The sequence below is a fragment of the Lycorma delicatula genome, chromosome 1, assembly GCF_047948215.1.
Source record: "Lycorma delicatula isolate Av1 chromosome 1, ASM4794821v1, whole genome shotgun sequence".
In the NCBI taxonomy this organism is placed as follows: Eukaryota; Metazoa; Arthropoda; class Insecta; order Hemiptera; family Fulgoridae; genus Lycorma; species Lycorma delicatula.
The window spans coordinates 297,386,062-297,674,419 of NC_134455.1; the positions used below are offsets into that span (position 1 = coordinate 297,386,062).

General features: G+C 28.6%; 2 protein-coding genes across 4 annotated transcripts; both read left to right on the forward strand.

The window, feature by feature from the left end:
- Positions 1-12,822: 12,822 nt before the first annotated feature.
- LOC142333193 (peripheral plasma membrane protein CASK-like) lies at positions 12,823-174,091 on the forward strand. Of its 2 annotated transcripts, none has more exons than XM_075380169.1 (10): positions 12,823-12,955; positions 33,639-33,803; positions 43,472-43,546; positions 127,451-127,549; positions 132,449-132,587; positions 151,294-151,413; positions 158,294-158,404; positions 162,838-162,945; positions 166,432-166,607; positions 172,868-174,091. In XM_075380169.1, the coding sequence occupies exons 1-10, from the start codon at positions 12,953-12,955 to the stop codon at positions 173,045-173,047; spliced, it is 1,176 nt and encodes a 391-aa protein (XP_075236284.1). In that variant the 5' UTR covers positions 12,823-12,952; the 3' UTR covers positions 173,048-174,091. The 2 variants fall into 2 exon arrangements, with proteins under 2 accessions (XP_075236284.1, XP_075236291.1); XM_075380176.1 differs by having other exon boundaries at positions 43,472-43,540; positions 172,868-174,090.
- Positions 174,092-205,888: 31,797 nt separating this feature from the next.
- LOC142333206 (lipopolysaccharide-induced tumor necrosis factor-alpha factor homolog) lies at positions 205,889-221,304 on the forward strand. Of its 2 annotated transcripts, none has more exons than XM_075380191.1 (4): positions 205,889-206,044; positions 212,722-212,831; positions 217,648-217,829; positions 221,050-221,304. In XM_075380191.1, exons 2-4 carry the CDS (start codon positions 212,724-212,726, stop codon positions 221,156-221,158), a joined length of 399 nt encoding a protein of 132 aa, XP_075236306.1. In that variant the 5' UTR covers positions 205,889-206,044; positions 212,722-212,723; the 3' UTR covers positions 221,159-221,304. The 2 variants fall into 2 exon arrangements, with proteins under 2 accessions (XP_075236306.1, XP_075236300.1); XM_075380185.1 differs by lacking the exon at positions 205,889-206,044 and adding an exon at positions 209,673-209,821.
- Positions 221,305-288,358: the final 67,054 nt, after the last annotated feature.

A 288,358-nucleotide genomic window follows, 5' to 3' on the forward strand; every position in this document is an offset into this window, starting at 1 on the left:
TTATTTATATTCACTTCTTCATAATGGAAAGATTGTTATGATATTGTAACTTTAAAATATTTGTGTGGATTGTTGTAAATGCCGTACAGTAATGAAACAAGGACAATAGGAAAAACAAAAAGGAAAATATAAAATTCAAAATGAAGTATCTTAAAACTAGTCACAGAGAAGAGAGATTTGTGTTAAAATCTTGTTAAGGCACAAACTAGGTTGGTGGGTTATATTTTAGGATATCCTGATTTTTTTTTTGTTTTATTTAATATTGGGGAATGTGTGCAGAGTAAAAACCATAAGATAAGTTGGAGACTGGATATATGAAAATGAAAATTGAGGATGTAGTGTGTAATAAGTTAGTGAAATTAAATTAACACAGAACAGAAAGGTATGGGTTATAACTTTAAATCAATCAGCTGACTAACAATTAAAAGGAAAAAACAAAGTTGTCAGCTGGTAATAACAGTTTTTATAAATTATTTGTATTAGAATAATGAGTAAAAAAAACCTATAAATGGTTGTTTTAAGACAGTATACTACATCCTCACAATCTAATGGTTTAGCTAGATTTGAAATATAATTTTTCAGAGCCTAGCATCATATAAATTGTAGATTGTGAAGTAAGGATAAAATACCAAGGGCTGAAGTTACATTTAATAAACTAATTTTTATATATCTTCAGTTTTGATGCACTTTTATTATATAATTTTTTTAAATAGCTAATTGTTATATCAATTAATCTCACATTAAAAAAAAGTAAAATAAAAATTAAATAAATAAATATATGTAATTATTTATTCTGCTTGGAGATTCAGGTAAGTCATCAACAGTAGTTATTGTTGAATACTTATGCAAAGAATTTATATTGTAGTTTACATTTTTTCAAATAATATTGCAAACAATGAGTAAATTTTACTTAAATTTCATTGTACAAGTGTCTATTAACACAAGTTGTGGTTAGGGAAGTTTAGTTTGGATTGTTTATAGTGAGAATGCATTATAACTATTGACGGAGAAGTTTCATTGTGTTAGTAGTTTGCTCTTTCTTTTAAACTCAATTTTTAAATTAAATTAAATGGTCAGAACAAGAGCAGGAAGCTGTTGATAAAGTAACGAATAAAGTGTGTATTTTAAACTCATTAGTATTAACAGTAACTGGAAATTGGTGTTTTGGTTTGCAACTTTTTAATTAGAAATTTATTTAAATTGAATTTATTTATTTATTTAAATTAGTCTAGCCATTTTATTTCCATTGAACTTAAATAATACTTGTAACTGACTTTAGATTACCTTTGTTGTCTGCTTGAGATTTTAGAATTTATTGTAAATTAAAAGTAATGGAAAAGGTAAGTACTAGATCACATAAAAACATACAAATTTTAGTATACATAATAATCAATTATATTTACATATATCATAAGTGTGACATATTACCACAGTTAATGTTTGATATTAGTCACATTCATACCAGCAGGTTTTGCTTTTGCTTCAAACGGTGGGGCAGTTTGTTTGTTGAATTTTTTTATATTCTCACTAAGGTAGTACAGGACATAGTATAATGGTCTGTTTTTATTTTTTATTTATTTTTTTTATAGAGAATTTTGTATTTTTTAAAGGTTTCATTACATTTTTGAGAATCTTTTAATTTTTTTTACTTATTTCTATTTCTTTAACATTTATAGTAATAAATGTAATTTGTTTTTTAGTTTTCTGTTCTAATCTCTTCTGAAATTACTTATATTTATCTTCGATAAATATTTTATTCTCTTTCTCACACACATTTCTCTCCCTTTAGATTGTTTTATTATCTTTATTTTTTAATTATTTTTGAATTTATTTGTTCTTTGTAACATAACTTTTAAATCATTTCTCTATAATTATTGATTCTTTGTTAATACTTTTAATTTATTTATTTTTAAAAGATCTTTATTTTGTGTATAGATTATAGTCTAAAAATTGCAAAAAAAAAAACTACATATAAAAGAAAATTCTTGTACACACATATTTAAAAAATAAATTTATACCTCTACTGAATTTCATTGTTCATTTGAACAAATATTTTCAGATTTTTTCAAGACTATTATCACTGAAAAAAAATGAATTAAAACACTATACTTTTGCAACTAACTGAAAGTGATTGAAATTCAGTTAATAAACAGGTAGAGTGTGAACCAGATCCACAGTGAGGCCAAAAGTGATCCATGTGATGGCTGGTTTTCAGAGTTCTGATTATTGAAAAACTTTTCTTTATTTATTACAAATCCTCTCATTGCCATCATCTTCTTCAATTTCGTCTCATTGTTCAAATTAAAAAAAAAAAAAAATGTTTAATTAGTGGATTAAGCAAATGGATAATATCATACCAATTAACTATGTTCTTTATTTTTTTCAGTTTATGTATTTCTGGATCATTGCAAACTCCTCAAGGATATCCAAAAATTTACCACCAATACTTTTTTGTTGGCTTATAATCTAGTTAAAAACAAGTTTAATGGTTTAATTCTTACTTAATATTACGTTGTCTTTTGAGGATGTATTTTTTTATTTAGACACACTCTTACAATATTTACGAGTATTTGAATACATGGATGTAAAATTACAGATTATTTTAGTTTTTATAAGTGATAAAAAAACAATAGCTAAGTCAAGGTATTTTCAAGTTAGAAGAATGAAGTGATCTAAGGTTTTTTAATGTTTTTAAGTAATGGTGATTAAATATCGTAGTGAATAGATATCAAGTCATACTGTATATCTTTTCCAGCTCCAATTTTTTTCTAAATTATTATTTTTATATTATAAAAAGTTTTATTATAATTAATTTTTTATTGACTATTATCTCCTGCCTTCATAATAAAGTAGCGTTATTTGTTTTTTTTTTTTACAAAATTCTTTTTTACGTTATACAAAGATATTTAAATTACATATTTGAAGTATGGCTATATAGTCTGTTTAGTATTTGTGGCATATTTCTTGTGTTTCCATATGTTTTTTTCCCATTGGCTACTTTTATTTTTATTTGTTATGTAAGAATCCAATTCTATTCCAAAGGGAATTGTTTCACAACTCAGCAATTTGTCCTTTCATACAGTATGCATAATGCGGTGTCTGAGAAGAAGCCAACCATCTCAGAAAAGGTTAAGAATATATCTTACTGAATTGTATAATAATTAGAATTCTTTTTGGAATTTTTTTATACTCATATAAATTGCTTTGTAAAAAAAATTAATAATGTAAATATTTTACAATACTTTTTTTGTCTTTATGTAAGGATGATCTATAACTCTATGATTATATCTGTTACAAAGCCTAATAGCTGACTACATTTAGGACATTAGTCTGCTTAAAAAAATAATTACCTTCTAATGATTTAATGTATATTCTAATTATAATAAATTGTGATATAACATCACAGGTATGATATTATGAATGAAAATCTACATTTAAATATTTTGATCCCATATGACATAACATAATCAGTGTAACTCCATCCTTGTTGTTGTGTAACTTTCTATTGTTTCTGTATATTTTAGAAAAATTTAACTGGTTATTTTTAAATGTATATATATATATATATATATATATATACTCGTATATATAATTTATAAGAATAGTATATAATATACGACAGGTGGATGAAAAAATACGTTTTGCCATGTTCTTGAACTGTAAGGGATATATTAATGTCTTGTGGTGGCAGCACTGGTTGTGTTGTCTTCACGCTTCCTCAGCAGCAATTCTCTATGACATTCAGTACGTGTGTAGTGTTGTCAATATGGTGTGTCCTATAGAGGTTTCGTACAGCATAGAAATGCGTTCAGTAGTCCGATTTTTGTGGGCAAAAAATTACAATTGTTGTGAAATTCATCACCAAATTTTTGAGGTATATGGTGAAAACGCAATGTCACGCCCCATGATCACAAAATGGTGCCAAGTGTTCAGAAATGGAAGAACAACTGCAAGTAATGAACTACGTGCTAGGCGTCCTTCAACTGCAAGCACAATGGGTAATGAGGAACGTGTGAATGAAATGGTCTTTAGTTACTGGCACAATAAAATTAGAGAGATTGCAAGTGAACCTAATGTCACTTATGGTAGTGTATTTGCGATTATTCACAATCAGCTGTTGAACGATAACCACTAACATCAATGTTTTGCATCTGCTCATTCTTTTCTTCAATGTTATTCCAGGACTGGTCCACAGTTTTTGAAACAAATTATCATAGGGATGGGAGCTGGGTGCTTCATTACACTCCTGAGACTAAACAAGCATTACATGAATGGCGACACAAAGATTTTCAAAGGCCAAAAAAGTGAAAACATCCCCACATGTTCAAAAAGTTATGCTGACAGTCTTTTTTGGTTCTGAGGGAGTTGTTTACAGTGAATTTATGCCCTGAGGAACAACAATCAATGCTGAACCTTACTTTGAGAGTTTAAAAAAATTGCATAAAGCCATTAAAGATCAAAGACCCGGAACATTGATGATGGGGTTTTTTTTTCACGATAACGCTACTCCTAATTCAGCTCATGTGATAAAGGAGTTACTGCAAAATTTCAAGTGGGAAGTGTGTTCTCATCTGCCTTACAGCCCTGACCTAGCACCCTGCGACTACCATCTGTTTAGTCCTCTCAAGCGAGACCTGGGAGGGCAACGTTTTGCTAATGATGATGAACTGAAGGAAGCGGTCGAAGGAAATTGGACAAAATTTTTATGAGAGTGGAATTGAAAAACCTGTCTCAAGGTATGAAAAGTGTTTAGAAAAACTTGGTGATTATGTCAAAAAATAGATAAAAATATCTACTGTTTTTTCAATAAAAAAAAAATTGCCTTATAAAAAAATATGTGTTTAAATGTGTGTTTGTTTCAAAAAGGTGGTGTAACCTACTTTCTGATTGTCCCTTGTATATATAATCTATAAGAAGACCTATAAACTGATCAGAGAACAGATGAAAATACATGGTATCATCATGAAAGTTGAAGAATTAAAATGGTGGTGGGCAGGCCATGTAGCAAGAAGAACTGATGGCAGATGGCTAATTAGCATTTGAATGAATACCACTAGATATTAAATGCTCACAAAAAAGATCAAAAGCCCATAGGATTAATGATATCAAATAGATTGGACCAAATTGGCAAAAGATCGCACAAGACCATATTAGTTGGAAATGTGTGAAGAGGCAGAGACCTTCATCCTGCAGTGGATTGATAATGGTTGAAATAATGGTAATGATTATATATATATATATATATATTCTTAAGTATCTACTACCACCTTTCGGGGTGTTCTGTTTTATTACTGTATTAATTGGTTTATTTATTTACTTATATATTTATTTTAAAACGTAAATATGAAGTCAAACTATTATATTTTATTATAAAATTAATATATTTTAGTCGTTAATTTATCTTCATTTTTTCATTTAGTTTTTAATTGCAACTTTTATTAAAAAATGGTCTTTATTTTTTATTGTTATTATTATAACCAATATAATAATAATACCTAATGTGAAAATATACTTGCACTATCTTTAATCTATGATCAGATGCAACATTTTTTATCTGTTTATTTATTTAAATTAAACATTATTAATATTACTATCAAAATAACTAATACTAATTAACAATTAAGACTAGTTTTTAATATTTTTTAAATTTAACTTTCCTAAAGGTGACCTAAGAAATGAAAGACATTTCTCAGATGATGACTTTGTTTTTATGAAATTAATTAATCTTTTAAATATATATGAAAATTTAAAAGACAGAGAGAAAAGAGAGAGATCACTTTCATAGTATAGTGATAGTGTCTCTTTGTTTTCATTGAAAGTTTTCACATGAATCCAGTCAGTCTTGGCATTTTCCACATTCTAAAAAAATTATTTCACAATATAAGAGTAGGATACTTTAATTGAGTAATAAGTTTTTTAAATAATTAAAACTTATTACAAAGTTGAAATAATTTTATGATTAATTATATTTTCCTAATGTGTATCTTGCAATCTGTTCAACTAATGAATAGTAAGTAACCTCTGCATGGCCCAAAGAGATGAAGATGGTATACATGACATGTAGATCAGGTGTACTCTTATATAGACTTGTACCAATCATTCCTGAGATGTGTGGTTAATTGAATCCCAACCACCAAAATACACTGGTATCCATCCACTGCCTACTAGTATTCAAATTCATGTAAAAGCAACAAGCCTTTTATTAGAATTTGTACCTCAGAACCTTAGACTTCAAAAATCAGCTGTTAAACAAATAATTTGCAACAATGAGTTAATCACCAATCTGGTGGGCTCATCTAGTATATATATTCCAACCTGGTATATTTTCTAATATCAATGTTCAAGGCAACTAAATTACTAATCTTTATTTTTTTGTTTAATATTACAATTAGCATCATTTCTTGTATTCATCAACCATTAATAAATGCCAACAACAAGCAGTAAACTGAACTTACTGTTGTTCACTTTAGTGATATGTATATAGAAATTGATTACTTAATATTGCTATAGCTGATAGCATTTTATTTTAATTTATAACATTTAATTTACATGGTGTTAGCCTTGTAGTATTCCAGTAATATCAAATTGAAAGGTAAAATGCACTTTACCATCTAACCTGAGACCTTTTATCAATATTAAAACAACCTTTGTTACTTTTTGATTCATGTCTGTTGCAATGATGATCGCTGGGAAATTATTTAGTAAAATTTGAAGTATATACAATTTAATTATATAACATCCCTGCTATATTTGAGAGTTTATAAAAACTCTCTTGATAAACAGTTATTTTGCTGAAATCCAATATGATTTCCCTTGAATTTATACATTTTATGTGTAATCTTTAGTTCCGGCTCTTCATTATTTTTATTTTTTTCTTTGAAATTATTATATTACTTTTATTTTCAAATAATAATTTTCATATAAATTAGGGGAAAATATTTTTTACATTTTTATTTCTGCTTTGGCGAATTGGTAGATTTAATTAATATATATTTTCAAAAGTATAATAAGATCAATGTCCTAAAAAATATATATGTATATTTACATACAGATTGTATCAGGATGTTTTCCCCGGACTTTCAAAACCTACTCTATTCGTGAAAATATGGAAAAAGTTCATATAAACATATTTCCTAAAATGCTTTGTTTGCGAGTTACAGCTAGTGAAAGATTTCTCTTGGATTTCAGCTACACTGGTGAAATGAGGTCGTACTGAAATTTTTAGGATGTTTATTAAGGGTCAGAATTAGTGATTTATTATGGTTTTTAAACTGAAATATCGAATTAAGTAGGTCCCAGAACCATATCTGTAGTAGTTTTTAAGAAATCTGTGGTGAAAACCAATAAATTGGGGTAAGAAAATCCTGTATTTTATGTTTGACGTACAGTAATTTTGTTAAATGGGTAATAAACACATAATGCTTTTAAACAGAACTTGTAGAGAATTTAACTTTGAACAAAGTGGTAATATAAGTTTAATAAAACAAAGGTAAGAAAAATTTGAATTTTATTTAGAAACTTACACTAGATCAAAGTGCATTACGTACTAGTTTATATAAAAAATTTTAAACTGAGCCCGCCATCAACATATTTCTTGGCTGGCTTCTGTACTGCTTTTGTTGCTCTTTTTATTTCTTCAGAGTTGCCTTTAAGTTGGTCAGCCCTATCCATAATGCGGACAATTAAATCCTAAAGAGAATGCAATTTTGTTTTGTCTAAAATATTTTTCATCCATTCCCAGACGAAAAAATCTGAAAGTGTTAGATTAGGCGACCTTGGTGGCCAGGAATGTGGACCTCCTCCACCGTTCCATTTCTCAGGGAAATGATTTAAATGAGTAAAAATGGCATAAGAGAAGTGGGGAGGCGCGCCATCATTTTGGAAGTATACTTTACATTTCAGCGCTAGATGAACATTTTCAAGCAACTGCGGCAATTCTCTTGAAGAACGTGCAAGTAGATCTTAGCATTTAAGCAGCCATGTAATATGAACGGTCTAAACAGCTGGTTGCGAAGAAGGGCGCACCATACATTGACGCTAAATCAGTGTTGATCATTACTTTCCTCCGTTTCATGAGGATTTATTTCTGTTCATGTATGCTAATTGCGTAAATTGTTGATGCCATCTCGAGTGAAATTTGCCTTGTCGGCAAACCAAACATACTTATAGAGTCGTTGATTTATATTCCACCAGTTTTAGAACTCCAAGCGAAGCAGACCGTCACCTGGGTGTTGAACTGGCTGTTTATGATAAGGATAAAACTTGTTTTGTTTAAGCGTCCTCCAAACCATCGAATGCGAAACTTAGTTCCATTGAGAAGATGTCATGTACTGATGTCTGGATTGCATCGATAATAATTTCATCAGTAACAGCATCGAGTTGAACAGATCGTTCATAACTGATACGATACTAGGTAGTGAATCTGTTTCCCGTAGATTGCAAAAAGTCGCGCTAATTGTTTTGGGATCTGGAATCCTGCTATTCGAAAAACATATTTCATATTTTATTGCAGAAGCTGTTGGATTACAATTACACACACCTAAAATGAGTACCATATCACCGTATCCTCTGTTGTAAAGAAGTACGGCATTACTTCAATGGCAAACCGATTATGCTCAAACTAAAATTCACAGAAAACGTTGGCTAACGACAGCACCAATCCCAGTACCCGATATACTTAATGTACCTTACAGAATGATTTTAACACTAATGCGGTATTGCGCATTGTTGATTAGTTATTATTTTATTGTCACCTTTGAAATAATAATTTTTCAAATAATTTATTTTATTTTGTCATTAATAAAACAATTATCTTAACAGTTTTTATTCCTTTATTTTTATTTTATAAATATTGTGTAATTTCCAGTTTTTAAAAATTTTTTAACAACAAATTTTGTTTTTACAAATTTTTCACATCACCAAAAAAGAATTTGATTTTTGTTTACATAAAATAAGTACTTTCTGACAAATGTGGTAATGTACTATTCTAAATAAAATTCTAATTTTTCTAACCTTTCTTTATTTTATTAAATTTATCTTACACCATTTTGTTCAGAATTAAATTCTTTACAAGTTTTATTTGTTTATTACCCATTTGGAACGGAACGGAACGCAAGAATGACGGGAGTTTCAGTATTTCTCCCTACAGATCGCAGAGCCTGGACAGTGTCCCTTGCTGCTGTATCTTTCTATATTTATCGGGCGGATTTCATCGGTTATTTAGTGGCGGTTATAAATTTTAAGTTTTATTTATGGACGGATTTGGTAATTTGCGTTTCTATCCGTATGGACCATCGTGAAATTTATTTACTGGTTCTGACCGTGAGAGACTAAGCTTTTGAGCCTACTAATCCCGGCGTGATTTCCCTTCAGTCCATCCGCTGAAGTCCTTTCGGTACCAGCACCTATGGGCTAGCAGGAGTGCACCTACCGGAGCCCTAGTTATTTGGAGGGAGAAATGCGCCTCGTTCTCCGGAGGGAGTCGCATATGCGGACTTAATGAATTTGTGGTCTTCGTGGGACGGTGTGGGGTGTTGTCTAGCTTTTTATAGTTTTAACAAAATTTAATTGCGAAAACGGTCACTTTCGCGGCCGGAATTTTCGTGCGGTTTCCATTTATAGATTACGCGATATAGAGGCTCCTAAGCCTGGCTTGTCAATTTTTGATTCTCGTACCGCCCCTTCACGGTGGTTCGTTTAATACGGCATGAGGCCGTTTTCTTATACCCTGTGAAGTACGGCTCTCTCGGCAGATGTCCCGGGGATGGCCGAACAGTCCGCGTGCCTGCGCCACTCCCACTTCGGATACGGTGTGTAGTCCCGCATCGTAGCGAAGAGTGACGTTTTTTACCCATTTAACAAAGTTATTGTAATCAAACAAAAAAAAAAAAAAACAGGGTTTTTTATCCCAATTAGTTTGTTTTCGCCTCAGATTTCTCAAAAACTACTGCATATACGTTTCTGGGACCTATCTTATTCAATATTTCAGATCAAAAACCATAATAAATTAGTAATTCTGTCCTTAATGAATGCCCTAAAAATTTTAGTACGACCTCATTTCGCTATAGTTGTTGAAATCCGAGTGAATATTTCACTAGCCGTAACTTGAAAATGAAGCATATTAGAACTTATGTTTATATGAATTTTTCCTTTATTTTCACAAGTAGAATAGGCTATTAATGTTCCAGGAGAACTTTATGATACATTCTCTATATATATTTTATATATGAAATATAAACCTCCTAAACATAGTAATTAGATAAGTTAAACTCGCCATATTAATTTCCAGTAAATAGTTTTCACGATATCCTGTATCTTCAGTTTGTATTAAATTTTATATCTATTACATTAAAATATATTTTTCTAATTTTTTGTCATTTTATATCAAATTATGTTTTATAGTTTGAAATTTTAGATAATATAATCCAGTACTGGACAACAAAATTTACATATGTGCTCATTATAATATAAAAAATTTCAGAATATAAGACATAATTTCAAATAAAATTACAAAAAATTAAAGAATATGTTTCAATGTAATAGATACATAATTTAATACCAACTGAAGATGTGAGATACCACAAAAACTATTTATTGCAGAATAATATGATAAGTTTAACTTATCTAATTATTGTGTTTTGGTGGTTTATATTTCATATAATATTAAATTTTATTAACACATTGGTCAATATGTTGATGGAAAAAATGTGTGTGTGTGTTTATATATATATAAATATATATATACATATTTTTTATATATATTTGATATCATTTAGGAAGGTTTAGTAGGCTGCTTTAACTAAGGAACACGTTGCGGTTTTATTTCCACAAGATAGAAGATATTGCTTGGATAGGTCCTTATCTGGAACCATCTGCAACAAACCATGGAAATACTGGTCCAGCAATTCATTTAGGTCTTCACATCCTTAACATGTATCTAATAAGTACCTAACTAAAACCCACGGTTAGGGCATAATAACAAGAAGGAGTTGTTTATGAACAAGGAACAGGAAGGGATTAATTTCAAGGATGGACAGTGAGAAAGAGAGATCTACACCTAGAGAGAACTTTAAATGAGAAAAAAGAATTCATCCAAAAAAAAATGTTACAAAGCTCCTTTCAAGAAGTATGGATCCATCTCTCCTGCAATCCACTGGGAAGTCAGGGTATATATTACCCAGAATGGGAAGTGCACATTATTGATTAAAAAACTTCAGTTGTTGATTAAAACTAATCAGTTTTAACATCTGCTACAACTAATGGCTTTTCATCCAAGTACAAAAGGATCACTTTAGAATAGGCTTAAGCTTTCTAAAGTATTAACCTAGAATTATATGGTGTGTGAAAGTATTCAACTGTACCATAATTATTAAATTATCATATTACATTTTTAATATATGAGTAATTCTACTCCTCTTTGATTCTATAACTTTTATTTTTTATTTTACGACAGTTTTTATGTGATTATATTGTAATTAATCATTTACAATATTAGAATAAGGCCATATTAGAATATGGCCTTTCTTGTAATAAATAAAATCTGTATACAAAAAAAAAAATCTGTTTTAGTGTAATAAAATTGTTTTTCATGTAATCCTTAGAAGTAAGAAAATCATTTGCATTCCAAAAATATTTGAGATAGAAATAAATTTTATTTTAGGGACAGATTTATTTATAGGTTCTTTGGTATTTAAATTAGTCTTAGATAAATCTGACACCATTGAATAAATTTTCTCTAGTATGTTAACTAGTTTTTCCACATCCATTCCATTACTAGCTAAAATTTCATGATGCAAATCCTTCCTCCTAAAATGGATTACATGTGCCATGGAAAGCCTTTCTGTAAATTTTATTTGTCAATTTTGATTTGAAAAATATATGAACTTTATTTAAAAAAAAGAGTGAAAAAAAGCTGAAAGGAGCACAATAATTTATTCTTTTGTATTACTGACTCCAGTTTTATTATATCTGGGTTACATATAAAGCGTGTGTGATACTTGAGACACCAATTGGATTTGCTTTTTGTGAGAGTAACGATGTTCAATATACAGCCAGTCCCTTTAATGAGGAGATTGAAGATGTCACCTGCAATTCTGTCAGCTTGGTATGCTGATCTGCAACTGTATATGCAGCAGTATATTTTAGGAAACTTCTTCTGTTTCATGTTGGGTCATTTACAAGGTTTCAGGTGTGAAATGCACCTATCGCACAGTACCTGACAATTTACAAGTTAAGAGAATAATTTGTTGAAAATAATAAATTATTTTATATTAATTAATTAATTACATTTATATGCTAATATAAAATGTTCTACATAAAATTTATAAGAAAAACATAGTGAAGTGGAAACCCATCTAAGGAAGTTTAATTTTTATATAGTGGGCAAATTTATTATAAATGACTGATTGAATATAAAGTCTAATGATACCTAAAAATAAATTACATCCTGGTTATCCCCACGTTCTCTATGGTGCTATTCTTTCAAAAATTGGACCCAGATTTACTGTATTATTACCTTAGTAAAATTAAAACTAAAAATAACTGTTACATTTCACCAAAATGATTTAAAAGGTTTATTTTTAGAAAGTGTAAAATTAACTAAATTAAATTAATAAGTGTAAAATGTAAAAGACTTCTTAAAATTGTAATATACTTTCCAGCAGGCATAAATCTATTTACAAAGAAAGTAAGTAGTGTATTTTATAATTTCTAATCATAATTTTTGCAGAATCATAATTTTTTATTACAATTTTTTTTTCAGGCATTGCTACAAGCACATGACGTGGTTGCTCATGAGATATACGGAGAAGAAGCAGTTAGAGTCACACCCCCACCCCTCTTGCCATACCTCAATGGTGACGAGGATGACATTGAGGCACCTAGTGCTGAGGCAGACTTTGAGAACGTTACTCGGGTCCGCCTCGTCCAGTTCCAAAAGAACACAGACGAGCCAATGGTAAGTTTTATATTTTTTTCTACTAGATGTATAGTGCTAAAAATAACAATTTTATGTCACCAACCACTACTGCATATTGACTGGCCTGACATTTATAGGTAGATTTTTAAAATTATGTAGTGTAAAATTATAATATTCCATAATATTGTATTTTATAAGGTTTCATTCTTTTGTATTTAAAGTAATAAACAAATAGAGTGGTTACATTTATTTGTAGGAATGATTCATTAATAATGACTTACATAATTTTAAATTTATCTTAAGACTTTTTTGATAATCTTTTTTAAATTGAATCATAAAAATATCTGTTTGTAAATTTCAGTTATTTAAAGAACATTTATGATTTTCTTAGTGTTTTTGTACCAATTATTTTAAAAATTGAATGGTCTGCTCCAAGGTCCCTGAAACCACCAGCATTAAAATAAATGATTATGTCCTCAAGAAATTTATTAAAGTTTAATCATCTGGGTAGTTTGTTCATTGAGAATAGGAGAAATAAGGGAGATATAAGACAGTGAGTTAGGAATGCCAAGGCCATATCTCATAGTAAAAAACAGTTATTCATTTTAAATAGCCTCATTTAGATATAAAAAAGAAACAATAAAGAGTGAAATTGGAGTATTGCTTTTTATGATCTAGAATGAGGTTCTTGGCAAGAGATGAAGAAAAAACCTTGGAGAGATTTGAAGTATATTGTTGGAGAATGATATGAATTAACTGGAGAAAAAGAGTAACAAATGACAAGTTACTTCAGAGGGAAGAGGAATGCAAATTTCTCATAAAAACTTTAAAGAGTAGAAGGTGTGCATTGTTAGAACATATTTTTTTATACAGCGATTTTATGATTAATATTCTACATGGTGAAATACTTGGACAGTGGGCTAAAGTAACAGCTTAACGACAATATTTAAAACAAGTCGCCAGAAATGTTGGAGATGACATGTATAAGACAATGAAGTGAATTATTTGTGATTAAAATGGGTAGATGCCAACCATCATTAGATTGAATGATTAGAGAATATGCTTAACATCAGATCACTTTAATTTGTGATTGTATAAACAATTACCTTTTGTTTATTAAGGGATACTAAAATTTACAAACATATTTTTCACATTAATCTACTGTCTATTTATTTGTTGAATGTTAAATATCATTTGAATGACATACAAAACCATGTTATAACTTACCGCACAGAACCAAAATTTATCGCATGCATCTCAGCATTTTCAGCATGCATCTCAGCATTAAAAATGCTAATTGCATTTATAACTGAAGTTTTGTTCCATAGTTGGAGGTACACTATGAATGTTTCTATACAATGCATATCAAACTGTAACATTTTACATGACATACCATGAATCTGAATAAAAATTAGGAATGACAATACAAACAATTCTTTAGCTTTTTTTTAAGTTGGCTGCTGTTGATCCTTCTTATAAATGATGTGACAGAATCTTTCATGTAGAATCCAATTCAAAAGTACATGATTATGTACCGATTACAGGCAGAATTATGCACCATCTTGGAATATTTAACTTTTGAATTTCCAAGTGAGAAATAACTTAGCTTTATTAACTGGAGTTAGTGAAGTAAGCAAAAAACTAAGTAAAAATAAAACTACTCCTCCATACTGTGTATAGGTGACATAAATTGTGAATTTATTCAATTCTATATGAGGCTAACAGAAAAAAAAATTGCCGGTGGTGGTCCATTAAGATATACAGTTAATATCTATCAAATCCAGTGATATTAAAGCCTTTTTTTCTGTAATTTGATGTAATATTTAATATTTTCTGTGTATTATATTATATAACTATTTATATATAATATATTTATAAATATATATTATAAGCATTTGGAAAAATATAGCTAAAAGAAGAGACTGACTTATAGGTCACATTAAGGCATCCTCGAATAGTCGCTTTAATACTGGAAGGACAAGTAGAAGGAAAAAATTGTGTAGGCAGGCAACTTTTGGAGTATGTAAAACAAATTGTTAGGGAAGTATGATGTAGGGGGTATACTGAAATGCAACAACTAGCACTAAATAGGGAATCTTGGAGAGCTGTATCAAACCAGTCAAATGACTGAAGACAAAAAATATATATATAATATTATATGTTTATATTATTGTTGTAATATTTAATATTTTTAATAGCTGTTATTTATTCATCATAATCCAAACTAATGATGCTCTGATGAAATAATTGATAAAAGGTCACTTAAAAGATTGATTATGTTATTAGACACTTCATATTTATATTAACATATTGCTTAATGTATATAGTCTTCATAGTACTTAGATTAAGTTTTCTAAACGTATAGATTTTCTTCTTTAATACATTTTTGCTGGGTGAAAATTTAAAGTTTTGTTAGAGAATTGTGATTTGTATCTTTCAATTCTTATAATTGTAAATTGTTATGATGAAATGAAACAATGGTAGGGAATAAAACTTCAGTTACAAATGGTGATCACAGTTTCATGTTTTCAGAGATAAGTATGATAAATTTTAATTGTGTTGTAAAATATTGATTTATTAATTTGAAAACTCTGAAAAAGTGCATAAATCAATATTTGATTTTATTAAAAAAATATCTATACATTAATAATATCTATACATTCTATTATTAAATATCTATACATTATTACTAATCAATTAACCATTATTCTTAATTGTTTATATAATTAACTCTGTAGCTGTCTTCATTTATAGAGATGGTTTGAATAGATGGGGTAGTGGTTTGGTATTTTGGACAGATTCCAACTATTATCTCATTCTATTGCTTGCTTTTCTTCTTCCGTATAACCTCAAATGAAACCAGTTAATTGCTTTGAAAACAGACTTAAAACAACAGATTCACAAAGAAAACATCAGTGAAATTATACAGTACATTTGTAGAATTCATTGTAAATTACAGTATTCAGTAAAAATTATTAAAAATTAAAATTTTTTTAGGTTGCTGTAACTTCTTGGTCATTTACCACATTATGATTATTTTTTATTAAAATATTTTGAAAATTTATTACATAAGTTTCCTGTTTGATTCATTTAACAGGAAAGAAATTTCATATTTATGATTTTCATTTAAGATAATATTATAGTTTTTCTACAGTTTTTTATTATTCTCACATTACAGGGTGTTTGCGTTTAGTTTGATTATCATTCGTTTTTGTTGGCAAAATCAAATGCCATTATTTTGTAACTCGGTTAAATTTATATGTAGTAAATTATAAAATGAATGTATCCATTCCATTTCATTGATAATCAATCAGTATCAGTTTAAATGAACTATCAAATATTGTACAAGGCTTAGTTAAATGAAACTCGAAAATTGAAGATCATCTTTTAATTTTTAGTTAATCTATTTTTGAAGTTCATTTTTTATTATTTATACTCTTTCTTTTGATGTTTATCCTCAGATTATCCTTGATCCTTCTTGTAAATGATGTGAGAATTTATATAAAGATAATATATTAGGGTTGGTGAAATCACCATGACAGAAAGTGTAAATGATTTACTTACCAAATATTATCTTCTAACTTAAATGTTAATATCAAAGAATTTTTGAAAACAGCACATTAACTTTTTAAAACATTTTGTTTGTAACAGTTATCCAGCTATGAATATAACAGTTTTCATTACTGGCAATTGTTTTAAAAATTTTTTAATTTTTTATGTTAGTGTTCAGTAATGAGATTAAACACGTTTTATACAAGATAAAATATTTAGTAAAATAAAGCATTTATATTTTGTATCTTAGTGATTTTAGTATGATCTTAGTATTGATTTTATTTTAGTGGAGGAGGGTTTTTAATAAAATTAAAATTTACATTTACAATATGCCCAACAGGCTGGTCTAGTAGAAAAATCATTGTCGCAAATCAATTATTTAACAGCTGCTTTTCAAAGTCACAGGTTCTAAGGTTCAAATTCTTGTAAAAGTTAGTTGATTTTATACAAATTTGAATACTAGACAGTGGATAGTAGTGAACTTTGGTGGTTGGGGTTCAAATTAACCTCATGTCTCAACAATAGTCAGCCTCTCTCCCTTTTTTTTTGTTTAGCCTCTGGAATCTTTGTAAGGTATTACTTCAGGGGATGAGTGAGGATGATATGTATAAATGTCTTGTACAGTTTCAGGTCGACCATTCCTGAAACACTGATATCCACGATCTAGTATTCAAATCCCTATAAAAGAAACAGCCCAGCCTTTACTAGGATTTGAACCTTAGAACTCTCGACTTCAAAACCAGCTGATTTGCAATGACGAGTTTAACCACTAGATCAATCTGGTGGGTTGAATCTTATCTGCACAATTGGGTATATTCACATCAATCGTTTTTTTTTTCATTGTTTTTATATATAAATGTATTTCTCCAACCAGTTCTCGAGCTACTGCTGGGTCTGGGGGTGTGTGTTTGTATATGTGTGTATGTGTAATATGTACTAATACACACACATGTGCGCACACACACAAACATATACATTGTAATTGCAATTGTTATTACTGCACTGGCTTACCAGGCCTGATGTAGCTGCAGAATGTAGCCTTGGTGGCTGGGTTTCAATTAACCACATGTCTCAGGAGTCTGTGGAGTCATCCCTCAGTCTGTTCCGGACTGCATGTTTACTGGTACATTTACTCTTGCATATATATATATTCCCCTTAACATAACATACTAAATCTGTATCTGTTTTTTACTTATTCTAAAAATTTTTTGTGCTATTTTGTTTTGGGCTCATTAGATTTAACTTTATGTTTTTTAATGGCACATGATCATATGACATCATTTCCATGTAAAATTCAATAAAAAAATTGATGGTGAAAATTATACATCAATATTTCATTCATTTTCTAGAAATTAGACATTGAAAAGACTACTGACTGAAGGTGCTATTTATTAATTTTCTGTCTAGATTTTGACTAACAATAAATAAATTGGGTAAAAATAATAATTTCTGCTTTTCTGAAATTGAAAACGTTGTTATTAATTTTTAGATGTAACACTAATAAAGGTGTTGAAAATTTTTATTAATTTGTTATTGATAGTATTATTAGGAGTGCAGTTGCTGAAAGTGGATTCTTCTAACCTCTAGGAGTAGCGATCAATATTAAAATGCTTTTCTTACATTTATAAGCATGTTAACAATAATGGATTGACATGCATGAATTTTCCTGTTCTTCAGATCTTCAACGTCTGCTACAGGGGTTTTATAAACAGTGGACTTCAAATAGTCACACAAGAAAACGTTCAGTGACTTTAATGTATAGAGACTGTACTGACTGTTTCACCAATCCTCTTCGATCTGTCCATTTTTTTGAAAATCCATTAATTAAAAATTATCTTTTCTATTAAAATCTCCCTCTATGAATCATGAGACTTTGCTGATGGTGAGGGGGCTTGAGTACTCATTGAAACAGAGTAGCTGGACTGAAGGTGCAACCATATCGGAGAGGTATCTGTTGAGAGCCAGATTAAGGAATGATTCTTGAAAGAGGGCAGCAGTTCTTTCAGTAGTCATTAAGGGCATACGTCAGTACGACTTAAACAGCCATATCAACATCACTCAGTCTTCTGAGTACTGTGCAGGTTAAAGCAATAGAAAACTACAGCTGCTTTTTTTCCAAGAAAATGTAGCTCTCTGCATTTTCATATAACAAAGGTAGAGACGCCTTCCTTGATAAAATATTCTGGAGGTAAACTAGTCCCTCATTCTGATCTCCAGGTGGGTTACTAAGGAAGGGGTCACCAGAAAATTAAAAAATAACATTCTATGAGTCACAGCATGGAATGTTAGAAGTCTAAAAAAGGCTGGTAGGTTAGAAAATCTAAAGAGGGAAATGGATAGAATAAATGTAGATGTAGTAGGAATTAGCAAGGGTTGGTGGTAAGAGGAAAATGAATTTTGGTCAGGTGATTTTAGAATAATTAACTCAGCTTCAATAACGGGCTGGCAGGAGTAGGTTTCGTAATGAACAAGAAGATAGGGAAGAGAGTAAAGTATTTCAAAATGCATAGCGATAGAATCATTGTAATAAGGATAAAATCAAAACCTAAACCAACAACAATTTTTAATGTCTAAATGCCTATAAGCACACATGATGATGATGATGATGATGATGAAGTAGAATGTGTATACGAAGAAATTGACAAAGCAATTAAACACATAAAAGGGGGATGAAAATTTATTAATAGTTAGAGATTGGAATGCAAACATTGGAAAAGGCAAGGAAAGAAATATAGAGGGTGAATACAAGCTCGGCAAAAGGAATGAAAGAGGAGACTGACTTTTAGAGTTTCGCACAAAATATGATTTAGTAATTGCCAACACTCAGTCTAAAAATCATAATAGAAGAATATACACATGGAAAAAGCCAGGCGATACTGCAAGGAATCAGATTATATCATAGTTAAGCAAAGATTTAGAAACCAACTTGTCGACTGGAAAGCTTACCCTGGAGCAGACATTGATAACAACCATAATTTAGTGATAATGAAATGTAGATTGGGGTTTAAAAACCTGAAGAAAAGGTGTCAGATGAATCTGTAGAATATAGAGAAGCTTGAGGAAGAGAAGGTAAAGAAGATTTTTGAGGAGGGTATCGCAAGAGGTCTGAGTAAAAAAGATAAGGTAGAAAATGTAGAAGAAGAGTGGGAGAATGTTAAAAAGGAAATTCTTAAATCAGCAGAAGCAAACTTAGGAGGAACAAAGAGAACTGGTAGAATACCTTCAGTTTCAGACGATATACTGCAGCTGATGGATGAACGTAGAAAATACAAGAATGCTAAGGATGAAGAAAGTAAAAGGAACTATCGGCAGTTAAGAAATACTATAAACAGGAAGTGCAAACTAGTGAAAGAAGAGTAGATTAAGGAAAAGTGTTCAGAAGTGGAATGAGAAAATGAACATTGGTAAAATAGATGGAGCATACAGGAAAGTTAATGAATATTTTGGGCTACATAAATTAAAATCTAATAATGTATTAAACAAAGGTGGTACACCAATTTATAATATGAGAGGCAGAGTTGATAGGTGGGTGGAATATATTGAAGAGTTATATGGAGAAAATGAATTAGAAAATGGTGTTATAGAGAAAGAAGAGGAAATCAAAGAGGATGAAATGGGAGAAACAATACTGAGATCTGAATTTAAGAGAGCACTAAAAGATTTGAATGGCAGAAGGCTCCTGGAATAGATGGAATACCTGTAAAATTACTGCGCAGTGCAGGTGCGGAAGCAATAGATTATACAAACTGGTGTGTAATATTTACAAAAAAGGGGAAGTTTTGTAAATATTACACACCAGACAAAAGAGTGTTATAGTCATGATACCAAAGAAAGCAGGAGCAGATAAATGTGAAGAATACAGAACAATTAGTTTAACTAGCCATACATAAAAAATCTTAACTAGAATTCTATATAGAAGAATTGAGAGGAGAGTGGAAGAAGTGTTAGGAGAAGAATAATTTGGTTTCAGGAAAAGTATAGGGACGAGGGAAGTAATTTTAGGGGTCAGATTAATAGTAGAAGGAAGATTAAAGAAAAACAAACCAACATACTTGGCATTTATAGACCTAGAAAAGGTATTCGATAACGTAGACTGGAATAACATTTTCAGCATTTTAAAAAAATTTCGGTTCAAATACAGAGATAGAAGAATGATTGCCAACATTTAGAACAAAACAGCAACAGTAATAATCGAAGAACATAAGAAAGAAGCCGTAATAAGAAAGGGAGTTTGACAAGGATGTTCCCTATCCTCATTACTTTTTAATCTTCACATAGAACTAGCAGTTAATGATGTTAAAGAGCAGTTTAGATCTGGAGTAACAGTACAAGGTGAAAAGATAAAGATGCTACGATTTGCCGATGATTTAGTAATTCTAGCTGAGAGTAAAAAGGATTTAGAAGGAACAATGAATGGCATGGATGAAGTCCTACGCAAGAATGAAAGTAATGAAATGTAGTAGAAATAATGAAGATGGACCACTGAATGTAAAAATTAGGTAGAAGAATTTTGTTATTTGGGAAGTAGAATTACTAAAGATGAACGAAGCAGGAGCAATATAAAATGCCGAATAGCACAGGTGAAACAAGCCTTCAGTAAGAAATATAATTTGTTTGCATCAAAAATTAATTTAAACGTCAGGAAAATATTTTTGAAAGTATATATTTGGAGCATAGCTCTATATGGAAGTGAAACTTGGATGATCGGAGTACCTGAGAAGAAAAGATTAGAAGCTTTTGAAATGTGGTGTTATAGGAGAATGCTGAAAATCAGATGGGTGGATAAAGTGACAAATGAAGAGGTGTTGCGGCAAATTGATAAAGAAAGAAGAATTTGGAAAAATGTGGTTAAAAGAAGAGATAGACGTATAGGCCACATATTAAGGCATCCTGGAATAGTTGCTTTAATATTGGAGGGACAGGTAGAAGGGAAAAATTGTGCTGGCAGGCAACGTTTGGAATATGTAAAACAAATTGTTAGGGATATAAGGGGTACACCAAAGTGAAACGACTGGCACCAGGTAGGGAATCTTGGAGAGCTGCATCAAACCGGTCAAATGACAAAAAAATGATTAATTAAAAAAAAAAATTTTTAGTAATGCCCCAACTTGGTTTCACCTTTCACCTCTGCAACAGTGTTTCTACTTACTGGCACAATTCCTCCTTTTGCATTGCAAATACACAATTGTAAAGTTTCCCATCAATGAATAAAGATCTGATTATATGATTACATAAGTAGGAACCTAAACTATTAACTTTTTGTAGTACTGAGTGTTAGTTTCAAGTACTTACTATTTTGAGAATTAATGAATCCATTTTTAAAGAATGTACATTCATCACTGAAACAAATATTGTGGGTGAGTAATGATTATGTGCTCATGTAATATTATCTTTTTCTTTGCAAAATTGAATCTGGCACTAAGAATCATATTCTTTGACTTCTTAGTGTAACTGCACGTTTTAAGAATGGAATTTATTTAAAAATATTACTAGTTGATAATTAGTACCAATATTTCTAGCAGACTATTTAGGATTTTCTAAAAACTTGCGAAGCATATGAATTTTTTTTATTATCATTGACAGGAGATTGCCCTGGTTATTTTTGGTTTTTTTGTTGTTGAGACTTACAATTCCACTGAACTTATCTGCAAGTACTAACTTCCTAAGATAGCTTCTTGAAACAGGAGGAAGAAGATTGTTAAAGTGTCCTTATGTTTTGTGAACATTTCTATAACTTGCTCCAAAAATAAATATCATCTAATTCGTTTTATTTTCAAGTGTATATGCCATTGTGTTGGGTTCCAGTAGGAAATCAACATGTACTGAACAATTTGATCAGAGGCAAAAGTGAAAAAAGTGCTAAGAAAAAACTTACTTTTAAAGTTATTAGTGTCCATAGTATTATTTTTAGCAATATATAGTAATTTTACCAAAACATTGTTTCTAATTTAAAAAAAGAAACACTTAAATTCTTCATTAAAATTTTAATTTTGATTATAAAAATATATTATTGTTCAAACTAATTCACAATATATTTAAAATATCAATTACCAAGTGAATACCAACAGTTTAGATCAAATGGTTCAAAGGATTTTAAAAGAAAGTCAATGATTACAAAATGAATCAATAAATTTTCATCATTGTAATTCGTTTTTAGTATTGTTTTATTTTATGTCAGTTGTTCAAAGTAACACCCACAATTAATAGGCTTTTTAATTGGTAATATCTTGAAAACAGATAAAAATATCATCAATGTGAAGTTTTTGTTATCAATTTTTTTAATTAGATTTTATATGGAAATGATGTATCATATGACCATAATGCTGTAAAATGGAATCCAATATGGCAGAAACAAGGTGGTGGCCAAAATTGTGTAATAGATTAAAAAAGTAGTATTTATGCCTAAAATAGATATGGCATTTGTCAGGATTCTTTAAATGAACAATTATAGAAAAAACAAGAGCAGGACTTACTTTATATATGAGGTGTAATAAAAAATTAACGAGAATTTAAAATCAAAAAGACGTTACTTAGGTGCAAAGTTATTGCTTTAATGTTCTCCTAATCAGTGAGAACAAGAAAAAGTTACTTAGTGCCATGTCTGGCAAATACCAAGGGTGTAGTGCAGTAACGTGTTATTTTTGGTTAAATTAATAGTGAAGTAGCAAATTAAGTAATAGTTAATTGGCAAATTAATAGAAGTGTGAGCTGGAGTATTTATTATTATTGTTCAAAATCCATGAATTTTACCACATTTGTGGTTGTTTTTTTTGGATTGCCTTACACAAACGACATATAACTGCTAAGTAGTACTATTTGTGACTGTACAACTTTGTGGTAAGAATTCATAAGAGATAAAGCTAATGTAATAAAAAAACGTAAAGAAACTTAAACATTCCATTGAACTTGGTGTAGTTTTATTGGTCTTGGTTCTTCAGGAAACGTCCAATGAGATGATTGGATCTTTCTCAAAGTCATAACTGTTCAAACAGCCATGTTTCGTCACCTATCACATATTTGAGTAATTCTGAGTCATCAATGATTACAGCTCAATGCTTTGTGATGTTGCTTTTATTGAAAATTCAACAGTTTTAAAAGAAATTTTACTGTTACGTGTTTCACACCCAAGTCTCAGTCAAAATTGTTTCACACGAGCCATAAGAGATTCCATCTCTTCAACAACTTCTCTCATAGTGATTTATAGTTGTTGATCACATTGTCCTTTATTTTGTTGATATTTTCATCTGTTGTTGATGTCTTAGGATATTCAACCCCTTTGTTGTCTTTAAGTCTTCATGGCCTTCTTGTGTTAGGCTGTGAAGACTGGTTGTAAGATGGTTTATATGTGGTTTATGAGGGTATCACTGTTAAACCTTGTTGTTGATATAAAATCATCACAAAAAGCCTTCTCTAACATCTTCACCACTTTACTGCACTTTATTCCATTTTTAATGCAAAATTTAAAGAATATTCTTTGTTTAGTAATTTTCAAACAAAATAAATTGGCATTCTCAATAAGGTATGTTCTAATTGCTTGGTTACCAAATTTGAACTTTCTGTCTAATAAGGCTGAAAATATTGATATATGTTATACATATGGCTGTCATCACATTGTAAAATGACTCATTTGAAAAGACATTTATTTAGTTTATTTTATCCCTATTAAGATATTCTTAGAAAACAGTTATTACTTCATATTAATACAATACATTAAAGTGTTTAAGCTTCTTATGTGACAACTGATGGTTAGTTCTGCACGTTACATAAAAAGTAGTTTCTCTTGCAATTTTTGACTCTTAATTTAGTCTGCTATCCTCATCTGCAGTCGTTAAATTGTTTAGCAATTAAAACTGAGTTTTCCATGATTGTTCCATTTGATTCCAACTGAGGAGAATGTTCTTTGGCAGTCATATGGTTTCTTTCTTGGTTTATAATTCTCCACATTATTTTGGTCATTATTTATCATTTCGGTTGCTGCTTTCCTCCTTGTGCCCTTTTAGGTCATAAGTTGTGGTCATTAAGTGGAGGGTGCTTCTGCTCTATCCTTTTGGATCTGCTAAAAGCACCTTTCTTGAGCTCACACAAAATTTTCCTTCATCACTTTTCCTTCATTATCAAACAGAAAAGAGGTTTTCCTTTTTCTAGAAACAGTTTTTCTAAGAGAGTGTGGAATATCTATGTTATATGTGAAGCTTCCTAATAAGATATTGTAGAAATTTTCCACAGATGATGATCTGTAGACATTATTGCAGGATTGTCTCTTCAACTACTTAAGCAATCTTACGTTCTCTTCATTGTTTACACTGCTCAATTGTAGTCCTGGTAGTAATATTCCTTCTAATATTTAACGAGTGAGTTTGTCCTATGTGGTCCGAAATGTAAGTAAAAATTCTTCAGTTAAATGTTCAGCTACAGACTGATTTGTATAAATTATATCTATGGAAGTTTTGCTACATGGAGTAATTCATTTGGGTGGTAGGTCAAGCTTGAAAATATCACTCTTGTTAATGATAATTAGTTTTACGGCAGCAACTTCCCAGGTAAGCTCAATACTGAGGGTTTTTGATTGTGATATACTGTCATATTCGATAGCTCTTGACTTACAAATATGGCAACACCTCCTCATATGGTTCATATCATCTCATATGGTTCATATCATCTCATATGGTTCTGGCAACAGTAATGCTCGGTGAGGACATACCCATTTAAATTAGTGGTTTTTAAATAGTTTTCAAGAAGTCTTGCTCAGTGAGAATGACAACACCTGGGTTAATGTCCTTGAATAAGTTATTTAGTAGATTGATTGCTTGACAGCTGATCTACATTTTGATGAAAGAGCTTGAGTTTTCCCCTCCACCTTTAGTTTATGATTGTTGGAATTTTGTATCTGGTATTTGGTGTTTGGCAATATCCAAAAAAAAAAAAATGGTGATTGTTTTCATGGGAAGAGTGAGTTCAGCTTTTTCAGTTATGGGTGCAATGTGTATTTGTTGCTATGATATTATTTAGAGATTTATTATTCTATTCCATTAAGTTATTTTTTAGTGTTAGTTTTCCTTCTGAAATTTATCTTGCTTTGTAGGTGTATTTCCTGTGATGGGAATTTCTGTATAATGTTGGGATCAGTTTGTAAGGCTTGGATGTTGTTTGTTTTTGTTGTGTTGAACATGTTTAATATTGATTTTTGCTTTGAAGTTATGTTTTAATTTGCAGATGCAATTTCAGCTAATTAAAATTTTTCTATAGTGTCAAGGTGATTTATTTACAATATGGTGTTTTCAGTGTTGTTATTCCTACTTTGGTTTTTTCCTTAATATGACGGGAAAGTTCTTGTGGTGAGAATGACTTTCCTCAGTATACTCATGAATTTTGTGTCATTCATATTTAGTGATATAGGCAAAAGATAGCGTATATCTAGACATAGCCACTACGCAGTGCGAAGATGAATTATATATTTCTTCCTCTTTAATTGTGGTGCATATTACAGCTATATTCTTGTTCTGCTTTCCTTGGTACTCATGAGTTATTGATGCATCATATCCCAGTGCCTGTAGATTACACTTTTCAGATTATTTAAATGTTAACACTGAATTTTTCTTTGTTAATTCTAATACTTTTGAGTCTATAAAGCTTTCTAGTGTAAGTTCATTCTGGACATGGTTACATGTCTTCATGCCATTTTTATAATAGAGTGTGAGAAAAGCAGCTATGGTCTTAGTAAATCTGTAGGATAAATTAAGTGACTGAGATACCTGAATAATATTGATACTGTGGTACTTCACTTCAAATTTATCTGATCTGTTGATGAATGGTATTTGATTGATGTCTCCTATTAACATGACTTCAGACACTCCTTACTGTATTGCAGCAAAGATGATCTCACCTTTAAACATTTTTTGGAATTTATTAAAAATGAATGAAGCATGCGGAAGGTGTCATTGGAGTATTCATTGTCATTACTTTTATGTAATTTCATACATCAAATTCAAAATTCAAATGCAGCTTCTCCGGTTGATATAAGCACTAGGTCTCCTTTGTTGAAATCAAAACAAGAAGCATGGGTAACATCATCCCTTTTTATTGAGCGATTTCATTTTTTTGCGAAACATGGTGAACTTTATCTGAAAGCAAAATCTTTGCTATTTAAAGTTATTCATTTTACTGATAATGCTCCAGGACATCCAGAAGAAGTAAGATTTTGGTTCCCTAATCTAGAAATGTTATTTCTGCACCAAATATGTCAGCTCTAATTCAACCTTTGAATCAAGGGATCATTGCTGCTTTCAAAGCCTATCTGCAGCAGACTTTTAGTAGATTGTTAAGTGAAACAGAGGTGGATAATTCATTTACTGTGATTCAGTGGTGGAAAAATTACACCATTGCAGATTACATTGCAAACATTAAGGAATCAGTTGATGAAATTAAACCATCAGTGATCAATGCATGTTGGCAGAATTTGTCGCCCAACATTGTTAAGAAAAAATGAAAAACTGAAAAAAAAACAAAGAAAACAAAACTGCTGATAATTTTGCTAGCAATATTGTGCAAATGGCACATAAAATTCAAGGCGAAGGTTTCAATGAAATTGGTACTTCAGATGTTCAGGAGCTGACACACTGTGACAAGGAAGAGCTCATGAAAGAAGAACTTGAAAAACTGATAATACAGCCTTTTTACCTATTCTATAAGATGAAACAAAAGGAAGAAGAAGTTACAAGGGAATTAGTAAACTTAAAATCTGTAAATAAAATCTTTTGTTCAACTTTGTTAATAACAAAGGTTTCTGAAACTGACCCTTTTCTAGAGTGGTCAATAAATTTTAAACGCCAGAATGAAACAACATATCACTATACAGTGATTTATGAAAAAAAAAAAGAATAAAGTAAGTTAACATAGGCCTACATTATCTTGTTAAAAGATTCTGTTCTTAGTATTGGGTGTTTACGGTTTTATACATACTGTACATAAGTTTTTCATTGTTCAAAATTAAAGTAAAAAAAAAAATGAATAAAAATACTGTACTATACATAAGTAAAGATATTTATTATGGCTATATACTCATTCATAAGTATACAGTATGTTAGTACATGGTTTTTAAATAGGTACTTTAGCATACAAGATTGACATTCGGATTATTTAAGAACATAACCCCCCTTTTTAACCATATAAATTTGGTTTGGTATTCACAGTTTTGTTATTCATGCTATTTATGTGAAACGGAACCCCTGCGAATAACGGAGGATTATTGTATGTCATCAACTGTGTTTTTTAGTATTTTGTCAGCTACTTATAGCCATATGCAGAAGACTTGAAGTAGTTCTTCACATTGCTGGTACCTAGGCCAAGCGCTTGAATGACTGTCTACTGTCTAGTTCTAAGGGAATTTGAGTCAGTCACTTGCTATTTCTAAGAATTTGAATAGTTTTTTCTTCTAGTGATTTTTTTGTGTAGAATGGATTGTAATAATATATCTTTTCTTTTCCATCCCTGAATGTTATGAAATTGTAAGATGTATTGTTGTTATTTAATTTGCTTGATATATCTACAATATGGTTTTGCTTTAGGTCAACTGAGTATTTGTTAGTGATTCTATCCAAGAAATCAGTATCACAGGTCTGTGAGTAGTCAGCATCTGTTTCTAGTTGGGTTGTTAGCAATAGTATTTTGTCAAGGGGAAAGGAAAGATCTTTTGTTTTTCCATCATTGCTAAGTCCTTTGGGTTAAATACTGATAAATTTCCGTAATTTGAGCAGGTAGCTGTGTCTCTTACAACCCTTTTAGTGGTTTGAATAATATTACTGTCCTCTTCATTACTTTAGAGTGAGTTTTCCCGCATCTCAATTCTACCAGTGTAAGATTTGCTATAGTCATTCATTTGTTATCATGTGATAGAATCGGGATTGTGTTCCTGGGCTGTAACAAGTAATTTTTGTTCTGATATATTTAGGGAGGAGATTTGATTTTGGTCAGAATTTGAGTTCTTACAATTTGATTGTATCACTGCGGTTTTACTAAGGTTATTTTAGGTAGTGTCAATTATTCTATTTTCAAAGGTTGTAGTATAATGTGGACTTGGTGAGGCTTTTAAGGGTAAGTTGTCATATTGTGTATGTAATTTATTAGTTACGTAGGCTAGTTTTGTTTTTATCTCTTGAAATTTATTTTTAATAAGATATAAATCAGTTTTGTTGTTAGTGATTGGGTTTTTCAACATATTCTGTATATATACTTTCCCTTCTGTGTTTGCTTGGAATTTTTAAGTTTTTTAATGTCAAGTAAAATATTTGGTTTGTAGAGATATGCTGATGCGAGTTGATTTTCTGCAATAGTTGCTGATTGTTTTCTTTTGGTTTAAGTTTCCTTCAAGTTTTGTGATAATTCAGCAACATTGTGTTTATAGTTTTCTTTTTCATGACTGCAGAATTTTTTGTAAGATAGGTAACCTTTTCTTCTAGTTCACAATTTTTTCCCATTGTAGTTGCATTGTCATGTTTGAAAATATTTTGCATCTCTAAGTGATGTTAGCCTTTTTCGAGCTGCCTGTTTACCTCTTGAAGTTGCAGTTGAAGATTTTTATCTGAGTCAAGTACATATTTTCTTCTCTTGAGGACTCTTCAAGCTGTGCCTCCAAGCTGGTCAATCTTGCTAAGAGAATGTCTCACACAATTCGGAGTTGTTTATTTTGGCCCAATGTTTATTTTAGCTGGCTGTTTATTTGTGTAAAGTTCTTGAAACTTTGATTCAGCTTCTTTTAATACGGCATTAAACTTCTCGTTTTTGAATTTTCAGTTTTTGGTTTTGCATATTTTTCCTTGTTTTCTAAATATGAGCAAATTGCAATTTCATTTACTGCTAACATTTGTGCCAAAGAAAATAATATTGTGTTTAGGGATTTTGCATTGTCACTTTTTGTGCTATCTATTATAATCTGGCCAGTGTGGGTATCCTCTTACCTTAATAAATATGAAACACCTTGAACAAACCTTTTGTTGTTTTTGCTATCCTGATAGGGGTGTGATTATTACTAACTTAATAATTATTCTTCTGTCATTTTAATTAAAAATAAAACTGATTGAGAAAGATGCAGTTTCAATGTCAGGTTATGTATATATAGATATTATATAAAATGACATGCCAGTCAATATGTAACTAATTGTAAAGATGCTAGAAATTGTACTTTCTTGTCAGTCTTATATTTCATATAGACAGCTTTGGTATATTATTAATGAAGGTAGAATAGATTAAGAAGTATTGTTATAAATGTGCAATGAATAGTTGTGAACAGCCGTGAATAGTTGTGACATGTAAGTCATTACATGTTGCTGACAGCTAATGTTGTGATGTCACTGATTAAAATTATTCTTCAGTTCAGATTTGAAAAAGGTTTTCTATATATGTACCTTGTGCCTTGAATTTCTTGAGTGATTAATATTACTGAGACAGAAAAGATTTTTTACTTTAATATTAAATGAAGTTATAATTAAGAACTGTAAATTGAATTAAATCTTCTGTATGATGTGGTATTGGTTGGGTCAATGATAAGTATGGGGTTTTTCTTCACTGGTAAGTGTTTTAGCTGTAAGAAGTGTGTTTCAGACTCACAGTACTTAATATTATCAGTTGAAAACAGATGATTGTTGCCTTTTATCATTGTTCACAATGAAGTAACACTTTTTCCTGAGATCATTATCAGATAGATTTCACTAGTCAGCTATATTGTTTACATTCCTAATACAACAGTTTAGATTTTCTTGTAATAATAGACCATGTTAAGTAAATACTGTTGATAAAATATATGATTATTTATCATTTTATATTTACAAATTTGAATTAAAACATAAAATGATGAATTGTTCAAATATTATAAACATTTTATTTAATTTAATTTATAAATAGGACAGTAAAACTTTTAATTTTGTCAGATCGGATACTGAAGACTTTTTTTCAGGAAAACAATTCTTTATTTTTTGGTGTAGTTTTTTGATCATATATCCTATATGACTATGTCTAAAATTACATATTATTCTTATTTCTTGTATCGTGATAATGAACTTCCTCATTCTTTTTGAAGCATGTAGAGTTCACAATTATATTAGTTTTACTTATGTGCAAACAGGAATTTGTTAATAAAAGTAATTGGTAAACCAGTCTTGTCTTAACTATTGAATATTAGCATGGATATAACAGGACTTTACCAATTTTAAAAAGTTATTGGTAAATTAAAACAAAAGAAGCTATTAAACAATTTTATGTGTACAGAGTGATTACAACTGAAATAAGACACTTTTGAAAAAGTGAAATTAAATGACACTTTTGATAGTTATAAAAAATTTAACTTTTTTAAATATAAAGACTGTACTAATGGTTTTACTGATTATTGTGTTGCATAATCAGTCTAGTAAGATGGCCACCACTACTCCTGTAGAGAAATATTTTTTTATGGGCTTGAATTAGCCAAATAAAAATTTTATTACTATTGTGCAGTGATATTTCAAATCAAAATGCAGTAAAGGCCACTTTGATGTGGGTACCTCAACAAGGCAACCCATCAATAATTGGAAAAAAACATTAGAAAATACAGGATATCTGTGCAAAAAGATCTGGACAACCTTATATCAGAAGGATACAATATCCTCCTTAAGTCCAGTAAGTCAATTGTGTTTGCACCGTGTACCAGTGTACTCTAGGTAAATTAACTTGATCAGAAACTTTAGAATTACAAATTTCATATCTGACCATGCGGAAAATTTTTTGGAAATGATTGAAAATGAAACCTTATAAATTAACAGTTAGAATAATCTTAAAGTGATGATTATATAATCTTATGTAAAGATTTTTGTTTTGATATGCAGAAACATGTTGATGAAAATGGTTTCTTTCAATGCCTGATTTTGTGGTGATGAGTTTACATTTCATATTAGTAAAAAGGTTAATAGGCATAACATAAAACCCCAGAGAAGCAGTGCAACCAACATATATGCCTAAGAGAGCATGTTTTGTGCTACTTCCCATGAAAAGTTGGATGGACTATTTTTTCACAATCACAAAAGTAATTGGAAGATTTATTTTGACATGTTAAGAGAATGGCTAATGTCTCGACTTGAGGACAGTTCTGAGAACTTTATCTTCATACAAGTTAGTGCTCATCTCACTGGCACATTGAGATTTGAAATTATCTGGATGAACACCTTCTAAGATGTTGGATTTGGCTTGCAACTGATAAAACCATAACGTTGATATGATGGTCACCAAGAAGTCTAGCTTAATGCCTCATGATCATTTTTTTTGCAGGGTTTTATAAAAGAAAAGGTTTTGGTGATATAGATTATTTTGAAAGAATGTATTATAAATGCTATTGCTAGAGTTGAACAACGTGTGCTTTCACATATTTTGGATGAATTGGACTACTGCATTTATGTCTGTTGTGTAATTCTTAGGACACACATAGAACAATTATAGATAAAAATTTTAAAAATTTCCTTTAAAGCCATTCAAATAAGCTTTATATTTCAAAAATACATTTTTCCAAGCCATCAAAATTCATTTTATATTTCAGTTGTTATCACTCTGTATTATGTGACATAATGAGACCATGGCAAACTGACATCTTATTATATTTTTGTCTTGAAGTCTAACAGTTTCCTTCAGGATGTAATCTCTAGCTACTACTTTACTACATAAATCAAAATCATATTCAGTGATAATTCCTAGAAACTAAATATATTTCATTTTCATTTAAAGCATTGTTGTTTTCCAACATACAGAGGTATAACTTTATCAATTGTCGGTTTATCTTATATAATCACTTACAATTTTCAGAAGTATTCTGAATGTATACATGCTCATTATTTGTCCCTGTTATATTTATTTTGATTAATTACTTTCTTTTATCTATTTGTTCTTAAACAAGAGAAACTTATTTTTTAATTTTTAATAAGGCCTTAGTACAGTGTTTCTGAATTTGATTCTGACTGTGGATGTTAATTTATTACAAAAAAATATTGTTTTTACCATGACAATGTCTACTTCTCTTTATATTGTATCATAAACATAACTTGTTTTGTGTGTTTTCATTCAGGGTTATTCTCATGTTTTTTTTTTTTAGATGTGTGTAATTAATTTTCTTAAATTGTGTTGCAATTATAAGTTGCTCCCCTTAAAAGTAGTTAAAAGGGATTTATTATATCAAAAACTATCAATCGGTATTTCTTTTTCTTAAAGTAATGATGTTAATTAAATAGCAAGACTTTGTGATGAATGTATAAATGTCATGTGTAAGGCTAAATATCAGTAGGCTTGTTATGTTATTTTGCATAAGAACATTCATTTGACTGAAGAAGACAGTGGAAAACTACTTCATCCCTCACATTCCACAGTAAGCCTGGCATGAAATGGTTATTATTATTAAGAATAGATAAGTAATTTTTCAGGAGTAACTTATGGCTCATGTCAAGTTGTTTACAGCCATTTGGTTAAGACATGTAAAAATGAAAAAAATTTAGTCAATCAGGCAATTAGATAATTTGAAAAAAACAGTTTGTGATAGAGAAAAGAGATTGTTAAAAATGTGTGATAATTGCACTTATTTCAGCTTGTTTTATTCATACTGTTAAATTATGGCGGGCAGTATGTTGTGTCACAGCTCTTGACAATTTACTCAGCTCCTGACGATTCATTCGGCTCCTGATGATTCACACAGCTCCTGGTGGTTTACTCAGCTCTGTACTGCACACAGCTCCTGACAATTCACTCGGTTCCATCTATACTATACAAGCCGGCTCAGCACTTGAATCAGTCCAGTTTATCAGTGATAGTCTCAATCACTTGAAGACTCATATTGCTCTGTCAAAATTTACACATCATACGGTAGACATGTACATACATTAAATTATATACTTTTCAACAATGTAATACAAATTAAATTAAATCATGAACATGTTAATGTACAATTGTTAATTCGAATCAGTATTTGTTCTATTTACAGTCCACTTAACACAAATGAAACACATTTAAATCAAAAAAAATTTCTTCTTTTAAAATTTTTGTAATGATGGAAGAATGTAAATACCTCTGTTTTATATGATGTTTCTTCATTACAATTCATTATTTTGAATTCCGTCTTTTATAATGTACTATAATTAAACTGATTTAACATATAATTTTTTTTCAGGGTATAACATTGAAAATGAATGAGGAAGGAAAGTGCATTGTGGCACGAATCATGCATGGCGGAATGATTCACCGGCAAGCCACCCTGCATGTTGGGGATGAAATTAAGGAAATTAATGGAATTCCTGTTGTTAACCAGTCTGTTAATGCCTTACAGAAAATCCTGGTAATTATAATTATGATTTGTTTTCCTTTATGTGTTAAAGAAACAAAATTTACATTTGAAGCAATATTTAAAAAAAATGAATTAATCAAGGAATAAACTTAAATGAATTCAAAGCTCTTATTGAGATGAAATGTAATAAAACATATTTTACAGACAGGCAGTCAGTTGAAATATCTATTGTTTGTATGCAAATAATCTTGATTATACGAATAATGTAAAAATTTGTTTTATGTCAATCATTAAATTTTGTTTTTATATATTACTTCATTTTGTCTTACTCAAATCAAATCTTTTAATCTTAACATATTCTTTTTAAAATCCAGCTTTGCTTATATGCACATTATATTTTATTTTCTCTATTTCTTTTATGAGTTATATTTATTGTATTGCTAAGTTATAGTTTGTAACACAATAAAACAAAGCTTTTCTTTAAAATTATTTGTTATGAGCTACTTATAAAAAAAAATTGAGTTTTATGTTTATTAAAACTTGTTTTGTCTTCTGTATTATTGTTATGAGTTATAGTTCATTTGAAGGAGATTTGTAGAAATTGTAGAAAATTAAATATAAAAAGCACTCGGTTTTTTACCTGTTTTCCCAGTTGTATATATAAGATCCTATAACTTCATTAGAATATATATTAAAACCCCACTTAATGAACACCATTTATTGCATTTAACACCATTTAATGTATTAAGGAGAATAGTTTTACTTGTCATTTAAGTGATTTAGAAAGTTTTCCAAAACTGGAATTAATTTAATTTAAACTGGAATTAAAAAAATAATTACTATTTTGGCTCTTGTAACTTGTAATTTGTGCAATAACCATATGTTTTAAGAATATTATTTAATTATATAGTTTCCTAATTTTAGTCAACAACAAATGAAAAGTGGTTGTGAAGGAAAGACATGTAAATGAAGGAATGATGCAACAATTTCACTATGGTATGCTACAAAACACTTGCACAGACTGGTATGAGGCCCTACATGCATTCTAGATTTGGATGAATGACTTTACCTTTTTCTAGCAGGTGGCTAAGATCCCACCAGTTGAAATGAAAGATGTACTTTCCTTCACAATTCTTTTCCTATTCCATTGTTAAATGAAAGCTATGAAATAAGTTCATACTGCAGTTTTATTAAAAAAACATGGTTCAATGCAAATGATGTCTGTAACTGAAAGCTAAAACAGCATTTTAAAATTAAAAGAAAATAGTTCTTTCATTGAAATCAATCATAGGAAAATCTTTTACATACGTAAACAGCAGATAACAAAATTCTATTTTAAAATTTTTTTGTATGATTTTTATGAAGTCATGAAACATTGAAACTGGCTACTTGGAAAATATGTTACAAAGAAGGGTATTACCCGTGATTTTTTGTAATTCCTACAGGTTTTATTGTATATGTTTCATTGCTTTACTCACTGGTTTTTCTCATTATATACAAACAATTATATTTTATTCACATTTATTGGTTTTGTTTACTTCAAGACTAATTACTCTCCTATCAGTGAATCCTTACTGTCATATGGTGTCTGCAGTATTACCAATATCATGCATTCAAGGAACTGATTTCATAACTTCACTATAAAAATTCTTGGTCATGATGACAAAATTCGTTGCCCAAATAAAGTTTACAATTAGAAACTTACATGAGATGTATGTTCAGTTAAGAATAATCTCTTCAGCCAAAAAAAACACCTAATTTTTTAAAGAAGAGATCAGTTTTGATTTACTGAGAATGAATTCTCATCTCCAAAAATCGTTAAAAATTTGATCACTCTTTTGTCACAGATTTCACAGGCCACTTATTATGAATCGTTGTATTCTTTATACATTACAATTACTATAGGTTTTTCTGAAATATTACAATTTTGGATTAAATTACTACAATTTTTACATTTCCATATATTACATTTTCTTTATTTTATGTGATAAACTATACAAAAAAAGGATAATATTGGATGTGAAGAAACTCATCTGTTTGTCAGTCTGTAACCTTTTCTTCAATGTCTTGTCTTCTCCTCTTCTAGTATGAAAAACTTTCATAAATTTATCATTTTAGGGCACTTTTGTCATTTCTTGATAAAGTATTTCAGATTTCTTAAAAATCTCAAATTAATACTTAAAAATCAATAAATTAATCGTTTTTTTTTTGTATGAGTGTCTATTGCCAATTGTGATGCTTTCAATTAAAGCCTCATAGAAACATTATAAAAAAAAATCTATATTAAATACATTGTTTTAAATTTTTTATCAGTTCAAGAAAAATATTAAAGTGTTCAAGAAATTTTGTTCAGATTACTGTTGAGAAAGTTGCAAAATTTTATAATTACAATTATTTTTGAAAGAAAGAACTAAAACTAAGATTAATAACACAAGATCCTTACACACATTGAATTTTTGCACTACTGTACTGTCTGAAAAGATGTAATGCATTACTAATATTCCATTTCTGACTGAAATGTGACATGTTATACTGACTAATGATTATAAGCTTCCAGTTGTACATTACTTTCCACGTAAAAAATAAAAATAAAGTAAAAAAAAAGACAAACAACTTGGTTTCTAAATTTATGGAATTATATTTCAAAATCTTTTTAGAGTTATTATCTATTAGTAATGTTACAGATAGTCCTGTTGAAGATTTCATGGCAAGTGCTATTAAGAACAATGTCACCTACAATACTACTGTTAAAGAGACTCAATTGTATAATAGCTTCAAAACTTGAATCTCATGTTTAAAAGACTTTCAATTTTTAAAAAAAATTAATCAATTTAATTTAATCATAAAGTATTTATTATGATGCCATGTGTAGTTTAACAGTACTTACAGTAAAATATCTTGTTTCATATATTGTAGTTTTAATGATTTTAAAAAGTTATGATCAACATAAAGAAAATAATTTGATTTTCATTAAAAAAGAAAACATACAACAAAATTGTAAAAGTCAAAAAAATTTTACGAGTGTTACATAATAAATTTATCAATTTTACATTTAAATTTATTGTTGTATGAAATGTGATTTGTAGAGATTTATGAAACTATAAGAGTTTTATAAACCACTTTTTATTGAGATAATAATTTGTAGTATGTATGGAGGGTTTACAAAAAAAACAACAAAAAAAAAAAACAGATTATCAGAACAGATAACATGAGAAAAAATTAGACACATTTTATTTTTAATTTTAAATAATCCATATGAAAAAATAATACATTATCTCAAAACTAAATCATTCCTCTAAAATTTTATTTTTTCAAATCTGTTTGATAATGTTCTTAAATTAATTTTTTGTATATATAACATTGCATCAGTTTTGGAATGAATTTTGTCTGGAGGACAATACTAATAGAATTCTGTAGCATTTTCATAGTAATCTATTTGAAATTCATTGTATGCACAAAAAGATTTGTCAATGTTTTATTTATGCTTCTCTTTTAAATTTATCTTTTTCTTAAAATATTAGATGCTTATGACATTTTATATTACTTTTAGGTTGCTGCTTCCTGAGATATTTCACGTGCGTAGCACCATCAAGATGTATGGAATGCAGATTTTGTTTTCAATTTAATTCTTCCTGTTATGCAATTTAAATGTTTTTTAATACAGAATAATATAACTTTTTTTGTGTGATAAAGAAATAGAGAATAGATAATATGGAATAAAAAAAGAATGAGAGAGTTTAAGTTTGGATTTCTCTTACATAAAAATGCTTGTGAATTTCTATCATGGTGTTATAAAAACACTTATCTGCATATTTATGAAAAAACCAACAAGCAAGCTTTTCCATGTTAATCAATAACTTTCAGTAAACCTCCATGTTAGTAATTTTTTGTGCAAATCAAATACATCACGTTAACTGATATTTTTTCATGTTATCTGTTTTTGTGGTATATGTTCCATACTATCAACAAATATATGTATATATATATATTGTTGACTATATATTATGCCATTATATATATTACTCTCAATAAGGAATTAGTGATGAAATATTATGTTAATTACTTAATTAGTCATGTATATTATTATGTACTATTTAATCTAGAGTTGAATAAGTATATACTGGTTGATCATTTGTAAAGTTACCATGTTTATTATTCAACAGCTATCAGTCCCATTGTATATCGGTTTGCAGGCATTACTTACATATAATTCTCAGGGAGAACCTTTTTAAAATTATTTTCAAAGGGGTAGAACCCCTCTGCTACACCTATCCCATCTCAAAAATCTTAAATAACAATGGTAACATTCAATTACATTAATTGACAAGCCGAAAAAAATTATAAATTTTGGTGAAAATAAAATTAAAATCCACCCATCCCTTTGCTCGGTAGGTGTGAAAACCATTTTCAGTAGTGCTTTCTTTAAATTTCAGTCCAACAAAAATAAATATAAAATTGCATAATATTACTCCTTAAAGCATTTGAAATAATCATAATCTGTGGATTAAAACTGTGAAAATTATTCTTTAAATTACCAACACAAAATTTCATCCTTAAATATTTTCTAAATTTTCAAGGGTTGAAAACTAATTTTTTTAAAATGAGACTATATAGCTTGTGACATCTCATTGGAAGGTCCTTTGAGTAAAAAGTAATTTGACTAAAATAAAATAAAAATTAGTTCACTGATATTGAAGTTATGATTAAAAATGTGTTTTTATGGTAATATTGGGATACAGAGTTTTTTCTAACCCAAAGCATTAGATCTGAAATCGTCCATTCTTGTTAAAAACATTGGTTTTAGGTTTCTCCAGCATTGAAAAACCATACCAGTAAACACAGCATTATAACATCAGTTAAATATACAAAAAACCAACAATAAGATTTGAACCTACTTCTTTGTTGATAACATGTTGAAAAATTTATTACCAGATAAACTTAATGATTAAATAATTAAATAAAAACTAATTCATAAATGAATAAATAGTTAATCAAAAAATAAAACTTAAATAATTCATTAATTTTGAAGGTTTTTAACAATAAGAGTCCTTAAGAAATATTAAGTGAAACACTTTTTTACCTCAATAAAATAAAGGTATTTTTCAACTCTTTTATGTTAGTATGAATTTCTTTATAAATTATTGATTTTAAATGACCCCACACAAAGAAGTCCAGTGGTGTAAGATCAACAGATCTTGTCGGCCACTCAACTGATCCTTTTCTACTTATCCAATGCCCAGGAAGCATTCAGTCCAACCACTGTTGAACTGGAAATGAAAACTGAGCAGGTGCTCCATCTTGCCGTCTTCATTAAGGAGACAGCAAGATTTGTTTTCATCATGTCTTCATTAAGTAACCTGTTTCCATTGTCATCTAACTGATTTCTAAGCCATGCACTAATAGTGGGTGAATAACCTCATCCAGCAACTGCAAATACTTTTCACCTGTCAAATCCCATCAATAAATACTGGACCAATTATGTTATCACCGTAAATCTCATCCCACACATTTATTAATTTTTTCAGGATGCTGAATGTTTCAAATATTGAAAACATGGAGCAATTATTTAAATTGCTCCAGTATCAGCAGTTATGTTTGTTAATAAAGTCATTTAGAAAGAAGGTGAATTTGTCAGAAAAACAAATATTTTTCATAAACATTGGATTGACATCTATTAATTGATTCATTTCTTCACAGAATTCAATCCTTCTGTCATCATCATCATCACTCAGTTCTTGATGCAGTTGAATTTTATACGGAAAGAATTTATTCAGTTTTAATGTAGTGAAAACGGAATCTGAAGAAACCCCACTTTCATGGGATATTTTACGAATTGATCTCTGAGGTTTTGCCACTACATTTCCCAAGATTCTAACCAGTTAATTTGTCTAAAATCTTTCTTCCTCCAAGTTTCTTATTCATGACAGATCCCATTTATTGGAATTTTTTTACAAGTTTTACAATGAGTGTGAAACATTTTATTTGGATGCTGTTCATTAAATGCGTAGGCAGTTTTTCTAGCACATTTATTTTGTTCTCCGTATGTAAAAATTAGTTCAGTCCTTTCTTCCAGATTGTAAGCCATTTTAGTGAGACAAATTTACTAAAGACAAAAAATGAAAGGCCTTCCAATGATGTATCTCAAACTACTTTATCTCATTAAAAAAAAATACGTTTTCAACCATTTAAAATTTAGAAAACATTTAAGGGTGAAATTTTGTGTTGGTAATTTTAAAAATAATTTTCACAGTTTTAATCCACAGATTATAATTATTTCAAATGGTTTAAGAAGTAATAAATTGTAATTTTATAGTTTTTATTTTTGTTGGACTGAAATTTAAAATAATTCTACTTCAAGTGGTTTTTTGCAACTACCGAGTAAAGGAGTGGGCAGATTTTAATTTTCTTTTCACCAAAATTCATTATTTTTTTGGTTTGTCGATTAATGTAATTAAATGTTTCCATTGCCATTTAAGATTTTTGAGATCGAGGTAGGTGAAGCAGAGAGGGCGGTTCCACCCATGAAAATAATTTTAAAAAGGTTCCCTCCAAGAATGGTATACATGCCTGCAAACAGAAATACGATGGCACTGAAAACTGTTTAATAATAAAAGTGGTAGCTTTTCAAATAATCACCCTGTAAATATTCATTTAATGAAAAATTGAACCTTTTCCTTGCATGTATCTAAACTGATCTGTGCCTGGAAAATTATTATTAGCTAAAATTTTTGATTACTGTCACTTTTCGGTCTAATCTCTTTGCTGGTATGGTTATTTGGGGGTTAAATATGTAAAATATAAATTGGTTGTCTCTTACTGAAGACAGATAAAAAATTTATTTAACATTTTTTTGTGATGAAGTTAATTTGTAAGAGAAGTGTTTCTCGTATAATGTTTTCATTAAGACATTTTATAAATAGAAATTTTCATAAAATTAATATTGAATTCTTTCAATTTCCTGTTCTTTCTCTCCACTCTTCTTATTCTACACCTACCATCTTAGTCATTGTTAAAATTCTGTTTAAATCATCATTTCTCATTATGAAACTTTGTTCTTCTTGTCATTAAAACTTTCATTTTGAGAAATCAATATTTGATTTGTATCTTCCTCTAACTTAACTTTCATTGAATATCCTTTGTTTTAAAAAGTGTACTTTAAGCTGCATATTAAAAGAATTAATAAAATTTATTGAAGTCTTAAGATAAGAAACTTATTTTCTTAAAATATATACATTTATCTTGATTTTAACGTTTATTACCTTTTTAAAATTTGTGTTAAAAATTGTCAGTAATATTTTACTTATCTGTGCCACAACAAGCACTGAAAGATAAATCTTAGGAATGTGTTCTATTTTCTTAATTTTTATTTGTACAATTTGTAAAATGGTTGTGCACATTGAAATTAACTGACTGATTAAACTTTTTTTTTATTCTTAACTTGATTAACAAGCAGAATATTACCCAAATATAAACTGAAGATTCGCAGTTTAATAAAAAAAAGATGTTATAGAAATGTTAAAGAGAAACACCATGAGTAAACACTGAAAAATTTTATAATCAACGTGTACAAAAGCTGAAAAGATACAGTGCTAAAAGGTTGTAGAAAATTCTATTAAAACATGATAGATATAAAAATTTTATCCTGTATAAAGTTATAAACAAATGAATTGGTCTAAAACAATTAAGTAGATATAATAAAACACAAGTTTTAATGTAAAATTTTATCAGTTTTGACCAAATTACAGAGAATAATGCCAATGCTACATGCCTGATTGAATGACCATTGCAATATTACATAATGAAGTATAATGATTCAGTAAATATCTAGGAGGCATATGAAATCACTCAGCATGTGATAATTAAGCACACCTGACTGGTATAGAAATAGCAAAGGACAACTTCACAGTGATTGTGTTACTTTTGCAGTATATTATCAAAATTGGTCCACCATTTTTCCTAACAAGCTGCCTTCTATTAACATTTCACAAAGCAAATATAGTTTGAATAAATTAAACATTCCAGGAAGATTGACTGAACTTCATTGAAGTTAATCTTGGTTCATTAATTTTTGGTATTCCTGAATGAATCCACCAGAAACTGTCATGCATAATTGTAGATACTGGGAAAAGAAGCAAATGCTTGTTTAACTAATGTTGTAGAAGGGTAGTAAATTTCTCCATCAATGCTGAAATGTACTACAGAATCATGACAAATAATGTGTTATTAAATAATGTTAAAGATTTTAGATGTGGTGTATTCATACAGTAATATACTGGCTTGTGTCAGCAGATTAGATATGTGAAATCCCTGTTCAACTATGAAACCACATCCCAAATGAACTATCGTTTAGACCCAACAGCATAAATCACTATATCTGGATTGATTTGCAAAGAAATTTGGAAAAGTCTTGCAAGAATGCTAAGTGGCTAGTATTCTTTAAGTTAATTTAGTCACAATTTAATGTAACTTTCCATGAAGGAAAGATGTATTCCTAATTGACAGTTTGATTCCAATGACAAAAATAACATTTTTTTTGGAAAAATGAACAGAGCTGAGAAGTTGAAAAGAGAAGAGCAGTGAAAAATACATAAGCTATGTAAAGGTTGTGCTGCTATGCAATGCATATATTTCATTATTAGTTGATCCCATCACTGCCAAAGAGAAGGTTTTTCACTGTCATAGGTACTACTAATTAGTATTGAGAACTAAAGAACCTGTAGCAAGTAGAAGAAAGTTGTTTTGGATGGGGCTCTTTATCCTAAGAGCTGATTGTTCCACTGATAAGTCAACAACTTAACCATATTCCAGCTGAAATTTCACAATTAGAGTTGCAACACTAATTGTGAAATTAGTTTTATGTTTGAGGGTTAGGGTAAATAAGTTTTAGTTTTCACTTTACAGTTGCAACACCCTAAAATAAATGGAGTGTTTAATGATTTACAAACTCTACTGGTGATAGATTATTTATTCACTGCTTGATATGATTATTTGAAATACTAGACGTGAATCTTTTGATTCACATCACCATACTGCTTTATTTTATATGGTTATTCCATCAGCCTAAGAATTTGTGCAGGAACTGACCAACTGGTGAATTTTAATCCCCTCCATGCAATAGAAGTAGTTTGGCAAAGTGGTTTAGCATAACTCCTTTTAGATAAACATTAAGAGTCTTGGAGTCCTCATTGGCAAACTGCTTTGCAACAAAAGTAAATTCTAAAATATTCACTGATTGTTCCAATTTGAATATTTTGGTGATCTGTAGGACCTTCTTAACATTCATCATTCCATCTAAGAATGGAATTCATGTTCCACTTAAGAATCTATCTAAGGGTGGATCTTAGATAGGCTAAGAACCCATGTAAGATGGCTCTTAGGTGGCGCAGAAGTGGATTTACCACGTACTAACTACCAAATCAAGTGGTTGATCAATAATATGAGTGATGTGAATTGTTGCACAATCATTTTTATTCCTAAAATCCAGATCTAGAATTTTGTTACATTTTTTATTCCAATATGCCTTTTTGTTCATTGCTTTGGTTTCAAAAATTACCTCATTCAAAATGATTTGTCAAGTCAATAAAATTTTTACGTGTAATTTCAATTTCTTTTACTACATTTAATAGTATTATTTTATAAGAATGAAGAGATTTATTATTTATATTTATGTTTTCTACTGTAATTTCTGATATATACATTTTTTCTGTTTGTTGTTACAGCGAGAAGCGCGGGGCTCTGTTACCTTCAAGATCATCCCTTCTTATCGCAGTGCACCACCTCCCTGTGAGGTACAAGTAAGCCCAAACACTATATATCAATTTCAACATGTTTTAGGTTTTGGGCAACTAACTGGTCTTTTCTATAAGAATTTAAAATTATTGTTGTAACTAATTACCTTCTCACACCTGTAGTCTAATCAAATTATTTGCAAAGGTTTTTCTTTATAGATATGTATTTTTATTTAAATAAATGATTTATCTGCTTTTACTAATTTTGCTAATTATTTCATTTATAAAAAATAAATAAATAAGTACCTGGTTAACCATCTGTCAACTCTTGTTTTTCTATAATAACTAAATTTACTATACCAGATTAGACAAATTCATTAATTCAAAAATGAAAATTAAACTTCCTACAAAATTATTCTTTAAATCTTTAAAAAAAGACTGAATAGGATCTGTAAAAAAAGACTGAATAGATTGCTTTGTTGCTTTTATCAAGAACTAGTTTATTTAAACGTAAAAATTAGACTCTTTTTAATCATGCTACAATCTTTTTAATAAAAAATAGGTAGTTTAAAATGAAATTTTAATGAAAAATGCTTAGGAATTATATTATAAATAAAAGTACTTTTTTAAGATTAGTTGTGATATCCATATTGCAATGTAAAATTTAAAAATTACCTGACCAAATGTTGTGTTTTCTTTTGCTAATAGGATTTTTTTATTTTTCTGTTTCTCTTTTATTTGCTTTATTCACCTACCTTAATTATTATCCTGTCAGTAATGTTGGATATCCAGTTTGTTTTAACTATTATATTACAATATTCCTTATATTTCTTTCTTTATTTTTATATTAAATTAATTAATTTAATATTAATTACAGTTAATGTCATTTTGTAGCCTCATTTATTGTTATTTTTTAGAGAAATTCTTTGACTTCCCCCTTAATATTTTAGTTTGATAGTTTGCGTATGTATAATTACTGTAAAGTAATGGAACTGACAAATAAAAATTGAATATTGCAAAAAAAGTTGACATTCTCTTAGAAACAGTTGTTTTATTTTTCACTTTATTAGTGCAGAAATAATTTAATAACAATAACTAATAATTTAAGACAGTAACTAATAACAATATATTTCTGTACTGTTTCATTTCTAGTTAATTCCATATATTTATCTATATACTAATGGAAAATTCTTGTAGGATATATTGTTATTTACAATTTTGTTCGATTAAAAGAAGTAACTTATTTGGTTGTTTGCTCATCAGAATAAAAGATACTAATAATAATGAATGATAAAAATTCTATATATTCTTTTCCAGTTTTTTGTGATTTTACATTTTTGTTTTTACTGTCATTTGCCGACTACTTGTTTTGGTCATCAGTTCATTTTACATATTTTTCTCCAATTTTTGTTGTTGTCTAAGTCTGTCTTTTTGTCAGCAAGTTAGTCCTATTCTTATGTGCTTCACTCTTTTTTATAATGTGTTTTTTGTGTAATATTCTCTGTTAATACTTTGTTGCACTGCCAAATTCAGTGTTATTGTTATGAACTGGTTAAAATTTTCCTTTTATAAAATTGTCAGTTAACATCCCTGATGTAACCCAGGGCAGTTGTATTTTTCTGAATTTTTGTTTTATGCTTTAAAAACAACCATATCTTACAAATCTATTATATTTGAGACATTAAATAAATACATTCTCATAGTGAAGAATGTATTTAAATAAATACATTCTCATAGCAAATGTAATAATACATTCTCATAGTGATTCTAGGAGAATGTCTACTTTTTTTTGCAGTAGTCAATTGTTATTCATCAGTTCCACTGCTGTCGGTAATTACACTACATTTCTTTTTTATAATACATTCTGTACATGCTACATATAATGCATTCTTTGCCTTATGATTAGTTATAAAAATTTTTACTCTATCCAAGAATTACTTATGTGATTCTACACTATAATATTTTACTTTTTATAAGCAAACTCAAATTAGTAAAATATTTTTTTTTTTAAATTCTTCACGTCATTTTCTTTCAAATGACATTTAATTTACTTAAACAAAAAATGGTTGAAATTCGTTAAATTAATTACAATATGTTTAATTAAAGGTCACTACGGCTAATTTTTGCTAGCAACCCCAGCAGTAATGTATTAAATTATGATTAATCATTCATTTAAATCGAGTTTCATTAAAAAAACAAATACCTGCAGAAATTAGCTGCTGGATCTTGTACTAAAAGCATTTAAATTGATTTTTTTTTTTTTTGAAGACTGTAACATTTATTTAATAATTTATTTTATGATTCAATATGGTGTTACTAATTACTTAGATAAAAAGTGGATATTTTTCATTGTGCGTGCTAGATTTATAGGTAGGTAATAAATAAAATTAAACAAATTATAAATATATTTATATTTTCATGAATTTCTGATTAATAATTTATTTGTTAGTTTAATGATTAAAAAACACAGGTAGCTTTAAATATATTTGTTTCATTATCCTTATACTTTGAATTCCAGTATATATTTGTGTCTAACTTTAATGATATTACAAATAATCTGCAGTGTTAAACATAATATCAAGTAAAAGTAAAGATTCAACCTTACACTTTTTCTCTTAATTCAGTTTCTTGTAACATGGCTATTATACAAATATATAAAAATAAAAAAAAAAATCATAAGGCAAAGTGTACATTATTTGTAGCAAATTCATACTGTTAATGTATTATATAAAAAATAAAATTGTTCTGACATTTTGGTGAACCTATTCTAAAAGAAAAAGTAAACCATTTATTTTAAAATTTTGCACAAATAATTAACGTACCTTTATAAATGTGCTACAATCTAATGAAAACTGGTGGAGAAGGGTGTGTTAACTGAAATCACTCAATTTATTGAATCTTTTTTAAAAAACTGTAATTTGGTAAATGGTCCAATCTGTTTCACATGTTAGTTGAGAGGATTAACTGAAGTCAAAATAATGATTTAAACTGAGTTATCTTAATAAAAGATCTGAGTTATCTTGTTAAAAGAGGTAGAAAAGAACATAATTACATACATTAATTATTTTAAACTGTGAAATAAATTAGATAAAAAATAATAGGTGTAAAGTGTACCAAAGAGATTTACTCTCAAAGGAACTACATTGCTTACGTTCATAAATGCTTATATTAAATGAACAAATTACTAACAAGAGAGCTGCTTTAGAGAATTAATTAAATCAGATGTAGAAACAATGTAGTAGTCATGTATTAAGTTTTGATAAAGTTGATAACAAAAGAAGCAGATGTAACTGATCAATTGTGTTATTTAAGTTAAAACCAACCCTAGTTTTTCTTCTTTTAATTTTTTTAATAGAATCATTTATAGATAGTGATCAAGAGTTGACAGTTAATTAAAATTGAAAAAATGAATCTTTAAAATACATATTAAAATAATAGTGCATATTTTCTATTCACTATTTAAAAAACTGGTTTTAAATTAATTTATTCAGTTTTAATAATACATTAATTTTACTAATATTTTTCAAAATAGTTTGTCAGTGCTTGAGTCGCACATTCTTGTTTTATGTTCATTATTTTTAAGGATTGAATTAATTTGTTGTTATGTGTATGCATAAAATCTTAACTAACATTATTATAATAAATTAGTAAATTAAAAAATGTATAAATTAACTTTGTACATTAAAAAAAAACAATTAACATTTACTTAATATGAAAATATGTGTTTATATTTGTATAATCTGTTTTCCATGTGAGGCTTTTTTATCATGTTCATTGTTTTGTGACACAATTTGAACTGTACTGTATTTTATCACCATTGTTTAACTTTACCTTAATTATGTTATGTGATCCTGAGCTTATCCTTAATTTTCATTTACACACCTGCCTTGAATAATTTTCTTTTTTTGCTAATCATTTATAGTTACATCTGTTTAGGCTGAGTTCATATCGCTCACTATAATTTTATTGCATTATTTGTTATTATTCCATTATATATACTTGTTTTGGTGTCAGTACTCCATTTAATGAAGGTGTTTGTTTAATAATATCAAACTACAGTTTTATTACAGTAAAGTTTTGCTTATGTACGCACTACTAGAAGTGGACTAACTATAAAGAGACAAATAAGATTAATAGTAACATTGTAGCTAAAAATATTTTGCTAATAATATTGTCTGATATCCAGGATACAATTCACTCTTTGTGTACTTGTATTCCTCTAGACACTCCATGTATTGCGGTAAATCTATCAGTAGTTTACACATATGTTATTGATCATGAAACTATGCTTTTATTATTTTTTTTTTGTACTTGAGGTAATTAAATGACAAAGTAGCAGTAATATTCACAACTAGAAAACATAAATGTTTCAAAACCATTCTGCATTAATGTAAGTTAACAATACATACAAAACAGGGATGCATTTATAATTTTTACAGTTTCGGACATTTGATTTTGTATTATAGCAGACCACAAGAATACAGTCCACAGTCACAGACGGCTTGCTACGTGATAACGTTATGAAAAATACATGTTCATTTTAATGTTTACATTGATAAGAAGGAAAATTTATCTTTTTCATGTCAATGTTTACATTTTTTCTTGAATTAGATTTCTAATAATTTATTTTTTTGCCATTTGCCTCTGTGGATATCCAAAAGCTAGAACCATTTTTTTCATGCGGTTTGCTTTTTATAATTTACAGTAGTGTCCTTTGTCGCACTCCATTTAAGGACATGATAGTAATTTTCATTAAGAAATATGATTATAATGAATATGTAATGTTAAAATAAAAAAAATAGGCCAGATTTTAGGTTAAAGAAATTTTATATGAAAGGACAATCTTTTAATTCTCCAAAAAGCAGTACCAGAATGGCATTTCTAGCACTAGTCCATCCCTGATATAAAGTTATTTAAAATGTTACTTCTGTGGTTTTCTTTTCATGCTGAAAAATATGATTATATAATAAATATAAAATGATATGAAAATTTATATTTTAATTTTTTTTTAAATTAGTGTTAATTTTGATTATTGCACTTCCAATTCTCTATCTTTTTGTTTAGAACAAAATATTTTGAATAAAATAAAACTCTGATTCTCAAAGTTTTAGTAACAATGTCTTGGTAAAAAATCTACATGTTTTCTTTGTTACTGATTTTCAAATGCTGATTTCACCAAAGTTCAATTATAAGTATCATTTGATTGCAATTATTAAATTGCGTATTATGAACTTAGCCTATCACTAATTGTTTTTTATTTATTTTAATTCATTTACTATTAAAAATACTATAATATAATATTAATTTATCATTTAAAACTTTTAATAAAAAATCTGATGTGTTTACCACATGACTTCCTTGTACGCCTATTAAATTACATACGAGTATACATATTTTTTTAAAATGAAAAGTACATAAAATTTTATTTCATTAATAACTTCTGATATTTTTTCATTTTTTTTTTTATTGTTATTACTGAATTACTATTCATTGTAAATATTTTTTTTTGCAATCAGAGGTTAATAATTATTAATAAATGAATATATTTAAAGAAAAAAAAAAACTTAAAAAAAAAGGTGATGAAGTCTGATTTGAATTGATGTTCCTTCCCTTTGTAGGATATATTTCATTAAGTAAAATTGTATTTGGCTATAACTCTAGAACCAATGAAAATAAGTATCACTTATTGTATCTCGTTGGAAAGCTGTCAATCAGGGCTTATTACTGCAGTTAAGAAAAAGTACAAATTCCAAAGTTTTTGGATTTCGGGCTCTTTTGGTCCAGACTGTACATCTGTACGTACAGACGTTACACCGAAAGTAGTCAAAAATAAATTCAGGAATGGTCAAAATGGATATTTCCGTTGAAATCTGAAAACAGAAATTTTTTACAATCGTAATACTTCCTTTATGTCGTACAAGGATGTAAGAAGAACAAAAATAAATTAAATTATGAAAAATAATGCATGAATCAACTGTTAAATATATCGTTATGCATCATCATCATCATCATCATCATCATCATCATCATCATCATCATTGTAATAACCAGTCGTGATGTGCTTTACTCATGATATCTAAAATATGGTAAAAATATAGTAATTTCCTGTTTTTGAAATATGTGTGCTGTGTAATTTATAAAATTGTGTAATTTGGCATGATAATAATTGAATTAATATGATGGTGTTAAAATTACTTTGAAGTAGGCCTGCCAGTTTTATGTTTCTTTAAAATTATGACTTTTTTATAATAATGACCTCTACTCATATACTGTCTTTAATTGTAACAGATTTAATCACTATCCATTAACATCCATTAAATATCCATTAAGTATCCTTTAACATCCAGTATCCAGTATCCAATAACATTTCACTATTGAGGTAACATTAATAATGTTATTATTAATGTTACATTACAGTAATGTCATTATTTCTTATTGCATTGTACCATAAATTAAACAAAGCTGTGCATGACCCTTATTAATAATTGTCTTTGTATACAAATATAAGATTATTATTTTATTAATAATGTATTTTAATCCCCTCACATATATTGGAACAGAAAAAATGAGTGTTGCATATGATATATATTACATTTTTTTCTCATTGAAAGTTCCTAATTTTTTTTTATTATAAGTTTTTTTTTTTTTCATTTCTTAAAAGAAGTTCTCAGTAGTTATGACTTAACAAAATTATTACACTTAATAATTTTCATTGCTGCTAGTATGCTTACTATGGGTAACTAGTTAGTCTTGAACAATGTTATTCCATTTTTGGGTATAAAATTGTCTTGTATCAAACCACCTGAAAACTTGATGATTAAGACACTAACAAAATAAAAAAAAAGATTTTTTCTTCTCAGTGTTAAAACTTCTAAACTATAAAATCAAATTTGGTCAAATCAGATCTAAATATATAATCATAATTTTATGTAATCAGACATTACGATATTCAATCTTAATAACTCAGTTACGGTTGATTTTGAAGTTTATAGATTTTTTTATGTCATAAAAAGTGACTACCAAACAAAAAGGTTGTTTGTAAACCAACAACAATTTTTTTTTTGTAAACCAACCTGTTGGTATGGTTACCAACAGCCATAATTATAAATAAAAAAGAGCAACATGAAAAAATATAATAAATGTAATTAAAATAATTAAAAGAGGTGATGAAGAATTAGTAAAAATGTTTTATGAGAGTAATTAAGACAATGTTTTCTTTGCTATTCTGATTGTGCTGATTCTCATAAAAATTAATTTACTTCTTCCTCCAGTCAAACATATGCACATATTTTATAAACTAGTTAGTTTATTTACTGACTGCTTCTTTATGATAAAATTATCTGTTATATGCATATATATTTAATTTTAAATGAAATATAAACACCAAAACACAATAAATAGTTAAGTTAAACTTTCCATATCAGTCCAAGAATCGATATTCATGGGATCCCCTATCTTCAGTTCTTATTAAATTCTATCATTATATTAAAACATATTTATTTATGGTTTGTTAATTTGTCAAAATTGTTTTTTGAAAATTTTGAAATTTATTATGGACAGCCATGCAAAATCTGCTCTCCAGTACTGGAATATATATATATATATATATATATATATATATATATATATATTAATTTCAAATAATATAATAATATATAGTTGTATATGGATCTATATATTAATAATGTTATTAAGAATGTTTTTATGAAGAAAAATGTAATAATTCAGGGTAATAACATAAATTCCTCATATATTAAAATCATGTAATCAGCCTTTTTAATTAAGATATTTTAATAAAAATAATAATGTCATGAAAAAAATAAAATTCAGAGAAATAAATCATTAGCTCAGTTATGAAAAAATTGCTTGCTGCTGGTTTTCTGACTCTTGAAATAGTAAATTTCATGAGAATAATTTTTTGATGTTGAGCTCTAATTAAATTGTTTAAACTTATTGAAAGTCACATATTCATATTTAATCTAAGGTTAAATATGTTACAATAATACTGATAATTGTTTAAAATACTTTGTGATTTATGAAACAATAATGGATGTATAGTTATTGTTATTTTATAATTATCTTGGTTGTTGTATGACAGTGACTATAAATTTAATCGTTAACTATAAAAACATTTTTTTGTCATTGACTGTTGTCTTTCTGTTTAAAAGTTTTCGTTCTTCAAAATATTATTTTCTGTAAAAAGAAATTCTTCAAATATTAGGTTATATTTTAATCATGAAATATAAATAAAGTTTATTTAATTTATTTTTAATAACATTGAATGCATGGATTTATGTTGTTATTGTATGTAATAGTATCATATCATACAAGATGTCACACTATACTTTCGAACTTCTTTTTTCTTAATAATGGCTATAAAAGACAATATTAACTCTTATATTATTTTTCTTGGTTATAATGCTGATTTTTTTTAATATAGACATTATTCTTTTAAATTTTGTGTGGAAAAATTATCTCTAAGGACAGACACACATTTAAGCTACATTTTACTGGAACCTGGTAATTAAAGTATAAAAATTACTTGTGATTGGAATGCTACATTTTTTATAATAATTCATGAATAATTGAAAATGTACAACTAAAACTGCAACTTTCAATCTATAATTAAAAATGTTTTCACTTAAAATTGTTTCAACTTAAAATTTCTGTATTATATTAGTTCACAGAAGTTTTTATAGTGAATTATTATTAAGAAAGCTATTTTAACTTGATTTTAGTCTAAAACAAATTTAATTTTTAATTTTGCTAATTTTATCTCATTTTTGTTTATCTACATACATCAACATGCAGTAAGATATGGACTTTAGAAGCAAATTTTCAAATCACAATTTGTAGTTGATAACCAGTTTCAGAGAAGAAAATTTTAACAAGATGGTTGTAATTTTGATTAATATGTGTGATCATTATGTTCAGTTTGGGATAAAATAATTTCATATATATTTATTAAATGTATTATATTGCGAACATATTAATATGTTGTTACTGCACACTAGCATGATCCGACTGCTAAGTTTTTATTGACTAGAATTTTTTTAAAATCTTTTTACTTATGAGGTCTATTAAACTGTTTTATTCTTAGCTGTGCAAAATATTAGCAAATATTTTTATTTGAATTATTAGGATTTATTAAAATTAGCATCTTTTTATTTTCTCTTGGTAATTACTGCTTTAAAGAATAAAAATATATTGATTGAAATTCACTTTTTTTACTATGGAAATATTTTTCCACTGATGATTTCATTTAATAAAACTTTAGATGTTTTAATCTGTAGTTCAGTTGAGTGCACATTAAAGGATTATTAATGGCGAGTTCACTTACTACTTGCAAAAAGTTTCTTTCAATTTTGAATATGTTTTTATAAGTTTTGTCCAATATCAGAGATGCCTGTTTGATCTTTATCCAAAATTTTATTTGGTTAATTGATTTTTTTTTTGAAGTAGATATTGATATTTTTTTGCTGAACAAAAATATGGATAATTAATTATTAATTCTTTTGTATCTGATTTATTTCAATAAAATGTTTTCAGTAAAATTTGTCAATACATTTCAGATATATTTTAAATGTTAGTATTCATTTCAGTAATTTTGTTATAGAATTAAAAAAAAAATTAATTTTAATATAAAAACATTTCTTATTTTAATTTTGTTGAAATATTGCATGAAAGAATTGCTTATATTATACAACTATGCTATTGGTAATTATGATTGTATTTAATTGTTAGTAAGATAAAGCTCAATATTCTAAATTTCAAACTCTTTGAAAAATCTGTTTATTTGTTTTTAAAAATATTCTGTCTGTATAACCAAAAGTTGTTAGTCTTTTAAATATAATCCTTTTATTCTCAGTTTAGTATAGAAAATTTATATATTAACTGCAGATAAAAAAAAGGGTAATAATATATTATTACATTACTAATTTATATTAGTATTGTTTTTCTATGGATAGTTGTACCAATAGGTATTAATAAATATGCTTGACTTATTTTTTAAATTTACTTTTTTTACAGTGTTTTGTGTTTCAGAGAACTTAGTTGTGACTATAAACTGTATTCACTTCTATGTTAGATTAGTTAATTAGAAGGAAAATAGTTAAAAAATACTTCATTTAGCCTTATTATAGTGCTGATATTCATTTTTTAAATAAAATCTATTTTATAATGAACAGGTTACCAAGAAATTTTAATTTATAATATTTATAAAATTTATATTAATTACATTGTATTTTAATTGTTTATATATAATGTATTCATTATATTCAATAGTAGAAAAGTTTAGAGATGATACATATTATAAAACTGAATATGATTAGATGATATGAACAGATGCAGATGTGAATGAATTTTATAGAAGGTTTGAAGTTTCTTATGGTCAACTCAGATCCTACATTTTGAATCTAAGTGTAATTTTTTAATTATCTCATTACACATAACTGATATTTAAAATATGACTAAATAACCAACAGTGAAATCAATCTTTCACTCAGTCAATCTTAACTGTTGCTCCTATTTCTGAGATAGCAGTAAACAAATTTCCAAAATGCAAAATTTGTGAATGAAATGAAACAAAAAAATTTGCTGAAGTAATTTTTTTATTGCAGTTTAGCTCAAATTACACTCAGTAATATACTTCTGAAAATTCAAATAATTCATCAACATATTGACCATTGCACCAAACTTAAAAAACAACTTAACCACCAAACACAGTAACAGAAAAACCTAAAGAAACTAATACCAACAGTCAACTTTTGCAGGATCTCACATCATCAGTCAGTACATAATTCTATAATTACATCAACAAAAAACAAAAAAAAGAAATAAAAACTTAAAAATTTAGAAGGCAAAATAAATGTAGGCATTTAGAACGTCTGCATGCCTACAAGCGCCCATGATGATGATGAGGTAGAGTGTGTATACGAAGAGATTGATGAAGCAATTAAACACGTAAAAGGAGATGAAAATGTAATAATAGTTGGAGATTGGAATGCAAGCATTGGAAAAGGCAAGGAAGGAAATATAGTGGGTGAATACGGGCTGGGCAAAAGGAATGAAAGAGGGGACTGACTTATAGAGTTTTGCACGAAGTATAATTTAGTAATTTCCAGCACCCAATTTAAAAATCATAATAGAAGAATATACACTTGGAAAAAGCCAGGCGATATTGCAAGGTATCAGATAGATTATATCATGGTTAAGCAAAGATTTAGAAATCAACTCGTTGACTGCAAAACTTACCCTGGAGCAGACATTGATAGCGACCATAATTTGGTGATAATGAAATGTAGATTGGGGTTTAAAAGCCTGAAGAAAAGGTGTCAGATGAATCGGTGGAATTTAGAGAAGCTTGAGGAAGAGGAGGTAAAGAAGATTTTTGAGGAGAATATCGCAAGAGGTATGAGTAAAAAAGATAAAATGTAGAAGATGTAGAAGAAGAATGGGAGAATGTTAAAAAGGAAATTCTTAAATCAGCAGAAGCAAACTTAGGCGGAATAAAGAGAATTCGCAGAAAAACTTGGGTTTCAGACGATATATTGCAGCTGATGGACGAACGTAGAAAATATAAGAATGCTAGTGATGAAGAAAGTAAAAGGAACTATTGGCAATTAAGAAATGCTATAAACAGGAAGTGCAAACTGGCGAAAGAAGAGTGGATTAAAGAAAAGTGTTCAGAAGTGGAAAGAGAAATGAACATTAGTAAAATAGATGGAGCATACAGGAAAGTTAAGAAAAATTTTGGGGTACATAAATTAAAATCTAATAATGTGTTAAACAAAGATGGTAACCAATATATAATACGAAAGGTAAAGTTGATAAATGGGTGGAATATATTGAAGAGTTATACGGAGGAAATGAATTAGAAAATAGTTATAGAAGTTAGTAATTAGAAGAGGAAGTTGAGGAGGATGAAATGGGAGAAACAATACTGAGATCTGAATTTAAGAGAGCATTAAAAGATTTAAATGGCAGAAAAGCTCCTGGAATAGACGGAATACCTGTAGAATTACTGCGCAGTGCAGGTAAGGAAGCGATTGATAGATTATACAAACTGGTGTGTAATATTTATGAAAAAGGGGAATTTCCATCAAACTTCAAAAAAAGTGTTATAGTTATGGTACCAAAGAAAGCAGGAGCAGATAAATGTGAAGAATACAGAACAATTAGTTTAACTAGTCATGCATCAAAAATCTTAACTAGAATTCTATACAGAAGAATTGAGAGGAGAGTGGAAGAAGTGTTGAAAGTATATCGTTGGAGTGTCGCTTTATATGGAAGTGAAACTTGGACAATCGGAGTATCTGAGAAGAAAAGATTAGAAGCTTTAGAAATGTGGTGCTATCGGAGAATGTTAAAAATCAGATGGGTGGATAAAGTGACAAATGAAGAGGTATTGTGGCAAATAGATGAAGAAAGAAGCATTTGGAAAAATATAGTTAAAAGAAGAGACAGACTTATAGGACACATACTATGGCATCCTGGAATAGTCGCTTTAATATTGGGAGGACAGGTAGAAGGGAAAAATTGTGTAGGCAGGCCACGTTTGGAATTTGTAAAACAAATTGTTAGGGATGTCGGATGTAGAGGGTATACTGAAATGAAACGACTAGCACTAGATGACTGTAAGATGACTGAAATGACTGAAGACAAAAAAAAAAAAATTAGAAAACATAAACCTTAACAACCACAAAATTTGTAACAATACACCTTCACTGCCATATTGGAATGATCATGTCAGTGATCATGTTTAAGTGTATGATCACCGGTGATCATGTTGATAGGATCTTTACTCAGAAAGCTAAAAAGAAAAGAAGTAAAATATCTTTGATCAATAAACAGCTTTAATGAAAAAATTTGCTGTAAAATATTTAATTTATGGTTGTTATCTGTCCATGAATTTGGAGTTTGAATTTAGTTTCAGTTTGAATTTAGAGTTTGTATCTCTATCCTAAAATCAAGAAAAAATGAAATTGGCATCATTTAAAGTTTTGTAATAAAAAAAAAATTGTAACAGCAAGCATAGCATGTCTAATAGTAGTAATGCTCAATGTCTCAAAAATGAAGATGTTGCCATAGTCTTTAAGGAATTTAACAGATTCCAATAAAATTATGATCAAACTACCCACTTATGGCAACTTTATAGATGAAAATTGCAATTGTGATGTTTTTGAATGATTTGATCAGTAAAAGTGTTTGGGAATTATACAAGACAATCAAGCTGAATTTGACCAAATATGTTTCTTATACAAGTAACAAAATCAGAAAATTTATGTATGTTTTTAAGCTGATACAATATATATTAAAGATATATGTGTAAATGTGATACTCAACCCTCATCTACACCTTTGTGGAAATTAACTGAAAGGGGGATACAATATTTTTGTGTTTCATGGTACCTGAAAATTGTTTTTCTCCAAATTTCAGTTGAGTAGCATTATAAAGTTTTCCTTGGAGAAAACAAACTGCATTTGTTTTTCCCGGTTGAGGGAACATATTGACCCGTTTTACATGGTAAATCAGTTGAACCATGCACACAGGTTACATTTTTAGGGTTGTGGTTTGACCAGCAATTGACATGGGTAAACATTTAAAGAAGCTGAAAGTAAAATGTCTAAAAATGTTGGCCATGCTGAGAGTTCTGTCTGATATGTCTGAAGGGCTGATTGTGCATGCATGTTGGACTTCTACTGAGCTCTGGTCCATTCCCGCTTGGACTATGGCTGCATGACTTATTTGTTCACATGGGCCACCGCTCTTAGGATGCTCGATGCAGTCTATCATTCATTTATTTGTCTTGCTACAGGTGCATTTTGTTCAAGCCCTATGGTAAGTGTACTAGTGGACAGAGGTGAACTATGTCTTTGAAATAGACAAAACCAAATAATCTGCTGCTATGTAGCTCACATTAAAGCGCAACCAAATCATCTTGCCGTTGATGCAGTGTTCTCTATCCCACACATTAATCGATATCAGGATCAGCCAAGATCTATTGCTCTGCTAGGCATCAGAGCTCGGCACCTTTTCTTATCTCTAAACATACAATTACTTCTAGTTCTTACTGTTAATCAATGTTATTACCCACCTTGGCGGGCTTCTCTCGTAAATTATTGCTTTAGTCTTTGTCAATACCATAAAAAGTACATGAATTCAGTTATCTTACTAGAAAATTTTATAATATTGTAAATAGTCTAAATCCTGATACTGTAGCTTATACAGACAATTCTAAATACGATAAATCTGTTGGTTTTGCTTTTGTGGGTGGCAATAGAACATACATGTTTGGCCTTCCCAGCATCGTAAGTATTTTTGTTGTGGAGCTGTATGCTTTTAATAAAACCTTAAATATAATTAACGCAACATTTCAACATGCATTTTTCTGTTCAGATTCCATGTCTTGCATGCGATTTATGACATTAACTTTAAACACCCTATTTTCTGTGAAATATAGTATACTATTTCTGAAATGAGTAATACAAGTGTGAACTTGTCAGATCTCCAGCCGTATTGGAACTTCCTTCAGGCAATAAGCGTGCTTATAATGCAGCAATAGAGGCCTGTTAGCAGCCTCCTTTCACTAATTGTGTTGTTTATGATGATCTTATCTGTTTTCTGAAGGGAGTGGTTAGTGATTAGTGGCAAAGTGAATGGAATGTTACCATCAACAATAAACTTCATCCAGTTAAGAACACAGGAATTACCGTTAAGAGGTAATTCCTTCATCCAGGAATTACCGTTAAGAGGAGGTTATCATTAGCCATTTGCAAATAGGGCAAATTGAACTCACTCATGGACATCTCATGACTTGGACCAATGCACCTGTTTGTGTTCGTTGCAACTGACAGTACACCACATACTTGGACTGTTACTGTTATGTGGCATTGCATCTGAAATTTAAATTAGAGGCTAACATTTGTAATATTTTAGGAAACAATACGATAATGTAATCTAATGTCTTGCTGTTTCTTCAGGGCGTTCATCTGCATTCACACATTTAATTATTACTATGTGTTTCACCCATGTAAGCTAATTATACATGTTTTAATTGTTAATTTTAATTATTTTATATTTCTGAGTTATTTTAATTTATTTTTAAGTTTGATGATGATTGGCTAAATTGTTTAGTGTAATAGTTATGAGTCTGGGTGCTGATAATGATACTTCCTTGCATGCCCAGAAAAAAGAATTCCCAAGTTGAGAGGTTAGTTTGTTCATTAAGTGTCCATTTTATTTTCTATTTAATTTATCATATTTTTTTTAGTTCTGTATATGTTTTTGTATATTTTTTGTGCCAAGGGAGAATTTTTAATAATGGATGTAACACCTAGGAAGAGTGCTGCAGTAATTGCATTACATGAAAACACCTCCTTTACTCACTGAGATATATCGGCCAGATGTAAGGTTAGTCTAAGTACAGTTAACATAATCATTAAACTGTAAAATGAAACCAGTTCAGAATCACCTAAACATGAAGGAAATTGTGAGAGGAAAACAGAAATTTTGCTCTGCATAAAATTATGCATTTCTGATAAGAAAAAGTAAGTTGGATCTCAAAAAAAAAATGACATTGATCTTCAAAAATATTTTGCAGAGGCTAGGAACAAAGAACATGACTAAAGAGTTTGATGGAAGTTGTTGGAAATGATTGTCAGAGGGCTCATAGACCAATGAGAAAACAACTTACATAACATCTGAAATGATGAAAAAATGACTTGAATGGACTACACAACAGAAAGATTGAATTTACTGAAAAACATCTCAATTTTATGTTCAGGGAATAAGGGTGTAGCATATACAAAGAACTGATTGTTGTCAAAAGTTAAATGTAAAACATATCCACCAAATTGTTAATTCTCCTCTACAAAAGATGTTTTGGATTGTTTTGCATAATGGGGTGGGATCACTTGTGGTTTGTGAAGGTGTGATGAATATTTGAAAATATTTATCATCACTGGAGCAAAGAGTGTTATCAGAGTTAACAAAGTTTCAGTTTGAGTCTGCTCTGTTTCAGCAAGGTCTTGTATTGTGCAACATTTCAAAAAGGTAACCACATTATTTTAGGACAAAAGCATAAAAGTACTTAACTGGATGGGAATTAACTAGATATAAATCCCATTGAAAATCTCTGGTCCATTTGTAAGGACGTACTCAAAAAAATGGATTACTTAACTAAAGAAAAGATGATATCACAACTTAATCAATGTAGTTTCATGACAGAGATTCATAAAAAATGTAAATTATTGGTTAATCCTAACAGGATTAAAATGTAATTAAAGCTAAAGGAGGACATAACTATTAAAAATCATTCTTGTAGGTTATTTCATTTATTTTGTCACTATAAAGAAATAAAAAATGTATACTTTAAAAATAATCTTATTTCAATAAATTTTAATGTATGACATTAAAATAATAATAATTTAGGATTTATAGGTCAGCTAAAGAAATATTATAAAAATTGCAGTTTACAAAAGTTGCCTTTATCCATACAAAATGCTGTGTAATGTAAATGTCAGTAGTAATCAATTGAAATTCTGAGTGTTCAGCAGCTTTCTATAAAAACAAAGTTTTACAGTAAAACAAGTTTACAGTATGTCTGTAAATAAAAAATATATTCCATCAGAAAATCTAAGATATGCAGAGTACATGAAATTAAATACGAGTGAAATAAATCATTCAAAAGAAATAATTCCTATTACACTCTAATTACTTGCATGAATATTTTCCAAACGATAAAAAAAAATTTATGAAGTACCACTTTACTCAGGGAAGATTGTAGATTGGCTTTTTGGTTTGGTAGAGAAGCTACTAAATATTTTATAGCCTCAGGATATTGTTATGAACTTGGATTTAACATCCTCGAAGCAAATAAAAATTTTGCTTTTGTTTAAAACAAAATTGTGTAACATATTATGTATTTGAACTGATTCTTTGAAATTGTTTGTTAATCTCTTATTTTTATTTATTCTATTAATGAGTATATGTAAATAATTATCTCAAAATAATATTTTCCTATTAGTTTTCTGTAAGTAGGAGCTATTTATTTTGCATATAAACAAAAACTCAAATTTTTATTGTTTTGTAATTTTTTTAAAGTTGATCTTAAGTAATATAAAATTTAAATTTTTGTTAACAACATGCTGAACTAAATTGTAAATGAAAGTATTTTTAAAACTTACTCAAAACATTTTCAATCATCTTCATGAACATCCTCAGGGTTTATCTATTAATGAATAATTGCTTAAGTAAATGCATAAAGAATTGTTAGAAATAAGTTATACAGTGTTTTAATTCAAAGAAAATCAAATTCTAACTTAAAATATGCACCTGATAATGAAGTATCATTAAAACTTGTATAAATGTCACGATATAAATAAATATTTATCATCAGTCCATCAAATCCATTACCAATATTTTGAAAATTTAGTGTAAAAACTTGGACATACAAAGAAGCGGTGACTGATGAATCTAGGAGTGTTTGATAAACAATATAAATATTGAATAAAAGATTAAAATTAAATATTGGGTGAAAATATTCATGCAGCATATTTTCCTTCATTTCATTTTTTACAAATATTACTGCAATCAATTTTGGTAGCATTATCTTAAAAGTAGGAATACTTATCATAAAATGGGTTTCATCATTGCTGTATTGTTATTTTAAAAAATTCAAGATGAGCAATCAAGGTGGGAGATGAAAGATAGCAGAGAGAGATCTAAACTTTCTGTAAAATAGTATTTTTGTAGTATTTATCTGCATCTGTTTTTATTGTCTAGCTACACCCAGTATCATGATATGAAGTCATTTGTAGACTTTTCAAACACTCTGTATAATAATATATTTTTTTTTTTGCGGTGGGAGGTGGAAATGCATTTACGTATGTAGTGTCAGACTCCTGCTGATGGCATTATCCAATCACTATCAGCAGACTACCGACTAAAACCTCCCCCCTTTCTACCAGGACTCGACCCGGAACCGTTTAACATATTACTTCCAGTCGAGTTCTCCTATACTAGCCTGATTAGGTGCTACCTAATTTTCAGGACTATCCAGGTCAACCTTTTTGGTGCTGAGAATGTTGCCGATGAATCGGGCTACACTTTCCCAGCTGCTCAGATTATGGAGCATCATCGCAACCACATTGTGGGGGCTCAATGCAAAAAATCCGCCTCTAGTGCCCTTTGATCTGCCACCCAATGAGCACATTTGAAAAAGGTGTACTCAGTGTTGTCCTGTACACCGGGGCAATAGAGGCAATCAGGGGACGACACTTCCCTATGACATGAAGGTAAGCGCGGAAGTACCCGTGACCCGTTAAAAATTGGGTCATGTAGTACTCCACCTCTCCATGCCGCCACTCCGTCCACGGTCTGACTAGAGGGATAAGCCTTGCGGTCCATCGTCCTCTGGTCTTGTGGTACCAGGTCTCTTGCCATGCGAGGAACGTGCGAGTGCGTTCCTCGTTGGCAATGGTCTCCTGGTCTTTGTCTGCCCATCGCCTCCTGTAGATCACCTGGCACTCTCTTGCCAAAATAGCAATGGGTATGATGCCAGCGACCACCAGTACTGCAGGCTCGGAGACCGTCCGATATGCGGAAGCGACTCGCATGGCTGCAATGCGTTGCACCTACACGAGCCGCTTTCTTGCAGCTTTTATTGTCAGGACCCACACTTCCGACCCGTATAACAGAATGGAATGCACTGTGGACATCAGCAATAGCTGTCTACTGGCTTTCGGTCTGCTGAAATTCGCCATGAGCCGGCTGAGAGCAATTACGCCTCTTGTAGCTTTTTCGGTGACTCTCCGAAGCTGAGTTCCTGGTCAGTCATCATACTGAGGTACCTTGCGGCCAGCTTGGTCTCGACAACCTCTACCCCGACCTGTAGGAAGAGAAGGGTGTTGATACTCCTCTTCTTTAGAAAATATTATTATTATGCATTATAATATATATATATATATATATATATATATATATATAATTAAAGTTTATTATAAATTATTATTTTTCTATTTTCATTATTACAAAATAAGAATTTAATTATATTTATTCTTGAATTATTATATTATAATAATTAACTGTAATAGTTTACTAGCAGATATTTATTTTATTTTTATTTTCTTATTAGAAATGTTACAAACTTCACAATAGTATTACATGACTTTCTTTCAACACAAAAGTAGCGTAGTGTAGTATCTACAACCTACCTTGTACCTATTGTACAATGAGAACCTTATAGTTAGTTTCTTGTGGAATGGATTTTGCTTTTCATTACGAAAAATGAGGATTTTTTATTTATTAAATCATCCTAATTAGCAGTTTGATCGATTGGACTGGTCAACTCATTTTTAATGGCTGTCTTCCAAATTCATATAAAAATTATTTATAAAATTATATAGATATAATTTTTTTAATAAGTCTCTCTATAAGCACATATACTTTATAAACAGATATTCTTAATTACTTGGAATGCTTACTTTTTAGCCCATTTGATAATGATAGTATTATCATTATCTTTAATGATAATAATAGTAATAATAATAATGATAATAATCTTTAATAATAGTATTATTATTACCTTCTTAAGAATTCTGTAAATTGCTGAACAATCTAAGGTGAAAAAATATTTCTGTTAAAGAACTTGTTATTTATAATTTTTTAATAGCATAACAAATGACTCTTCTTCTCTCCACTTCATGGATAGACTGTGTAGCCTGTTTCGGTACCAATCCTGTTAAAGATCTTCCCCAATTTCTTCTTCCATCTGCATTATACCTGGCTTTGAACATTCTTCTGACATTCTAATTACATCTTTACACCAATTGGATTTGCACTTTATAATATCTTCTAAAAGAGGCAGCACATTTAATTAATTTCTCTCTTCATTTCTCTCCATAAGAGAAATGGAAAGTTGTATTATATGATCTTCCTTATTTCTTTACATGAGAGAAACGTTGAAGTATACCCAGCTGTTGCTCAAAAGAATCTCACTTCTGCTTGTTCAATTAAAGATATTTTCGGCCTTGACATGACCGAGATTTCACTTCCACACCGTAAAAAACAGGTATGGTCAATGTCTTAAAAAATACAATTTTTGTCTCCTTCCTTCTTTTATTTTTTAAAGTTCTATGAAAGATCTACAAATTGTTCTGAACCTATTCAATTTATTAAAAACATTGTCATATTTAAAAATAACATGTTACATCCAAGGTAATTAATATGCAAAACTTGTTTTAGTATAATATCATCAGTGATTACTTTGTTCTGACCAAACATTTCTCTTAAAAAATATTTGATTTAATTGTAGATATTTTCATTTTATAATCACCAAAGACTTACAACTTAATTATTTGCTCTCTGTAGACTGTCTTCAGTTTCCTCAGTTGTCACATTATCATTTGTGTAAAACTAAGACCTCTTTCTTTTTTCTGTTTTAGCCTCAGAACCACCATAAGGTATTACTTCAGTGGATGAATAAGGATATGTATGAATGTAAATCAAGTGTAGTTTTGTACAGTCTAGGTTGACAATTTCTGAGATGTGTGATTAATTGAAACCCAACTACCAAAAAACACCAGTATCCACAATCTAATATTCAAATCCGTATAAAACTAATTGCCAATTGCCTTTATTAGGATTTGAACCTTAAAACAAAGACTTGCAATCAACTATATATATATATATATATATATATACTCCATTATCTGCCTTAGATATGACAATTATTTTAATAAAATATAAAAAGTTATAAATCATTTACTTTTAAATAAAATAGAAATTGTTCTTCCAGAGATGTTTTCTTAGAAAATTTGTTTGTTTCTCCCACCAGTTCTCCAACTACTGCCATCTCCCCCCCCTCTCACTCACTCTCTCTCTCTCTCTCTCTCTCTCTCTCTCTCTCTCTCTCTCTCTCTCTCTCTCTCTCTCTCTCTCTCTCTCTCTCTCTCTCTCTCTCTCTCTGTGTGTGTGTGTGTGTGTGTGTGTCTCTCTCTGTGTGTGTGTGTGTGTGTGTGTGTGTGTGTGTGTGTGTGTGTGTGTGTGTGTGTGTGTGTGTGTCTAGATGTAACTGCAATCACCACTGGCTTGCCAGATCTAATGTAGGTGCAGACATAGTGTAATGCAAATGTAAATGTACAGCTATACATGTAGTCTTGAACAGACTCAGCTTGACAGCTCCTGAGACATGTAGTTAATTAAAACTGAACCACCAAAGAACACTGGGGTCTATAGAGTCTAGCATTCGAATCCATATAAAAGCAACTACTGCCTTTACAAGGATTCAAACTTAGAACTTTCAACTTAGAAAATAAGCTGATTTTATGATGGATGACAAGTTAACCACTAGATTAACCTGGTGGGTTCTTTTTTTAGCTAATTATTACATTTTTTCTATTAAAACAAAAAAAAGAAAAACTTTTCTTACAAACTAAATAACTTTAGGCTCATATTTTTAGTATAATAGTACATGAAGGTAGTGTATTTGTAGTATAATTATACATGAAGGTTTTTTATTGTACATTGATACATTAATTTAATGAATTATTTAGCTTCTATTTGTAAATAGTTGATTACGATTTTAATTTTTAATTATTTCTTACTTTTTTTATTTAAAAAAGGATACTAAAATCAGTTTAAGGTTAATATTTATAATTTTTAAACTATTATAGTATTTATGTTGCTTTTTTAATTGCTGAATTTGATTTACTAATGTTAAGTATATTTAAAAAAACTTTACATTGAGGAGGTCATTCTATGTTAATAGCAGTTTATTTAAATATTCTGACATATTAATCTTTCTCATGGAATTAACCCCACTTTGAGCATTCCATTGTGTGATTACTATCTGTCAGACTTATGGTCTATTGTGTAAAAAGAAACCTCTATTGTGTCAAAGAAAACTATAAAAGCTGTGTAAAATGAACTACAAACTTCAGGCTTGCAGATGTATGGAAGGTGTAATACGTATGTTGAATTCATTCAGTTTAATGAATCTGAAAATTGTGCTGATATAAATGAACAGTTAATTATGGTACAAGTTTATCATATTTTATATTTATTGGTTATTCATTATTTTCTACAAAATATTCTTCATTTTAAAAGGTATAATTTTAAATACAATCTTAACATTTAATACTTTTCCTAGATTTTGTTTTATTATTCTTAACTATTATTTGTATGGAGGTTATTTAAATCTGATAATTTAAAAAAAAAAAAAAAAAAAATATATATATTAACCAAAAACAGAAATACTACCTGTAGTAAGCTTAAAATAAAGCTTTTCTTTCAACCAGTAAAAATATGCACTGACAGATGTGCAGATATTACTTTCAATTCTTTAGATTATAATCAAAATATGAATCTATGTTTATAATCACAAATTATTCATTTACTGTAGGAGAGTGCTAGTCCACCTTATCTCAGCCTTCAACATTTTAACCAAAATAAAGAACAGAAGACATTTAATCCTTTCTAACTAATATAAATTTTTTTTTTATTATAAATTTATCATTTTAAAAAGGTTTTATAATCATATTTATGAATTTACTTTTTTATTAGTGTTTTTAAGTTCAGTATTTTACCCACTCTACGGAAATATTTCTGGGGGTTTTATTAATTTCTCTGTTATAAACTTCTTCTTTATTGTTTACAGTCATAACTCGTGTAATAAAGAGGATATGTTCCATGAAATTACATCATTAAATGAAACGATTGTAAAAGATAAAAATACTACAGACAGTATAGGATTTATTGAATAAAAGTTACTTTCCGTAAAGACTACATAAATATATGTGTGTATATATATATATATATATATATATATATATATATTTATGTAGTCTTTATATATATTTAGTAGTATTTTATATATATATATATTTATTTATCAAGAAACTCTTCTTCCTAAATCTGGGTCATTTTCACAGAAAATACTAAAAATGTTATCTAAATCAATCAAACATCTTTTCAAATCTTTTGTTGTTAATATTATTTCAGAAGGAACTTCATCTACTGGACAAATTTTATGTTCTTTTTTGACTTTGTTATTCGCAAGATTTTCTAGATCTTCAAGTATTATATGATATTAGTTGTTAGTTTATGTTCTAAATACATGTAAATTTTAATATGTTTAATTTTGTTCATTAAGTTTATATTTTCAACTAATAAATAATGTGTCTATATAAAAGTTTATTGGTCTGCAGTGTTCTATCTTCATTTTATTCTTTATAAATGTTTTCATGAAATAAGATTTAATGGACTTCATTATATCGAGGCTTTGTTATCAGAGTTAATGTTAAACGAGGTATGACTGCATATATTTATTTTCCAATAAAATCAATTTTTTTTATTTTCATGATTTTTAATTTTTTTAAATCAGATTTCAGTCATAGATTATTTTAATTTATTTAATTTAGGACTAAGTCAGTATAATATAAGTCATTTATTAAAGCTCTTTCCTGAATTATTAGACTTTTCATCTACCAGAATTGATGTTATACATATCTTTTTTTTTGCAAAAAAATGTATATGAATATTTATATGTTCTATGATAATATGAGATGCAATTTGTTTAACTTCTTGTATTTCTGGAACAAGAAAAACAAGTGTTTATTTTTACTACTAGAAATAGTGAAAATTGCTTACTTATTTATAAATCTGTGTAAAATGTGTGTATGCTTAATATGTAGTTTGTGTTATGAATTTTTTGTTCTTTTACTGTATGTAATGTATTTGGTTTAACATGTTAAGTAGCTGAATTTATTCCGACTATCATGTTGTGCTAATAAAGTAAATAAGCAGGGAAATGATAATACAAGCATTATTTATTCAAATTACTGGTTATCTGAAAGTATATTTTTATATAATTTTTTATTGTTGTTGTTAGAGATTTTATATAAGACTTTTTTTTTTTTTTATATATTGATGAACTTTTAAAAAGTTAAATAAAAAAAACACACTCATGTTACTGTAAATGGTATTTTGAAAAGCTTGTTATGTAAATTCTGTATTCAAGTAAATAAATTATTACTTTTGGTTTATACTCTAATGAAGTCTAATATAAGACTACACATTTGTAAACATTTAGAGGTATAAACAGCGCAGTGTTTGTATATATTCAGTTAACATATTATTATGATGATTTTTTTTTACAATTTGTAATCAAAACAATTCTAATAAATAAAAATGCAGATATGTAAATCCACTATGGTTCCAGTATCTCACTGTGGCTGCTTTCTATATTGCTAACTATACAAAATTTCTATTATTATTTGTATAACTAGAAGTAATCATAATAATACTTTTGTTAAACCATACACATCATATGCTTATTTCAATTACTTTAAGTTAGATCTTAATTTAATTCTTTCTAATTGATATGAACTGAACAGATAAAAAGATCAAACCTTATTTGAGCTGAATAACATTCATAACATCCCTGAAAATTAATTAAATTAGTATCAATTTTATTTAAACAATTTTGGTACCACCCAGAAATAACTTTAACTTATGTTTAAATTTTGACCCCATTACCTCTTATTGCAAATCAGTATGGAAAAGTTATCCCTTAATTACAGTTAAATTGTTTTTAAGAAATTGAATTTTTAAATCCTAAAAATATCTTTGTATAATAAAAAGAAAATCTTTTAATGTTATATTTATTAAATTTATCAGCTTTTATGTTCATTAATCATTAATAAATTGCAACAACTGCGTTGCAACTTTACTCATGAGTTTAACCATAGAAAGTTTTTTTAAACTTCATACTCATCAGTTTCCTGGATGGTGCTTCCCAAGGAACATCTCCTTTTTAATCTTTATAAAATAGAAATGAGAAAAATTCAAGCATCCTTCCCCAATCATAAACTGTCATGTTTAAAAAGGGTTTTCACTAAGAGCATGATGAAAGGCTTTCAACAGAAAATTACACTAAGATATTAAGTGTGCTATAACAGGTGTGGTGTTCAATTCCTAGTATATGACTGCATTTTAAACATTTTCATTTTGGACATTTTTAATTGCATTAAGTTTAATTCTTACTGATGTTTTAAGAAACTTAGAGAATTTCTTCTTTGATGTTTTTTTTTTGTCATATCTGATATTATGTTTCCACGTGATATTTGTAAGTTTCAAACAAAACATTGAATAGTGTCCACTAGTAATAAAGTATGAAAATGAACTGTTTGCCATCATACATTGGAACTATCAAATTTTCTTGATTACTAACAGTGTTATTTATGTAAATTTTCTTTAACTGTAAATAAGGCAATGAGTTCTTTTCTTCCAATTAGCAATGTGTCACTTTATTACAAATGAACAATAATTATTATTTTCCAAATATACTACTGATTATTTCCATTGTTTTTGATAAAAAATATTGTTGAATAATTCTTTTTTTTCTGAGTTTAAATCCTAGACTCACTTGACTTTTTTCATAAGCTTAAAAATTTGTGTATTATCTTAAAAATGAGTTAGTTGATAGTAATTAGGTTTTACCCTCTTTTTCCAGTCTTGAGTTTTGTTATGATAAATTCTTTATCTTATTTATAATTGTTATGACTATAATTTTTACTTTATTTAATATTGAGAATAAAGAATAGATTGTATATTATATTATTTCTAAGAAGTTTTTGTTGTCTCAACTGCCATAAGAAGTACTCATAAATTTAGTTTGAAATTGAGTAGTTTGTTTTAATTTACACTAGCTTTATAAAGCATGTTGTAATTTCAATTTCAATTCTTCAGTTGGTGTTATTATTCATCTTTGTTGAAAAGTTCAAAGGCATTACAACTTAACTGTAGTAGTTATATTGATAATCAAATTCAGTTATCAGTAATACTGGAATATTTTAAAATTAAAAATGTCAGTATTTTAAAAAGGTAAAGAACCCATATAAATTTATTATCTCCAATTATGATATAAATATAATAATTGTTAGTGGAACTAAAATTGATCTGTTAAGAAGAAATTATACAATATTGAACAAATGTTACTCTGAAATTATTAATTTTATGAAAATTTTCTTCCCATTCACCTTTTGGAGTTAATTAACATCTAATTCAATGGAATATCTGTTGTTAATGGCACCTACCATAAAAAGGTTAGCACAGGTGCCATTAATAATAGTGGTAGAGACAAGTGATAAAGTTATTGTTAATAGGCTTTGTAAGATCCTTTGGAAGGAAACATTCCTATATGTTGAAACTTTCGTTTAAAATTTAGTAATGTTTATGTATTACTATATTTTATCATGCTGTTTAATGAATATTTTTCCGATTAATTGATGGGACCATTTTGATAATTTTTAAATTAAAGTTTTGGAGAATTAGTCAAATGAAATGTGAAATTAGAAAATATTTAGTTAAATTTTTGTATAATTTAGAGTCCATAATCAATTTAATATCTTGCTGATAAGACCAAATTTTTCTGTTATGTTATAAAATCACTTCATAAGCTCAAAGCTTGGGCATGGGAATGAGGAATAGAAATTTTGTAGCATATAAAAAATGCTATGCCTGATTGGGGATGGAGTCTAACACCTGGATGAAATGCTGAAATACTACCACTCTGCCAAGAAGGTTGATGAAGTTAAAAATATAAGTTGTTTAAAAATGAAATTGCTGTGGTAGATTAAATTATACGTTTCATTTCTAGTTAAAAATCTGCAAAAACCCAAGTTAGATTTATAGATTTTTTAAGTGTCTTGGAAAATTTTATGAAATTACATAATCTTGGTTTGAATCTCAGTCAGGCGCATGACATTTCCTATATGCTACAAAATTCATCTTTTGTTACTGGCAGCTCTAACTGGATTTATTATTACCTGTATTTAATTGAAACAAAAATTAAATAATTTATTTTCCAGTTTTATTATCTCCAGCCTGGATTGGGAGCATATTTGTAAACAGAATTATGAGAAAAATAATTGTAAATATGGTTGTAATTTACATTTTACTCTTTTATGTTTTATTATAATCTAGATATATAATAATAATAATAATTTTTGTTTTGATATTTTTATATATACTGTGATAATTTATGCATCATTTATATGCACATTTATTATTGCCAACATCTTAGTGTGCAAATATTTTAATAATCTTAAAAGTTGAAAATGTCTACAGTCCATAAAAATGACTTCTTGCATTTGAAAAGTAGCTTTTTTACACTATGCAAAAAAATTTTATTTGGTCTCCTTTTTTATTAAAAATATTTATTGGTCTGTATATTTATTGGTCTTAATTGTATTATGTAATATATTACATACTTGTAATATCCCTTTGTAATCTCTGCATCTCATTAAGATAGAGGTCTTTCTTTCTTTGTCTGTTTGGCCTCTGGAATCACTGTAAGGTATTAACTTCAGAGGATGATATGTATGAATGCAAATGAAGTGTAATCTTGTACAGTTTCAGGTTGACCATACCTGAGATGTATAGTTAATTGAAACCTAACCACCAAAGAACACAGGTATCCACGATCTAGTATTCAAATCTGTATATGGGACCACTTTTATTCAGTCTCGTACATCAAAATTCTTAAGGAAGCACCAAATTTACCCCTTGATTTATATCATAAGAATTTTAATGCGGTTTAATTTCACAGAGGGAGCAAAAAGCAGAGCTAAATGTTTCAAGAGCCGAAACTCGTTAACAAACAGTTTTCTGATCTTTGTTTGTATGATGTTTTTTCTTATTTTTTGCTACAGAATCATCCCCTGAGTGATTGTTTTGCAATTTGGAATCACCTATATATATATATATATATATATATATATAAAAGCACATACACGAGTATATACAGCTCTCAACTAAAAAAATTTGGTTTCAATGTAGCCTTCAGTAAAGAAGTTACACAAATTATTATATACAGAACATAATTACCAAACAAGAAAAGTGCCCCTGGAATTAAAAACTTATCTACTCTGACTGTACGGTACTGAAACCCTTCATACCATCATAGTCAAATCCTTGCCAGCCATCTCTTAGATGCATATCACAAATCCTCTGACACTGACAATAAGTTTGATATTGTAATCATATTACATAAAATAAATAAATAATTTTATTTTTATGTAAAAGCATGTCAGAATAAGCAAATGTTCAGGAAGTTGTAGTTATAAAAAAAAATAAAACTGTTCAGTTCATTTGTGTATCATAATTAAGTTCTTTCAATTAATCTGAACTTAATTACAATGAATCCTGTGTATTAATTTTTATAAAAAATTGCACAATAACTTTAGTTAATGATAATAAATTTAAGATAAATACTAATTGTTAGTAATAATATAATACAATATTAAATTAATAGTAACTGATGTATATAAACATTAATAATTTAGTTGATTATAAGTTCATGCCATAATTTCCTAATTAATACTGCTAACAATCCTCAATACTTAAACTAATTAAAAATTTTAACTGGATACCAGATCATTTTAGATATCAAAACAAAAGGTTAAAAATTACTATTCATTTTGATATTTACAATCTTACAAATATGATAAGAGGATTATACATATTTAAAAAAAAAAAATTAACTATCTGTATATTGTTTACAATATTAGTTTATTATAAAAAATTACCTTATAAAAAAAATAATACACAAAAAGTCTCATCTTAACATGTTTGAACATTATGAAACAGTAAATTCACAAAAAGACTCTGTAATTTACTAAATGAACATACATTACATTTTAAATAAGTTTGGCTAACTCAAAAAACCACCTGGAATAACATCAGCTGATGCCAGGGTGAGAACAGCAACACTAGTCAATGAAGATAGTTGCAGCAGCAACTAAAAATGTTTTGTATTAAGTTATAAAAAATGTTTTATTAACCTTTAATGTAATTATTATGGTTTTTCATTTAGAAAAAATATATATATCTAATTTTAAATAATTTTCAGTGTCTACCATAATGGGAAAAACATAGGAAACAAAGGAAGTGTTTATTATTAAAAAATTAACACTTTCATTAATAAAAAAAATTGTTATAGTTTTATTAAAAATAACTTAAAAATGGTTTTTTATTTTGTTACAATGATTAATTATTTTGTTTAAGGTTTTTTAATAAACGAGTTTAGTTATAGTCTAGTACTCTATTATCCTAGGTATCTTGTATTTGACTTTTATCACTCTCTGCTAACCCAGTTTAAACATTCTCTCTGTTGTGTAATACTCTTCTTTTTTTTAACAATATATTGTAATTTAATGGATTGTTGACTTTGTATCTATGTGCAACTTAGTGAACATTTTATATTTTAAGTATTAATGCTACATTGTGTTAGAATTTTTTGTTATGAATTTATTATTGATTCATTTTAATAATTGTTAATTAATTAATAAAAGCAAAAGATATACAGAATTAATTTTTTAAAATGTGTAATTATTTTTATATTCACTTGAGTGATGTAAATTTACTATAGAATCTGGTCATTAGTATCAAATACTATGAATGAAAGTATGTACTTTGATTTAAACTAGTTTTATATTTAAACAAATTTTATTTATTACTTATTATTTATGTGTTTACCGTGATTTATATTATTAAGGAATAAATCACCAATGTACACACTCTAAGGGTGGGTACTTTTCAGTTAAGTATACTTTTCAGTATTATATAATAAATAATTTGTTAACGTGAACAATCAGTAATTTCATAAAAATATTTATAATTTAGTTGTATAAAATTCTATTTTATCACTGTAACTCTTGGTCAAACATATTTCTTTATGGAGTAATTCTTATTTACTTATTTTTGATTATTTTTTTTTTTTTTTTAGTGTGAATTGAACATTACTGAACAATATTTATTTAACCTTTATGTATAATTATGTTGTCTTTACTATGCAATATGTGTGTTGTGTAAAATAATTTTTCTTTGTTTGAATGATTTATGTCGATATCATAAAACTCTGTTTGTGTGTATTTTACAATAAGGTGGCCTATGGAGCAGTACCATGGTTAAAAATATATTAATGTAATATATATTTTCAAGTTATCAATCTTTTGAATAGTTTGAAGCTATGGCCTACCAACATCTCTTCACAACATTCTGCAATAAATTTCTCAATTCACCTATTGGACTTAGTACTAATTTATTTTGTAAATCAATCCACCTAATTTTTTGAAATCTTTCCATAACACGATATTTTAAAAGGTCTTTTTTTCCTTTAAGCTTTTCCTGTTGTTCATATTTCACTACCATAAACATCGCACTTCGAAAAAATATTTTCAGAAATTTGTTTTCATTTCTTAGGAATTTTTTTAATACTAGAGACTTTTTTCATGAAAACTCTCTTGCTTGTGTCGTTTGCTATTAATCTGTACCATATTTCATTTGTAATTTTTATTTTTTACCTAAATAACAAAATTCTATAACTTATATGGAATTCTTCTATATTAAAATTTAATTCCTTTTTTCTGTCACTATTCAGCTTATATTATCAATTATTAATGAACTGAAAATTCTATCTAAACATATACTGTATTTTCTATTTACTTTGAAAAAAAATTAATTTTAAACCTGTGAAATTTATTGTCTTTTTTTGTTGACAAGGAACTTTTTATATGTTTATTCAAACATTTGTTTTTAAAATCATTTATCAAAGCTAATATAGATTGGATAAAATTGCTTCAGAACACTGAGAGTCTTCAGTACAGTAAGTGTTTTCAGAGGTTTCATTAAGATAATTAAGTATTTTTGATAATATTTAATTATAAACTGTATATTTCTGTAAAATATATTGGTGACTGGTTTAAGTTTCACATTAAATGACTTCAATTTTAATTAAATGTTTTGCTTACCTAATACGGTTCATAATTGAGTAATTTTTTCTATTTTGTGATATCCTGAAATTAAGCCTTTCTGGACAATGTAACATCAATTTCAGTAAATACTTTTTGAGTAACCAGTTCTAATATACAGACTTTTTAAACAAAATTCTCAAACATGTGGTATTGTGACAGTTGTAATATAATTTGGGTGAACTGTAGGAAATTAGATTGAACCAAACTGAAAACAATTTAAATTTTATTGTTAGCATAATTTTGTTATTTTATTTACACTGTATGAGATCAGAATCATATGTACTTAAATTTTGGTGTTATTTAAAATTAGATCTATTTAAAATTAAAATAAATTAAGTTTTATTATTAAATCAATAACTTAGATACCAAATTGGTGGGATTACTTTGAAAATTAAACTGTTAGAGAATTAGTCATTAATTAGTCATAAGTAAAATTAAAAAAATACAAAATGATTTAATTTTTTATTTAAATTTAGGGACAAAACAAAATAACTATAATATTAGAATGTAGTTGTCCAGACGTAAGTGAGGAAGAACTGTATTTTTTAACCACGAATAAATCGTGTAATTTATTTTCTATTTATAACTTTTTAAACAAGTGTAGGATTAGCTATCATCAACATAATTTGAATACTTAAAAGAATTTAAGATAAAATGCATCTGTTGAGATCTGACTCTCATTATTTAAAGGAGCTCGTCAGCTTGACATCAAGTATTATCAGATCCTTAATTTATTCAAAACATTTGGTGGTGATTTTTAATTCTTTATTAGTTACTTATGTTACCTACCACATGTTTAATAGATTTTAATTTTCCAACTGTTTATGAATTTTCGAAGTGGTTTTGTCAAATTCATATTCATTGATTGGTATTAAGGTATGAAGAACATATATGATATATATATAAAAAACTGCTTCACGTATTAGTTTTTAAAATCTTTTGCTAAAAACTAAAATTTTAAATTTGTCAGTATTTCTGCCCATACCTTAATCTACTTCATCATTTCTAATTGTTCTGAATATTCTGAAGATAATTATAAAATTTTCTTTTAGACTTCTGTTCAATTTGGTTTCTTTCATTTGGAAGCATTGTTCCACATTAAAATTTCACTTACTAACTTGTTAATTAATAATGCTATTGCTATGTCATCTACTATTATTGTTAAGCATATAACAGTAAATAGATTCTAGCTGCAGAATAAGTTAATATATTAATTCAAATTATTTACCCTAAGTATGTGTTGTCTTATTCTTTTTTGTATAAAATTTTTTTTAAGAATTCAAAAATTCATTAATATTTTGACCAATGTGCTAATATAATTTAATATCAAATTAAATTTAAACCACCAAAACACAGTAAATAGATAAGTTAAACTTAACATATTAATTCCAAAAATAGATTTTCACGAGATTCCAATTCTTCAGTTGGTATTTAATTCTATAATTACATTAAAATTAGTTGTTTTTATAAGTTGTTTTATGATTTGAATTTGTAAAAACTGTTAACTTTTTATAAATTTTTAATTTTATTACGGATGATATGCAAATTCTGCTGTCCAGCACTGGAATGATGTAATATTTAATTAAAAATATTACTATTCTACTTAAGTTTAAATTACCTATTTACTGGGTTTTGGTGGTTTAAATTTCATTTAATATTAAATATATATATATATATATATAAAGAATTACACACACACACATATATATACACACACATGTGGTGTGTGTGTGTGTGTGTGTGTGTGTGTGTGTTTTATTCAATGTAAGAAATAAACTTATTGAGAAAATTTACATTAGAAATAAAAACACTGGAAGTGTACATAGAAAATAAGTTAAGATGATAATTTATTAAATGGGTTCATCCCTGTTTTGGTCAGTTAAACGTTATCATAAAATCTAACTTGTACATGGAATTGCTTCACAGAGTGTATCTCATTTGCATATGCAAAAGTATGTTAATGCTTAAATATTTTGTCAAATTTATCCATATTGTTTATACGTAAGGTGGTTAAATAACATTTAATAATGATTATTTAAGCATGACTATTTCAATTTAATATTTCTAGAACAAATATACACACTTAAAATTTTTCGGTGAAATCTATTTATTATGATTATAATTATTGTATTAGTATTATTATTATTTTCAACAATTTATTCACTTCTATAAAACTGCATTATGTATTCTAGCATTAATTCTAAAAGGTAATATTTTATATGTTTATAGTTTTTATCTACTAATTTATGTATTTTCAACTTTTACCTGACCTCGGAATTGCTTATAAGTGTTATAGTACTTTTATTTTAAAAATTTCTTTAGAATTTTACCTAAACTAGTGCATGCTTTTGTGATATTTTTCTATACTAGTCTGAAATTTTCTGTACATTATTTTGGTACTTTTTGTAGTTTTTTTTTTAATGAATTATAATGCTTGATTAGTATGTTATTATGCAGCACTAAAATATGAAAGATTAGAAATATTGATGCATGATACAATTACAAATATTTTGTTATTGGCATGATACGTTAGTATTAAATTGATTCAGTGATATAATATTGTACATTTTTAAACCACAACTTTGTTTGTTTAATGTAATGCAGTTAATTAATTATTTAACTTTCTTTCTTTGTAATAACTTTATTTACATATCAATATTTATATTTTTAAAAATAAATCAGTATGAGACAAACCAGAATCTAGGATCTTATCTACATGAAAGAAACTTACTCTGAATATCAAATTCGAATGAAACTTAATTGCTGTTCTAGGAGTAGTAGATCCAGTTTCATTTTGTTTAATTTTTTACCATTTTGCTTCTTTGGCTTCTAATTGAATTGGTTGTTATCATCAATCTGCTTATTTTACATAACTATTGCTAATAGTTTTTAACCAGTCTGAATATAAAAACTCTATACATTTGTCCATTAAGTATCACAATCATAACACACAAAAAACAAGTTACTTCTGTAAATATTGGTCATTTTCAAGAATAACAAGCATTCTGTATTAGGAAAATTTACAATTGAAATGGTTTTCAATTGTCTTATTGACTAAGCTGAATATCACTATTGCGCCTCAGCATACCATTCCCATTTAAAGGCGATGATTAAATTCAGCCCTGGAAGTATTTATTATTTTCACACTCTTCATCAATAGGAACTGGCTCTATAGTTAACATCATTACTCTGAGGGAAAGAGCATAATTCTGGACTGACTAGTGGTGCCTCACCTTTAGGGCTTTACATGCATTATGACTATAAGAAAGACTGATTACGTAAAGTAACAAATTTATGTATCCCTTTCAATCAAATAATATGCATGGGGGAATGTGCATGTGTGTAAGGCTCATTCATATACTCTCTTTAGTTAGTAGATTATACCTTTATTCTTGTTATCTATCTATTGTATAAGTAATACTATTAATAAAATATAAGTTTATTCGTATGAAACAAAGTTAGTCTTAGTTAAAAAAATTTCCCAAAAATTTCAACTTTTATACAGTTATTACATTGATATAAGAAAGTATAAATTTATTTATTTTTCCTTCTAAGCTAGCAAATCTTGTGAAAAAAAATTCAGTGTTTTCTAAACAAATTTTATCTTTTTATTATTAATTTATAGTGATTTAGATTGTGTTTTACATTAAATCTTCATTATGTATTTTTTCTTAGCTTAAATTTGCATTAAAATATCCTTAAGTTTTCAGATTATTAGGCTCATGTCATTTTAGACAGTTACTCGTATGAAAAATATATTTCATCATAATTCTTGTAATTTGTAATTTCTTGATAGTTAGAACAGACATTGGATTAGCAATTTCTGTTCAAAAAATTTCCACATATTCACCATGGGATAATTGTTCTATGATCCTGTAGTATTAAAATATAAATGATAATATAATTACTTTTACTTGTATTTGAATGTCATTGTTGCTAATGCACTTTAATCATTGCATTTAAGCAAATGGAATGTGTTTACTAATTTAATTAGGTTGTTTAGTATTTATTAGTAATGCTTTGAAGTGGTCAGTTTGAATCATTTTGAATCTATAAAATTTCATTATATGCTGTTTGCATTTAATTACCCTTAATTGGTTAGGTATATTAGTTGTTTACCTTACATTATTGTGCATTTTGTCACTGTCGACCTGTACTACTTGTTATTTTACACCTCATGTATTACCATCCCACTTAAACCCACAAATAAAAATACTTATAGAGTAGTTAAAAATTTCCATACTTTAATAATATCACTGAATGAATATAAAAATTCTGAAAAAAGTTTAACTATAATTGAAAACAACTTCACTTGTAACCACCTGATGAGGGATTAGCTTTTAAAATAACTTTATTTGATATTGTGCTGAAAGACTCATATATGAAGGTCATGATGACTACTTTGCTTTCATATATACTTAAACTGTGTATATTATACATTTAGTATGTATATCCATCTGATTCCAACATTTTAAGCAGTAATTCTGACAGTCTTCCTGGTATCATGAAATATTCTACACAGCTTCATCTTACTGAAGATAAAGTTAAAAGATTAGCTATATTCATTTAGAATTAATTCATTTTATTTGGTGTGTTTTATTGATGTCAATATTTTTCTCTTTGTGATTAATATAGAACGGTTTTACTGTACTTCAGTGATGCATTGCTGAAGTGTTGAAATGTAACACTCTCCCAGAGTTTTTCATATTAAACATTTAACACAAATTATTTCTCTCTTTTTGATAAAATATAACATTTCTTTTTTCATAGGTCCTTATAAATATATTTTTGATTAATAATTAACTATTTTATTTTTTTTAAGTATTCATCTTTAATTTCAGAAATAAAGTACTTTGTTTTTGTGATTGTTGAGACCATGTTACTGTTGAGACATGTTACCATTTTAGTAATTATTTAATTGTTAATTAAATTCTGCATCTGCATTGCTTGTGCTTTTCACCGCTCATCATAAGCAACATCAGTATACTTTTAGACATACAGCCCTCTTACACATTATTTGTTGCATGTTATTCACTGAAGAATATTATGGATTTACTCTTAGCAAATCCATTTTGATTTTCTCATTTTAGGTATATATTTAATTTCTAGATCCTAATAAATCAGTTTTTTGCAATTAATTAAACAATAGATAAAATAAATGAAAGTTTCAATTCCTCAACTCATTGATGCTTCTTTATGCAGGATAGCAGTAGCACACAAAATAAATATATAGATAAAGCCTTTATTATTTTCATAAATTTCAGTACAAAAAGTAGCGTGCAGATTAATTCGAACACAGATGTTATTTAATAAAAATATCTTTATTTAGAAAAAAATACTACCTAACAATTTATGAATATCATCTAGTAATTAATATGTCTTCCTTTATCTTTAATCACTTCACTTACACTATTTGTATCGATTCAACAAGTGTACTACACATTTTTTTGATTTCTTCATCTTGTAACCATACTGATATTTATTGCTTTAATGAGGTCAGTTTTGTGGTATAATTCATTTTTGAAAGTAATTTCTTGACCATTGCCCAAAAATTTTCAGTTGGGTGTAAGTCTAGGGAGTTGCCTGGTCATGGGAGCACTTTAATGTTTCATTCCTTGAAAATTTTTTCCACTTTTTTGGCAGCATGACATGGTGCCAGAGCTTGTTGGAACACTCCATTGTGTTGTGGGAATTTGTTTTGAAGTTGTATCATAACCCTTTCTATCAGGATCTTGATATATCCATCAGTTTTCAACAAACCATCTACTGGAAGTAATAAACAAGGGCCTTCAAATGTGAAACAACCCTAAAACATTTTTTCTGATTATGCTTAACTGATTGTTGGATATGAACTGGTGATGTATTTTCATCTGATGTTTTTCTCATGTATGGAATATTTTGCTCCTGAACATAAAAATGTGACTCAGAAAACATATTTTTCCAGTCTTCTTTGGTTCAGTTAGCATGTACTTTGGCTCACAAGAGCCTTTTTTCCACATTGCTGGTGTAAAAGCTGCCTTTTAGCTGGCCAGTGAGCTTACTGCTCAGCTGCAGGAAGTCAACACTAACAGTTGTCACAAGTAAATATCTCTTCTACTGTCTGTAAATTCCTAATCTAAGTCCTCAACAGGTAATTTTGGATCAAGTTTATTTTTTCTCACCAATAACTGATACTGTGTTAAAGTAGTTTTTCTTTTGTGGCCTCATTTGCCTTTCCTTTGTGGTGAAAAGGAACTAGTTTATTTAAATTGCTTTAAAATAAAATTCACTGCTCCTAGTTGAACACCATATTCAGGATCTATCTGTCGTTTTGTCTTTCTGGTATGCTCAGAGAGAAACAATTTTCAAACGCTTTCTTGCAGTAATTTACATTATTATGTATTCAAGACACCCAGAACAAAAGTTATGAAAATATGATTCTGTAAAAAAAAAAATATTAAATAAATTTTCACAAAACACTATTTATGACATGAAGATTGCATAATAACCAAAGAACAGTATCCTCACATTACAGAGACAACTTAAAGAATGGGTGTGGTCAAGCAGTATAGCCATAACATAGAAATAAACAAAAAATTCCCTTTATTCGGATAATTTGTATGCTACTATATATGGCTAAAACAAAATAGATAAACAAAATATCAAAAAGAAAGTAAACACAAAATATTTAAGTTTTTATTTACTATTACATATAATAACTAAATGTATGCAATGTATACAGTGCATGCAAATTTATGCATAATTGTTTGTTAATCTCCAAACATTTTCTAGGTAGATGAATTATATTTAAGAAACTAGGCTCAGTAATGGTTATAAGGCTTTTCCAGGTTTTGCATTGGTCTCTTGCCATCCTCAAACATTTCAAACTTTTTTTTGCAACTTTTCTTGATTTTCAATTTGGCTCCCATTGAGTTAGCCTTTTAGCTCATCTGCCATCTTCTTGCTTTGCAGTTTGACTGGCCCTCTTTCACTTTAATATTTTTATGGTTACTGCTAAATCATCTAATTTTGTTTTTTCCCTAATGATTGAATTATTTCTCATAGTCATACTGTTTAAAATACTTCTTTCCATTGTCATTAAGTGTTACTGTTTTGTTTATTATATTTGTTTGCATGACAAACTTTATGAAACATACGTTTAGCATTAGGAATACACAGGGATTGTAATATTTTCACCCCCTTTGTAATGCTGATGTATCTTGTAGAATATACTTTAAAGACCAATAATTTTTCATTCAATCATGCATCTTTGTTTATCTCTTCACTGTTCTATCTTTGAAGAAGGTACGTTGACCTAAATGTTTTTTTCTTCTTTTATCCAATTTAACTTATGTCCATCCAACTTGTCTTCACCTTATAAGACATGATTTTGCAGTGTTTATGGTAAGACTGGCAAATCTTCTCTCTCTTCTTCAAGGCTGTAGAGCATGAATTTAGTTTCAGATATTGATTTTCCAATAGGTACAATATCATCCACAAAACAGATGGTTGAAGTATTTTCCCCAAATAAAGATACATAGATTTTTCTAATGGAATTGAATGAAAACCTTTTGCAAGGCTATACCGAAATTAAAGTGAAGAACTGTACTGAGTGGACTATATAGTTTGATTTTTTAAAACTTTAAATATTTTCCCATTTTATCTAGCAGAGTGTTGGAATATTATTAAATATCTTAATTATGTTTAAATAGATTTGTAGGACAGCTTGTTTTTGAAGAGATCTCAATAGGAAGGAATGTTTCAAACAATCAAAATCTTTTTTTGAAAATTGATAAAGCCAGATAATGTTTGATCTGGTGTTTTTCAAGTTGGCTGATAACTTGGTGTGTATCAAAAGTTGAATAATTACTTCACAATCCTGCTTGATCAGTTGGTTGATGACAGTTCAAAAGAGATTGGATACTGTTCTGATTCATAAACAGTTTGCCAAAATAAGATGCAATATTTATAAGCTATTGGTTATATACATTGTGCAATTATCTTTTCCAAACAATAAAATAGTTTTAGATGATATCCGATGAGAGGATATCATTTGCTCTCTTAGAATCCTGTTAGATAGCACCAGCAGTTACACCTTCATAATATTCAAACCTAGCATTTCCCTTTGTGATCTTACTGTTTCCTGTCATTTTATTGCCTTTAAACTTTCTGATAAGCTTTTCAATTTAATATTTTTTTGAAAATAAAGTAAATCTTCACTTACTCTCATACCTAATTACATGATATCACATCATTTGAACCATTATATCAGCAACATTATTGATCAACAATTTTGCACTGACCACATCAAGTATTTGCTGTAACCATCTTGCTTTTTCTTTAAATCTAAAGAATTCTGAAAGCAGGCTCAGATTTCTCAAAAGAAAAATTCCTGTCATAAGAGTTGTGTGGTGTGTGGTATTCAGTTGAACTATAAACTATGTAGTCACATTCCCAATGGATATATTTTGTTATTCTGTGGCTGAGATGGAATCTTAATAATAATTTATGTTTTAGTACTATTCTAAACAGTAATCATATTATCAAAATATGAATCAGTGCATTTTATAATATTTACTGAATAGTAATTCATCTTCATTGTTCTATATAAATTTGAGATATAAAAGGATATAAAGATATAAAAAGGATATAAAAGGATATAAATTTGAGATATAAAATTTTTTTTTTAATGGTGAAATTACTGTATTTATTCTGTTTATATTTATTTTAAATTATTTATATATGTTTTGTTATAGTATTTACAATTATGTTTTTAAACTCTTTAAAAAATTTAAAAGTACTGTATAACATAATTCATTTTATAAATAAACTATCATCTTAAAACATTTGTATATAAAAGAATGAAACTGAAAGACTATGATAATATTAACAAAGATAAAATACAACATAGCTTTCATTCATGAGTTTCTGATGTTTCACCTTTATATGCAATTACTGAATTTGTTCTTCAGGAAGTAGAGTTTTTGTGATCAGTTTGTTTGCTTAGTTACATTAAGGAACATTTTAAATATTGATATTCTGACTGTATAATATTTGTAGGATAACTTCATAAGAAAGTAGTTGTATGTATGAGTATATATTAGTAGAGATTGGAAAATTCATATTTATCTGATAAGCACCTGGCCTGGATGGGAATTTTGTATTATCATTAGATAAAAAAAAATTGTCTTGGTTAGGTACATAGAGCAGAACTACCCATGCCAAACCAACAAATGAGGATGTAATAACAAAAATAGATTTCCTACAACCTTAGTGGGATTTGATGGGCATCTAGCCAAAATCTACAAAATATCTCTGAAAAGGTCGATTAAAGGATAAATGGGATGGGGTAAGTAATAAAAAAGGGTTAGTCTTTCCATAAAAGTACCAATAATCAGAACAAACCACTCTATGCAAAAGAATATTTTGAACTCTTTACCAATCAGGAAACATTCATTCTTCTTTCAGTTTGTTGGTAGACTTGGGTATCTTTAACAGAAAATTGTATTACTGGTCAGTGATTTTATATTAATCAACTCAAAAGAATGATGAACTGTTATTCATTAAGGTACTAAACAGCCACCTGAAAACAGGCTTTGGATAACTCAAGGAAGATGCCTCCTCTTTCTAGGATGTTCACTCCAGAATCGTGTAGGTATGGATACATCCATTCTTATCTATTCAGCCATATTATACTGGTTCTACAAATCATTCATCAGATTTTCACAACAGCATTCTTCATGATCTATAAGTCTGTAAAATATTGTATAAAGTTTTTTCAAAACAATTTATGTTTGCGCAGTTTTTTCATTTGGCCCTACATCACAACAAAAATGTTTATCCTCTAAGCCTTCTTGTTTATTAATGAGAAGTTAGGCAGTTTGTGGTATCATGATAATATAAAAATTCTAAGTCATCATTATATTGGCTGTTAGTCCAGTTTCCAGTTTTAGCTGCTACCAACAATGCATTGTAAATATGAAGTTTATTAGTAGTTAGTTTTGTTCATTATTTAATTGAATGTTTCAGTTATGATTAATTCTGTAATATGCTAATGGAGTATTTATAATTTGAAGCTGTAAGTAGCTATATTCCTTGTTTGTGTATTTATAGCTTGTTACATCCATGGATTAGAGTCAGAATGTGTAATTAACTAAAATCCAACTACAGAATGTTAATTAAGAACACAACACAATGGTGCTTTAAAATACAACTAGTCTGGCTAGATCTCAAACTAACAACCTCCCTTACAGAAAGGCAGCCCAAACAACTGCCTATGCCATTCCAACACGCTGACCACCACAGATCCTCATTAATTCCTTAAAATACTATGTTGAGTTTTAAAATTTTTATTAATGTTTTTAAATATTTTAATTTAGTTTCCTTTGTTGTGTCAAATTTTATAGATTACCCTTCAAATTGTATCATTGTATCACATAATAATATAGCCACGTAATTTATGTATAAATGAGAGGCCGGTGTAAAATATGGCCACTAAATGTATACATAAAAAAAAAAAAAAATGGTTAAATAATTTTATAAAAGAGTTTGTGATATCCATTTTTCTAAAAGTAGCATCTATTTGAAGATTTTTCTCTTGTTTTCTTCAGGTCATTTACTGTGGAGTAATTTTTGAATATTTATAAACTCTTTTCTAACTCTAACTCTTCTAATTCTAACTCTTTTCCAATGTGTTCCTCATGTAATACTTACTATTCCTAATCAGTAGTTTATAATAACTAAATTTCATTTTAATTCATATTTTTATCATGTTGTAAGAGTTCAACTATTCATATATTTCCATGATTTTTAGAATTTCATTGCAGTTATTAGTGCAGGCCTGAATTGTCTATATTTAAAAACTTGTGTCATGTATTCTGCCCTATTTTCAGTTACATATATTACTTCTGTCTAAATACTGAAATCATTAATTTATAATTTCTTATAATTATAATCTTTTATATTTAAATACATGTGCTTTTGTACCAATATGAATATACTGTACAGATTAAATGGAAATGAGTGTTTACATGCATCATCCTTTGAAATGAAATATTTAACATTTTTCATACCAATTATTGTAATTACAATCATTGCACTTGACATTCAGATTCAGGTGTTCTGCTTACTTCATCCTTGATCTTCCTACTTGTCTTCTGGATGGGATTTTATCTAAACAACTAACTAAACAAACTGTTATTTACCCTCCTGCCCAGATGAATGATTATACTACCTAAAATTAACAATATGTGAAAGGAAACTTGTGAATGGTTAAAAGTATAGTAAAATTCATAACAAAAAATATAAGATTATAATGATAAATTTTAAATAGAAATTTAAAAATTGTAAATCAGAGCATGAATTTAGTGCTTTTATAGGCACAGATTTTAACCATCATTTTGACTGGTCAAAATTTTAAAGATTATGTTTTTAAATATTTAGCCTTTTTTTAAATATATATTTTTTATATTATTTTATTTATTTTTTTATCTGTTCTCCTTTGGGGCAGACCTGCTTAAATTATGAACATATCCCTAGGAGAAAATCAATAGGAATTCATCCCTGCAATTCTGCCATCATTATTTGGATAGTTGGGACTAACATCCTTGATACCATGTGTCATGCCTATTCATTCTGCAGCATAATCTCTGTGATGTTATTGTTCTTTTAGCATGTTGAATTCTTTCAGATATGCTTCTCTGTGTGCAATATCATATTTTTAAAGTATTATTATAGTGAGCTCTACAATGCCCTCCCTCTGCAAAAATTACACTTAGTGGAGGGTCTTAATGCTCAAAGGAGCAGATATGCTTTGAAGCAACTGTGACTGGCAAAGAACTGGGTCAACTTGCACCCAGTTCAACATGCTTGCATGAGGCCGTCTCTCCAGGTTCAGGATTAGTCTACAGCCTCATCTACCCTTCACTGACTGATCCGATCTGTCCTGCCAGGACGTGTGAAAAAGCAATGACTTTGCCTCTCCCTTAATTTACTCTCCTGATATATTGTCTCGTTCTTCCAAGTGGGATGGTCTGTAGGTGCAAGGCTGCATCATCCATAATGGTACTGTAACCACAGTATACTCATAGGGACACAGCTTGATGTATCTGGATTAAGTTGCCTAGAGTCTCCCCTTTTTGGAAACAAGCATGGCTGGTGCTCTGTACAAAAATATAGAGTTTTCCAAAAAAATGTATACACAGTTTGAATGATTATAACTTCAGTTTTTATTCACCTAAAATTAATGTTTAAATTGCAAAAGAATTTATATAAAATGCATAACATTTCCTTCTACTGCAGATGTTCAAAATTATTACCATTCTGGTCAATAAACTACTGATAATGGTGAGGCGTTCATTCACAAACTTCAGCAAACATTTACTTTGGGGTTGTGGTGCATTCTTGCTCAATTGTAGCTTTTAATTCTTTCAGTGTCATTGGTTTTCTGGCGTAGACTTTATCTTTAAAATATCCCACCAAGAAAAAGTCCTTTTATCCTGGGGAACGGACAGGGTATTCTTTGGGATCTTTTAGTCCAAGCCATCTGTTTAGAAGATTCTCATCAAGATATACTCTTACATCATGATGTTAGTGTGGAGGTGCTCCTTCCTGTTGGAAATAAAATTTGCCATCTTCACCAATCATTCCTCCTGAGTAACAGATTGTATCAGTAAATTCAAGTAATTGGCACCAGTCTCTGTACTGTAAGAAAAAAGAATGATTCAATTAATTCTTTGTTTGAAATGCTGCACCACACTAAAACTCCTGGTAAATTTAATTGGTGTTCCTGTATAACATGTGGATTTATTGTTGCCCAGTAAGTACAATTATGTTGATTAATTGTGCCATTTAATTTGAATGTAGCTTCATCACTCCAAACAATCTTCTGTGAAAACTGTGCATTCTGTTCAAATTTTTCCAAGTACAATTTGCAAAATTGTTTTCTTCGGTCTGGATCATCTACATTGATAGCATGTACCATTGTTGTAATGCAACTTTTCCATTCACAACATCTTAAAATGTGATGGACACTTGATTTGCTGATGATAATCTCACAACTTGACAGATTTTTTGGATGTTTTGCAATAACTTTCCAGTACTCTTTCTTGGCTGATAAAGCTCGTTGATGGTCTTTATCTTTTGAAACATTGTGTATGAACATCCTGAACAGTTCCATCTGCTTGAAACCTATATTTTATCCCATTAATTGTAAGTCGCGTTGCTACCCACCAACCTTCCTGAAATTCCCTGCAATATTGTCTTTTACTTCTGCTATATTTCCATACTTCCAATAGCATTTTAAAATAATTTTTTTTTCAAGAGTTAATCTTGGTCCTTTCATTATTTCCAATTAATTACACCCTGAAAAGAAAGAAAAATCAGAAAGTTATGACCTGTTAAACAGTGTATATATTTTTTTGTACAACCTATATTTTATCTGCAATATGAGTAAGGTATGGGAACATCTGTTTGTTGCTCCAAATTATTTTGCACCAATGGATCAGTTAGGATATTCATTAATAGTTTGATTAATATATTTCCCAGTTGTCTTGTCTCAATTGGATATTTTATTTTTTTATAAATATTTTATTCGCCAACAACCTTTCTACATCCTTGATTCTTTCCCTATTCTGTGAATACTATTTCTTTATAAAAATTTCCTTTACTGTTATAAGTTTATATTTTTACTCTCTGGAACTGTCATCTGAAATCAACTAATTGCCTATTGTCAAATTTTTAATAGAAGAAATGGAATCTTTTTCTAATAACTCCATATTTGGAAGTAATATTTAGTTGTAAATTACTTATTAGTTTAAAATAATTGCAGTAATCAGTAATACTGTAATATTGATTTTTTTTACTATATATGATGTGGCAGAAAGAATTATTCCATTTATTTCTTCCTGTTTTATATTAGGCATAATAAATCCTTTCTTCAAAAATTAAAACAAAATTACGCTATTTTAAAGACCAAATTATATTTACAATACCATTTTATTTTATTGAATTTTTTTTTCTCTAATTTAGAATGTAATTCAAAACAAATTGTTTACCAATAGTACATGTACATTTACATTTATATTATAATTTATTTATTTTTAAAATTATTTTGAGCTCATGATACTTTCTAAAAAGGAAGCCTTTTAAAAGTAAAATTTAATGATATTTTCTTTTTTTGCATGTTGGTTGTTATTTTTTGCTGTTACCTTTGCATGTCCTCTGAAATGTACTGTAATCTAATTGTAAGTTGCGCATTACTGATAAAGGTTTAGGAATGAGTATGGGTTAAGAATTTGGATCTGAAGCGACATTTGAATCATTTGTTTTAAAGTGATGTGTTATGATTTATAACGATACAATAAAAGATGTTAATATACACCATCAAAGAATTTCTTTACTTTTTCAGTAATAACTGTAGGTTTAGAATTAAGAGTTAAATTACATTTCCAACTCACAATGTTCATTACTGAGTAAAATAAAAATAAAAATCCATGTATGGAATTGTAAAGAATTACGTAATTTTTGGATCATTGTGCAAAGATTATATCAGAACAAAAAAAAAACTTTTTTTAAAATTTTTTTTATATGTGACAATTGCAGTCACATATAAAAGTCACATATAAAAGTGACTGTAATTGTTACAGTCACTTTTATATGTTCATGAGAGTTTGAATTTGCTCATTTTTTTTAGGTTGTTTTTATGAACAGAATGTAGTTTTTTGTGCAGTTATTGTTAAATAATACTATTGTTGTGTACTTTTGTTTAATTATCTTAGTATGTTTTATTGTTGCACCATGAAAATTTTAATCAGTAGCATTTTTATATGGGATAGCTGATTTATAAGTAATGGAATGAGTGAGCCATAATCAAATCTGAATATTTTTAATTTATTTGTGACACTTTTTTGTTTATTTATTACAATTCAGTTAGAAAATTGAGTGATTCATTTTCTGTTTCTGTAATGTTTATAAATCTGCAATGTCGGATGACCATGTGCTGTAAGTTGTGTTACTTTTTTATTGTGATGTATTTTTTTGTTGTCAGTATCAAAATATAATTCATCTATATATGTTGGTCATGTTGTGAATACAAAATCCAACTACTTAGAAATATGTGTAAAATTATTTTGTATGAAATAAATTTTTCTGTCCCCTGTATGCTATAAATGCATTATTAATACAGATAATTGCAAGTATTGCCGTAAAATTCTAAAATTTGTAGAATATGTAATTCATGAATACATTCTGTATATTAGTAGGGTGTTATTTTTTTTAGTAGAGAGTTGTTAAAGAGTATGGAAGGATTTCTTGAATGAAATATGTGTGCAAAATTTGACTGAATGTGTCAGAAGGTAAAGTTCTGTTAGATACAGTTGTGTAGTAATATATAAGAGATATGTTCAGTTAAATTCAAATTAGCATCATTTTGTAAATGCACTCGCATTCTCTCTCTCTCCCCCCTCCCCCTTCCATGGATAAATAAAATAGTAGTTCCAACTAGGGTCAAAATTAATAGAGTTATATTGTGTTTTAAGATTTATCGCAATTATTATCTAAACAATGATCTAAGCAAATTCCTAGTAAAAAGGTTCTGTGAAATGGCATGAACTTATTCAGATTGTTTTAAAAATATACTTTACAATCAGCAAACTCTGTACACTGCCTATGCACCCTGAATAGCTAGTGTTTTAAAGTACACTTTCTTAAATGCAATAAATTTCTCACTACCATTAGCCCATACAGCATAAAATAATAAGAAAAAACAGTACCAAGTGCAAAATTTCTCAAAATACTTGCTCTGACTCCACAACAGTTTCAGTCATACATTAAGAACATAAACAAAATATTCAACTTCTTTAACAGTACTGTAGAAAGAAAATGGTCACACTCCATTAATTGCATGAGGGACATCCAGTCATTATCAAATGAAATAAGAACTTGCTGCATTCATACTCTACCCTGAAACCCATGTAATGTGATATAATTCATTGATACAGTGAACTTTCCACTGTTAATTGTACCTAAATAATTACAAAAAATCTAAAAGATAAGTTGTGAAGAATAATGTGGAATAAAACTGATAATACTTCATCCAAAAATAGAACACCATGTAACATCATTTATGTATAAACTTAAACTTACTCAACTAGTTACCATGATTTAAAGCCTTAGAAAAATAGTTTGAAGAGATTATAAAGTTAAAATTTCTTTCTTATATAAAATAATGAAACCTTAATATTTAGAAACCAAAACTACAATAATTACAACTTTTATTTTTAAATAAATAAAAGATAAATGTACAGCTTTCAAAGGTATTTGAGTGTAAATTCAGGTTTTCATATAAGTGAAAGCCAATTAAATTTAACTTTTTACAGAATTATACCGTGAATATGTTGAAGCAATGAAATGTTTACACACAAATGTAAAATCACTTTTGTATGCATCAATCAGAAACTTCCAGATGTTGAAAAAATTTATACATTGAAAGAAATGTAGTTTTTGATGAAAGTAGGTTTAGCAATGAGGAAAAAATTGAAAGTTTTTCACATACTAGTCAGGAAAGGTGATTTCTTAAATCAAAAAATTTTGAAGAAATTTACTTCATCATCTAGATTTTTCAGATGCCAAATTTGTATATTGTGTATATTTTTACTTTTCAGATTCAATTAAGGACTATAACTAAAAAAGGTTTAGAAAATAAAAATAGTGGCATTCTGCTATTTAAATCTTTTTCAACAGTTCATTATTTAATGTAAATATGCATTTTTTACTCCTCATATTTGTTGTTTATAAAAAAAAAATGTCTATCATCATATGTTGTCTGCACTAAGACAGGTCTTTTACATCATAACCATTACTATTCTCTTCTATTACAAGCTAAAGTTTTAAGATGCTAATAGTGTCCATTTTCTGTTAAGTTGTTGGTATAATTTTTACCATTTTCTAACCTTTCTCCTTTGTTACTTCTTTGACCCTTCTAGCACTGTATTAATCAATACTTCTCTCATGATATGTTCCAGCTAGTTTGCTTTCTAGTTCTGATTTGTCCTGATTAAATTTCTATTCTTGCTAATCCTCACATTATTTCTTCATTTTTCATTTTTCTGTTCATCTAATGTTCTTCTACTTCCTCTTACACACACGTTTCAAATTCCTGTGGCCTTTCTTTTTCTATTTCTGTGGTTTCCATGTTACTTTTGAAATGTTAACTACATTCCAAAATCTTAATATTTTGATTTATCCCATATGGTCAGACGTTTTTACCATACCTATAAAACATACACTTCCTTTACCTCTTTTCTGTAAACCTCTCACCAATAGTTTTTATTAAATTATTGCAACCCTTATCTATCCTCTTTCCTCACTGAATCCATATTATTATATAATTATTTCCTCCATTTTTCACTCAGTCTTCTGCTCAAAATTCGCAGAAGAGTTTGCTGAATGCAAAATTAAACTAATTATTCTGTAATCTTGACAGTTTACTGCATCAAGCTTTTTGGAGTTTGAAATCATGTTTGTTTTAAGAAAGTCTTCTGACCACTCCTGCTGTAGATTGTATTACACAATTTCACCATCTCTGACAAAACTTCTTCATAAAAACATTTTATCACTTCTTTTTGACTATTTATCTAAAACTACAATCCATTCATTATTTTTATATCATTTATTGCTTGAATAGCTTCCAATTTTAGATTTTTTGTACCTTCTTCATCTTTAATTTCAACCTGATCTTCTACGTGAAGAAATGTGGTTTTCTGTTATATTGATGTAGCTACTGCATGTAGGAACTTTTCATGGAGTTATATGGACAAATTGTATTGGAAAATACATGAACTCCTTCTACCTTTATTCCTTTTTGCATAACATTTACCATCAATATTACCAGTTTCTTTATAGTCTGTACTTTCCTTTACTTATCCTACATTAATGTTTTTACCTTTTTATGCTGTCCATACCGTTCTTTTATTTCTAGATTTTCTATATCTGAGCATTTATCTCTGAGCCATTTCTCCTTTTCTTTTTGTATTACTCTTTATAATTCATGATTAAATTTTCTGTTGGTATCTTACTTTCTTCATCCTTACTTTCCTGTATTTTCTTGTCTTCTATTTTTTCAGTTATCTCTTTAATAATTCATGGCTTCCTTCTTCTTCTGTTAATGAATCCAATAACTCTGTTGCTGTATTTATGTTTCATATTCACCCAAAAATCATTTACACTATTGCCATGTGCACTCTTCTCATCAATTTTTGAGCTATTCTTGCTTTTAATGCAGTCCTTCATCTGTAAATCTCTTAATTTAATTTACAAAGAGTACATAAAAAATTGTATCAAGTAAATATTTCAGTATACTGCATATACAGTACTGTATAAACACTGAGTAATTGAAATGTAACTTATTACTCCCTTTAAATTTTTTATAATTGAGATAACTAGATGCAGTTTTCAGTATTCTTTCTTGTACCATAGGGCTACATCAGTGAACTTATATTTCACTCGTTTTGATTTCTGGGAGGCAGGGGCAACTAAAAATTTGAAATAGAACCAACGATCTGTGATATATCATTTTAAAGAGTTCAATGAGGCAAGAAAAACTATATAATTATTACTAAATTCTGAATGCCCAGTCGAAAATGGCAGCCAACGATGTGTTGGTTTCAGATAGCTAGAATTACAGTTATAAATGCTCCCATTTAATTTTTATGTTATTTGAGAGTGTTGGTTTCAGATAGCTAGAATTGCAGTTATAAATGTCCCATTTAATTTTTATGTTATTTGAGATATCTCGGTTCTTTCTTTGGAAATCTTCTCTGATAAGAGAGGCTAACTCAGTGAGCTCAAATTTATAGTACTTGGCCTTCAGGGGAGAGCAAGGGGTGGCTCAAAAACCTTTCTACTTACCACTTTCATTTTTTGACTTGATATTCAGTAGTTAATTACTTTTGCTGTAGTCATTTAAATAACGTGAACAAAATTTGTTACTGAACATTTGAAAATCTGTCAGAAAGTCTGTCAGCCCTTCAATTAAAAGAACACATCCATGACATTATTGTCATCTAAATTAAAAAAATTTAACCCACTGGGTTGATTTAGTGATGAACACATCTTTGCAAATCATCTTATTTGAAAATCGAGAGTTCTAACATTCAAATCCTAGTAAAGGTACTTTTATATGGATTTGAATACTAGATTGTGGTGCCGGTGTTCTTTGGTGGTTAGGTTTCAATTAACCACACATCTCAGAAATGGTCGACCTGAGATTGTACAAGACTATACTACACTTACATTCATACATATCATTCTCTGAAGTAATACCTAACGGTGATTCCTGAAGGCTAAACAGGAAAAAAAATTTAAAAAATTCAATCTCTTTCATTATGTGGAACTCTATTCAACCTGAAGTTAGGTGAAACCCTTTCTATGGTTACCTTTTGTGTTTTATGATTGCTTAATTTTTTAACAATTACCATTTTGTGCTTATTTTTTTGTAAAGAATGGGTGCTTTTAGATTGTATTGCTTTAGCACTTGCCATTAATGGAAGGCACTTACCATAAACATTTTATACCCAATTTCATGTAGGGCCAAAGTTCATTGGAAAATTATCTATGAGACTGGTACTTGTGATGATAGAGAAAATTTCATAAAAAGTCTAAATATGATTGTAATTGAAAAATGGTTGCACTTCATTGAAGAATATTTTTCGCTTTCCAGTCATAAGTAAGTTAGATAATTTTAGGTTTAGAATTAGATTTAAGTTTAACTTTTGATTCACTCTGTACTTGATAAAGAATCCCCAGGGACAGTATTAAAAAATGCTCACCTCAGATTCTTAACAGAACTTAGTTGACTATTTAAATTTATGATTATGTGTGAATAAATGATTAACAGAGAAATGTGATTTAAGCTCATAATTAAAAATACTGTTAAAAAAATGTCAATTTCAAGTTATTGAGAAATTGTGCTAACATATTACATTCCAGCTTACAGTTGATTACAAAATATGAATACAGTAAATGGCATTTCTTGATCTTATTTTATTCAAAACAACCCCACGTCTAAGTAAAATCCCTTTCAGCATGCCGGAAGGTGGAGATAGATTTCACTGGTGCTAAGTAGGGTATAAAAAAGATATCCACCTTAAAGTTAAGAAAAACTTTAAATTTACTCAATATGACAATGGTTGCATGTGAAAAAAGTTTCACATGTTTAGCATAAAACAAGCCCCATCCCTTGCCATAAGGATTAGAAATATCAAAAATTGTTTCAGACAAAAGTTGTAGTAATGTTTAGAGAACTAATGACCACTTTAAACCGATTCAATACTGTGCCTATTTTTTTCACTCCCTGGGCCAATGGTTGGTGATATCAAAATACTTTACTTAGATTAGTTTTAGGCCCTTATCCAAAGAATAGTAGTAACTTTAAATGAGTTCAATGTTTTACGTAATAAGAAAGTTATAGTGATATTTTGTTTTTTGAAAAAAGTTTTGAAAAATTTTTATGTGACTTTTATAATATTTTTCAAAATTTTTGGCAATTATTTTTATTGACTCGTTATTGGAAAATACAATTTTAGTTTATTTCAAACAATGTACTTTGTTAAATATATTAATTTTGTATCTACGATTATTTCCTGCTTATTTATTTTATTTTTTAAATTTTATTTGTTTATTTTAACCTCTCAATTACCAATAACACCTTGAAGTCAGTAAATAATTGTGTTTCCTTTATATTGCATGAAAATGTTATTATTTACTGTATATTGAACTATTTTGTTTATTATTTAGTTTTATTTCTTAAACTACTTTCTATAAGCAAATTAACAATATATAAATTATTCATTAGCAAACAAACTATTTATTTTTATAGAACAAACTGAAATATTACCAAGTGATCAATAGAAATGGTTTAAGAGATAATAAAATGAATTTGAATATTTTAAGCATTAATTAAAATTTTTGTTGTAAGCACAGCATGAATTCAATGTTTGCATTTTAAAAGTTTTCATTTATTTTGCTAGTTATCAACATAATTATAATAAGATATAATGGATATTATACTACCTCTGCATGAATTTTTAATACATTGTTTTTTGCAAGAAATGAGATTAACGAAATGAGATTAATGAAAATAAAAAGCAATATGTACTACCTAGCTACCTAAGAAGGTATTCATGTGTACTAAATGGTACATTATAATTGCCTTCTTTGTATTTAAGTGTATTAAAACAAAGAATATTTTCATTTACCTTTCAGTTTAGTTACATATGAGAACTTCAGCAAAAGAAGTAAAAATATGTTTTGGTTTACTGATTTATAATTTCAGGCAGTAAAGTTTTGTAATAAAAACTTTAGACAAATAATTAACCTGACATCACTCATGAAGTTAGATTTTATGTAATGACTGTAAATGTAATTTTGTTTTTGTGGAATATTAACATTGGCAGTGCATTGTTGAACATTTTTAATAGAATTTTTTTTAAATATTATCTGAATAAAAATCATTAGCTGATTATTGTTTAAGGTTCAGACAATTGAGCTGAAATCTAAACTATGATTATGAAAAATTAAAAAAAACAGTTATGCAGTTATTATTTTATACCATTCCAAACTACTTTTTCCTCTAGTAATAAGTGGCATTAATAATTGTGCAAATTCTATACCTTTTGTAGTAACTTATGATAGATTAATTGGTTGGTAATCTATGAGTCATAATATATTTGTATTCCAAATCGGTGGAGCATTTTCAAAAATTTGTAAATTAAACTATTGAACAGTTAGCTATTAGATTAACTGTGAATTACAGGTGAAAAGTTTGCTTTTTTCAGATAAAGTAAGGGTCTATTTATTTGATATTAAGTTAGTGGGACCAGTTAAAGTAATTAGTGTTAGAATACTAATTGAGATTTAATTTGAGTAAAAATAAACCGTTTGTTTAATAATAAATGAACCAAGAACAGTTAGGTTATTACTACAAGTTCATTTTTTTTTATAAATTGAGTGCTAACGTGATGACAAAAAATAGTAAATTCTGTGCAAGTTGAATCTCAATACTTGCTTTTTAATTTTAGTTATTATAAACAATGTTAATATCTTGTTATCAAGTCATAGAATCTTAATTTTATACAAAGTATGAACTTGCAGCAATAAAACAAATCAGATTGTTCTTTTATAATTAAGGAATAGTTAACTCATGGGCAAGTTAAATTGTGATAACTACTATTCTAATTCAAAATATTAGAAACTGTGTTTGCTGTCTTGATATCAAATTTTTTCAGTTATATCAGCTTGATATTAAGTTATTCCCTTGATTAATAAATAATTAATTCTACAACAATTTAATTTTAAAATGTTGAACTAGCTGCATCATACTACATTTGGCGTCAGTATGACTATGATAGCTTTCACATTGATTTTGAAAAATGAGTAAATATTCAGGGATTCTGTAACTTTTGGCATTAATGTCATTGCCCAAATACATATCATTTGTGGAATTAAATGAAAGTATTATAGAGTATTTTTTGATAACAATGTCAGAACATTGATTTCATGATGTATGGAAGAAATGAAGTATCTAGAAGAAGTTCTTCTTCAAGAAGTATGTTGGGCAGTAAAAAGACAGAATGACAAAGTAAAGAAAATATGTATGCTCTCTATGCACTTCATTTTCAAGTGTGTAAAAATGTTAATGTTCACAGTAATGTAGATATGATAAATGCTTACTACATGCATACAATGAAAAGTGGTCAGAATGTTCTTAGTGACAACAGTAGCATATTTTTTATTTTGATCATAATAAATTTATAACGAATAAGTTTGTTATTTTAAAATTAAAAGCAAAATTAAATTTTATGTTATGCTAGCTGGTTAGGATTAAATTTAACAAATGAGTGATGTCAATATGTCTGGATGTATTATAAACTAGAACATGCACAGCAAGCCATAATGAAATCTGTTAACTTTTTATGATAAAATATAAAATTTAGGTGAATTATTTTTTTATGTACCGTAATTAATATCACCACTGTTTTTAAGAGCCTATTGAAGTTTCTAATTAATTTATTATTACTGTTTCAATCATTATGACTTGTAATCCTTCAACTATATGATACTTAATCACACTTCAAAAAAAAAAAAAAATATATATATATGTATATGTATATATATACATTTTTTTTTTTTTTTTATCTAAACCCAGAATATCTGGAGAAACAAATAAAATGCAAAACTGAGCATAAAAGAGAATACAAAAATCTTAATAATGTAATTTGTTGCATATGATGTTAATGAATGAAAATTTCAATTTTTCATCCTTAGACTTGAAGGTATATTGCAATGTTTAATTTTGTGTTGAATGTTTCCAAAAAAAAAAAAAAAAATACTGATTTGCTTACATGACTTTGATACTCTAACATTATTGTTAATAGTTGTTATTAGTTTCTCATTCTCATGTGATATGTTAACTGTACTAACATTTGTAGTTCAAATTTATTCATTAGATGTTATTAGTTCATAATACCCAATATTTATTTCATAAGGTATGTTGATCCTATTTTTCATATTGAACTATGGACTTTAATGTGAAAAGTGGTTTATTAATTTTACTGAAATGTTGAATGTTGAATGATTGAGTGAAATTATTACTGTTTATGTTACAGTTAGATTGTTATGTTTTTAAAGTAAAAATTCTTTTCTTTTAAAAAATACTTGTTTACTATTAGTAAGTTTAATTATTATTTTCTAATGAAATAGTTTTAAAAGGCAATGAGTTTTAAAGATGTGGAAATGTTCTTTTAAAGATTTTTTATAAAGCTCTTATTTACTGCCTTTTGATGTGAGTAAAAGTGTTTATTTATGGATATCACTAGTTAAGAAATAGCTTTATTATATGATGGGATAAAATAGTATATTTGATAAACAAGAGTTTTTTGATATGTTATTTTTCATAAAATTTAACATTCAAAGTTTTATATTGTTTGGTTATTTTGAGTTTCAGGTTTTATTGTGCTATTTGTAAAATTTGCATGCTGTGATGGTGTATTTGTATTTATGTTCTGTTTTTACAAAGTTATTTTGATGTAAGTTTTTATATACTTGGTTTATGTAATGCATATTCACCTATGAAGTACTCAAACAACTATCATACACAAAAATGAATTCAACATTTATTTATTAATCATTATATAGAAACAGGATACACATACACACTCACATTAATACTAAGTTAATAATCACGATATCCAAATTTTACAAGCAGCCCATAAAATAACTATGAACTCAACAAAACTGAAGTATCTAAAATTTATGAGCTAAATTTGAGAAAAACAAGATCTATTACAGAAACAAAACAATGTAAATCAAATATATTACTGATGTACATATCAAAGAGGTTTCCTACTCATCTCTAAATAGTTCCCATCAATGTTACCATCCAAGTATTTTAACAATAGCTCAAATAAGATCTTCTGAGAGAATATTTCTACTTATTTCAAATGTAGTCATATTTTTTTAATTTACTTTTAAATTTAACAGCATTTCATCATGTGCATTAATAATTTCCAAAATATATATTTATTCTTGTAATTAGAATTTTGTAATCAGTGTATATAATTGGTATTGGCATGGATGTTGGTATTTTACAATAATAAATGTTTCATATTCGTTAGATGAGAGTTTCTTCATAAAATGTTATTACATTAATTTACTGCGACAATAGAAATAACTATTAACTTATAATAAAAAAAAAAAAAATAGTATAATTCTTAATGATTTTAATCCCTTACACCAGTTCATATGTTTTTATTCTTTATAATATATAGATTTCTTTAAAACTTCGCTTTGGATTATCAGAGCATTTGGATTCAATATTTTTTTAACATTCATTGAATGATAATATCTTAAACTAAAAGTATGAAAAGCTTGCTGATTCTTTCACAGAGATTTTATCCATGATTTTTATGTATGTGTAACAAACATCATTTAATATAAAGTCGTACTTGCATTAAAAACTTCATTTGTGAGGTATTAAAAAAGTCATTAATCATTATTGAAGCAAATATTTAAAAAATAATCATTTTGAAATTTATATTAATTTTTCCATTACTCTTATTACAGTGCATGTTTGTGTTAACATTTTTCATGAATTTACTGATTACTGTTTAATTAAGAGAATGAATATGACAAAAACTTCTTAGCATTTAAATTATGATACCTTCTTTAATAAATATTAACCGAAATGAACTAGCAACAGAATAAGTATAAATTAAACATTTTTAATTTACCCCATAAAGCTGAATGTATTTTCTTATGTTTTGTGTTAAATCATTTTGACATATAGATAATTATTAAAAAAAAATTATCACTTAAAAATAATTATAATTTATTCTTCAGTGTACTTTTTTGTTTTTATTTTATTTAGTAATCACAGTATACTCGCATCCTTGCAACAGGGATGCTAATATATACAGTATATCTATCACTGTTTTTAGACTATAATGTCATCTGTAATTTTTTATACTTTACTGGGTAAAAGATATCTTTTTCACTGTCCATTTTTTCTAGTTTGTCTTTTCAACCTGTATAAAAATATCTATCTCCTCTGTTAGGATATTGGAAATTTGGGTATTGATTTGATCGTAGGCTGTAAAATAAATCCCTAAATAAATAAATGCCTAAATCTGATTATAAGGATCAAGGATCATTTGATTAGAAGGATCAAGAGAAATTAGAAAAAACTTGAGAGCAGGATTATGATGTATAAAATTATAAATAAAAATAATCCCTTTTGGGAAGGCAGAGGTAAATTTCGTGAGTGCTAAGTAGGGGATAAAAAATATTTCCACCTTAAAGTTAAGAAAAACTTAAGATTTACTCAATACAACAATGGTTGCATGTGAAAAAGTTTCACATGTTTAGCATATGACAAGCTCCATCTTACAATTCCAGCAATATTTTGGTTATCCCTTGTCGTAAGGGTTGGTCATATCAAAAATTCATACAGAAAAAAGTTTTAGGTACTGTTTAGGGGACTAATGACTACTTTAAACTGATTCAATACTGAGCCTATTAAGGGAGCTATGATTTTTTTGTCTTCAAACCCCTATTTTTTGCTACCCCTGGGCCAATGGTTGGTGATATCCAAAAACTTTATTTAGATTAGTTTTAGGGCCTTATCCAAAAATATAGTAGGAACTTTAAACAAATTCACTATTTTACTTAATAAGAAAGTTATAGCGATATTTTGTTTTTTGAAAAGCTCCCATTTCCATTGTCCGATTTTGCCCATTAACAAACTCAAGTGAGATTTTGGGTCGTTATATATTATGTAGCAATTTGAAAGTGACTGGCGCAAAATTATGGTAGCTGTCGTGTCCACTAGAAATTGAAATATATATATATATATATTTTATATATATAAAACTTTTGAGCTGACTGTGGTTTTGGTGTCTGGGGTATGTGAAACATGAAGATATGTCAAAATTTTTCAGAAGTCAAATTATGGTACCCGTTACAATAGGTAGCTTTCTTATGAAATCTACCTAAAAGAGAAATGGTTATTCTTAATTAGTTATAATTAACGTGAAGATAATAAATAAATAAATAAAATCCGTATACAATAAAGTAACAATTTTAAAGGTGTTAATTGCTCTAAATGTTTGAGTAATGTGTTTTGTAGTATTACAGCAAGTAGTGGAAAAATTCAGTTTATCTAATGAGTAGTCTTTATTTAAAAATTCACCATCAAAATAATATTGTTTCCATAAAAAAATAATTTAATTAAATTGATCTGAAGACATTTTAGTGGATTTGGCAAGTTATTAAAAATAGAAACTGAAGCAAAGTAATTTCCTTTCTCATAGGTCAATGTATTGAAGTATTGTACTGCATAACATAAAAATAGTTATGTTATCTGGTTCAATGCAAGTGGTTATAATCATTTTTAAGATCAAAAGATGTTTTTTTTTTTGTCTTCAGTCATTTGACTGGTTTGATGCAACTCTCCAAGATTCCCTATCTAATGCTAGTGGTTTCATTTCGCTACACCCCCTACATCCTACATCACTAACAATTTGTTTTACATATTCCAAACATGGCCTGACTACACAATTTTTTCCTTCTACCTGCCCCTTCAATATTAAAGGGACTATTGCAGGATGCCTTAATATGTGGCCTATAAGTCTGTCTCTTCTTTTAGCTATATTTTTCCAAATGCTTCTTTCTTCATCTATTTGCCGCAACACCTCTTCATTTGTCACTTTATCCACTCATCTGATTTTTAACATTCTCCTATAGCACCATATTTCAAAAGCTTTTAATCTTTTCTTCTCAGATACTCCGATCATCCAAGTTTCACTTCCATATAAAGTGACACTCCAAACATATACTTTCAAAAATCTTTTCCTGACATTTAAATTAATTTTTGATGTAAAGAAATTATATTTCTGACTGAAGGCTTGTTTTGCCTGTGCTATTCGGCATTTTATATTGCTCCTGCTTCGTCCATCTTTAGTAATTCTACTTCCCAAATAACAAAATTCTTCTACCTACATAATCTTTTCTCCTATTTTCACATTCAGTGGTTCATCTTTGTTATTTCTACTACATTTCATTACTTTCGTTTTGTTCTTGTTTATTTTCATGCGGTAGTTCTTCCGTAGGACTTCATCCATGCCATTCATTGTTTCTTCTAAATCCTTTTTACTCAGCTAGAATTACTATATCATCAGCAAATCGTATCATCTTTATCTTTTCAACTTGCACTGTTACTCCGAATCTAAATTGTTCTTTAACATCATTAACTGCTAGTTCCATGTAAAGATTAAAAAATAACAGGGATAGGGAACATCCTTGTCAAACTCCCTTTCTTATTACGGCTTCTTTCTTCTGTTCTTCAATTATTACTGTTGCTGTTTGGTTCCTGTAAATGTTAGCAATTGTTCTTCTATCTCTGTATTTGAACCCTAATTTTTTTAAAGTGCTGAACATTTTATTCCAGTCTATGTTATCAAATGCCTTTTCTAGGTCTATAAATGCCAAGTATGTTGGTTTGTTTTTCTTTAATCTTCCTTCTACTATTAATCTGAGGCCTAAAATTGCTTTCCTTGTCCCTATACTTTTCCTGAAACCAAATTGGTCTTCTCCTAACACTTCTTCCACTCTCCTCTCAATTCTTCTGTATAGAATTCTAGTTAAGATTTTTGATGCATGACTAGTTAAACTAATTATTCTGTATTCTTCACATTTATCTGCTCCTGCTTTCTTTGGTATCATGACTATAAGACTTTATTTTAAGTCTGATGGAACTTCCCCTTTTTCATAAATATTACACACCAGTTTGTATAATCTATCAATCGCTTCCTCACCTGCACTGCACAGTAATTCTACAGGTATTCCATCTATTCCAGGAGCCTTTCTGCCATTCAGATCATTTAATGCTCTCTTAAATTCAGGTCTCAGTATTGTTTCTCCCATTTCATCCTCTTCAACTTCCTCTTCTTTCTCTATAACACCATTTTCTAATTCAATTCCTCTGTATAACTCTGCAATATATTCCAGCCACCTATCGACTTTACCTTTCATATTATAAATCGGTGTACCATCTTTGTTTAACACATTATTGGATTTTAGTTTATGTACACCAAAATTTTCCTTAACTTTCCTGTATGCACCGTCTATTTTACAAATGTTCATTTCTCTTTCCACTTTTCTGTAATCCACTCTTCTTTCGCTAGTTTGCATTTCCTGTTTACAGTATTTCTTAATTGTCGATAGTTCCTTTTACTTTCTTCATCACTAGCATTCTTATATTTTCTACGTTCATCCATCAGCTGCAATATATCGTCTGAAACCCAAGTTTTTCTGCGAATTCTCTTTATTCCGCCTAAGTTTGCTTCTGCTGATTTAAGAATTTCCTTTTTAACATTCTCCCATTCTTCTTCTACATTTTCTACATTTTATCTTTTTTACTCATACCTCTTGCGATATTCTCCTCAAAAATCTTCTTTACCTCCTCTTCCTCAAGCTTCTCTAAATTCCACCAATTCATCTGACACCTTTTCTTCAGGCTTTTAAACCCCAATCTACATTTCATTATCACCAAATTATGGTCGCTATCAATGTCTGCTCCAGGGTAAGTTTTGCAGTCAACGAGTTGATTTCTAAATCTTTGCTTAACCATGATATAATCTATCTGATACCTTGCAGTATCGCCTGGCTTTTTCCATGTGTATATTCTTCTATTATGATTTTTAAACTGGTAGTTGGCAATTACTAAATTATACTTTGTGCAAAACTCTATAAGTTGGTCCCCTCTTAAATTCGTTTTGCCCAGCCCGTATTCACCGACTATATTTCCTTCCTTGCCTTTTCCAATCTCCAACTAATATTACATTTTCATCTCCTTTTTTGTATTTAATTGCTTCGTCAATTTCTTTGTATACACATTCTACCTCATCATCATCATGGGTGCTAGTAGGCATATAGACATTAACAATCGTTGTCGGTTTAGGTTTTGATTTTATCCTTATTACAATGATTCTATCGCTATGCATTTTGAAATACTCTACTCTCTTCCATATCTTCTTTTAATTTGCTAAAACTATTAGTGTACATGAATAATATTTAATGGCAACAAACAAATATCTAACTGCCTGTTTTTATGTTCTGAAAGCTTATTCTGAATTTTTCAAGTCGTTCCAAGATAAGTATAAGTATTCCAAGTTTACTGATATATGTTGATTAGGAATTTTCAACTTGGTGATAGTTTATAAATAGATTATAAGTGTATTTGAAGATAATTTCTCTTATTTATTATTTTCTGGTTACATACCATATAGTGGTATCTTGTTATTCTTCATTCCTTAACAAATGTTGCCCATAGTTAAATATTCTGAACGTTTTCATTTTTTAGTAATTATGCTTCTGGTTTCTTTTTTAATTCCGTGAATCTTTAAAATCATATTTGTTTTTTAAACTTTTTCAGCACTTCTTATAAGCTGAAAACTGAGTTGTTTTATATGTGCATTTAATTTATGTTTAATCTTGTTATCACTTTTAAAGCTCTTGAGTGAAGTACGTGATGTGAATAGGTAGAAGGAAAAAGTCTCACAACTAATATGATTCTAAATTTGATTTATTGTAATCTATGCATAGGAACTGTGTGTATCTTATATGGAACTCAGATATACTGTGCCTAAATTTATTTTATTTACCTGTCTTTTCTTATTGTATTTGTCTTCAGTAAAAACTAAACGTTTTTAAAACTAACGTGAAACATATAGCGCTTATTTTACTTGCTGACATGAAAATAAATCTTCCACTTTTGAATTATTAATATCTAGTTAGTCAATTTATTTGACTAGTTATAAAGGTAGTAATGGCATTTATTTAATCCCTTTTTAATAAATCAATGATTCCTAAACGTTTTTAATTGATGCTTTATGTTGAAAAAACTTTTGTTAGCATCTCCCATCTACAAAGTTAAAAAAACAATTGATAAAAAGCTGTTTTTTTAAATTTATTTTTAACAAAACAAAAAAAATAATTGCATAATAGTAGTAATTAACCTAGTCAAATATTAATAAAAGGGTATGAATCCTGCGCACATTCTTAAGAATCAGAGGTGGACAATTATTTTTTCTTAAATTCATTTTTTAAATATATGTTTAAAATCAGATTACTTTTAAAATTAATTACTTCTACAGATGTGGAAAAAGTATAATATACTTTTTTTGTTTTGTCTGAATACCTGATTTGATTTTAAACCTGATGAAGATCAGATGAAAGTTATATGTTAATTTAGGTATGGTTTATTGATTTATTAATGTCCTTAGTCTTTTTCTTTTGTTATTCCTTTTACAGTTAAGCATTAGAGATTCTTCTATTTTCCTCTTGTTTTTAGGTATTGAAAATAATCATTATCAAAGATTTTTAGTGTTACATCTTCTGTTACCATTAGTTCTGTCCATAAAGAAACCATTTTTTAATATAAACACCCAAATGTATTGATGCTATCTGCCTTGTGGTATTGTGTTGTTAGATCTTGAGATCCTTAAATAACCGTCTCATGCTATCCAACTGTTACTGTTATTCTCAATTTACATTTTATGGTGTAATGAATGAAGTAATATTTAGTTCTTGTGGTTATTTTTTTTATGAAATGAGAAAGGATATTGAATATAAGTATATGTTAAATTGTGTACTACAGGGTCATTTGTAAAGTTCTCGGACTGACTCAGAGATGACGGAAGTATGACTAAATTAATATTTTACTTGTCAGGTATGATCCTTTAATTGGCGTGCTGTGAAAGTTCAGACGCATGCTTTTAGTTGTTTGTTTGTAGTAATCTAATAAAGCAAACAAGTTTTGAAGTTTTCTGATGGATAGAATTGTAGTTCAAGCTTTTATACTTTGTTTTAAAAGGTTTACACAGACTATTATAAGAATATTTTGAATATTCAAAGAATAGTTAAATATGATATTTAAAACAGCCATTTTAAAGGATGTTTCGGATATAAAAAAGCTTTTTTTTAAATGAATATTGCATTTGCTAACAATTGATCAAAAACGCATTTGACTGAAAACTTCTCAAGGGTTTTAAACTTATTTAAATGTGAATCCACTGAGTTCTTTGATGGTTTATAATAGTGGATGAAACATGGATTTAACATTACACACCAAAGTCCAGTCAGTGGATGAGCAGGTGAAAGTGCACCAAAGAAATCGAAAACTGTTCCATCTGCAGGAAAAGTTATGACTATGGTTGTTTGGATTTCTTGTGATATGGTACTAATAGACAATCTGTTAAAAGGTAGGACCATCACCTGAGAATGTTATGCTTCACTACCGAACCGTTTAAAGGGTTCTATTCTGGTGGTCCCAGAGGTTAAAATAAAAAAATGTGTTTGCACACATCTCTAGGGTTGTTGCTACAAAACTCCATGACCTACATGTCAAATGCTTCTACAAGTGCTGTATTTGATAGATTTTGCTTCCAGCGATTACTTCGCAAACATGAAGCAATTGCTTGCTGGATGAAGATTCACTTCGAATGATGAGTTCAAAGCTGAAACAACTGCTTATTTTACAGAGTTGGACAAATTGTCCAACTCTTAATATTGAGGGTATTTAATAGTTGAAAAATCATTGATCTGTGCACTGAATTGTAATGACAGAAAAAAATTGTATTTTTTTTATCAGGCTGAGAACTTTATGAAGGACCTTAATAAATTTGGGGAAAATTTACTTTAAAAATGTAATAAAGAAGTTATAAGAAGGAATGTGTAAACTAAATCCATCTAGGATTATGAATATTTGCTTTTAATTATATATCATAAAATTAAAGGACAGAATTTGAAAAATGTGATGCCTATGAAAGACTCTGGTAATGATCTCATTGAAAAAGTGTGGCTGATTAGTATGAGGAGAAGTGTAGATATGTAAAAGTTGTGTTCTTTGATGTTGATTGAAAAACTGAACATGCTTTACAATAAAATTTGTGTTATGCTTGGTGACTGAGAAACATCAGTTAAATATGTTTTTTGTTAGTTGCTTGGCTTTTGGCTGTTTCAAATGTTACAGAAAAAACTCATAAGGGATGAGATGTGGTTGTTTGAATGGAACCAAAGCACAGGAAAATTTGCTATGGAAATATAAATAAACAGAATTTGAACAATCATTCCTTCATTGAAAAAAATATTGGAACCACTCTGAAGGAGACAACCCTGAATTTCATATAACTACTAATAAATTTTTCTTTATAGAAAGTTTGGTTTTGTAAATTATAGCTGTGATAAATTTCCTGTTGGAGAAAACTTCATTGTTTATGTATAAATCGTTCTGGTGGCTAGTTGTGTGGTTATTCTTATTAGTCAGTTCACCTGAACTCTTAATTAATGTTGTCCTATCGAGCCATTTTCCAGTTACCAATTCATCAAATGAACAAGAACTACTTAATTGTTTTGTTTCCAATGATGTTCACTTTGTACAGGCTGATAAATGTACATAATACATAATATATTTGTGTCCACATATAAAATGATTGACTAAATATTCACTCTTGTGAATATTGTGTCAATTTCTTATCTGGTTACTCCATCCTGTTATTAATTTTTGATCTAACCCTAATAGGATCAGAACAATCTATAGTAGATGGTTCTGCAAATTTAATGTTATAGTAACATTCACATGTTTATTTATTCAGGAGATGTGTATATTGCTTCTTAATTACTGTTAAAAAAAAAACTTTTTTTAGAAGTTTTTCTGGAAAAAAGTGTTCATCAGTAAATTTTTAAAGTAAAAGCCATGTCATACCCTCACTCTATGTTACTATTATTTAAAGTTTAAAATAATAAGTTTTTTATCATTTACCATATGTAATCTTACTAGAGTATATTTTCTGGTCCTGATATTTTATGGTAATCAAATTGATAATTTCTGTAAAGTGATGTTTTCTATTTCCGACTGTATCAAAATTTTTAAATTATACAGTCGGTTTAATTTAATATCATTATCCATAAAAATCTCATTCATGCAAAATTGTAATAATAATAATTTTTGGTTACTTTTCTTTTTTAAATACAAACAGTTTCTCAGATTAAGCACCACTCTTGATAGTTATTATATTAGTAAAACTGACTTATATGTAAGCATTATCATAATAAAGCATATTGAGTTGTAGTGTAATACTTATATTTTATATATTAAATTAATATTTTAGCCAATTATCTTTATGAAGTTAGTTAAGATTAATACTAGCATATGTCGTTAAATCACATTACTACCATTATGCTTTTTACAGTATTTTTTGAAACCATAATTCATCTATGTTATTAATTTATATAAGAACATTTCATTTATGGTCTCATTAATTATGTATTTGTAAGAAAATAATACTTTCTAAAATTTACAAGATGACTTATAGCAAGAATAGTTATTATCTTTGTTTAGTATGTTTCAGTGGTTTAAAACAGACAGAATGAACATAAGAAATTAATATTCTCAAGCTACCTTTACCACATATTAATTTTTTTTTATTCTTACATTTTTTCTCAATTTTTATTTATAATGGGGGCTTTATTCAAAGTGGTTAGTAGTTAAAGGTATAATTATAATTAACTAATTAGAATAGTGTTTAACAGTAATAAAAAAAAATTACCCATTATACTTTTAGCACACATATTTCAGATCTCCAATTTTTGTACCTTACAAATTAAGTGCATGATCATTTGCCTTCACCTTTAAATTAACATAATGAATTAGCATCACTACTTTTTTTTTAACTCCACCATTAAATGTTTATTTAAGTTCACTTACCTTTCTGCATGAAGTAAATGCTCTAGTCTTTTCATCAACTTTTCTAAATTTAAGTGCATTTCAAATAACTATTACTCGTGTTTCATGTAAAATATAATTTTATACAAATATCTTCAACTTCAAGAAGTATTTTTGATGTTATGGCGTAACATTGTCACTAATTAAGATTTTTAGTTGGAACTAGTTAAATTTTTTTATAACCATTTTTTTTTAGTTGTTATATCCAATGCTCTACTAATTTTAAATGTTCTTTAAAGTTTTAATGTTATTACAGATTATATTTTTTTCATTTGAACTATTATTATTATTATTTTTTTTTATAAATAATAGGTTAGTTTATTTGGTTAAAAAAAATTTAAACAAAAATTATTTTTTTTTTGTTATTTAAATTAATTTATTACATATGATTGTATGGAATTAATTCATTATGAAAGTGGGATGAATAAAATAATATAATTGTATTTTCTTGATTTATAGAAAAAAGACAGCTTAAAGTGGAAATTATTTTATACAAGAGCAAGTACATCTACATACTGTGAGTTGTACTTCAGTAATAACTGCTCTTATTTTAATGTTTAATTCAATTTTTTTTTTTTTTTTTTGTAAAAAGTTAACAAGAAAATTTCTTTGCTGTATCAAATATTTCTTGAAGTTTATCATACAGATTAACAATAATTAATTTTTTTTTTAATTTTTAATTTTTTTTTAATACATGATTTAGTTAAGTAAAATGTAGCCTTTTCTTTGCAACATATTTAAAAATTGAAAGAAACTTCTGTAAAATGAAGAAATGTTATATAAGTAATAATAAATTTAAGTGAATTCTTTCACAAAATCTATGTACAGAGTTTTCCTGCAAACTAGTTGTACATTTTCCCCCATATAGATTAAAAAGTTGTGTTATCTTTAACAATTACTCAGTTATGCTCATGATCTCTTAAATATGTTTATGAGCATACATTTTTACTTATCAGTTTCTTTCATTTCAAACCATACTAAGTAAAATGTGTTAAGATTAATAAAACATAAAATACATCTTTAGTTGCTTTTGAAAATTAAAGTATTAATTAATGATATTTTACTAACTGAAAATGTGCATTGTTGAAATTTGCAGTTTAGTCCTTGTCTACCCTGAAAGGGCCTTGATAAAATCATAAATAAGGTGGAAACAGGTAAGAGAGAAGTAAAAGGATATTATAATAAAAATATAGCAATGATTTTGAAATGTGCAGATCTTCTATCATTATTTGGCGGCATACCCAGTTCAAATTTAGACTGCAATTTTCCAGAAAGTCTAATTTTAAAATTATTTCAAGGATACTTCTAGTGGAATAGCCTTATTCTGTAGACATTGAATATACTGCATGTTTCTTAGAATGATTCAAGGAATGACCGATTATGACTCAGATTTTGAGCTGAAGGTTGTTTGTGACTCAATGACACTGTTTTGGTTCTATTTCTGTACTGATTTCTTCTTATTAGTTTTTATTTTTCCTTCAATTCTGCCTAATGCTCAGTGTTTTTCACAAAATTTAGAAAATGTTTAGTTTGTTCAGTCTTTCTTAGATCATTCCAGACCTCTTAATGGTTTGGAAAAATTATCTTCTACAATTGTGCTGTGTCTAATTAATTTTGTTGTATTTTGTTGTGTTTCCGGCCAGTTTTGTTGTTAATGGTTTCATAGAACCAGAAGTTTAGACTTGCTGAGATTTATTTATTTTGTGATCAGCTGGTATTTTAGTTTATGAAAGACCCTGAACAGTTTATGAAATTTATATGCAATAAACTAATTTAAATAAATATTTATTAATTAATTATTTCATTTAGCACAGTCCTCTACTTTAAATTCCAGTGTACTCTACACTCACTTTTTAGACGCAGAAGAGAAATCAATATAAAAGCAAGTTTTTTGACATTATATTAATCTAATTCACCATCATTTTGTAAACAACCAAACATTTTCTGGGTTCATTCAGAGTTCCAAGTACCTTAAAGTTCTGTAATATTTATAATGTAATTCTGTGTCGGGAAGCATTACTTTGATGTATAATTTTTATAAATTATTAGTAATGAGTGATCTTATGTTAAAAAGTTATTTATCTATTTATCCTTTATACATGTTTTCAAAAATCACAGAAAAGATTCAAAGAGTGCAGAAAAAATTTGTGTTGTTATGAAATGAAAGAACTGAGATTCCAGTCCTTTGAAACTTCTAATTATGAGAAAAAATATCTGTGATTTAAGAAAATTATGTGATGTTCGTTTAATTAAGTGAAAATCAGTTATACTAACAAATAATTTATGAGTAAAAATCAGTGTTTTTTTAATGTATTTTATAGTTAATGTATTTTTAATACTTCTGAGTACATTTAAATGCTTGAAATATTATTGAAAATTTTTTAAAAATAAAAATTCAACTGCATCAGTTGGACGTGATGTTTCCTTTCTATGGATCTGATATAATGCTTTTTTGGCTGCGTTTTCTTGACTTTCATAATTTATTACCTACATCTCAGTAGCAAAAATTTCTGTCAATTTTTAGTTGATCCATCTTTTCATTTACTTACTGCCTGACTTCTCTTTGAAACATAAATTATTTTTTTTTATTAGTATTTATTACGTAAATATATTATGTATATTTAAATTAAAATTTTAATTATTTTCATTTATTCTTCCCAGTTGTTCAGGATAAAACCGGTTCCGGTATTAGTAAGTATACTGTTAAATATTTGCGTCTAAAGTGTATCTATTTTAATATGTGCTGAGTAATAATGTTTATTTAAAGAAATGTTATTGATGTATTTACTCATGTTATAGTTGGAATGCTATGTATCTGTTATTAATTATTATATCTTCCTCCCACCCACTATGTATGTTTCATTCTAGTCTGGATTTGTTGTGAAAAAAATTGTTGTATGATTGCAATGTAGGAGAGAATAGCTGTAAGTTAACTGTAATTATATTCTACTTAAAATGGGGTATATTTAAATTTAGAAGTATAATTAATCAATTTGTCTGATCATTTATTTTTATTCCCTGCGTAAAATTAGTTACATTGTTTTTATTTTCTTTACAAAATTATTATTGTTGCATGAAGTATTTAATTCTAAAGTAAATGTTATCATAATTTAAATACGTACCTTATTAATTAATTTAAATATCTAAAGAATTTATATCTTTAAACCTTTATTTCTAGTAGTTGTTGGTGATTGTCTTAAGTTGTATCTTCAATTACTTTCTTTTTTTTTGTATGAGTACTTTATAATAGTGTATTTTCCTTAAAAATGAAATTTGTTATAAATTCCTTACACAAGCTGCAACTGCAACTGTGTAGGACATATTGGATTGGTTTGTTGAGTATGTTGAGAGGTATGTTGAGAGCTAAAGTTTTGGGAGCAAGTTCTTTTCTGAAATCCAATCTATAAAACTGTTTTCGTTTGCTATTAATTTCTTTCCTAGTGACACAGTTATGAAAAATAAAATGCTTATCTTTTATCTTGGATTAACTATTTACTCAATTTAAAACTTTGATGAAGAGATTGTATATTTTTAGTGAATAGTAGAGTAAAAAAAAAGTATAAATCCATGAAAACTTATTAATGACTCAAATTTCTATTTTTTAAATGTAACAAGGGATGAATTAATTTTTTGTCTTATGTAACCTAGTTTAGCTTTTTTATGGCTATTACACATGTGACACACAGCTGTGTTATAAAAAGCATCAATCCAAATTATTTTCTTTGAGTAATTTTGTTCATTGTACAACCAAACAAACAGGACTTTATGTATCACATTTATCAGCTCTATTTTGGTAGTTTTGACATACTGATATTTGTATTAGTATATTTGATTTATTGAAGGTAGAAATGGGAAACCAGTTGCTCTTCACTTTCCCTAATAATCCTGATATATGGGATATGGGATAGACTTGTTATTGTTGAAGATGGGTTTGATATTTTTGAGAGTGGCTTGTGATTCCATGTTAACTGCAACTGTTTGGGTATACTTGTATACATTTTAGACTAATTTTTTTAATTTCCTGATAATATAAAAATTAATACAATTTTTTTCCCCGAGTCACCATTTACTCATCATTTTTTATCAACTAATAAGTTTCTGGTTATTTTTTTTACTTCAGCTTTAATTACTTCTTGTAGAACTACATCAACAAAGAACACATCAGTTAATTATTATTTTTTGTCTACATTAACTCTAATGTTTAGCTGAAGAACCAATTTCATTATTCTATCCATAATGATTTAAGACAGCTTGCAAGGTAAATGGCCTTGTTAAATTGCACTTTTCACATTAAAATTCTCAATTATTTTAGATTACAACTTCCGCACATAGCCATTTTTGTGCGTTTTATTAATGTTTTTGGTACCCCTGCGTTTTCTTTACTGGATAAACTTTTTGCATGAAATACTATCATTGATTTGAAAAAAAAAAAATTTTCATTAAATGTCCAAAATTTTTTTTCTCGTATAAAAATTTTGTTTGTTGCCCATCTTCATTTTTAAAAGTCAGTTTAAGCATGTTCCTAGATTTTTCTCCATGTACAAATTGATTGTATTGATCATTTTGAGAGTATCATGAGTATGGTAGTTAGCCTTCCTACTGTTTTTACTTTTTTTTTTAATGAAATGGGCCTATAACTCCTGTATTAAATACAGAAAAAAATTGTTGCCATTTTTTTTATAAACGGTCATTTTTCTGTATGTCACATTTTTCTTTTTGTTTGTAGATTTTTTAAACTGATTTTAATAAAAGGAGAAGGTCACATAAAATAAAAAGTAGAGGAAGTTGCTCTACATTTCTAAATAACTTAATTTTTTATAAAGTTGCATATAAAATGATTACTGTTATTAATATTAATTTACTTGCCATCATAGATGCTTAGTATTCTATTGTTGTACAATGCCATTCTGATATTCAGATTGTTTTCTTGTGAATATTAATCAGAAACTTAGGATTAAAAAGTAGTAACAGTTCCTGCATCTCATATCCCTGATAACCAAAGATCATACTTGGAGCAGTCAATCTCTGAATTCCTATTTTTATTTTTATCAAGATCCAGGTTTCATGCCTTTATGTTCTTGCAAGTTTTTTTAGTCAGGCAGCATTTTTGTTGGCTTAAGCAAACAATAAACAAAAAAAATAAAACTGAATAATGTAAAATAAAATGAAGTCTAAACAAATAAACTCAACTTGAAAAAACCTGAAAAAAAATTAAATTAAAAAATACATTTTTGCAGTTTTTTCCTTGGATTTTGACTTTTTAAAGTTGAAGCACTTCAAAAACAATGATTTACACAACCTTACATCTTTAATTAGGCTCTTAACTTGAAAAAGTTGAAATTTGAAAAAGTATAAAAGTATTATAAATACTATAAAAAGTATACAAAAAAGGTGTTATTTTTAGTGCACGTTTTCTTTCAATTAATAGTAATTTTTCTTTTTTTTTTTAAGTTTATTTTATTATTAAATAGTCTCCTTTATATTAAAACAGTTTTTACTTTTATTCCATTTTACTTGAGGCTTTTCCTTTTTCATCTATTTAAAAATGTTATATTATGATAATCATTGGTTATCTTTATTATCAAACCAAAACATATTTCTTGTTTTAATAAAAAATGTATCATTCTTACAAAAATTAAAAAAAATTTCTCACAAATTTAAAAAAGCTGCATCCAACTTAACTTTCTGAAAAAAAAAATTAATTATCACTCAAATATTCTTACAAATAAACTCAGTTTCTTTAGAAATATATGAACTAAACTGTTCCAGCTGTATAAAATTTTGTATTGGACAAATGGGGCTCAGCTTCAAACAAAGTTGTATTGACCGATTAAAAACCTTCTATAATATGCAGCACTTGCCAATAACTAGTAAAAACAAACAGTACATTTAATGCTATCAGAAAGAGCCAGTATTGTTTAAATTGCTTTTTTTGTCTTTAAAACTGTTTATCTTTAACATGAGTATCATAGGCAAAAACAAGAAATTATTGATTTCAATTTTGGCTGCATTTTTTATTGAATTTTCTTTTACTTGATACTTATCGGTGTCTTCACTGCTTTCTTCTGTATCATTCTCTTATTAGATGCATATAGTAATTTTCCATATTTAAATTTTCCAACTAGTGTAAAATAATTTTATCCTCATTATTTGACCAATCATACTTTTAAAGCAAATCCCTTCCAGAAGAATCTTACCAATTAATTGAGTCTTACTTATTATTTATCCTGTCATCTGCTTTGAAATAATTCGTTTATACTTCAATTTTTTTCTTGTTTTTTTTGTTTTTATTCGAAATCACATTTTTGTTTTTTCATTACCCATCATTTCCAGTATGCATTGTTTTTATCAACAATTTTTTTTGTCATCAATTGATTCGATGCATTTCATCATTAATTGGTTGACATTAAAGTACCCATACATGTTAACAGGAAGAAAAATCTTACATTATACATCCTCTTATCTGATTGGTCTGTTCTAATCATCATTTTTTGCTAGTTTTATTCACTGTTTCCTTTTAAAATCAAACTCGCAAATTAATTAACTTGGATCCTTCATTAATGGCATGTCAACCTCTTTCTTTTAATCAAAAAAATGGAAAAATTGCAAAAAATTGAAACTTACCTTTACTCTTTTCCAATTCATCTTAAAAGCTTCATCCTTGAGTAATTTATCAATCCCACTAATTTTACAAATTTTCCTGTGAAACTACATTTTAAAAACTTTGATTTACAGCTTTCTTAATATCCATTTATCATTTCAAAGTGCTAAACTCCCTACAGATATTTTTAAAAGTTTGTTTTTAATTCCTATACAATATTTGATGCCAGCAAAACTCTTTTCTATATAAATCTGGTTTGTTCCTGAATGGTTTTGATATTTTTTTATTTCATGCATCCTTTTTAATTTTCAAACTAAATAAAAATTTAGTTTCATTTTGAATTTTTGTGTCAACAAAAATTTATATCATTCATTACTTTTTGTAACTTAACCCTTTTCAGTCAAATTAATGATCAATGAATCTTAACAGTTTTGTTTTTTGTCGCTAAGCTGTAACCGTTATCAATTATTCCTCTAGTTTCTTTATGGCTTCTTCTTTTATTTATAAATAAAAAAGAAAGGGGCTAGGGAACGTCCATGTTTTACACTTTTCTTTACTCTACCTTCTCTTTCTTCTATTAGTATGTTGCATATTTTTTTGTTAAAATGATAATTAATTCATTTTTTTCTATAACTCAATCTACTTTTTTAAAAATCTTTATCATAATCTAATCTATTCCATCCTTTATTAAATATTTTTTAAGATCTTCCTGTATTTAGTTTTCATTTCTTCAACCTGTCTTTTAAAATTAGTACAATAACTAAAATTTCCTGCGTTCCTGGTTTTTTTTTTGAATGCAAATTGGTTTTGATCATTTACATTTTTTATCTCTTGTTCTGTTCTTCTAAAAATTATTCTAGTAGTATATGTTACTATTACTGTGCGGTTGTTATTGAATTTATCTGTCCTGCTTTCTTTGTTTTAATAAAAACAATGCTTTTATTAAACTCTGATTGCACTTCTCCAATCTACAAATTTTTGGATACTAGCTTATACAACCTATTCAATCCTACATCTCCCAGTAGCAAAGGTAGGTATTAAGATATTATACAATCCATTGCTACTTTTTATTCTTTTTTAAATCATTCAGAACTCTGTCAAATTCAGATTACAATTTGAATTCATATTTAAATTAAATTCTGAAAAAAAATGTTTCTCTGAAGTTACATTCAATTTTTCTTCCTCTTTCAGAATTTTATAAGGTAATTATTTTGCTTTAAACATGTACATTTCAATTTACATATGGTTTTCGAGTTATAGAGGTAATCATTTGATCACTTTGACTTACTGAGGTAAAATTTCCTACAAGAATTTTTTCGAGTTATCCACAGCTTTTTTTTTGATTAAGACAGGTTTTATCAAGGGAAATGAAAAGATTTGTCAAGGATTTCGAATTATCAAGGTTTGTGTTATCTATATTCTCCCCTTTGTTCTTCTACATTCTCTTACCTCCTGTTATCTCTCTTGGGTTTTTGTGTTATACCTATGTTTCTTGTAATTTCTATTTTTTTATCTCTCTTTCAACCAGGCTTCCATTAATACTTTGCACTTTCTATTAATTTTATTTTTTACATGCCAATACTTTCAAAAGTTTTTTTTTGTTTTTCACTTTCTCCATTCTTCTATTATCAAGTATTTCTTGTTATCCAAGGTTTTCTATCAGCTTTAACTTTTTTACTTAAATTCAGTGAAATAACAAGGTTTTAAAGCTCCTGTGGCAAGTGTCTAACTTGTGCCTCCCTGTAACCCAATAATAACAAAAAATATAAAAAAGTTTAATGTAACAAGTTAAATTTTACTAAATGCATTATATTAAATACTTACTATTAATCTCATCAAAATGAGTTACCTGTATATACAATAAAGAATTTCTCAAGATATTTGTATGAATAAATAATCTGTGACTTAAATAAGAACTAATTTTTATTCATATTCAATGACAACAAAATAAAAGAAATACAAAACATAGTTATATGTTAAAACAATGTAATAAAAACATAAAACAGTTCAGCATATTTTATAAAGTAATTTTTTTTTTGTTTTTAATTTGCAAACACATCTATTATATTATCATAATTTAATGTTTTGGCAACATCTATTTCAATTTATATATTATAGACGTGTTTGTTAATTGCTCTTGTTCAATAGAAGAATGAAGGTATGATTTTATAATTTTTAATTTGCTAAACAAACGTACGCAAGAAGCTGTTGTTACAGGGATTGTTATGAAAATTCTTAATGATATCTCTAGATTTGGATATGTGTTTTGTAATGAGAGTTTGTAATTTTTTTTGCAAGATTTGAATAGCGTCCATATGCCCTAAATTTTCAAAAACTTCCATGGCCTGATATTTGAAACTCTCAATTTCACATACAAATTCTGGAGCATCTAAGTCACTATTATATCTAGTCACTAGTGCATCTAGTCACTAGGGTTTAAGATCATCTAGCGCATGATTTTTAAAGTGTGCCCATTTAAAAAACTGAAATCATTTGCGACATCTTGCAAAGCTGTAAAATCTATCTTTGAGTTGTATCAGTATTATATCTAAAACTTCACAATTTCTTTTTCTAGTAATGCACTTTCATTCATGGCAAACAAATCATCAGTAGCTTTCTCACCAGGCATATTATTCATTTTGCGCCGTCTCTTTTCTGGAATGTAAGTTTCAATATTTGTTGTTTTGGCTAAACGTTTTGCTGAATTGTGAAGCGATCGAAAAAATAATTTCAGACTGTTGAATTTTGTTTTTAGAGTATTTATCATTTTCGTAACATTTTAAACTGTGCTTTTTCTTTCTTGTAAAAGTAAATTTACTTTATTTATCTTTGCTAATATTGTATCCCAAAATATTAGTAGTGCAGCAAATTAAAATTTTGTTAATAATTTTAGCAACATTCAAGCATTTGTTACAGAGTCTACTGTAACTTGTCTTTGTCCATCACACATTTCATTTAGAAGTTCTATTATTAGAGGCATTTGATTTCGTAAAGCTTTAACCGCGTTAGCTTTCGCGGACCACCTCGTGTCACTTAAACCTTTAAGACGAACAGATAACTTTTCTTTTAAAAGATTCCATCTAATAGCAGAATTTACAAAAAAGTTAAACAATTGTTGAATTGTTTCAAAACATGATTTCATTTGAATCATTTGATTTCATTTGAGATGTTTGTACAGCATGAATGTCTATTAAATTAAGGCTATGAGTCGTGCATAGAACAAATCTTGCCTTATTGTTTAAATGTAATATCCTGGCTTGTATCCTCTTGTATTTACCTGCCATATTCGCCCCATTATCATATGATTACCCTCTTATATTTCTAATATTTTATCCGTCTAATGTTAACTTGTTTTCGATGTCATTCTCAAGTGCTTCACCAATTTTTTCATATGTCACAATAAAGTGTGTGAAGGTTTATTCAATGCTACATTTATTCATGTTGGGATCAATGTTAACATAGCGCAAAATTTGCTCATCTGTTCTTGGTGAGAAGTGTCAGGTGTGCTATCAAGTAAAATAGAAAAATATTTTGTTTTTTGAATATTCTAAATAATATGCTGTCTAAATTTAGAAGCAACTATATTAATTATATCATTTTGTATTATAGGAAAGAAATAATTAACTTGATTTTTCTTCTGACTTTCAATATGTTGCGCAATAATAGGATTGTAATGACTAATTAATTCTATCGTGTTCAGAAACTTTTTCCACATTCGGGATGACCAATTTTTTTACAAGTTCCTCTCAAAGCGTCATAATTTTTTATGCAGAATGACATCCAAAAATCTTTTAAAATATTCCTCCACTTTTCTTTTTCTTTTAAAATTTCTTCTTGTAATTGATCGTCTATAAAACCACCTTTCTTAATTTTTGATCTGAAAGTTTTACATTTGGCATAACTTTTTTTATGATGTAATGAATTTTCATGACGTGGTAACATAAGATTTAAATGCTGCCAGTCTCAAAACCCCACAGTAGTCCATACATTATGATTTTTTCCAAAAATTATACACGGGAAACAGAACAGTTCATCTTTTCACCTACAATATATCAACCAATTTCTGAAAAGGGTTTTTACAAACCATTTTTTATCAAAATGCCTATTTTCTCTATCAGGATAAACACTTAAATTATAGCACAACTCTGGTCCATGTTGAACAATTATTTGTATGTTACTATTAGTTAAGTGCCATGTTGTGGAATCATTGAAATCGACTATTTTTGCATTATTATCAATATTTTCTAATTTAACATCACCCATACAATTATCATTACATGTACATTGCTTCTTGATTTCCTGGTTTGGATGTGATGTTCAATTGTACACTCCCTTCTGTGTCAATTTCACATGAAACATGATTACTTGTAGAAGGCAAATTTAATTCAGTTGTTAAGCTTGAATGAAATAGAAGTGTATATGATTTTTTAAGAAAAATATCAATCGTTGTTATATTTTCCTTTATATTTTCAATCTTCTGTTCTCTTATTTTTTTAACTGTGTACCGGATGGTTTTTTGGTGGCTTTTCCGTTAATTGTTTTTGCAATTAAATTTTTTTTTATTAATATAATTATTTACAGTGCTTACTCAGTCAGTATGGCAGTATATTGTATATAAGTAAAATTATATTTCTTTTCTAGTGTGTTTTGCTCCACAAAAGAGAGAAAATATATAAAAATAATTACGACAAAGCAACAACACAACTAATCTTATGGACGAGGATCGACTAGGCTTGTAAGATAGAGGGAGTGCGATGCGCGCGCAATAATACGCGTCTCTGGTCAGGAGACTAAAAATGGGCAGTGACAGTTGGTGTTAATTTATGTTGTCAACTGAAATGAAAATCACGCGCAATTCTCAACCGGGTCGGTATCCTTTGTTTTGCGCCCGTGGCGGGCGACTTTTTCGACACGCCCTCGTTACGGCACTGCTTAAATTTTCTTCTACGGCCTTGATTATTTCACTTTTAAAATTTATTGGCTCATTTTTACCGAACCAATTTTATAGTAACTTTTGTGTATGACTTAAGGGTTTTACAAGTGCTGAAGTTACATCATTCTTCTTTAGTCTGCCTGTATCCCGTATTTTTGTTTTCAGTTTTTCTTAGTTTCTTATACTTCAGCAGACCTTTCATAATTAATAAATCATGATCATAACAAATGTCTTAGCCTGCATGTGTTTTAAGAAAATAATTTGGTTTCAAAATTTTCTTATTTTTTTTTAACCATTACATAAATTTATTTGATCTCTTCCTTTTTCCACATAAGGATTCATTAAACCATTTGCAACCACTCATTTTATCGTTCCTTTTTGCTTTCTTATCATAATATTATCATTCTTAGGTTTCTCCTGAATTTTGTTGTGAATTTTTCCCTCTCTTCAGGAAGTAGGCTGAATATTTCATAAATGTAACTTTATTATTTGTATGAAGAATATTACCCAAACGTACTCTTTCAGAATTTTCTGCCTTGAAGCATTCTTATTTTTTCCATGAATTGTGAAATAAAATTAATTTGCTCATAAAATAATCACAGTTTGCTCATCCAATTTTTTGAATGTTAATCATTTGGTAACATCTAATGAAGAGTTAACAGAAATAAATTTTATTTAAATAAAATATTATTAAAAATAACCAAAACATTATAGAACATTACATTAAAATGGAAATTTATCAAATTTTTAAAACATTTTTTTTTTTTTTTTTAGTACTTTTAACAGATTTGAATAAAATTCCTTACAGTTCTTGAAACTGTAAGTTATTTTAATTTAATCAGATTCATCTGTCCAAAAATACTTGAGTGGTCTGCTGAACTCTTCCAAGTGCATTTTCTACTGTTTTTTTGTCTCATTGTCTTCTTACTGAAAAATAATTTTCTGTTTATTTGTATTATACTCTTTATCTTCTTTTATGTTGTATCAAACAGTTTCTTTGTTCTGATGCTTAATTACTGTAACTTACTATTAATTTGTTTGTAAGAGTATATATTTTTTTTGTAAATTATACTTTTAACAAAAATACAATTATTATTTATCCGCAGTCTTACTCTAGGGTTGATTACAATTATATTAAGTTTTAGTTAATATTACATTTAGTGTTTATTTGTTACTAGTGATACTTTTTTTTGCAATAGAGAATATAAAAGAGACTTTATTAAAATAATTCTGTGTTTCTATGAGTTAAATTTCTGGATTGAATGTTATAAAATTATAAACATTTAATTTTTTTATGTCTTCAGTCTTAAACTTGTTTGTTATCGACTGGTTTCATAATTTCTGCATAACTTTGTCTTTAAAAACAATCTTTTATTAATGCAAGAAATAAAAATCAAGAGTATAAACTTTGAAACCAGTTGCCACAAGGAAATTGAATTGGATGTACATGTGTATACATATATATATATATATATATAAAACTAGCATGCTCACTTGCATGTGGGTCTTGTGTATTGAATTTAGTTCTGTGCATTTATTGGAATCATTGATAGTAATTACATTAAAAAAATTTGTCATTTATGCCTAGTAATAGATTTCTGTATCGAAATAATTTGTAATGAAACACCTGTTCATGGCCAATATTTGAAATATAAGTTGTAAACTTGTGAAATCGCATGCTTTTCTTCATTGAATGGGTTATAAGTAACATATTTTTATGTGTATGATAATCTTTGTACAATCTTAATTTTTTCTTACACATCTTTAATTTTTTTTTATTCAGCATGCAACTGGTGCCTGTGGATATGATATGCATGATTTAGTTTTATAAGTGTTACGTGCATTGTTTCAGTAGTTTGTGTTTTATGCATTATAAACATTCATATTAAATAATATCTGTTTAAAAACTTAAGTCAGCTAATATGTTAGTGTTTATTATAAACTTAAATGTTATCATATATTTTATGCTGATTGTTGTTAGAACTTGTTGATTATTCTTATTCATGAATAAGAGACTATTGCATTGAATTAATAAATTATAATTGCATTAATGTGTGTATTGAATTAATAATGTTATTTTTTAGCAATTTGTTATATATTTTTTTTTTTATTGTGTAAAACATTTAAGATCAAGCAATTCAGAAACACTTTTTTATAAGTGTTACAAAATATAATTGACAAATCCTTTTTTTTTATTATACTTTCTGTACAGCTGATCATATTCATAATTACAGTTTGACTTTTGCATTATCCAGAATCATGCTAGCCAGAAATGAAACAGATCTATTAATAGTGATTTTCCAATAATAAAATTCCACTGATAACATTGGCATTCAAATTCAGCAAAATATAATTGGTAGATGTATTGGCTCAACAACTTCGCAGGGAAACTGCCAACAACTAACTGGTGCTAGTGCATTAGTGGATTAGATAACTGGTGTTAATAGTACTAATTCAACAAAATAGTTACTGAATCTGATATAAAATTAATTAATTACATGATAACTGTTGGTCATTATTTTGTTGATATTACAATTTGTATTCATTCAATGTTTTGCTGTTAAAAAATATTGCCAAATTAAAACTTTTCAGAAAATGGGACAGAGATTTTTGTGGAGAATTTTGATATATTTGATACTATATTTAAAAAAAAATGAAAATATGATTCAGTAATGCTTCATCCAATTTGAACAGGTTTAATGGAAGAAAATTCTTTTTAAAGTTATGTTTTACTGTGTTAAATAAAATGAACTGTTTGAAGGTTTTCTTCAGTTTATCTTTTTGAATAGCTTTCTTTGTCAAGATTTCTGTTTTGAAAATAATTTAGTTCTGTCTATGCTACATCTCCTATCCTGAATCTTTGGTTATTACTTTAGTTGTAATTGCTCACTGATGTTACATTACTTCCTATAGAAAAAATCTTATGCCTGACTAGTATTTTTCTATTTTTCTTCAGTCACAGTAAAATATTTCATTCATTTATTTTATCTGTTAATCACTTCATCAAAGCTTTCTTCTTTTATTGTGTCTTTTTATCTTTTTTTTAATAGCATTTTTATTATTTATTATTGAAGCATATCCTCGAAGTTTCAAAGCATCTACTTCAGGATTTAATGTAATCTTACAGCAGATGTTGCCAAAATGCTAAGTCTGCACTACAGATTGAACTTGGACCTTATTCCAAGCTGTTTTTCAATTGGTTAAAGCCAGCTGATTAAAATTGTAAATTTTTACAACTGTAATAAATTGTGTTGTACTTCGCAATTTAATTTTGTTGTTATTTTTAATACTGTTAGTTTATACTATAAAGCTTATTATTGTTTTTTCATCTTTTATGTTTTACGCCATGAACTTTAATAATTTACTACTTACCTTAAAATATAAAAATAGTAATGGCTAAAAAGTTATATTTATTTTTTAATGGTAGATTAATCAGGTAACATATTAAGTTTTTATTAATGATTTCAATAAAAGAATATCTTCTCTATTCTATTAATAAATTATTGCTCTAATTTGTTATATTTATTTACCTACTTATTTTTGGAGAAAGACATTTTTTCTAATTTATTGGATTTTTCATCGTATTAAAAAAAAAGTTCTGTAAAAATTATATATATTAAATTTTTTTTCTCTAATTTTATTTAGGAATTACTTTCTTGGCTTAAATACTAGAATAAAATAATATAAAATAGTTTTAATGTTAAGAAAACTGATCAGTCATAAATATGGTAATATATATTTAAGAGTGCGTACGTTAATATTGTCAGTACTGTTTTATTTTCATTTTGAAAGTAAGTGATTTTCTAATGATGATAATTCGCTAAAATTGTGTTATTTAATTTTGTTTAGTGGGTTATTAATAAATTAAGTACTATATTTATAAATATTATCCAAGTATCATATTATTACTTATGAGTTATCAATATTTTTTATTATCTTTGTGTTATTCATATATCTAGAGAACATATTGTACATAAATTTAATGCCCATTATCATTTGTTTAGAAATCCATTGATTATGTATAGATGTATACCACATGATTTATACTAATGGTGCTTTAATTACATTCGTAAATATCCTTTGTATAAAATATATTTTGTTATAAATTTTGCCAATAAGTTTCAATTTTTGTATATTACTGAAAAGTTACGTATTCTTGGTAAGTTTTATTATTTGTGGAATACAGCTTAGTATGAATTCTACACTACTTTCGAGATATTCTGCTATTTAGTTACGTTAATTTATTTTAAATGTTTTGTTAAATATACCATTTAAAAGATTAAAAATATCAGATGCTATTTCTGATTAATGGATTTTCCATGATATTAAAAAATTAATTCTGTATATGTGATACATACATATATATATATATATATATATATATATATTAAACATTTTTTCTAATTTTACTTAGGAAAATACTTTATAACTTTTTCTGACTGTAAAATTTATGTGTAAATAACAATATAAAGCTATTATGTTTCTTTAATCAGGTTCAAAAAACTCTTAAACCCTGTCTTATAAGCCATTCATAATTAAGATATAATATAAAAATTTTGGTAAAAAATGTATTTTTAAGTTATTTGATAAAATACCGTAACTCAGATATCATTGAGTGATAACTGAGTTTTCTTTAAAAAATTAAATAGAAAACAGTGCCAATAAGTCATCGTAAGACATTTTTGATATTCATGCATTCCGGTCCTTCAAATCATTCAAAATTTTCATTTTTTTTAGACTTTCTAAACATAAACAGATGTTAAAGAATTATGTCCAGAAAAATAAATTTGTCTTATTTAAAACAAATTCTAAAAAAAAATCCAAAATATAAATCATATAATAGCATTTAACATAAAACAACAATTAAGTGTACAGACTGACCAGGCTGTATTGCGGTCATATACATACTTGCTTATCACTGTGAGTTAATGGGGATGTTTCAATTTTCTTCTTTTTGTGTGTTTTAAATATGATGGATGTGCTTTTCTGTACATGATGTTTGATGACTCTGTCAGTAGTATCACTAATTACTAAACATCTATGCTTTGATTCCTTGCAAGGAATGACATTTTTTTATGATGAAAGAACTACCTTTCAATAAAATCCATTTTGTAAACAGAAATTTGTTTAAATATGACAAGTTTGATAGTTTGAAAAACCAAAACTTGTAAATAAAAAAAAAGTTGTTAATTGTGTTTTCTATTTAATTTGAATAGAATGAATTCAAAAAGCTAATCTAAAATCAATCTGGGATATATGTTAAATTGTATCACAGTAAAAATAATCATATCGAAACTAACTATGGATAATGTAGTCTGTTTTATATATCATATAATTTATTTAGTTTTTTCATTGATTATTTCAAATGTTGCCATATGTATGCTATTATAAAAAAAAAATAAAAAGAGGTTTATATTTGTAACAATTTGTTTCACCGTTTTATTAACTTTCATGTGTATTTTATTTTTTTACAGTATTTATAATTAACATTTTTGCTACCTTCAGGTGATTTATTTATTTTTGACTGGTGGAAAATGTATGTTCTATAAATTACTAATAATTACATTTGTAAATCTGAGTATATAAAAGATGTGCAGGAAAATCTTTTCTTACACTTTTTATAGGTAAATACTTCCACATTACCTCAACTCCAGTGATTTTTTAAAAATAATTTATGCATTTCAAATATTTACACCCATTTGATTTTTTAAATAAAATAATTTGTGTTAATGTCTTAGAACATTATTGAATGTTTAATATTAATTATTAATAACTGAAGAGGATGCTTTTTGATCCTTATAATTCTTACAAATCTCATAAATCTCGTATTCAGTTAACAAAGGAAACTTAAAACTGAAAATTAATCAAATAAAGTAATACTGTACAAAAAAATCATGATAACAGAAATTTAACTTATAGCTTTAAATGTTATTTATTTGTGGGCAGTGCAGCAAAACCTAGGAATGGCTTCATAAATAGTAGAGCCATAAGGAACTTGATTCAAGAGCTGGTTTCTTTCTGTTAGAACTTCTGATTAACAGATAAGAAATTATTATTTTATTTTGTAATGAAATAGTCGGTAAAATATTCACATTTTAGAATTTTAATTTATAGTAATTCTGTTGAAAAATTAATTCCTTTTTTATGCTGCTAATTTTGGAGACAACATAAGTAACCATTGACTTAACAGCAACAAAAATAGGCTAAGGAATTTGTTTTTCTCTAATGTTTTTTTCTCATGCAGTATCTTCTTAATTTTAATAGAATGCTAAATTCTTTATTATGAATTTATTTTCTTAATGTTTGGCTTTAAAATTTTAAATATATTTTTTTAATTAATATTTGTAATCCTATTTTTATTCACTTTGGATTTAATTTTCAATAGTGTAATCAAGGTTAGCATCAATGAGCAAAAAATGAGATTTATCTTTTTTTTTAAAAATTGATAAGTAAGATTATACTACTAAGTACCATCATTGTTCAAGCTTTCAATTATTAATTGGCAACTGCCTATAAGAAAGCAAGTCGCTTTTCTTAATGAAAAAAAAAAATTGCATTTTATAAAATATGTATCTTTAAATTAATCTGTACTTGTTAATTTGTTATATATATTATGAAAAATCAAAAAGGAGTTGAAATAATGTTAAAGAATTAAAAAAAAAATAATCATGTATTTGTTATGGTTTATTAGATTTAAAATTAAGAACTAAATAATATTTTTTATGATAATAAACAGCATCATATAATGCATAATAAAAAAATTAACTACCATTTTTTATGCCTTTTTTCTGTAAATTTATTGTGAATTGTTCTTCATGCAATATCTCATTATTTGTACCTACATTAATGCTTATAACTCATGTACGCAATGTTCTTTCTTAATGTATATCTGTTTACTTTGATACTATTTAAATAAACTGTTTATTATTAGAAGAGACTGATGTTTTAAATTTATATTTTCAAATTTTAGTTATATAATGGATCTTTAAAAAAAATATATAATTTAAAGTGTTTTGAAATAATTGTAAATGAATTACAGTTTTGTTTGTTCTTAAATACATAGGTTTTTTTACTAATTTTAATGCTATTATTGTACATATCACTGTATGTGTATTAGTGGCATATTATTTTTTGTATAATGTAACTTTTTATGCATGCTGATAATTTCATATAAATTCATTATTCATTTATTAAATTAAAAGATTTAAAATAAATTTAAAAATAAATGTATCTTTAAGTATTTTTTATTGAATTGGGGCAGTTTTATCTTTTTTTCAGTAATTTATGTAGTGTTTTTCTGTTACAGATTTTTGTTCGTGCTCAATTTGATTATGACCCTCTGGATGATGACCTTATACCATGTGCTCAAGCCGGTATCTCCTTTAAAACAGGAGACATTTTACAAGTAAGTAATTGACCTTATCATCTGCAAAAGTAGGGTCATTGAAAAAGTACCCGTTTGGGATATCACGACTAAATAATTTCAAGAGAAAAGTCACTATTACACATGAAGACATATGCAAGTTTTTTCATATGTTAGTCTGTTTCAATCTATTTTTTCTCATTTTCTTTTGAGGTTAATTTTAAAGCATAAAGCCAGCAGAAAGTTTCAACATGTTCAAGTAACTGTTGGCTGTATTTCTTTTTCAGCAAACAAATTTTTTTTTTCAGCACTTCACAATTTTGCATTAGCACTTATGTTGGGAGAGTAATGAACATATTTAACAATATATTTAATTTTTAAAACTACAAAGTTTTTCACATGTGGTAGTTACACATACATTTATATGAAAATTTGTTTCATCACTAAACAGAAAATGGTTGTATATCACCATAGCAGAGAGGTGCTTTTAATCTGGGTTTGAATCCAGTCAGGTTTGATATCTTTTGTTTGTTAAATAATTTATATCTCATCATCATCTTTCAGTATTGTTAATTGTTTGTTGCCCTTTTGTTGCTTAAGAAAATAAATATATAATGTGCCTTATGAATATATTATCACCACCATTAATTTTATTCATTCTGAGTTGATTTAACAGATAATGATCTCAGAATTTAAATTCATGCAAAATAAATGTATTTAGATGACTTTATTTCAGACTGGCGTTCAAGAAACTATACTTGAGTAAATATTAATATCCTGCAATAGGTTGGAATAAGAGTAGATCCACTCTAAAACTTCTACCAAATTCCTCTGCTAAGGGCAGAAAATGATATCAAATTAATTAAAAAATTAAGTGCTGTATTAATTGCTTAACGCATTACTTTTTCTAATGTTCTTGTCAAATCTTTATCTCTCCCTTCATTCTGGTCTGAGGTAGGATGTATCTTCATTGTAATTTGATCTTCTTTGAATTTTAAGATGGATCTTACTTGTTACCTGTGTTTAGGGTTGACTCACGGGAAAGCTACTGGATCATCTTTTGAGTCTCTATTAATTTGACTAGATATTCTATGATATGCAAAATATTATTAGGAATCAATCAGAGGGGATTTTCTAATATAATATTAGTAAATAATTTGATAATTAGGAAGTAAGAAAATTAAAATTCCTAGTAATGAGAACTGACCTTTAATGATTACTGATATGCTGCATCTATTCTCTTAGATTAGATCAGATCTGAATCATAAAGGTCATTCAATTGATATGGTGATTAGCATGCTGGGTTTTAAATCAGTTGGTTTCAAGTTTAATGCATGAATCTACCATTTTTTCAATCATTTCATCTATTAGTATGTTTAAAAAGCATGTTGAAGCCCATTGTAATATAATATTTTTTTTTTTAAATGAAATATTTTGTCATTCGTCTTTTATACTTCTATTACTGTAAAATATTAATCAGCATTCATTCTTAACAGATTTTATTGGTATGCAATAAATTATTCAGGCTTTTGACTGGATATATTATATTTTCGTATCAACTTCATCAAGACTGTGTAATTTTTATAGAAAAACACAACATACATTGTCAAGTAAAGACATTTATAATGATAAACTGATATCACTGAGCAAAGGGTAAAACACATACATTTTTCAAGTTTAATCTTTCTAGTGTAATTGGACTGTAATAATCTCTTTGCTTTTCCTATCCATCATTAACTATTTAGCGTATTATTCTTATCTCACAATTGAACAAAACTAATGTTCACCAATGAACATGCTACTTGTTACAGCATGATCAAGGAACTTAGCAACTCTCACATCTTCAAGTTGTGTTAAACTCCTATAGCTCTTTGGAACTACACATTCGAATTTCAGCTTGTTTCATTGTCATCAGCAAGCATAATTTCTGCATCTAGCCATATCTGCTTGAAGCATAAAAATTTCAGGTTCTTCCTAATCTACCAGCAGCTCTTTATCATTCTCTTATGTATTCACTCTTCACTATCCTTCAGCTATCTTAAATCTCCTTCAGCTCAATCTTTCCTGTGGTCTCTTTTACAATTCCCACCTCCTTGATATTCCCACTTAACCAATCTTTTTGCATGCTTGTATAATTTTATCCATTTTTGACTATTATACCAGTGATCTCATTCACTGAAAAGTTACCGCATTTATTATTCAACAGTTATCAGTCCCATTGTACTTATGGTTGCAGACATGTATACCATTCTCAGAGGGACTTTTTTAAAATTATTTTCAAAGAGGTGGAACCCACCCACTCATCTACACTTACCACAACTCAAATATCTTAAATGGTAATGGTAATATTTAATTACATTTTGATTGACAACCCGAAAAAAATAATGAATTTTGGTGAAAAGAGAATTAAAATTCACCCATCCTTTTGCACAATAGGTGCAAAAAATCATTTAGGATAGTACTTTATTTAAATTTCAGTTCAACAAAAATAGCTATAAAATTATGCGATAAATACCATTAATGTGATAAATACCATTGTGATAAATACCATTATGTGATACTTCTTAAACCATTTGAAATTATCATTATCTGTGGATTAAAACTGTGAAAATTATTTTTTAAATTACCAACACAAATTTCACCAGTAAGTGTTTTGAAATTTTCAAGGGTTGAAAACTTTTTTTTTGTATGAGATGATGTAGCTTGTGACATCTCATCAGACCCTTTAAATGACAAGTAATTTGGTACAAATAGAATAAAAATTAGTTCACTGGTATTGAAGTTATCATTAAAAATGTAGATTTTTAGGTTATATTGGGATACAGTGTTATTGACCCAAAGCATTAGGTCTGAAATTGTCCATTCTTGTTAAAAATATGGGTTTTTGGTTTCTCCAGCATTGAAAAAACATACCAGTAAACACAGCATTACAATATCAGTTAAACATATAAAAAACCAATGATAAAGTAAAATTCACAAATGAATTTGTTAATAAACATAACTGCCGATACTGGAGCAATGTAAATACTCATGTTTTCAATATTTGAAACATGCAACATCCTGAAAAAATAAATGTGTGGGCTGGGATTTACGGTGATAACATAATCGGTCCAGTATTTATCAATAGAAATTTGACAGGTGAAAAGTTTTGCAGTTGCTAGATGAAGTTATTCTCCCACTAATAGTCCATGCCTTAGAAAATCAGTTAGATGACAATGGAAACATGTTACTTAATGAAGACATGCTTCACTTTCAGCGAGACGGAGCTCACTGTTCACTTCCAATTCAACAGTGGTTGGACTGAATGTTTCCTGGGCATTGGGTAGGTAGACGAGGAACAGTTGAGTGGCCGGCAAGATCTGCCGATCTTACACCTTTGGACCTTTTTTTGTAGGGCAACTTAAAATCAATAATTTATAAAGAAATTCTTGCTAACATACAAAAGTTGAAAAAAAATTGTAAGAGCATGTAGGGATGTAACTAAAGAAACTTTAATAAAAGTAAGATGTGAATTTCAACAAAGACTTTATTATTGCTTATAGGAAAATGGGAATCATTTTGAACAAATGATTTAAAAATTGATACTTTTATTTTATTAAGGTAAAAAAATGTGTTTCATTTATTATTTCTTAAGAACTGCTATTGTTAAAAAACCTTCATAACAAAATTAACTAGTGAATGATTTAAGCCTTATTTTTTTATTAACAATTATTCGTTTTTGAATTAGTTTTTAATTATTTAATCATTAAGTTTATCTGGTAATAAACTTTTCAACATGTTGCAGCAAAGAAGTAGGAACCTCATTATTGGTTTTTCTTATGTTTAACTGATGTTATAATGTTGTGTTTATTGGTAGGTTTTTCAATACTGGAGAAACCTAAAACCCATATTTTTAACAATAACGGACAATTCCAGACTTAATAAAAAAATCACATTTTTAATCATAACTTCAATACCAGTGAACTAATTTTTATTCTATTTGTACCAAATTACTTATCATTCAAAGGGCCTGACAATGAGTGTCACAAGCTACATTGTCTCATTTAAAATAAATAAGTTTTCAACCCTTGAAAATTTCAAAAACATTTAAGGGCGAAATTTTGTGTTGGTAATTTAAAAAATAATTTTCACAGTTTTAATCCACAGATTATGATTATTTCAATTGGTTTAAGAAGTATTATCACATAATTTTTTAGTTTTTTTTGTTGAAATGAAATTTAACAAAAGTACTACCCCAAATGGTTTTTTACACCTACCGAGCAAAGGGGTGGGTGAATTTTAATTCTCTTTTCACCAAAATTCATTATTTTTTTCGGGTTGTCAATCAAAATGTAATTAAATATTACCATTGCCATTTAAAATTTTTGAGTTGTAGTAGGTGTAGCAGAGTGGGTTGCTTCCTCCCTTTTGAAAGTAATTTTAAAAGAATGGTATACATTCCTGCAAACAGAAATATGATGGGACTGATTGATAGCTGTTGAATAATAAACATGATAACTTTTCAAATGATCACCCGGTATATTTACAATGCAAGTTTTCTTATCCTCAAACTTCTTGACCTCTTCTCACTTCTCTGTTTAATAATGAAACAAAAAAAAATAAATACTATTCCCATAAAACTGGCCGTTGGGAAAAAACCACTGACAACTTGAGTAAATTAAAAAAAAAAAGTGATGTGTTTATAAACTGAAAATGTTATGAACCACTGATATTGAAATTAAGCATCTAATTTTAAGTACTAACAGCTGATAGTAATTTTATTACTTACAATTTCATTAAACGCAATGCAGATTTTTTTTTTGGCAGTGACTAATTTTATTTTTTAAGTAATATTAAATAAAGCACAATATTTAAGATTATTTTTTGAAGATTTTATTTTTTGTAATCTTTCTTTACATATAGATAATATAATATATTAAATAAAATATTTTTTGGTTCTAGATTATTAGTAAAGATGACCATAATTGGTGGCAAGCGAGAAAAGATAATGCGGCAGGATCAGCAGGTCTGATCCCCTCGCCAGAACTGCAAGAGTGGCGGACAGCATGCAGTGCTCTTGAAAAAACAAAACATGAACAAGGTCATTATTTTAATCTTTCTTTTTTGTTTAATGTATTTTAAAATTTGTTTTAATATTTCTTAAAAGAAAATTGAAATCTGTTCCAGCAGGATCAGTTTCATACATTACTTCTTTTAGCATTTTCCTTTATAAATATGTGTTTAGTATAACAGTGCAAATAAATAATCATAATCCATCTTTGATATAAAAATGTAGGTTACCTGCTTTAAACATGTAATCCACATTATTCACAAAAATATTTTTATAATTTAAATTATAAAAATAGAAATGTAATACTGTATTGTAAAACAGTTCTAACATTTAAAAGTAATTTTAATTTAAATAATAGTGTTTGTATAGCAAAAATTTACTTAAAATTAGAAATGTTTACTGTCTGTTTATTTGCTTTTTTAAATTCATCAGGAAAACCTTTGGATACCTTTGTTGAACAATGAATGTTTTTCTAAGTGAATATTATCAAGAAATTAAAATTGAGAAAATTGTTAAATTTAAAAAGTAATTCTTGCATTCCAGTTTCTGTTGTATAAATACATGTAAAATATTGGCAGAGATCCTGTTTATTACAGGCAGAAATAAGATAGTTAAATTTTTTACAGTAATTGCTATTAGAAATATTAGTATTGTTGACTATAATGATTTTTTTAGCTCAAAAAAGTTATAGTTTTTGATTAGTTACTAATTTGCTTACAAATTTTTTTAAAAATTTTAACAGCATATTATTCTCAAAAATTAAACAGTTATTAAATTCTAATCTAAATTAATATGTGTTACGATCTGTTTATAAAGGTTGTCACTTATACATACTCGAGCTATACAGTTGTTTTTTTTATTAAGTATACATACATACTCTGTTAAAGCCATACAACGATTACATGATGTATTTCATTGGGTTCTCACTTCCTTTTTCTTATCAGACTTACAAAACAATGTTCTCAATCTGATTTGTACAAGTGTTCTTTGGCAGAAAATTTGGCACTAATGGCTACATTCTTAAGATAAAACTTTTCATTTTTTATTAAGTATTTATTAGGTCAAGTTTTAGGTATGAGGCAGAGACAAGAGTTGCTTGAAGGGAAGATTATTTATGATGGTTTTAGAAAACTATATCCTAAGTCAGAATTTCGTTTAAATAAGGATAAGACTGATACATCACAAAAATTAATATGTCGTTGAATAAACATGCTATTTTAATTTATGGGTAGGATTTTTGAGACTAGTAAAATGTAAATGTTCAGTATTATAAGACAAAAAAAAAAAATACTAGAGCAGGTAAATATGAAAACAGTACCCTGTTATTCTAATATATTATGTGTATAATAAAATCTTTAGTTTAAACCTAACTACATGAAATTTATAAATTTTGAAAAAATTTGAAACCTGAAATGGAAAGCGTTTTTTCAGTTCTAAGTAAAAATAGGCTAAAGTATACAGAAAGATGAATTACATACATTCTTTGTAAACTGTTGGTAGTATAATATTTTGAAAGATTTCTATGACATAAGCTTTCATTTTGAAACTAAAATATTTTACCTTATCAAACAAGAAACTGCATCTTTCAATACATATATCAAATAACTTTCTTTTACTGTCTTTTCGGATTCTATAGTAGTCTGTGATATAATAAATTATTCAAGTTACAAGAACAAATTAAATTTTGATTTTTGTTGTTTATACTTCCAAAAATAATAAATTTATTGTTGACAGTCTTAGTCCTTGTAATAAGCAGTAAACTACCTCACAACTTCTGTTTCAGTTATACTGGCATTGGATGCTTATTTTTTCTGAAAACTGTAATGCCATTTTCAGAATATTTAGTGATTGATGTCAGATAAGGTACAAGTGTTTGGTTATGGCACTTAACATTCATACATATTGATAAATTTTAATAACTAATATGTTCATTTTCATGTTCATGTATATATTATCTCATGTTAATATGATGCAATCTCTTTATGAGATAAAATAATTTTGTAAAGTTAAACTTTTAAAGTATTACTTACATTTTTAGCCCTTTGAGGATCTCTATGACTAAGTTGCAGTCTTTGGTTCAACTAACTATATTTCAAAATTTTAACTGTTAGAGACCCAACTATTGGTATTAGGTTACAACTTAGAATGTAAATTATTCCTTGAAGGTCTTATGCATTTTATGTCATCAAATTTCAACTGAGATGGTTGAAAATCAATTGATTATCATAATTATAAACATTTTTGTAACTTAAGTTATTCGCCATAATACTGAACACTCTTATTAAAAAGAAAAAACCTTAATAGGTTTTTAATAGTGACAAAATGCCTTATTTTTTAATTATTTTTAAAACAAATAAATATGCATAATTGTAAATAGTCTGCCCCATCAAAAAAAAAAAAAAAATTGGAGTTAGAAAATGATTTGAGTTTGTTTTTACTTATGTTTAAAAGAAGAAGCGAAGAAATCGAATGAAACATTTGAGATAAGAGTAACATTAAAAATTAAAAAAGAAAAAGATAAGATATATTAATGATGTTTTACTACAAACCAAAGATGAGAGTAAGTGATTAAGTGTGCTAAGATAAAATTCAAATTAAAAATAAATAAGAATTAAACAAAAATAATGAAATGTGAAAGATAAGAAAACAATATTGTTGGAAGGGATCCCAGAGGATTTATTTTTTTATTTATGAAGAAAATCACAGTGTATAAACAAGGATCAAAATACATATCTAGGAGACACAAACAAGTATATAGACAATTAGGTTTAGTAGGTATAAACATTATAAAATGTTTAGCAAAATTTGGAGAGTAGGTAATCAAAAAAAAAACATGAGAGACTTTTAACACAAAACCCTCTCATGAAAATGGGGTGTGACAAAAAAATATTAAAAATGGGTTATCTGAAAACAAAAAAATTTTATACTAACTGGAGAAAAGATATGGCTTGGTCAGTCATCTTTTAGGACATCTAGATTAATTTAGGAAATTAATTAACAAAAGGAAGGACAAGAACTGTTGTAAACAATAAAGACTGGATTATACAAAGCTCATGTAATTTAGAATGCAGATTATATTTGCTTTGATATTAAAAGATTAGTAAAAAAAAAAAGTATTCTTTTGTGGATTTAATTTGTTCAATTGAAGGAGTTTTTTTTAATAATAGTAGCAAATTTTAATTAAATGTAAAAATGAATATGCTTTACTTTAGTCATTTAAGTTGTATTTTATATTCATACTGGGTTTGAAGTCAGTTCTAATTTTGTGAAAGAACAATTACTTATTTTATGTATAAACATATCTTTTTTCTTAATTTTAACTCCTTAAGTTGTTTACTGTCAGCCTTTATTAGGGAAGTTTGGAATGTAAGAATTAGGTAATATTTTAGATTTGTTAGTTTTTGAATTTTTGATTTTATTGCTGCTGTTATTCAACAAATACACAACATATTTTTATTTCTAGTTCATACATTCTGGATACATTTCTACATACTTCATTAGAAGTTGACTATCTGTTTATTTTAAACTTACCTTTTCAGCATTTGTTTTACTTTAAACGAACATGTAGAAGTAAATTAAAAAAAAAAAAAACTCTTTTTTCTCCTATTTGTAAACTTTTATTGTATATTCATTCTCTATGGATTGTTTTTCAAAGGTCTGTTTCTTTTCAGGAAGATAATTAATCTATATATTCATGTTATACAACCTCCTTCTGATAAAAGGTGTAATAATTGAATGTTCATTTGATTTTATTTCATAATTAGTTATTTTTTATTAAAATTAAATTTCACTTTTTTACTGTCATCCGTTCATAAAATTATTAACTGATAATTGAAATAAAATTATCAGATTTATTGTTTTTATTACTTGTTTTATTTTAACTTGCAATGTTTTTCAATTTTCAATTTATTTTTCATCTGACCTCAAATCTTGCCTCCTTAATTTAACATACTTACTGACATTGCCTATTAATGAAATTTTGCACAGTTGCTAAGGTCAGGGAACAATACAATATTCCACCATTATTTTGCAAAAATCCCCCCCTCCCATATAGGGGTAAATTTGTATAATGTATATAAGTGACAAAAAAAAAGTTTGTTAATTTACAATTGTATTTCAATAATCTAAAACTTCACTATTTCGTTACTTTGTATAGTAATTGTTTAATTGAAAATTTGTTTGATAATTTATCAATATATTAGAAATTTCAATATATGATGTTATCTTTGGAAATCCAAATTAACCTACTAATTAAACTCATGCAATATATGATAATAATTTGATTAAAGTATGACTAAAAAGTATTAAGGAAGTTATTAAAAATGTTTGTATTATTATGTTTAAATAATTGTCCTATTATTGACATAGTCTACATCATCTTGTGGTGTTTTCAGATGTTCAATGACAAATTTTGTTTTTCTTTTCTAGTGAAGTGTTTTTATAACATTAATAAAAGCATTTATTATTAACTTTTTTAACATCTATTTTTTTTTAAAACACTGTTTTAGTATCACAAAAAAATTAGTAAATATTAAACATTTGTCATGATATATTACTTGAAACATTATAGATATTGCAAAATTATTAAATTTATAGAAAATTTGTTCATTTCTCAATTGGCATTTGAAGATAAGATGTTACGTACTGGTCTAGAATTATTGAATTTATATTCTAAGTTATTTTTGAAGAATTACATTTTTGGAACAACAGAAACTGTTGTTTGTCTAATTATTGAACAAATTTTAAGTAGTAAATTTGAAAAAAAAATGTTTTGATCGTAACTATTAAGCATTATTTTATAACGAGACATTTATGCATTGACAATATTCATCTTTTACATCTTACTCTTTATCAGTAGCAATAAAGATATCTATACTACATACAATGAAAGATAACAAACCTGACTTTAGAGTTACCTACTTCAAAATCCTTATTCAAACAAATTTGTAACAGCTTGTTTTAAAGCTTACTTTTTTTTACTGACTTCAAAGAAAGTACTTTATTACTTTTGGTCACATGGTGGAAGTGGGGGGTGGGGATGAAAATGAATTTTCTTTACATTTTGAAGTATGAGGAGTAGGAAAACACCATTCACTTAAAGGGTTTCCTTTACGCCTGTGTATTTCCTTTAGGCCTGAGTATAAAATTTTGTGGTTCAAATTCTACATAACTGCTTGATCAATTTCATTGAAATTTAGATATGCTCTAGTAGTCTAGCTGAAGATGTGCATATGAAAATTTGATGAAGGTTAGTTTAGTTGTTCGTGAGTTACACTCAATTTAAGTTTGAAAAAATTATGATTTTATGATAACGGCTCCTTTTCTTTTTATTCTTTTAACTGGATATTATCAATTTTTTCATTAACAGTAAATAGCTTCTTTTTAGCTTCAGTTAATTTGAGTAAATTTTTTTTAATTTTTATTAGTTACATAAAATCTTTCTGATATACTAAAATCACAAATGATGAAAGTTGGAATAATGACATTTCTTTATCTGCAGTATCTATTGTTAGCAATATTTTTTATTTTTATTTTTATTTATTTTTTTTTTAAATTATTGTAGTGCATTTTGACATGTAACTATTTTTTATGGATCAAAAATTTTTGTAAAATTTTAAATTAGAATGAGTTGGTACTTTTTCAAAGGAAACAAAATAAAATAATGAAAAGTTGGACTTCTTGTGCAGAACTGTGAAAGAGTTTTTAATCTACTTTTTTATAATAAATTTTATAAGTGTCATTTGGATACTTTATAACAGTTAATAAGCAACCAGTTTTTAGTCAGTTTCTCTGGTAGATGGTTTTTAAAACCAAAAATTACTTTTTTATGATAAAATAAATTCCTTTAAATTATATTCTTGCATATTATTTTATTATGTCAGAAAAAGTATCTGCCTTTAATTAAAGGAGGATTCAGGGATTATACATACATTTAAAAAAAAAAAATTATTTTTGTTTCGAAGACACTTAATGAAACAATTTCCAGTAGACGTAACGACGTAAAGAAATTAAATAAAGAAAAAACTGTTCCATAATCATTTGTGAAATATTTAGAAAAATGATATAGATTATGTTAATTTTTAAGTGTAGTGGTGTGCATAGGTTGATGTATACAATATTATTTATAAACTCAGCAACAACTAAGTTATTTTCATCTTTCAACGAAAAAAGTTTTAAAAAAAAAATTACTTTATTTCACTTCAGTTTTAGTTTATTATAGGAATTTACTCATATTTTTCACAATTTCACTAGGTCAGAGAACAGATTTTTGCTTACTCAAAGTGTGATTGAGTAAGAAAAAGAATTTCTTAGGATTTAGTATATGAGCCTGTAATATTTCAGCTTTGTCAAAAATTATTTGATTTATTTTGTAATTTTTAAATCATCATGGTACCTTTACATTATATTCTTAACAACAGTAGGAGGACTAATAATTATATTCATATATATCAAGAATTGCGTCAAATGAAAAATTTAAACCAAGAACAAAAATGTTTTCAATTTGATTAATATCAATACTAATCACTATTGTAATAAGTAAAATAGACCCAACAATAGAAACGGTTATTAAATTAAATGAAACAAGGGAAATAATAACCGAATTAACTGAAGAAAAATCAACAAGAAAATTTTTTAAACTATATAAATAAGAATAAAGTGATTTCACTTGAAAGGTAGTTAGCGGCTCCTTTTCTTTTTATTCTTTTAACTGGATATTATCAATTTTTTTCATTAACAGTGAATAGCTTCTCTTTAGCTTCAGTTAATTTGAGTAAATTTTTTTTATTTTTATTAGTTACATAAAATCTTTCTGATATACTAAAATCTCTATATTTTTATAGTCCTTTTTCAATAAGCATGACAGGGTTTGAACTATTTTGCTGATGTCTCAGGTATTAAAAAAAAAATAAATAGAACTACATATATTAAGGTGTATATTTCCTGAATTTCATGGACTAGGAGACAAAACGTTTGGTAACATAATAAAAAAGAATACTTATCTAGTAATGTTTTCATTGAAGAGAAAGTTTTTGTCAGAAATTTTACTTTCTGCATGGTTATAGCTAGCTTATCTAAAAATAATTATAAGTTCAGTACCCTTTAACCTTTAAATGATATGCATTTATTTTTATAAAAAAAGCATTTTTGTAAAATGCTTGGGATGTTTTCATTTTCATTTAGTTCAGACTGTTACAAACAGTATACGTCCAGTTTATATTACTACCTTAACAGTAGTAATAATGATAGTTTACTTCCACTGCAGTTAATGAGAATGTCATGTCTTGGCAAATTATTGAATCATACCTGTACATAAAAAAAACATAAGAAATTTTTTACATAAGTGGTGTGAATTTAGTAACTTGTAAATAATATAAATTAACATTTGGGTTATTTTATTTTATTGCGATTAATATAGTGTTAAAAACTTCTAAAACTAGCAAATTAACTTGTAAGACACTGTAGAAATGTCTAAGTTTGTTTCTACATATCCTGAAAGCATTAGATAAAAATTAAAAAAAAATCATTTTATTTTTAAAACTGAGTTAATAATTACAAGTTTGATTAATAATTTATATTATAATTTACAAATGTTGTTAGTTAAATCTTTTGTGTATTCACATTATAACACTTAAAAGATTTAATGACACATTTAACAATTTTTTTTGTTTGTTGAATAATCAGAATTAATAATTTTGAAATATGCTTTTTGTTAAAAAAAAAACTGAATATTTATAGCCTATTTTGTACTAAATTCTTTTGTGATTGTATTAAATATGAATACATACTATCAAATTTACTCTATTCCAGGGTTATTACCAATTTTAATTAAATAATAAAGCATATTACATATTGATAAATTCACAAATTAATAGTCTTTAAAGAAATCTTGCATCAAATTTTTATAGATTTGCACTAGTAAGTTTTATGATTAAAAATCTAGATTTCATCTTTCATTGTACAGGGTATAGATATTTCTGTTTAAATTGTTAATAACAAAAAATGTCTATATTTTTAATAAATATTTTTCATTAAATTTAAATGTATGCATCAGTTTCTTTTTTCTTACTAGTATGTTACTTTTTTCTTTTAATATTTTACTTTTATTAAATATTTTTCCTTTAATTATTCAATTATCTACTTGGAAAAGAGATAAAATTAATCTGAAACAAAATTTAAAGTACTTATTTTTTCTTTTTTTTTAGTGAGGAAATTTATTCAGAATTATCACTCAGTTCTTCTTTCAACACTGACAATAAGTTTTTTTTTTTACTTATATTAACGATGTAATATCTAGTTTTGTTTAAAATAATCAAAATTGCATATTTTTTGTTGATATGAGTTTAGAGATGTACTTTTTGAAAGTAGAGGTTAAATGGGCTTATAGCAGTAAAAATTAGTTTTTCGCCGAATTCTTGAGAACTATAAACAACAGTTACAATCTTAAACAAGAGTAAAGAATACAAAAACCACAATATATATATATAAACAATAATATCTAGAGAAGCTGTTATATAACTTTGTTATATAAGCTTTATATTAACAACTTTTTAACATATACATTTTTATGAACTAATTTACCATAGAAAGCATATTTAAACTATGTAAGCATATTTAAAAAAATAGTCTATGTAATAAAACATAAAAAAAACACCATGAGAATAAAAATTCTGGTCTACAACTTTTTTAGCAATTTCATAAAAATCCTAATTAGCATTAAAGATCTTATCATTAAAGTCTCAGCATCCTTATCATAAAGGGTCTTTTCTTTTTCCTGTTTAGCCTCCGGTAACTACCATTCAGATAATACTTCAGAGGATGAATGACGATGATATGTATGAGTGTAAATGAAGTGTAGTCTTGTACATTCTCAGTTTGACTATTCCTGAGATGTGTGGTTAATTGAAACCCAACCACCAAAGAACACCGGTATCCACGATCTAGTATTCAAATCCGTGTAAAAATAACTGGCTTTACTAGGACTTGAACGCTGGAACTCTCGACTTCCAAATCAGCTGATTTGGGAAGACGCGTTCACCACTAGACCAACCTGGTGGTTTATCATAAAGGGTCTAGCAGGGTTAGATCTATACTCACAGAACCAACAGTGAGAAAATGGAATCAAGAAAAAGGAAGGGGTGGGTAGTGAGAAAGGATATCTACCCACTAGGATCAGGGCAATTTACCATCTTATCTAGACCTTTCATGCTCATGTTGTTATATGTTAAAACTAAGCAAACATAAATATGAAATTGCCACATTATGAGAAATACCATACTTAACAGTCATGATCTTTTATCGCATACTAAATAATTTTCCTAACCAGTTAAAAACTGGTGGCAAGTACAGTAATAATCAACCAGTAGGAGAAGGTAGAACAATCTGCTGCTGACATGGTTGGTGAAACTGAAAAATAATTCTGAATAAATTATGCCTAGTCAGTCATGCAGATTTTGTTTATTTTTAGATTTCCCTACCTCGTTCTGTGTATATATGCCATTACTTTCTTGTAAATATTTCTTAAGAACAACCAATATGAGTATCTTTGAAGTATTACTCAGTAGATGTACTTTTATTAACCTTAAAAGAATAAAATCTAAGAAACTAGCTTTAGAATGTTTCTAAACAAGTGTTATTTATAGATTATTGTTCTCATATTTTATGTTGTAGCTACTGGAGTTTTAACAGTAGATAGAAGTGTTGAGTATTTAACTATATTGAGTATTATTGTTTTCATTAGTGAATGTAGCCTGAAATAATTTCAGTATACTCATTTTTCTTCATTTTTTGAATCCTAGAAAATGATTATAATGTTATCCTTCATTCTGTCAACTGTTGTTATCAAAATCATTAAAAACATGATGTCAACCTTTTATTATTGTGAAATTCTTGAAATTAAATATTATATTTTATTTTAAAGATATTGTTAAGCACTATTATTTGTTTAGTTTTAGTTAATTAGAATTCAGTTATAATTAGAAATAAAATAAAAAATTATTAGAAATATACAAAAATTTTGATGAGAGATGATGCATAGTGAATATAGAAATTATGAATAAATACTATTTTGAATGTCTAAACTTAATTGTTTTTTCAATAAATGCAATAAAAATGAATTGCATTTATGTATTTGTTCATAGTACCATTTAAAAATCAGGTGATACATGTTGATATAAATAAATAATTGTTTGTTACTTAACTGATAGTAATTAGTTTCTTTTGATTGCATACTTTATTGTTTAAAAAGTTCAGTATAGGCCAATTTTGATTTTGGAATTAATATGAGCATAAATGTCAAAGCAGATTTGTTTCTCCAAATTATCATGGTTTGATAATCCAAATTATCATTGGTTTATTATTTATCATGGTCATGATTTTATGCCATATTTCTCTTTATTGAGAATTTGAGTGATAATATGTTCATATCATAGTATTAAATTTATGTTAGGATAAATTGTGTTGGTTAAATGCTAACTAAGTATACAATATCCATGGCAAAAAATCCATGTTAAAAAAGGAGATATTTGAGCTAGTAGAATCTGTTTACTAATTTATAAGTTAAACTGTTAAAGAATTAGCCATTAATTAATTGGTTTTAATTAAATATGGAATTAAAATGTTTATTTTTTCCATTTTTAAAATAAATTTAGTCTGCTTACTTGATATGAAGTTGAGAAGACCAATTATAATAAAGTGAGTTAATTTATTGAAGTGTAAATTTCATTTTAAATAAATCATGTTAACTTTTTTGTCACCATTGTCTTATATTTAAAACAAATTCAGTGTTATTATCCTGAAGTTAAGGTTACTACCTTAATTTACTTACTAGTGTGTTTACATCTTCAGTCCTAGTGCACACCAAGAGATAGAATTCATACTAAAATAAGTCTCTTTCTAATAAGCCATTTATAAATTATTCTATTTCCCTATTTGCTTTTTTTTGCAACTGAACCTCCTCAGTGTGTTTAAAGTTAGGTTATGGTGATAATATGAATTACAGGATTCATGTATATTTTTAAAAAAATTGGCAAATTCTTACTTAAGTTGCATTCTGATAACTGTATTCCAAAGCTATGTTAATTTAAATAATCCCTCCTACTTTATGTCAAATTATTTGGAGTTAAATAAATAATTTAACTCCACTGTTAAATTATTTAATTTTTAATAATTTTTTAAATTTAACTTTCAATTAGTCCAATTTCCCAAGGTTCTATTTACAAATTTTAAAAGTGGTCCTACCAACGTTTTATTTTTGATGAATCATCATAGGGAGGCTTATTATGTTTTAAAACCATGCTCCTTTATTAATTTTGTGTAATAAAATAAAACTCTTTTTTCAGACATATTCAAACTATATTATATGTTTTATTAATGCCTTTCATTTCTGTGTTCTTGTTTGTTTTAACTTTTGATGTACCAAATGATATCGCATTGAAATATTTCTGGAAAAAGTGGTATATTGTCTTTTCACTAATTCATTTTGATCATTCAAAAAATATAAACTATGCCAACTCTAAATAATAATGAGTACATCAACCAACAGAGAGGGTTACTTTTTGTTATAAAGAATTTCTTGCAGTGTCTCATAAAACTGCATGCTTGGAAAATTTTCTGTGGGCATTAATTATTTTGAGTTATTTGTACTTTTGTGAAAAATTAATATTCAAGCAAATTTTACTTGCAGACATTTTAGGTACAAATCTTTTGCTTGTACATATATGCTCATATAATTTTCACATTGGAAATGGCCTTAGTAATCTTTAGAGAAAAATTACTAAGATATCTCTTAGACTATTTAACATTTCACCCCTCGCTTACCTTTTATTTGTAATTTAAAATATGTTATATTAAAACTTTTATTAGTTATTATGTAAATTGAGGTTATAATTAGTGAGAATGATATATGATAAGTTGTTGTATGCGTACACTTTTACCAGAGGGGGATGCTGACCCTGGCTGTTCCTCGCATACTGAGGGTTGTGATGGAACTACAGGTAAATCATCAACTGCAAATTATTTCCCTCTTGTAGCTGTTATTTTTTATGGAGGGAAACAAAAAAGAAATTGATATACCCTTGTTGCTTTCATCTTATGGAGGCTGTCTTATAAATGCTTATTTTGGATTCTTAGTTTGATTTTTTTTCTATAAATAATTATATATGATTAAAATCTTCAGCTTTTCATAAATAATTATTAAGTGCATTATGATTATATCCATTTTGTTTATTATATGACTAATTCAAAAGCTAAGTTTAATAACAATAATAATAATCGTAATAAAAAAAGAACTTGTAATAAAAATTATATTATTGTAATAATAATAATAATAATAATAAAAATCTACTAATAATTTTATTAAATCAACAATATAATTTGATGAAAGTTTCTGGTCACTTATAATGATTATTAATATTTAATATTCCTATTAATTATTAATAAAACTCATAATAATTATGCTTTTTCATTTTTTTATTAAATATTTTTTAATTTTTTTTATTGCTTTCACTTTTGGCTGTATTTGCTGTAGATCTTTGTTAATTTCCTTGCTTTGTTACAGCTTACATTATTTATCTACCTGCTGGAACATGATTCTTTTTTATATTATATACCTTCTAGTATATTTGTTATTGCTCAAAATTTATGTTACTGTTTTGTACGAGTAAATTAGATAACTAATAGAATCTTTTTGTTGTGATAGACATCTGATGTTGAGTTTTTATTGTGGTTAGGTAGTAATGTTATTTGTTTCAGCAATATAATTCACTTTTATTTTATTATAATTAAATCCTTTTTTCTATAGTATAACAGTGTTTATCAAAGCATGTTTTGTTAATTTATTCTTCTAGTATTCACTTTTGCTTTATATACCTTTGAATACAATTTATTTTGTTTATTTTATAACTCAGGATGTCTATTTAGGCATAGACACAATAAATTAAATAAATAATTTCATGTCTTTGCATGAAAAGTTGTGAAATGTATACATTTTTAGGTGAGATATGACATTTCTTCAAAAAAAAACTATTCAATACTATTTTTTTTGTTACTTAATGTTATAATTTTTTATATTTGTATTATCTGATTATCAGTTTAACTCCAGGTTAGGTTTTTTGGGTAGAATGAGATAGAAACAAGAGTCCTGGGATAAGTTTACAGTGATTCGCTTCATGGAATTAATGGCCTATTAAATCCATAAGTGACCAGCTGCAGCTATGAAAGATAGCATGTGGGGTTCTAATAATTGGTCTTCATTTTTGATTATCAGCAGAAGTTGCAGTTTTTTTACTTATGATTTCATTCATCTTATTCTTCTTCATTAAAATATAAGCAAAAGTATGTCCGAGATCATAAAATTAGAAATAAAATAAAATTTATTTGTGAACTGATAAAACTCATGTGCAGTAAACTGTAGATTGTTATTCAAGAAACTGAAAAAAATTGACTCAGAAAATTGACTGCAAAAACAAGCCATTTGAAAAATGACAGTTTGTTATCCAATTGACTCATTAGTAAATTTAGCAGAATTCATCTGCCTCCTGATGATACTTGAATAGTATTTATTTTATTTATTTTTTTGTAGAACCTTCTTAATCAGGTACATTGAAATTTTTTATGTATTGAATTTATTCTTAGTGCAGAGTACTTTTGGGAACTAGTGGAAAAAAAATACAATATAATAATATACTTTATTTGTTTTCTTAGAAAGTTTTTATGTAAGTTATCATGTTGATATCAGATCAGCTGAAAAAAAAATTATGCTGATAGAATGAAACACAATAATAACTGAATAAATGAAACAGTTAATTTTTTTTAAGTAGTTAACCAAAATTTCTATTTTTAAAGCTACTTCAGGAAAAACCTATAATTTTCATGAGTATTTCTCTAAACTCTCTTTTGTTGTTTGATCCTGTGTTTTTTTTTAATGTTTAAGTATTAATAGCCAAGTAATTCCTATACAATTTGTGATTGCTGTTTGCGTTACCATAAGGTATAAATGTTATTCAATTTTTTCAAGATTTGTTGTTCTGAAGCTGTTTCTTCAGGTTGATGTCATTGGTAAGTGCCTCTTTCTTGGCTGGTCAAATCACTGGGCTTACCAAAGTGACATAAAATGATTTTTATATATAGGTAGGAACTGACTGTTCTTAACTCATGCTCAGCCAGATTGAAATGATTATAATTTAATTAAAAAACAGAACAAACCTATCCATTTTCTTTTAGTTGATGAAATTGTCTTGATGGTTTATTTTTTGTTTCGAGATTCCTCTAAGAAAAATTAAAAATATAAGTACTGTCAGTAAAATAGTGTAGATACCCTGTATATTCCTGCAAGCTTTAATGTATTTTTTATGCTTTACGTAGTTGAAATTGAATTGTTATATTTACATTTTGGTGAAATTCACTTTTTTTTTAGCAGGTTGTCAATTGTAGAATATTGTTTAATAAAACACGTAGAAATTATATTTATTATTCCAGTTATTATTATTGTTCTAATTTTTTTAACTGTATATTACTGTCATGATTTTTGTTTACCCACACACCATGAAAATCTCTTTTTAAGTAATTGTATGTAACTACTTTATAATAACTTACAATAACTAGTGATTATACTTTTTTATGACTATATAATATGTAATTTATGCACTATTAATATGTCATATTTAGAAAATTTGTTATTTTTTTTATAAGGTGGAGAGTATAATGTGTAACATATTTTAATTTTAATGAAAACAAATGTTAATTCCCATTTTATTTCCCTTTTATTCTATTAGTATTATTAGAAAATGTCTGTGATATGTTAGCTGTTTTGATTAACCTTCCAAGTTCTCATCATATAACAAAAAATATTCATAGTTAAATGTTGGATTATTTTTATCTCATGTACTTCAGTAGACTTGAAAATTGTATTTTCTCACAAGTACAGATACATAATATTTGTATCTTATACAGGTGTTCAAAATGAAGGTTTTAATTAATTATTTATTTTATTTGAAAAAAATCACAAAAGGTTGTCTTTGGGTACTGTAAAAGTAATTTAAAAAAAAATACTTGTCTCCACAAGTATTTAGTCTCATTATCTAGGCAATAATTTTTAGTCTCCATTAACTGTGATTCTATTCTAAAAGATAAAAATTTTACAGAAATTATTACAAAATACGTTTTTATACATACACACATGCGCATGTGCACATGCATGTACATACATACATATATATATATATATATATATATATATATATGTACATACATATATATATATATATATATATATATATATATATATATATATATATATATGTACATACATACATATATATATATATATATATATATATATATATATACATGTCTACTTATACACATACACAAGCACACATTACATATATATATAAAACAAAACATTTAAATAATTAATATTTAAACTGTAGCGTTTGTAATTTTGTATACGATAATTTGGAAAAAATGATAACAGAAAAACTAACACATTTACAAGCAGTAATTTTATAATTAAAGTTGCATATCCATTTTTATTCATTTCAATCTTGCTTTCATACAATCAGTCTACTAAATGCTTAGCCTGGAAAGATTTAATGATCAGTTTTTCATGAACAGCAGTATTTGAATTTACTATCCAACTGTTGATTTTTTGCCAGAAATTCCACAGAAAATTAATGAACTTACCATCTATCCCTATTTAAACATTTTAGAAGCCTATATATTTATGAAAATTTCCACTTTTCAAAAGTTAAAGTTAAAAATCTAACCCAGTGATTATTTGGGTAATCTGTTAGGGTACTTATTAAAATATACATGTAATTCTATGTAAAGTTTTTCAAATCTTAAATATGCCAAATGTTAAATATTTTAATAGAAAAATTTAAATTGTAGCATCTTATGAATGAAGTGGTTTGAATAAATGTTTGTATATATGAAATTCATCTACAAATAAAGATGTTCATATTATTAAATATGTTATAAGAATTATAACAAAGTATAATAAGTTTGTGATTAATAATGACTTTTTCTACGTTTATTTGTTAAAATGAATCTTTTCAAACTAATTTGCTTCTAATTTGCTTTCTTCTTCGGCTCAAAACATTCTTTACCTACCCATGTGGTAACAACAACATACATAGGGACTCTTATAAATTTAATTGTCTTGATCATCTATGCAGAATTTTTATTTTTTAAAAGATGAAACCAGTTCCAATTAGTTAATTTAGGAAAAAGCAAACATTTTTTAACCTACACTAAAAACATTTACTAAACTTCACTGTAGTGTTTCCATATTATTTATAATCTTAATATTTTTTAATATTTAGTTCTCACTCACGGATTCCATTACTCAAGATGCAGTTATTTCCAATTTTGTGTCAGAAAGTATCTTACTTGTTTCATTTGTTTGTGAAGGTTATGTTAAACACAACCAAAAAGACTTAAAAAAAAAAGAAAAAATAAGAGATTTTTTAATATGCCTTTTAGGTAATAAGCACATAAAATAAATGATTCCTTTTATTTTATCATGATCTTTCTTTTTATTCAAATATAGTTAATGACTTATCTTTTTAAAATTTGGTAGTTGTTCAAAATATAAATTCTGGTTTTCTATAAGTACTTCATTTATGCATTTCACATTATTTATTAAGAGTTATCATTAATCAGTTAGTTATTAATTCAATTATATTATTATTACTTTGAATAAAAAATTAAAGTCAAATAATTATATTATCCATGATTGTCAATGGTAAAAATTATATGAAGTAGTGATTCTTAAGATAAAATTGCACATTTTGTCTGAATTATTAAAGGATTCCATTCCGTTACAGTTACCATATAAATCCCTTCCTTTTATATTATTAAATATTAGTTTATACTGTAAAAGAGTTGGTGAAATTAATAAATATCATTGTACAATTATCTTTCAGTACAAAAAAACCTCAGATAAAGAAATACTCACTAAAGAAAAGAGTGCTCCAGGAATAAGCAAATTAATGCTCTTGTTATAAGAAATTCTTTAATAGGCTTTTAAGGTAATAAGCTCATAAAATTGATGAGATTTACTTGAACTAAATTTTAGCCAATCTCCTCATAAATACACAGCTTAAGTACAAAAATATTTTTAGAAACTAGGAATTCTTGGTAAATACTTGAAAATGGGCCACATCATAAGCATAAGATAGTAAATGATATGTATAAAAAACACTTATAAATTTGTAAAAATTTGATTGAATTTAATTGAAATAATTTCTTCTGATTATTTTTTAATGAAATAACTGATGAACTGGAAGAATTATGTGATGTTTTTGGCTCATTCTGTATCTAAGTTACTGTACTGTAATTTAATGACCATAATTGTTGATGCCCAAGATTCATTCATTCATTTATGATTTCATTCACTTTTTCAAGATGCTTAGGTTTAAGTTAACAGTATGGTATTTCTTGATTTTTTTTTCACTACAGTAATTAATATGAGCAGTAAAGAATAGTTACAGTGAAATGTAAAACTGACATACCATATTTTTTATTGTTTTCATCACTTTTTACAGTTGATAGTGGAACTCATAAAACTATTTTTTAATGACAAACCAAATTAATATTTTTTAAATTTGTATTATAGTGCTGTTATAGTCACTGTATATAGTCACTGTTATAATTACCTCCTGTAGCAGTGGTGCTAATTTTTCATTGAGATATCAGTTGACGATATTGGTCGTAGTTTTTTTTTTATTAGGAACTAGTCAAAAAGTATAAAAAATGTCATTCATTATGTTGTTATAGTGTGTTTTTCTGAGAATTTCTATACGAACTTCGTAGTGTTGAAATTCATTAAAATATATTGAGCCTTTCTTGTGAGTGCATGTGTGTGTATAATAAAGATTATTATATGTGTGTGCTAGGTTGTAATTTATTTTGGTTTGTTTCTGTTTCTGGTGATTTCTATTACCAATAAATATTACATTCATAAATAATAGCATAATAATAACTTACAAAATAGATAATTCAAATAAAAATCTCCTTCAATTCAAAAACATGTATATTATTAGACTAATAATAGAAATACAAGATTATTCTACAAAAAAAAAAAAACACTTCAGTCAAGCAAAACAACATAAATCAGTACTCCAACACTAAAACATGTGTAGCTGAAAACTTTTTTTACAAAACACACACACACACACATACACACCTCTGTGGTGCATAATTATATGCACTTCTATTTCATTAGCAAATCCACTTTATAGCCCCAGTCTTCCAGTCCTTCCAAAATATATATAAATCTGTGGTTATATTTGTAAGTTATTAGTGTTACTCTCTACAAACTTCCTGACAGATAAGATTGTCAAGTACATCTATACAAAACTTACTTCTACTTATAGCGTTCTGTCACAGTATAGTATTCCCTTCTATGTACTATTATCAGTGCAAACAAACTTCAGACACTCCAGCTAGAACTTCTATACATCTTTTTATTTATGTGTTATAAACTGTGACAAGTAATTTATGTTTTACATTAAGTCGAACAAAACTTCTTCATTAGAATAAAGTTAATGTATCATGTATTCTTTAAATCTCTTTATTATTAATAAAACAATTTATCATTGTTATTATTTTAGATTAATATTGCACATAAGTCTAGCTGTATTTTTATTAAGTATATGGTTTACATATATTAATCAAATTGAATAATATCCTGATTTCATTGTAATATAAAATAATGACTTGTTTCTGATTTCAGTCAATTGCTCAATCTTCGGTCGTAAGAAGAAACAATATAAGGATAAATATTTGGCTAAGCACAATGCAGTCTTTGATCAGTTAGACCTTGTCACTTATGAAGAAGTTGTAAAACTGCCATGTGAGTTCATCTAACATTGAACCAAGTTAAACAATAAATGTGTAAAACAATTATTATTTTTTTAAACTACTAAAATAGATTTAAGGATTAGCAAACTTTCTACTATTAATGTAGTAACAAAAAGTGGCTGATTGAGGCTCCCATTTGGTAGTTGAGTGAATCTCCGCCAAAAAACAACAGTGAAAAAACACAAGAAATTGTCAAAACAGGTATTATTCATTGTAACTGTATAGCTTCTTATAAAGGTTTCTTCACTGCTTATGAAAGGTTACTTTTCATTCACTAAAAAAACATACATCAACATAACTGGTAATATCACTTTGTTATGCATCTTTCTTTATATAAAAGCTATTTTCAAAGTTTCATTAATTGACATTTTTTTAATATTTCTTATGACACAAAATGAATCCACGATTTTTATTCTTCTCTGACAGCAAGCCAACTTATATTGGGTTTATAAAAAATAGATTATGTTTCACCTGTATTTACTCAGATGATGAGGCTACAATCACATGTTTTACTATTTCTTCATCAAGAAAAATTGAAACCTCCATTTTTCCATGTGTATAACATCAGATGGTGCAAACTATCAGGGTTCAGAAAATACTAGCATATATCAAAAGGTTATCATGAAAAAACTTTTTAATAAATTATACATAAAAATATAGTGTTCAAGTTAAAATAGGCCCCATCACTCAGTAGTTTATACTAAATGCATATATTGGTGTTAGATGGATAAAATAATCTGGAATTTTTGGTATGACTGGAACTGGAGTGGGGAGGTCTGTTTGTTTAATGCACATTTAAGTATTGTCAGTCTGTGTCAAGCATTGGCTTTTGAACAAGGTTGCATAATCAAATGATGTTGTTTGTTAAAATGTGGTTAACTGTTGAAGAACATGTATTCATGGTAGAAATTTATTTAGAGAGAAAATCTTATGTTATTTGTTGGCAAAAGTTCAGGGGGAAATTTGAAAAGGAAGCACTAGTGAAAAGTTCTATTTAGATGTCTGTTAAAAAATTTCATCAAACAGGTTCGGTGTTAGACCAGAAATGAGCTCGACACAGACCAGTTTTAACTGGTTAAGTTAAAAGATCTTCTCATAAATCTAATTCGATTAAGCCGGGGAAAGGACATTCCATTAGCTTCAGCCCGCTATAGAGTGAGGAGGACGTTAGTATTATTCATATTGAATGCAGATTTTCCATGAGCTAACTAATGCTGATTATGCTAAAAGGTTCACTACTTTCAATGGTTCAAGAACTTAATTAGAGGAAACATTGGCATTTTAGATCAAATGTTTTTGACAGATGAAATGTGGTTTCACCTTGATGAGTATGTTAAACCTGGAGTTCTGAAAACCTGGACATTTTCTTTGAAACTTCCCTGCACTCACAAAAACTAAGCATATGGTGTGCGATTGCAAGGTGACGAATAATAGGACCTTTGTTTTTCTAAAAAACTGTGGATGTTGTCATCTACCAAGAAATTGTTCAACAGTTTTTACTCTTACTGCAATAGGATGAGAGTACCTGCTGGTAGGAATAGAACAGCGCCACTTGCATTACAGCTCACTTCACTGTGGAGGTACAACAGGATTTTTTTGCTGGAAGAATCATTTCTAAAGGATTGTGTGGCCACCAAAAACCTCTGGTCTGACTAGTCCAGACTTCTTTCTGTGGGGTTACTTAAAAGAAATTGTTTATAGGAGCAGTCCACACACCCTACAGGAATTGAACACAAACCATTGCCATCCTGGAAATAGACAGGGTACAGCAAATAAGAGTAGCCAGGAACATGGTCAAATATGTAGAGAAGTGCATTGAAGTGAACAGACATCATTTTCAACAGATTCTGTAAATTTTTATGTAAGTGTTTGCCTATGAACTATTATGAAGCATATTCATAAACTAAGGGCCATCGGCTTATATTTAAACATTATCGGGTCTGAACACAGTTTCACGCATACAGAGCCATCTATTGGCTATTTAGGAAGCCACTGCAATTGTTATTTTGATTTAATAGTCGTTTGCCTGCTGGTAAATGCAGATCATAATGTCCGCGACACCTCCCAGTCGTTTCTCCTGCCAGTTGTGAAGTGCACACTGTGATTTGGTTTTCGGTGTGCAAAAGGATCTTTAGCTGCTGAAATTCATCGAGGGTGTGTCTAGTATATGGACCTACAATAATGAGTGAAGGAAAGATTAGACAATGGTGTAGAAACTTTAAAAATGACCGCACAAATGTGCATGATGAAGGCCTAGTATGCAGACCGACGAAATCGTTGAACAAGTGAACTGAAAACTGCGATGTGATCAGTGATTGACGATTAGTGCTCTGGCTGATGTATTTCCGCATGTTGGACACACTTCTATCTGCACAATTGTCACAGAAAAGCTCGGATATCACAAATTGTGTGCAAGGTGGGTATCGAAAATGCTCACCAACCAACACATAGAGCAAAGAATGTGCAGTGGACGAGCATTTTTGGACTGCTATCAACAAGATGGAGATGATTTGTTTTCTCACATTGTTATGAGCGATGAGACGTGGATATCCTACACCAACGCAGAATTAAAACAAGAGTCAGTGCAGTGGTACCATCCCAAAACTGAAAAGGTTTAAGCAGTCTCCGTAATTGAGTTGAAAAATGTTTGCTATCATTTTTTGAGATGAAAAGGGCGTCATGTTGGTTGATTTCATAGAACGTGGATCGTCAATTACAGCTGATGTGTACTGCAAAATTCTCACCAAACTGAGACGTGCGATCAAAAATTGACGATGTGGGAAATTGTTGTCTGATGTAATCCTCCTTCATGACAATGTGCGTCCTTACACTGCTGCCTTAACAAAGAAGAAAATTCAAGATTTCCATTGAGAACTTTTTGACCACCCTCCATGTAGTTCCGACCCTGCACCTAGCCACTACTTCCTCTTGCATTTGAAAAAGTGGCTTTGTGGACAACAGTTTGAAAACGACAAGGAACTCAAGACTGCTGTTGTCAACTGGTTTAATTCCCAGGTGGCAAACTTCTATGCAGATGGGTTAAAGAAACTGGTGCAGCATTACCAAAAGTGTTTACAACTGAATGGCGATTATGTGAAAAATTGAAGTAGATAAGTAATAAACCAAAACTGTAAGTAAAAACCTTTTCTCATGAGTTACTTTTTTTTAATGTCCAGACTGACATTTCTTTATGAATATGTTTCGTATTTATAGATTAATTTAAGTTATGGGGCCTCTTTTATGTTGAACTCTGTATAATAGAATGAATTAAAAAATTATTAAAAAAATTAAATATATATTAATAAAATGAAATCTGATTAATATGAAATTAATTAAATATAATTAAATTAGAATTAATGAATAATTATTAATTATTAACAAAAATAATTGTAAAGGTTATTATATTTTTTGTATATTATGATGACGGGTAAACAGTAAAATTACGGCTGAATACGGGTGGTATATAATATACGAGCTAGTTTTTGATAAGGTTGGTTTATGATAGGGTAATTACTAGTTAAATGGAAATAATATTTGTATGATATTTATTATTAGTAAATAATAAAAATTAATAAATAATAGACATATATGAAATAAATGTTTTTGCTGGGAAATAACACAGCCACCAAAAAAACAATTTCATTGTAAAAGTGTTAATGAATTCCTTATAACAAGAACATTATGAAATATAAAAAAAATGGTGAATAATACAATTCCCCGAAAAACAGTTACAGTGTGAAGGTATCTCTCAAAAATAATTGTTTGTCCTGAATCCTAAAAAAAAAGCACAAAGGTTCACTTTCCTGTTTCAAAATATAACAAACAATTGATTTAGAAAAGACATGGAAAAAACAAGCAAGCTGCTCAATCATTATTTTTCTATTTATTATTCTGTACTGAAACAGGCCCTTGGCAACTAAACCTTTGTCATTTTAAAAACATCAAATTTTTTGGATTCAGGACAAACATTTGTGTTTTTGAGAGATACACTGTTAGTGTTCTTCAGCGGTTTGTATTATTCACCATTTTTTTATTTCATATTATTTTTGTCATAAGGAGATTCACTAATGAGATTATTTTACAATCATACAATGTTTGTACTTTTATAATGAGATTTTCTTTTTGGTGTTTTACTTTAACCACAATTGTTTTCCATGTTTTATGTACCTTTACTACACAGTTTTAACAGCTTCTAATATAAATTCTTCAGTATGTTTATTTATCCACCAGATGCTAATGCTTCTGAAATTAAATTATACATTTGTTAGGTTTAAGAATAGTATGATTCTTATTATGGTAAAAGTATTATTTTATTATAAAAAAGAGAATTTTTTGGTTCGGTATGTCACACTTTGGATTGAACATGATTAAGCGTATTCAACTAAAGAATCATGTCAATATTGTTGATTTAAACATAAATCTGTTGTTGGATTCTAACTGGTGTGGTAGTTCTAGAAATTATTTGTTACTATAATTGCTGGTATATTAAGTAAATTGTTTTTCTTACATGTGAACAACAGAGTACTTTTGCTTTTATTAGTAGAGCATTTTTTCAGTTTGAATTAAGTCCCTCTAGAAAAAACAGTGATGAAAATTGATTTATTTCTTGGTCAATATAGTTTTTTTAATTACTGTATGTTTACTTTTTCTTATGCATTTTTTATATTTATTTTTATTGTTACTGGATCCTTATTCTATACTTAGCTAATATATTGAAGATAAATAAGATGAGCGTGTTAGTGAATTTAAAAAAAATTATAATCTTTACAGCTAATGGGTTAATCTTGTTAGAGTATAACCTAAATATGCACGTAAATAAAAAAGTTTGTTTATATAGATTATTTTTCTACAAGTTATAATATTTTTAAAGTTACAATCTCTGTCGTTTTCAGTAAAAGTATTATTTACAGATAGAGCCATTAATTAGCATTCTGTTTGGCATTACTTCTTTATGTTTTTTATATTATAAGATATTGTTTCTGTTATAATACTTGTATTGCTTATGATTTATCAACTTAATGCAATGAGGTGCTAATAACACATGCTAATATGAGATCTATCAGATATCATATTACACAGTAATTCCTAAACATTTTCCATCTATTGCTACCTTATCAGAAAAATATTTCTTTGGTGCCCCGTCTGAAAATGGTTGTTAGAAATAAGGAAACACTGATTGAATACTTAAATGTTGTTTTATTAAATAAATGGAGTATAATCTTATTTTAACACTGGCATGGAGTTTTTATAATATTTTTAATTGTGGAACATAATCTTAGAGAATTGATAATTTTTATAATTACTTAAAAATATTCATTTAGTTTTAAGTAAATCAATGTATCATATTAGTGAATATCAGTCATGCAGTGACAACCTGTCAGGAGACTCCCGATTAGTTTTTGTTTTTAGAATTAGTAATGTGCAGGGCAAATACATGGTTGTTGGATGAAGAAATATAATTAAGCTTGTTCAGCAAAAAAATGTAATGCAAGCTTGTTTAAGAACCAGTGTTTTTCCATTACTTGTATAGTTCTGTTTAATATCCAAAAATGTGTAATATTTAATAATTGCAAAATTTCTGTTTTCTCACATCATGCCATGTATCTCAATTGAAAAATATTCACTAATTTTGTTATAAATTCTGTTTTAATAAATAAATATTGAAAGTTAATATAAAACCCTGCTTTAAATAAATTTTATTACTAAGAAAAAATGTATACTTTTTCTGAACAAATAAAAAAATAAATTATGTTTCTATTTTATTATTATTTTTATGTAGAAATTACCAAAGATATTTAAGTAAAAAATTCTTACTTTTTTAACTTAGTGTTTTTACAAGGAATTACAGCCCCCCTGCCACTTCCTTGGTATTCAATGCCTTCTAAACTCTCCTAGTGTTTCCAATGGGATGTTAGTGTCCACTATGGGAGTCACTGATCTAATTATCTTTACTTAATAGACTTTTCATCAAGTTATTAATGAAATCTTGAAAGGAACTTAGTATCCATACCTTAGCATTCACAGTGGTGGCAGGTTCAGATTTGCATATAATCAGAAATTTTTGCTTTCATTCATTGCTCATATAAAAAATTAAACACCAAATTATTCTTTCACAACATATTTCCTTGATAGAGGTGGAATTTTATTACAACATTGTGTTTTATCTACAATGATAATACATTATTGTAATTTGTTATGTGATGACTAGTGTGTTGTAGATTGCCATTCGATTGTAGTGTTTGTGATTTCAAAGAGTATCTAGATCACTGACCTTGTTTTTTTGCTAATGTGGAAGGAAAGATGGCTTTTTTTGTTACAAGAGCACTCAACACTAGCCAGTATGTAACTCACTTGGTGTAATAATTGGTAGGAAATTCCAAATTGTATTTGTGTTCAACAGTTTTTCTTCCTGTCCTTTTCAGAGTTGAACACTCAGAGAGAGGGAAAGACTAGTCTTACCACAAAAATAGCTGTGCTACATATGCTTGGTATCTTTTTCATTCACTTATCCATTCACTCAGTGTGAACAGCATTCGGAGACCAATTTCCAAATGGCTGGCTAGGTGGGCTGTGTACAATTTTTGGCAATTTTTACTTGGTTGTGGTGGTTTTTTATTACAATTACTGCCAATAGGCATGAAAAAGCTGTGTTTCTACAAGCATAGTAATAATAATATTTAAAAGGATGCAATATACAACATAATAAAGCAAAATAGGATTTATTTAAAACACCTGTGGTTTTATTTTCATAAAATATAAAAAAATTTATATTTGATGATGTATTCCGTTTTTATTGTATTCCTGTAATTCTATTTTTATAAAATTACTTTTATGTTATGAAGATGGTAACATGTGATGTCATTATTTGCCAGCATTTTTAAGAAAAACATTGGTACTTCTGGGTGCACATGGCGTTGGTCGGAGACACATAAAGAATACATTAATAGCCAAACATCCTGATAAATATGCCTATCCTATACCTCGTAAGTACCATTTTAAAATAATTCATAGTGACTAAGTTTGTTTTATTTTACTCAAATTGTCTATTTTGAATTATTTATGAGGTCTGTTCAGAAATAACCAAACTTTATTTTTTGTAATCTTTATTATTAATTTTACAGATTATTGGTCCTTGTCCCCTTCAAAGTGCTCCACTCCTCTACTTATATGCTTTTCCCAGCGATGTTTCCACTTCATGAAGCAGTCCTGGGTAGCTTCATTTGAAATGACCTTTAAAAAGTCAATGAGGAATTTGCTTTAGTGTCATCAATAGTCTCAAAACAGCATCCTTTCATCACTGATTTTAATTTTGGAAATAAGAAATAATCACAAGGAGCTGGGTCTGGCAAATAGGGAGGCTGAGAGTAGATAGTCATCTGATTTTTTATACAAAACTGAGGGTGCGGGCACGTTGTTGTGGTAGAAGAACCATGATTTGTCTCGCCATAACTCTGGTCCCATTTTGTGGATTTTTTCACATTACCATTATAAAACACCTTGATAGTGTATGCATGGTTCACTGTTTCACCTTGAGGCAAGAATTCAAAATGCACAATTTTATTAAAATCTAAAAAAACAGAGAGTATCACTTTGACATTGCATCGAGACTGATGTGCTTTCTTGGGGTGTGGAAATCCTTTGCCAACCCATTAAGATGACTGAACTTTTGTCTCAGTGTCATAGCCACAAAACCAGCTTTCATCTCTCGTTATGATCCTTTGCGTGAATGTTTCATTGTCATTGGCTTGTTCAAGAAGTTGCCGACAAATGTCCACTCGATGTTCTTTCTGCTGTTCAGTCATCAAACAAGGAACAAACTTTTCTGCAACTCAATGCATGTTCAATTTTTCAGTCAAAATGTCATTGCATGATTCAGTTGAGATGCTAACCTTTTCTGCAAGTTCTCTGACAATCAGTCGGCAATTTGCATGCACCAGATCGTTGATTTTCTGAATGTGGGTGTCATGAGTTGAAGTTGAAAGCATTCCTAGTGGAGGGTCATCTTCAATTGACTGATGACCAGTTTTAAATTTTAATAACTATTTGTAACATTATGTGTGGTCCAGACCATCATCTCTGTAAGCTTGTTTCAAAAATTGAAATGTCTCTGTAAAGTTTTTCTCAGTTTAATGCTAAATTTTACGTTGTATCATTGCTCCTCAAAATCGCACATTACAATAATCGTTACTAACAGTTAAACATGTTCCACTCAAATAACAATAACACAAAAACTAAATGAGATATCAACAATCCAAAAACATGTGGTTACAGAGGAGGTTATATGGAACACAATGATGTCAACCGCACATCACTAAATGTCTCCATTGGTGTGTAGTTTAAAATATTTGGTTATTTTCTGAACAAACCTCTTACTGTTCTGAAAATGAATGTTACAACATGTTTAATGAGTAAACGGTAGAATAAATTAGTTGACTTCTATTTTTTAAATATGTGATTTATATTTTTTCTATATTGACATCATTTCTGAGAAGATTTGAATAGAATTCTGCTTTATTTCCATTAGTTTTGGCTTTGAATCTGTTATCTGACTAAATATAATGTTTTTTCATTGGGGTGCTCATAATACCACAACTGCTGATTCTTGCTCTAGCATTCCCATTATTTCATTTCATGTTAATTATTCTATGAACTGCTGACAAAAAATATTTTTTTGTATCCTCATTACTTGATTAATCTGCTGCAACCAACCTTAACCAACTGCAATTTAAAAATATCTAATTCACCACCACTTAGCAAATTTCTAATATTCACATTATGAGTCTAAGAACATAATATGAAGAAAGTTTATTTAACCAAATTATTTACACATTATTAGAAATTTAACAAAATGCCTAAAGATAAACATGTACACTAAATTGCAATGTTATAGAAATTTGATGCTTTTGGAAATCTACTAAAAGAAATAGTCCAGCATTCTTCTCATAACTGGCATGATAACTGCTCTTTATTGGAGCTAACTGGGTTAGTGACCCAGGTACCCTTTGTACCTGCTGAACTATCCAAACACTATGTTTCTTATCTGAGGGTTACACAAAGAGCCAAGTAATTTATTTGATAAAACCAGACCTCCTATTTATACTGTTAATCAATAAATCAATGTTTAAAGAGACTGACCTGTATCATACAAAGCTGGATAGTCTCATACAGAAATACTTTTATTTCAAAATATTTGTCTACTTCCTCTGCAGTACTTGTTAATATTCCATACATGTTCTTCCATTATGCAATGTTTACTTCTCATAACACGGGTATAAGGCAGAATTGTAATTAATAAAAAAGTAATGTTGGTAAAAATTTAAGCTAAAAGTAATCATCAACTTGAATTTGTTCGGAATAAAGGTTACTTAAATACGCAGCCAACACAATGCAGTGATGTGATAAAATGTTAAATACTCCCATTCTTCTCTTTTCCCTGCTATTCTCCAAATTTAAACACATGCACAGACTGTGGTTTTTTGTGAGACAATTTACTACAATAATTATACCTAATTTTAATTATATAATTAGCATACTATAATTATTTTACTCAATTAGCTTACCATAGCTTACCAAGCTTACCATTCACAGCAATGCATAGTTCTACTAATATTATTAATAATTATAATTTTTAATATAATGAATAATTAAGTATCTATTCAACTTTTTTAACTATTGTTAAGAACTTACAAACTTTGCTTATTTTATTTAATTTGAGATATTTTAGAATATTAAGTTATTTTGTTCAGTAATTGTGTTAAAACATAATTGAAAACAAAGTGCCTTAATTCTGTTTTTATGTGTGAAATAAATATAAAAAAAGATAATCACAATTCACAATTTATCCAAAGAATACAGATACTTTTATTTAAGCTTCTTCAGTGGCATATAACAGATATATCCTTAATGAGAACCTTAACTTATTTTCACTTTTGTAATACTTTAATATTATTAATATTATTTTAATATTATACTTTAATATTATACCTAAATATTATTTAGTATTATTTAATATTATTTATATTATTTGACAATTAATAAGAATGATTGCTTCATAGTATTATATGGACTATAATTATTTTGGATATGTCTACTTTTTGTGTGATTATGGTCACTCATACAACTTTCTATTGATATTCAACCACATGAAGTTACTTTTATATATATATTGTGATCATTCAGTTAGGTAAGAAGCTAGTGTAGGTAAAAATTTACCCCTTCTACCAACTGGTATAACTTTCCTATTACTAATTTTTATGATACTAAGAAAAAATATATTTATAAATTAAAAAGGAGAAATGTTTCCAACCTTGTATCTCTTGTTCAAAAAGAGAATTTCATACATCTGCATAAGGCTGAAATTGTTGATTAATGCTTGTAGAACACTATATTGATATTTTATGATCAGATAATTTTATTAATAAATTTTAATTATATTGTTGGAGTGCACCTAAAAAAAAATCAATCTCATCTTGTTTCTTCAAATTGCTATACTGTATAACATAATGTACACAGAGAGTGCTAATTGTATATTTAATAAAATAATACATCATATTCTGTCAGGTAATTTTTTTTAATTCTTGAAACAATGTAAATTATTAACTTTTAGATTGCATTCTATTTCTTTTGAATCTATCAATATAAAATATTGGAAACTTTTTAAAATTCCTAATAAATTCAATGACAATGTGTAAGGCGATTTTAATGTTAACTTTCTAAACTAATATTGTTACGAATAACTATTAACTCAATTCTAGCAAGTTTAAATATTTATTTCTCCCAACAAATTAGAATTATAAGTCAACTGAATAAACAATACTTTTTCACATTTATCAAAAGTTAATTTTTGATCCTTTTGTGCAGATTATGGTCTTTCAATACATAATTGTAAAATTGCAATTGCACCATTTATTGATGAAAATGTGTTTTGTTGCTATTTTTAATAAACCTCTGGACCATTTGAAATCTTCCCACAAAAAAAGTTATTAAGTATAAAATTAAAAGCTTTTCTTTTACAGAAACAATATTACTTTCTTGATGAATTTTTAAATAATAATTAAAGAAAAAACAAAAAAAAGCACAATTTGTCTGCATATCATTCAACATAAACGTGTGATAAAAATTATATTTAATAGCAGCTTCAGTAGCAATAATTTGTGAATTATTTTTAGTAATTTTTTATATTTAATGTATTTAATATAATAGTATTTCATATGTTTATGTTTAAATAACTAATACGAACTTAAAACACATCTATTTTTAATATTTTTATTTGTTTTTATGTTGATAATGTTTCTTATAATGACGTGATCTGTAAATTGTATTATTAGATTCTGATCAGAAAAAAATGTTTTTTTACCTAGAATTATTATTTACTATTGTTTTAATTGTGTTTCATTGTTGTTTTTGAAATTTTCAGATACGACAAGATCTCCAAGAGCTGATGAAGAAAATGGACGGAATTACTATTTCGTTTCACATGATGAAATGATGGCTGATATTGCAGCTAATGAATATTTAGAATATGGTATTTGTTTGGTTTTTAATTTTCTTTTTCATTAATTTTATATAATTTTTACAGTAAATTTCCATTTTTAAATACTGGTTCGGACCTTTTTTAGGCCTTTTTTTATTGTCTTATTAAGTTTTAAATTTATCTTTTGCATATATTACTTCATTGTATTGGGGCACACTTATATGTTACTTGTATCTTATATTACTTGTGTCTGGCTGACTTAATTGTAACATCAGTTTAATTCAGTTTAAAATTAAAAAATTACTTCTTTTTCTTAACTTATGTATTCCAATTCCTTCAGTTTCAGTATTTTTAAAATTTTTCCTCCTAGTTTATTACAGTCAATTGAACCTTGATTCTATAATTACAAATACTCCTCTCTGATAAATTGTTGGTATAATATTATGTTGTGTAAATAGTTAACTGCATCTCAATATAGTTAGTTTTCATAATATACCTAATTTCTTGTTTTTTAGGCCCTTTATAGCAGTGTTTCTCAACCACCAGTCCATGATATAATGCTACTGGTCTCTGAACAAATTGGCTCAAAAAAAAAAATTAAAATTTAAAATTATGAGAAAAAAATGAACATTAAAAAATTTATATAACGGTAATATGAAATTTATAATTATTTAATTATATTCTGTACACATACAATGGCGAATGCTGGTGCATGCTTAATTTACTGAATACATTGTATTCTTTGAACAATTAGCAACAATAAACTATCCCATGACACATGAAGTATAGTAGCAGAAGTTATCAAAACAATATTGCACTAAAGAATACGGCTTTGGTGGTACCTCTGTTTTATGACTTAGCTATGCGCATGTTCAATTTATTGAAAACACTACATCTACAATTACATTATTTGCTTTACACAATCAATTACTAGTGTTATAGTGAAGTGCTTTACTTTTAATTATAGCAAAACCACAAATTTTTTGCATTCTTAACACAAGTAAAAAAAAAGACAAGGAACTTTAGATAAGTTTTTCCACACTGAAAGTTCTACTCTGGGAAATGGAAATATAGAAAAGTTGAGTGAAACAGAAAATGAATGTTCACCAAACAAGGAAAATAAATCTACTTCCAAAAGATGCTTTAGTAATGAATACTTAAAATTTAGTTTTATACTTTGGCTGGATTCTATGGAAGACAATGTATGTCTAATGTGCATTATATCTAAGGAAGTTAAGAAGAATGATACCTGAAACCTTCCAAAATGTTGCAACATTTAAAATCAAGACATCCCAAAATAGAACAGAAACCATTGATATATTTTGAATGACAAAAACAAGAATTTAATCTCCAAAAGAAAAAAATTATAGAAACTTTTAAAATAAATCAGAATTGAAATGTTCATGTTTTGTTGCACTTCATATAGCTAAAACAAAAAAAAATCATTCACAACTTATTTTTAATTTAATTAAACCATTGTTAATTGATGTTTGTAATGAAATGTTTGGACCCTCAGCTGCAGATCAGATTAGATTAATTCCTCTTTCAAATTATATGATTAGTCATCGAATTGAAACTATCTGAAAATATTGAATACCAGTTAATAAAAAGTATTAAAGAATCACCAATGTTTGCTATTCAGATTGACGAATCATGTGATATTTCTAAAAAAAAACTATTTTGCTATGCTACATATGGTACATTGACTACTCTTCTGAAGAAATTAAAGAAGAATTATTATTTTGTAAAGAGTTAGGTTCTCCCATGACAACTTTTGAAATTTTTAATTCATTGAATTCTTGTATTAATAACTATTCCTTAACCTGGAAAAACCTGTATTGATCTGTGTACAGATTTATCCTCCTCTAGTACCATGTTAGTAGTGATTCACTATAAAAAAAATTTCTTTATTTACTGCATCTAATGTAACACAATTCATCAGTAATTTATTATTTGCATAATTCTTTCAATTAGATAACCATTTATAGGAAAGTAAAATAAATGAATAAATTAATCTATACCAATTTTAAACATTGAGGAATTTTTTTTCTTGAAAAGATAAATTAATAAAAAAACAATAAAATAAAAAAATATATAACTAAACTTCTTCCATACTTATGCAACTTGACAGTCTCCTTAATAGAAAAATTTAACGTTAGTATTAAAACTACACATTGTTGGTTAAAGAAAACTCAAATTCACAGGGATAACAGCAACAAAATAAACGTTATTTACAATTAGTTTGTATTATGATGTGTTTGTAGTTCCTATTTTTAAATAAAAGAAGATTTTGCATAAACTTTTTTTGCAGAAGTGAAGGAAGTGTCACCATTCCATTAACTGTTGTTTTGACTCAATATTTGTGTAGGAAATCCAGGTTTCTTGTTCTGTGATGATGTGGTCAAATAGCCCACCCCTTTATATTTCAATGCCTCAAAAAGTTTTGAGCTGAACAATTTTTGGTAACAAAGTTTCTCTGTCATAATGTTACTGAGCACGAAGTGCTCAGTAAAGTACAAAAGAAAAAAATACATAAAGGCTTGAGTTATAACTTACAAAACATGATGGAAAAAGTCTCATAATATAATAAACCTTGTTATTTATGTGTTTTTTCAGGGTTTCAATTTATTCAAATAAACTATTTCAGGATTGTGGCAAATTATCTATAAAACAAACAACCGCATTTTTCATTTATTTTAGTGAAGTTATAATGAAATACATCCTCATTTATAGTTTATATTAAACAAAATAGAGTTTAAATATATTTAAGAACAGAATTTGAAAAATTATTTTTGATAATCAGTTTCATTACAGTGGCTATTTTAAAAGAGATTGATATTTTAGTACTCAGTAAATTTTTATTGAAATTACATAATTCTAATCAATTTACAGGCCATTGTAAAAATAAGCGCTTAAAATAGCTTCATATAAGCGCTTCTGGAATTGAAAATGCTTCTTCACAAAATGATTGGATGTTAGTTAAAAATTTTTCAGTGAGCTAATTAAGGTTGACATATATTATATATATATATATATATATAATATTATTATTTATATACTAACACAACAATACATCTTATTAAGGCCCATTTGGTGTTGGGTAATGAAGCAAATGTTATGCTAAAAGGATAGTAGAATGATTCATATTGCGACTGTAATTGCCGTGGCACCAAGCATCAAGATTTGTTTCATTGCCTGTACTGGCAGTGAAACAAATCAATGAGTAAATCAGTACATGAGTACTGATTTTACTCATGTAATTCACGCATTTTTTTGAACAAAATTTTTTATCTAAAAGTAGATGTGTGATTTATGCAAGGAAACAATTTTACATAGTGAAACTAAAATGTGATAATCAGAGAAAATAATATTTATTTGTCTGAATATTTTCTTTTTGAATATTTAAAAAAAATATTGTTTAAAAATTCATGTGTGTCAATTATGTGATGGCGTGAATTACTTTTTAATTTAAAATGTAATATTTTGTTGTAAATATTATGTTAATCTTTTAATATTTATATTAATTTTTAATGTAAGGAACCCATGAAGATGCCATGTATGGAACCAAACTGGAAACAATCCGTAAAATTCACCAAGATGGTAGGGTTGCTATTTTGGATGTAGAACCGCAAGCTCTGAAGATACTTCGAACTGCAGAATTTGCACCCTATGTAGTCTTTATTGCAGCTCCATTGCTTCAGAACATTGCAGATGTAAGTGAACATAATTTTAATTATCTTTGAATAGTTTTCTTTTTTATTTATTAGTATTTTATATTGACTTCTAACATTATCTTTTTTTACTTTTTTATATTCATAAATTGAATGTAGAACTTATTGTTTTATAAAATGTTTTATGATTGTTTGCTTATTTGAGTTACACTTGAAATATAAATTAATTGTTATCGTAGAATGTCAAGCATTTATTTTCTTAACTAATATATATTATTTGAAATATAAACCACCAAAACAGAGTAATTAGATAAACTTACCATATTAATTTCCAATTATCAATTTTCACCGCATCCCACTCTTTCAGTTGGAATTAAATTCTATAACTACATTAAAACATATGGTTTTAATACTTTCTTACTTTGTTTGAAATTGTTTTCTGTTTTGAAATTTTGAATTTTATTATAAACATATATGTAAATTTTGATATCCAGTACTGGAATGATTTTATTATTTTTTTTCACCTTTAACAGCTGAAGGAAGGTATTGTTAACTTATAAATAAATTAATAAAGTTTATAATTAAATTTCATAGTTTTTACATTGTTCTTTATCAAAGATTCTATAACTATTATGAAGTGATTGCAATTATTTATTGCAGTTATTTATTTAGCTCTTTATCTTCTGAAAACCAACTTTTGATATGACTGTCGATTTTATTATTTACCTCTTCTAATACTGATTGTGGGCAACCCTTTTCTCACTGAACCATCATTTTTGTCTGGAATTATTGAATTAATAGTCAAATTCTGAACTCAAAATAACTATAAAAACTTGTTAGAACACAAATAATAAGATTTTAAACACTTCCTATAGAACTAGCCCAGTGTAACTCAACTGTCTACTATTTTATCAGTTTTTATATTTCTAACTTGTCAATTAAGGTTTTATTGTAAGAAATAATAATAGCTTCTATTTTTCTATCTTTGCCATTTCAACAGTGATTTGTTATGAATAATGGCTTGTAAAAGCATTTATTTTTGTTATAAGAATTACAGTTGAGAACGAAGATTTTCATTTGTAGTCTTTTGGAACAGATTATATTTATTTCGATTTTTATTGCATCTTTGTAAACTGTTGTTAATAGATATCAATTAGAACTGAAAATATACATTCTTCTTTGTGTGTACTATAAATTTTGTGATAACCTTTCTCTGATACAATATTTATAAACAGCTTGCTTGTTGTATCAGATTGCCATTTTATTGAGTTATTTAGTTTAGCTTTTGTAAATTTATAATTACTTTTGTTCAGTTAGAAATAAATAGAGAAGTATTGACACTATTTGTAAACAATCTTAAAAATTCAAAATTTTCAAAGTTATTTAATTTTTGTTGTTAACAGTCTGAAACTTTTCAAAAAATTATACTGTCCTTAAAATATTTTAATAACATGAAAAAAAAATGGAAATGATTGGTTGAATAAAAGTTTTTATTGGTATTATTATTACTGGTCATTATTTTATTATAGTTTTATCATGGGATCCAATTCAGGATAATATAACATAATTATTTTTAAAAAAAAACAAGGAAGTAACTTCATTATTTGAAAAAGCACACATTAAAGGTGTATTGTAATAACTTTATGGATTCAATAAATTATTTTAGTAAGGGCATTTAGTATTATATATACATACAATGATGCAAATTATTCTTAAAAAAATTTTTTTTTTAACCAAGTTAATGTATATATGTTATTACTGACTTAGCTGTGTTGACAAGCAGTCTGTTGTTTAAAATTTACTCATAGAACCATAAACATAGATGGGCTCTTCTGTATGCAATTGGTAACAGCAGAAGTGTCATCTATGCCTCTATTGTATTAATTCATAAAAGATCCTTAAATTTGCTGAATTAGATATATATTATTAGATTCTGTTTAGCAGTATAAGGAAAATTATCTTAGAAGAGGACAGAATTCTATTTAAGTTCACAGATTGTTTAGGTAAAAGTTGTGAACTTTTAATTCAGTCACTGTGCCACCATGTAAATTGTTTTCAGCTGACTTCTACATCAAAAAAAACTTTGTCTTTTTACATTTGAATTCAGACTATTCAGTAAATCTCCATAGCACTTTTTGTTTTTAATCAATGAATTTTGAACTATTCTAGGGGAATGAAGTTTAATTTTTGTTAAAACTATCTTTTTAATTTTTTGTCTCTGTATTATGTTTACTCAGTAAAAGTGTAAATGAAATTAGTTTATATTAAATTCTTGAAGTAAAACTTTGGCATTTCTTTTCTTGTTCCTACTTGAACAACTTTTGAACTTTTGCAGGTAAGTCCAATTTTAATTACTTAGCTTTAGTAATAATAATATTTTCGTATGAAATTCCAAAAAGTAAAACAAAACTTTTATTTGTTGGAATAAATGAATAATATATAAACATTTTAGTAGTTGCAGTTGTAATGAAATACAAGTCAAAAACTTATGGAAAACGGTATATTCACAATAACTTATTACATGTCATGTTAAGGATTTTTTAATGCACTGAAGATGCTTGAAAATGTTTGTACAAAAATTTAACACAGCACTGGTATTATATGATAATCAACAAATATATCTTCTTAGCAATGTTTATACATCTTTATATAATTTATTAAGTATATTGATCAATGTTCTGCAACAAATAGCTACCAACATAAAACACCTGTGAATGCACCAAATTTATAGCAAGCAGTATACAAAGCATATAAATACAATTTACACACACAATAACAAAATGGAATAGGTAAAGAAAAAAATCAAATTTACAGTAAACCAAAGTGGATATTTTTGTAGAGTTTTACCAAAAAATAAATTAAGTGGATTTATAAAAAAACTTCATCAATCCATTCATGAAATATATATTAGTATATGTAATCAGTTATATTATTAACAATATACTATATTAATAAAAATACAAATAAAACAATTAATTTTTACAGTAGTAAAAATTATGGTACATCTTTTAAATCAATAAATAATTTAGCAAAATATTTAAATGTTACTAAAATTACATATTAAATTAGTTTTAAATCCCAATTTTGTTTCATGCTTGAATATTTTAAAGAAGAGGCAATGTAAAAAAATGGCTGTGTAAAAATATATGTACAGTGGACTCTCGCTTAACGAGCATAATTTGTTCCTGAATCTTACTCGTAATATGAAACACTTGTTAAGCTAAAACATGTTTACCATAGGAATCAATGTAAAATAGGATAATGCGTTCTATTCTGAAAAAAAAATACTCAAACAAATATATAATAATGTAATTTATTATTTATAATACATCCTTTTTTACAAAAAAGTCTAAAAACAGTTTTTGCAAAATTTTTCAAAATTTGGTGAAAATTAGACATACAGCATTATATGGTTAAATACATTTGCAGCACCCATAGCTACTGCCTTATTAGGGTGATGCTTCTAAATGTATGGTGCAACAGTTTCACATGCTTTCAGAATCACCCTTATTTCAGTGGAAGATTGTTGATCTGCTGAAGCTGTTTTACCCTCCTCCCCTGATGAAATCTCCTCCACAAATTCTTGCTGTGACACAGAATACAGCTCTATATGCTCTTCGGTGGTCAGCTCCTGGCTATACTCTTCCACTAACTCATTGATGTCATTGGTATCCATCTCTAGCCCCATAATCTTGGCCAGAGACACAATCTCGTTGATTACAGGCTTCACAGGCACCACAGGCACTTAATTAACGCTGTTGGGCCAAAACTTCTTCCATGCAGAAAATAGGGTTCTCTTCATGACCCCATACCATGCCTTGTCTTGAGGCAGGCAATGATGTAAAAATGGTCTTTCCAAAACTCTCTGAGAGTGAGATCGGTTCCTTCAGTTATCTCAAAACAGGCAGTTACTTTTATATGGATTTGAATGCTAGATTGTGGATATCGATGTTGCTCTTTGATGGTTGGGTCTCAATTAACTACATATTTCAGAAATGGTCAACCTGAATCTGAGAAAGAAAAAAAGTTACCTGAAAACAACTCTGGAGGATATGCAGGAGTGTTGTCCATAACAAGACAAAGAGTGGAAAATTCATGTCAAGCAGATATTTTTTTACAAACCAAACACTTCATTAATCCAATCTGGAAAAAGGTAACGTATCACCCAAGCCTTGTTGTTGGACCTCCACATGACATTTAGCCTACTCTTCTGGACTTACTTTTTGGGGGCTTATGGATTATCTGAATGGTAATCGAGCAGCATTTAATTTTCAAATCGCCACTTGCATTTGCACAAAAAAACAGTATGAGATAGTCTTTCATTGGCTTGTGGCCTGGCAATGCCTTCTCTGCTGTAGTATATGTTCTCTTTGGCATCTTTTTCCAGAAGAGACCTGGTCCCATCACAGCTAAAAACCTGTTGCATAACCCCAGAATTCACAAGCTTGCTGCTTCTCCATGCTTCACAATGCTGTGGATGCCAGTTCTTCTCTTGAACTTTTCAAACCACCCATGGCTTGCTTTGAATGCTTCTTCTTCTTTGTCAGTTGACAATCCTGGCATCTTCTTAATGAGGCTGGCAAAAACTAGTTTCACCTTCTCACGAATTAAGTTTTCGTTAATAGTGTTGCCTTGCATTTGCTTCTCATCAATCCATGTGAGAAGCAGTCTTCAACATCATCGAGAATATGTAGCCATTGCGCAGAAATTTTTGTGACACTTTGAAGCATCAATCTCCTTAATCTTATCCTTGTTTTTGAGTATAGTGGAAATTGTTGATTTAGACCGATTGTATGTGCATGCTAGGTCAGCCACTCACACCTCGTTCTCGCTTCTCAATGATTTGGCGTTTGACTTTTACAGTGATTTTTCTTCTCTTACCCCTGTCTTCCTGCAGCACTTTCTTTGGGGACAAATATGCAAGTATGCTTAAACTTTGCACTAAAAAAAAACAATAATGTGTATACAAACTTTCAACACAGACTGCTGACAGCTGAGATACAGGCAGGATGTGACATCATGATATCTCTCTCATCACTCGTTCTTCAAAACATCATTTGTTAAGAGAGTCATTATTTTACATTTTGTTTTGCTCGTTATGCGAATCACTAGTTTTGGGAGGTGCTTGTTAAGCGAGGTTTGACTGTACATGTATTTTGTATGTTGTTGGTAATACAAGGGATTTTTTAGACAGTGACATTCTTGGGTTAAGAAAAAGAAACAATCTTTATATTACCTTGGAGGCTGTTAAACAGGATGGTATTATAGATAATGTTTTCATGAATAGATTCAAGTATCTATTACACTCATTTGCATGCAAGTCCTTCATAGGGAGACTCATTGTTACAGGCAGTTCTTTTTTAATGTGTAAATGACTCAATTATATTAGAAGGTTTATTACATATTTAAATGAAATCAGTAATTTAAGTGACTTTCTTAGGACCTCTTAAGTTATTTTAAGTTACTTCATGATCTGGTATGTCTAAATATATTTTAGATTTATTTGTCATTTTGTGTGTACTTGTATTTTTATGATTTGTTTCTGTAATATATGTTCAATTCAATGATTTCATTTGTTATTCTATGTCAAACAATAGCATAATCACTATTACTTGCTACCTTGAAATATATGAATAATAAGTTAAATATGAATTATTTTTTCATCTGCTCCATATGAACATGATACAAATTTTCATTAGTTGTTTTTGCCTGAATCCTTCCTCTGGAAAATTACCAATCATCATTGAAACTCTTTCAAAAGTTCTATCAACTTATTTTACACATTAGCTCAAAAGTTAAGGAAACTGTGGCTTATACTGGTAGTCAACTTTGAGAGACTGGATATGCTTTCAATTACTTAATTGTAATTTTCAGTTGAATATATTTTTTCACTGTCACTGTTATTAAATTCTGTGACATATTATTCCATTTTTATTTTACTTTTATATTTATGTGATGCATGTTTTGTAATCTTTCCTTAGCTCCCTTAATTTATTTTTTTAATTACGCTTATTGCCTTTCTGAACATCTTACCCAATTTTAAAAGTGTTTACATTCTCTTCTTAATTTGTACTGTAGTAATGTCAAAATAATAAGTTATTATTTAGGTTACTTATATGTTTTTTTCTTTTTTCTTTACAGTTAGATTGCTTAATACTAAGAGTAATTGTTGCTGATTGTTGAATTTCTAACAGCAATAAAATGAATACAAGCTTCAAGCTTTATAAACTACAGTTTTATGTTTTTTAGTTACATTAAATCTATGTTGAAAAGAAATTAATCAGTTTTTGTTTTCTTTTCAGTATGATGGCAGCCTTGAAAGATTAGCTAAAGACTCTGATTTATTGAGACAAGCTTATGGTCATTTTTTTGATCTTACAATAATAAACAATGATATAGAGGAAACAATTACAGCTCTCGAACGAGCAATTGAACGTGTACACACAACACCTCAGTGGATTCCTGTATCATGGGTCTACTGACATCCGCAGTCTTCTAAATAGTGTTCACCACAGTTTACCAACTGTGACAGAGTTTCACCAAATGATATTCGGTAAGACATCTTAAAGATCGTGTGTTCAACAAAGTGCATCAATTGATGGAAGGTGTTATTTTGTGATAGTTAAGTGGTATTATAATGTGCAACACTTTGTGTTGGTTTGTTGTTTTCTCGATTGTTTTCTTATCCGTTAGTAAATAAGAGAAGAGAAAAACGTAACTAATACATGAAAGAATAAGATTGTTTTAGATCCAATTAATAATTTTAAAAAATGTGATTTTATAAAATGACTTTGAAATCTTGCACTCCATTATTATTTTTCTTTTTATTGTTAAATTTTAAATGATAAAAATTTACATTAGCATGTACGAAAATGTCTTGATAGTGATTTTGTGTTAGGATCCTCAGTTTCCGTCACTTTTAATGCTTTTAAGTTTTTGAAATTCTAAGTCTTGTTTTGACCTAATATTACTGATATGACATTGCATTTATCCATAATGCACCTAAATTATTAAATATATATTTTTTGTATCAGCGATACTTGTTTACTTATGAAGTAATCGATGCACAAAATAATTAATATTTCTATTACCTATGTAAGTTACAATTATATTTTTGGATTAATCATTATAAAAAAAAATCTTGTTTTTACATTGTGGTTTTTTCAGTGAAATGAAACCATAAAAATTATTTATTTTAAAATGATTTTGTAGTGGTGTACTTAATTATAATCTAATATTGAAACGTATATATTTATTGTAGGTAATAAAAAAATAATAATTTATATGTTACATAATATTTTTAACTTACTTTTTGTATTATTTTATTAATTAATTTATCGTTGCAATCAAACATTCATACATTTGTGCTATAAGCATATTACATTGTAAACTAGTTTTTAATATGTATCAGAAGACCTATTTAAATGTAACACCATTAGTGAAGTATTTTTTCTTCAGTAAAGATTAATCAATGAACAGCTATTAATTAAACTACTTCAATGTTTACAATATTATGGTCATTTGTTTGAAAATAAATGGCATCTTCCATTACTACATTGTAGTTAAATTCTACTTTGTATTGTTTATTTTTTCCTTAGTTACCTTTGATTCATCGAAACCTTTTTTAATATTATGTTATTCATTAAGTTTTTATTAATTCATCAGCTTTGCACTGTGTATATAAGCATAATTATGTCACATATCAGTGCTGTATTAATTTTTTACTACAAGAAGTAACTGTATGTAATAATCTATTTTTATTTATTTAAGTTAGTAAATAAACTATTTATTTAAAGTTAGCTTTTTGTAATGCTTTATTTAGGAATTATTCTTAATAATTAACTCTTTCACTATTTTCTTGTATTTGGCTTATATGTTTATTTATTTCACACTCTAGCAACTACAGGCCTATGCCCAATTACATCTTGCTATCTGCTGTTTTTTTTCTTTTTATAATGAGAAACACATAGAAAAAGGCATACATGATTGGGATTCAAACCAAAACTCTCTGATTGAAAGGCAAAGATCCTACCATTTTATAATGGAGGTCAGTTATTAATCATGAGTAGAGATTTTGTAGAAAATGTTACTTTTAAAAAAAGTTTTATTTAGAAGCTTCAATTTAAATTTACTATTTACTCATTTTTTACACTCACATTTCAGGTTTTTTAAGTCAGATGATAGTTATCTTTTCTAATCCATAACATCTTAAAGATGATAGACAAACATATACTTATTTATTTTATGGTATATGTAGCTAGAATAAGACTGCCAAATAAAAATTTATATAATTCTTATAAAATAAATTTGTGTAATTTTTAAATCACTATATTTTCTAGATTTTTTATTTATTATTTTAGTTTTGGTCATTTTTGATAATAATTTATAATAAGACATTGATATAAGAAGTATTAAAACAATTTCATTCCCAAATTTTTATTTCTGTGCATGCAAAGAAGTAATTTTTAGTTGAGAAAACCAGTTAAAAATAGTTCAAAATATTCATGATACATAACAATATTAAAATTAAACATCTAATTCTGTGAAATATCATATTTTAATATGTGTAATCTATTGAGATCAGTCCTTTCAGGAAAAAAAATATGTACATTGAGCAGTCTAATTAAGGATTTATATTTTTATTCACATTTTAATAGTTTACAACATTTTATATATTTTAAAATTTCAAATTAGCGTATTGCTATATTTTATTTCATGTTTAATACTTATAGTTTTTATTTCTCTAATATAAAATAATATTTTTTTTTGATTTCACCTTTTCAGTTCTGACAAATCAGATACATAATGAAGTAATTTCAAAATAAAAAAATAATTGAAACTGTAAACATTTATCTGAAAAATCTTACATTTGTTCTCTCTACTAAAAAATATATTAATTTATTTAGTGCAAAACACCAATTTTATTGAGTTGATCATGTATAGCCCCTGTTATACCTCATTATTTTCAAATTTTTCCCTGTAATTAGTATAGATAAAGCTGTAATATGTTCCTATTACTGATAAACTAAATGGAATTAGTTACGGGACAACTTTTTAACTTCTTTTACATTTGCCAGAACTTTAGTAAATATGCATGATCATTTATAATAAAATTTTATGTTAACTTATTTAGGTAATAGGAATTTTTTCAGTAATAAAGTTTTTCATAAATTCAGATTTTATTAAGTTATAAGTTGAAGTTAGGTAGTAATAGATTTATAATTTTAATTGATGAATTAAGACAGTGTTTATAATGCCTTGTTTTATAACAGAATTACCCTATAAGTCACAGTCTTTCTTGTGACTGTTTAATGCACCTGAGGTATAAGAAACACCAGTTAAGAGTTGGTTTCTTTAAGAATAATTATGTCCATATATGCCATGTACCTCAAAATTGAGATATGACATGCTCTTATAAAACTGTATATTTGGCTCGGTAAAAAAGGCTACAGGAAACAATTTCATTTCTTACTTTACAGTGTAAACCTGGTATGAAATGCCTGATGTTCTTAAAAAATGACTGTAATTTTTTAGAGCTACATAACTCATGTCAGTTTGCTTACAACCATTATGGGTTATGATTCTTAACATTCATTCAAGTATATAATTAATATTATATAATTTTTTTTTTATATAATTTATAAAAAATTCTTATTAAGCTTTTAAAATTAAAGTAACAAAAGTGTTTAAAAAGAAAAAAAAAAACATAAAAAACCATGAGTTCTATCTCATGATTTGGATTGCATTTTTGACAGTTTTTTCAGCAGATAATTTCACTTAAAATTTAATTTATGTAAATAATATGACTAAGAAATTTTGTAGGTTTAGATTAGTATATTTTTATCTGTTTCCATCATTGTTTACTGTTGTCATTTTTACATTTCTTTTTAAATTTCAAATACTGTTATGTAGCTAAGATCATACTTGGACAGTCAGCACATCTTTCTTTTTGCTATTATTTTGGTGTTTTACATTTGATTGATTCTTCCTTAATTTTAAATTCAATGCTAAAATTGTATCATTTTTATTACCTCTCCCAGCCCCATACATCACAATATAGTTACATACCAAAGAAAATAATATTTGCTTTACTAGATATGGTGAGTTACAAAAAATGTTGATTGTAGAAATTATTTTAATTTAATGTAAAGAAATAATCACAGCTCAATAAAGCCTCAGGAAACAATAAATGAAAACTATACAATTAACATTCAAATCTCAATGAAATGACAACTTGACAAATCATCACAGCAAGAAAAGAGTTCTTGGAACAGTAGATTAAATTTGTATTGTTATATGCCTTTGAAAAACTTATAATGGACTGTCAATGCTGAACATCAACAATAGATACGAAAGGCATTGGGTGGTTCTAATTTGTGTGGACTGCAGGTAAGTATGTACATTAGGATATAGAGGACTGTTTAATGTTTAGATAAGAAAAAAATGTTCTTTTACATATCAATTTTTAATTAATTAAAAATATATTTTTTTAAATTAATTATAAAATCAAAACCACCAGATACGGTTGTATCTGTATCTGGTGGTTGTGATTTTATAATTAAATTATATTATTCGATATAGTAATAAAAATGTTAACAAAAGTATATATGTATTTTGTTATTTATTTCATTTGGAATATTAAAACATCTTCTTATATTTGAAACTATTTTTAATTTAATTGTTAAGAATTGATCCAAAAACTGATGTTAAGAATGACCAAACCTTTCTTTATAATTATTATTATTGGTATTTTTATTTGCTGTTATTTAATTTTAATATTAAGTTTTAAGTATTAATTAGGAATACTTTACACATTTTTCTTTACTTATATGAAGCATTTCCAGAATAGTATGAACACTATATCAATTAGTATTACGCTTATTATGGCCTATAAGTTCCACTTTTTTGTGTTTGATTAGTACAGGGTGTCCCATATAAAATGCAACCCAACCTTATATTGGTAGGTATTGAAATAATAAAAAGGAATGTGTAAATGTAAATGTAATTTTTATTATTACCATCCATTAACTTACATTTAGAGTAAATGTTGGAAGTGGCTGCCATCTTATTGAATACAAGCTTCAATTCTTTTTACAGCGTTTCTTGCAACATTTTTCAAAGTTTGTGGCTGTATATTTAATACAGCTTGTTCAATATTGACTTTCAATTGTTCAAGTGTTCGTGGTTTGTTGCTGTAGGCTTTTTCTTTGAGATAACCCCCATACAAAAAAATCCGCCGCAGTCAAATCTGGAGATCTTGGTGGGCACAAGCCTCGACCAATAACATGATTACCAAAGAGTTCCTCAACGAAATCAGAAGTTGAACCTGCGTAGTGCGATGTCGCACAGTCATGTTGTAGCCAGCAGTGTCTGTCTTCCTTTTCCAAGAGTGCGATGAACTGAAATAAAATATCCTGATATCGTTCTGCATTAATGGTGTACTCAAAAAAAGTAGGACCAATTATTTTCTTCCGCGATATCGCGCACCACATGCCCAACTTCTGTGGGTGTAATTGTTTTTCGTGATAAACGTGGGGATTTTCAGCACTCCAAATTTTACTGTTTACGAAGCCATCCAAATGAAACCAGCTTCATCTGTGAATAATAATGAATCCATAACATTAATTCCCTCACGCAGAAATCGACAGAACCATTGAGAATATTATAGCCATTTTTCTTTGTCGGGCTCAAGAAGTTGATGAACCATTTGAATGCGATAAGGTCGTAATTGTAATTGTTTGGTCGCCCGATGAACAGTTGATTTAGACAAATTAATTTCAGCCGACAAATGTCTGATCGATTTATTTGGCGAGGTGAGTAATCGGTCTTTGATTTCAGTGACTGTATCTGTATTCAACACTGACGCAGATCTTTTGTGTTCCTAGTTATTAACAGAACCAGTCTTTCTAAATTTTGCAACTTACCTTAATACTGATGTTTTGTTAGGAGCTGGTTTATCTGGGTACTTATGGCGAAACAAATCTTGCACTGCAACCACTGATTTCGTACTTGTTATTTTTACGACTCAACAATGAAAACACGTTCATCTAGCGAAAACACCATCTTATCTCTAGCAATACACTGAACGTTATGATTGCATTGTTGTTACTATCGCTAGTGTTCTACTGTATCGCCGCGATGTTCAGATGTTGGACGAGTCCATTTCAGTAACGAGTAGGGGAGTATGCTTGACTTTTGAAATTTCATGGATGAGTGATTGATGAGTTGCATTTTATATGGGACACTCTGTAGTTGGCGTTAATAAATAAAATTAAGAATTTGATGTATAATTAAGTAATTTTAATTATGTTTCATTCACTATCACTAATTAATATTTGTGTTTTATGAAAGTACTATTTATCATGATATTAAGAAAAGTGGAATGAAGGCCATTAATGAATCTGGTTTCATTATGATATGTATTAATGAATTGGTACAGTTACAAACAGTCAATTATTATTAGATTTATTTTAATTTTTTTTCTTTCCACTTATTGTTTTGTCAGTACACTTTTTGTGATTGGAGAATTTTTTTTGTTTAAAGTAATGCTCTAAAGGTTTATTTCATAAAAGAATGTCTAAGTCCAAGGAAGTAGGTTTGCATTTCTTTAAATAACACAGAACACAGTGTATTGCTGGTGAAAATTAATAAAAAAATAGCCTGGAAATTTTTTTTATTTGTTGTTTGTTTTGTAAACTTGTTTTGTTTTAAATAAACTTTCTTACAGCAGTTCGTACTGTGTAATTAACTCACAGTAAGAACTTAGAAGTTCTTACTGTGTTGTTAATGATTGTTCTATTTGCATGCCAGCACATGAAAGCTAACTCACCAGAATCATACAGCTAAAAACCTAGTCTGAATAACATATATATATATATATATAGTTACTTTCAGTGATATTCTAAACAATGTGCTGAGGATAAATGAAAGGCAGCAGTATGAAATGACCATTAATGACAGTTATGTAGTGAATTCTGCCACTGGTAAGTTTCTAATAATGAAATGGTGAAATGTTTTTTATTAAAGATAAGTATTCAACTTTGCAACAAAAGGAATTATTAAAATAATAAATATATAAATATCCTTACTGTTAACTATTTATATATATAAGTAAATTAAAAAAAAAACCTAGTTGAGACAGTAGAAAGATATCAGTTTTCACCGTTATGTTATGAGAGATTTTAATTATAAAGCTATGAGCTATTTATTTGTTTACTATTTATAAAATCAAAAATGTTGAAAAGTTTAGTTTGAAGAAATTTGTATTTAAACAAAATTAAAATATCTATAAAATCTATTTTGTAATACAAATAACCATTCTTTTAATCATTTTATAAATCTCAGAATCAAATCTTTGATTCAGACATAACCTAGACTATTAAAGAGATATAATACCTAATAACTTTATTTACAGTAAATACATTACATTAACAAGATCTCACCTCTTTCTAATTTTTTTAATTATTTTTTTTTGTGAATGAAATAAGTGTATTTATTTATTACTTATTTGGTTTTTGGTACTATTTTATTATTATTTTTTTTTTTTTGTTTGTGATTAGAGAATAGTTAAGGAAAATAATGATAGCTGGTTTTGTGTTAATTTTAAAAAGGTGAGGTATGACCATAAAGTATTCATACAGATGTACTAAAAAAAGACAAATTTGAATCACTATCAAAAAAAGTCTTTTGAAATTAGCTTTGCTAGTCAAAGCATTTTTTGAACTTCTGAAACTGTAAACAATCCCTAGAATACATTCTTGAAGTTCTCAATTTTTAAAGTAAAGAAGAATTTGTGACACATGATCTCTGGTGAGTAGGATTGTTGTATCAGTGGAATCCATAATCAGAAAAAAATTTTTTTAAATGTTTCAGTGCATGGACAATCAAGTTGCCAACATGAATTTAACACTTTCCATTCTCATACAATGCTGTCTTTTGTGATGAGCGGCATTTCTAAACTCTACAGTAGATATGGTTCCCTTATGATTATAAAAAAATTCTACTTTTCTTTATATTGCTGCAGTTTTGTTATGCGTTGTTGACTGTAGGAGAGTTTGAAATTTCTGTTAATTCATACTCATAAAATAAAAATAAAAAATTGTGTAATTTTTGGACACCCTTATACATGAGCAGGTACATAAGATGCAGAAACACAGTCCCATTTTAGCCATTAAAAGGAATTTTAGTCCTAATTTAGCTGTGTACTTCTTACATAGTTAGTCTGTTAAAATCAACTGAATGGAAAAAAAAAATTCATATTTAAATTCATAAATAAAAATCCAGTGATTGGAGGATCATTAAACTATTTGGCATAAATTAAACATTTTTTTTTTTTCATTTTTGCCAGTCATAAATTTTCCAGACTATTTTCTACTCTCACAACTTCTACAACCTTCTAAGGTACTACTTATAGAATAGAGTACAACTCATAATTTTCCTCAATAACTGTAAGTTAAAGCAAGATGTTTCAAAGATTTTTTAACAGAATATGACTCAGCTTTTTTCCAAAATGATGAAAGTAATACAAAAAATTATATATTACCGATATTGAGATGAATAAATACTAAAAATAAACCAGAGAAGACTGGCACTCAACATATGCATGCTATTTGCAAGGTTAATGTGTGTTGTGTATTTTAAAATGTATTATTTTACTCTGATTTATGCCATCAGTTCAGATTCTTTTGATCACTGCTATTGTGTATTTAATTACACCTTACCTAACACAAAAAAATTGATTCTCATTAATGTGCAATTGTTAAGTATAAATTAACAATATTAACCCTTTGATACTTTTGTTGATTTTAATGTTCCAATTATAAAATTTTTTAAGTAATGATTTTATGATTATTTATTAATTAAAAGAAACTTTATTTCCAAATATTCTTTTTACAAAAAAAAAAAAAACATGATCTTGTAACCTGTAACAATGATATCAGTCAATTAACATTTGCAAAAAACATTTCTGACTTTGATGTTATTAATCGTAATATTCTCTTTTTAAACAAGTTTTAGAAAATCTGCTGTTAATTAAATTGACTGATTAATTATTGATTAAGGATTACAAGATTAAGCAACCAGAAGGAAAGATGTGACTCATTTTAAAAAATTGTAGAGTGGCACCATTGAAAAATTAAAAAAAAATGTAATCTTAAAAAATATAAAAACAAAGAAAAATTTTGCATATAAAGTAACTCAAAGATAAAAAAAGGGAAAAATAATTTATAGAGTCCAATTTTGGCTCTTAAACTTTTTAGTACTGTATATATGACAGTGTATATATGACTGTGTAAAAACAGAAGTATTTCTGTTTTTTACAAAGCTAGCATCCATTTCCTGAATCATAAAAGACACCCAACAAACTGAAAATTTGATATAATTTTTATTAATTTAATTCATTATTAATATATTAAATAACATTTTTAATAAGGTAAAGTTATAGGAAACAATCTTTGAAACAAAAAAGTTCCTTGATAGTTTACTGCAAAAACTGTGGTTTTTGTACATTGATGTTGAAATTGAGGGATGTGAAAAATTGTACTTCATAAGAAATTCATTTTTTACATTAATCTAAATGATGGTTACACATGAATGATTTTACATTAACTACAGAATTATTATATCTAATTGAAAAAAAACCTGTAATTAAGATTTTAGATTAGAATATTCTGTAAAACATTATTATAATTCTTTTTTAAACGGTTATACACCTCTTTTTAAACTAATTCTATGTTTCATGATATACTAGACCAGTTAAAAAAAATAAATAAAGTGATAGTCTAGTAAATTTTGAATATGTAAAAACTATAATTTTTTAAATGTTTAATGCTGCAAGGCTTGGCTGATAAATTTTGGATACTAGTGTGCTACACGTAGGCTACTGATCTGACTAATAATCTGAAGATAGTATGTCTAGTATTTTCTCTTTGATTAGTGACAGAATGAGAAACATAGTTGAAACAGAAGGCTAACGGTAAATACCAAAGAAAGTTATGTAAAAGTAAAGATTTCCTGCACTATTTCAGGATAATAGATGATTTAAAGTAATCAATTTCATTCTGCCTAGATACAAAATTAATCTTTAATTGCTAATATTCCAAATTGTGATGAAGGTGTTGTTTTATATTTAGCTACCTTTTAAATAGTGATCTGGCTGAAATAGATTGCTCTGAACAATGTTGTAACGACTAGAATTTTTATAACAAAAAAATATACTAATTAAGTTGATATGAGTACAGTAATATCAGCTCTATGTGTAATATTATTAAGGAAAAAACTGGACCTTGGGTTTGAAAAAGAAATTCTTCCTAAGAAGAAGAAGAAGAACTTAGGAAGCCGATTTTTAATTTTATTAAATTAATAATTAAAAAAGAATATATTTTAGAAAAAAATGTAAATCAGAATTGTTTTATTTTGAGGGGTAAGAAAATAGAAAGATTTTAATCTGGTGGATTTTTCAAGTTAATTTCTAAGTCAACTCTCTGCTTTTAAAATGTGAATTTGAATTTCTGTGCACTTTGTACATTTGTTATAAAAATTATCCTGAGCTTTTTTGTTTAGTTAGTTATTTTAAAGGTATTGAATGAAATTATAAAATATTGTTTGAAAAACTAAATGGAAACACAAGCTGGGAGGGAGTAATAATACCAATAAGAGTAATAACAATAATTATTATTCAAATTGTTCATTTTATTTGGTATTAATTTATAACCATTTTTTTAAACAATTATTTTAGTTCATTCCTATTCTACATAAACAAAGCAAATATAAATCAAATATAAAGTTTAATACCTTGTAGACCTAATTACTTACCTTTTAATAATACTATTCAACTTTGTTTTAAAACATTTTAAATTTTAAGCTATATTCAGAACAAAAATTACTTATTTTTTTGTTTGTTATAAAAATTCAACTAAAGTTTCCTTCTAATGTAAAGTTGATCTTTACTCTGGAAATAACATTATAAATATTGACTGAATCAAGCTTTAATAATGCCATTTTTACTTTCCTTTAGCACAATACAACTTTCTTGAAATATTTATTTTAAACTTTAGTTCTTAAAACCATTATAGGTAGGTAAAAACTTGGTGAAAATGCCTGATATAATTTTATAAAAATATTTATTGGTTGAATTAAATTTAAAAAAAAAACAAATTATCTAATTCTTCAATTACTAAATGATTCATGCTTTGTTAAAATAAAATGTATGCTAGTGGCAGAATTTGAAATTTGAAGTAAAAAATGTTATTGTTCACTCACTGAAGAAAAAAAATTATATTTAAGAAACCAAAATTTTTACAGTTTTTTATTTTATTTAGATGAACATTGTATTTCCATCATTTTTCCATATAATTTACTTATTTTATAAATTTTCATTACTATTATTTTAATTTCCAGGTTTAGTTTCTAATACTTTTAACATGTTTACATCAGCACATTATATTAATTAACTTTTATATTCTAAAATGTCTTCTACTTTTCAAGTCTTGTTTATCAAAAAATGGAGTTTACTGATAGCATAACTGCCTTTAATCTGTAAGGTTTTGAGTTCAAAAAAAGTGAAATTTTACATTATTATTGTACTAAAACAAAATTATTGTTCTTATTATTATTGTTCTAAAAAAAAATGCACACACAGTTCTTCCATATACATACCTTAAGGCTTTCAATGGTGAGTTACTTATTGAACAGAAAAAAAGCTTGTGTAATCAAGGAAAAAATTGAATAGCTCATTCACATTATGTTTGTAAAAGTAAATTTGATTTCAGATGTTTAACACTTTGACTACTATGTACTCATTTAGATTACACCAAATGCACAGTGTTAAATAGGTCATGTGTATTATGTACAGTCACAGGTTTGAGTCTGTAATTAGTATTTATTTTTATTTGCATATTTTACAGTTACACAAAAAGTACACTAATCTTAACCAAAAATAAAATAAAACTTTGAAGAAAAGTATTGAAATAATGACCTTAATCAAACATAAATGTAAAGTGATGACAGAGATTGTGATATAAAGATGTAGCTGATTCAACATCTGATTCTATTAGATATAGTATCACCAGAATCCAAGTACAGGAACATGTACTATGTGATTCCCATTTGGTTTTGATTGAAGTGTACATTTATTTTCTGCATAAAAGCAAAACAAAGACTGTAATCTGTGATTGTATATGATACCAGGACCTATCCAAAAGCATCACTGTGTATTAGATATGATGGATGTGGTGATCAAAATGTTAATGATTTTTTTACTGACATTTGTTTAATACTGAGTAAATAGATCATTGTTTAATATTCTTGTATTAATATTTGTGTGAAGCAGTGTTTCCAAAAATTGTCTTCTTTTTCTTTTCAATAAATAAAATCTTCATACACTGGACTGATCTTTTTTATTATATTTCTACTATTTATTTATTATCATTTAATATAGTATTATTTTTGTTTGTAATTGATGCATATCGTAATGGTATAAATAGCTGTTTTGTGATTTAGTTATTTAATTATTTATTATGTTGATTTTATAAAACTGTTAGGATAATGTGTTTATATATATATATATATATATATAATTGTAATTTATTTTTGGTGATGTAAATGTGTGCATGTATGTGTGTATGTGTGTGTGTGTGTGTGTGTGTGTGTGCGCGCGCGCACAGGTGTGCATTCGTGCGAGTATAATATCTATTTATAAATAAACATTAATTGTTAAATTTTTATTAACTTTAAAATTAGTGCATTGTTTCTGAATGTTATATTTTGAATCCCTTAATAAAATAAAGTAATATTCATTAAATGATTAAAATAAATAATTAATAAATGTAGAAATTAAAAATGATTTTAACTTGCTTATTTAGAAGAGGAAGAAGTAGTTTTTTTGAACAATATATTATATTTAATAGTTTATCTGAAAAATTAAAATTAATAAAGTGAGTAGAATATTATGAAACTGGTTGTGAATGGTATATTTTAAGTGCCTAAAACAAAAGGAATACTATTTATATTCTTTTAATAGTTTGTTCATAATTTGTGGAAGCCTGGAAAATCAGGGAGCTCTGAAATCCACATTTGGCTAATTATTCAGTGACATAATTACTAATAATTGTAAATACACATTATATGTATAATTATTTATTTATCAAATTTTAAATTAGTTTTTTTGATCAATTATAAAAATTTTATTGATATGCATACAAAAAAAAAGTTAAGCTGTCATTAAATCTTTATTATTGTATTTTAATCACTGTAATTCAGATTGTATTATTTATTAATGTAATTACTTTATTTAGAGACTTAAGTCGGATCTACATTGTTTTGTAAAATGGAATTCTATTTTATTACATCTAAGCATGTTGGTGAACTGTATTGTATTATTAAAAAGTAGAAAAGAATGTAGTTATGACATTTTACAGGTGAATAAGGTATATGTTTTGTTACTGGACTGATAAAGTGCTATAATTGTCAAAAAGCAAAACTGTGGAGTGTGAAAAACAGTCCCTAGGGTTGAAGCTTTCCGAGTCCAAGATCAGGACCAAGCCAAATTGTGAAATGTTGGTAATGGTTGTTTAATGGCCAGAAAAATAGCTGGACATTACCTTATTGTACTGTTATTATTTTGCATGCCAGAATTAGAATGATTTTTGGAAAATACCAAGACATAATAATATAAACTATTTATGATTTGTAATGGATTCTGTTTTAATGTTACAATTTTAATGTTTAGCTTTTAAATGTAATTCAGTACTAGTTATAGTATGTGTAGATGCCATTAAATAGCATTAGTTCCACAGCAGAAGAAAGATTTTGTTCAGCAACTGAAAGAAGTATTATTTTATTGTTTACTTTATGATCATTCAGATAAATGAAAATATTGATGATGTAATCTTAGATGAATTACATTTTCTTTGTTATTCAACTCTTTTAAGAAGTTGAATTCTTTGAAAGATAAGTAATATGAAATTGATGTAGATTAAAGTGATAAAAATCCTTTATCTACAGAATTTTAAAATATTACTAAATTATTTTTTAGTCTGTCAAAAAATCAGTTTTACATTTCTTACCTAAAAATTTATATCTCAGACTAATGTTCTGTGTGTAATATTAACTTAAAAAAAGAAGTATAAAAATTCAAGTTTTAACAAAGCTCTGAACTACACTAAAAGCAGCTGACACCAGGGAAAGAATCTTTAATTAATCAAGCGATGAAGTGAAAGGTACTCAAAGCAAGGGGAAGGTAAATCAAAAAACATTTTTACATTTCAGAGAAATTTTTTGGGGGTTGAAATTCTCAAAATTCCAAGGACTTTATAATGACCTGGAAAATTTGATACTGATCTATACAAAGATGAATGCAGTGGCAGGTGAAAACAAAGCCAAAATGGAGCAGAAATAAAATCTAAGACCACATGTCAGCCAAATATTAGATTTTAATTTTTTTTGTCAATTAAATATTAATTGTTTATCTTTGGTAAGAAACTTATTGGTTAGCAATAAATTATTTACAAATCATTTTATAATTCACATACTGCATGTTAATATAATTTTAAAATTTATTTATTATACGAGGTGCGACAATAAAAGTAATGAGACTGATGTGAAAAAAAATGTTGCTTACCGTTTTAGTCATGTTTAGTGTTGACTCCTTCAAAGTAGTTTCCCTCTGATTGCACACACTTATTCCAGCGCTTCTGCCATTGATGGTAACATTTCTGGAACTCATCTTCTGTAATATCCTCCAAGACCCTCGTCACAGCTTTTTGGACATCTTGTGTTGTTTGAAAATGGTGGTCCCTTGACCGCCATTTTGACTCTTGGAAATAGAAAAAAGTCGCACGGAGTGATATCTAGTGAATAAGGTGGCTGTGGTAGTACTGAAATTTGTTTTGAGGTTAAAAATTGCTGCACTGACAGAGCAGTATGGGATGGCGCATTATCGTGATACAGAATCCAATTATCAGCAATGTTGGCACAGACATGAAGTACTCGTTTACGAAGTCTTTCTAAAATTTCTTTGTAGAAATATTGGTTAACTGATTGTCCAGGAGGCACCCACTCTTTATGAACAATTCCCTTGGAATCGAAGTAGCACACAAGCATGCATTTCACTTTTGATTTTGACATGCGAGCTTTTTTGGTCTGGGTGATCCCTTTGAGCACCATTGCGAACTTTGGCGTTTTGTCTCTGGATTGTATTGAAAAAACCAACCTTCATCACCAGTGATAACACAACTCAACAAATCTGGATCGATTTCCGTTTGCTCTAACAGATTGGCTGCCACATTTTTCCGTGTTTCTTGCTGTTTTTGTGAGATTTTTGGGGACCATTTTTGCACAAATCTTTCTCATACCAAGATCTTCAGTTAATATTAGACGAACCGTTTCTCGATTGATGTTGAGTTCTTCTGCAATCATTTTCATGGATAATCTTCGATCAGATTGTACGATTTCACGCACCCTGGTCAAGTTGACATCTGTCCGTGAGGTTGGTGGTCGTCCACTGCGGTCTTCATCTTCAACATTCGTTCTGCCTTCACTAAAAATTTTATGCCACCGAAAAACTTGAGCTCTTGACATAACCTCTTCTCTGAAAGCCTTCTGAAGCTTACCATAAGTTGTCGTCGCGTTTTCACCCAATTTAACACCAAAAGAGATGGCATACCGTTGCACAATATTTTGCAGTTTCATTTCTGTGATGAGAGACACAAACACGTGTTCACTTATTACAGCACAACTCACGACTGAGCAGTTGCATCAATGTGCCGCTTGGACTAGAAGTAGCTTATAGACCAAGGTCAAAGATGCTGTGCCTACGCAAGCTGCTGGGTTGCCACATCTTGCAAAGAAAAATCAGTCTCATTACTTTATTGTCGCACCTTGTATACGTGCTGAATACAAGTTCTCTTTTCCTCCAGTTTAATGAACATAGTATTTTTTAATTCTACAGCGTAGATAAATTACTAGTAGATTCCACACCATCAGTATTAAAATAACAAAAGTACTGTTAAAATTAAAGTATTAAAACAATACTGATAATTTTTTTAAGGGGAAAATATACAGGTAGACTGAATTTTGAAAATATTTACTTACACGCATCATTGCTTTTTCAGTCAAGAAATAATCACATACCTGATTGGTCACTCCTAAAGAGGTAGACATTCTGACTGTATAACGGACATATTCAAAGTTTGGAGCTGTTCTTCTTTGGAAAACCTCTTGTAGGTAGAATGATTCAGTAGGCCCCTACTTACTTAAAATAAAGATGTATTTACCTCCTGACTCCTGTTAAGTGTTTGCTGCCATTAGTGTATGGTGTTTTCATATAATTCATAAAGTCTACAAACCTTTTATTATATTCTTGAATTTAGTATACATATGGCACTTATAAATAAATATTTTGTCACAATAATATTATTAATTAAATAATATAATTGCTCATTCTTTTGATAAACTAGGATTAAGAAGTAGATATTAAGTTAACTATGTTGGCGTAAGATGAGTAATAATAAAGAGAAGATTATTATTATATTGCTAAGGGAAAGTATTGTCAGTAGTATTTAAAATCCAACAGACATTATATTTAAAACTTGCGGTATATTGTTTAGATAATATTATTTTGTAAGAAAAAAATATTATATTACTTGCTTAATTCACTTATATAATGCCAGGAACACTTAGCAAAAATACATGGAGCTTTTGAAAACTTAAATAAAAGTAAAACATTAATATTACTTACTTTTTATTACATGCAACAACTTTCTTAATGTTTTGAGAAATATTTTGTTTAATGATTTTGATAAATATACTATTAAAATTTACATTTTATATGCTATAAATTTCTACAGTACATTCCTTCTAGAAGGTTTATGTTAGGAAGGGCATACAGTTAGATAAATACCACCAACTCACTTCCATGTAACCCTAGAAAAAAGGGAAAATTTGGGATAAAGAAAAATGTTTTTCTTATATAAGAAATAGTATTACATTTTTAAATTTGTATTTTTATTCTTAATAATCATACATATTTATGATGATTTTATTTATTTTTAATGTTATTTAAATTAATGAATACACCTCAGGAGAAAAAATTTAAAGAGGATATTCTTACCTCAGTGATTCATTATCATTTTTTATTGAAGAATAATTCTTGGAAGTATTTCCATCATTAGTTCTTTCATAAAAGATTAGATTTTTAAATTACATGAGCCAAATGTAAATGTGTAATAAACCTTTACTTTATATTGACTTGCATAATTTAATGTAATTGTCTTGCATTCTTCAATATAAAATAAGAATTTCTCATTAAGGTTAGAATATCTTAGGCAATATGTATATTTAAAAAACGGTTATGTTGGAGTAAATTTTCTAAAGTTAGATGTTTTGGTATGTTTTCTTGCCTTCATCTAATTGTCTTTGGTGTTTAATATACTATCTACATTTACAAAATAATGTTATATATTTTTTGTACCGTAACCCTAATTTTTGAAGATGTAATAATTATTTTTGCTGTATTGAAAAGTATTTGTTGATCCAAATCTCTCTATAAATGCAGCTTTAACTTTCCAAACCTGTTTTCAACTCATACTAAATTAAAAATTATAATGTTGCATTTGAGAGAATTTTAATTTAAATAGGAATTTATATCTGAACAATGTTGTGTATTTTCACTTTTGCTGTTATGTAATAGCTGGGGATAAAAATTAGAATTATGGCACTTTCTCAGGATGTAAAGAATATTTTTAAATTTGGCATTTTGGAATTTGTGTCACCTTATTGTTATATTAATAAATATTGGGCCTAAACTCATTCTCACAGAAATATGCAATGACTTTTCTTCATTAAAAGAAAAAAATCTTTGTGTTACATCTTATCTTATACATTTGAGTGATACACTGTGGAATGATGTTTAAAGATTGTAGATAAACATTTACTAAAGTGTTTACTGGATAATTCTATCAATGTATTGTAATAGAAAAGTTCATTTTATTTTTTATTCCTTAAGCAATTTCAGAACTGAATAAAACACCAGCTTATGTACTCAATAGCAGCAAATATCTAAAAGGTTTGTGTATTTTTGTACAATAATTTATTGAGATTTTTTTTTTATCATTGAGTATTATGATCAATAGTAATTCTAATAGTTTAAATCATTAAGAGATACTGTAAAACATATTGAAACTGGATTCTTACCTTATATTGACACTTTTGGTGAGCCTAGATTCTTTTCTTAAAAGAAGATGATAGTAGCCAACTTCACTGAGTTTCCTGTAGTTTCATCCAAAAATGATGTAATTCATTTATTAAATGTTTTTTTGAAGACAAAACAAAGTCTGCTTGTTTGCCTTTTTTGACATAATTTTAACTGACTGATGTGGTTTTAATGAAATCTTCACTAACTTTCACTAAGTGTTCAGACTTATACTATTTTAAAAATAAATCTGATATGCTGCTCCTCTTTTGGTCAAAACATTTTACTGTTATTTTCTTAGTTTTATCATTTCTGTAAAAATTTAATATTCATAATATTTTTTACATCTTTTTCTAAAATATTTTCAGCATTTGAGAATTTTTTTCCAAGCCTGTGCATTACAATTCTATTACTACTCTTATCCTCATTTCATTAATTTTATTCCATTTTTTTTTTTTTTTTTACGAAGGCTTGGTCTCCTTTTTATTTATGCTTTTAGAGAATAAGTCCCTTTGAAAGGATATTCTAGAATTAGAAGTTGAAATCATTACAGGAACATTTGTTTTTATTCATCACAGTTGATTACCTCAGAATGTCCATTTTTATTTGAAAGTTGCATTTTATTATTTTCCATTACTTTTTATATTTACTTATTATTTCCATTTTGCTTTTAGTAATTTCTCTTTGTATGACTTTATTAAGTTTCTGAGGTAAAACATAAAGTTGTTGTTATTAATTTGAAAAAGTTTGTTTGTCTCACAGTCAGCTCTATGATATGAAGAAAAAATACAAGCACTAAATTTCATTTTTCACTAGATGAAAAACAAACTTTTTAATTTAATAATAGGTTCTTTAAAATATGGAAGTGGTAGCTGATAAGCTGCCTGTGGGAGGTTCATACAGCTGATATGTAAAAAAATTAATATTTGTAGGCTGCTCATTTGTATTCATTATTCTGCCTTTCTGTCACTAAAGAATCAAGTAGGAATTTAGTATTTGATATTTGAGAAATTTTCTGGATGAGGGTATTGTTTGAAATAATTTAAATGATTCTACTTTTAAAATTTGATAAAGTTTCAGTTTAGTGAACATCAGTAAATCTACTTTTATGGAAGAGGTTTATTTATCATGATAAAAGCAATATATAACATAAATGAATTATCAATTTGAAGATTTTTTTCTAGTTCTTAAGAATTTTTGGTTCTTTTCCTATGTTTAAATCATGATCTTTATGTGAAAGTGAGCCTGAATTACACGTACATTTAAAAAAAGATAATATTTTGTTTATAATAATAAAATTGATAATAAAAATTTTTAATAAATATTTAAAATTTATAAAATAGTTGCTAAAAATTTCTTTTTGAATCTACAATTGATGAAAATATTTTTAAAAAAATACAATTAAAAAATTTTTACTTATGAACAAAAAATTTAAGATTATTATTATTCTTTTTATTATATATATAAAATTGAAATATTTCTTTTAAAATTCGTGCTGGTATTAAAAATAATTTTAAAATTCCTGAAAAAAAATGTAAAATCTATACGTGGTTATTGCAATGTGCAAGATAAAATCTCTATAAAATCTAAAAATGGTATTGTAAGTTTAAATAAGATGTAAGATAAGAAAGTAGTAAAAGCAAAAATCAGATTCTTCTATTTTCATTATTGATGATACTTACCTGGTATACTAGGAAGTCGTTTTCTGTAAACTATCATAGGGCACTAATTATCCCAATTAATTGGAGATTCTTGAATGTTTGGAAAACTGATTGTTAGGAATTGATTGGCTACCAGTTATTATACAGTGGAGAAATTTATAAAAATTAAACTTATTTCAATATCTTTATAATAGTAAAGCACTGAAATTTCTTACATCTCTTGCATACTAATGTTGTAAGCAAGAATAATTTTACTGTGTGAGTAAAAGTATACATATGTAAAGTTTCAAAAAAATTTGAAAAAATCACAGAATTTCTTTGATTAAACCCAAAACTATACATATATTGTGGCCAAACTGCCTTCATATATGAATTGGAAACTTCATTTTGTGCATTATTTCCAATTGCTGATAGAATTAGTTAATATAGTAATATCCTACAATTCTTTTAAGAAATCAGTATTTTGGATGACCAATTTCAGATAATTAATGCTCTATTATACTAAATGGTGAGTGCAGAAATATTGTTATACTTAGCAAAATATTGTGCTTTATTTGGCTTGATTGTCTTACAAGTTATTTGAAATGACTGAGTAAAATCATCATTGCGAGTTTTGATCTGAATTATATTGTTGACAGCTATGAAATAAAATACTTATTTTATTCCTGATCTAATCTCTGTCTTTTGTCTTCATCTCTGTTATTTAGCTCACTGAGTACCATTTGTAGAAGAACATTGTTTGACCAGATTTCTTTTATAGAATTGCAGGAATTATAGAAAGCAGAAAATGCTAAAATTTGTAACCATAATAAAACAACGCTTTAATGGATTAGTTAGAGAGTGTTATTATGTTCTGTGGTTACATTCTTCAGCATTATACAGTTCTAGAGGACTGTTAGTACCCTACACATTCAATGATTTTTTGCTAATACAAAAAACTATTTAATACAGACTATTTCTAAAAATTATATTTTTTTTACTTAATAACATATCTCTTTTCATACTGAAAATGAAAATTTGGTTGATAAATGATGTGAAAAAAATACTATCTTATGAAATATAAATATATCTTTTATCATTTTAATGATCAAATTTTCTAAACATTTTATTTCCTGTGTTACTGGTTGCAGCAGATTTTTAATTTATAAAAAAAAACCTGTTACTTGTTTCATCTTTTATATGCTTAATATTATGTCTTTAACAGTACTGTATTAATAAAAAAAACTAATAGCTGATTTACATATGAAAAAATTAACTCACTAAAATTGAAAATAAAATTAAAACTATGTAGTTAATATATTATTAATGTCACCACTGCCAAACTTAAGATGTCTTGTTATAATTATTGTATTATCATGGGGATCAATAACAACTTGCCTACTTTTTTATTTAGTGGAAAAATTAATAGATTTAAATTATTTTAATTATCATAATTTAAATACTTAATTATTGGTCTGTGTATTAATGTGGTAGGCAAGATGATGAGTGAAGCGTGTAATTAGTTTAAGGAAATACTGTTGTTATATATAAAATATATATGTGTGTATTGTAGAGTGTGATGTCTCATGTTGACAAAAATTTAAAGTGTTTTAATTATTATTTAATTTATTAATTTTTAAGTAATAAATCAATTGTTACTTAATTGTTTTTATAACTATAGTGCTAATTTATAGTATTCATTACTCATCTTGTTTTAGCATTAAAATTTTTAAGTAGAAAAGTAATGCAAGGATCATGTAGTAAATAACTGGTGCTAAACTTTCATTAATTACTATAACAGATTATTTTGTATAATGAGAGATCCACTGCACTGGTTTCTAAATGGACTAGTAATGTTCTGTCTTTCATCCAAAATGTTCTGGATTTAAAGCCTTGTCATATTCTACATACAGAAAAATTCATCTGTCACCCTTATAACAAAATGGTAGATTTAATTTTAATCATTTTATAATGTTTCAAATAATATATTATTTGTTTAAAGTAAATTAAGAAAGACTGATTTATTAATCTGAGGAAAATTGAAAAAAATTTTAAAATTAATACTTAGATGTCATTGTAAAGATTTCACCTCACAGTATTCCAGCCAATTAACTTCCCCATTCTGAATTGCTTTGATGAAGCTTCTATTTTCATTCATTTTTACTTTGTCCAGTTAATTTTTTCCAACATGCTCAACCCATTTTTAAACAGCTCCAGCAGCCTCTTTTTTCCCTTTTTATAATTGTGTCCATGGATGAAATTCACATAGAAGTGCACTCCAAATGTAACTTCTCAAGAAATGTCATGAAGTTTAATTCCATCTTACATTAATAACTGTTTATTTTTGTTTAAATTCTTTCCTAGCCATTACTATTATTATTTTTACCTTTGCAATCTTCTGTAAATATTGTGTCAACTACCTTAACTTTCGATTTGTTGAGTTCTTCCCTTTTTTTGAGTAGAAATTTAGCAGCTTCATTGGCTTATTGTTTTCTCATTTTTTTCTTGATCTTCTGCACGGATATTATTTGACTTTCTGATGGATTGATATAGTTTCCTCATGTATTTATTTCACCTTGTCACCTCATCTTGTCCTCTTTCTTTAAAATTTACCATATTTATTGACAGTTTCTTTAGTATCAGTACTCTTCCTCAATTTATCTCATGTTATTGTTTTTACTTTTTTTATACTTCAAGAAAAATGTGGCTAATGTGTGTGAAAAAATATTTTAAGAAAAATATGGCATCAATGTTAATTCATACCACATTTTCATTCTTTCTAAATCTGTGTCCAAGCATTCATCTGCAAGCCTATTTGTTCTTTGTTTTTTTTTATGTTACTCTTAAATCATTCACTTACATGTTTTCTGTATTCACCTTACTGTGTTTTTTCCTGCCTTCTATATTTTCAATAACTTTACAGAAGTCCATAGCTTCTCTGGATTCGTCTTCCCTTAACAAAACCAGTTGTTTTTTGTGCTATTGTTTTAATGACATGTTTCATAATCACCCAAAACTCATGTGACCTTTTTTTATATTTCTTCCCTTCAATACTTGAGCTAATTTCTCCCCTTCTACCTTTCTTTCAATTGTTATTTTTTCCAGATTCCATTCTGTTAATCCTTTTGATTCCCTTCATTATTACTGTACTTATATTCCTATATCCAGAGCTATGAGATCACTTTTAATAGTGATCATATGGATCATATACAATTTTTGTAGTTTTTAAACTATAACAGGAACTGAAGAAACAAATTAGAAAACCTTTTATTTACATCAGGGCACTATAAAAATTAAGTTAGTCTATTCAAAAATAAATACTGGTTGTATTTTTCATAGCAGTGAGCATTGAAAAATTGTTTTAATTCATACCTCTTTACATGAATTAAATTTTTACAGATTGATAAAATGCACTTTGGTTTTAAGATAAAAATTACAAAAATACAATTTTTATTACATATATAAATTTGAGCAGTTACCTAGGCTTCTATTATATCTAGAATAAAATGACACTTGGTGCCATTTTGTTTAATAGTGCCTCTACAACTAAAAAAAAAAAAAAAAAAAAAAGATAAAACAAATAGACTTTCTATTTTTTCTGTTTATAGGATAAACATTTAACCTCTTTTGGAACTGGAATGGAGAGCAGGGGACACGAGAACAAGATTTTAGGCTCATTTATTTTCAAGGGAATTGCTTTTGTTAAAACTCTTGGTATTTGCTGAATGAACCTTGTATCTATTTTGATTATTAAATAACTAAAAAATAAAAACTGAACTAATAAAAATTATTGTAATTTTAAGTGCTGAATTTATGAATGATGATATTTTTAATATTTTAATGATGAAATTAAAAAAAATATATATAGTATTTAATAAAATACTATTAATTTAATAGTTTTAATGAATTTGTATATTTTATTACTACCATATTTTTTGAGTTTAACTTTAAATGGTTAAAAAAAACAGAAGGAGATTTCATTGAAACTTAGTAGATTACCAAACGTAGGAAGATAATAATGGATAATGTTAATTTTGAAAAGAATTATTTATGTTATAGGTATATTGAGAATTGTGTTTTTATGATAAAAATGTATTATCCCAACCTCTTTTAATTTAGATAAAATTTAATTTATTTCTAGTTATAAGTGCTTGTTTTTCTTTCTTTTTAATTTTCTTGAATGTGTTTATTATAAAAAGGCATTAATTTGTAGTTTTCATTGTAAACAAAATTAACAAAATTACTTACAAAATAAACAGCTCATGTAAAGAGAACAAGATGAGCATTATAACAAAATCTTATTGTAATGTAATTTTGTAAAAACTAAAATGTATAACACACTAATGTATAAAAAATTGATTATAGAATTAAGAATGCATACTCTAAAAAATATGAAATAAACACACCGCATACTATGAAGTAATATGCTTAATAATTATAGAAATAAATTCAAAAAGTAGAAGATACTAAAAAATTGTTACCAAAAAAATTAATTCAAATCTGAAACTGCATCTTGATTGTTAAACAATCATCACAATAAACAACTATAAAAAGTCACAAAACAATAGTTTGTGTTGCTATAAAAATGTTTAATCTCTGATTTCTGAATAAATGCTTCTTTTGATTGTATTTTCCAGTTTTATATTTATATATACTAATAATACAGTTTCTATATGATTATTTAAACATTGAAATGAGTAACTAGTTTTACATTTCAAATAATTTTTTTTTTTTTTTTTTTAGTGTGTTCTTGTTGACACTAGGTAATACTCTATTGGAAATAAAAACTTAAATTAATTTTCATGATACATTTAACGGAATAGTAACAAATTCTAAAGCAAATAGGTTCTATCATTAATCAGTTTATTGTATTATAAAACTGTTTAAAAGATATATAACTCAAAGTTCTATTTACAGAAAAAATAAATGATCTCCTACTTTAAACCAGAATAAATTGCTTTTATTGACAAGTGTGAAGTCCATTTACAATTGTAAATTTTTTCTGAAACTAATTAGTTGAAAAACCATTTAATTAATCATTAACTATTGTTTTAAACATTTATATTTTTTGTGTTAAATATCAAAATTTGTAAATAATATTTTTGAATCAAATTTAATACTAATAAATAATTAAAGTGAAATTATGAATTTTGAAATTATGAATTTCACTTTAATTACAGTATGTTTGTGAATAGTTTTCCATTTCTAGATACTTATTTTATATGTTAATGATTAATTATTAAATAAACACAATTTTAATAAATTTTTTTTGTAAAATCTTTTTTATTGGGACAGAATTTTGTAATCCATGACCTTCCCTGTAGCTTGTTTTAAAAATAAAATGTTATAAATTAATATTTATATTAACATTTTTTTTTTTTATAATTCTAGAAACACTGCTTTACATAATATGTTTAACCAATAATGATAATGTTATAAACTTCAAAGAGAAGAATTATTTGTTTATGCTAATTATAAAATTTATTATTTTACACAAATAAAAATTGGTGGAGATAAATGCATTAACATAAATTCAGCAAATAAATGTTAAAACAAATAAAATATTTTAGGTAAAACAAGGCACAATTTTATTTTTGTAATTTTTTACGTAATTAATGATTTAATTATTTTTCAGGTTATAACTACTTATTATTTAAAGGTTAATTTTTAGCTATTTTCAAGTTAATGACCATTTACTTTAACATTTTTGGATCTCTGTTTTAGTATTGTACACTTATATCTGTAAAATTATGAACTTACAAAATATTCTTTAAACATACCTCTTTAAATTTAATATGTTAGGTTACTTAACCATAGTTTGTAAGACAAATCGAAAAATTTATTGTTAAATTTAGTATAATATATATATATATATATATATAAAATAGTGTTGATAATGTTAACTACTCATAAACATTGTAAAATTGAAAAGGTGAATTAAAGAATTTATTGATAATAGTATTGTAAATGGCAAATTTTTGTTAGCAACTGACCCAACAGTCCAAATCATATGAGTATGTGACTATTCCTGCTGATTTATGCTGAGATATTTAAACGAAAGACTTGTGTAAATATTAAGTGTGTATTACACCGAACAAAGTAAGTGGCAGAGAGACACTAAGGATTAGTAAGGAGACTAAGGTCTCCTGTACAGGAGGTAGGTTTTTCAAGGCTTGGTCAGACCAATTATATTTTAATGCAACTCCTTGACACTATCATTTCACCACAAATCAATGTTGAATTTTAATTAATGACACATCCTTTGCTGTCACTCATGAGGTTTAACAAGCTACATGTTGTACATCTACTATATGATTTGAGCTCATTGATGTGAATCAGTCAGATTCTCCCAAACTAACCATCCTCTGTTTGTTAACTGCTTGGGTGCTATAGTAGGTCTTACTTTTATTGTATGATAGTTTAGTAACCTTTCATTGATTTTTACTTCTGCAACAATGTTCAGGAATATTAAAAGGCTCAGAGGTTTGGTCAGGTTTCAATGGTAATGAGTCACCTAGTGAATGTTGTATATCTTTCTTGTTAAGGTTTATCCAAAAAATAAATTGAAATTATGTAAAATTGAATTAATTTTACAACAATTAAATTAGGATAAAATAATCATTCTGCAACTGTATGCATGTCTTTGTTACTCAATGATTGCATCTAAATTGTAACATACGAGGTGTGTGAAAAAAGTAATGAGACTGACTTTTTACTTACCAAAGTTTTTATTTTTTTCAAACAACAATATTATCCCCTTCAAAGTAGTTCCCTTGGGCAGCTATACACCAGCGGAGTCATTGTTCCCACTCCTGGTAGCAGCGCTGGAAGGCTTCAACTGGTAGGGCTTTAAACTGGTCGGTCACAGTCTTTTAAATGTTCTCCAGAATTCCAAAATGACGTCCTTTTAAGACATGTTTTAATTTCAGAAAAAGGAAAAAGTTACAAGGACTCAAATCAGGTGAATAGGGGAGTTGAGAAACCGTAGGAATGCGTTTTGAGGTAGAAAATTCCCTGATGGAAATGGCTGTGTGACATGCGGCATTGTCTTGATGAAGCATCCACTTGTCTGTAATGTCTGGTCTCACGCGAATCACTCTTTTCCTGAGCCTTTCAAGAACACCTTTGTAAAACACTTGGTTGAAAGTTTGTCCGGGAGGAACAAATTCTGTATGCACAATACTCCTACTGTCAAAAAAACAAATCAGCATGGTTTTGATCTTTGATTTGCTCATTTGACATTTTTTCGGTCGAGGAGATGATGGAGTGTGCCACTCTTCGCTTTGCCGCTTTGTTTCAGGATCATTCTCAAATATCCAGGATTTATCACCTGTGATCATACGACTGAAGAATTCTTGGTCATTGTCAATCCCCTCAAGAAGATCAATGCACATGTTTCTTCAATTGTATTTCTGTTACATTGTGAGGTTTTACGGCAGCAATTTTACACAAACCTTTTGCATGTCCAATTCGTCTGTCAAAATTTGATGTATGGTGAAAGTGTTTAAATTTAACTGTTCACTCATCATCCTTATTGTTAAACGACTTATCATCCTTATCTTCAACATGTTCTCGGCCTTCCAAAAATGATTTGTCCCAGCAGAAAACTTGTGCTCTTGATAAGCAATGTTCCCCATAGGCCTGTTTCAACTTTTTAAAGGTCAGCACTCGCGGATTCCCCAAGTTTAACACAAAACTTGATTGCACAACGTTGCTCTAAATTCCAATGCTCCATTTTCATAACACACAACTTCACTGATAGTGCTGTCAAAATAATGTGTTGGCTGAATGGAGTTGAAACTCGTACTGAGCATGTGGAAGGGATGAACAAACCAGTCTAGCATAGGCCAGTAGACACAGCTTTGCCAGATCGCTCGCAGTGTTACCAATCTTATTACTTTTCTCACAATCCTTGTATGTTCAATTATATTTATATAGCCACCTTTCCTGACTGTTTTCAAAATACAATCAAAAAATTAATTGTTGAACAGCTTGTTTTTCAGTGGTGGCAGATAGAAATTGACTGCATCATAGCATTGTAGCAATAGTTCATGGTGGAGGTAAATAACTTGTCAGTTGAGATCAGAACTATGAACAAAAAACATTTGTTTATGTATTTTTCTGAAAACATTGTATATGTTTTTTATAACAATAACTGGATTTAAGTAATTGACCTTTGTTTGGAGTTGTTATTTGTTCATAAGTTTATTAATAATGTTAGTGTTGTTAAAGAAAAAATATTTTTTAGTTAACTTTATTTTAATTGTTCGTAAATTAATTTTATTGTAGTGTAAATGTAAACCTATAATGTCGGCAAAAATTGAAAGGTATTCAGAGGATGGTGAGTGATTTTCACTTATAAATGGAGGACTTTTCTCTCTGAGGAAACTTTTGTCATTAGTAAAAGAGAAAATAATGTTTGAAGGGAACATTGGGCTCTTTGTGTTATCATGAAAAATTTTGGCTTCTGATGGAAAAAAGCTGAAAACAACAGAAAATTCTAGATCGAGAATCATGATATAAAGATAAAAGGCTGCATTATCTGTGCTCCATAACGAGGAACAGAGACGAAAATTGTCCAATTATATAAATGTAGATGAAACCTATATACATTCTTCTCACACGAAGGGTCAAGCATGAACCATTCATGATTATTTTTATTTCTAAAAATCATTAATACATGTCCAACATACACAATTAATGACACTGTACACAAATTGAACATATTAAGCAGAACATATGCTATAAATCATCTCATAAATATTAACTCATTTGATATCAATAGAGTCTAATTTGTCAGCAAAATAATAACAATAAAAATAACATTACAAAATATTATGATCATCATGCTAATAGTAATGCAAAAATTAACTTGTTGAAAAACCAATGATTACAGTAATTCCAGAATTAATCACAGTTCTTCAGAACTGTGATTAGTTCTTCAGAAGGGCTGAAAGCTCTGTTTCTGAAGGGAGTTGGGAAATAATAGTTAACGGAGGGCGAAGACAGTTTTATAAAAAATCCGTTCCTAATATTTAAGTCAGGTCAAAAAATGGGCGATTAGCATGACAATATGAATTTTAATAATCTTAAAAATTGGTATATATCAATTGCTGCCGAATCTGTTACCAAGATCTGTAATAGTCATCGGCAGCATACTATTCCACAATGTTCAAATAAATCCAGCCCCTTATTCGAATTCAAAAAAATAAGACATGATCGACTGGCTCATTAAAAACAAGTTACCATTTTCAAATGAAATTTTCAAACCTGAATTGTATACGCTGATAAAACTACATAAACTAAGATTTAAAGTCATTGTTTGCTGAAAAAGGACATACTATTGTCAAATTACCACCTTATCATTCCTACGGAATCTACGGAGTGTAAAAAAATTCACTGTTACCAATAAATGAAAATGCCCTCCATCATTCTTTAGCAGGATCATTACATCGAAGCTTAAGAAACTCACAGAATACCGCTCGATTTGTTTTGTCATGCTCACTATTATTTTATATGAATGAAAGTTCAAATCCTTGTGCAGAAGAGGCAATTGGGCGATAAACGAACGGCTGCAGCGTCGTTTCTGTTTGAGCATTGAGGGCTTATTGACAACATTTAGTGCGATTCTCGCGATGCGAACAAGATTTGGCGGTTTGTTTTTAATTGCATAGGGAGTACATCGGAACTTGTTTATCCATATCTTTATCGTATTATGGTTAAACGGCACCATAATGTAAGATATTGAAAGTCGATGAGCTAATCTCACTACTTAATTACAGCTGAATCACCATCGATTGAATGTGTAACAAAATTCAGAATAAACCACGTCAACTTGTTTACACAACTTAACTTCTTGAACAGTAAACAGCAACATATCACTATAATAAGTTGTTATAGATCTACTGACACAGAGAGTTTGTCTTTTTTAGCATCTTTAACGATTCCGATAAATGATCTTCTCAAATATCTTAGCGGTACCTTGATCGGACGATAATTTTCAGCGCTGTGAAGATCACTCTTTTATGGCACTAACGACACAATGGCGTATTTCTAACAGTCAGGAAAAATACCTGATTTCAAGCTATTTTAAATTCAAGCATTAAACGTTTAAAAATGATTTAAAAACTGCCAGTGTATCTGTTCAGAAAAAAGGAGAAATTCCAACCTTGCTTGAGATCATTAGGATATCGCTTCTTTCACATGTCAGTGAACGGTCAAAAATGAAATTAAGACCATCAATTAAGACAGGAAGACCATCAGGGAATTAATAATCTGGAAATAGCTATAAGAATAGAAGATGAAGAAAGATAAGCTTTGATTCAGTAAGAAGTATCACATCGATGTAATCTGTCTCTGTTACTTTGTAATTTGTACATGAAGCGGTACAGGATTTGAAGGAACAATTTGCTAATAATTATCAAAAGAGAAATAATAAAGTTAGTTAAGATTACTTGATGAAATGGTCTTTTAACAGAAACTAAAATCGAGTTAGAAAATACTGAATAGCATCGATTTAATGCTAGGAGAGAACTTGAGTCGATAAATAAGTAAGAGTAAAACAAAGTTAATGAAATTTTATAGAAAGAAAGATAATGGCAAATTAAATATTAAGGTAGGTAAAGATAATATACAGAAAAATAAGAAGATAATTTACAGAATTTTCTCTTAAGCGAGTAAAGTTATAATGAATGAACTAAGTGCACAAGTAAGGTGAACTTTCATGCAGAATTAGAAAGAAATGTTGAAAATATTTGTTTGGGATTTTCGCTTTTTGATAGTGAAATAAGAAAAATGAGAAAACTAAAGGGAAAAGAATAGAGACCTTTGAAATGCAGTGTTCCTAAAGAATATTGAAAGTTGAGGGGATTGATAAAATTTAAAAAGAAGGCGTCTTAAAACGAATTGAAAAGCAGGGATATTTGTGTTGCAGTTTTTTTTTTGAGGTGAACTAGGACAGTGAGTCATGTATTAAGACATCAAGTTTAGAAATACGTGTATAACACTTATTTAAATAATTAGAAATATTTTCATATAACTTATTTAAAGAACAAGATTGGGCATTGGTGATCAATAAATTGGTCTCCAAGGCCACTTGGCCTAACGCACTTGACCTTTGGGATCATATGGAAGCTTCAGTATACGAACAAAAAGTATATGAGAAGAGTTAATTATGAGAATTTACAGTATCGCTGTGATTAAAATAAATAACCTTGATATAAAATAGAAATACCGATCGAGCACAGCGTTTTGTAAACATTGTCCGAGAGTATTGAACAATTAATGTAATTGTATATATGTAATATGTTTTTATTTTATTTTAATTTGTGTAATTAACATTGTTTTTAAAATTTTATTTGCATTATTACGGATGAGGATGATATGTATAAATGTAAATGAAGTGTAGTCTTGTACAGTCTCAGGTCGACCATTCCCGAGATGTGCGGTTAATTGAAACCTAGCCACTAAAGAACACCGGTATTCACGATCTAGTATTCAAATCCATATAAAAATAACTAACTGTCTTTACTAGGATTTGAACCTTAGAACTCTCGACTTCGAAACTTAACTTTAATTGTTTTAAGTTGTATTTACATCAGCTTTAAATGCTTGGACCCGTTGAAAAAACGTTTTTAGATAAAAAAGACATAAAATTATCAATTTTGACCTGCGATTAGAATATTAAAAACAGCCTCGCGTTTTACCGTTGGGGGTCAGAAATCCGTTGAAATTTTTTGCTTGTCATAACAAAGCGTTGCCATATCTATTTTTCTTTATTTTCAACATTATAACGTTTTATACATCTGAATAAAAGTGTCCCTGAAATTACTTTTATTCGTATAATTCTACTTAGTCTATTTGAAATTCTACTATTGCTATTTCATTATATGAAATACCTATACAGAAAAAAGCTGGCAAAGTGGAATCTCTTACTCGGGTACGCGTCATACGTACGAACCCGGGACTTCCAGATAAAAGATTGAGACGCTACCGTTCGCGCCACGAGGCCGGCTAATTCCGGAGCTATAATTTAAGAAAATTGTACATATTTCTAGTTAACTCTATATATGAAGTATAGACTTTCAAAAAACTTTTGAAAAATATTTCAACCGAAGGGAGACACAGCAATAAAAAGCATATAATACAATTTTAAGAGCTTGGATTGATTTTTTGAAAAAACGTTTTTTGATTGTTTATAACTTACATGCATTATAGGTAACAAATTTGCTTTAATAAAGTTTTCTCTAAAGAAAAATCAAAATTCGTTTTTTCTCGCTATCCCTAACTCCTTAATGAATTTAGAAAAAAAGATGATCAATAGAAATATTTGAGCCAAAATTTGAAGAAAGTCGGTTAGGTCATATCTGAGATATAAAGCCAGAAGCAGTGGGACACACACTCCATACGTGCGCAAATACATACATAACTTTTTTTTTTGTTCTAAATGAACTTGTTGGACTCAAGATTTGCAAAAATTTGCTGTACTCCAATTTTGACATGATCACCATACTTTCCACTTTATTATAATTGTTATATATATATTGGCCGGGAAAGTAAAAGTGATTTATTTTATCACCTTTTTACGATAACAATAAAACTGTCATGTGATATAAAAGCCACTGAAATAAGAAACTTTATTTACATTTCATATTTCGTCATAAACGTTCGACCGTTTTTAAGAATAATTTAATGCTTAAATTTTACATTGTCAACAATTATTTGTTTCAATTATTTCTTACGGCTGTCAAATGCGTGCAAACTACCTGACCGGTCAGTTAGAGTTTTTTTTATAACCAATTCATATGATGAACAAAGTGATTGTGTTAATTGTAAGGATGAATATCTGCCGAATTTCGGTGCTGTCGTGCAATAATATATTCGACTTAATGAAAGCAACATAAAACTCTTTTAAAATCCTCATTTTTCTAAAAAGATTAATATATTTTATTTTATTCAAATAAAATGTAGATCCAAAAATTGGATCTTAGCAGTTCCAATATAGCCTCCCTAGTAGGTCTAGTGGTTAACTCGTTATCGTAAATCAGTAGATTTCGAAGTGGAGAGTTCTACGGTTCAGATTCTAGTAAAGGTAGTTACTTTTATACGGATTTGAATACTAGATCGTGAATACCGGTGTTCTTCGGTGGTTAGGTTTCAATTAACCACACATCTCGGGAATGGTCGACCTGAAACTGTACAAGACTACATTTACATTCATACATATCATCCCCATTCATCCTCTGAAGGAAGTTCCGGTGGTTTCGGAGGCTAAACAGGAAAAGAAAGAGTAGATTATAATAATTTATAAAAAATAATTTTTCTTTTTACTTCTTCTAGTTTACTACTCTTGAGAATGAATGTGCTTCATTTTTGAAGTGACTTCTATTTCTCGTGTTGTCACCTAAAGTTATTTGTTTAAGAATATTTATAGGCATTCATATTTTGTTATTTACGTGAGTCAACAATTGATGTATTCCGATAAAATAATTTGTTATAGAGCGAGTTTGAATACAAAATGAAGCCACTGATGTGCAGCGAAGTGGGTGGGTGGTAGGTTACGTAACCAGCAAGTAGTATTCAGTTTGTTGTGTAACGCAAAATAATTCCTACCAGTTAAGCTATTGTAGTTGTACTTGAACGTTTAGATCTAGGTGAGTGAGTTTATCTTCATCATTATATTTTATGCGCAGTTAATTTATTGTGTTACTTTCTAAATACTGGCTAATTTAATTAACTAATTGTTGTAATTGATAAAATAAACGGAGATATTGAATTTTTTCTATAACAGGCTATAATAATTTTACTATAACCGGTATTTTATTGGGAGAAACAGGCTTCCTAAAAAACAGATTATGTAAACTAATTATGAAAACTTTTTATTTTTTGTATAACCTATGTATATATATGATGTAACGAGTAAATTCAAAACAATCACAATATAAATCATAATCAGTATCAAGGGGAAAATTACATTAAAATTATTTAATCTAAAATGTATTTAATTGAAACCAGAGTACTTTTTGTGAACTTGAAATCAAGGCAATTCACTCGTACTTCTGTACTTTTCTGAAAATAACTTCCGAATAAACAAATCGATATTAATGAAATTTTTTAGGATTATTCCTTAAACATTAGAAACGTTTGAAATGTTTGAAAAGAATATTAGCTAAAGCTGGGCAAACTGTAGAACCGTGGCCAAAATCGTTTCTACTTATTTCTGTTAATATATATATGCACATAATGTTATGTAATATAACAATCGCAATGCAATATATTATATATTATCTTATTATTTTATATTTATAATAATTATTATTAATTCTACTATTATTGTAATTATATATTTAAATATTTTATTTTAGTTTATAAATATTATAACAAACTCCTTCCTAGCAGTAGAACGTAATTATTTATAAAAATAATTTTTTTATTACTATTATTTTTTCCTTTACGTTTAGTTTTTTCCAGAACTATCTTTTCTAATCAGAAATAAAACAGTAAATATCTGTTAATTAAAATAGTAATACCTTTACATATTTTTAATCTATTAATTATATTTTTAATTTCATTTCTACAGAACAAAAAGCAGAAATCTTTGCCAAACTTGTAACTACCGCATTTGGCAAAATTAATTATATTAATTTTTATTTTTATATTATTATGTCTATCTCCGTAGAAGCGTGATCGGCGACTCTGCCTTTCATCCGTAGGTCCCGGGTTTAAATCCTTGTCAGGCATGTCTTTTTTCATACGTTACAAAATTCATTATCATCTACCAGTTTATTAGACTTTATCACTGTTTTTGATCTATAAATAAATTAATTACATAAGCGATTTAGAAGATATTATATTTCCTACTTATTTTAAATTAAAAGTTGTTAATATAGAGATGAAAGAAAGTAAATATTCTGTCTTAAAAATACAAAAGATAAGTATTTAGCTTTTAGAAAGATAACTTTTATCTTTCTTATAAAGTCAATAATTTGACTTTTTATTTTGATTTATTTCATTTTGTTGTGAATTAAATGATTTATTACATTATCTTAGTCGTAATAAGCTTTTCAATTTATTTAATTACTGAAAAAAAAATAATCATAAATAAATATTATCTTTCATTTAACTGTGTTTAATACTTCTTAAATTTATGTTGTTGGTCTATAATATAATTTTATAACTCTACTATTTAAAAAAAAATAATTAGAATTAGATATTGTAAAGATTCCGCGATTTACATGTTTAGCACGTTGAACTTTATTATAGCTACTGTCAGCTGGTTGATTGTTAAATTTTAATCACTTATATTTTTAAAAAATGATAATTTCGAAATAATGTTGCACTGTAAGGTACTTTTCCCTTTTATTTGGAATTTTTCAATCGTTTTGTACTATTTGGTCGCTTTTATTATTATGTTTATAAGTCTTTTTGTCCCTTTTTTTATTCCTCTGACCCCTGGTTGTACCGAAGGGTCGGATATAGATTATTTACATAGCAGAAGTAAGCTCTCTCTTTCTTTTTCTGTTAATTGAATTTATATATATGATTTAATAACTTTCTATTAAAAGCAGAACCACCGGAAGGAACCACCTTAAGGGTGAAACAGACCACTTAATACTCTCTGGAACCACCGTAAGGAATTACTTGAGAGTATGATATGTATGAATGTAAATGAAGTGTAGTCTTGTACAGACTCAGGTCGACCATTCCTGAGATATATGGTTAATTGAAACCCAACCCCACCAAAGAACACCGGTATCCATGCTCTAGTATTCATATTCATATAAAATAACTACCTTTACTAGGATTTGAACCTTGGAAATCTTGACTTCAAAATCAGCTGATTTACGATGACGAGCTCACCACTATACCAAGCTGGTGGGTTAACAGAAGTAAGCTAGTCAAGACAAAGTTAATCCATATTTACGTTGAATTTGTCTGTTTAATCCCTTCTTAAAGTTGTGAGGTGGATTATAGTTGAATTTCATTTACTAATGAAAACCAGCTACTGGTTGGTTAGTAAATTGTTGTAGAAAGATTTAAAATTATTATTGTTTTAATCAAACAAAATTATTATTGTTTTAATACTGTTGTTAAAATTTAAGAAATTTTAAATGTTTAACAATTTGTGTTCAATCTGGAAGCGTGTGTATAATTTCTTCTTTTTAACTAGTTGTCTTATTTAAATTAGTTCTTCTTCTTGACTGTTACTTTCTTTCTCAATAACACATTGTCTAGTTGTCTTATTTAAATTAGTTCTTCTTCTTGACTGTTACTTTCTTTCTCAATAACACATTGTCGTTCAATTAATAATGTATTCTTAAAGAGTGAACTTTAGTCTATAATATAATATAAATTTTATTTGAACATTTAGAAAAAAAATGATTGTAAAATATACCTACACTTAAATACACTGATATAAACAATAAACTAATAAGACGAAAATAAAGATATAATAATATTGAATATTGTACCCTTACAGATGAATCCGGCACCTCTATGCTGTGAAAAAATCTGATATTTTTTTCTTTGTACCATTCATGCCATTTTTAGTACAAAATAATGCCATGATGAAATTTTGATTTTTGTATTTATCCAGTTTCTGCTTATTTGTGTGTAAATTAAATCTTTTCTACAAAAATTGTCAATTTCTTAGAATCCTAAATTAAAAGAATAGCTTTTATATAAATTTCTATATGTTGTTTTGGACAGCCAAAAAATTGTACTCCTAAAGAGGATCAATTTTTGGTTAATTCTGAAAATAATATCAATTATATTTACACAACTAAGTTCTTCTATGTAAAAATAAAAGGTCTATTATTTTTTTACCATTAATAGTATAACTGCACTAATCCAAAACCACTGAGAAAAATTAGAGTTACATTATTTACGTGCTAAAGGTTGAAGATTCACCACATGTCAAACTTATCTTAATAATTTTTAAATAATGGTGTACCAGGTGATTCAAAAAGGACTTCAAAACTTTAAAAGCATATAAAAAATATATTTAGATTACTTAACAGATTTGAAGTCTTACTTTAGCGCAAGAGACTCGCATAGTTCATTAGTACCAAATTCGGCCACCAGGGCTATAATCAGTGTTGTTTAAAATGCATAAAAAAACATTTCATTTACATTATACATTTACTGGTGCAGAACATGCTCGATGTGTGTTTTGGTTTTACGATCTCAGTCATCAATTGCAATTTAACGTAATTTTTGTTGGGTGTGGTAGAGAACCTCCTAATAGGCACACAATTTACTCTTGGCACCAAACCTTCGTTGAGATAAGTTGTTCTTTTAAACATACAAAATCACCAGGATGCTCACCCATTCCTTAAGCTGCTTTGGAACAACTCGGAGAAAGCTTTGCACGTAGTCCGAAGAGATCAACTTGACGTGCGTGAGAATGGCATGCTACAAACGATTGTTTGGTAAGTATTATGTAAACGAATACATTTGTAGCCGTAAAAACTAACTACGGTTCAGCACATTAAAGTTGCTCAGCTGCAGTTTTAGTATGTAAATTATGGATAGTAATGCAGACGATACATTTTTAGACAATATAATTTTTAGTGATTAGTCAACATTTCATATCGGTGGCAAAGTGAACAACCATAACTGCCAAATATGGGGTACCAAAAACCCTCATGAAACTTTGCAGTACATTCGTGATAGCCCTAAGGTGAATGTTTTTTTGTATTCTAAGCAGACTGTAAGGCCCGTTCTTCTTTCAGGAGGCAATCGTAAATGGTATAGTTTATCTGCTTCAAAATTTTCTAATTCCTCACATGGTGATGACTAAGATGGATGCCATTACTATCAGTAATTTTGGGCACCACTTTACTACCACCTATAAGACTGAGATTTTCTTGATACTCAATTCCCAGGTCGGTGGATTGGTCATGGATTTCATTTAAGATCATGTTTATGTACCACCTTTGCTTGCTGATCTTGTTGAGTTAAGACTTCAAATTAACACCACACCTGCAGAGGTAACACTCGACATTCAGGAATGAAATCTATCTCAGATGGGATGTATTTTGCATTACAAATGGAAACCATATCAAACCAAAATAAATGTTGGGTGACAAACTTAATGTTGATGTGTTTTTGTGTTAATTGAGACTCAATCACATCTGCAAGTTAACTCAATAAATTTTTATACACTTTTAAAGATGTGAAGTCTTGAATCACCTGGTATTGTAATCAGAAACACCAATAATTTTTTATATAAAGCGGTATTTAACTAATTTGATTTCTAAAGTTTTTCTATGAACCAAATGACTAAATTTGAGACAAGACAAAAATGATTTTTCTTCTATAACAGTATTTTCTATAATAGAATTTTGTAACATCAGAGTAATTCATTCCTTTCTTTTAATTATCCCTCTCTATGTAGAATGTATTCCATTTCTTCTATTTAAGAAAAATTGTTTTCAGTTTCTATGTAGTACAATTTTCCATATAGCCTGATGAACTTTCTGAATCATTAATATGATTCATTAGATGAGGACTCATGGCATCTTCAGACAGTTTCTGAATTGTTCTTTCGAATAAGAAATTTTCACCAAACTTATTATTTTATCAGATCAATTTTTCCTGAACGTGGCTGTGAAAATAAATTTTGTCTACATAAAAAATGTTTTCCCTTAAGGTTTTGAATTTAAGGATAGTACTAGAACTGAACAGTTTGTTTTCTATTTTAATCCTATCTATTTAAAAAATTTTCTAAGCTGTCTTTTCCTTCTGAAAATAATTTGTCTTCTTTAAATTTCAAAACCAGCTTCTGGATTGTAAAAAAAAGTCTTCAATGATGTAAATATTGAGAACTAATCATACAACAGGTGACTTGTTTATCTATTTTTTCCCTCAATTCATTCATGAGTGACTTGGTCTGTTCTATCACAATAGAATTTCCTTTCAATACCTTATGGGTTCATTTTCTTTTTGTATTCAACCTCTGACCAATCTTTGTCAGATTTGTTTCAAAACCAGTTTATTATCTTTTTCATTATTTAAGTAATCTGCAAAAAACAATTCATTTTTATTCCTGTTCTACTCTTTGTTTTATCTGGCTAAACTCAGTCTTCTACAAATATTTTGATTTTATTTCAGCTGGTATATTTAAGGGTGCGCTTGATGGTATCAGTTCATTAAAGTGGCAGAATTTGGTAACTGCACTTTCAGTAGATTTTATACAATCTGTGTGGCATAAATTTACACAACTTAAATAAAAAGTTAGCATTTGTGATATTTAAATGTACTTTCAACATGGGCTTTAAGTTTAACTTCAGTTTTTTGAATCTTGAATCAAAATTAATAATTGAGCAAAGACTGTTGTACTTGATCTCACAAAATATCTCGATTACACGTTGTTATGTGAATTGCCAATAATAATTTTGTAAGCTAGTTCCTATGTAACAAGTTTAATTTTGACTCTACTGTCTATCAGCTTGATCAGTATTATATTTTACCTCATATTAGAGGTAATACAAACTTCTATTTTATTTAGCTGCAGCATTTTCCCAGGAATTTGTAATGAATAGAAAAATAAAGCACCCATTACCCAAGATTAATACAAACATTATTTTTTCAAAATCAATAAGGGCATTTATTTCTTTGTATTTATTATTTTTAGAATAAAAATAATAATAGATCACAAATTTTTTTATTGGCAGCTGTTTCAGAATAGATTATATTTATTGACACCGGTTCAAAAATTCTTGAGATATTTCCATTTTTTGATTGGTACACTTCTAATTGTTTATTTTCAATAGTACTGCTTCCTATTGGTAAATATATTTAAATATGAATATTAAAAAAAAAAAATTGAATTTTAATTACAATTCCTTTTCTTTCCTTTGATGATATATTATTTCTTGCCTCCTTTGTGTTATAACAGTATGCCATATAGCAAACAAGCTGTTCCTGTACAGTCAGAATATATTTGGTACAAAGAGTTCACTATTCCTTATATAGTAAAATGTGATATTATTATTGTGTAACATAAGAATTGGGTTAAGAGTTAAAACTACATACTTAGGTGAGAAATTTTGCTATCCACAGTTATAAAAAACAAAATAAAATGAGCTAACCTAGTGTTTTGTTTAAAGTGTTAATATTTTAATTAAGTATTTTAATAAATACTTTTTTAGTATTTTTTTGTGTGGATTTCAGTAATTGCTAACAGTAATTTTCAATTTTGTACAGAAATAAGATGTCTAAAATCTTTTCTAACTATAAAATTAAAAAATATATATTAAAGTTTATGATAGTGTAAAAATGTCAGTGCATGTTTTTAAGAGTAATTAAAAGAAAATACTTTTTTCAGATATGTCATCAGAAACAGCTGCCCTAATTTCTTCTGAGAAAACACCATTAATTTCAGCTCCCGAGGCTATAGAAGGAAGTGCATTACCAAAAAATCATGGTTCTGTTGAAGTATGTGTTAAAAAATTAAATTTACTTAATATTGTTGCAATAAGTCAACCATTCAAAATATTTTTTTTCCTACTTTTATATATGATTTGATAATTATGAAGTTTTAAAATGTTTTATAACATCTTCAGTGAAATTATTATCTCTTCTGCTGCATATTAAAAATTCTAAAGCTAAACTTTACTAGAGGATTTTCAATATACACAACTTAAATTATGTAGTATGGATCTTGCCATTTTTTTACTATCATGCCCTTACCAATGTAAATTTACAAGAGGATGCTCTAGTATCCTTTACTCTTCTGCTACTAAGCAGAAGAGCAAATTTGCGGTCCATTCACTAGCTTTAGTGTCAATTGAATTTAATTATAATAACAGTAATATAACAGAAAATAATTTCTGTTTTTCAAAAGTAATAAAAGCAGAACTGAATGTCTAATGCTTATGCAACTGTATTTCATAGTTTCATTTGTTTTCTATGTTGCAGTCATCATTATAGAAAATGTGTTTTTCATGTTTTCTTAATGCAACTGCGATGATTATAGAAAACTCATTTGACCTTGTGATTAGTACATGCTAACAAATCTAGTCATTCATAATATAATACATAAATTCTTGTGTGGTATGCAACAACTAGTAAAGGACAATAAAATATACACAAATTACTTAGAATATGTTGACATTTACTACATTATGTGACTGCAATAAAAGAAAAAATAACCTTGGAACTAAATTAATAAAAAAAAAATTGTTTTAGTATAAGTGTAAATTGTTGATTTTTAATTGAATTAAAATTTTTCACCATGATTTGTATTTATACTTTAATAAGGATAAATGTATTTGTAAAATCTTTAATGACGTTTACTTTAAACATTTATAAAATTGAAAGAATTAATTTAGAAAATGTTTAGGTTAATTTGGTTTTTTTATTATTAAATAACATTACAGCTACAAATATTTTATTTTATGGTAATCAACCATTGTGAGTTCTCTAAAGATGAGAAATAATTCAGATGCAGCTAGTATAATCATCACAGATAGCAGGTTATGGAATACTGCAGATACTAATGTAAACATCCTTACTGTTTGGTTATTTACTTGAATATTTCATTTTTTCTTTTTGGTTTTTAATCTAATGTAATGTAAAGTTGACTTAATGACAGTTAATTAAGCAAGGATGAGGCGCAATTTCATTTTTTTGTTTATAAGTTGAAATATTTTAGACTATAATATACAAATACAAATACATTGGTGAGTTTTGTTTATTCCTTTTACTAAGTACAAAAATTTGTAGTATGGCAACTCTGTATTTTATTTTTATTTGAAATTATGAAGCATATTATGTTTTGCATGTAAAAGTTGAATGGATCTTAAGAAGACTGCACCTTAAGAAGAAGAAGACGACGACATCGACAATAAAAATAATAATGATAATGATAATAAAAATAAAAATATGAAAATAATAACAAACAATGATTACATAGAAAATAGAATTTAAAGTAATCATCTGGATTTATTCACAGGTAGATAAATAAATAATGAAAACCAGAATTCAATCCCATTGACAAAAGACATTAACATGACCGCTAATCTTAACACTTTTAACAACACTAGTCTTGTTTTAATAACAGTAGTACAATAGATAAGACAAGTATAAAGTTCTTTTACTGCAAATACCTTTGCTGTTCACAAATAAAGGTACCCTAACAATTTATTAATGAAATCTATTACATTATCTTTTTCACTTATAGTACAACTCACTGAATCATTTCTTGTTTTCATGTACTGTCCACACTGGAATTACTTGTGACCTCACCTTAATTACGTCAAATTCATATAATAACTCCTCTAACGTAGCACTTTCGCAGAACTTACATCATAATGTCTTGCTTAGTATGATTTCAACTGGTCTTTCCTGGAGGATTTATACTTCTATCTTCTTTAACTGCAGAACTGTACCCAACTTGAAGTGTGAGATTGATCATCCACCCTCACACATTCCCATGAAATTCCTATCCTGGTCTGGTAACTCTGTTCATGGAACAACATCTGTTTAGGTGTGTCATGGGCAGTATTACAAAAGAGGATTGTTAAATGGGCCTGTTACCTTTACTAAAAGGGTTTCTTTTAGCCTCTTTCTGGATTCCTCTCATTATTATATTTCCTATTACTTTCTTCTTAATTGGTAGGAATCCGTTACTCAGGTCTGTTATACCAGTCTTATTACAATATTCTCTCAAATTACTACTCTTAACATAATACTAATAAATATATTATCAGTAGTTATTACTACTCTAACAAAATTGTCTTAAAAATTTATTTGCTTTTTTTGGTTGGAAAAACTTTTAATAATTTCATTTCTTTTTCTTACATTATTTAACTCTATAATATATTGCATTTTAACCCATTTAGGACTGAGTGGGCGATTTATCGTCTGCACATGCAATGTGAGAAATACCAATTGGGCCATCTATTGCCTGCTTTGTTTATTTTTGTTTTTCTAGTTATTTAAGCTGATTTTTGTACGAAATGTGGTTATTAGAAGATTCTGTATAATGTTAATTCACAGAATCAGTATGGTAAGGAATGCAGTTGAAAGTGAAGTTATGCAAAATATTTTACATCAGGGTAGGCCTACTCCTGTTAACAGGTAAGTTCTTAGCGACTCAGATTCTGATTGTTCTTATAATAATAATAATAATGATGATGAAAGTGAGTGGAAAGGTATTTCAGAAATAGCCCACCAATATTTGAACATAATTTTGGCTTTCATAAAAAACTGCCTGAAACACATTCCTTCACAGCTATAAATTCAATAGATTTTTTCAAATTATTTTTCACTGAAACGCTGCTAAACATATTTGTTATAGAAACGAACAGGTATGCTAACCAATCCCTTACTAACATGAATAGAGCTAGCAGAATTTCACCTCTCAGCCATCCACAGTCCAACTAGTTATAACATCTGAAATATTGGCTTTTGTTATTGTTATCTTTAATATGAGCCTAAACAGAAAACTGACAATAAAATCAAATTTAATGTAAAAATGATTCCCAATTTATTCCATGGTTTGGCAAAATGTTTACTCGAGCTAGATTTTAAATATTCTTGCCTTCTTTCATATGGTTGACAATTCCAAGTTGCCTAAATTGAAAGAACACAGTTATAATCCATCTCAGAAATTTCAACCTCTGGTAGATTACTGCAATAATATATTTTAACATTTCTATACAAACAACCAACAAATTTTGATTAATGAAAACTTAATAGGGATCAAGAACCAAACAATTTTGATGCAGTACCTACCAAATAAACACCATCATCATTGGGGGATCAAGTTTTGGGTTTTTCAGAATTTTGTTTGAAAATAATTTACTATAAAGATGTAAAGTCAAATGAAGACACAAATGACATAATAAATTTTGGTCTAGGATATACCGTTATAAAAAAAAATTATCTTGTCTTGTAATTACTTGAAAAAGATTTATCATATCTTTATTGATAATCTTTTTTTATATTATTCCTCTGATAAAATGGGTTTATTCAGAACAAGCGTTTGTAACAGGGACTGTCAGGCGAAATAAAAAGGGTCTTCCAGAAGATTTAAAAAAAAATTAAAAGTAGGAGAAAAAGTTTATAAAAAAAATGTATATAACACTTTTAGCTTATGGTGAGGAAAAAATGCAGACCTGTGTTATTAATTTCTACCAAAAATAAAATAAAATCATACTTGTTTCTAATAAATGGCGTGGTAGACTTGTAATGAAGGAGAGAAACTTTCTACCATCACAGATTTTAACACCTGCTAGAGTGAGATTAATGCATTTGATATGATGCTCTATTCATATCTAGATAATCAATGTACAGTTAAATATTGTTAGAAAGTTACTTCAATTTTTTCTCAAGAGTGCTGTTAAATGCATATATTTTATACCAATTAACACGTAGACAAAATGCAACTAAGCCTCTTGATAGAAACCAGTTTATTGTTTCTATCATTCAAGAGTTTGGTAATGTTTAACAAAATTAGTCTGCCAACTTTTGTTATTAATTTTTTTTTTTAACTTAAATCGCACATTAAAATACAAAAACATTGACACCAAGATCATGTCAATAACTTATTTTGAAGTAATTTTATAGTGTTTTTACAAAAATATTGCAAATACACTATTTAACCTTGATCTTTTTCAGCAAGTAACTACATTTCTCAACTCCAAAATTAAGGTGGTCCCTAAATTGGGAAAAAATTGTCTGGCCCTGAAAGGGTTAAAATATGTTTTAGGTGTACCAGACAAGAGCACATTTGTTAATAGATCAATTCTCTCCATATTTTTATCAATTTTTTCTTGAATACTGTGTTTCACAAGTAATTAGGGCAATATACACGACAAGTAGTTAGTGTTATGTGGTATATGCTGGTATGTGTTTTCTGGATTAGTTCATCTAGAATTCAACTCCCAGCAAGAGTCTGCCATTTTATCATTTGCTGTCACATCTTCCAAAATAAGGCATTTGTATAGCATAAGGTTGTAATACTAAAATAAAGATAATAAAAATACTAGTCTGAAAGCAGGCTGAGCATTTGTACATTCCAGTTTTCATCTGTTCATGTTATAATTTATTCATTTTAATTTTTTGTTTAAGATTACTCAATTGAAATTAGAAACTCTTTATGAAAGTTTCTACATTATCTCAATGGGGACCTCTTTGAGAGTTTCTTAAATTGTGATTAGTTACATTGTAATTATGTGTCAATATGCCTAGGGAACAATCTATCTGTTTATGCTAAGATTATGAATAATATAATTCTTTGTTGAAGCAACCTGAACCAGTAATCACCAGTCCACTTTTCAATCCAGCACATGGAAATTCATCACCTTCTGACCTTGGTTCACATCCACAACTTATTACATGTCCTCACTGTGGAAGGCATATTAAAACAACAGTAAAATACAGAGCAAACATTGACAACACTTGGATTTCGCTGCTTTTTCTTTTATTGTAAGTATATTCAACTTCTGAAATTTATTAATTTATTCTGCAATTTATTATAAAAATCTTATATCTATGCAAATTTACCATAAAGAAAAATTAATTGCTATGTCAATGTAAAAAACATAGTTAATTTTGGTTAGATGTAAGCTGAAGAAGAAAACTGACAAAACAGAATTATGACATTTTTGATAAAAAGTTTTGATTATGGAGCTAACAGTGTATGACAATACTATTCCAAAGTTAAATTTAATTAGATATTCCTGAAGTTTTACATATTAGTTTGTTATTTTTAACATAGTATTCAGCAACAACAAACTGCATTGTGTTTAAAAGAAAGTTTTATAATATAGATTGCGTAAAATAAATTTAGAACATTTTTTTTGATGTTGGTATTGTTAAAATGTACAGTGATTTTTGTGAAAGAAATTAATTTAAATCTTTGTGTCTACTTTCCTGTTAATCTACTTTTAAAGAAAATAAAATTGTAACTGGATAATTTAACGTAGAATTTTTAAAACTACACACAAATACATCAATTTCATAATGCAAGCAAAAAAACTAAAATATACTAAATAATATATAGTACTTTTTTTAAGCAAAGTAAATAATTTTGTTCTTAATTGGCTAAAATACAAGCATGGGGTACTTATCATTACAGATTGCCTTCACAACATAAAAAAGTTTCTTGTGTATTGTACTAATAAAAAAGTTATAACCTCTCAAAAATCATGAAAAACCTGTTAAACTGATACCATTTTGATCCACTAAATGAGTGCTCCAAGGGGGTTTCTTGTCTTCTTTGCACTTTAAAGGTTTTATATTTAGCCCTTATGTTATTGAAGTTATGTGTAGCCTACATATTTTTTTCAAGAATTCATTTTTATTTTTATACTGGTTTATTTTTGTAAACACTATCGAAGAAAAATAAATTGTAGCAAAATTTAATTCTTCAAGAAATAGTCTGTTTTTGTAGCCATGAAAGTTTATTATTTAGTGTGGTTAACCAACAGCATGCTCTTGCTCTTCAAATTAATATAGTTCTTTGTTCTGCTGAGAAAAAATACTTTTGAAACAGTTAACACAAAGAGACTTTACAGGAACTAAATTCAAATTTGGAAAAAATGTGTTCTTTAAGAGCTTGCTGTAATGTTATTTGTCTTAAGATTTTCTTAACTGGTTTTTATGAGTTCTCAAAGGGTCACAACAGAATTGTCCATACAGGTGACTGAATTTTGACAAAAACATTTTTTCATGGTATTTACAAACACTAGTGATATCTGAATTACATGTAAAAAAAATAAGTTGTTGGTTTTCATCCCTAAATTCATAAATTTTAATGAATTCTTTTGGCACCGTGCCATACACTGTTTTATGACATTTCTTTTGACACTGTACCATACACTGTTTTATGACATTCTTCATTCACATGAATTCCTATTGAACATTATTCTTCCATTGCTTTATGTGAAATTACTTGAAAATAATGTAAAAATTTTAACTGATTTTAAAATTTGCAAATATAATATTATTAAGTAAAACTTATTTATTTGACACTTCTAAACACAGAATGAAATTTGAGACACTATGTAAAGATGTGAACAGGTCACTAAATGTCAGACTGACCAGTCTGTAAGAGCAAAGCTAAATGATGCAACAAGCATAAATGAGCATGTTGTAAAATGAATCTTCCTGATGACTGGAAATGAGTTCAAGCACCTGTGTAACATGAACACTGCAGTTGATGATTCAAACAAGTCTATTTGAAATATAGTAATAAGTATAAAAATATTAAAGTGCCAAGAAGTCAAGAAACCTCCTTGGAGTACATATTTAGTGAGCCAAAATGGTATCGTTTTTAACATGTTTTTTATGGTTTTTGAGAGGTTATTACTTTTTATTTGTACAATATACAAGAAACCTTTTTATTTGCCATAAACATCTACGAAAACACTTAGTTGTGCAAATTTGAGATTATTAGAGTTACTCAAAGCTAAAATTTGAATTTTAAAAAAAAATAGGTTTTTAAAAATTCATTAACATTTAGGGGTAAATATATTATTTTTATGATGCACAAGATCAAGGAAATTTCTTAATGAATAATTAAAAACAATTTAATTCAGGTTGTAAATTTATTAACTTATTTATTTTAGAGAAAAAATGCATGATAATCTTGAAAATTCTTTACAGTATGTGATACTTTTCAGAATGAAATGTTAAAAGTGATAATTTTTCAAAATTACTTATAAGAAAATACACTATGTCATCTAATCCAATACATAATTCTATAGTTAGTGTTGTAAACATTACACCTATGATATTACCTTAAAATATTTTATCTCTGTGATCCTATCAATCAATTTTCATAATATTTTCCCAGGGAAATGTAATGTATTATCTGTATGTCCGTGTACAAAAATATCTGTTCAAATAATTTTCATTAATGTTCTCTTAATTGTAATTATTTTATAGTTACATTTAGAATCTTTATGTATTTACTTTAATATTGTTTCATGTGTTTATATTTTAAATAATCAATATAAACTTTATTAATTAATACAGTTCACATCTGTTTTTCAATTAATTATTAACTCTGCATTTTGTGATGCTGCTCTGATTAAAGTTTTACCACAACTTCTCTTTATCTAACAGATAAAGATTCAGGATGGAAGATCTCTTTTTTAATCCACGCAACAGCAAATTTACCCATTTCTGATATGTTCTATATAATGTATGTATTAACATTTACTGATCAGAACAAAAGATTTATATATAATCATTGTGAAATTTTTTGTTTTTAAATAAGCATGATAATCTTTATTTTTAATTTTAATTCATAATCTTGATCCATTTCATACCACGTCTGAGCTAGTGCCACTTAAAATACAAGCGCCTTTTTAATTTTACACAGATTAATTCAAAGAATTGAATAAGAAAACCTATTTTACTGAGGTTTGCTATTGCTGTTCATGTTTAATCATAAAATTTTACATGTTTATGGTGTCAATAAAACCAACGTAAGTAGACAGTATATTTTTTAAAGTTATCAGTTTTAACATTTATGAAAGATATTTTTAATTGAGGTTCAACCTTCAACTCTTCTTCTCATCTACAATACTTCCAGTAAATCTAAAATACAGTATTTCTCATTATTTATTTAAATATTTTACTAAATATATAAATTTATAAAACATATTGTGTGCTTATATTTGAATATTTTTTGTTGTAGCTGTTGGCCATGTATGTGTTTGCCATTCTTCTGTCAATCATTAAAGGTTGCTAATCACTACTGTTCAAACTGCAATAAATTTTTAGGGAGGTATAAATTATCTCAATAATTTTTATGTCTGGTATATTTGTATGTCAGCGTTTATTAATTTAATAGAGGTTTATGAATAAATTTATTTTATTTTAACTATAATGTAATTGTTTGTAAATGATGTAATTTGTTGATTATAATTAATAAATGTTTTTTTTTGAAAAATATTTCTAATATAATTTTACTAGTAGCTAGTCAATAAATTAAATTGTGGGTCCATGCTTTGGTTGATCCAAAAACCAACACTTGTGTCTGCTGACAGGTTATTACAGATATTAATAAATTTTTATACTGGAGCATACTTTTTTCTTATATTGCATTGACTAAACATTTTCAGCTTTAACTTAAAAATATTAGGAACAGAAAATTAAAGCTCCATGAAGTATTCTTATAATTTTATTAAATCTTATATTTTTTTTTGGGATACACAGAATGATTTGAGGTTTTAACATTTTATTTTAGGTGTAGGTTGACTGCACTCAATAGTTTTAGGTGACCTGACATTAAGTCGGTTAGAGAAAAAAGCAGGGCAATTATTATTTCTAATATAATTTTTAGGCTAATAGCTATTCAATAAGTGATGACTATGATACCAGGCACCAGTTAGTATTACTTTGTTTTATTCACAATTCACCCAATTAAGATACACTTTTTCATTACCAGTACTAAAGCCTTTAACAGTTGAAACTGCTGTTGATTGCAAAATGCCATGCTATAAGTTTAAATCACTTTAGTAAATCTTTTCATATTAACAGATCTTGAATAGACAAAATGGGACACAGTAGTAATAGCCAATAAAATAATGCTTTAGAATAGCTTTTTTAGAATAGCTATATGCCGTATAGAATAGCTTTTCCTTGTTCAGGTAAATCAGATTCAAGGTCTCAGGAATGTATTTACCTTAAAATTAATAACCTAAACTTATATTATTACTTAAATATGTTCGTTACGAAAAAAAATAATCTATGATATATCATAAATGGTCCTTATTTTCATTTTTGCATATATTTTTATAAAGAAAATAAAATGGATGAACAACCATTAGGTAAAAAAAATGACAGAACCTCGCCCGAAATTTATTTCATGACCAGATGATGAACTGATTGAACTGCCAAGTGTTGCCTAAATAACTAATATACAAATATGATTAAATTATTCATTGTGTTTTTATTCCGAACAAAATAAAAAAGTAGTGTAGAGGAGGTGTAGAAAATGTTTTTCTTTTGTTACTAGAGATCAAGAATTTGAGACCAGACTTGTTATATTTTAATACTATCAGCAATGCTCTTTGCTTGTTACCTCCTAATTACTTTTCTGTAAATGAGTTTACATTAGCAAGGAATGCAGCTACCAATGGATCCCAAATAAACAAAGCTGTAATTAAATTATTATTTAAAGACATTAAAAAATTGTTTCAATCAATGAAAAAAAATTCAGTTTCTTAATTTTATATAAATTATCCTATTTTATATTTTTATTAATTATTTATTTACTTTATATTATAATATTCGAGCTTAAAAAAAAAATTATTGATGATTTTGCGAAAATTTCTGGTTTTAAAATGTGGAATCACAATTTGTGTGTGTATTAAATAAATTATACAAGGTCTGTAAATAAAATGAGACTGGTTCAGAAACACTTTTTATTTACAATTCAATTATATATGAACTTTATCACCTTCGAAATAGTTCCCTGGGAAGCTACGCAATGCTTCAAACGGTTTTCCCCACTCTTCATAGCAGTTTTGGAACTCGTAATTTTTTAAACTCGAAAAGGTCACTTTTTTATGTTTTCTACTGTTCCAAAATGGCGTCCTTTGAGGTGTTTTTTTAAAAGTTGGTTACAGGAAATAGTCGCAAGGACTCAAGTCAGGTGAATAAGGGGTTGAGGAACTACAGGAATGTTTTTCTTCGTCAAAATCTCATTATTGGAGAGTGCAGTGTGACATGGTGCATTTTCGTGATGCAGCATCCAGTTGTCTTTGAAGGTTGGTCTCACGCGGGCAACTCTTTCCCGCAGTCTTTCAAGAATTTCTCAGTAAACATATTGATTTACAGCCTGTCCTGCAGACAAAAACTCCAAATTTCTGATTCGCTCAACACTTTTTGACGTTAACGTTCTTCTAGAGCGTGGATTGTCCAGAACTAATTACCGGCCATCTGAAAAAGCTTTAAACCACCTAAAAACTTCGGCTCGTGACAGTGTCATTTCTATACGTCCTTTTCAATTTTGAAGAAGTTTCGGTACCATTCTCAACACAAAACTTGATTGCACAACGTTGCTGGTAATTAGTATCACTCATTTTAGTAACGCACAACAAAAAATGTTTTCACGAAAAGTTTTTTTACGTCTTACCTCAACGATATACAAAAAATAATACCTAATATAAATCAGCTGTTCATATAACCTTATATTTACTAATAACTTTACAGTGTTGCTAAAAAACTGTTACAAAAAAAAACTAGTCTCATTACTTTAATTACACACCTCGTACAGTGCACCCTCAATTTACGCGGGTGTTACATTCCGGAAAATTTCCAGAAATGAAATCTTGTAAATTGAGACTCACATTTAATGCAGAAAACAGGTTAGGTTCTTGTTAAGTTATTCAGTAAATGATATACGTAAATTACTATATGTTATTTTATTTTTTTATTATCACAAAATCATTGTATTATTTTAATAAAATTACAGTACAATGTACGTATTTAAAGCGAAAAAATATGTACTGTACATAGATTTTTTCCACTAATATCATTTAACATTTATTATCATTGAGTTTTTCCTTAATAGTAAAAAAACTAGTAATAATGGACTGTTTGGATTTGTTCAGTAAAAGTCTTTGTTCTTTCTTGTATGGTGCAACTATATTTTCTAGTTCCCGCTGAAACCGCAAACTATGCTCCATCACTGGATCTTCGGCAATTATAAATTCTTTCAATTCCTCCATTTTTACAAATTTGTCTAAATTTGTTTATTTTTTATCAACTGTTTATTTTTATAATTTGTTTATTTGTATAAATCAACTGTTTAATTTTTATCAAAATTTTCTCTTCTTCATTTTCGTCAGTCTTGTATGATTTCGTTTTCTATCATCCCCTTAAGTTCCAAGTCGCTTAATTTTTCATTTACTTCCTGTGCGTGTATGTCTAAAAATCCTTCTGCTGGTAACTGTCTGGCAATTATGACTATTTCGTTACAAGTATCCTCTACATCTTTATTTATTTCGTTTCTATCCTGTATAGCTTCATTACGCTTCCTCTTTGGCCAAGCCTTTACCTCTTCGAGGTAAAGCATCTTCCAACAAGTGTTTAATGTTATTTTGTAACTCGTCTAAAGATTTTTTTAAGTTTGCAATGCAATCAGCAATTGTAAATTTTTTCCAGCATTCGCTCAAAGTTAAAGATTTGTCCTCTCCCATGTTATTAAACATTTATTTAATTGTTCGACGAATGTAGTACGGTTTGAAAGTTGTATGTACACACTCGTCAAGGGGTTGCAAAAGTGGTGTAGTAAACACCGCTTTAAAAACTCAACATTTTTATTTTCATCAGCTCCTTTCAGCAGCACCTCTGGGTGAGCCGTACAGTTGTCTAGAACGAGCAAACATTTTTGACGCTAAGTACTTTTTAACCTCTGGTTTAAAACGATTAAACCAATCAATATAAATATCGGCAGCCACCCAAGCACGTTTATCAGCTCGTCAGAAAATAGGAAGGTTATTTTTATTTGTGTTTTTTAGTGCGCGAGCATTCAAGGATTTATAAATTAACAACGGCTTAATCAAACAGTCTCTAGACGCATTCGAGCACAACAAAGTAAAACGACTTTTTGCTGCTTTATGACCCGGTGCGGCTTTCTGTTTTTTAAAAAGGGTTGTATGCTTTGGCGGTTTTTCCAATACACACCTGTTTCATCTGCATTGAAAACTTGTTCTGGTACGTAACCTTTCTCCTTTATGATAATTAAAAAAATTGTGCTAGTATTGTTCAGCAGCTTTGAAATCTGGAGAAGGTTTTTCAAGTTTCACATTGTAAAAACTGTGTCTTTTTTTAAACCTCTTAAACCAACCCTTACTAGCATTAAAACTAAAACTGGATGAACTACCGGTAGAAATTTCAGATTCATTACCTTTTTCATTGCACACTCTGCGATAAAGCCGCATAATTTTTTCTCGAATTAAAGTTGAAATTAATGGCGTATGATTTTGAGTTTGGTGGTCAATCCATGTCCTAACAACTTTTCGACTTTCTCCAATGTTGTTTTTCGCGTGTACCAAACGACCTTGGGACAAACCGGTACACTGGTCGCGATACGTCGGCATATTTCATCCTCATTAAGCCGTACTGTAATGAGACGTATTTAACGCAGTGTTTTTGACACAGGCACATGTAGGCTAACATAAACTGCGAATGAACGATGATTATGAAAGGAGTGCAAAGTTCATTACAATGACTCATAGGCATTTCCTATAGTACAGGATAAACGTACTGATAAATGTGCGGATATTTAATCTTGTAATCGAAATACGAATATCTACTGCACTACAGAAGTTTAGTCTGTTTTACAAAATATGGTAATAACCGTGTGTAAGAGAAACCTATTGCGTATTAGAAAATAATTTTCTTAACTTATTCAAATGCGTATAACTGAAATCGCGTAAATAGAGAGTGCACAGTACATATGTTTCTGATCATCTACTACTGACCAATTTTCATTGTAAAATAATGAAATCAGTAAATGAGTGGAGTATAAAATTGATTTATTGAAGGTACCAAGGGTAAGGGTAACAAACTGTATCCCTTACTATATAAGCAGTTAGAATATTAAATCTGTAACAGGTTTTATGATAAATGGCATCTGAATTGCCCAACAGATAACCTCTCATTTAATCTGACACTTTAGTATTTATGTAATGGGTTGTTGTAGATGATATATATTCATTTTCACATATTAATAAGGCAAATTGCTTAAATAAACATCTATTCTTTAAATCATCTCCCTATTAGAAAAAAGTAATTTTAATGATTTGTATTTTTCATTCCTCAAGTGGTTTTAAGAAAATATTTTAGATTCTTTATGTGTGAAAATAAATATATGATTTAATAAAAAAAAAAAAAAATTGTTTTGAACAGAAAATAAACTGCAACTTCTCCTAAGAAATTTTCAAAATAAATTTCTTCAATAAAGATTCAAGGGTAAATCAATAAGTAAAGAGACAAAAATGTTAAATCATCTAAATATGCTTTCAAATTCATAAATCAGCCACCTTATCATTATTTTAAAATAGCTAATTTAATACCTTCAATCATTTAACAATTATTGGTTCTTTTACAAATATGTGCTTTTGAAGAAAATTTTAGTGATAAGATTATGTTTTAGAAATTGTAAAAACAGCTGACTAACACATGAATGATAAAAAGTTAGAGAAAAAGTTGCATGACTTGTTAAAATCCCAAACAATTTGATCAGTTAAAAAGTAACTGAATAAATATTGCTAATAACCAAAATGACAGACTACCATCTGAGGTCTCATTCCAGGACTGGAATCTTATACTGATGAACTTATTCAAGGAGAACAAGTTTCAGTAGAAAGATATTCATGCAATTCACACAGTTATTCTTAACAAACAAATCTACTGGAAAACAAGTTCCAGGTTGTTTAAAAAATAGATTTCTGGCAATAATAAAGAAACCAGACTTCAAGTGTGTAAGAATCTTAAACACTATCTGATTAAGTCAGATGAATTTTTAAAAAGAGCTGTAAGTTAAAGAGATAACATCATATTTATGAATTAAAATGGCAAAGCATGTTCAGTCTAAACCATGTAAACAGATATTTAGTAAATTAAAAATGTTATTATCCATATGTTTAAATTTGTGAATATGCAACATTTGCAAAAGAAAGAATAGGCAATTTTTCTTAAAAATAACAATTTCCATACCTGGATCAAAGAAAAAAGAAAAAAAGAAAAAGTGATTTTGTGTAATTCAAACAGAATATTTTGGTTTTAGAGAAAGGGTCTGGTTGTTTTTAATAAATTGCCAAAGAAATAGTTAAGTAATAATTTTATTGTGGATTAATACTAATTAAAAGATACTATGTAAAGCCTATAATCATGAGAAAAATGTAGTTCACAGTGAGAAGTAAATATATTCCCTTGAATGTTCTTCTTCAGAATATTCTGATATTCCTCTTTTGCACAATCAATGCTTAAAACTGATGAAAAATAATTAATTCTGTAACTACTTTATAATCTACACATAGTCTGTCATACTTTTTCTGTTCGGGCTTCTAATGCAGCCAAGTTTCAAACTGCCAAAGAATTAGACAAATGTTCAAAACCATCTTAGAGTGCATGACAATGATAGTGGCTTGAAAAACCTTGCACAGAATAGATGTGTACTATTGTGACCGGGGATGCATACTATATCAAAAGAATAATTTATTCCTTTATTTATTAAATGGAACTCATAATCATTCAAAATAATGAGCAAATTTGAAATTTGTGTTCATGAGTTAAATTTCTGTCTACTATTATCTTGATAATGACGTGTTTCATAGAAGAAATGTTATCCTTGAAATTATTTTTTGTAGATAAGTATTATCCTATTATAAAAGGGATTATTAACTTATGGCTAAATTTATAGATTCTTGAAAAAAAATTACATTTCATCAAGGAAGTAGAGCTAACAAGTTAACTGTTAGACTTCATAGTAGTCAAAATTACATATGCAGCAGGTTATATATGTTATCTTCTGGTTGTAATTATTTTTGTGGATGGGAGTTAGGTATTTTAAATAATTTCTTTGGTGATATTTATAATTTACTTTTTTGGTTTTTCAAACAAAGAATCAAAATAAGTGTCAAACACAATGACATAAAAGAATCAAAATAAGTGTCAAACACAATGACATAAAAGAATCAAAATAAGTGTCAAACACAATGACATAAGTGTCAAACACAATGACATTTCAATTTTTTTTTTCATTTTATTTATGTAAAATTTAAATGATCTGATGAATGTAAAATACATATGTATGATTCATCATGTAATTATTTATATATTTAGAAGTGATTTTTACATTGTGATATTCCTGAAAACGTAATTACGAGTATGTTCTAATGTGAATAAAGTTCAAACTCATGACAATGCGGTTTATTTCTCACACTCATCACAAAATACATTTCACTACACACTTCATATAAAATCTTGGTCTTTCCATGTTAAAAATATACTAAAAATTGTTAATAAAAAATTATTTAAATGATTTATGTATGCCTTCAAAATATGAAGAAACTTCACTCATCTGATACATCTCTTCACATCACACTAATCATTTCACACAATATAAACATGTCGCTTACTTCAGATATTCATGTTTGCTGATATTTATATTAAAGAATTAAACATAATAAATACCTAATAAATATTAATAGCTCTGCTTATGTTTTTGTGATCATATTACATAAAATATACTTAATATAAAAAAAATACGTAACTCAATAAAATACATTCAAAATTGTTAACATTTTCCAAGAAAATGTTATTGGCAAAAAGAAAGAAGGTTATTGCTTCTAAAAAAGCATAAAAATTTCACATTTTCATGTTACATTGGTAATACATTATCTAACAAAATACAGTAACCCAAGTGTATATAAATTAAACTGCAGTGACTGCACTTAACAATATATTAGGCTAACTGTGTAGCTATGAAGTCACAGATCCAAAAAATACATAAAAGCATTATACATATCAGAATCATTCTTTCCAAGACATTTGTAGTTTTCTTCATTTCTTTGCAGACAGTTTGCAAAAGAGGACACAAATGCATTCATTAGTCAGTACATGCAAATTGAATGCTTAGCTCGTGAAAAAGTATAGTACTATTTAAAATTATAAACTGAACTAAATTTAGTAATTATAACTTTTCAGTTCCTTGTGGCCATCTTAGTAACTGATATTGCTACTGTCATTCATATGTTATTTTTGACAATATTTTTTTCAGTTGAAAAGTCATATTTAGAATTAATTAGAAAATATATTATATAAGGATATACTTGTAATATTATGTCTGTTCTCAGTGATGATTTGTGATTTGCATGTATGAGATTGTTGACAACTACTCAGTATTATAGAGCAGCAAGGAATGTAGCAATATATAGTTGGCATTTGCCAGCCATAACATAGATTAAGATCAGAGTTGTTAATTAAAGATAACTAATTGATTTAAAAAAACTATTTCCTTTTGTGATACATTGAACTGATTAGGACTTATGAAAACAGTTTTAGAGTTATAATGACAGTCTGCAAAATCATAAAATCTCTTCTTTTTTATAACCGATAACATTTTACTGAAAAAAGAATAACATTACTTTTCTCCATCAAGTGGAATGTCATCTATGTTCCTGGCAGACCTGATAGCACTAGTTTTCTGGTAGAAAAAATAAATCATTTTATTTTAGATGATAAATACTTTTGTTTATTTTGTTTAATGTATTAGGAAACTAGGAGATATTGGCCAAAATTAAGACACTGATTAAGGACATCAAAATAAATAAAAAAAATTAGATGTGGCCAATGCCCTGTCTCACTTCATTTTCCTAAGAATGTGTTATTCGTAATGTGTTAATTTTTCATAAGAATGTGTTTAGATATTTTAATAAAATTTATTATACATGTATTCATGAAAATCATATAGATTTAAAGTTTTATCTTTTGAAAATTCTAAAATTACTGTAATTTAAATTTTTTTCATCATTAATAGCTTCATAAATATTAGTTTTAATGAATTGTGTTTTTAGATAAAATGTTAATGCTTTTATTATGAACAGATTGACACCTAATTTTTTCAAATTAGGTAAACTGAGATATGGTTGAAATTGTCATATGGATCAGCAAAATTATGTAACCTGACAGTTTTGTGCCTTCTTTCATTTCCTTCACTTATTGTATTAATATAATCTCTATCATTAGTAGTAATAGAATGATTTATTATTTATATCTATATTATGATCCATTGGGTTTGTCGAATGGTGAAATCATCACCCCAAATCAGCATTTAACAGCAAACTTTCAAAGTCTTTGGTTCTGAGATTCATGTTCTAGTTTTGTTACTTTAGTACAGATTTGAATACTAGGCAATAGATGCCAATGAAATATGATGGTTAGGGTTCAGAAATGATAAGCTTCAATCTGGTCAAGACTCAAGCTCATCATTTCTGGTCAAGACCCGTTACTTATTCCTAATAATAAAATTATTAGAAATGAGCCATTTCTAATAAACTGAGAATGATGGAAAGTTTTGTAATCTACATACAAATATAGATTTACAAATTGGTAATCTATGCAAAAAATAATGCAGAGAAAGGTGCACTTAGTGAAACATTAAACAAATTTAATTTTTTATATCAGTGCAGTTCATTTTTTACAATCTGCAATGATTTTGTTTGTTATTGTTTAGTTCTGATGTGCAGTAAATACTGCACTAATTAAAATCAAATCTTTTATTAGATACTATTGTCAGTAAGCACTTATTTATCACCATTCTCACTAGAAAAATATTAATATATTTTAAGATATAGCTGTTAGGCTGTTGATTTAAGACAACAATTTCTGTTAGATGCTATTTTTTGTTTGTTCTGAGTCATTTGACTGGTTTGATGCAGCTCTCCAAGATTCCCTATCTAGTGCCAGTTGTTTCATTTCTGTATATCCTCTAACATTCTACATCCCTACCAATTTGTTTTACATATTCCAAATGTTGCCTGCCTGCAACAATTTTTTCCTTCTACTTGTCACTCCAAATGCTTATTTTTTTATTAATTTGCCGCAACACCTCTTCATTTGTCACTTTATTCATCCATATTTTTTTTAACATTCTCCTACAGCACCACTTTCAAAAGCTTCTAATCTTCTCTTCTCAGGCACTTCAATCTTCCAAGTTTCACTTCCATATAAAGCTATGCTCCAAACATATACTTTCAAAAATGTTTTCCTGACTTTTAAACTAATTTTTGATGTAAACAAATAGTATTTCTGACTGAAGGCTCATTTCACCTGTATGATTTGGCATTTTATATCACTCCTGCTTTGCCCATCTTTAGTAATTCTACTTCCCAAATAACAAAATTCTTCTACCTCTGTAATCTTTTCTCTTCCTATCTTTGGATTCAATGGTCCATCTTCATTATTTCTACTACATTTCATTAATTTCATTTTGTTCTTGTTTATTTTCATGTGGTAGTTCTGTATAGGTCTTCATCCATGCCGTTCATTGTTTTTTCTAAATCTTTTTGACTCTCAGCTAGAATTACTATATCATCAGCAAATTGTAGCATCTTTATCTTTTCACCTTGTCCTGTTACTCCGGATCTAAATTATTTTTTAACATCATTAATTGCTAGTTCTATGTAAAGATTAAAAAGTAACAGGGGTAGGGAATATCCTTGTCGGACTCTATTTTTATTACAGCTTCTTTCTTATGTTCTTCAATTATTACTATTGCTGTTTGGTTCCTGTAAATGTTAGCAATTTTTCTTCTATCTCTGTAGTTGAACCCTAATTTTTTTAAAATGCTGAACATTTTATACGTTATCGAATGCCTTTCCTGTCTATAAATGCCAAGTATGTTGGTTTGTTTTTCTTTAATCTTTCTTCTATTATTAATCTGAGTGCTAAAATTGCTTCCCTTGTCCCTATACTTTTCCTGAAACCAAATTGGTCTTTTCTTTACACTTCTTCCACTCTTATCTGAATTCTTCTGTACAGAATTCTAATTAAGATTTTTGATGCATGACTAGTTAAGCTAATTGTTCTCTATTCTTCACAATTTTCTGTTCCTGCTTCCTTTGGTATCATGAAAATAACACTCTTTTTAAAGTCTGATGGAACTTTCCCTTACTCGTAAATATTACACACCAGTTTGAATAATCTATTTATCGCTTCATCACCAGACTGTGCTGTAATTCTGCAGGAATATCATCTATTCCAGGATCCTTTCTGCTATTCAGATCTTTTAATGCTCTCCTAAATTCAGATCTCAGTATTGTTTCTCCCCTTTCATCTTCTACTTTCTCTATAACACCATTTTCTAATTCATATTCACTGCGTAACACATTACTAGATTTTAATTTATGTATTAAAGAATTTTTCTAAACTTTCTTGTTTGCTCCCTCTGTTTTACCAATGATCAGTTCTCTTTTCCCTTCTGAACACTTTTCTTTTGTTCCACCTAAGTTCGCTTCTGCTGATTTAAGAATTTCTTTTTTAACATTCTCCTGTTCTTCTTCTACATTTTCTACCTTATCTTTTTACTCAGATCTCTTGCAATGTCCTCCTTAAAAATCTTCTTCACCTCCTCTTCATCAAGCTTCTCTAAATTCTACCAATTCATCAGACACCTTTTCTTCAGGTTTTGAAACTCGAATCTACATTTCATTATCACTAAATTATGGTCGCTATCAATGTTTCCTCCAGGGTAAGTTTTGCAGTTGACGAGTTGATTTCTAAATCTTTGCTTAACCATGATATAATCTACCTGATACCTTGCAGTATCACCTGGCTTTTTCCATGGGCATATTCTTCTATTATGTTTTTTAAACTGGGTGTTGGCAATTACAAAATTATACTTCATGCCAAACTCAATAAGTCGGCTCCCTCTTACACTTCCTTCCTTGCCTTTTCCAATCTCCAGCTATTATTAAATTTGCATCAGCTTTTATGTGTTTAATTGCTTTGTAAATTTCTTCATACGCACTATACCTCGTTATCATCATCATGGGCACTTGTTGGCATATAGACATTAACAATCATTGTCGGCTTAGGTTTTGATTTTATCCTTATTACAATGATTCTTTCGCTATGCATTTTGAAATACTCTACTCTCCTCCCTATCTTCTTGTTCATTGCAAAACCTATTCCTGCCTGTCCTTTATTTTTAGCTGTGTTTATTCTAAAATCACCTAACCAAAAGTTGTTTTCTTCTTTCTGCTGATCCTTGGTGATTCCTACTACATCTAAATTTAATCTATCCATTTCCCTCTTTAAATTTTCTAACCTAACAATCTTTTTTGGACTTCTAACATTCCACGCTCCAACTTGTTATTTGAATGTTATTTTTTAATTTTCTGGTGACCCCTTCCTTAGTAGTCCCCATCCAGAGATTTGAATGGGGTACTAGTTTACCACCAAAATATTTTATGAAGGAAGGCGCCTCCATCTTTGTTACATGAAAATGCAGAGTTACATTTTCTTGGAAAAAAAGCAGCTGTAGTTTTCTATTGCTTTCAGCTGTGCACTATTCAGAAAATTGAGTGATGTTGATGTGGGTGTTTAAATCCTCCTGATTTACGCGCTTCAACTACTGAAAGAGCTGCTGTCCTCTTTCAGGAATCATTCTTTTTATCTGGCTCTCAACAGAAACCGCTCTGTTATGGTTGCACCTTCAGTCCAGCTACTTTGTGTCACTGAGCACTCAAGCACCCTCACCATCGGCGAGGTCTCATGATTCACAGAGGGAGGGATACTATGTAAACAGATTACTGTATAATATACTGTATACTTTTTACTATTAGTAAAAATTTAGAAGAAAATACCTCAACACCTCAGTAGTGACCCCATCAGGCCCTGGACTCTTGTGTAGCCCCAATCTGGACATAGCGTACTCAAGCTCTTCTCCAGTAAACTAAGGCATCTCATTCTCAACCAGTTATCAGAAACGCCAGTCTCCACCTAGTAGGAAGAGTTCCTGAAGAGTTTGCATCAATTGGATCCTCAGCAATCTGGGCAATATCCGGCCAAATCTGCCCGTCACTACCCGATGTGCGTTTCCGAGTGGGTAATTGCCCAGTTCAACACATAATTCTTGCCATTTCATTTCATTTGATAGCTTTCTTAAGGTCTTTCCTGGTTTGTTTTAATTGTGTTGCCATAGTTTTCAATAGCAGCGGATCATACCGTCTTCTTCCATGCGTGTACGTCCTCCAAAGGCTGATACATTTCTTCCTTATCTTTTTTATAGTTACGTTTCATCAATGGACTCTCCGCTGTTTTGCCCGGTTGTTTTGCTTTCCAAGGGTCTCCCGGCAGTTCTTCACTACGGCGTCATGCGCCACTCCGGGTCCTTCGCATCCGGGTCTGACATTTTCTTCTGAAAGGTCTCCGGGACAAAAGATACCTGACAAGTTCTCATCTGCCAGGGTCTAGTCCACTCAGTCCCCTCGAGTTCGACCCGCCTGGGCAAAACCCTGGTGAGGACGCCCAGCGACCATCTCTATGCAACGATGATCGCTGAACGTTTCACCCTCAATAATCCGCCATTCCATCGTCTCCATGTAGCTTTTCTTGAGAAAAGACAAGTCTACGGTAGAACTTCGGTCCTCCCTATGGAACGTGCGCGCACCAAACTTGTTAACGCACGCCATCCAACAGAGGCCACCACCTCTGAAAGCTGCCTTCCTTTCTCATTGAAAACTCGCTGCCAAGCTCTTAACTTTTTGCATTAAAGTCACCGCCGATGATGCTCTTACGAACCTCCGAGCCGCCATCACGCAGGGAAACGGTCTGATGGCTGAAATAACTTGAGAGCACTTGAAATTCATTTTGTGTATTCTTACGCTTCTGCATCTGAAACACGGCAGAGGACCACCATAAATTGTTAAATGCCCTGGATATGTCCAGATAAATCCCTAATACATATTTACATGGACTAGAAGAAGCTATATCCATCACCTTTAGTATGGCATCCTCAGTGCTCTTGCCTGGTCGGAAACCATACTGGTTGTCCATTAGCAAATCAGTTGCCAATCTAATATTAATACGCAAATATAGGACCTTCTTAAAAACCTTGCCCGTCACAGGCAAGAGCGTTAGTGAACGGTAAGAAGAACTAACAGTAGGATCTTTGTCGCCATCTTTGAAGAACAACACCAAGTCTCCACGCTTCCAACTCGCCGGAAAGTGGTCGGCGAAGAGTAGCCTATTATATATTCTAGTTACAGGACCAAGGACTACTGGAAGCGCTCGGACGAGAAGCTCTACTGTGATACAATCATAACCGGGCGCCTTGTGTCGTGCCATACTACAGATAACCTGGCGCACCTCCGCCTCAGTGATCTCAGAAGATTGTAATTCAGTCTCGAAATTCGCAACTTTCCGCCTGACACGACGCTGGTATGAAACCTCACCCACCATAGTGTCAACCGGGAGCAAATAATTCAGCAAAATATTAAGGACACGGTTCTTATCAATTACCACACCCTCGCGGGTTGACAAAGCTGATAAGAGGACATCTTTCCTGCGTTTATGTCCAAGGGCTCTATAAACAACGTCCCAAGGGTCTCTATTCCCTTGCTCCTGAACGAAGGAGCGCCAGAAATTACCTTGGAGAATCTAATCCTACGAAAGTACCTAGCCCTCCTTCTGCGGTAATCCGTAGTTAGGGTTGCACGCCGATCGGGATCACCCTCTCGTTGCGCAGACCTTCTAGGTCCATTCACAGACTGCTTTATTGCTGTCACATTCCGAGACCACTAACCAGATTTACGTTCCCGATCAGTGCCTCTAGGAATGGCGGTTTCAGCCGCCGCCACCACAGCAGATCGCTATCACCAACGCCATGATCAGTGATCACACTGTGCCACAAAAGTGACTTCGCATTAACATCGGCACCGATAAGGATTGGCCCATTACCCACAATACAAAGGATCATACCCAATCTCCTTAGGTGTTCCTCAGTGCGATCCTGTATTGGAAATATGAACTAACAACTGTAAGGTTCTGCCCGTGAATGTCAAGTCTGACCAGAACATGATGCGTGTAACCTGCCGTTTAAAGACACTATCAAGCGACTTTCTGCACCAAATATCAGACATACAGGTATGCCCTACACAAAAGTTTTTCCAGCTGTGAAAGTCTGGCACCTCTAATTATATATTGGTGCTGCAGAAGAACAACATCGAGGTTCCGTCTCTCTACAACATCACCTAACTCAAGCTGGACTACATAAGCACCCTGGAAATTTAGTTGACCGAACATAACCATCTAAGAAATTAAATTACAGTGCAACGGCCCTTACGTAACAGCCACACTCCTTATTAACTACTGGAATTAAGCCCTGTGACCATACCTGCAGCACTTGAAACATCTTTGGACATCCACGTACTTTTCAAACTCGGCAGGACCCTTTATCGATAAATAGTCTGCCTGCAGACATAAATTTTTGAATGAGACCAGAACTTACCTCAAAGATTCCGTGATATTTCTGGGGATCATGCCTACTCGTTTTAAAGACCAACCTGCAGTCCCGCCGGAAGGCGGCTTCATCCAAATCAGTGTTCTGCTCCCTAATGAGGGACAAGACACCCTCATCGGTAAGACTAAGGTCAATATCAGACTATAATGCGGGGCCTTTGCATTCTCTTCGGGTCAAATTTTACAACTGCCGTGGAATCTCTAATTGCCTGAATGGTCTCTGTATCATCCGCTATCACAACTAATCCCTTGTCGGTCTCTTTGATTTTTCTGATTTCAAGACCTTTCCGGTTACTTCGTAGGCAACCTAGAGGTCATTGTTCAGCTGACTGCTGGACACAGTCGGGCCCTCCACCCTGCTGACAAAGCAATCTCAGGTTTTTTTGGATTGGCTGGTTTCACCTTCGTCCCTAAGCACCTCAGCATACCTACGGGGCTGCATTGGGGTTGAGGCCGGTTTATGGACTGCAGTTACTTCCTTAGGTTTAGAGGCAAGACCCTCGTCTTGCCTGAAGGGTTTCAAAACCCTCGATGAGAACTGTGAAAGCCGCTCGGGAGAATTAGAGATAAGGCAATAATCTCCTCTTGGTAGCTGTACTAGTACACTAGGGGTTTCTAGATAGGAAGATAAGCATCTAGTTCCACCAAAACATAATGGGCCAACAGGGTATAGCTGTCAGGCCTGCCTCTGGCTTACGAAAACTCTTCAATGAGTGGATTCATACCCTCCCGGGTGGTCACCCCTATATCTACTTCTGAACCATTATTGTCCGAACCAGTGTTCGGACAATAGGAGGTCGAAGGAAAAAGCTCCGGCCTCCGCCTCCGGCTAGGCTTCTTACCTACCTCCCTAACATAGGTCATGGTCGGAGATTCCCTGAGTTAACAGTATACGAACAAAATGCTCGCTGTATTCCTCCTGTTTAGAGATTTTGTGCACACGCCCACAAGCGTGACGACTACCCGCAGCGAGCCACGGGGAGCTGGAAACCTTCTGTATTCTCCTGTCACTCTTTGCACCTCTTCGCCGCTGCTGGATCAAATCCGTGAAATCAAAGATCAACACACAGTTACAGATTACGGCCCCCGTTCTAAAAGAGCGCGAGCAGAACTAAGGGTAAAGGCCCCTTTGATCGTAACAGGGATATTGCTACCAGGAGTCGTTAGCACTCTTTTCGCCGCGATGAGACGGGTGCTCGAACAAATCGTGCGCCAAAACACTGAATCCGCGTGAAATGAAAATGAATCGTCTAAATAATAAGGGCGCAAAACCGTTGCAGCAGTTCTGACAGCAAGAGTTTGAAACTGGGTAAGGTACACACTCGAGCGCTAGCTCAAAAATAGCACTGAAACAGACTATACAACGCAAATCTCTGTTCGTGAAAAGAGACCAGAGGTTATTATTTATTGTCCACTGTATTGTGTTAGCGTACTCGATGCAATCTAGACTAATATACTTGAATTTGATATCATTTACAGAAATTTTTAGGTTGGCTTCCTAGTCCATGGATCGTGGTTTAATTTTTTATTAGACTGGTTTCATTTTTTATTCATTCTGAAGCAGATAATTAGTAACTTATTTCAAGTGCCTAAGGTAATTTCTTTGAATTTTATTTTTCAAAGTAGCTTGAAAAAATATAAGCTATAAAGAAGGGCTGAGAGTATGTTAAAATGATAAACTATGGATATAGCGATTACCATTCTAATACAAATAGAACCAAATAGAGAATTGCATGGAACCAGTTAAGTGATTGATAGCAAGAAAATATTTTTTTTCGATTTATACTTGGTCATTTACTAACTCATGTTCATTGTAAATATAATCCATTTTGAAAAAATTCATTTTCAAAAAAAAATTTGAAAATGCTTATTTGGTTATACATTATGTACGTTTAGTTCAACAAAATTAATAAAATTTGGAAGATAAATTTTGAATAAAAAATTAATATTTGATTCTTATCACTATTTAATCAAAAATATGAAAAAATTATTAATTATAATTAAAAATTATTATATTAAAAAATATCAAAATTATGAAAATAGTTTTTTCTATCAAAAAAATAAGGTGTTTGACATTATGTTAATGGAATTAAACAGAATGGTAATTCGGCCAAAAAAAGGATAAAAATTATACAGTTAAAAGCGGAAAAAGATATAACTGTTTATCTTAATCCAATAGGTTTACCTGCATTGTTCATTAGCGGATAACGGGGAGAATCAAGGTTTGTCATTCAGTGTGGATACTTTTACATGTTACGTGGATAGGAAAGTTATTATTTTAAAAATCGTTCCCCAGTTTAAGAATAATTATTTTATTTCTGTAGGAAAAACAATATTTGTCATAAAAAAAAACAAATAGAAAATTATGTTTATTTATTATTAAGCAATGTTTAATTTTTATTGTTTTTAATAATGCTTATTTGTTATTGTTATAAAAAAAATCTTTAAAACCTCAACGAAAAAAAAATTAACGGAAAAACAGAATTACTAATTTTGACAGTTTCGATAAATGTTTATTCAGGCGTATTGTTTACGATTTATATTTGAAAGAAAAAGTGTTAAACATGTTTATAATAAACTGAAAATGAATTAAGTTTTCAGGGTGGTGTATGGAGCGCCAGGAATATTTTGAAATCTTTAGGATTTCGTTGGAGAAAAACAAAAAATATAAATATTCTCATAGAAAATAAAGAAATATGTGAACAAAGAATACCTTATTTAAAATGTATTAAACGTTACAGAGAAGAAAAAGTCCCAATGCTCCTTTTATAGGTGAAACGTACATTTGATGTTCAGATACTTTAAACAAAAGGAGGTCGGACAATTCTGATTAGGGCATGCGTCTTCCTATAACAAAAGGAAACCGAGCGATAATCGTGCACAGTGGCGGCAAAATGGGATTCGTAAACAACGGTCTGGTGATATGGAAAAGTAGCACGTCAACTGGGAATTATCACAACATTATGAACTCCGAAAGTTTCATGAAATGTGGTGGAAAACAATCTCGTCCAAATCTACCCCCGCGATAAATTGTTGTGCTGGATAATGCGCGTACCATAATAATCAATACGAAAAAGGCACCAACCAGAAAATCTAAGAAATCGGAAATGGTATCTTGGTTATAGGAGAAGCAGATACCGTAATACAGTTTTATCTGAAAATGCTTAGACCGGAACATTGCAAACTAGTTAAGCTGCCAAACCAAGATATAAGACGTAAATCTTGGATCCCTTTCTGGAAGTTCACGTTCACATAGCCATTCGTCTGCTGCCATACCACCTGGATCTAAACTCAATCGAAATGTTAAGGGCAAATGTAAAAGGATATGTGGCCCAAAAAAGTTTCATTAAAGTTAAATTCCGCGATTACGCTACGCGAAGAAAATTTCTAATATAATAGAGAAAGGCTGGTCCAGACCGACCAGATGAATATTTGAAGAAAGAACATTTACTTGACGATGCTGAAGAAGAATTTATCAATTTACAAGAAAGTAGTGATGAAGACAGTGATTATTCATCTACAAGCGAAGATGATTTCGTGGACAAAGATTTACCAACACCTTTAGAGCAACAGATCCTCCGTTACAGTAAGTTAAATAAATATTTTTACGCTATTATCATTTATCTGTAGTTTAACTAAAGTGAAATAAAAACAGGACAAAAATAAAATACATTAAATAAAGAGGTGGCGTTAATAAATTTATATCGTGTATTATAACGTGTAAAACATTAAAAATAAAAAGAAATGAATATGAGCAAGTGACGCATGTTTTTTTGCATGACTAGTGCAGTAGACACAACAGTTGTTGAAGGGCAAAATTTCAGCTCACGTTTTGTAGAGCGGATCTCTCTTTCTTTTCTGTTTAGCCTCTGAAACCACCGGAAGGTATTACTTCAGAGGATGATATGTATGAATGTAAATGAAGTGTAGTCTTGTACAGACTCAGGTCGACCATTCCTGAGATGTATGGTTAATTGAAATCGAACCACCAAACTACACCGGTATCCATGATCTAGTGTAGATCGGATCTAAAAATTCTATATATATATATATATATATATATATATGACTAATCGCAGTAACGATTTCCAAATTCTGTGGAAATCCGCTAAAAATTTACTCGCCAATATTATGATCTGACTTAATCAGATAAATAATTCTCACAATTACCTTTATTAAACTTATGTTATATTTTGAAATTTTTTATAAAAAAAATTGGTTCTTTTCGTTTTTCTTGTAAAGTAATGGTAAAAGCAGGAAATGTTTAATTTTGTGGTTATTAAGTGAAAAAAGTTTTTTTCATGAATCTATTCTTCGAACATATTTATATGTTCGAAAAAACATATATTATTTTTCGTTATTAATGTAATTTGGAATATTACATACTAGAAGAATATTATTATAAATAAAAGGTAAAAAAAGGGTTTATATTTTATAACACCTCATAAATACAAACAAATAACAAGAATAAAAGGAGGAAGGAAAAAATATTAAAAAAATGTTTTTGAAATAATATCATATTAGATGAACAGGAACGAGTCATCATCTCCTCTTTGTTGCATGTGTTGATATTGTGGATTGCAGTGGTAAATCACTGAATAGAACATATTCGTTGTAATTGTACCCCAGAGGTACTGCCGTAAATTCCGACCGGACAGTCCTTGCTTCATGAATGCCTTCCGTCTGAATTATGTCCCCTTGCATTCCAGTTTATATAGTCCTTCCTTTACTTAGCCAGATTGTTATTATAATTTGTACTGATTATCGATTCAAAGAATGAGGCAATGATGAAATAATACACCTGTGATCGTAACGCATAAACCGAAAACAAATGTTAACTTTGTTATTCATTGTTTAATTAATAAAAAAATATATAAATTTCATAACTAAGAGGAAATTTCAAAAAGTAATGTGCAACAAATACTTAACTAATAAACACACTTACATTTTAAGGTTTAAACAATTTTAAATTAGAGTTCTTGATTTATATAAGAGTAGAGATAAATCATCATTTTTATTTAAAACACTATCCGTGGTTTAATGATTTTATAGTAGATTTAAAAACCTGAAGACAAGGTGTCAGATGAATCAGTGGAATTTAGAGAATCTTGAGGAAAAGGAGATAAAGAAGATTTTTGAGGAGGGCATCACAAGAAGTCTGAGTAAAAAGGGTAAGGTAGGAAATAAGAGAATGTTAATAAGGAAATTCTTAAATCAGCAGATGTGAACTTAGATTGAACAAAGAGAACTGGTAAAAACCTTGGATATTAGAGGATGTATTGCAGCTGATGGATGAACGTAGAAAGTATAAGAATGCTAATGATGAAGAAGATAAAAGGAACTAACGACAATTAAGAAATACTACAAGCAGGAAGTGCAAATTAGCGAGCGTAGCTTTATATGGAAGTGAAACTTGGACGATCGGTGTACCTGACAAGAAAAGATGTTAAAGAAGAAGAGAGTTAAAAATCAGATGGATGGATAAAGTGACAAATGAAGCGGTGTTGCGGAATTTGATGAAGAAAGAAGCATTTGGAAAAGTATAGTTAAAAGAAGAGACAGCCTGATAAGCCACATATTAAGGCATCCTGGAATAGTCGATTTGATATTGGAGGGATAGGTAGTAGATGGGAAAATTTGTGCAGTAGGCAACGTTTGGAATATGTAAAACAAATTTTTAGGTACGTAGGATGTAGGGGGTATACCGAAATGAAACGACTGGCACTGGATACGGAATCTTGGAGAGCTGCATCAAACCACCCATATGACTGAAGATAAAAAAAAATAAAATAATAAGCGACATTAAACTAATGAAATTTTAAATAATTTTCTAAGTGATTTTATTACCCAGATCAAATTAATTATATTAATTTTCTTTTCTCTTTCGAATTGATGTGAAAAGTATTATCTTTATAAAATTATTTATTTTTTTATAAAATTTTCAATATTTTGACAAAACTATAATAAACTGAAATATATGATACGTGTAATAAACGAAATTTAAAATACCTTATGAGCAGGTCAGGCTTTAGCTGATATATTCTTAAACAATGGCCTATTTACCGGTGAGAACGATCCTAAGTTCAATATGGATTTTGAAATTATATACAAGCTTTCTGTGTTTCTTCCTGTGTACTTGCTCATTTACCATCTAAACCAGTCTACCTCTTATTACTGTAATCTTCCATTTCATTTTAAACTCCCTTTTACTCACCTACTCCTTTATTTGCTGTACATTCTAATCGCGTGTGTTTGTGGAAGGGGTACATTAACTCATCATAATGCCATGATAGGGATCTGTGTTTCCCCCTAGATATCAACTAAATAATGCAGGTACGCTCCACCGCTATACATGACGATATACTGTCCCATACCGCGCTTGTGTTCTTGCTTGGGCTTATAAAACATCGTTTTTTACTATTGAATTGAGAATACTAAACATATTTTTTTATTAATAATATTATTCTTAATACTAGAGTATTATTAAAAAAATTTAATTATTATATAACGAGTGTATTTGTGCGCGTGCATATTCCTTAAGAAGAATTTTTATTGATTATCATTTTATAACAATACAATTGTGAAAAATTATTGGTTCCAGTGAAAGTTTACTAAATATATTTCACAAAACTTAAATTCGTTCTATTTGATAGTCATTCTTCATATTATCTTAATCATATCAAGGGAAGCCTAAAATCTGTATTTCAGTAAAAAGTTTAGATAGACAATCGGAAAATTGTAGTTTTTTTCAGAATCTTTATTATTAATTTATTTTATAAGCTGGTTTAAATCATTTCCTTTTAATTTATACTATTTCTTCAGATTCAACTAGAAACGTTCAGTTCTTTCAGATTTTTCTGTTATCTTCTAGTTAGGTTCTCCAAATGATGAATTCTTTCATTCTTAATGTAGGCTGATTTCTTTAGCTTAAAATCTTCTCTGACTAATAGAGAATAGAATTTCTCATACGCCAACTCCTTTTATAGGTAGATGAAAAAAAATTACAAATATCTTGATTGATTTATGTAAAATTAAAATTCCGTAAACCTTTTTTAATGAAAATTAAGAAAAAAATATATTTTCAATATTAATTAAAAAAATTTTATCATTAATTTTTAAAACTTTTTAGAAAGAGATCAGTTATTCTTTTAAAGAAAGAGCGAACACCTTTTTCCTTCGTTGTTTAATGGAGTTGAAAAGCAGTCAGCGCTTTGGAAAAGTAAATGAAATAAAATTTCAGAGAATACAATTCCTTGTACAAACTGTTGCTGGAATTTAAAAAGATAAAAGTGGTACAGACAAGAAAATTCTAGCAAGACTTTAGGAAGTGTGTATTAAATTTAACACTTTTACTTTTTAACTATAAAGTTCTTTAATTTTTCAGTAAATAAATAAAATTTTTACGTGTTTGTTCTTGTTTACTTTTCGTTGTCCTGTAACTTATCTTTAGAACGAAAAATTGTTCTCAAAAATAAATAAACACAAACACACACACACACACACACACACACACACGCACGCACGCGCACGCACAGAGGGAGGTAGGGGGAGAGAGAGAGACAGAGAGAAAGAGAGAGAATTTGTGTGGAAAGTTAATACTGTGATGCCGTTATTTTATTGATAATTTGTTAACCAACAGAACGTGTCATTTACACTTAAGAATAAAGGAGCGAATACATTATTTTTCTTACACTCTTTTCTAGTATATGGAACTTATAACCGGTAAAACATGTTTTGTTTAATTAAATAATTCAAATAATATAAGGAAACCGGGATTGGTCTAGTGGTAAATTCGTCGTCGTAAATCAGCTGATTTCGAAGTCGAAGTTCTCAGGTTCAAATTCTAATAAAGGTAGTTACTTTTATTCGAATAACCTAGATAGTGAATACCGATGTTCTTTGGTGGTTGGGTTTCAATTAACCACACGACTTCTGTAGTCAACCTGAATTTGTTCAAGACTACAAATTTACAGGTACAGTTATAATACACTGATAATTTACACTGATTAATTTACAGGTATATTACACTGATAAGTCGCTAATGACTTTAATTGTTGATGCCACTAAATAAAAAGTATAATAAGGAAATAATTTTTACCCTCATCAGATAGTAGATTGTTTTGTTTATTATTTTGGTGACATTTTCCATTAAACACGCGCACTAAAAACTTCACCTGCATACATATATATATATATATATATATATATACACGCGCGAGTGAGTGTGTTAGTATTAATAGTAGGTATATAATCAGCCTCACACACGCGCGCGCGCGCGCGCGCGCACACACACATACACACGAATATATTTGGTGAAGTTTTAGATATTATCTGTGTGTGTGTGAGTAGCAGTAGTAGTAGTAACCTAGCAGGTTGGTCTAGTGGTGAACGCGTCTTGCCAAACCAGCTGATTTGGAGGTCGAGAGTTCCAGCGTTCAAGTCCTAGTAAAGTCATTATTTTTACACAGATTTGAATACCAGATCGTGGATACCGGTGTTCTTTGGTGGTTGGGTTTCAATTAACCACACATCTCAGGAATGGTCGAACTAAGACTGTACAATATTACACTTCATTTACACTCATACATATTATCCTCATTCATCCTCTGAAGTATTATCTGAAAGGTAATTACCGGAGGCAAAACAGGAAAAAGAAAGGAGTAATACTAGGGATGTTAGTCATGGCTCACTTTATTTGCCCTTTTGGTCTAGCCAAGGGGATCTGCTCCCTCGACACCCTGTGTTCATTAAACTCTGCTTGTGAGGATAATAATGATAAAAATTAAATCCTGTTCAGTTAATAAAACCTATCTGTGTGTTGTATTTTCTTCAGAGCAACAATTTTGCCAGTGCAGGACCCGAAAGTTTGAGTGATCTGAAGAATGCGGGTTTCAAAACTCTCAGCCTCATCTCAAAAGTTATAGCTAGTGATCCAGTGATTGTGATCCTAGTGATTATAGGTAGTGATCCATTCTTCATACAGTTAAAATGTTTTTTCCCCGGTTCTTAGCGTTACCCGATAAACACCACCAGGAGGTGACCGTACTTCGTTTCTCATTTTTTTAAATTTAACTTTCTAATTTACGTTTTTAGTCAAGTAAATGGAGGTAGATACCAGTTACATCACACATACAGTAACAGTGGCTGTGTTGGTTGAGCTACCGCGGTATTATTCGTCGCACCCCTTAAAAAATTGAAATTAAATGCCCGAAAATGGTTTCTAGATATTTTTCTGAAGAGTATTTGCAAGCCCAAATTTAGTGATCTCGTTTAGTATAGTCGGATATGGGGAAAATTTGCAATCATTGTTCAAAATTTTTTTATCTTCTTCACCCTTTTCAAGGTCGAATTTTAAGAACAAATTAGAAATTGGTATCTAGATATTCACATGAAGATTATTCACGCCAAAAATCAAGTGGATATATCTTCATTTATTACCTAGAGATTAAAAAAATATTCGGATTTCAGTAATATATTTTAACCCAATAAACTCGGAATTTCAAAAAAATCCTTTCTAACCTTACCATAAGAAAAACGTGCAAACAAATTTTCATAAATTTATCATCAGTGGCCTTTTTGCTTGACGTTGATTATGAATCACTCATGACATATTTTTTTACAAGATTATGAATATATATATATATATATATACATACTCGTGCATGTGTGTGTGTGCGCGCGCGTTAATGTGCGTTAATATTTAAACTCCTTTGATATTCAATTTAAACATTATGAGGTCCAGTAACAGAGAAATAATGAATGGATCAATCTGAGATTTAATAAGCGTATAAAAAAGTTTATAATTTAAAATATATTAATTTAATTTATAGACTTTTCAAATGTAAAAAAAATTACACGTACTAAAAAAAAGGCCATAAATCACTTATTTCTATTATTTTAAAGACATATCTTACTGTCTAAAAGAGTTCTGAATAAAATAAATAATTTAAAGCAGGCTTTAATATGGTAAAAAGTATTACTATTGAACTAAATTTGGGCTCTTAATCTTCTGTAATTATTTGTTAACAAATTATCAGAGCTCGAATTTAAGTGTTTTCTTTCGTTAGAGTACATTGATAGTAGTAGAAATAACTCTATGTAATGTAACGTTTCACAGTATGACAACGATTATTTCTATTCTACTAAAATTATATTTTTAAAAAAATACCTATGATAAATAAATAAATAATTTTCAAAATTTGCAGTATTTATAGGAAAAATACAAAATGTAAATTTTATATATTATCCTCAGCTTAAAATATATTACTAGAATAGGGAAAAAATTGTAGTCTTTCAGTAAAAGCCCAAACATTTTAATGTTCCTAATTTTGTTTTTAATGTTTCTAATTAAGTATAATTTTTCTCAGGAGAATGTGCAAAACGTGACAATATTAACGCATAGCTAAACTAGGTGAATGTCTCAGTCAGTTCCATTAGAGTGTTATATTTTAAAAAGAAGTAAGTGCATCCTAATCATGTTTTAATATATATATATAAATTTTTCAAACAAATCGTCCTGCGTGTTAAATTATAATTAATTATTTATAGTTTACAAATCACCACACACCCATACATAAAGTAAGATTGATCTCGCCTTCGAGTCAAGTGTTAAGAACCCTTTATCACTCAATAAGGTCTTTTTGGATTCACCAGATCCATCATCAATTAAAAAGATAGTATAATCAACAAAACATTGTGGCAATTGGTCACTAAGGCTAAGATTAATTAAAAACTGTTAATCAGATGTCAAAACAGATGTCAACATGCTGCTGTTAAAGCCAACCTAAATAGATCAGCGTGTTCAAAATTTAATTGGTGGTTCACTAAATTGAAGTTTTATATTTATAAATGTAATATTTCTCCAAATGTTTTAGCTTGTTTTTAATGTTACAAACTTTTAATATTTTAAGATTATCCACTAAGCTTGTAATTCTACCTCCATTCGAAATTAAATGATCCGCCATATTTGAAAAACATTTCTTATTATTGTTAAATGCCCTCAGACGTTCTGAGAATCTCACTTTGAATGATCTTTCCAATATACATGGCATCACAGTCAGTGCATGTAATAGTATATATGCCGCTTGAAGTTGTCAAAGACATAGGTTGGATCATAACTAAAGAATCTCTTTGAAATGTTATTCACCGGTTTATATACAATGGCATATCTTACTTTACTATAAGCTAGTCTATATGTGTTTTCGTTTATGTAACTGTGTAAAATAAACTTTTTATCGTAAATTTTAGATTGATTCATTGGAACAAGGGTAGTGTCCTTATTTTCAGAATGATTATATTATTATTTCATGAGCCAAGAAATCAGATGCAGTAGAAGGTGTTGGTATCTTGAAGTACACAAAGACCCGAGAAAATCGAATAAATAAAAGCGACAGATTGCGAAGGGGTATTTTTTATTTTAAAATGACACAGATTGTTCTGATTAGTAGTCTTCTTTTCTTCTTTGATGAATAAGACAGCAGTGTCTTGAAACACTTTTTCAATACCTGATATGGTACTTGAAATACATTTCATCCGAATCGATCACTAAACAAACTTTTATCGTATGATGGGAGGGAGAATTATATAAGAAAGTGCATGACAGATACCTCTGCGAAACCGTTAGTTAGTATTTGAATATTATCAGACTGACAATCAAGGGGAAATATGAGGCTTTTTCGATAAGATTATTTGACGGATGCGATATCCGTAAAAAGAGAGTGGTGGGGGAAATCAATATCACTGACAGACATTATAAGGAATGGATGGGTCAATTTGGATCAAATCTGTCTTACCGGGTGGACCAATCTCAACAGAAGAATTTTCATCGGTTTTAACTACTACTTTCTCAAGCAGAATAATCGGGAAATTTGGTGCGATATCGTGAACATTTATTTTAGTACTATTATTTCGTATACACAAGCAAGATATTAAGCGAATACTTGAAACACATAAGGACTGGATAGTTTGCAATTACGATTTGAAAAGTCTTTCGAATAAAAAATTAAAAACGCATCAGTTTAGAAAAAAAAGAAGCTAAAGAAACGTTACGTCATTATAGAAAATTAGCATTTTTTAAAGAAAACTTGCATAATTGTGACTCAATAAGTATGAAGCAGACTCCTCCGTTCATTATTATTTTAGTTAACGTAAAACGTGTGGCTTTGCATCTCGGATACACTTCTTTTATCACTCTGATGGATGAGGAATTCACTACTTACGTTCCTGAATTTTGCCGGTTTAATGCGTGTGGTGCTAACATTCACGTATGCAATTCTGTATCTGAATTTTTCAGAGCTTGTACGAAATAATGGTATTGAACTGATATGGGAAGGACCACAAAACTGCCATGTCACTGATGCTGACGAGTTGAAAAGTTTGTTTCAAGAAACTACGCAATCGCATGACTAATTTCGAGAAACAAGACGCTTATTATTCTGGTTCAAGTGGAGGGGATCATTTTCAAATACTATGAACCATGCAAATTTTATCATTCTCTTGAGTAGCATCACGCAGTTAACAGGTACCCAGAAGGATCCAGTCACGTTCATTAATGTCTTTAATGTTGCCTCATCTTCAATGATTTTTCCAACAAAAGATTGGAAGATCTGCACTGCTCCCATGAGTACACTGCATGGGACATGAAAAGGATATTTACCAAGTATGGAGCTTCTTTGCTATTCTTTTTAAACAATATAATAAAGAATGAGCTGCTTCATGTTTATTTACCTTATAAATAAGTAAATCAGTTTAGCGATGAAGATTAAAAGATGCAAAATTTTATTCCATGAAACTGGTCTATTTCGGGTAGAAATATGATGAAAAGGCGCACAATATTCAGAGATTTCACTCGTTAAAAATAAAATCTCAACGCGCCATGTTATATACCTCATGGGTTATGAGAAGAATGTAAAAACGTTTTATACAATGTAATAAACAGTATTTTTCAGGACTACCTATAAAAGTTTAATACTTAAAACATACCATCATATAATACACAAACAAAAACACATTAAACCGCCATACACAAATGTATGACTATTGTTGGTTTTTGTAATTATATTATTTCTCACTGTTGGATCAAATTGTTCCAAACGCAGTAGTGTAATCTAACAATGGACAACTGGACTAACATTTTAGGAGTCAGTAAATTAAAAAGATTATTATAATATTAAAATTATAGAGACCTTTATCATCTCCATCACTAATACAAAATGAACTATTTTGATATAATTACAATCTACGTCCGATAATGAAATTGGCCTTTATAACGATATTTGAAGATATATTTTATCTTCAAATATCGAATATTTTTATAGTTGAAAAAAGTTAATTAAATGTACTGTTTATTAATTATATTATATTGTAACAGATGAAGAAGCTTCCAGAAAGAAGAAAGAGATGAAATGAAGAAAAAAATAATTTAGAAGAAATGACAAACGGATTCTAGAAAAGGACATACAGAAAAGAGTAAAGGTGCGGACAATGAAAATTTTCGCTTGAGCAATCAAAAGGATCTGTTGGGCACTGCTACTGCAGGTCAGGAGATACAAATACTGCTGGGGACCAGCGGAGTAAGAGTTTTCAAGTTTTTTTAGTTCAGTGGGCAATAAAAGCGATCACAGTGTATTTCGGTATTTATAATTTGTTATTAAATTAATTTTGTATGTAATTTGAATTACTATCCTCTATAAGTTATTTGCTAGTAATAAACTGCATTTATATGAAAATCTTTCGGGTGCTATCTCTCAGTATCCTTGTTGTACTGCGAAAATTCAACAATATTCTATTGTTTTATTATATAATTAAAATTATGAGTATTATATGTATTTTCATTGCTGTTTTTGTTAAATATTTTCTCAGGATTAAAAGGTTTAAATTAATTGCTATTTATTTTTCAATGAATGTACAGTTCATTACTGAATTCAATATGTATGTATGCATATGTGTGAACACATTTTGTCTTAGATTTTGATTTTGATCTCGGATTTAGAACAGATATTGATTTAGAGGATTCCAAAAATACACAAACGGACATAATCGACCATTTGGTTCACCTCGAAATGGCCACTAAAATATTTTGTAATAATCATTATGCGATAACGGTGTAAGCTATTAAGTTGGTTCAAGGGCACCAATCGAAGGTTTACTAAAATGCATAGAATATATAAATATCAATTTTGTAAATTAAGTTTTCCACCCCAAAATGGTGGAAAAACTAACTTTTAATAATTAAAAAAAAATACATATATATGGCGTAAAACCACCAAACTTAGCGTATAACTTTGTGTTAAATGAATTAATATTTAAGAGATTAATAATAATAATAATAATAATAATAATAATAATAATAATAATAATAATAATAATAATAATAATAATAATAATAATAATAATAATAATAATAATAATAATAATAATAAAAATTACAATAACACTAATAAACAAAAAAAAAAAAAAATTAATGTTTCTCTTAATTAAACGAAAATATAGGTAAAATCTGTAAAATTTATAATTTTGCATGGCCATGCCTGTGGTAGAATGATTTCGCCGATACTTTTATTTTATAAATACCACATCCCGCCGAATTAATGCCCAACAGTAATCGGCTAAGATGTTAGTATTCCATTTCCCGTTATAGCGGATTTCCATCTTATAGCGGCAATGTCTTGGAGGAAACATTCACCGTGTTCGTCACTTACTTACATGCCAGGTGCATGTAAAAACTATCATTTGGCATGATTAAATGAATTAAATTCAATCTAATTTAGTTGAACATGACAACTATACATTATTACATTGAATGATGGTAGTGGATACCTGATATAATATTATATAACTGATGATGAATCCATGGATTCATACTATCTTGTTGCGTTTATATGTGATTTTCATTGATAATTATCAAACATTAGAAAAAAATATATATATGTTTTCAATATTATATGAAATATAATAAGTTTTAAAAGATAAAATCAGAAAGATTTTATTTTTGTACTGTTAGCACTGCGGAGAAAAAAACTTCATGTGGCAGTTCGCAAACGATCATCACCATGTTGTCCGTGCGGATGATCAGAACTTGCAACTTTATGTTGCAAGTTCATATTTTCAATATAGAGATAATGCTGATCGTCATCTTGAGCTCTGGTAAAAATCCTACGATTCTTAGGAGCCAGTCGATTCATTGTTTGTGCGGATGTGAACGCTAAGTCACGTTTCTGGAATAGGTGAATCAAATGAGGGCTTTTAGCTCAACATAGTTTGCAGGTGAATAATGTACCTGGTGAGTTGCTGAGTTGCTCACCTAAGCAGGTATGGTGACGGGCGTCTATATTTGTTTGATTGATCGAATACATGGGCAGCCAAAATTTGGGGAATATAGTGTAAAAGGGTTGTAGTGTAAAAGGTGGAGTTTGATTCCCTTCTGAGGCTGAAGTTGCTGAGTGGGTGTCGCATCTTGTCTTATGCCGACGATGTTCTCCTATTTTTCTGTCTTTCCGTTCGTCCCATACCAAAACCACACCGGATCTCCACCGATCCGGGCCTCCGCTATCTCCTGACCGCAAATCCAAAAAAATCCCAAAAATTTCCCCCCCCACCCAAAAGTTTCTTCACCAGGTCAAATCCTTTCGTTTCTAGCCGTTACAAGCCATTTCTACCCTATCCGAACCCTGAAACAATATATCCCACCAAAACGAAATGTGAAAAGCCTAGAAACGGCAAGATTTGTCCTGGCGAAGATCTTTTGGTGGGGGGAAATTTTTGGGGTTTTTTGGATTTCAGGTCACTAGATAGCCGAGGCCCGGATCGGTGGAGATCCGGGATGGTTTTGTTCTGGGACGTACAGGAAGTCGGAAAAATTAGAAAGAGTGATCCCCCTTATATTTGTCTCTGTGAGGACTGAATATATTTCGTGTTTGATACATCGATACGCCGACTCCCCGCATGACAAATTAGCTTGTGTATTCACAATCAGTGGCTTGGAATTCAACCTCCGCGCATTAACCACCCTCGACCAGCAGGAGATCATCGTCAGACAATTTGTTGTCTTCCAGGCGAGTTCAGAACTATTTTAAGGCGTCCAGTCAGAGGGTAGGTAGTTTATTGACTTCTCTTCCTGTAAGGCCAAAGAATATGAAGACGTACAACGTTGGGACAAATGCCGCCAGTCGAACACACAGCTGAAATGTGTAATCATCTGGTGGTAGTGTGCTTCCACTTTCCACTTTCACGATGAGGGTCATAAACGAGAGGAGTATCCTAAGAAGTCGGAGCGCTCAAATTGCGTTAATTGCAGACATCTTCGGAAGGAACATAAGCACTCTGTAAATAGTAAGTATTGAGCGCGTTATAGGCGAGCTCTCGTCATGTATTAGAATTAAAAATATTTTGATGGTTAAAGTTCGGCAATTAATTGCGTACCGGGGTTATATTGCCAGAATGATATTGTCGAGATCGTCATGCGTAAAGATTTTATTTTGGTTCTGTTAGCATGTCTGTTACACTGTGAGAAAGGAACTTCATGGGACAGTTCGCAAACGATCATCACATGTTGTCTTTCCTGATTAAATATATATATATATATATATACTAGCGGACCCGACAGACGTTGTCCTGACGCGGCATAATTCTGTAATAAATGCACACACATAAATATAAGTAACTTAATTAAGTTAAAATTAGCAGGAATGTGTTCTAAATTTCCTTAAAATGACTATTAGTATGATATTATCAGTTTGTGATTGTTGTGCTATTCTAATGGGTTTATTGATTAATTATGTGTAGTATGGTTAATATTTATTTTCACTAAATATTGAGATGTTCGATGAAAATTGAATTAAAAAATCGAAACGTCGTAAAATTAATAATTAGTGTAATTAATAAATTTTCATCCACATTACTACTAATTTTCACTTAACATCATTCAAAAAAGTACCTCCTACATATTTTTTTTTTATTTAATAATTTTGATGTTTCATAACCATGTAAAACAGCTTAATTAATCAATTAATAAACAAATTAAAGCACTTTAAAAAAGCAACGTAGTTAAAATTTTAGTAGAAATGTTTATCATTTTTCTCATTCTTTATTTTAACATCTATTTTACCAAATTTGAGATAATTGTAAATTAAAAATAATTTTAGAAAACTTTTTATAAAATTAATCAGCTAAAACATTATAAATTTAATTTTTTAAATATACTTTAAACTATATCATAAGTAACTTATATTTTAATTTTATAAATGTTATAATTTATTTTACAAACTTAAATTTTTATTTTCAAAGAGTTGTTCAATACTTCATAAGTTGCATAGAATCAAATGAGAACTGACAATTAAAATTTGTAGATTAAGTTGATTGTTATTGAATGCACGTGTATACATCATTAAAATTCATGAAAAATCATTTAAAATACTCACTTCAAAAATACTGCACCTTACAAATTTGCACAATATACATTTTTTAATTAAACTTTAAAACGTTATTATTTCAATAAATAATAATATAATATAATATTCTCAATAAGCACGCAATTCTAGCAGACTCGGCAATGCTTCGCTATTGCTAGTATACACTACATGTAGTATATACTACATTATCGCTATTGCTGAGTATACATACAGATTAAATGATAACAATTGAAAGTTTCATAAAACCTTAAAAAACTGAACATTAGCAATTTAACAAAATTTAACCTTTCACTTTGTAAAAGTCAGAATGTAAATAAATCCAAATGGCAAAACAACAGCACTACCTATCGGATTTAATCCACACCACTCTATAATCACAGTATTCGGTGGAAAATAATTTTTTAACGAAAAGTGTTGTGGCTGCAAAATCATTAAAATTAATACTGAACATTAAGAAACTTACAAAACATTACGGAACCTTATAAAATGTCACCTTTAACTTTATAAAATTCAGAATGTAAATAAATCAAATTGTCAGAACAGCACTACCTATCGGATTAAATTCAAACTATTCTCTAAACACAGTAGTCCGTTAAAAATACGAATTTTAATGTAAGAACAACACTAAGCTACGACGCAAGTAACTGATATTCGAAAAAAAACAAAATAAAAAAAAATTCTAGAATCCGATCGCAGCATCAACTACCGGGTTTGACTGATAAACCAAAAATTAAAAAAAAACTTCTAAAACGCGATCGCAGCTCTGCCTACCGGATCCACACGCTGCCTATCGGACCCAATTGTGAACCTTAACCATCCCAAGATCAACAACACATAAATAAATTAAAAAAACATTTTCACTTCAATACTGTACCTTACAAATTTGCACAATGTATATTTTTTAATTACACTTTAAAACGTTATTTCAATAAATAATAATATAACATAATATTTCTCAATACGCGCATAATTCTAAACGCGATCGCAGTGCTGCCTACTTGTTACTTAATCAGTTGTGATTTTGTTTACATTGGCAACGGCCATACGGGCTCTTTGTGATTGATCGTTGTGTTTGACAGCGGCCATCTTGCATTGATCTGATTGGTTTTCCTTTTTTACATTGCCATCTGATTTATTAGCCTCTTATTTATTAAAATACTGTTTTCTCGCGATTTTTTGTCACACAATTATAACACAAAATTATGAAATATTTTTCTCAATTTGATCGTAGCACCAAACGTCGGGACAAACTAAAATTAAAATAGAATATTATTGAATATTCGATACTGCGATGGTAGCGCAGTCTGCCGGATCCAATGTAAAACATTCCAAAATCCACAACTACTTATAAATAAAAAATTAATTAAAAAAACATTTTCCAGTGGATCAAATTGTCAATCTAAATCATTCTCGAATCCGCTTGAACACACATAAAAAATTTCATTGAAAAACCGGTCCAGCCATTTAGGAGGAGTTCAGTGACATACACACGCACACAAGAAATATATATATATATATATATATATATATATATATATAAAGATTTTATAAATGATTTGTAGAAATAAATTTAAAACTAAATATAGTCACGTAAATACAGAACACATATTTTGTGTTATTAGTAGCACAATCAGTATAATTTTTTGCATCAAAAACAAAAAAATTGCAGTATGTTCTTTTTGAGTATATTAAATTACTGAATCATGAAAACCACATCTTTAATCTTGACTACATAATTTATCTTTTAATAATATAATCCCAGTGGATTCTGTTACTTTTAGGTTCTACAAATTGAAAATTATGTCATTACTGAATAAAACTACATGGAAATCTGTTTGCGAATATAATACATGCAAGACAAAACATTTTGTATTTTACAAATAATGTTACTTGCAGAAATCTTGTATAATATTACGTTAAATTTAATATGTAATTATTCATCAGCAGTACAAATTTTTCCCAGCATTGACGAAACGTGATGAAAAGAAGCTATTTGATAAGTAGCTTATAGGCCGATACCCATTCTTTTTCTCTCAATATTTAAAAGGGTTCATATGACTCATTTTAGCAATCATATCTAAAAACAAATTATGGCAAACCTGCTCAAAGTGTTGGTCAATATAAACATCCATTATAGTTAAACTTAATCACTTCACTCAGTGCCATTTTATTCCAGTACCAAACAAAACATTTCAAATTAAAAAAAACCCATAAAAATGTAATTATAAATAATAAAATTGAAATTAATGTTGAGATTTTCTTGAAAAAAATGTTCACACCCAATTTACAGAAAAAGTAGGGGAAATAATGTAAAATTATAGTGAGTAATTCTTATTAGATATAATTTATCACAAATAGGATTGCATTACTGAAGAAGTTATGATAGGAACTCCAACAGTGTCTGTTGTCTACTAATGCCTAACCATTAGATGATATGACATGAGGAATGAGAAGCGTGGTGGACATGACTTCAAAGTTTTTTGCAAGAACTAGTGGCTTTAACATTGAGTTAAATACTACATCTTTGACCATCTCTCTTAGTTGAGGACCAACAAATATTGTTGTTTTAATTTTTCCTTCACTTACATTCGGATTTCTGTCTACGTACAAAAATCCGGGACTATCCTTCTACATTGCTTTTAGAAAAGTTTTCATTAGCCCTACCTTGATAGTGAGAGGGGGTAAATATATTTTTTTTGGTTCAACTAAGGACTTATGAATAATATTTTTCCCATTTGGAGTTAAGTTTTCTCGTTTCTTCCACTCTTTGGTAATATAATGTCTATCCCTCTATCCCTAGCTTGGCTGTCTCATTCGCAAAGAAAACACATGTACTTAGTATGACCTAACTGCATGCCAAACAAAATAACTATAACTTTCAAATCACCACATTTGTTCTAGCTATGATTTTATAATTTATTTTTTCAAGAACGTCTTTCATCAAATCGCATGTCTCTTTCTAATTAATAACATAAGTGATTGGCATCAAAGAATGTTTGTTACCGTTGTGTAGTAGAATCACTTTTAAACTATACTTGGAGGAATCTATAAAAAGGCGCAGTTCTCAGGTTTATGAATTTGTCCTAAGTTCAACATAAGCTCATAAATATTTGTGCAATAAACCAAATTATTTTCATCAATAAAGTACTGAGAAAGTTATTTTTGTGGGCTTCAAAAGCCCAAAATTTTTATATTTTTTTGAAGTAAATTCCAAACTTGCACTCTTGATCCTAACAGTTCAGCTTGAATTTTTGATACATTTAAATCTTGGTCTTCTTCAGTACTGCCTGATTCTTTATCGCTGCTTTCGAAACATACATTCACAGGTGGCTAAGGAACTAGAATAATTTCACTTAGAGGTACCAGGTCTGACTCTAGATTGCAATGAAGTATATTTTACATTATGTTTAGATTGTTTGGAAATTCCAGACTCACTTGTTAAACAAAAGTAACAATCGGTTTTATGATCCTTAGGTTCACGCCAAACCATAGGTAGACCAAATGGCAAAGCTTTCCGTGTACTTTTCAGCCATCCTGTTAAATATATATAGTACAATTAGTGCATACTATATGAGGAGCCCATGTCTTATCCTGATCATCAGTTTTACACTGAAAGTACAAAGATATGGTTTTTTAATTAAAGGTGTAATGTTTTTTCTATTTGATTTTACGGTAAACTCGCCACATACATAACAAAAGGCATCCGCATCATTTACACAATTTCGAGCAAGTGCAGTAATTAAAACAAGAAACGACCTGAGTTTCTAACAAAAGAAACATGGACAACTACTTCTACCGAAATCACAGGATCTTTAACATCTTAAAATGTTTAATCCATCATCAATAAAAGCATAATTAGGAATTTTTCTTAGATAACGTTATCTATCTGGTACAAAGAATAACTTATGATTATTTTTATTTTAATTATTCGGTAAGTATATTTTGTTTAAATTTATTCATTATTTACAACAGGCATACAAGAAAATACTAAGCCGAGATAGATACAATAATTATTCTGGTACAAACTGTTCTTATTACAATGGATTATATAAATTATTATAATATTTTGAAATTTGTACACATTAATTAGCTGATGTTAAATTGTCTTTAATTCATTTACAGTTACTGTTCTGGTGTTGCCTTTCTGCGAAACTCTTTTGTGCTCATATCAATTTTTCTTAGTCTATTACTTACTCCAGCAAGTAAAGATTATGAATCTTACACCTGGTATTCGAAGAAAAGTATAGACTTACACCTATCGGCAACCTAAAGATATTATTCTTTCAGGAGGTCAGGTGAGAAAGTCATCACTTTTATTTTCATAGCAAGTGAAGTAAACAGTGGTCTGCGTAAGAAAGACTGGATTTAAAGATATTAAATATGTTAACAAGTAGTTTAGTTAATCAAAATAAATGTTATAAAAACATAGTTATCCAACCGATACTTAAACCTTTATGTTGTCTTACAAATAAGGAAAAGTTCAAAGTAAGTTATATATAACAATGCATTTGAACTTTGTTCAGTCTATTTAGGGAATCACTCATAAAAACCGAGTTTTTTTTATAACATTTGTAAACATAACATACATTTTTATAGGCTGCAAAGAATAAGGTAGAAGATATGAAATTTTTCATATAATCTGGATATTAATCTTTTGAAATATATTAAATGTAAGGTAAGTTGAAGCTGAAGGAATATCTTCAAACCACTGAATCTCATCATATATTTTCTAAAAATAGTAATTACACAACGTCAATTTATAGAACTAGTATTTAGATGATTTAATCAACCAGATAAGCTTAAAGCTTTGGTTGAAAATGTGTACGGAATTCTTGTTATCAGGCTAATAGTAGTCATATATGAAATTTAAAAAATATTAGCAGTTTCCGTATATTAACAATGACAGTTATGGATATATCGAAACAAAAAGCTCTCTTTAATAAGCATTACATTTAAAATAATAATAATGTAATTTGACATTAACAATTAGTTGTTAAAAACTAATCGGTAGTGAATTGTAAAAATTATATAAAATTATTTGTTAAGTACTAGAATAAATAAAAATTAATATGTGAATATGATATTAATATAAGATATAAACTATATCTTAAGTACGAAAATAAAATAATTGAATAAAAAGGTAATTCTGCATTGTGTGTTGTAATGAAGTCGGTAGACGGATAATGATACATTCCGTAGTGTTGAATTAACCACACGGGGGCGCGCAGAAAGAGAGAACCCGAAAGTAGCTGGAAAATTTGTTGGAGAAACAAAATAACGTTAGTGACGAGCTTATAAAATATAATTATAATACTGTATTTAAATGAAAACGTATAAATGAATTTAATATTTAATAATATGTAGTGTTTAAAATGATAACATAATAATTTAAATAAATTACTTTAACATGATTAAGCTACACAAAACAATCTTAGAAATTCTGTAGTTAAGATAACATACATTGTAATAGATATTATGAATTTATAAAAATAATTGTTTAATTTTTATAAAGCTTTCATACAAGACAATATTAATAATAAAAATGTTTCATGTTTTATTACTACTAATAAATATATAATAATAAATGTATTAGTAATACTGCAATGTATCAAATTCTGTTTGAAAACACTAACATCTCTGTGAATATTAAATTAATCCAAATTTTAAACATAGGGAAAAGTAACACATTAGTCACTGAAAAGTAATGTTTCATTGTTAAGAAGTTTTAGCCCAAAAATAAACTGCAGAGTGATTTTTTAGTCCTGTTACCCAATTTTATATGTAATTTAAGAAAGAAAAATTTAGGTGGAATAAAAAAAAAATGTATTTGTTACTTACAAAAGAGGTTTAATAAAAAGCTATTACATAATTGTTAAAGAATATGCTCAAAATGCCCACCCCTTGTGGTTATAAACGCACGGACTCTTTTCAGCATATTAGCAGAAACCTTTTTAAGAGTTGCATTGGAAATATTCGTGATTAAGTCTGTAATATTGACTTTAAGTTCATCAATAGTGTGAGGATTGTTTTTGAAGGCCTCGGACTTAATATAGCCCCACAAAAAGTAGTCAGGAGATGTGAGGTCTGGGGACCTTGGAGGCCATACGCCCTTACTTATTATTCGATCATCAAAGAACTCTTGCAAAAAATCCATGGTTTCTCGAAACGTGTGGCATGTAGCGCCGTCTTACTGAAACCAGCAATATCGTTCTTGAGGTTCCAGGAGGGACACAAATTGGCGCACAATATTCCTGTATACTTCACCATTTACTGTCTGTTCGAAGAATATGGGTCCGACTATACGATGACGAGATATCGCACACCACACACCAATTGTTTCAGGATGCAAAGATTTGTCTTGTAAATCGTTAGGATTTTCAACCACCCAAATTCGACAGTTTTGATTGTTCACATAACCATCGAGATGGATCCAAGCTTCATCACTAAAGAACACTGTGTTTAAAAATTCGATTCTGTTATCATCTACGAGAGACCTAAACCAACGGCAATGTTGCAATCGCTTGTTTAAATCTGGAGGCTGAAGCTCTTGGACAATCGTACGCGATACGGATACAATTTCAATTTTTTAGCAGCTTTCTGAACACTCGAATATGACAACCAACTTGCGTGAAAAATTTTCGTAAACTTTTCCGTGGAGAATTGAGCAATCTTGTTTTCACATTCACTAAAACGTCATCTGTCAAGCGAGTTGGTCGATCACTACGTTTTCTGTCGCAAACACTACCTGTCTCTCGAAATCGGTTTGCTTGCCTAGAAATTGACATCTTTTCTGGCGGAGGAACACCAACAAATTTAATTTGAAATGATTCTTTTACACTCGCGTACGATTTTGTAGTAAAATATTGCTCAAGAATGTAAACTCGTTCTTCTATGGTAAAAGACATTCTGTTCGTAACACGACCGGAAACGGCACAAAAGTTTACACAGCTCAAGGAGAATCAACTCATACTGCTGTATGTATACAGGTTGAATAGCACTACCAACTTCAACAAATTTTCCCTTTCTTAGAAAAAAATTACCAGCCATTAACAATTGGGTAAGAGGACTAAAAAATCACCCTGTACCTTAATATATATTATTACATACAGTGAACAGTAACAGAGGCAGTGAATTAATCGTAGGATTGCTGTGTAAACAAAGAATTCGTAACAGCGAATGAGCAACAGTAGTTGCAGTCCATGAAGTAGGTATAAGGATTTTTATAATTTCCAAATTTTTAAAAAGTTTTATATTTATATAAAATTAAAAAAATCCTTACTTTAAAAAAACATTACTTTTCAGTGACTAATGTGTTACTTTTCCCTATGTTTAAAATTTGGATTATTTAATATTCACAGAGATGTTAGTGTTTTCAAACAGAATTTGATACATTGCAATATTACTAATACATTTATTATTATATATTTATTAGTAGTAATAAAACATGATACATTTTTATTATTAATATTGTCTTGTATGAAAGCTTTATAAAAATTAAACAATTTTTTTTTATAAATTCATAATATCCATTACAATGTATGTTATCTTAACTACAGAATTTCTAAGATTGTTTTGTGTAGCTTAATCATGTAAAAGTAATTTATTAAATTATTATGTTATCATTTTAACACTACATATTATTAAATATTAAATTCATTTATACGTTATCATTTAAATACAGTATTATAATTATATTTTATTAGCTCGTCACTAACATTATTTTGTTTCTCCAACGAGTTTTCCAGCTACTTTCGGGTTCTCTCTTTCTTTTACAAAAAGAACAAAATCACAACTGATTAAGTAACAAGTAGGCAGCACTGCGATCGCGTTTAGAATTATGCGCGTATTGAAAAATATTATATTATATTATTATTTATTGAAATAACGTTTTAAAGTGTAATTAAGAAATATACATTGTGCAAATTTGTAAGGTTCAGTATTGAAGTGAAAATGTTTTTTTAATTTATTTATGTGTTGTTGATCTTTGGATGGTTAAGGTTCATAATTGGGTCCGGTAGGCGGTTTGTGGATCCGGTAGGCAGAGCTGCGATCGCGTTTTAGAAGTTTTTTTTTTAATTTTTGGTTTATCAGTCAAACCCAGTAGTTGGTGCTCCGATCGTATCCTAGGATTTTTTTTTAATTTTGTTGCTTTTTCGCATATCAGTTACTTGCGTCGTAGCTTAGTGTTGTTCTTACATTAAAATTCGTATTTTTAACGGACTACTGTGTTTAGAGAATAGTTCGAATTAAATCCGATAGGTTCTGACAATTAAATCTGTTCTGACAATTGGATTTATTTACATTCTGAATTTTATAAAGTTAAAGGTGACATTTTATAAGGTTCCGCAATGTTTTATAAGTTTCTTAATGTTCAGTATTAATTGTAATGATTTTGCAGCCACAACACTTTTCGTTAAAAAATTATTTTCCTCCGAATACTGTGATTATAGAGTGGTGTGAATTAAATCCTATAGGTAGTGCTGTTGTTTTGCCATTTGGATTTATTTACATTCAGACTTTTATAAAGTGAAAGGTTAAATTTAGTTAAATTGCTAATGTTCAGTTTTTTAAGGTTTTATGAAACTTTCAATTGTTATCATTTAATCTGTATGTATACTCAGATCTAGCAATAGCGAAGCATTGCCGAGTCTGCTAGAATTGCGCGCTTATTGAGAATATTATATTATATTATTATTTATTGAAATAATAACGTTTTAAAGTTTAATTAGAAAATGTACATTGTGCAAATTTGTAAGGTGCAGTATTTTTGAAGTGAGTATTTTACATGATTTTTCATAAATTTTAATGATGTATACACGTGCATTCAATAACAATCAACTTAATCTACAAATTTAAATATTCAGTTCTCATTTGATTCTATGCAACTTATGAAGTATTGAACGGCTCTTTGAAAATAAAATTTAAGTTTGTAAAATAAATTATAACATCTATAAAATTAAAATATAAGTTACTTATAATATAGTTTAAAGTATATTTAAAAAATTGAATTTATAATGTTTTAGCTAATTAATTTTAAAAAAGTTTTCTAAAATTATTTTTAATTTACAATTATCTCAAATTTGGTAAAATAGATGTTAAAATAAAGAATGAGAAAAATGATAAAAATTTATACTAAAATTTTAACTACGTTGTTTTTTTACAGTGCTTCCTTTTGTTTATTAATTGATTAATTAAGCTGTTACATGGTTATGAAACATCAACATTTTTAAATAAAATAAAATATGTAGGAGGTACTTTTTTGAATGATGTTAAGTGAAAATTAGTAGTAATGTGGATGAAAATTTATTAATTACACTAATTATTAATTTTACGACGTTTCGATTTTTTAATTCAATTTTCATCGAACATCTCAATATTTAGTGAAAATAAATATTAACCATACTACACATAATTAATCAATAAACCCATTAGAATAGCACAACAATCACAAACTGATAATATCATACTAATAGTCATTTTAAGGAAATTTAGAACACATTCCTGCTAATTTTAACTTAATTAAGTTACTTATATTTATGTGTGTGCATTTATTACAGAATTATGCCGCGTCAGGACAACGTCTGTCGGGTCCGCTAGTATATATATATATTTAATCAGGAAAGACAACATGTGATGATCGTTTGCGAACTGTCCCATGAAGTTCCTTTCTCACAGTGTAACAGACATGCTAACAGAACCAAAATAAAATCTTTCCAACGAAAAAGTCCTGATTCTGCAACAAGGCAACATCCAACCTCTTACGCATGACGATCTCGGCAATAACATTCTGTGCAATATAACCCCGGTACGCAATTAATTGCCGAACTTTAACCATCAAAATATTTTTAATTCTAATACATGACGAGAGCTCGCCTATAACGCGCTCAATACTTACTATTTACAGAGTGCTTATGTTCCTTCCGAAGATGTCTGCAATTAACGCAATTTGAGCGCTCCGACTTCTTAGGATACTCCTCTCGTTTATAACCCTCATCCTGAAATTGTTTTTATGGTGGTTAACAAGACAAATTTACCACAGTTTAGAATATTAAAAATAACCATTTTCTGGTTATTGCTTTTAATCCAGAAATTTATCGACACCATTGCCTTAAAATATTATTTAAGTATAACAAAGGTCCTGAGATGAACCCTAAGGGACTCCGGAATCTATGTGAACTCTGTGATTCAGTTTTTTACCAACTTTTACACAGAAATCTCTGTTAGATAAATAGCTCTAAAACCGTAAGCATAGGTCCATAATAATACTAAATGAGAAAGGACATCGAATGTTTTTGAAAAATCAATAAACAAAATTAAAACACGGTTTCCCATATCCAAATTTCCTTTAATATAATGAAATAAAGCTGAAAAGAGTTTACTTACACCCAGAGCCTTCCTGTATCCCAAACTGACTCCTTCCAAAAAAACCATTCTCTTCAACATATTTATATAATCTTTTTTTATGTACGTATCGTTCAAAAGTTTTATCTAGAACAGAAAAAAATAGAAAAATCGGCCTAAAATTTCACTCATCACGATGAAAATCTGATTTATAAATTGGGCGAACTAAAACAGTTTTTAGAATATCGGGATAAATACATTCTTTAACTGAAGCATTAATAAATTTGCAAATTAAGACTTATTCACAAACTTCAGATCTGAAAATTTTAATAAATCAACAGCATAATCTGTAATAATAATATGTATTTATTCTTCAATACAGTTTTAAAAAAAGTAAAATTACATTACAGTAGATGTCGATGATAAATTTAAATTATTTTTTAAAAATTGCGATAATAAAATATTTTTACTCGACTCCTCAAAAAGGAGTGAAATGTAGGTTTTTTCCACTGTAATAGCTCAACGATTGATCCGATTTAGATGTATGACCCCACATTGGAATCCTTACGATACCGGGAGTTTCATAGGCTATTTAAATATATATATATATATATATATATATATATATTAAAAAAAAAGAATTACTATATACAAAACTTTCACCCACACGCTTTTTAATTGTCCTTTATTAGTAATTATTAAATCCTTTATTAAAGAGCAATGTTTGTAAACAATGTTTAATAATATAACCTTAAGGTATACTATAAAATTAAATCTATTAAATTAAATCTATACCATAAACATAATCAGGACTTCTATGTCTAGAACTAGGTAAATATCAGAGGAAAGATAGTTTTTAGGCTGTAATTGTTATTTGTTAGATTATTCTCATAAACATGAGCTGTGCGGGTCTCAGCCAGGACGTCAGTCGCCCTGGCAAATTGGAAATGGTGAGTGAGGTGTGCTTTGACCGGTTAGTTCCGGATAAATAATTATATATATATATATATATATATATATATATATAACTAATAGTCGTTTGATAAATACTGTAATTCTGTTGTTTGATATCCCAATTGAGCTTAATTTATGTTATTGATCTTTTTTGTAAAATTAAAAATGAAGAATATTACATAGGTATTAGCTAAATAACAGACTGTATTTGTTCCAAAAATATTTGTTAAAACAGTTACGTTTATCTAACATAATGTTTTTATTCCATAGGATTGTATGATTGTATTTTGATCATGTTAAATAAGAAATATTTAGTGAAGAGTTTTCGGCAATTTTACTGAGTTATAATTACATCATGTAAATTATACATGTGCAAAATATAAATTTTAAATAATTCACAATTAAGAAAACGTACATGGCAGATCCATGAGTATCCGGCTCTACGTGTTCGCAAACGGAGAAACCAAGGTATGTGATATTCGGTTTACAGACCGATAGAAACGATAAAAGCGCAAAGACTTTGACTAATTTCGATGTGTTTAGTTGGTAAACGTACGTCTGTATTTGAATTCACAATACTATCCGTACGATAATCTACAGAGTAATGTATGAGATATTTGTCAGCTTTTCGCTCCGGTTAATACAAGTCAGAAGTTGAATGTCCTGCTTAGAGTTTAACAGAATTCTGAAATAATATACCGTTGAACCAAATCGATTTTTCCAGGCAGAATGAATCGCTTAAAACGGGAATCGTTGATGTACGTATCGATTTTGAAACTAAAAACAATATACTGGCCAATATGGCTGCCTACTTTCTCATTATTCATGATACTATTGTAAGGTACACTCCACTGACGGGAATAGTGAAAAGGTTTATGTAATTTGGGAAATATTTACACTATCATCGTTGCAATGGTTGTGGGGTTAACTTACATCTTTCGGGTGATCGTGGTGGGGGTAACTCCAATCATACGACTACTAATGTGATATAATAAAGCGAAAGACGCGTCAGATCTCATTCGCTATTGAGCGCTCGTCATGGAAGGAGCTTTACAGAACGACAAAGGAAACCAATCATTACCGGTGACAGACGTAAGTCTGACTAAAAACGTTCAGTCAGTATGGAGAAGAAAAAGATTTCGAAACCTATATAACGGAAAAATACTAAGATGGGTAAGGAAGAATTAGTAAAAAATGGTTTTTATAAGACTGTAACGGTAAATCTGTATAATAAATGGTAATGATGATATGTTGATGCAACGAACCGATTAACGCGCACAATTTACTACACTATAAGAACTGCATCAAGGAAAACATTCCGCTTTAATTCGAGTCTATTGTACCACGAAGACTCCGCTATAGAGCTCAGTCTGCTACAAGTTGCTGATGTGTCTACATCTCTGGTCAGAGAATTATAATAAAAAACTACAACTATTAAACATAAACAAACAGTATCCGTATTTTAATTACGGAGGTCATCTTTAGACCCTCTAACAGATTACATCTCACAGTCATCAGCCAGGCCTCGGTCGGGATGCCACCGATGCAAATGCCTCGGCAGACATTTGCACCAGTAAAAGAAAATCAAATTTTGCCTTCACGTAGTCGTCAAACGGACATCTTTACATCCAACTTCATGATTTCCTCAAACTAACTAACCGAGACCGCGGAAGCGAGAACCCCGCGCCTAGTCTAACGTTGACAACACCGTTCGTGAATGTGAATGCCTCAGAAAACGAACGAGTTGTAAGTGAATTCAATGATATACTCATACCAATCAAAATTATGTTTTACGCAACAGAAATTCAGACTCCAAATAAGTCGACCAAATTAGGTCACCTAAAAAAGGGAACGTAACCTCATTCCTGTCCACGCAAGAGTGGAAGTCAACCCCGCACCCCAAACCGATCCCATCATGGAGTCTTTCACGGCATTACCAAGTAAAAATCAGTACCGCCACCGACGGAACGAAGCCACACCCCGTTCGCACGGGGTGGGTAAGTATGACCACAACATGATGCGCATCACAAACCTGTCGCATAAAGACACTATCAAACGACTTTCTACATAAAATAGCAGATATATAGGTATGTCCTACACAAAACGTTTTCCAACTGTGAAAGCCTGGCAGATCACCCCTAATTACATATGTGCTACAGAAGGACAACATCGAGGCTTCGTCTCTCTATAACCTCACCTAACTCAACCTGGACTACAAAAGCACCCTGTGCATTATGTTGACCGAACCTAACCATCCAAGGAATTAAAGTGCAGCTCAACGGCCCTCATGTAACCCACACTCCTTACTAACAACTGGGTCCTCATTATTCTTATCCAATCTTTTATGGTTAGCACAGGCCGAAGCCTTGAACTTATGCGAACAATATTCACGCTTGTGGCCCTCCTCACCACAATGCGCACACTCCAATGCAAAATTACAAAATTTTACCTTGTGATCATATCTGCAGCACTTGAAACATCTTTGGATATCCACTTACTGTTTTACTCGGCCCGACCCTTAATCGATAAACATTCTGCCTGTAGATGTAAATTTTTGAATCACACCAGAACCCACTTCAAAAACTCCGTGATATTTCTGGGTATCACACTTACCCATTTAAAGACCAGCCTGCAGTTTCGCCGGAAGGCGGCTTCATCAAAATAAGTTGTTCTGCTCCCCTAATGAGGGAAAAGACATCCTCATCGGTAAGACTAAGGTCAATATCATAGACTACAATGCGGGGCCTTTGCATTCTCTTCGGGTCTACTTCTACATTCAATCGCTTAACTGCAGTGGAATCTCTAATTGCCTGAATGGTCTCTTTATCATCCGCTACTACAACTAATCCCTTATTGATCTCTTTGATATTTCTAATATTAAGACGCTTTACGACACCTTAAGATTTTCGACACTCCGAAGGGAAAACTGGATGTTTTTCTTCAGCTGACTGCTGGACACTGTAGAGCCCTCTACTCTGCTGACAAACGCAACCTCAGATATCTTAGAGGACTGGATGGTTTCACGTCTGCCCCTAAACAGCTCAGCATTCCTACGCGGCTGCATGGGGGCCTGGGCCGGTTTCTGAATTGCAGTTACTTAGGCTTGGAGGGAAGATTTAAAAAACCCATTACGAGAGCTGCTCGAAAGAATTCTAGATGAGAAAATAATCTCCCCTTGGTAGCTGCACTGGTACTCTTGGGATTTGCTAAATAGGAAAACAAGCCATCTAGTTCCGCCAAAACATCATGGGCCAATGGGGCAGAGCTGCCAGGCCTGCCCCCGGTTTGTGAAAACTCTTCAATGAGTGTTCATACCCTCCCGTATGGTCACCCCTATATCCATTTCCGACCATCATTGTCAGAACCAATGTTTGAAAAGGTCGAACGGAAAAGCTCCGGCCTTCTCCTCCGGCTAGGCTTTTAACTTATCTCTCTAAAATCGTCATAGTCGGAGATTCCCTGACCTAACAGTATACAAACTAAATGTTCACACTATTCCTTCTATCCAGAGATATTGTGCACAAGCCCACAAGCCTACTAGCCTTCTACCTGAAGCAAACCATGGGCAGCTGGAGACCTTCTGTATTCTCCTCTCATTCTTTGAACCTCTTCGCCACTACTGGATCAAGTACGTGAAATCGAAGAGATCAACACACAATTATAGATTACGGTCCCCGTTCTAAAAAAGCGCGAGCAGGACTTTATTCAACGCAAACACTCGGCTCGTGAAAAGAGACAAGAGTTTTTATCAATCGTCAGTAGTTGTGAAGTATAAATTAAAATTTATTCTGACGATTGTAAAACGCAGAATTGATATGAACAATGTTGGATGTTCATATTTAAATGGAGCAGCACATTTTTTAAAACTGGCAGATATGACAAATGTTTATACGGCAGAACTTATTGCCATACAGAAAGTTCTTCACTACTTTGAAATTTCTGCAAAGAGAGAGTTCTTATGTTCCGACTCGTTAAGTGCACTTAATGCAATTCGGAACAAGAACATGAAGGACGTCCTTTATTACATATATCCAGAAACTTTAATTGGAGTAATGAATGGAGCTCGTCCCATGACCCCAATCCTGCCCCTGACCCATAAGCAATGATTCATGACCTTATAACCTTAGCACCTGATCCTGATAATAATAGTAATAATAATAATAAAAATAAAATAATAATTATAAATGTTTTTAGTCATTGGTACAAACCATTAAAAGTGACTCTGACCTTGAACCGTGAACTGACACGTGACGCTACCCTGACCTTACCCTACCCTGACCCTGACCCCGACTTCAACTTGGTATTGATTGTTCTAACATATTTGATTTCATTTATTGTTAATCTATTTTTGTTACTCCAGTTGTTGTTTTGGTTGAAGTGGTAGATGTGATGGTGGTGGTGGTAGTTTTGGTGGCGGTGATGGTTTCGAGGGGGGGTGGTTATATTTCGGTTTTTTTCATTCCATTTATTACGAAGTTTGTCGATTATATGCTGCTAGACATTTATATCCTGTATGTCTATTGTATTTCTACAATGGACATTGTGGCTTGAATTTATTTGTAAAGAGTTGGTCCATCTAAAACATGTTGAAGCCATGGTATGTCACACTTTTGGTTTTGATGTACTGGTTGAAGGATTGAGAGTTGTGAATGTTATCGTTTTTGAAAATGATGATGTTATATTCTGAAAAAGATTATACTCTTATAATTAAAAAAAATACACGTATGTAAAGTAAGCATGTGAATAGTATTAAATTTTCTATTATTGTGAGAAGGGAGATAACTTTCTTTTCAATATTCTGACAGGTGATGAAATTTAGATGCATCATTATAGGTTACAAGAAAAACATAAGAGCATGGAATACCGGCACAATCCTTTGTCAAAATCTCTTGACAATGTTGTGGGATTCCATACAAGTTTGCATAACTCATTACCAGGAGGGCGGGTCGAGTATAAATTCTATAGGACACATAGAAACATTAAAACACCTTCAGAGATGTGTGTGAGTCATGTTCAATAATCTACAGAACCAAGAATTCTCGGCTGCACACATCGCATCTAAGAGCTGAGGATTTTATTAAGTTGAAATTTTTACCTACTGCATACCATACTCACTACATTAGCACACTGAATTTTCACTTCTTTCTGCAGTTAAATAGAGTGTATTCATTTCACCAAGGGTCATTAACTGAAGAAGTAATGAGGTTATAGGTTAAAGAAAGACTGCTGGAATTCTTCATGACAGAATGATAAAACTAGTTTACGGTAAGATGAAGTGGTTTTTTTTTGTAAATGGCAACTACATGGAAAAATAAATGTAAGTTTTTGTGGTAACCCATAAAGGATATAAAAATATAAATATTAAAAATGTAACTTGCAATGAAGTAAATACATTAAGGTATCTTTTTGTAATATGTTGTGTCAACACATGCATAGAATATAAAATAAATAAATCATACATACATATATATATATATATATATATATATATATATATATATACATAAAGTTATGTTAGCATAAAGCCATAGCTACACAGCTGTCCAGTTATCTTTGAATAGGGAGAGTGTTTATAAGAGTACATTATACACACTCTCATATACATCAAAATCAATTCAGGAGTTCAAGATTACTTCAACATGCATAAAAATCCATTTTTTTTTAACATGGGCTGTAAAAAGTATGGAAATATGAAGAATGTGTCTAAATAGATTTCAACAAATAACTAATATAAGTCAGTTGCCTGATAAAGCTCACACAAAATATAAAAACATATCCCATTCTTGCTGTACGTTTGGACATCTTGAATTTCTAAATATTTGATCCTTTGGCCTCATCTTAACGATTTTAACAATGTAAAAATATTTTCTTTTTATTGCATGCAAAACTGGTTACTAAATAATGGTTTATGTTTTTTTCTATTTGATAAAGGTAATACTAATTTACTTACTTTAAAATATTCTACCTGAAGTATCTTAATATGCGGTGAGATGTTAGCTAGAAAAAAGTAATAGATATTAGTTTATTAATTGAAACAAAAAAAAAAAAAACAAATGCACAAAAAAAATAATATTTGTTACAATAACATGTGTGTTTTAAAAGTTTAGATGGTAAAATTGATATAAAAATTGATATAACAAAAGATATAAAAATTAATTTTTTTTCAATGATTAATACATGGAACCTGTATAATATTTAAAATATATTTATGTGGTATTTTTTTGAACCACTAAAATGCAGACTAGTGTGTAAGTAAAAATCATAACCAAAGAGTAGCAGTTGCCTGATCATCTGCATTATCAAATGCATAACTAATTACTGATTAAAAAGTAATAAAGTTAAATGCACTACACTATACTCCACATATAAAGCAAAATTAGCAATTGTATAAATAAGTAGAAAATAAAAAATGCAGAAAGCCGGAAGTCAATGTCTTGTTAGTACTGCACAAAAATGGTATGGACTGCATCATCATTTTTTTTCATGGGTTCACTGTGACAGGACACGTACATTGACATGCTTGAGAACTGTTCCTCAGATTACATAGTCCAATTAGCTAACGGACTCTAAACGTGAGTACAAAAACTTTTGGAAGTACACTAACTTACTATATATAATAATATAATCATTTTTTTTTTTAGTTAAGTTATCTCCAGAAGAATTTGAAAATTAAAATCATAATTACCTTCACTTGATGGAGGACTCATTTTTAAGTAAAAAGTACAAAATAAATTTTGAAACAAATTAGTAAAAAACTTTGTAATGATTTTGAAAATATGGATGTTGTAAAAATTCTTTTAAAATTTTAAATGTCAATGAAAATTATGTAAAATCTAAAATGTTGTTTGGCAATAGTTCAATAATAGTCTCAATTAATTATTTGCTTATTATTTTTTAAGTATATAATGCAGTATAAAATATATATAATCCGCCTCCTCTGTCTTACTAAATCATTTTCTCTCTCATTCATATATTGCCCCAAAAGTAAGCATTTCATAAGTCTATGACATCAATTTAACTTCCTTGGATGATCTTCAGTTTCCCATAAATGTATTTCATATGTTCAAATCGATTTAATATAACAGCACATTCTATCATATGAATGTTTTTGGGTTTTACTTTTACGTAATAACATCATTTTTCAATTTTTCATTACTAATTAGGTTACAAATATGTTTCAAAACATCGATTTCTATTACCTTGACCTATAATAATGATTTCTAAAATTCCTTTAACTACATGTTTTCAGTTTGTTACAGATTTATTTTGGTTAAGTACATTTGTAATTAATGAGTTGTAATCTTGACTTTTTAAAGAGAGTATTTTAATTCTTCTTTAAAGCCTCCTTTATTAAAAGTTATGTGTAGTTTAGGAATCGATTAAGGTATATTTTTAATGCATATAATTGTTGTGCATTACAAATCTTCGTCATCCAGTATTTGTGTTTCTATGGTTCTGTTATAGGAGGATACCCAAATCTTATAAGTTTTTATCTCTTCTAACGGTCTTTGTCAGTCATTTATAGAAATATATGTGTTATCTGGTAGTGTTATGATCTGTACAAATATCTACATAGTTTTTAAGCAAAACTATGTATCAAACTATACATCAGTAATGCTACAGTAAATCATGCTAAAGTAAAAGTAAGTTTCACCTTTTTTTTACCAACTACTTAGGACCTGTAACACATAGAAAGGGAAACAAAGGAAGAAGTCAGAATAGGATGCCTTACTGTAAATGCACATGTAGAACGTATACTTAATTGGTACTGCATCCAACATATTAACCTCAGATCCATCCTCCTTATTCATATCCCAGTGTTCCATTGATGACCAAATTATACAAGTGGTGATAAAAAAAAAAAAAAAACAACAAGAATTTATGTTTCATCAAAAAGAATTCTTCTACACTGACATTGTCTCCTTAAATATAATCTAGTAATCAGAAATGCAACACATTTATGGCACTTCCAATCCTCAAAACATCTGTTGAAAGCTTTTTTCATATTTATTTTATTTAGTGTTACAAATGACCATTGTTCTCTTAATATAATCTTAATCAAAGGAAACAAGGAAATGTTGTAGACTGGTGATACAAGGATCTGTGTCAACAGTATGATGTTATTTTGGCTAAATTATCATGAATTAATAATGAAGTGTGAGCTGGAACATTACTGTGATGCAAAATCGAAGAATTATTTGCCTAAATTTGCAGTCCTTTTCTCATGTAAACAGTGTAAAACTGCAAAGTAATATGGTTTACTTGTCTATATAACCTTGTGGAAAAAGTTCATAATGGACAACAAAATATTGGAATAAAAAAAACAGTAAAAAGTAGTCAGCTGTCTCATCTCTCCTAGTCTGTCACAATTGAAATCCATCACTCTCAGTGTCTCTAATTCTAGCAGAAGTTAGTTCACCCAACTTCTTTGTGAAACAGGTTGTTGATTCTCAAGCCCAATAATATGAATAGGCTTTACTCTGGCAATCACCAGGGCATTGTGGAGACCAGAAGCGTCACAAGGCGGGTGTCTTCCCCTACCGGGTTGGAATGTGTACTATGTGACAGACAAACTGGGTACTATTCGTATTAAAATATGAAAAGAAAGGACACTTTAACCTGTAACTATTATATGTCTATTTGTTTACACCTTTTTAAATTTAAGAAGTTCTAACTTAAATTATTTTAATAAAAATTATTTACATATCCCATCTCTTTATAGGCTAAATTTCATGAACTATATTTGTAATTAAACTCTAAACATGCCTGCTTTTCCCTACTTGAGGAAACTTATCGCTGCTTTCTGCTATCTTTTCGAAGTTCTATTTCTCTTGCTGAAATATCTGGGCTATCAATGTTTTTTGTACCTACTCTTATCAGTTATTTTTTGGATGTCTACAATAAATCCTTCAAGATGAAATCCATATCCCAAGGTTGCTTGATTTTCAAATTTCTTTTATTTCCAAACCAGTAAAATTTTGAATTTCTACATATCATCAATGACATCCCTAACCAGTTTTATTCCCACTCGTTTAACATTCCAAATTTAAAGTTCGGTTTTCAATTTTAATAAGTATTACATTGAACATTGCTGGAAAAGTACCATTATTTTAAATTACTTTTAAGCTAACTATTTTCTGCTTCTACTCACCATTGAGAGTTATGTAACTCAATTTTCTCAGAAAAAGGGGTACATTAATTGTTTGCAGTTAACAATCTGTTCCAGAATTGCTTACAACGTAGATACACGTAAAACACCTTAGAATGAATCAAATTAGGCTTTTATTAGTTAACATCACTTACAGTAGTTTACTGATGTTTGTCTTACAGCTAGTCTGTACACTGAACAAAAGGAAAGAGTCCCTTGTAAGGCTAGATAACATCCAAATTTTGGTGTGTTTGCTTAAAAAGCTAAAGCACATAGCTGTAAACAAGTTCATGAGCTCTTCTCTGATTAACAGTGTATTATTTTTAAAAAAATAATATTTGACAATAAAATTTAAAGTTTTATTATGTTATCTGATATAATGGTTATAAACTTAGAAAGACAAACTGAGCTAATTTTATATTAAAACATTTCCCATAATATTTCAAACCATTTTCTGTATTTGTGTCCATTTTAGTGACAGAAATCGCTGCTTTCAAACAGAAATCAGCTAATTTTTCAGCTGGCCTAGAGTTGTTTCTTTAATTAGGTAAATATGTATTTAGAATAAGGTTGAAAAATGTAATAGATCTGAATTTTGTTTTTCATTTAATTTATCATTATTGCGTGTTTCTGTGTATTTACATATTTTATAATGTTTAAGTGTTTTAAGATGTGGTCTTCCGTGTATAATTAGTATCCAGGTTATTATGGGTATTGATGAATCTGTGTATACAAGAAGGCGGGGAAAAATGCAGATTCTTTGTAATAACAAAGAATCAGCATTCAGTCCTCTACAATAGTAGAGGACTTTTTTAATATTATTTATAGTTTTGTTTGAAAAAATAAAAGTTATACGATTTATTTTATGTTAGTAAATGTAATAGTAAATGCAAAATAATTTTTGCAGTGCAAGCAAGTATTACATCAGATAAAATGAAGTTCTTTGTTTTCTATTCCCTTTCTTTGCTTACCTGTTAACCAATTTTTTGAAAGTGAAATGAAAGCAGAGGTAAAAAAGTTCTCGTTTTTCTAATTTTAATTACTCGTGAACTCTAGACACCCATTGCCTGTAAGATTCATTCTCACATTTCGCAATTGACTAGACTTATTACAACAGTGAGCTTCTCCTAGATTCCCAGCCATACAGGAATTACAGGCAATGAGGTATGCAGCAAAGAAGGCTTGTTTCCAGCCTCTTTTTCTGAACATGTTGTTCATAACGATCTTGTCTGTTTCCTGAAGCAGGTGGTTCATGTTGAGTGGCAAAGTGATTGGAATGTTACCATGAACAAGAAACTTCACCCAATTAAGAACATTGTTTCACCATGGAGCTCCTCATGCAGAAATAACAATCGGAAGGAGGTTATTATCTGCCATATTCGAATAGGCCACACTAGGCTCACTCATGAATATCTAGTGACTCAAACAAATCCACCAGTTTGTACTCTTCTCAACTGATTCTTTTATGGGGCATGGGATTGGAAGTTTAAGCTAGGGCCTAACATACAAACTATTTTAAGGGATAATGAAATATTTCTATCCTTAGTTTTACAGTTTCTTTGGGCCGATCGCTTACATTCAGTTATTTAAATTGCTGTAGTGAGTTTCATCTGTTCATACCAATTGCCGTAAAGCAGTTGGTTATTCTATTACTTTGAGATAAATAATGTGATATATTTTTGTCTACTACAAGAAATATATTGTCTTTGGGAGATGATAATGCAGAAGCGTTTTTGCCAAAAAAAACACCCTCCCAGTCATATGATTTTTTATTTATTGAAAACCTATGTTTTAATTTATTAAAGTAGCCCATTTAAGATTTTATTCTATTTCTTTATTAATTAAATATTTAATATTATTTATGTTATCCTCTCTTTTCTTTCATAACCTCTTCCATTAATTTTAAATCGTTGCTTTTAGTTCCTTAGATATACTGCAGTTACTGAATGGTTTAGATTTCTATAAGTTTTTTAAGCTTATAGAAATTTAGTTACTATTTAAGTTATTTATTTTTTAAGTCTAATTTATAATTCTCATTCTAATCGTTTAACATAAAATATTTTGGTCTGTATGTCATCATAGAATTCTTTTTTATGAAAGCAAAGTACTCATTTTGTATTAAAAATACACAATTTGTTTATTAATAACATAAGATGAATTAATTGAGGTAGTATCAAGTCAAAATTTTTATAATTAAAAAATATAATAATTAATTAATATACTTACGCCAGGGCTTTCGTAAATATGAATATATTTTAACAATAATTAATTAATACTTATGCAAGACTAAGTCATCTTCATTAAAAGATAAATTAAAGCCCTATCACTTCTTACTAGAAACAATTAATCTTTGAAGCTATTAAGTACTAAACTTCATTCACACACCTCAGCACATCTTCATTATAAAGTACATCACTTAACAAGCAATTATCTACTGAGGAGGCAGGTGTAATCTCATTATCACTAGATATTAAGATTTACACCTACTGTAATTGTTAACGTATGGAAAATTCATCTTGTAGAAATGAGTTTTGAAATAGTTTTTATAGTTATATGATAATACCGGTTTGAAATTGATGTCTACACATAATATAAATTCCTGAAAAATGTTAAGCGTAATAAATGATTAAAAACAATTAAAGAGGTAAAATTAAATAACAAATTACATTTTTATTTAAACTGGAAATTTTATCATGAGAGACTGAAAAATTCAGTTAGAAATACAGTTAAATAAAGCTAATTTTTATCAATTCATTGTAATATTCTAATAAGAATTTAGCCTACTTTGAGGGGCTATAAATTTATAAGGTTTCCATAATATCTAATTTTCAACAAATTTTAGGCCCTTACAATTAACAAAATTGGGCCATGTGTTAGGTGTGTATGACTATGTTACTTGTTCACAGGTGGTTTTAGTGTATTACTCAACATATTTTTAAGAGACAGTAACCAAATGATTGGATTAAAGCTTCCACAAATGTGGATTTGTTTCAATTTCTTTTAAAATAAAAGTATAAAAAAAATAGGCCGTTATTTCATTTTGATTTCTTTTATATATTTGTAGGATATTAATAACATTAGCAATACCAATGAAAATAAAAAAAGCCATTTACATTAATGTTACTTTCTTAACCCTTTATTATTTACTTTTAATCTAATCACAATTTCTACCTTTTTTAATTTCAATTTAACTCTTTAAATGGTGTTCTATCCTAATAATCAAAATCAGTTAATTAATTTTTTTATTACATTATTACTTGTACTTTAACAACTGGTTAAATTACTTGCAATACTCATTGAAAATCTACTACAGAAGAATATCCTGCCAGTATTACTTTTGCATTGTTAAAAAATGTTCATCATATATTACAACAATATTCCCAAGATTATGTTTTTCTTTGGTTCTACATGTACATTCTTTGATGTACTACATCAATTGTATAAAACAGAATTTGGTAATAATATGAACTATAGAATTGATGTACAAAACATGGTAAAAAATTACAGTGAAATATTTTTATATAATGCAGTAATATATCGATAAAAAAACAAATAGAAATAAAATTTGATTGTGAAAAACTGATTATCATACACAATTAAAAAAAAAACAAATTTGATTCTCCTAGTACAGAAGCATAACTTTACCTCATACAAAAAAAATTTCTGGCTTTTGTTACCCTGAGCGACCCCCTTTCGATATCTAAAAATAAATAGAAACACTGAGAACACATTTATCCCAATTTTTTCAAAATATTTCCGATGTCACAAAACATAAAAGCCAGGTTCAGACCATCTGATTTCACAAGGGCCTTTTCTTTCAATAATAAAAAAATTAGAGTATTAGAATATACAAACTGTTTCCTTTGCAACATGTATTCTACTTTCAAAACACAAAATTAAGAAACACACATTAGCTAAGAAGTCCCAGCCCAATTTCTTCCCAGTGATCTCTAGTTCTCAAGACTGCTCAAGTAACAACAATTTTTATAAAAATTATTGCTATATTCCAAACGTTATTTTTCAAAATGAATTCTAACTTAGTAAAATAAAAAAAAAAAAAAAATTGTAATAATTTCCAAGAATTACATAAGTTAGTTATACCAAAAAACCTTTTGCCTCTTCAATTAAATATTGAAATATTGCTTTATTTAACTCATTCTGGATCAATGAGTTATGTCTCTCAGGCACAACTACATAGCACAAAATTTTGAACACAGTGCCTCACCTAGGTACTCCATTTTTAGGAAATTTCATAATATTCTACCAACAAAACTTTGCAAGATTACATGAAACTTAAAGATGTCCAAGAAAAATTGATTAAAATTGAAGTTCACAATTTCCCCCTTTCAATAAAAGAAAAGTTAAATATTAACTTCTAACCATTATATTATTAAAATTTTATTTTTGAGCACGAGTAAAAAATTACTTAATTTTGTCGATCAGATCTGAGCCTTTCTTGGTCCCACTTTCAATTATGAAAACGAGGTTGGCCTTGCATTTAGAATAAAATTTAAACTTAAGACTGTAAGTTGTATTGCAATCTATACGATTAAAATGAAAATTTTATTATATATTCTCTTCAATATAGGCTAGCATTTTCATGTCTTAAAATTTCAAAAATAAACAAAACCATGTAAATAAGCCTATCTGTAAAATATTTTGTACTACTTTACCAAAACAAAATTATATTTGTACATGTATAATGTACACTGGTTTTTTCCATATTTATAAGTACAATGATCGAAGGTTGTAAATTTCTAATTATAAACGAAAAATAATTTTTAAAGTCCTAGAAAGCCATTTCTAGCCAATATATTATTCATAATCAGCTGCTTAATCTGTTGTACGTATATACAGTATACCAATACATACAACAGAAAAACAGTTAAAATTTGAAAAAAAAAAATTATTACTTTTGTTTCCTATGAAATTCCTTTATCAAGAGATAAAAAATACGTAAAAGAACAATTTTTGATTTATCTGGCTGAGTAGGTACAAAAATGAAAAATATCAAAATATATTTAAAAGTCTAAAAAAGAAGTTAAAAAGTTATGAAGTTATTTGTAAGTAATAAATTATATTTAAACAGTAAAAGATACTATAGTAAACATTTTTCAATGAACCATATCGGAGTCAAGAGAAAATGACTTTGAATTGGGAAGAATTCCAAGCCGCATAGAAGTATACACCTGGGCCTCATGACTATGGGTGTTGGACTCCGGCCAGCGTAATTCTGTCGGCCACGTTAGCACTCACCCCTGCCCAGTACTATATATTGAGGATCACTCTTTTTTCCACGAAACACCTTTTTTTAAAAGAATGGTTGAACCTTTTAAGTGTTCTTTGTTTAATTTTTCCAATAGTTTGATTTGTTACTATTCTACATAATAAGTTTTCTTCATTATGCCTAAAAAAGCGTGGGCATGTTTTTGTGTGTGTGTGAGTGTGTACGCGCGCCTAACATAATTTGAGTTAATTATTTGGAAAATGAAAGGATTTTCCAAATATTAACTCCAATAATTTTCCAAAGGAATTTGATTATTGAATAATTATGTTTTAAAAGTATCTCTACCTAAAAACATAGAAAGTGATTTGCTTAAATATATTTCATTTTTAAGATTATACTAGCATTTTAATGGAAAATGATTCATGCAATTAGTAGCCTATATGACTAAGTCTACCTCAGATGGACAAAAATATTACTTTATTCGGTATACTAATAGGACGAAAATTATTACCCGTTAGTTTTTTTCTAGGTTTCTTGTTTTTCCATCATTTTTTCGAGGAAAAAGTGTGTTTACCGCAAAAAATCGTTAAATTGATCTGGTGGTTTTCTTTTATTAAAAAAGTTATTCTGTGAAAAGCTAATACTGCTAAAGCTTATACAACTTTTACCACTAACTAGACTATTGTACTTTTCCATGAGGCAATTCATGATCTTGTTTCTGAATTTTTATTGCTTTAATTGAGAGCAATAATATTTTATTTGTATTTTCCTCTTTTGTAAATCTCTTTAATGTTAATTGGCGATAAGAATACTTAAGAATTAAATACAATAAATGAGATTTTAATATAATAGAAATAAATATATTTTATGAATAACTTAAAGTAAAAAATCTTCTTTACTTTCCCCAAACTGATATCAAAAATAATAAAAATAATAATAATAACAATAAGTAAACCACTTCATGCTTTGTTTAGCAGATTAAAAGAGTTAAATCTATTCATCTTTTCCTAAAAGGTTTATCAGTTTCTGTAGCGGAAAATAAGATTTATTTTGCTAGCATTTAATTATTTTCTTTAAAAAAAATTACGATATTTTTATCGTAAGAGATTTCTATGTAACAACCTTATAAAGAGATTATATTCAACGACCTGTACCTTATACATTATAGCGTGTTTGCGGTTCGTCCTGGATATTGAAAGACTAACAAACTAAACATTTCTTATAAGTAAAATTTATTATTCTAAAGACACAGACACAATATAAGTAACAATAATAACAATAATAATAATAATAATAATAATAATAATAATAAAACGTATTATAACGTAAAAATAACAATTCAGATGAAAAGGACAAGATTTATTTAATGGCTGTTAAATAACAATTTTAAACACCAGAATACAGTTCAATATACTAAAAATGTTATAATGACTGATAGAAACTAATATTGCATTAACAACGAGGTAAAAATATAACAGTCTACATTTCATACAATTGTCTTTCCGCAAATATCATTACTTTTACCGTTTACAATAGAACTATCCTATACTTTATGAGTGAGGAGAATACAGTCACTTTCATTACTGTTTACAAAAACTCACCAACAACTTTATGCATTCACCCACACTGTCCACTATGGAATATTCGTGACGCAATCTTTACTCATTGGTACCACTCGCTGAGTGATGTCGCTTCACAGCAACCGCGTCAATCTCAGGCTTGCCACAATTTCTCTTTATCGCACGTGATCACGACTGCAGTACTTATATCCCCTGGCCTGCAGAACCAGTACCCGCCTCATCCCTTTAACTGTTGAAGTGTAATAATTTTCATTGTCCGCTCCCTTACGCTTTTCTATAAATTGTAATTCTGGTCCGGTAATCCTTCTGGTCGAACAACAGCTTTTGGAGGTGCCATTTTCTGTATTATAAAGAACCAATTGTTAAACGGACCTGTTTCTCTGGGAAAGAATCCCTTTTAATTCTTTTTGGATTCTTCTTTTCATTATTATTTTCTCTATCTAATTAATTGGAAGAAAGTCCGTTATACAGGTCCTGTTACACTATATGTGCTATAAATTCTCACACACAAGCATACATAAACCTGTACAAAGAAAAATAACAACAATCAAGTAACTTATTAATTTGTTTAATAAAAAAACAAAAACAATAATAATAAAATAGATAATTATATAACCTTAATAGATCTGAATTATTTCAATAGGATTAAGATTAGGTACGTGGTAATGAATCATGAAAAGAATGGTCACAAAAGATCGGTTACACGAAAGGTAATGAATCATGTGTTACGTGTGTATGACTATGTTACGTAACACGTAACATAGTATACTACTCAGTAGTATACTATGAGTTTACTATACTATGGTTTTAGTTATGGTTTTAGTATACTACTCAGCTTACTTTTAAGAGACAATAACCAAATGATTGGATTAAAGTTTCTACAAATGTCTATTCACTTCAATTTCTTCTAAAATAAAAGTATAAAATGATAGACCGTTTTGAAACGACAAAACTAGAAACTGGAGGCCAACTCAATGGGAACATAAAACACATCAATAATTATTGATGCGTAAGACATGTAAAACCATTACATTTTTTTCTTTCAACCATCTTTTCCCAGATTTTTATTTATCTCCTTAGCTCATTGTTTAATTTACGATACAAGGCTCTTTCATTTTCTCCTGTCTTTTTCTCAGACCAACTAACAAATATATATTAAAAAAACGTTTCCAGGAGAATTGGCTTCCAAACTGCTGGGAAATAATCTGTGACACAAGCTGGACTATAAATTAGTAAATAAAATAATAACGTACCGTGTTAGTTTAAATCATGGATTTAATTGGTAAAATACAATTTCTTATATAAAATGTATTTCTGTATAAAATGTATTAATTAGAATTTGTAAGTTGTTATCATTTTAGTTTAATTTCAATTATCTAAGAACTTCATTCGTTTATGAAACATTCTAAAAAAAATTCCAAAACAGAATAAACAAAATTCTCTTTATTATTTTTTTAATCAATATCTGGGGTCACTAGAGAATGAGATAAAAAAATGACGAAGGTTAGTGATCTACCCAGGCAAAAATACGTATTTAAAAACTTATGGAAGAAAAACAATATACAGAGTTGCTCACGAAATGATTCAACAATTAGTTTAAAAAAAAAAAAATTATTTGTATCTCAATACAGAAAAGTAAAACACAACGTAGTTACTATATACATGAAGATTACGTTCTGCTTATCACGTGTCCAACATGACCACCATCACGTCTAGCAACTTCTTCAACACGAATTCCTATGTTGTTAATAACTCGACGTTACATCCTCGGCTATCTCGTTGCACGCCGCGATGATCAGCAATTGCAATTCCATCACTGTACGAGAATGTTTAAGGAAAATGTTTCTCTTTAGAAATCTCCAAAGTAAAGAATCATACGGATTCAAATCAGGACTGTTCATGAGCCAGTTCTGTCCACACGAAAATCGGTTTGAAATGACATTTGCGAATCTGATGTACAAAATTATTACGCAGCATGTTTATATAACTTCACTGTTCACTGTTCACTGTCTGTTCAAAAAAGGAGATAGCCGCTCGTACCATAATTCTTGGAGCATGATGCACTTTTCATGACGCACGTGTGAATTTTCAGAATCTAAAAACGCACATTTTATTTATTAACAACCCCGTCTAGGTGAAAATGTGCCTCATTTGAAAACCAAACATTGTTCAACAATACGTCCCGATTCACAGCCCGTTCAACGAATACCATTCTTTGATGTTTGTGATCGACCGTTAAAAACTTTTAATTTACGTAACACTGTTATGTTGTACGGATACAAACGCAAAGCGGTTTTTGAAATTCACTGTATAGATCGCCCGGAAATCCCAAGTTGTGCTGCTGCTTTTCTAGTTGATTTGCCCGGGTCCCTCAGCAATGTTGTTTTGACGGCTTCGACATTCTCTGGAGAACGAACATCGGCAGGACGTTTGCGCTTACACTCAAAACTGAACCGTCGCTATTAAATTTCTCGTAAAGTCTACGTATTTTTTAAAATGAGGGCGATCATTCAGTATGTAAATGTGCACGAAACTGTCTTTGTGTAAGCACCTCACTTTTCGTTTCATTAAAAACCAACACAGCCTTTATTCGCTGTTCAACAGTCAGTCTTCCTTTGTCAGCCATCTTGGAATGATACACAAACAGCGCACTCGGAAATAGAAGAGACTAATATTCATGAACTGCTGTCATTTCTACAAACATAAAACACAATCTTTTTTTCTGTTTAGCTTCCGGAACTACCGTAAGCTATTTCTTCGCAGGATGAATGAGGATGATATGTATGAATGTCTTTTACAGTCTCAGTTCGACCATTCCTGAGAAGTGTGGTTAATTAAAATTCAACCACCAAAAAACACCGGTATCCACGATCTAGTATTTAAATCCGTATAAAATTAACTGCCTTTACTACGATTTGAACCTTAGAACAATCGACTTAGAAATCAGCATGATTTGTGATGACGAGTTCGAATATGAATTCAGAATCTTTCTATCACCCACCATTTCTGAAAAACTTTTAAATATTAATTAAAGCACTTTTTTCATTTTTCAACGTATAGAAAGCATGTTAATCTCCTTTATTGAATTTTGTTAGCACATGTTTTATTGTTTAATTTTGTTAAAATAATTTGTAAGCTATAAATAAACAATACTAGACAAAGAATTAAATCATATCATAGTCACATACGATGTCATAATCGTATATAATACTGAAGAGTGAGCCTTCATGGACAAGATTAATCATCTCTGAGCAGGTCAAAACCTGTAGCTGAAAACACAGCTGTGTTCGTTGCATTAAGCACTGGATTTAGGAATGAATTAATTTTGTTCACTCTTATTGCTTTCTTAAGTTTGTTTACAGTGCAGTGGTTTAATGTCTCGAAATTGTGTAAATGATGTGGATGCCTTTTATTATGTAAGTGGTGAGTTTACCGTAAAATCAAATAGAAAAAATATTACACCTTTAATTAAAAAACCATATAATTTGCAATTTCAGTGTAAAGTTGGTGATCAGGATAAGATGTGAGCTCCTCACATAGCATGCACTAATTGTTCTGTATATTTAAGACGATGGCTGAAAGGTACACGGAAGGCTTTGCCATTTGCTGTACCTATGGTTTGGCGTGAATCAAAGGATCATGTAAACGATTGTTACTTTTGTTTAACAAGTGTTTCTGGAATTTATAAAAATCTAAAGATACTGTAAATTATCCTTCATTGCAATCTTCAATCAGACCTGGTACCTCTAAGAGAAATTATTCCAGTTCCTGAGCCATATTTGAATGTATGTATCGACAAAAGCAGCGATAAAAAATTAGGCAATACTGAAGAAGAAAACAATGATTTTGAATTATCTTCCAATAAGGCACATTTTATATCAAAGGTGAATTAAATGACTTGGTTAGGGATATAAATTTATCAAAAATTCAAGCTGAACTGTTAGGATCAAATAGTGCAAGGTTGGAATTTACTTCAAAAAATATAAAAATTTCGGACTTTTGAAGCCGACAAAAAGAACTTTCTCAGTACTTTATTGATGAAAATATTTTCTCTTATTGCACAAATATTGATGAGCTTATGTTGAACTTGGGACAAGTTCATAAACCAGAGTACTGGCGTCTTTTCATAGATTCGTCCAAGTATAGTTTAAAATGGTTCTACCACACAACGGTAACAAATATCCTTCGATGCAATCTCTTATGGTAATTATTTGAAAGAGACATACGATGTGATGAAAGACGTTCTAGAAAAAATAAATTATAAAAAACATAGTTGGAACATATGCGTTGATTTGAAAGTTATTGCGGTTGGAAAAATGTTATTCATGAAGCCTTAGTTGAATCCAAAAAAATATTTTTACCCCCTTTCCATATCATGCTAGGACTAATGAAAAAATTTTGTAAAAGCAATGAAGAAGGATAGTCCCGGAGTTTTGTACATCAGGCAGAATTTTTCCAATGTAAGTGAAGGAAAAATTAAAAAAGCAATAGTTTTTGGTCCTCAAATAAGAGAGTTGGTGAGAGATAATTTATTTAACTCAATGTTAAATAATGATTGTTAAGACGTTTGAAAAAATTTTCTCGGCAAACTAAAAACTAAAAAAAAAAAAAACATTATAAAAAAATAAATATTTTTTGATCACGTGATTGCTGCGTGCTGATTACGTGTTTTTGGGGTGACCTTGACCTTTAACTTTGGCCAAAAGTTTTTCAGGGGCCAAGGACATCCGATGATCTTTACCTAATCCCTATCGGGTTCAAAGATCACGGTTGTTCCACAGGTGGCATAGTATACTACTTGTAGTACGAGTATTTTTGCAAACAATAATGAACATAATCATTTGAGCAAAGGAAAAAGAACAAAACAAAATATATACATTGTTAACATTTTTTTACCATTTAAAAAGTTGTTATTCATCTGTGATTTCAGAGTGAATAAATCGGAATTTCTAATTTATGAAGATAGTTAGTAATATATATGGGTCAGAATAACTTTCACGGGTTTCAAAGGGATTACCCGATCCTTTTCTTCAGTTTTCATAATAACAATCTAATGACCACTGAGCTAAAAATTATGCATAAAAGCTGAAATGTTAGTTCTCTTGACAATAAATCAACACTGCGCCGGTTCTATTGATAAATTAAATTTTAAATAAAATATATTTGTATTTTAAAATGATGAAAATTTTAAACACTGATTTATTTAATTTAAGTTATCTTTTTGGTGGTCTGAGAAGGGTTGGATCGATTAAACCTGATGCTCCTATTTTAAGGTGGAAGTCAAACCAAAAGTCAAACATAATTTATAAAAAATATATATAACAGCAATTATATCCGTTATATACGAATCATGGAACTAATCGCAATAATTTTTATGATCATAATTCAGCCGTTGCAGAGACGTTAAGAAACGCCTACTACACACAGAAACTCATCTATATTGTACATTGAAAGACACACTAGAGATTTCAGAATTTCTAAAATTAATAAAAACGGGTATACTGAAATTTTACAATATTTTAATTTTATGATTTACAATAATGTTTAAAGTTTTAAAATCTTATGATTAACAACTTTATTCATTCACTTGTTTAAAAAATGTTTTACTGAAATCGGCTTGCTAATTGGTAAAATGATTAATGTTACCTATAAAATTAGATGTTTGTGGGTAAATTATTAGAGTAATGCTTTATGTTTCGGTAATTTTAATACCTTAGTTTACTTTAATTTCCTTTGTTGTGCGTAAACCATATAAGCCCTTTGAAAGATGGAACTTGTACATATAGACTATTTTTTCAGATGGATACAAGGAGATAAATTTTATCTCCTCTTCAACACTCATAACAACTCCTCTTCAACACTCTTTAGTATTACATATTCATGACGTTATTAAAATTATTTTCTTGTTTGAATATATTAAACTTTACTCAATTATATTTAATTAAAATAAAGGTAATGCTTGATTTCATTAAAAAAAAAAAACAAAAAACATTTCTTTCGTGTTAAATGACGTTTCTGAAGAACCGTAACATGTACATCTGGTAAAACAATATTAAACATTGCTACATGTATAAATTCAGTATATCTATTATTATTTTTTTAATTTAGTACAAAGACAAGGTTACAGCATAACATTATCAAATAGACTATATATATATTAACGTAACAAACTCATCATCAGAATACCAATATATAAATTAATACGAATACCGTTCCGTAGACAAGAATCCTCTTAAATTATCTGACAGCAGTACTAATCTATTTATCATACTAAATAAACTGTACTACTGATGTGAATTCGACAGTTTCATTACGATATCCTAACATTACTCTGTTGATATAGCATCGTCATTAACAACAAGCTTTTCTCTGACATTATCCTTTATTGAGTATCTACCTTTTGTTCTGGATAGATAGATACGTATATGTTTAAAATTATACATGTGTATGTTGTAGTTCTTTGATTATTTGTTGAAAAGTAACTAATTTCTATTATCTATTAATAAGAAAATAAGACTGAATCTTGTTTTTCCTTTTTATCCTATTAATTACGTACAGTTCTAAAAAATGAGATATAATTAATATACTATCAAGTATTTGCATTGTAAAATTAGGTAGAATGCCCTTTATATGTATACGTTTCTTAAATTCTAGTATACGATTTTTATTTAGTCTGTATCCTTTGTCTACATACCGGATATATAAAAAAAAATAAAAATATTTTTTTTTCTAGTAATAGTCTTTTAATAAGTTTAGTTATATTATAAATTTAAAATGGAAACGAAATATGCTGGTCTGGTCTGTAAATCTTGAAAGCAAGTTTGTTAGAAAAAATTGATTAAGATTTTGTAATTACAATACTGAAAGTGGCAATTTATTTAAGTAGAATTTTTCTTTTCAATATGTTCTTTCCAGTAGGGATTACTGTCAATATGATTTATTCACTGAGCACAGAAATAATGTTGAGGAGTTCTATAAAATCGAAAAGAAAACTGCATGTTGTATTATAATAAAATTGACTAAAAAAGGGGAGTAAGGAAATAATTAGGGGATATTTACTTCTTTTTTCTATTTGTTCAATTTATCTAGTTATTAAGATTATGAAGAGTCTTAGAAAGTAGGCTGGCAGAACCAATAGCTTGTAAGTAGAAATGAAATAAAGTAAGGATTTTTGCAAATAATTAAAAAAACGTATTTAAAAAAAACCTGTTATTAACCTTTTATAAATCATAATAATTTCCTGCATTTTTTTACGCTCTTATTCTGTATGCATGTTTCTGCTTGATCTTTATCCCTCTTCCCTCTCA

What these genes read in the sequence shown, in the direction of transcription:
- LOC142333193 (XM_075380169.1), top strand. An exon ending in AAACAGGAGACATTTTACAA is followed by an intron (nt 127,550 to 132,448) that starts GTAAGTAATTGA and finishes TTTTGGTTCTAG; the next exon opens with ATTATTAGTAAAGATGACCA. An exon ending in TGCTTCAGAACATTGCAGAT is followed by an intron (nt 166,608 to 172,867) that starts GTAAGTGAACAT and finishes TTTTCTTTTCAG; the next exon opens with TATGATGGCAGCCTTGAAAG.
- LOC142333206 (XM_075380185.1), top strand. Translation starts at nt 209,797, where the DNA reads ATGGCATGCTACAAACGATTGTTTG. An exon ending in AAAATCATGGTTCTGTTGAA is followed by an intron (nt 212,832 to 217,647) that starts GTATGTGTTAAA and finishes TCTTTGTTGAAG; the next exon opens with CAACCTGAACCAGTAATCAC. An exon ending in TCGCTGCTTTTTCTTTTATT is followed by an intron (nt 217,830 to 221,049) that starts GTAAGTATATTC and finishes TTTTTGTTGTAG; the next exon opens with CTGTTGGCCATGTATGTGTT.